Raw genomic sequence first — 288,358 nt, 5'->3', positions numbered from 1 at the left:
AATGTCGTGCCTGACTGGGATTCGAATCTGGGACTTCCGGAAGAAAGGCACCGGCGCTACCACTCGCGCCACTGAGGCCGGGTTATCTATTACATTAAGTTTATTATGTTTTTCCATATAGATCGATCGATGTCATGGAGGAATTTTTAAATCTTAATTTTTTTCGCTTTGGATTTAGAAAAATTTATTTTTTGTTTTCCTTAAAAAAATATTTGATTGAAATACAAATATAAAAAGGTAAAAAGAAATTATTGGTGGATAAAATATCATTAACCCTAGAATGGTACGTATACGCCTATTAGACGTAGTTCAGTAGTTGAACAGCCGCCATTTTGTTTTGGAGGAGAATAATACCCCTGCCTTCTAGATATACTACACCTGACTCTCCATTGGAGGATTAGTGTATTTCAAACCTCAGAAGTGTTCACATCAAGGTCAGTGCATTTTTTCTAACAAATCCTACCACGCCTCTCAGGCGTGTCGGTACTATTCTTGATGTATTTTTTTTTTTTGCTAAATATAGCAAGCTATAATGCTTACATTATTTATTTGCACAATTTTTTTATGAAAAATAATGGTGACAAGAAGCCTTTGTCAAGATTTCACTTCCTCGTGAAATTGGCCGATCGACTGTCAATTCCGTGGATGATGGAGAGACTGAAACAGTCACACATGCCTCACAACCTACGAAGCATCATAAAAGATTGTCTCGGTGTGACGGATGCACCTGTTGAAATACAAGCGGCATCAAAATCTGAAAAAAGGCAGTATTGTACGTACTGTTGTTATAAGAAGAAAAGAATGAGTAAAATGACCTGCTGCAACTGCAGAAAGCCAGTGTGTGGCGAACATTGTTTCAACATTTGCCAAGTTTGTAAAAAATAATAAATTTATGACCAATTTTTGTTTAAATCTCATTAAAGTGTTTTTTATATACCTCATCCTTTCATTTAAACATTTTTACCTGCTTGAAAAAATTCCTGGGAATCGAATTCAAATTTATTTTCTATAATGATGTTTTCTTACTTGCAGTTTTGTTTAATGTGTAATTCTAAGAGCAGTTTTTCTTTCTATGATATGTAGTAAGTATGCAAATAGAAGAAGTGCCATTTTTTGGCACTTTTCAGGGCTGTACGTCTATAAGACGTATAGGTACCATTCACTATTGTTGTGTATAGGTACTATTCTAGGGTTAACCGGGTTTTTTCTTTTTTTAAAGCAAAATATTAAGCTTCAAAATCATCTGTAAAGATATATTATGACTAATTTAGTTATGATAGTCCTAATACAAATTTTGTTATATAAAATTACTGAAGGTATTTCGGGTTATCGATGTTTGATTAAATCATATACGGATTATCGGATGTTTATTATAATAGAATTGCTTTTATATAAAAGGAGCGGTTTATTTTTATATTATCTTTATATAAGTTGATAGGTTTTTATTTATTTATTTTTTTAATATAGATTTGTTTAATTTGACAAAAATATGTGAATATATGTTCAGCATTTTACAAACAAAATACATTTTGTTTTGCATATTTTGCAAAATGCATTTTATTCGGTGTACGTTATGTTTTTACTGTACTGTGCTGCACTTATGTAATGTTTAAAACAAATCTTACCACTCACAGTTTACTATCTATTATTAGGAACTGGCAGTTCAGTTCTTAAGCAACGCTGTTGAAAAGATTTACACACTTACACACGCAAATATATGTTCTCCTCTCTCAGTAGGTGTGAGTCATAAGATACCTTGCTCTAATATCTAGCTTGTTTGCTTTGTACGTTTGTGAGTGTGTGTGTGTGTGTGTATGTGTTTGTATGTGCGTAACTTGTCGAGTCATCCAACAGGAACGCCTAATAAGATAATTTCAGCCCTCTTACATACATATATATATATATATATATATATAATGTACACACACACACGATGTATGTATATTCACATATACTCCTACGATTTTGTTTCAACTATTAGTAGGCTTTTAACATCCTAACACATATTCAACGCGCGCGTGCCCATACACATATTGTACAAAAGCTAAAATATGATGAACATAATTTAGTTAATAACTACTACACATTTTTAAATTATAGGCAATTCATTATAATTTATTACACGTATTATGTTTTAAAAATAATTTATATAATCGTTTATTCAAACGTCTATTAACCGGATTGTTTTTTTCCATTTTGAATTTACGATACGAGGTCTGTTCAGAAACTTAATGAACTTTATTTTTTTATTATTTTTTTTTGATGATTTTACAGAGGGGGGGTCCTTGACCCCTTCAAAGTCGTATTTTTCCCTATTCACACACTTTTCCCAGCGTTGTTTTCACTTCGGTAAGCAGTCTTAGATACCTTCATTTGAAATGGTCTTTAAGGTCCGTTACGAATTCGCTTCAATGTCATCAAGAGTTTCAAAAAGGCGTCCTTTCATCACCGATTTTAATTTCGGAATTAAGAAAAATCGCAAAGAGGCTGGCGAGTAGGTAGGCCTGAGAGTGGAGGACAGTCATCTGATTTTTGGCACAAAACTAACCGGTTGACAAAGGTAACTGTGCGGACGCATCGTCGTAATGAAAGAACCGCGAGTTGTCTCGCCGCAACTCTGGTCTCTTTTAGCGGATTTTTTTCGCGTAACCGTTGTAAAACGCCTTGATAGTACGCACGCTTCAGCCCACTTGGCTGGTCTATTGGTTATCGCGTCATCGCAAATTATCTGATATCGAAGTTCTGAGTTCAAATCCTAGTAAAGGCAGTTTCTTTTATACGCATTTGAATACTAGATCGGTGTCCTTTGGTTGTTGGGTTTCAATTAACTACACATTTCAGGAACGGTCGACCTGAGATTGTACAATACTGCACTTCATTTACGTTCATACATATCATCTTCATGCATCCTCTGTAGTGATACCTTAACAGTGGTTCCGGAGGCTAAACTGAAAAGAGAGAGAGAGAGAGAGAGAGAGTACGCGCGGTTCACCGTTTCACCTTGAGGCAAGATTTCAAAACGCACAAATCCATTAAAATCGAAAAGACAGAGAAATCACTTTGGCATCAGATCGAAACTTACGTTGCTTTTTTAGGTCGTGGAAATCCTTTACCGATCCATCGTGACGATTGAACTTTTGTCTCGATGTCGTAGTCGTAAACCCGGCTTTCGTTTCCCGTTATGATCCTCTGTATGAATGTTTCATAGATATCGACTTGTTCAAGAACTCGCCGACAAATAGCCACTCGATGTTCGTTCTGCCGTTCGGTCGTTAAACGAGGAACAAACTTTGCCGCGACTCAATCCGCATTAATTTGACTAATTTTTCAGTCAAAATGTTACGGCACGATCCGATCGAGATGTTAAGCTCTTCTACAAGTTCTCTGACAGTCGACCGGCGGGTTGTACGCACCGGATCGTTGATATTCTGAACGCGGGTGTCATCGGTTGAAGTCAAAGGCCTTTTCCTGGTCGAGGGTCATCTTCGATCGGCTGACGACCGCTTTTAAATCGTGAAAACCGTTCGTAACATTGCGTACGACTCAGAGCATCATTTCCGTGACTTGGTCTAAAAGTTTGAAACGTTTCTGTGAAACTTTTCCCCGGTTTGAGGCAAAACTTTACGTCGTATCGTCGCTTCGAAAAATCGTTATTAACACTTAAACAAGTCGCACTGAAGAATAACACGAAAAGTAAACGATCCAAGAACATTTTGTTGACGAGGAGGTTATGCGGAATACAGTGTTGCCAACCGCGCGTCACTAAATATCCCCGTTGGCGCGTAATTAAACACGTTCGGTTATTTGCTAAACAGACCTGTATATTATTAATAATAAAATATATCCCTCCTGAAACCGCGTACCTTACCGAAGGGAAATTTTATGAATTCTGAAATCGACGTTTTATAAATAAGTAGGTATAGTTCGGTGAACAGCGGATATCGATAATTTTGTACCGAATTTACAAAACGAGCTCTACAAGGAAACAGCATTAATAAAGTGAAAATTTAATTTTTAAAAGCGGTATGTAGATAACAGCACGGTACTTGAATGTAGATGTAATGTGAGCAGTTAGCCGTTTCCGTATTGCCCGAGGAAGTTTATACAACAGCCAAAGTCGCCACAGTCGTTTACCGATGGAAATTTCCCCACCGACGCTTCACTCCTTTATTCCCTCCGTAAGAGTAAGGACATTAAGAGTCGTGTAGCTTGCGGTTTAAATCGTCATTATAACTGCTACCGTGCGCATTGCGATGTAGGTACACGTCCGTGATTTGAATAGTTTACCTAGATGGCTTCGAATATCAAACTTATTTTATTTTACATCGCCGCTTTACGTAAACCCGTTTCTGTACGAGGTAATTTCTTCCTCCAAACTCTGATGAGAAATAGACGAGTCCTTTTCAAAAAAGAAAGTACAATAAAGGTAGAATTCTTCCAAATCGGTGGGTATTTACAGAGAGATTATAAATATAATCTAACCGAACATAACCTACGTTCGATTTGGTCGCTAAAGTTGATTAATTAACAGTATCGTTTTGATTATTTAAATAATAAATTCAGTAATAATTGCGATTATTTATTGATTAAATAATATTAACGATTAATAAAATCCACCTTATCGGCACATTGAGATAAGCTCTAGATCTTTCGGCTTACTTGAAAGCCATCATCAGGAGTTAAAATTATTACATTAAAGTCAAAAATTAAGATGTCGTAGGTTAAAATGTACCTTAATGTGTTTTTAATTTATCGTTATATAGAGCTAAAATATTTCAAACGTGATAAAATTTCCTTAAATAAAGAAATAGAAATAATTAAAAAGCATTGCTGTTTGTTATAATGTCGGTACTATAAACAAATTATATAATAAAGTTAATTTAAATAACGATACAAAATTATTACCCGATAAAAAGGGTAAAATATACATCAAAAATGAATATACACCTTTTAATTAAAAAAACATATATATAAAAAAGGCACCTGCATATTCTACTAATAAAAAATTAATTAAATATATCAATAATAATTATAATAAAATATCTTATGATAATGATACTATTCCATCCTGGAATAGTCGCTTTAATATTGGAAGGACAGGTAGAAGGGAAAAATTGTGTAGGCAGGCCACGTTTGGAATATGTAAAACAAATTGTTAGGGATGTAGGATGTAGAGGGTATACTGAAATGAAACGACTAGCACTAGATAGGGAATCTTGGAGAGCTGCATCAAACCAGTCAAATGACTGAAGACAAAAAAAAATGATACCAAATTTGATAAACAAGTAGTATACGATCTTGTTTGTGAGGATTACCATATGTATGACCCATCGCCAATTTTCCATACGTGCAAAAGGATAAATAAATAGCATTAAATATAACAAACTAGAAAACACCAACTTTGCCAAACATAATAGAATACGGTCATACATACAATCATCATAATCTTAGACGTTTCTTATAAATATTATAATAATTCAAATTTAGAAAAATATCATATTTACTGTAATAATAAAAATTTAATTAACGTACGAAAATGTTTTTAAAGAAGATATAAATATAATGATGTTAAAGAACAATTTAGATCCGGAGTAACAGTACAAGGTGAAAAGATAAAGATGCTACGATTTGCTGATGATATAGTAATTCTAGCCGAGAGTAAAAAGGATTTAGAAGAAACAATGAACGGCATAGATGAAGTCCTACGCAAGAACTATCGCGTGAAAATAAACAAGAACAAAACAAAAGTAATGAAATGTAGTAGAAATAACAAAGATGGACCGCTGAATGTGAAAATAGGAGGAGAAAAGATTATGGAGGTAGAAGAATTTTGTTATTCGGGAAGTAAAATTACTAAAGATGGACGAAGCAGGAGCGATATAAAATGCCGAATAGCACAAGCTAAACGAGCCTTCAGTAAGAAATATAATTTGTTTACATCAAAAATGAATTTAAATGTCAGGAAAAGATTTTTGAAAGTGTATGTTTGGAGTGTCGCTTTATATGGAAGTGAAACTTGGACGATCGGAGTATCTGAGAAGAAAAGATTAGAAGCTTTTGAAATGCGGTGCTATAGGAGAACGTTAAAAATCAGACGGGTGGATAAAGTGACAAATGAAGAGGTATTGCGGCAAATAGATGAAGAAAGTAGCATTTGGAAAAATATAGTTAAAAGAAGAGACAGACTTATAGGCCACATACTAAGGCATCCTGGAATAGTCGCTGTAATATTGGAAGGACAGGTAAAAGGGAAAAATTGTGTAGGCAGGCCACGTTTGGAGTATGTAAAACAAATTGTTGGGGATGTAGGATGTAGAGGGTATACTGAAATGAAACGACTAGCACTAGATAGGGAATCTTGGAGAGCTGCATCAAACCAGTCAAATGACTGAAGACAAAAAAAAAAAATAAAGAAATAGTAATTTAATATTTATCTCCTCGTTTAATTTCATTTCAGTCCATCAGAGTAAAATAAGTATATTCCATCAGTTTACTGGTAGAACCGGATAGTCATGACTGCCTATACGTTTAACCTGTGATTTTTTAATTTTTGACTTTAACGTAATATTTTTAACTCCTGATGTTGGCTTTCAAGTAAGCCGAAAGATCTAAAGTTTATCTCAATGTGCCGGTAAGGTGGATTTTATTAATCGTTAATATTATTTAATTAATTAAGATATCGTCGATACCGCGTTCGAAAAATTAATTATTTATTATTTAAATAATTAAAACATTACCGTTAATATTTTATTCATCGGTTGTAAAACGTGCCGTATTATATGATTTTTATGTGAAAAATGCGAAAAAAGGGGGCGTAAAACGAAAAAGTAGCAAAACAGACCTGATAAATGAGGAATCCATCATTCCTGATTTAAGAATTACTTATCGGGAAGAAAAGAAAAATGTACGTTTGGGATCTCCTATTGATGAATTGTGATTTGTGGAGTCCTGCAGGGTTCTGTATCGGAGCAATTTTGTTTCTTGTAAAAAAAGAATTACGGAAAAATTTGAGGAGAGGGATACTCTTAAATATTTTTATGATACGTTAGAAAACAAACTGTATTTTAAAGCTGAAAATAAAAATTTAGCGCGATCTGCGGATAGGTTCAGGCGCGTCGATTTATTGTAATAATTTTATTTAAATCTCCGACAAGATTTTAATACGCAGTACGTTTGAAAGTTCCCGAACTAAATTAAATAAAGGTACAGATTTAAAGATAAACTAATTTACTCGAATCGGCCCTCTACATAGAACCCTTCTCTAGTTATACACTCGTTACAGCGTTGGTAGAGCCCGTCAAACGCTCTGGAGAAATCGCTTTGTGAGATCATCGCCTTTAATTGCTCGGTGTATGGCCGGAATGTCGTCGAAAAAGCGGCTTTCATCTTCAACTTGAGTTTCGGAAACAAAAAATAGTCTGGTGAATAGGCCGGGTGGGATAAGACGGTGATTTGATTTGCGGCGTAATAACGCGTTAAAACTGTTGCCGTATATGCCGGGGCATCGTCGTGCAAGAGAGTCCGACAGTCCGGATCCCGGTACTCTGGTCTAAAAAATGCGAAGCATCAGGCGTTTCAGTACTTCCAAATAGAATTTAAAATTTACGGTTTGACCTGTCGGGACAAATTTATGATTAATCAAACCCTTTGAGTCGAAGAACGCGATCAACATCGTTATCGCTCTTGATTTTTCCTGCCCGACTTTCGCCGGTCTTTGTGCTCCAGGACTCAACCGAAAAGCGGATCGACGCTTCGTTTGCACATCGCGTATGAAGCACCGGCTTTTATCCCCGGTTACAATTGTTTGCAAAAAATTCGGGTCGCTATCGGTAGTTTCAACGAAGTCTTGAGCGCAAGAAAGACGCTGCTATTTTTGTTATTGCGTCAAGTGGTGTAGAACGAAACGAGAGCACACCTTTCGGCGGTTAATTTGTTTTGTTAGAATTGTACGTACTTCGTCTTTACCGATGTTTAGGGTAAGATGAGGTTGTTCGAGCAGGAGAGCGCGCACTTTCGCAACGTTTTCGCCGTGAACAGCTGTTGACGACCTCCCGTTTCGTTCGTCGTCATTCAACGACTCTCTGGCGTCTTTAAACCGCTTCCACCACGCGTATGTTGTAGTACGAGATGCGGCTTCATCACCGAGTACTTGTTGTATCGTAGAATAATTTTAAACTAAAACTTTTTTGAAGTCGAATACAAAATTTTATCGCGCTTCTTTGTATCGTGTCGCGAGCTCGCACAAGATTACGCGGTACGCGGCCGAATATAACTCGAGACTGGAGTGACGAAACGCGATGAAACTTTGTACACGCACTCGTGAGACATCGTATTACATAGTTCCTTGGTTGTCCGAGAGATGGCGCAACTTGTATCGACAAGAGAAATTTAATCGGGGAATTTTTCAGACCTATTGTGTATAAGAAAAATAATAAAGTTGAAATATAAAACGTCCAGAAGCGTATTAAAAATGTACAATGCGCTATACAGCATTTATTGTGTAGAACGCGTAAATAAAATAGAGTATTTCGGAATAAATGATCTACCAGAACTTTGAACAAACAGGTGAGGAGGTTGTGTAGGTTTTGTACCTACCTATTCAGAAGCAGAAAACATGTTTGCGCGATCCCAAATAACTCCATCATTTTACAAATGATTTTCATGAAAAAGGTTTTGTAAAGAAATATTTACTAACATTTTAAAATACAAGAAAACATTTGCACATTGCACCGGCCACGTTACGACGAGTAAATGGAAAATGTTCGATTAATATATATATATAATCCGCCGGGTTAGTCTAGAGGTTAAACTGGTGATCGCAAAATTAGCTGATTTTCAAAATTGAAAGTTCTAAGGATCGAATCCTTGTAAAGGCAGTTGCTTTAATATGGATTTGAATGCTAGACTGTGGATAACGGTGTTCCTTGGCGATTGGGTTTCAATTAACCACACCTCTCAGGAGCGGCCGACCCGATTTTATTTCAGACTACCGGTACATATAATATATTATTTCTGTATACGGGTGATTATTGCCGTTTAAGTTTTGTAACAATCGTTCAAAGAGATAGAAGGATACGGTCCTTATGGTTTTCATAACGCAAAATTTTATTCGGAGAGTAAGTAATTTTTCCGAGATAATTTATTTAATGTACGTTAGGTAGCTAAGATACTTTCCGTGGGTGTTCGACCTTCATAAAGGAACGGGGTGGCAAAAAATACTTTTTTGTCGTTCCTGGACTCGGTCGCATTTTGTCACTTGGTTATGTATTCGGACAATTTCATTCAGCGATTATTTCTTGCTTTATTCTTTTCAGCGATCGATTTCCGAGTTCGGATCGTTGAAGCCATTTAATTTTGGCTAGAATCGGGCAAGAGCGTGGTTAGAAATGGTCTGCACGGGTCCTGTATTTCAAAATTTTATTAATGAAATAATTTTTTTTACATAATTCTGTACGTAATTATTATATCAGCTGGTCTATCGAAGGACAACCCACCGGGTTGGTCTAGTGGTGAACGCGTCTTCCCAAATCAGCTGATTTGGAAGTCGAGAGTTCCAGCGTTCAAGTCCTAGTAAAGCCAGCTATTTTTACACGGATTTGAATACTAGATCGTGGATATCGGTGTTCTTTGGCGGTTGGGTTTCAATTAACCACACATCTCAGGAACGGTCGAACTGAGAATGTACAAGACTACACTTCATTCACACTCATACATATCATCCTCTGAAGTAATACCTGAACGGTAGTTACCGGAGGCTAAACAGGAAAAAGAAAGAAAAGAAAGGTCTATCGAAGGGCAGAGTTACAACTTTTTATTTAGCAAGAGCTAAAATATATTCAGCCTATTGTAGAAACGTATGAAGTTTTTGGAAATAAATGAATAAATAAAATTAATGTTCTGTATTTAGATAAACTTTCAAAATTTCTTAAAATTTTACGTATCGAGTTTTAAAAAGGAAGCTGTTATGTACAAGGTACATTTTGTTGCAGATTTCTTTACGTGTGTGGATTCAAATAGGAAGACTTGTTGGCTGTATTCAAAGAGAGGATATGCCATCGATGTCCCGTAACGGATCTATTACTGTAATTCTTGGTTCATCCGAATGAATATCAGGTATGTAAGCGATCGTAACCCGAAAGGTTTATTATTTTTAATCAGCCCTTATGATTTTATATTGTTGCAAGGAAGGTTTTTCCCAGCAAAAAAAAAAATTACCAGTCGTAACAGTAAAGATGAAATATATATATATTTAATCGGTAACGACAATCTACTATTGTATCGTTTATATCAATGGTAATCAACCGACGCTTACTGTGGGAATATGTTAACTGCTTTATACCTGTCAGGACAAAAATATAGCTTTTAATTACGTCAAGTATTTGCTTTTAAGCGAAAGAATAATTTAAAATTATTATTACATACTATTTTCCGTGTGTAAATGAAATCTTATTTCAATATTCCCACGTATTAAAAGGAAGGGAAACAATCAACAAATGACAACTCGTTAAATCGTTTCATTATAACAAGTTTTCTACCTGCAGACCTTTCCGATTAATCTAAAAGAAAATTTCTGCGGATTAATTTATTTTTGATAACTAAACGATCTGCCTTTTTTCACTGAATCGGTAATTCAAATGGCGGGCCTAAATGTAATAAAATATTGCGCGTTTATGTTTACATATAGTAATAATTTTTTTTTAATTAGAATTGGAGGTAGTAAGCCGAAGAATGTTTCGTACAAAAAGAAAGAATCATCATGATGCGGTGTTGTGCCTGTTGGCAGAACCCCTGGCACCGCTGCGGTCACCATCCGTTTCTGCTTTTCTTTGTCCATCGTAACCTTCATTACCCTTTATGATGTCATTTATTGGCTTCAGCCTCTTACTTCCTCTTCTTTTTTTCACCTTCAACGGAGCCTTCCGTCAGAAACTGAATTTATTATTCGTTTCCCTTAATAATTATCTGCCCGATCCAGTTTCTTTTTCTCCTTCTGATAGTCGCCTGTATTGTACTATTTTCATTTATTCTTGATACTTCCGCTTTCTATTTTCACCAATTCTTTTTTCTCCGTCATCCTTCTCCAGACCCGCATCTCTGATTGGGACCGACCGTTTTCGAGATATTTGCGATTTTCATCCGAAAATTCGGACGGTTAAATTTTCTCAAAACTTCGATCTATAATACGGTATATCGATTTATAATAATATAACAAGTATTCACGTCACCACCATGAAGCGTTTACGAATCGGGATTTTCCGCTATTGTTCGGTACATTCCGGCGCTGAGGTAATGGGTTATAAACGTACACACAGACGCACATACAAATGCCGTTTAGTAAGGTAGGATTTATTAAAGTATCAGAAATATTAAAACGGTTCATTATAAAAAAAACGAATCTTTTTTAATAACGGGAGAAACTAATAAATATTCACAAACGAACTACGAAAAATGTAAAAACTATCGATAGATGTTCTTAAACAGTTATCTAATGAAAATAAAATGTGAAAGCAAAGTGACAAGCGGATGCAATAGTGCTTTAAGTCAGAATACTTTCGTTAGAAAATACGCTGGATTTTCGTAATTTATTTTGTTTTCGACCTGAACCATCGACTGTAGTTGCCAAACCGTAGTTCGCCCAGACGTTAACCCACCGGGTTGGTCTACTGGTGAACGCGTCTTCGCAAATCACCTGATATCGAAGTCGAGAGTTCCAACGTTCAAGTTCTAGTAAAAGCAGTTTTACCCAGATTTGAATACCAGATCGTGGATACCGTTGTTCGTTGGGTTTCAATTAACCACACATCTCAGAAACGGTCGACCTGAGACTACACAAAACTACATTTTATTTATATTCATACATAACATCCTCATTAATCCTCTGAAGTAATACCTGACGGTGATTCTCGGATGCTAAAACAGGAAAAAACGTTTGTCCAGACGTCACTTTTCCAAGTAGACACCTACGGAAAAAAAATTTGTTAACACAAGCGGATGAAAAGAATTTGGAACTACAAATGCAGAATTCAGTTCTATTCAGACGGACGGTGGAATTACAACTGGACGCAAACAAGTCGAATATATACTCGGGTCCGAGTTTGGGAAATTATTTTTCAAGAACTATTTCATCATTCCTTCTCTTTTATTAAAACTTTTTTTTATAATAAAATTTCCTTATCGGTTTTTTACTTTCCCGTCTAGATGGCGCGCTATAGCAGAACTGTAGCGCTCGGAAAGTATTGTAATCGGCCCGATTTGGGCATATGCGGTTTCCATCGGATCTTGACGTTTTGACACTTAAGGAACCCAAAAAACCGGATGGAAATTTCCCGGATGTTAATGTTCGCATGTTCCCCTGCGTGTTCGGTATCGCAGTCTAAATCACCTTATTATATCTTCAGAACTACCGGACCGATTTTGACCTAACTCGGTCAGATTACTTCAATAAGTAGGACATCGGTGCCATTAAGGTTTCAACTTAAAAGGTCACGGGTTGAGACTGTAGAACAAAGTCACCCTTCATCTTGAAATTTCGCCTAATTAAGGACATATTTTTCTTAGGCCTATTTGCAAGGATTAAAAAATCACAGTATTTCCAAAAACGTTTTTGCAAAATCGCACCCCACGTCTAAAAATGGTGTTGTGGTCTTCTGCTATATTATGATGTCACAGGTGAGAGGTAAAATTAAATAAATGAATAATATTTATAGCGTCAAAAAAAGATTACTCGGTCTGGCCGAGTCTCGGAACTCGATCGCCCGGTCGACTTCGTACCTGGTGCGTTAAGCCTCGCGTGGTTGCGCCGACCGTAACGAAATTTGTTCCGTGTAAATCGTGAAATTGCAATAGTTTAGTTAGTCCCAACCGTCGCCGCTACCGCCACATCCGCGCGAATTAAATGCGGTATGCGGGCGCGATGTAAAATAGAATTATCGAATTAAATAAAGGAAAAAATATATTATTTAAATAAAACGGTTTTTGTTTGCAATTAAGTTTTGCGTGTATGCCGTGCATCAAAAACGATCCACAGTTGTAGGACTTTCCCGGAACGCGGTTTTAGCCGCTTGACGGAAAGTCCTACAACCGTGTTGTCAGCTTTTTTTTCTTGGATTTTTCAAATCGATGATTATCTTGCTTACCGCTCAGACCGTCTGTTTTACAGTATACGTTTTGTTCAAAAACTAAAAGTAAAAAAGTTATAATCACACAAAAATATTTCTTCGTTTAAATCTAGATTTTTAGAAAAATTATGATTTGAAATCGGTTTCTCGTGTTTTTTTTGTTTTTTTTTTTAGGGAAAGCAAGAACGAAGCTTAATGTAGATGTGAACAAATAGTGATATTTTTTTTTAAAAATATTTAATTATATTGCGTATACAAGCCGTTTTCAAAGTAATAATAATTAAATAAAGAACATCCTGATTACTTTCGTAGATTATTTGGACTATTAAGTTTTATCGCTTATTAACGACCATTTTATATTATTATACGAAATATCATTCGTTGTTAAATTGAATCGGCCGGTCGATACGGTAATGTATCTTAGTTTGTATGCGTTACCAGTACGTATTATAAACGATATGTTCTTACTTTTATGTAACTGATGGGTTACCGAACAAACATCGACTACTTTATCTTGTTTACTAACCTCGCCTCTTAAGTTAGGTTGGATATAATGACGCACGCGCATTCACATGCCCACCCTGAACTGTCTCTTCGAACTCGGATCTTATCCTTATATCATTCATTACTTGTCTCTATAGATCTTTGTGTGTGTGTGTGTAGCCATTAAATCATCTATCTACATGATGTTAGATAACGTAGCTAGATGTAAATTCATATATTTGGAATAATGTTTAATTCAGGAAGTGTACTAGATTAGAATAAAAGGAAAGTTCATTGACGTTCACTAATTTCCCTCTATAACAAATCATTCCCCTTTTTCTGCTGTTATTTCGAAGCGTCCTGCTAGGGACCATCCCTTCATCATATTTTTTCTTTTTTTTCCGTATTTGCTTCATTTTCTTAGAGCGCTCCAGTTTTTTTCTTCTGGTAGTCGTTCTTACTTCATTCACAAGAGATTTTGCGTAATCTATCCGAACCGTCATTCTCTTTTATCCTTGGGTTTTGAAGTTCCGCTTTCATCTGTTCTTTTTATCCGGTTTGGTTTTTTACTTTCCAATTATTTTCGAAAACTTAACGAATTTCGTCCTTTTAGATTCGTTCCGATTATCTTTCCGAGCGATTTTCATTTTTTTTTCTAATTGCGATTTCAAGATTTTCTTTATTTCCTTTTTATTATATGAATTCTTTGTTTTAAGGTTTTAATCTTACCGCAAGTACAGTTGAAAAAGTTTGAAAATTTCAAATTTTGAAAGAATTTAAAAAAGAGTGGAATAAAGTTAGGAAAAGAGGAAGACTGATAAATTAACCTCGGTTTTCCTTCGATCTTTCTTTCTTGATAAACCCTCCCGCAATTTAACCGATACATGTAATACTTGTGCAGAGATATTGTTCGAACAGAATGTAGGACTCCTCCCTAAAAACCGCAATCCTGTTGAAGCATATCGAAAAGGCTTTCGACGGATTGAAGATAAATGTACCGGAGATTGGTTTCCATGGAAACCACAAATATAGAAATTATTCAACAGATTTGAGATCTTAAAGGAATCTGAACGTGCTCCGTTCGCATTTGTGTCGTATATCTATCCGGTTCGGCTCATAAAACAACAGCGCATCGATTCCTCACGGACAACCCGCTATCCGCCGCTCCACGTCATCATTCCACTCTCCTACATTACTAAGAGAAAAAATGTGCGGATTGGTTCTTTACTGCCGCTGAATTCAAATTACATATGAACGTTACCGACGGTTGCCTAACGAAACCGATCCTTTCAGTAACGTTTGGCGTTCGTGGATATCAAATAGAACTGGTGTTCGTAATCGCTCATAACTCGTGCGAATTTTCATTTATTTAATACTTTTTGTATACGTACAACGAGAAAGAAAAATTTCAATAGATATATAAAATCATCCGGCGGGCCGCGTTTTGGACAGACGTGGGTAACAGAATAACATCCCTTAGTTACAGTAATCGTTGGAAATTCCCTCCTTCACGACGTACACAGCACTCTTCCTGATGTAAACAACGCGTGACCCGCATATTTATTATTTTCACCGGCCACAAAGTTCTGCCGTAACGGCCAGTTGTTTATTTGGTAATGACGTTTTGTATCACGAATATCCCGAAGACAAAGAAAACGAAAATATTTCGTAAACCCGCCTTGTAAACCGAGAAATAACGCGACAACTGTCAGATGGCTACAAATTTGTCACATATGCTATTTGTATTTTATCGCTTGTAATATCGATGCCGTAGTTTCGTACTTTTCTTTCGTGTCGACTGCATAAGCGAATGGAATGGATGGTTATTTGTTTTGTTACCGTTATCCAATAAAACCGGTTTCATGCTAACTTTAGAAGATCCGCTAAAAAGGGGCCGTTCTTCAGGAATACGCCGAATTCCTGGCTCTTTCATCAGTACAAACGCACGATGAATTTTTGTAAGCGGAAAGAGTTTTATCTCGTGTTCTAAACGTAGTAACTTTTGTTCTTTTTTTCGCTAAAGATTCCACCGTTGCAGTCTAGACCCCGGAAGTTCTGATCGATGCTGCTATAACTTAAAATCGCAGAGTAAATCGTTAATTTGATGTTGTTGAATTAAATTAGGAGATTTCTCATCAGATACAGGAAGAAATTCTTCAACACCCTGTACATCATCCGCTTCGTTTTCATATTGTTCTTCTAGCGATGTCGGATTAGACGGTGGTACAGGTACATCTCCAGCTTTAGAGCCGAGAATACGTTTTCATATTTCACGAACTTTATATTTTTGAGCGAAAATTCGGATATATTTGTCATAGAAAATTAGCAATCGGCGAAGCGGTCCGTAGGTTCACGCCAAACTATCGGTACAGCAAAAGGTACGGGTCGTTTTTTTCTCTTCATACATTCGGTTAGAGCTACCGAGCACGATATGCAAATAATATGAAACGCCCGCATTTTATCTTGATCCCCGAATGGACGATCAAAATAAAATTCATAAGCCGTTAGATGATTTGAACATCCGCGAACCTTTGCAGAAACCACGAAAAATCACCCTTGTTTTATAAAGAATCGATGAAAATATAGGAAAACACTAATGTGAACACTGCGAAAGAAGTGAAGCTAGACCGAATAAGATTTTAAGCTCTGTAATATGTCTGTATGATGTCATCTTACAGACGTGTTTGTACGTGTCTATTTCTCACGATGCAACGTATATATATATTATATCTTTATTAAGGGTGTATGCATATCGTTTAAAATTAAAAATACAGTAACTATTCTTTAATTGTAACCGGTAGTCGATCAGATTGTAAACATTTTTTTACAAATTTACGATTTACGTAAATCCTTTACGCGGTAACACAATTTCAATAGCATATTTGAAACGAGCACCCAAATTACAGTGAAAAAGGTCGTGTAACATAATAGACGCAAATTTGGTGTTGACTAATGTAATTTTTTCTTTAAAACGACTTTCGCTGATGCGACCAAATAAACACTCTGAAACTGCAAGAGAGCCTTCCGCCGGAGAATAAAAGTAAAAAGTAAATGTGGGGATTTTTTTTTTTGTCTTCAGTCAATTGACTGGTTTGATGCAGCTCTCCAAGATTCCCTATCTAGTGCTAGTCGTTTCATTTCAGTATACCCTCTACATCCTACATCCCCAACAATTTGTTTTACATACTCCAAACGTGGCCTGCCTACACAATTTTTCCCTTCTACCTGTCCTTCCAATATTAAAGCGACTATTCCAGGATGCCTTAGTATGTGGCCTATAAGTCTGTCTCTTCTTTTAACTATATTTTTCCAAATGCTTCTTTCTTCATCTATTCGCCGCAATACCTCTTCATTTGTCTCTTTATCCACCCATCTGATTTTTAACATTCTCCTATAGCACCGCATTTCAAAAGCTTCTAATCTTTTCTTCTCAGATACTTCGATCGTCCAAGTTTCACTTCCATATAAAGCGACGCTCCAAACATACACTTTCAAAAATCTTTTCCTGAGATTTAAATTAATTTTTGATGTAAACAAATTATATTTCTTACTGAAGGCTCGTTTAGCTTGTGCTATTCGGCATTTTATATCGCTCCTGCTTCGTCCATCTTTAATAATTCTACTTCCCAAATAACAAAATTCTTCTACCTACGTAATCTTTTCTCCTCCTATTTTCACATTCAGCGGTCAATCTTTGTTATTTCTACTACATTTCATTACTTTTGTTTTGTTCTTGTTTATTTTCACGCGATAGTTTTTGCGTAGGACTTCATCTATGCCGTTCGTTGTTTCTTCTAAATCCGTTTTACTCTCGGCTAAAATTACTATATCATCAGCAAATCGTAGCGTCTTTATCTTTTCACCTTGTACTGTTACTAAGAATGTAAATTGTTCTTTAACATCATTAACTGCTAGTTCCATGTAAAGATTAAAAAGTAACGGAGACAGGGAACATCCTTGTCGGACTCCCTTTCTTATTACGGCTTTCTTATGTTCTTCAATTGTTACTGTTGCTGTTTGGTTCCTGTACATGTTAGCAATTGTTCTTCTATCTCTGTATTTGAACTCTAATTTTTTTTAAATGCTGAACATTTTATTCCAGTCTACGTTATCGAAAGCCTTTTCTAGGTCTATAAACGCCAAGTATGTTGGTTTGTTTTTCTTTAATCTTCCTTCTACTATTAATCTGAGGCCTAAAATTGCTTCCCTTGTCCCTCTACTTTTCCTGAAACCAAATTGGTCTTCTCCTAACTCTTCTTCCACTCTCCTCTCAATTCTTCTGTATAGAATTCTAGTTAAGATTTTTGATGCATGACTAATTAAACTAATTGTTCTGCATTCTTCACATTTATCTGCTCCTGCTTTCTTTGGTATCATAACTATAACACTTTTTTTGAAGTCTGACGGAAATTCCCCTTTTTCATAAATATTACACACCAGTTTGTATAATCTATCAATCGCTTCCTCACCTGCACTGCGCAGTAATTCTACAGGTATTCCGTCTATTCGAGGAGCCTTTCTGCCATTTAAATCTTTTAATGCTCTCTTAAATTCAGATCTCAGTATTGTTTCTCCCATTTCATCCTCCTCAACTTCCTCTGTGGGGATAAGCGATTAATTATTACTCACAATTATTTTTTTCTTAATATGTACGTTGGAATCTGTGAACAATAAGCGACCTTCCCCGTGGCACGTTGATATGTACGACATGTAAATGAGGTGTTAACTGGTAGTTGATTTTTTATAACGGTAATTTATACCTTACCATGATGATTCAGATAATTTGTTTTGAGTGTTACTGACATATTCCATACCGTCAGAGGATGAGGATGAGATAATTACATACCTCGTACCTGACGGTAATTCCCGGAGTCTAAACAGGAAAAAGGAAGGGTTTAGAAAACGATGGAGTAATTAAAAAGGGATGTTGAATTGACTGCGGCTAATCGTAAAGAGGTCGACGTTATAAAGCACAGATACAACGTTTTGTTACGACCTCAAGTAGAATTGGTTCCGCTTGATGGTTTCTATACGTCTCTTGTTACCGGCCAGGAAGTGAATAAGGCAATTTTGGTTAAACGAAAAGAAATCTCCTGGTGTCCGTTTATTAAGAGTTTCAGATCTGAAGTTTGTGGGTGATGGATAAGCGCCTTTATCTGTAATTTTATTAACGATGGTATTTATCCTTATAGTCTAAAACCGCTATACCTCGCTCGATTTACAAATCATATTTTCACGGTAGAGTTAAACTGTAGGCCGATTTCTGTTCTGGATAAAACTTTTGAACGGTGTGTATAAAAGGTTACATAAATACGTTGTGGAAACGATTTCGTGGAAGAAGTCAGTTTGGGTTCAGGAAGGCCCTGGGTGTAAAAATAAACTCTTTTCAGATTTATGTAACTATGTAAACGGGAATTTGGATGAGGGAAACCGTGTTTTAAAATGGAAAATTCCGATAAAATGGAAACGAGTAAACGCTACCGTGTGATGTTTTCTATTTGTAGTAAAATTCAACACTAAGTCTTTTTATCTTGCATCCAGAAAATGTTCCAAAATGTCTTCTCTTCTGGTATGGAAAACTTTAAAAGCTCACTTAATTAAAAAAAATGACGCATTTTATATCTGAGTCGTTTGGAAGTATTAATAATTCATTTTTGAACAAAGAAAATTTTTAAAATAAATGTATTATTCAAATGAGGCGAGTAAAGGTAACCCAGAAAATTAGAGGTTTTTTTTTTATTGTTTTTTGAGATGACGGTTATTGACTGCTTTGGTCGTTTTTTCCTATCAGAATGGAAATTTTTAGCGCATGAAAATGCCATGCGTGACCGGGATTCGAACCGAGGACCTCCGGATGAAAGGTTGTGACGCTACCACTCGGCCACTGAGATCGGTACAGGGCTATCATTCATTTTATAAGTAAAACTTCACCGAAATTTGGAAAACAGATTTTCCTGAGAATAAAATATTGTCGGCAAAACATACAGCCGGACTTAATTTTAGATATATAATTTTTCGTAAATTAGATATAGCCAGAGTGAGAGAATACCGTGTCGTGGGGTAAAATATAATCGCTTGAAGATTCGATACTGCTATCCAGGATTTGTTTCCTGTAAAACTGAAATTATTTAATAACCTATTATGATGTGCTGTGTCAGACGGTTTTGCCAGAAGTTCTTTTATCGCTATTGAGATTAATAATAATAATAATAATAATAATAATAATAATGACTTACGCGTATTATCTCACAACCTGGTAAACTGATACCTATTAAACTTATATTCTCGAAGTTAAGTAATTCCAGTCTGGGTTAGACGTCGAATAGCCGGCCTCCGTGGCGTAGTAGCGTTTCGGCCTTTAATCCGGAGGTCCCGGGTTCGAATTCCGGTCAGGCATGTCATTTTCACACTCGCTACAAATCATTCGTCTCATCCTCTGAAGCGATACCTAACAGCGGTCCCGCAGGTTAAAAAAAAAGTTTGACCGGATTAATTTTATAAATTAATCTCGATCGATTCATTAATCTCGATTAATTTCGATCGATTTTAGATCGATATTATATTTAATTTATAATTGTTTTAGTGTGAGCGGTAATCGATGCGAGAGCTCAAGTTCTTTACCGCTAGTAATCCCTAATTGAAAAATATTATAGTTATGTTATCCGAAGCGATAGATATACTCGTAAATACTTTATACCGTTATAGGTTATTTTTATGCACTAAAACTAGTAATTATATTATTTTGAGGTAATAGATAAATATCGATTCTTTCATTCGTAAGAGAAATTGAAGATGTATCACGTGAACAAAATACGACGATCCAATCGGAACGAGGCGACGGTCAGAAAGATAAATTACTACAATTTATTAGCGGTGAGGTAGGAAATCCAGAGAAAATTGAACGTACAGGTTATGTTGATCATTAAAAGACATACTGATGTAAATTTTTTTATCGTTTTATAAATATCGACTTAAAATAATATTTATTGTTATTTTCTAAATCGTATTAAAGTTTAATCGATTGGTGTAAACAAAATCGATTAAACTTTAATATAGAAAACTATAAATTATATTTTAAATGTAATATGATGCAATATTTGAAATTTTGAATATAATATTAACGATTTTTTAAACAAGATCTGTAGATATATGCGTTCTCTATTTTGTATATTCTGTTTACAGATAAACATGCGAATAAATATGTTATCCAAAAAAAGTGCGTAACTATTATTCGGAAAGTATAATAATATTTATGAAGTGCTTAATTAAAGATGCGTAAATTTTTTTTTAAAAGTCGTTTCATTCGCCCGAACGATGACGTAGTTGTAATAATAGGAATACATAAAGCAGTAGTAATGTAAACGGCCAAAAATCCTGGTAGCATTAAAAAAGATAAATAATGCAATCCTGTTTTTTTTTTGCCGTGACCTTGATTTTATTCGATCTTGATTTTTACTAGACTTCTTGCTTATCACTCTTAATTTTAATTTTATGCTTGAAAAATCTTTTATTCTTTCTTTCGATAAACCTCTCGTGTTTTGAATTTTGTACGACATTCTGTTTCTCTGCGGTGAACTTTTTTTTGTCAATTTTATAGTTCAAAAATCTTTTTTTTCTTTATTTAATGTAACTCTAATAGTGTAAGTTATGTACGTCATTCTGTTTCTTCGTGTCTTCTTTTTTTTAGTTTACGGTTGAACATTTTTTATTCGTATAATAATATACCTCTCGACATAACTTTAAAGTGCCTAGGATTTGCAGACGATCTGGCCCTTCCGGCAAGCAACATACAATAAACTACCAATAAAATCACTACAAGAGATAGAACAACGAATCGGCCTCAAAATATCTTTTGAAAAGACCCCTACCCCAATTTCAAATAAAAATTCAGTAAATGGCCAAAAGGTTATAATTGTAGATAAATTCAAATATCTTGGAGAAATTATAACGAAAAACCAGCTGGGCATTACAGAATAAACAAACCCACTAGGGCGCAGCATCTTACCAAGAACACCTACAACAAAAAAGTCTCTCGATAGCAATAAAATTAAAACAGTCACACAATATCCGAGTGAGACCATTTTCAAAACAACCTATACTGCATCAATAGACAAGATCCTCAAGATAGAAAGAAGGTTTAGTCAGAACGTGCGTAAACAAAATATATCAAAAGAAGGACAATGGTGGAGGCTCGCTTCAAATGAAACACGGTCTACAAATAAGTGGAACCGGTAACCAGCAAGATCAAAAAGAAACGGATCTTGAATTCGTTTAAAGTTTCTACTATTCTTTGGATAAGGGCCTAAAACTTATTTAAGTAAAGTTTTTTGATATCGCCGACCGTTGGCACAGGAGGTGCAGAAAACAGAGTTTTGAAGACAAAAAAATCATACCTTCGTTAATAAGCGCAGTATCGAATCGGTTTAAAGTGCTCGTTAGCCTTCTAAACCTTACTTAAAACGTTTGTCTGAAACGATTTTTGATATGACCATCCCTTAAGTAAGCGATGACCAATATGCTACTGGAATTGTAAGATGGGGCTTGTCGTACGCTAAACATGTGAAACGTTTTTCACATACAACCGTTATCGTATCGAGTAAATTTGAAATTTTTCTTAACTTTAAGGAGGAAATCTTTTTTATCCCCTGCTTAGCACCGGTGAAATCTATCTCCGTCTTCCGGCGTGCCGAAAGAGATTTCTTTATTTCGTTGTTGCAGTAAATGTTCTTTCATTTCAGTGAACAAAACGTCTATATTTCGTATAAAAAATAAAAATTAATGAATTTTAAAATAGACTCGAGTATCTTGCGCGATTTTAAATTCTGTTAAAAATTCTTATCGGTGTGGCACTCAGGATGATCTTCATAGGAAGGTAATACAACAGCTTCTGAGTGTCTATACATCAATGATTCCCGGCCTTTTTAGTTCCACGAACCCCAAAAACTAAAGGAATATATAATGGATATTTTGCGATGCCCGATCGAAACCTTTTTTTTTTTCGTGTTTAGCCTCCGGTAACTACCGTTTAGATAATACTTCAGAGGATGATATGTATGAGTGTGAATGAAGTGTAGTTTTGTACATTCTCAGTTCGACCGTTCCTGAGATGTGTGGTTAATTGAAACCCAACCGCCAAAGAACACCGGTATCCACGATCTAGTATTCAAGTCCGTGTAAAAATAGCTGGCTTTACTAGGACTTGAACGCTGGAACTCTCGACTTCCAAATCAGCTGATTTGGGAAGACGCGTTCACCACTAGACCAACCCGGTGGGTTGCCCGATCGAAACCTAATTTAAACTATTTAGCTGCGTTAATAGAGACAAATATATGAAAATGCACGTATGTAGTGTACAGACACGACCGATTTACCGAGGTTCCAACTCGATGTGTACATGCTCCATGTAATTTGGTCTGCTTACATTTTTGCTGTAAGAGGGTTGTCGTATTCGAACATGCATATGATAGGTGTGAACATGTACGATAGGAATCGCAGAATGTCGGTTTAGTTTCGAACGAGAAGCGTGCGTCCAGCACGCTTATTTAATTTTATTTATTTATTTAATTTAAACTTTTAAAAGCGTAGTTTCATTGAAAATAACAACGATTGAGGTTTCGGTCAGATAATTCGGCAAACGGGTTAAAATTAATTTTTTAGTATTCATTTTGATGAATCGACACATGCGACAAACGTTTCTCAGTTCTTATGTTTTTCCGATATGAGTACGACAGGGACAGATCGATCAACTCACCGGGTCGGTCTAGCGGGAACGCGTCTTCCCAAATCAGCTGATTTGGAAATCGACAGTTCCAGCGATCAAGTCCTAGGAAAGGCAATTTACTTTATACGGATTTGAATACTAGATCGTGGATACCGGTGTTTTTCGTGTTTAGCCTCCGGTAACTACCGTTTAGATAATACTTCAGAGGATGATATGTGTATGTATTTTTTAGTATTCATTTTCATGAATCGACAGATGCGACAAACGTTTCTCAGTTCTTATGTTTTTCCGATATGAGTACGACAGGGACAGATCGATCAACTCACCGGGTCGGTCTAGCGGTGAACGCGTCTTCCCAAATCAGCTGATTTGGAAATCGACAGTTCCAGCGTTCAAGTCCTAGTAAAGGCAATTTACTTGATACGGATTTGAATACTAGATCGTGGATACCGGTGTTCTTTGGCGGTCGGGTTTCAATTAACCACACGTCTCAGGAACGGTCGAACTGAGAATGTACAAGACTACACTTCATTTACACTCATACATATCATCCTCTTACGACGTATTATCTGAACGGTAATTACCGGAGGCTAAACAGATCGATGAAAGAAAATATGTTGTTTTGCAAAAAAATATTCGATAGTGCAACAGGACGATGTCTTTTTGTTGTTTTTAAAGAAGTTATAAATTATATCGCAGATCGGGCAAAATTTATCGCATTATATGTTGATGGTGCAAAGGCGATATCAGGAATGTAATGCCGTAAAAATAGTTAGTTTTATTAAAAGTCGACCGTTACAGAATAGACTCTTCGTTAAAACATACAATGAATCGGGCGAAAAAGAAAAATCTCTTCTTTTCCACACAGAAGTGAGACGGTTATTGGAATCGCGAGATGAATTCCCGGCATAAACAAACGCAATTCTGAACGAGTGCATGTTGCTGTCGGCTTACTTAGCCGATGTATTTTCTCATTTAAACGACTTAAATGTGAATTTTCAAGGACGTTATAAAAACATTTTATTAATGACAGACAAACATTCTTTATGAAACTTGATACGTGGATTACACGCCTTCCCAGCAAAACGTTTGATATGATTCCAGTGGCGTCCGGTTATATCGAGAAAAATTTGAATGAAGAAGACATTTTTATTCAATACAGTATGGATAACATGAAGGTACATTTGCGTGACCTAAAAGTTCATTCGAAGGAGTATTTCACGGAATATAAAAACGATTTATCGAAGAGACGGGTATCGAATCGGTTTATATCAAACTTCTTGCTATTAACTTGCTTCTTAAGTTACCGGTTAATATTTACGACCGGCTCATCGAAATGTCTACCGATAAAACGTTACGATTACAATTCTCATCTGAAGATTTTGATACCTTTTGGCTCGCTCGTCGAAATGAATATGCAAATTTGATCGCGGAGCATTGAAAATATAAATCCCTTTCGCCACATCTTACCTTTGTGAAAAGAGGATTTCGTGTACGGTCGCGCTAAAAATTAAATCTAATAATCGTGTTTTACGCTTCAAAACGATTTGCTTTTCAAATGTTAGATCTCGGATCTAACATAGATCCGAGAAACCTTTAAATGAAAAGCAAACGTAATCGTCGCATTTTAATTTATTTTCATACGCGTGTACTCCTGAATGTTAGTAAAATATTTATAATAAATGATTTTTTCTCATAAAATGATTTCATTATTGTTTACGTGTAAAGTTGTAGGCCAATTTCCCGACCCGCAGATTGACAAACGCTGTTACAGACCGTTTCAAACATTTCTAGTCTTCCGAACTAATAATAAATATATTGAAGTAAATAAGAGAAATGGTGTCAACAGGCATCCGGTAATGTTCAGTTTGAGAAAAATGTCGTGCTGCGTTCAAGTTCTGATTTTTTAGAGGTTTTTTTTGTGTAACTAAATAATTTTTTTTTTTTTACTGTTTATTGTCATAATTCATTATTATTATTATGCTTTCACGGCCAACATGGGACCACTTAAGTCAATTTTAGGTAGATCTTTTCTGAGAAAAGCGTGTTATTTTACTCTTCCGAGCTGCCCAGTATTTCTTCATCCGTAAACACCCTCTTCGTTGTATTTTGTCGTTCGTCTGTCTTTTGTTTAAATCTAATGCTTTTGTCTTTTAGCTTTGTAATTTTTACGGTTTAATTCTGTAGGTCGGTCAGGAAAATTCCCAATTCTTTCCTATCTTCTCTAATTTCTTCAATCCATCCTACTTCTAGCTTTTGGAACCGGAGCTTTTCAACGATATTTCTTGACGGTCTTGTTTCTGGTGTCCTTATGAGATGACTAAGGAAAGAGATTCTTTTTTTCCGCATAGTATCAGTAACAGGCTCTATTTTTTGATACACCACCTCGTCGGTACAATCCACCATCGGCCATCTTTTTGTTGTTTTTTATCGATACACATTCTGAAAATTCTCCTCTCTATTTTCAGAATTTTATCGATTCGGTTTTACCGAGTGATTTTGAAAAGGGTCTCGCTTCCGTAGGTGACTTCTGGCTGAACTACGGTTTTATAACTTTTAAGTTTTGTTTTAGTCGAAAGGCATTTTTTGTTATATATTGACCGAGTTAATTTTAGGGATTTAATCATTTTATTTGTCCTGTTTTGTCGTGCCGCTTTTTCATTTAAATTATAAGTTATTATTTCCTCTAGATATTTAAATCGTTTTACTATTTCAATTTTCCGATCGTTTACCGTAATGCGCTCTATTACCAAAGGATCTACGGCCATCAGTTCAATTTTTTTCGAAAGAGATATGAAGCCCTATCTTTTGTGCTAGGTTTTGAAGGCTCACGATTTGTGTTTTGGCTTCTTGAATATTATTCGCTAAAAGAGCGAGGTCATCTGCAAATCCCAGGCAATTTAGTTTGATGGAAAGTTTCTTAGTACCCGTTTTTATATTTTTGGGATTTATTTCATACCATTATATTATATAATATATTATATTATATATTTATATTATATAGTATAATTCATTATACTATACAAAAAAAAAAATGTAAAAACTTAATAAGTTTGGCTTTTTTTTAATTTTTAATATGAAATATATAACGACAAATAGTCGAATTAATTTGGCGACAACTATATATCTATAAAGACGGTTTTATTTTTGTTTTTCTTTATTTGATCGATGAATTAATTCGCATCAGAAGATGTGAAAGAAGGTTGTATTTGGGATTGTGAAAACGGAAATTTTTAGAGTATGAAAAACGGCACGCCTGACCGGGATACGAACCTGGTACCTTCAGATGAAAGACGGAGACGCTACCGTTAGCGCCGCGTAGATCGGCGTTTCCCAGTGAATTAATCCGTATCGCAGTGGTAAAAAAAAAAAACGTAAAGCAATTGAAATAAATCTTCAGAAATTTAATTAGTAAGAAATGAAAATAAAATTAAGTAATAAATCCAGATCGCAGTTGCGTTGTTGATTTTTATACGGCACATAATTCTAAATGAATTGTAAATAATGTGCGGGGCTTAAGAGCGATTTTAAAAAATACAATAAAAATATTTCACGGCAGTTTCAGCGTGAATTAACAACGTTACCCGTCGTGGTGGAACTGCGGCATCTTCGCGTTTTATACTTAAGTTGTTCTGTTTAGCACGGTTATTCCAGTAAATATAATTCATTTTTTTGGTATATAATACGACGTAATTAATATTTAAGATAACGATCAAAACTACAGTTTAATAACAATAATCATGAAAGGAAGTTTATATAGACAGTTAAATGAAATACCGACCGAGTCAGTCGGGCGGCCACTAACAAGCAAATCGGGTGAGCTTATAGAAAAGATATTAATAATTTTGTTGAACGACAGAGAACGCTACTGAGTTTAGATAAAGATAGAAATAATGCCGGTTTGGTTTGCGTTGCCAGTTTTCAGTCAATCTGTGTAGTAAATTATGTCCCGACTTTCGATATGTTTGTACCATTTTCTTGGTAAACCAGACACACCACTTTGTTGCTGCCTATTTTACCGATTCGGTTTGTTTACTACGAAGAATGAAGGCAGATTGCGGTTCGTGTAATATAAGAGAAAGTCGGGCGGTGAGGGTAGGAGAAGAGTATATATATGTCGACTCGTAAAGGCAACGCCCTTTCTTTATTTATTTATTTACAAAATTTATTCTGTTGTTTAACTATTATTTTTTAGACGGATTATTTTTTTACTTACTTACCTTAAAAGTGTTTAGGTCAAGGAACAAGGACGTTACTGTCCTGTTCTTTCCGGCGTACATATGTTCAAATTTCGATAATTCACTTATTATAAGATTAATTTTTTTTTTATAATTTTAATTAACGCTAGGAATTTATTTTATATCATCCGCAGGTTCCAACATTCCAATCCGTCCTCATTCTAGATTTTTTTTTTTTTTTTACAAGCGATAATCTTATTACCTTAATTCCAGTTGTATTAATCTTATAAGTATTCCATTTGCTAACACCAAAAAGAAAAATTGAAAGAAAAAAGCTGACGACACAGTAGTAGGACTTTCCCGGAACGCGGCTAAAGACGCGTTCCGGGAAAGTCCCTGCGACTGCGGGTTGTTTCCGATGCACGGCTTACACGCTCGACTTAATTTAAGATATTTATAATTTTATTTAAATATAATATACTTTCGTTTAATTCAACGATTCTAACTGAAGCGCGCGTGCGCATTCCGTATTTAATTCGCGCCGGAGTGGCGGTACTAGCGGCGACGGTTACCGCTAATTAAACTTATTTAATTTCACAAATTACGTAGAACAAATTTCGCTCGTACGATCGCAGACCGGTGTAACCGCGAGGCTTAACGCACCGGGTACCGAGTTACGTTTTTTATAGCGTCTCGGACTTTCATCCGGAGGTTCCGGGTTCGAATCCCGGTCAGGCATGTCATTTTTTTCACGCGCGCTACAAATCATTCATCTTATACTCTGAAGCGATAACTAACGGCGGTCCCGGAGGTTAAACAAAAAAAAAAAAAATGATTCATTAGTTTAATTCTACCGCTTACCTGTGATATCACAACATAACAGCTGTACGTCGGTGCTATTGATCTTTGAGATATTAACTGGATTAAATAAAATAAATAATTAATATTTAAAGTGTAAACAATAATTTAGTCGCCGACCTGTAGAATTTCAAATTTCCCGGTCCAAGAGAACGATGGAATTCCCTACAGGGAAAAATGGAAATTCAGGACTGCGGACTGCGACGCTAGCGCTCGTTGCGGTGACAGGTGGTACTATTGACGCAATATCCTCGGTTAGCCGCCGAGGATATTGTTTTGCAAAAAACAATATTTTTTTTGCAAATATTGTTATTTTTAATCGTGCGCTTAAGAAAAATACGACGTTAATTAGGCGAAATCTCGAAATACTGAGGGTGACCTTGCATTACGGCCTCACCCCGTTGACCTTTTACGTTGGAAATTTAACGGCATCTACGCCCCATATATAGAAGTAGACCGAGTTTGGTCAAAATCGGTCCGGTAGTTCTAAAGATATAAGGTGATTTAGAGGCCGACATCGAACACATACGAACATTAACATCCGGATTATTTCTATCCGGTATTTTCGGTTCTTTAGGTGTCAAAACATGAAGATCCTATGAAAACAGCGTATGCCGAAATCGGACCGATTACAATACTTTCTCTTGTATAGCTATAGCGTTATCTAGACGGGAAAGTAAAAACGTAGATATTAGTTGTTAGAATAATTAATTTGTTATAATAATTTTTAAAAATCCTCTGTAAAGAAACGGAGATTTTTGTCATTCGATTGTGCGATAAATACGTATTTTTCTGGAACAAACACTTAATCCTATTTTTTTTTTTTTTTTTTTTTTTTACAATTGAATTCAAGTTGTTTCAATACTTTAATTAAAAAATGTTCAGTATTTTTACGTTATATATTTAGTTAATAAGACAGTAATAACAGATAACCGGGGTCATTCATACGACTGATAATTGTATTTGATTCCCTCCATTTCATAACATTTTATAATATAAAATGCGATAAGAATTCTACTAATTTAGAACTACGTCATCTGTAAAACTGATTATTATTATTTTCTAACTATGTATGTCTGTAATTGTATAAATAAAAAAAATATTAGTAAAATCGCTTTGCTTTTCTACGGTTTTTTTTTAACGTATAATATTTAATTATACGTAAATTTTAATAACTAATTCAAGTACCAAATATAATCTTGATCTTTTCAAAATTTTATAATACTAGGGTTCTTCCTTCCCCCTCCTGCAAAACCAAATGTTTGTTCTTATTACACGTTTGATTTAAATTTGTAGGTTAAATTAAACAGTTTTGCAGTCAATGTGCTGCGATATCGGCAACAATTTGTTTGTAGAGGCCTATTTACGATACTATTTCTTACCTTTCTGTATATTTAACCAAGCGCAAAGTATTTTTGATGTCCTGTATATGAGTTCCCGTTTCAGGATTACTTTTATAAACGCGATCCAATACCTATTTTACTAAACGATAATCATAATACGAGATGAACCTCGGTAATATGTCGAAGTATCCGGTCGAATAAATCTTTTCCCAGTCCTTATTTCGGCGCGGCCATATAAATAAGAATCCAACAAACTCTATTCGTCATCGATAAAGATCGCATTTTTTTTTTGTTTTCAGTCATTTGACTGGTTTGATGCAGCTCTCCAAGAGTCCCTATCTAGTGCTAGTCGTTTCATTTCAGTATACCCTCTACATCCTACATCCCTAACAATTTGTTTTACATATTCCAAACGTGGCCAGCCCACACAATTTTTCCCTTCTACCTGTCCTTCCAATATTAAAGCGACTATTCCAGGATGCCTTAGTATGTGGCCTATAAGTCTGTCTATTCTTTTAACTATATTTTTCCAAACGCTTCTTTCTTCATCTATTTGCCGCAATACCTCTTCATTTGTCACTTTATCCACCCGTCTGATTATTAACATTCTCCTATAGCACCGCATTTCAAAAGCTTCTAATCTTTTCTTCTCAGATACTCCGATCGTCCGAGTTTCACTTCCATATAAAGCGACGCTCCAAACGTACACTTTCAAAAATCATTTCCTGACATTTAAATTAATTTTTGATGTAAACAAATGATATTTCTTACTGAAGGCTCGTTTAGCTTGTGCTATTCGGCATTTTATATCGCTCCTGCTTCGTCCATCTTTAGTAATTCTACTTCCCAAATAACAAAATTCTTCTACCTTCATAATCTTTTCTCCTCCTATTTTCACATTCAGCGGTCCATCTTTGTTATTTCTACTACATTTCATTACTTTTGTTTTGTTCTTGTTTATTTTCACGCGATAGTTCTTGCGTAGGACTTCATCTATGCCGTTCATTGTTTCTTCTAAATCCTTTTTACTCTCGGCTAGAATTACTATATCCTCGGCAAATCGTAGCATCTTTATCTTTTCACCTTGTACTGTTACTCCGAATCTAAATTGTTCTTTAACATCATTAACTGCTAGTTCCATGTAAAGATTAAAAAGTAATGGAGATACGGAACATCCTTGTCGGACTCCCTTTCTTATTACGGTTTCTTTCTTATGTTCTTCAATCGTTATTGTTGCTGTTTGGTTCCTGTATATGTTAGCAATTGTTCTTCTATCTCTGTATTTGAACCCTAATTTTTTAAAATGCTGAAAATTATTCCAGTCTACGTTATCGAATGCCTTTTCTAGGTCTATAAACGCCAAGTATGTCGGTTTGTTTTTCTTTAATCTTCCTTCCACTATTAATCTGAGGCCTAAAATTGCTTCCCTTGTCCCTATACTCTTCCTGAAACCAAATTGGTCTTCTCCTAACACTTCCTCCACTCTCCTCAATTCTTCTGTATAGAATTCTAGTTAAGATTTTTGATGCATGACTAGTTAAACTAATTGTTCTGTATTCTTCACATTTATCTGCCCCTGCTTTCTTCGGTATCATAACTATAACACTTTTTTTGAAGTCTGACGGAAATTCTCCTTTTTCATAAATATTACGCACCAGTTTGTATAATCTATCAATCGCTTCCTCACCTGCACTGCGCAGTAATTCTACTGGTATTCCGTCTATTCATGATCGCATAAAATCTGTATATTTAACGTTAATTAGACTAGACAAGCGAGCGTAGGTTACGTTCGGTTAGTTCAGTTAACCGCTAGTTCAACTCGTCGGGTTTGTCTAGTGATGAACGCGTCTTCCCAAATCAGCCGATTTGGAAGTCGAGAGTTACAGCGTTCAGGTCATAGCAAAGGCAGTTACTTTTATACGGATTTGAATACTCTATTGTGGATATCAGTGTCGTTTGGTGGTTGGATTTCAATTAACCAAACGTCTCAGGAACGGTCGAAATGAGACTATAGAAGACTACACTTCGTTTACGCTCATACATATCACCCTCTGAAGTAATACCTGAACGATAATTCCCGGAGACTAAACGGGAAAAAAAAAGTTCAATTAACCGCACGTCTCGGAAACGATTCCGAGTGCATTTCATTTATATTCATATATTCATTTATATTGTACAGTCTCAGTTCGACCGTTCCTGAGAAGTCTGGTTAATTGAAACCCGACCGCCAAAGAACACCGGTATCCACAATCTAGTATTCAAATCCGTATAAAAGTAAATAACTGCCTTTATTAGGACTTGAACGCTGGAACTCTCGACTTCCATATCGGATGATTTGGGAAGACGCGTTCACCAATAGACCAATCCGATGGGTGTATTCATATATATCATATTCTGAATTACTAACACCTTGCGGTGGTTCCGGAGCATAAACGGAAACAGAGAAGTTATGTCGATATACGTACGATTCGTCATATAGCGTTAAGAAAAAAATAGAAAACCTTTGGGGGGAAAATTCCGAATACACGTTAAGGAAAATTTTGAATCTTTTTAATTACTCGACGCTCATCGGATGTATTTGTCGATGCAGGATGGCTGTTATATTTAAAAGTGGCTTTGCACCTATATTTTGTATTGCAAATGAAAAAAAAAAACACTTTTTGTCTCGCAACATGTAACTGCTAGTCATTCTTTAGGTAAAATATTGTTAAATTTTTACCGCCGATTCGTTTACTTACACGTACTTTAAAAATAGGAAAGAAAAAGAAACAATTAAGCCATCGCTGCATACAGCGTTTATTATATAAACGGTTACGAAGAATCATATCTAAACGCCAAATCTATTCTAAGTAAAATTTACTTTTACGTAAAATTATCAACGATTTTCATCGGTCGATAGATAACGGAGTAGATCCTTTTGTCTATTGATAACGTTTTTCCTGTCTAACCTCCGGGAATCAGCGTCAGGGTATTACTTCAGAGGATGATATGTACGAATGTAAATGAATTTTAGTCTTGTACAGTCTCAGATCGACCGTTTCTGAAATGCGTGGTTAATTGAAATTCAATCGCCAAAGAACACCGGTATCCTCTTTATAGTATCCAAATCCGTATATAAGTAACTGCCTTTGCTAGTACTGAAGGTGGAACTCTCGACTTCGAAATCGGCTGATTTGTGAAGACGCGTTAACCGCTTGATCAACCCGGTGGGTTTGGGTATCGATAACTAAACGAACACGAGGTTATCGAATTTTGTGAACCGTTAAAATCGATTACGAACTTATTTTTAAATATTTTTTAGTTTAGATTTAAAAAATCTAAACCGGAATTAGTTGTTAAATAATCTATTGTAACTTAAACAAAAAAAAAAATTAAATGGATAATTTGTCATATAGCTTTTAATCTTTAAAAAAAAAATGTTCGATTAAGGATGTATTTCGTGAAAACCAAGTAAGGACATTTGTATTGCAAACTAATTATCTTTTAAAAATGAATCGATTAGAAATCAGAAATAATTTTTCGTCGTTTAAGTCGAGCAAATTACGTTTGAAAAGTATTCTTAAATTTTATAAATTTCCTTTTGGTTTTAAAGTAAATTCTCCATTAAAGTCAAATAAAATATGTAGATTATCGTACGATACATTCCACCAGTGAAAATACATTAAAACAAAGTTCATAAACGTCACCGCGAAAACGCTTCGATTTGAAACTTATAGCGTGATAAAATTGTTTAAATTTTGATTTTATCCTGAAAAATGAATTAAAATAGGTCCCAGAGCTATATTTACAGTAATTTTTGAAAAAGGTTATTGTAGAACGCGAACCGTTGATGTCGCAAATACAATTTTTTAGGTTTCACATGTATAACTTCTGCAGCTGTTTTGAAACGCTTACAATTTAAATTTTGGGGTAAATTTGGTAATTTAATATGATTTTCTATCTGAAAAATTTAATAAAATAGGACCGAAAAGTGTATTTTTAGTAGTCGTTGAGAAAATTACTGTAAAACGCAAAAAATTCTCGTCTCAAAACAATCTTTGTTTATGAATGCGCTCAGTAACTTCGTTAAATTTTCCGGTAAATAATTTAAAACAGATTTATTACAAATTTAATTACAAAAAATCTACGCAAGCAAATGTCAATCGAACGTGAAGTAGTGTTTATTTAAGAAATTTAACCTCTAATAAAAACAAGATGAACCGAAACGCGGAAGAAAGAATACTGTATTATAATTTTAAACCGAAACAAGAATCGTTTCGAACAAAATAAAGTAATAAAAACGTCAACAGTAAGTTAGTTTAAAGCGTTATTTGTTTGCGTTAAAAATATTAAGAAAGGAAAATTCATAACGGTTATGAAATCACCATAAATTTACGCATTTATTAGTCGTTTAATAATAAAAGAAGGTTATCGATGAAAGATTTAGTTTGAAAAGACTTTCCTGAACGAACATACTTACTATAATTATTATTTCTGTTCTATCAATTATTAATCCGTTATTTCTTAATTTAACTTACATTACGTAATTTAAATTAATATAATTTATTTCGTTTGTATTTTGTGGATTAGGGCGTATTTTATTTTTTTCGATTATTAAAAAGTTACTTTTTCCGCCACTTTGGGGTCTTAACACTTGATTTTTCGCAATTCATATTTATATATTTTATGCGTTTTAGTAAATCTTACGTTAGCGCCTTTCACCGATTTCATTGCTTACGTCGATATCGCGTAATATTACAGAATTTTCATTTCGACGGCTATTTTGAGTTGAAACTACCAACGATCCATTCGTGAATTTTTGGAATCCTCTTACGATTCTTAACAACATGTATTCTCGCACATATTGAATTCGTTAAAAATAATTTTTATATATTCTTAATACGTTGCCGTCTGTTTAGTCGCAATCTTATTCGACTGGTGAACAATAAGCAAACCTTCCACGGCCCGACGAGATGAAGATGATGCTTACGAGATGTAGTCTTGCGCAAATTCAGGCCGACCGTTCCTGTGAGGTGTGGTTAATTGAACCCCGACCGTCAAATGACACCGGTATCCGTTATCTAGCACTAAGATCCGTTTAAAAGCGAATAACCGTTGTTAGGATTTGTACATCTAAAGTTCAAATCCTAGTAAAGGCAGTTACTTTTACGCGGATTTGAACGCTAGATCGTGGATACCGGTGTTCTTTGGCGGTCGGGTTTCAATTAACCGCACACCTCAGGAACGGTGATTCTCTTTTACGACAACACCAGGCCTTGTTACCACCGGGTATAAACAGGACGAAATTTTTCAATATCCCCGTACAGTCCAGATTCATCCCCTTGTGATTTTTTTTTTTGTTTGAAAAAACATTAAAAAAGGCCCAAGTTGAACTAGATTTCAAATCGACAACGAAGCAGAGAATTTTTTGTTCGCAATCGGCTCGTGAAACATCGACAAATATTTAATGAAGAAAAAGAGATCCGTAGCTTCCTACACGTTGGGAAAAACGTGTAGACTTTTAGACACTACATAGAAAAACAATAAATATATTTTGTATTTTTATTCTGTATTAATAAATATTAAAAACAAAAGGGTCCGGTTTATATTTAGCTGACCTTCGTAATTTCTAGTGGTGATCGCGTCTTCCCAAATCAGCAGATATGGAAGTCAAGAGTTGTACCGTTCAAGTCCTAGTAAATTCAGTTATTTTAACACGAATTTGAATACTAGATCGTGGATACCGGTGTTCTTTGGCGGTCGGGTTTTTCAATTAACTACAGATTTCAGGAACGGTCGAACTGAGACTGTACAAGACTACACTTCACTTACACTGATACATATCATCCTCATTCATCCTCTGAAGTAATCGGTAAGGTGGTTCCGGATGCTAAACGGAAAAAGAGATTAAGAGATATCATTTTTCCGCTCAAATAATAAAAATTTCTGTAATATAAATAAAACAGTTTTTAACAAAATTATACTGATTTCAAAAAAGGTAAGATATTACATTTCTATTATCAAAATCTGTTATTAATTGAGAATTTTCTTTAAAAAAATATACATGTTAAATATACGTAATAGAAATAGGTAATAAACAACGTTTAAGCGTTCCATATAACAAGCAAAAAATAGAAAAATTTGTTATAAAACTCTTACCGGCCCGATTTCATTTATTAAACGACGAATAATCATAAGAATTGTATTATTTCTGTAAATGTGATAATGTATTAGATATGAATGAAACCAAGTGTTTTGTAACAAACTTTTTCTATTTTTTGCTTGTTATATGGAACGCTTAAACGTTGTTTATTATCTATTTCTATTACGTATATTTAACATGTATATTTTTTTAAAGAAAATTCTCAATTAATAACAGATTTTGATAATAGAAATGTAATATCTTACCTTTTTTGATATCGGTATAGTTTTGTTAAAAACGGTTTTATTTATATTATAGAAAACTTTTGATTTTGAGCGGAAGAAATGATATCTTAGAGACTCTTACCGTACGGTTTACAATTTCATTGTAATTTTTTTTTTATTTCACTGCGTTTTGTTATATTATTCATTTATTTTTTTATGAATTAGTGATTGTTATGTTATGGATTTATTATTAAAATTGATTGCCTTAAAACAAACAAATTGAATTTCACGGCCGATTTTTTTTTTTGTCGATAGTCATATCATTATCGTTCACCTCACACCGTGCTTTTCCTTTTTTACTTCCTTGAACGAAGTAAAGGAAGTATTGCGATCGCGAAACATTTCGGTTTTCATACTTCAACGGAAATATCCATTTTGGTCATCTCTGAATCCATTTTGATTAGTTTCGGCGCGAGGTCTATACGTACGTATTTCGCATAACTCCAAAACGATTAGCTGTAGGAAATTGAAATTTTGGATTTAGCGCTGTTGTAACATCTAATTGTGCAACTCCCTTTTTTATTCCGATCGAAATTAAAATTAAATTTTAATTAATGAAATATTTGAATGTTAGAAGGGGAAGGCACATCGGTTCAAATCTGACTTCATCTCCATTTTTTTAAATTTAAATATATTGATTTAATAATAATTATTATTTACCCGAGATTGTAAATAGATTTTTACGATAAATAATAATTCGATGATAATAAAAAAAAAAATTATTAGTGAATTAAATTTTATGTACTTTTAAAAATGTGTAAATGTAATTTAATAGGCATTATTACGTAGTGTATATGTAATAGATTTGGTGAAATATCTGATTATTTATTATTAATTGAAAATTATAATTTAGAATCGTATTATTTTTGGATTTCCTAGTTTAATTTCTATTTAATTTTATTTAATTATTCTGAAATTTCTGTTTAATTTTATCTACAATAATATTAATAATATACAATAATGTTATATAGTGACTGAAACACACGCTGAGGCATACGTGCCCGATCTTTAATAAATTTCAAAAAATCCTTATCTCTTAGTTCATTACTCCTCTGATATTGTCGGACAATATTTTCCCAGTCAGAGTCGATCATCATTTTGGTAATTTGTTTTTTGTTGCCGATCATTTAATCGCTCTTTGGTTTCATATAATTCTTCTGATCTTAATTTGTTCACACGTTCATTAGTTTTCAAATTTTCTCTCTCTTTATATTCATCATCCTCTCTTAATATTTTTATTCTTTGCTTGGTCTTAACGTTTTCTTCCTCTTTATATTTATCATCTTTTCTTAATTTTTTTCATTCTTCCCTTGTTCTTAACATTTTTTTCGCCTTCATATTCATCTTCTTGTCGTTTTTTTATATATTTCTTCGCGTTATCTTTCTTTTTCCTGTACGATTGTTTCTTAATCGTTTTTGATTATTCACCAAATAATCCGATAATAAAAACTGAATATTTTACACCGCAAGGTTGAATTAACATTTGTAACCGGTATACAGGAGGAGTTCAATAAACGGAATACTTTAATTATTATTAACACTTTTGTTTATACGACAAACCAGAAATCAAAAAACTTTTTTTAATCGGCAACTCACGAAGATACGAATAATACCGATCTAGTAATACTAGTAATAAAGGGACTTTTACTCTATCCTAATATTTCATGTAAGATTGTTGAAATAATATTTGATGAATATTTGTTTTTATTAAAAATTAATATTTCGGCGATCGTGTAATTGACCGTTTTATTAAAGAATTGAAGGATCGTATCTCACTTTCAAATGAAATGAGTTTAAACGAAGTGCAGCATATGCAAATTAATAGGCGTACAAGCAATTCATGTGATGTCTACATCAAGATTTTTAATAAAATAGATATAATGACCTTCACGAATCGAGCGAATATCCGTCATGTAATGTTGCACTTATTACTTTATAAGTGTAACCCTCCATTTTTATCGTATCCGTGGACACACTTTTTGTATTATTATTATTATTATTATTATTATTATTAATGAACTTTTTTTTGTTTTTCCATCGATTAGTTGAAATAGTTCTAATTGTAGAATAAAAATTCTAAAAAAATTGTTTCATCTTAAGTACTTTCATTTGCATAAGAGCATTTACTATTAAAACAAGCTGTAGTATGTTTTCTTTTAAATTTTATTTTTTGAAGTACATTATCCGGTTTTTGTACGCTGCCTAGTGCTATTAAGTACTGCTACCTAGTGGCGCGATTCGTAAACCTAAACCCATCTTTTTGAAGAAAAAGTGACATATTCGAGTCCCGCGATTTATCAGTCCGAAGAAAAAATGTTTAACAAAATTCGAGGTAATTTTTGAAAGTATTCTTTATTACAAATTTAATTGAACCGAAATATAATTTCACGGTTATTTTTTAATCGTTTTTTTTATTTTCATTTCATTTAGGTTAGGTCGTGTTTAGAACTGTAAACATTGGCCGCGCCGTCCGGTTCCGCGGACTCTAACCGGCGAAGTTTTAACGAACTTCTCGATATCGGTGTTTGAGGTCGAGTTTCAATTAACAACACGTCTAAGGAACGGTCAACCTGAGACTGCAAGACTACACTTCATTTATATTCACGCATATCATCCTCTGAAGTAATACCTTACTGCGGTTGCGGAGGCTAAACAGAAAAGAAAAGGATTTGAACATCGAATCTTTGACTTGGAAAATCTGCTGTTAAACTAGTGATTTTGCGACGAGTTTACGAAATTTCAAAAGTAATTTTGAAAACAATAAATCGAGAAGTTATTTATTTTGTAAGTCGGCAATATTAACAGCCGATCGATCGACGATTGAGATTCGGGTACGCTTTCAAAATCGAAGAAAATTACACCGCTTAAGCAACGATTTCCAAAAATAAGTTTTTAGTTTGGTTTAAAATTATTAGGCACGTTTTCGCAGCTAGGCCCTCCGCGCGGGTCCACCTGGCGGGTGGCGTCCCGGAATGAGATTATTCGGTTTCCAAAATTGATTACCTGTTATGTAAAAATATTTTTTTTTAAATGATGGAAATCGATGTAACGAAAGTAATATCGTATGTATACGTTTTTAGGTTAGCTGTAGGAGCTAGTTAGGACACCGGTCGGTAAAGAGTTTCGAGACTCAGTAGCCGTTTGGGGCACGGACATTCGGCCTTATCCTTTAGGGCGACCGAACGGGGTGGTGGCGGGAGAAATGCCAAGCAAACTAATAACGAAAGTTAAATTACAGATTTAACTTTATAAATCGATACTTACGAATACGGATTTTTCGCTAGCGATCGGTATATTGCGGCGCCTACGTTTTGGTTTTTAGTTCATTATTTTATGAAGAAATACAGTCTCATAGATAAATAAAAAATATGTAAAAAAAATTGTTAAAACCCTACTCTTAAATTAAACGAATTAAAAGTTAAAAACTAATTTCAGGACGGTATCTGAGAATGGATTTTACAAGTTTTGACGGTGATACGTAATATTATGTGAAAGTCGTAGTTTCAAATTAAAAATTAGATGTTTTTGACAATTTTTTTATACGCGTGATAAACGCGCTAAAGAGTGGGGTGCCGCGACACCCTACTAAAAAATTAGTAGGCAATTTAGGCAAAATTTTTAATTTGACTTATGACTTTCACATAATCTTACATATAACCGTTAAAGGTTGTCAAATCCATTCTGAGATACCGTCCTAAAATTAGTTTTTAACTTTTAATTCGTTTAATTTAAGAGTAGTGTTTTAACAATTTTTTACATATTTTTTTTATTTTCTACTTTTTAGTCTTCATAAGTTTATACTTTACCTGTGCGTATTTAACGAAAGATCGGTAAGTTTTACAGTAGATTAGTGCGATCAAAACTTAGCGCTTATCGATTTAATTTCGGAATAACCAAGATCCGGTCGATCAAGAGTGTACGCGATGCGTTAAACAGCTACCGCTCGACCTGCTGTTACGTATGCCGTTTGCATCGTAAAAATCGGACGAGCTGTTACCGAAATATTACTGTGACACCCCGTCGAATCCCCTCCCCGATTTTCGAACGCGCCCCGGGGGGCGCTTGAAAATATCCTCCGATGGGTACCGCTGGGAGCGGATGGGGTTACTGATGAGGGGGATGGAAAAAGTTTTTCAGAGCGCTAGGACCGACCGTTTTCGATTTTCGTCCGAAAATTCGTATCCGGTTAAAAAATACTAAATTTTCCCAAAGCTTCGATATATACGGTACTCGTATAATAATACAACAATATATATAATAATATAACAAGTAAACAGCTGACCGTCACGAGACGTGTACTAACGAATCGGAATTTTCCGCTAGCGATCGGTACATTCCGGCGCTAAGCTTAGGGGGACGCACGCACAGACACACGTACAAATGTCGTTTAGGACGGTAGGATATTTCTGCTTCGTTTAGTGTGTTTTGGTTTTAATAAAATTAAAATTTCTTAATCCCTTTTTCCTTATTAGTCGATGTAACTTTAATCTTTGTTGGAATTACATTAAAGCGGAATGTACGGTAATCATGTCAAAAATGGAGTATCGGATTTATTGCAGATCTTTACGTCGTAGCGCGCCCGACTAGTTCATCTAGACCAAAAAACATACATTTATGCGTACAGGTAGGTGTGTCGCACTCCTTTTGGCCTTATACCTCAGGATTGACCGAACCGGTTTTCTTCAAATCCGACTCAAATATTTTTATATATGGGGCATTAATCGTATTTCTTTTTCACGATTCGTTAACGGAATAGGGGTATATCGCATAAATTTTTTTTTTCTTCACTGGTATTTTAGACAAAACCGTATTAAAGCAAATTTGTTAGCTACAACAACCCGTGTATAAATAATTAAAAAAAAATTAGTCCTTACCTCCTTAAAATTGTAATATGTATGTTTTATGTCCTTTCGCCCTATTTCGTTCGACGTTTTTTCATTTATATTTTTCAAACATTTTTTGAGTCATAAGTATTCAGCATAAAATGTTCAGCATTTTAAAAAAAATAGGGTTCAAATACAGTGATAGAAGAACAATTGCTAACATGTACAGGAACCAAACAGCAACAGTAACAATTGAAGAACATAAGAAAGAAGCCGTAATAAGAAAGGGAGTCCGACAAGGATGTTCCCTATCTCCGTTACTTTTTAATCTTTACATGGAACTAGCAGTTAATGATGTTAAAGAACAATTTAGATTCGGAGTAACAGTACAAGGTGAAAAGATGAAGACGCTACGATTTGCTGATGATATAGTAATTCTAGCCGAAAGTAAAAAGGATTTAGAAGAAACAATGAACGGCATAGATGAAGTCCTACGCAAGAATTATCGCGTGAAAATAAACAAGAACAAAACAAAAGTAATGAAATGTAGTAGAAATAAGAAAGATAGACCACTAAATGTGAAAATAGGAGGAGAAAAGATTATGGAGGTAGAAGAATTTTGTTATTTGGGAAGTAGAATTACTAAAGATGGACGAAGCAGGAGCGATATAAAATGCCGAATAGCACAAGCGAAACGAGCCTTCAGTAAGAAATATAAGTTGTTTACATCAAAAATTAATTTAAATGTCAGGAAAAGATTTTTGAAAGTGTATGTTTGGAGTGTCGCTTTATATGGAAGTGAAACTTGGACGATCGGAGTATCTGAGAAGAAAAGGTTAGAAGCTTTTGAAATGCGGTGCTATAGGAGAATGTTAAAAATCAGATGGGTGGATAAAGTGACAAATGAGGAGGTATTGCGGCAAATAGATGAAGAAAGAAGCATTTGGAAAAATATAGTTAAAAGAAGAGACAGACTTATAGGCCACATACTAAGGCATCCTTGAATAGTCGCTTTAATATTGGAAGGACAGGTAGAAGGAAAAAACTGTGTAGGCAGGCCACGTTTGGAATATGTAAAACAAATTGTTAGGGATGTAGGACGTAGAGGGTATACTGAAATGAAACGACTAGCACTAGATAGGGAATCTTGGAGAGCTGCATCAAACCAGTCAAATGAATGAAGACAAAAAAGAAAGTATTCAGCTATCAAGAAATGTCCGTAATTTTTTTTTTTAAATAGACCTCGGACCTGAAATGCAGAAAACTTTTGAAAATTTTATTTTTCTTACTTTATCCTTTATTGAAGGGAGTGTTACAATTAGAGAAAATTTGTTAAGGTTGAACTATATATGTATATTTTTAGAAAAATTTTTCTAAAAATATATTCTCCGCTAAAAAAAACTATATATTTCTTTTTATATTTAGCTTTTAGTTTTTATTATTAATAGTCGGGAAACGTGTTGCCGATTTTTTTATATTAATTAAATTTTATATAAATTGTTTTTCCAAAATTTTCTTTCTTTACCGGCGTATTAACTAAATTATTTTTCGTTGAACAGTCGTGTTTTGTGACATTAATTGCTTTTGTTTTACGATAATTTTCTGAAAAATTACTAGAAATAGTTTTGGGATTCGACTTTTCAGGTCTATAAAACCGTTCGAAACTATCAAATTTATCCCTTAATCCGATAATTTCATCTACTTTCATTTAATTCTTGAAGCTAAAATTAGACTGGAATTTTTGATCGCCTCTAACTTTTCCAGGCCCGTATGTATATAAATCGATTTCTTTTTTCATTTATCGAACGTTTCCTAAAATTCTTTACGTTTTTGCTCGTAAGATAGCCTGTGGATAATTTTTACGGATTTTCTTAATATATGTATACAGTTTACAGGCGGATATTAATAAATTAAATAACGCTAAATATAAGTAAAAAAAAATCGTTTTGATTTATATTCCGCGTTTATGAAATACAGTATGCGGTTAAACATGTCACGCGATGTTAATTACGTGGTTTTTTTACTACAAAAAATAAAAAGATAAAAATATTGATAAACTGTGTAGAACTAACTACTACGACGTTACGTTAACACGAATTGAAAATCGAGTGTGCGCTTTTATCGATTAATGTATTTAAACCTGCTATTTGTAAGCGTATCTGGAAATATTAATCGAGAGATATTTCATTACGCGTTTGATATTTGTGGATATCAGATTGTCGCTGCCTGTTCTCAGAAATCCAAACGCGTTCCCGTTTATTCACGCAGTCGGTGAACCGAGCTGTTGTAACTGCCAAAGGTGATATTTACAGATTTTTGTCGCCGGATGGTGTTAACGATTACGATTATAGGAGATTTATTAAACCCCGGCTGAAGACAACGGTTCGACAGAATGAAATTTTTGATAGATGTCGAAAATAAGCTATCGTAAGCGTATCTGGAAATATTAATCGAGAGATATTTCATTACGCGTTTGATATTTGTGGATATCAGATTGTCGCTGCCTGTTCTCAGAAATCCAAACGCGTTCCCGTTTATTCACGCAGTCGGTGAACCGAGCTGTTGTAACTGCCAAAGGTGATATTTACAGATTTTTGTCGCCGGATCGTGTTAACGATTACGATTATAGGAGATTTATTAAACCCCGGCTGAAGACAACGGTTCGACAGAATGAAATTTTTGATAGATGTCGAAAATAAGCTATCGTTTAAAAACTTTAAGCGTATTACGTTGGAAATTCTAATTTCAAGGCGGTCCTCATGTTTATTTTTACTTTCTCGTTTAGATAGCGGTATAGATGTAATTGTAATCGGTCCGATTCGGGCGTATGCGGTTTTCACCGGATATTGATGTTTTGACACCTACGGAACCCAAAAAACCGGATTAAAATTTTACGGATTTTAATGTTCATATGTACGTGTATGTTTGTTCGGTGTGGCCTCTAAATTAAAAAAAATAACGATATTTGCAAAACAGATTTTTCTGCAGTATTGCAAAAATCCTACCCGAAAAAATGTTGGTAGTCGTCTACTATGTTGTGACGTCACAGGCGAGCGGTAAAATTAAATAAACGAATAATATTTAAAGCGTAAAAAAGTAATTCGGTCTGGCCGGGTCTCAAACTCGATCGCCCGGTCGACTCGTTACCTGGTGCGTTAAGCCTCGCGGCTACACCAGCTGCCGATCGTACAAGTGACATTTTTTATGTGTAAGTTGTAAATTGCGGTAATTAAATTAGCGGCGAACGTCGCCGCTAGTACCGCCATACCCGCGCATTTTAATTAGAATCGTTGAATTCAATAAACGAAAATGTATTATATTTAAATAAAACGATAAATATTTTTAATTAATTTGTGCGTGTAAGCCGTGCATCAGAAACAACCCGGCATCGGTTGTCATCTTTTTTACCTTACGTTGTACCTTATTGATGGATATTATAGCTACAACGGGAGTCTTCCGCGCTCTACAAACCGTTTACAACGATCTCTCCGCGCTTCTTCTTCCGTCCCGCCTAGAATACAAATATATTTGTTAGTAGACGCTAGTTAGATTTTATTTCTATAAATGTTTTCTCTGGAAATTTTTATTTAATTATTCGCGGAATCTAACAGAATTCATCTGTCGCAAATTTATTTAAAAAAAAGTGAAAAAAACGTTTAACTCTTGTTTTCACGGTTCGATATTAAAAACACAGTTGTGGTACCCGCATTATTCGTTGTTTCAGGTTAATAATATGCATATAAAAGAGCGAGATGTGCAGCACGTCAAGATAAGAACGCCCCGTTACTGTGTTTCCTTAAAAAAAAGAAAGTACCGTAAATTTAACTTCGGTGAATCTCAATCCTGTTGTACAATTTCGAGCGTATTATCAGTTACCCGTACGCGAACAACGCGTACGGGTAAAATTTACCTTTTAAATGAAATGTTGCTTCACCGTTAAAGATTAACCGCGGTAAGAACCTATCGCCTTTCGATATCGATTAAGAATATATCGTATAAATCTTTACGTTTTTTTTTTTAACGCGTACACGAAGATCTTGTTCCGGTTATAATCGGTACGACCTGAAATACAAGCGTCATCTTAACACGTGTCAAACAGTTATATGAGGAATCGCAAGTTCTCGGCTAGCGGCCTCCGTGGTGCGAGCGGTAGCGTCTCGGTTTTTGATTCGGAGGTCCCGGGTTCGAGTTCCAGTCAAACGTGGCGTTTTCATACGTTACATAATTGCCATTTCATCTCGTTTTCTGAAGAATACGTAACCGCAGTCCCGCAGATTAAAAAAAAAAGTTCTCGGTCAGCACGACGAGTGGATTTTTTCGGTCTTCGCTTCTTGAATTCGTCGTACACTTTCCTCCGAAGCGCGCGGTCGCCCTGGACGCTTCCCCTTGCGTAAACACCCCCCGATTCTTGAAATTGTTTATACCGAACGTTCTTAGCCGACCGTATATAGAACATTAAACGGACACCGAACCTTTAATTACGGACTCTGTCTTGTCAAATTGTAGAACGCAAAAGCACCTTCTGTTGCATAGACGCCATGTAATTTACGATTTAAGTTAGCGTACGTTTGAGCGGTAGTATCGCAATCTGATGTCCGGTATTTCGAAATCTCTGTGACGCGCATTTTCAAACCGTGCAAGTCTCATTCACCGGCCACGCGTGGTTGCACAACTGTACAGTTTCGAAATCGGTTTTTTTTTTATTCTCGCTATATTATACGATTGTATTTACCCTCTTGTGTACCGTACACATATAGCATTCTATAGAAATTTCATAGTTCGTAGGTAAATTGATTATATATTTTAAAAGTTTACTTTATACGTATTTATTTTCTGTTTTTAAATGTCCTTGGAATTTTTTTATTGTTTTATTTAATTCGATTGATTTGAAAAAAAAAATATATATATATATTAATTCATGTTTCGAATTATAAATCAATATTGGATAGATTTAAATTTAACCCATTTCAGTGGATTAGAAATAAAACGAATACCCCTAAATTTGTAATAATGTGAATTATACATTCAAGGATATTCTCTCTCGTACGCTCATACTCTCTCTCTCTCTCTCTCTCTCTCTCTCTCTCTCTCTATATATATATATATATATATATATATATATATATATATATATATATACACCCCTCTCTTTATATTAATATATATTAATAAATTTAATTTGCAAGTTTATTTATAATTTAATATTTAAAGAAATTTAGATTAACGCTTATGTACAGAGAAAACGAAATATTGAACCTTATCCTCGGTTTAGTGAACTTCTGCTAATCAGAATTGTAAATGTATAACTTCCCCCCCGCCGTCATGCAATACACCGACAATCACACTCTTAGCTTACTTTAAGCTGTATTTCCTTCAACGTTCTATTTTACATTTATATATACATAAATATATTTGCTATTTACATGAAATAATGATTTTTATTAGTTCTTTTTTGAATAAAATAAAATAATTTAAATGTGATAAAAAGATTAGAGATTTTTTATTCGTAACATACAGGATGTATAAAAAATTTGCTTCTGTTATTTCGGTAAGGTAGTAAAAGGAATAAGTACAAAAGTTGTCGACCGTTTTGTAATTTTTTTTTTAAATATAAATTTATATTTCCAAAATGGGATTGATTTATTTTAGTCAGTGCGCTTGCGCGCGCGTGTGTGTGTGAGAGAGAAAGAGAGAGAGAGAGTGTGTGTGTGTATATATATATATATATATATATACGTACATAATATTAAGAAATAATTGTTTATATTTAAACTTTTCGCTGTAAATAAAGCGAAACATTACTGATTGAAGTCGGACTTACAATAGATCCGAGTTATAATGGAAAATCTCCCTCCACTATATAATAATATTAATTTTTATCAGATAATACGCTACGTAAATACCACCGAGGGTATTTACGTAAAAAAATTTGGATCTTCGTTTTTTGTAATTACAGTAAATTTGAGTTTTATAATGGTAGTCGGGTGATGCGCAGTAGTTCACTTTACTTGCCTCTTAGTGCGTCTCGTTATCGGCGAGCGGGTGTAGTGGATTTCTTTAGGATGAGGAGCGGAATTAACTGTCATGCGGAGACAGGCTTCTGTTACCTGCAGAAGGACACGCGCTAAGGATAGCACCTCTGTATGTATATTTCGCCCCACCAATAAAATTCGCTCATGCGCGTCTAAAATACTTCTTCAAAACCGTACTTAAACTTGTACTTATTGTATCACGCTATTGTTAATTTTTATTTACATCGTATAAATTATAATGTTTTTTCCCCCTGATTTATGTTATTTAAAATATTTTTATACAATGTTTAAACGTTTAAAAAATATGTATATATATTTTATCGGTCGTTTCGGATAACCAGTGTTTCAATTAAATCGGGTTTGGATGATCGGGATCTAAAATCACAAGTTTTTTAAAAATTATTTCTTGTTTTTTGACTGTTATTCCACTTTTAAATTATTCTTTTAGTTTTTTTCGTAGAGTTTCCGAATATATACTTTGAATGGGGTTTTGATTTTTTTTTTGTTGATAAAATACACTTTTCTCTCTATTATATAAATAGGAAACGTTACCAAATGTTTCAAGAACCCCTAATCGATACCAAAGCTTCATCGTGCAATCCGGAGTGTCACGAGCTATATTAAAATGGAAAAAATATTTATTAAAACCTGTAAATTTATCAGTTACGGTGCTGCACTTCTCATTCGGCCGCTCCCAAGATATTTTTCAATAGAGATCTTATTGAAATTGAAGACAGTATATCCTAAACGATTAATAATCAACGTCAAGCGAAAACTAAATAGAAGAAAAGACAGCTAAAGATAAATCTATGAAAATTTCTTATACGCGTTCTTCTTACGGTGTAAATGCTCACTAAGAAAGAATTTTTTTGAAATTCCGAGTTTGAAGGGGTGAAATCGAGTAACAAGTAGATTTACGTTTTTTTTTAATTTCTCGGTAACAAAATGATATCAACCTTGATTTTTGGTAAATGGAATCTTTATGCGAGTAAAACAATTCCTAGATGTTTGAAATTCGACCTTGTAACGGGGGGGAGAAAAAATGAAACAATAATTACAAATTTTGTCCTTTTCCGACTATACTAAACGAGATATTCAATCGATTTGGGCTTGCAAATACTCTTCAGATAAATATTTAAAAACCGTTTTCGGGTTTTTTTGAATTCCGATTTTTTTAAGGCGCAGCGACTCAACCGACACAGCCGCTGTTAATATATGCGCGACTCGATTGACTGTACCTTGCCTCCGGTTACTCGACTAAAAAATATAATATAAAAAAAATTGACCGCGACCAAGTAACCATATAGCGCGGGCGAAGCTGCGACGGGCAGCTGGTACATGTATACACAGGTGTGTGATCGTAAAGTGTCCGACCTTGGCTCGTAAAATAAAAATACTTATTCTGTTTACCGGTGTTTTTAAATTACGTCTGTTTTGAATTTGCGGCCGACGTAAACGTTTTAGATAGCTTTCGCGTAGCAAAAAACAATTATTTTTTAAGCTTCCGTTGATCGTTGCTTATAACGAGCGTTAGAATTCGTGATCCTTCCGAGCGCGAAAAAAAATCTTGCGGTTGAACTTCATAAACAAATTTGTGATGTTTACGAGCTACAGAAAGACGATGTTACCGTTCGTTTCGAGAAGGGCAAACGAAAATTCACGATGAAGAACGAAGCGGCCGGACGTCGATGATTTGATTTGATATCGGATGAGTCGACGAAAAAATTCGAGAAAACCGGCCCTTCACCGTTTCGTATTCCCCTTCTCATTTTTCACGATCTTTAATTTATGAAGTTTTAACCGAAAAATTTGGCTGTAAAAAATTGTTTTCCGGATGGGTGCCGAGGACTTTAACCTATATAAACAAGGAAAATCATCTTGCCGAAGCTCATTACGTTTTTCGGCGTTACGCAAATAAAAATAATGAATTATTTGAACGCATCGGTGCCGTAGGTAAAATCCGGATTTTTTATTCGAACGTCAAGACGGCGGCATTCATCATCTCCTAGACCGACGAATTGAAAGGTAGCGTTACTGCGTGGTTTAAGTCGCCGGCGGAGAAACATTTTTTTGCAGAGGGAATGAAAAACCAAGCGAAACTCTCTGGAAAAAGTGTTGAAGTTGGAGATAGCTGAAATGAATGCGATTGTTACCCGTAGTTATGAAATTTGTTAATATTTTTCAGTTTTGTTTTATTTAAAAACGGACCTTATTTTAAAAACACCCCGGATAGTTTTCTTTAAAAATGGCCCCCGCTTTATGTAATACTCTTTATTTACGGTATTTCCATTGTCGGAAGCGCTTTTCAAAACAATTTTTAGAGAGTTCCATAAGCCGTCTTGTCGCAATTCTTTCCTTTAAGCGGAAAGTTAAGATAAGGAAAGAGCCAAAAATTCGCAGGGCGATATGTCTGGTGAGTAAGGAGCCGCCATTTTTTTCGATCTCTGAATAAGTTGTGATGCACGGACCGGAACGTTGTCGCGATGAATTTTCCAATCGCCGTTTCCCAAAAGCTGCGGTCTCTTGCGTACAACAGCATCTTATTAGCTGACGCAAGATCGGTTATGTAATATTCTTTTTATCCTTAAGAAGTAATAAATCGAGTATTGATAATAAAAAAAGACTTCGTAGTGATTTTCACGCTGTGAAAATTCATCACGGCAGCCCTCTAGCCCGCGCATCAAATGTTATCTGGAGGTTCTTAGCAGAACACTGGATCGAACGATTTCAACAGATTCCTTATTCATCTGACATAACTTCCTGCGATTTTTTTGTTTTTTTCCTTAGCTTAAAATTCCCTTAATGGAAACAGATCAAAAGAAACGCGACATGAGGACTACGATACTCGCTAAAAATGACTTCGGAAAACGTTTTCGATAACGAAATATCCCTGGGATTAGCGATATTCCGTCAAAGGGGGCTACATTCAAAAGGACTAAATAGGTGAAGTATTTTTGTTTCTACGAGGCGAGGTCGGATTTTTTTTTTGATCGTATATACTATATATAAATTAAATAATATTTTTTTTATTTATTTACCGCTTATTAACGATTTCTTTGTGTACGCCGTTTTCACAAAGATCGCTCTTCGTCAGACGGCACGGATATGTAAATTTTTAATTATAAATGCTCGCTTCGTGTTGTTTTCTTATTGACTTTTTAATGTACGTTTTTAATTCAAAATTTATATATTTTTATAAGTTCTGAAGAAGTAGAGATCTCTTCGAAAGCGTTCAACTGTTGGGAATTAAATAATAATGAATGAACGAACGATAATTTATTTTTTAAAATAATTATTATTATTTTAACGAACGAGAATTTGCGATTTGCTAGCGTAGATTATTCTTTGCTGAGCGATTCAGCAACGTTTTTATTGAAAGCTTTTATTTTTATGCGATTACGTTTTTTTCTTTAAATCAATATGTTGCAGTACATTTCCCTCTCCATTTATTTCTCTCTCTCTCTCTCTCTCTCTCTACCTCTTTCTCTGTATGTGGGCGCGCGCGCGTGTGTCGGTAACATATTTTTTGTTAAATTCTTTTTTTCATTTTAATTAATATAACTTTTTATTTTTTTGTTCGGTGGAACTTCGGATAACCTTTTGACAAACTAACTAACTTTAACTAACAAATCACAATATAACAATACTTATATTAACAATAATTAAAAAATAAGGCCGTGGAATTTTAGAAGATAATTTTATATTATTATTATTACTTTCTAGTAAAAAAAAAAATAAAAATAAAAAAAAAAGCTTAACGAACTTTGTACGCATTTTATTTTGTTGTCGGGTTCAGTTAAAAAAAATCTTCGTTTTTTTCTCCTTTACCCCTCGAAGTCGTCTCTAAAAATCCACCCCCTCCAAAATATTCTCCCTCCGTAGATTTTAGTATTATTATTTTAATTCTGTTTGTATCTTATCTATAAGAGTAGCCTTGTGTTGACTTTCCCCTTCCAATATCTTTTCTTTATAGATATATATATATATATATATTCTTACTTATTACGTTATCTTAGGGTCAATATTTGATCTGTTGACCTCTGAACACTGTATATAGTTAATAATGACATTAAACCTAATAAATATAGTAATAATATATTATTATATATTTTATATATTATTTTTAAAATTATTAGTCGACGAAATAATTTTCGTTTATCATCTATTTTCGATGTTCGCTGCATTGTTGTAACTTTCATTAGTCTTGTGTTGGAGTTCATACAGAATAGTTGGTGCCTTCGATTGTTAAAATTCTGTATTGTTTTATTGTTTCATGTATATATATATATAATATCTGGTATTATTGGTAATTATTATATATAAATGTTTTAATTTATAGGTTTTTTATTATGTTTTGAAAATTGACACTTCATTTATTAATAAAAAATGAAATTAATTTAATTAATTTATTTTTTTTATTATCATTAAAAAAAAGTGAAAAGAGTATAATAATTTTTATATTAAATTTATTTTTTTATTTTTTTCTAAATGGGAACGAAGAATTAAAAAAAATTTAATTCTGTAAAATTATTTATTGTTATTTATATTTCAAAAATAAATTACCGATTAATTCTTAATCTTATTGTTTTGTTTTTTTAATATTAAATAATCGTTGATGTTCTTTTTTTTTGGAAATAAAAATGTATTTATTTTATTTATGCGTTTTATGTAAAATGAAAAATTAAATTAAAATATAGTTTAAAAAATGAATAATAACGCAAAACTATTTTCGATTTAAAAAATTTTTTTAAACAAATTTACGGCAAAAAAATTGTTTGTTTGTACGTTTAATTTTTAAATATAATCAGTTACGAGTTTAATATGTAAAACCGTTAATATTTTAAACGGATTTATTTTTTCTATCGATCTCTGTAAGTGTCTTTATTTAAAATTTATTTTTAATTAATGAGAAAAAGAAAAAATAAATTATATAAAATAAAAACTCTATCTTGTCATGAAATTTATATTAACGCGATGATTTAAAGTTGTATAATATACGTATATATTATATTTTTTTATTATTTTCTTAATCGTATGAAAAAAAATTGATAAAATCAGTTAAAAAATTATGTAAAAATCTGATTTTATTAGTTTTAGCGTGATATATAATTATAAAATTAATTCATTATAACGATTAAGCGTTAAGTCGGTTAAAAATTGCCGTTAGATGGGTTGGTGTGTCATCATTACGTATCCTGTACGTTTATAGAACAAGGCATCGGTGGTCATTCTAAAAATATACTAAGAGAAAGTGGCTCTACTGCAACATTTTGCTTTTGCGTGTGTGTGCGTGTGTATTAGCAGAAAACGGTTCCTGATTTTATGTCCTATAAGGCATTGGGCCATAGCTATTATAAGTATTTAATATCTATTAAAAAAATATTTATATATATATGTAATAGAAAAATTGTTAAAGTTTGAAAATTAAAAAGTAAAACATATATAGTTAATATTGTTCAATATTTCTAAACTTTCTGTCGGAATAAATACACCTCTTTTCGGTCTAGTGTGGTGGTATTGCTGTTTATTCTTGTGTTCACGTAATATTTTTTACTAAAAACACATGTATAATTTTTATTATCGTCTTACCGTACGTTTAATAAATAATATAATTATTACAAAACTACATGAATGAATTCAACATAGCATTTTTAATCGTTTTTATTACACCCAAGGGTTTTTTCTTTTAATTTGAAATAGGATCAAAATTTATATACAAATATTATTTGGAATAATTTATTTGTATATATATATATATATATATATATATATATATATATATATAAGTCGCGCTTTCGTAGTTTTGCATAATCGGTTAAATAATTCGATTATGAAATCACAAGTTAAAATTGCTTTTTTCACTTACGTTTTTATTCGCAATAGAATATAATCTAAGTTAAAAATGCAGTTCTGTCTTTGATTTCATATGTAATTATTTTAATCGCTTAGCATCTGACAATGGAATTTAGATTAAAAAAGCTTTTCTGTAATGTGTTGTTTTATTTTCATTCGTTTGACTGATTTGATGCAGATCTCAAGGATTCCCTAATTAGTACCGGTCGTTTCATTTCGGTATACCCCCTACATCCTACATTCCTAACGATTTGTTTTACGTATTCCAAACGTTTACTGTCTGCACAATTTTTCCCGTATACCTGTCTCTCCAATATTAAAGCGACTATTCCAGGATGCCTTATTATTCGGCCTATAAGTCTGTCTCTTCTTTTAAAACTATATTTTTCTAAACGCTTCTTTCATCATCGATTTGCCCCAACACCTCTTCATTTGTCGCTTTATCGCCCTGATTTTTAACATTTTCCTCTAGCACCGTTTTTCAAAAACTTGTAATCTTTTCTTCTCGGGTACTCCGATCGTCCAAGTTTCACTTCCATATAAAGCTACGTTATAAACATACGTTTTCAAAAAAATTTTTCTCGACGTTAAAATTAATTTTTGATGAAAACAAATTATATTTCCGACTGAAGGCTCGTTTCGCCTGCGCTATTCGGCATTTTATATCCTTCCTGCTATTTATATACGTATTTATACGTTTTTTACAAACTTAAATTTAAAAAAAATTTAAAGGAATTTAAATTTTAAAAGGTCGTTTAATTTTTCAAAATAGTAATATAGAATTAACAAATTTATATTAGGGCTAATCTGGTTTTAAGAAAAAAAAAAATTGATTATATAATGAAAGTTTACGCGTAGGAACTTGATGGAATTATTTTACGTGTTATTACTTATATTTTTATGAAAAAAGCTCTGATGTGGAACCACATGACTTCCTTGTACGCCTATTAAATTACATATACACATTTTTGCTGGACTTCATTTAAACTTATTTCGTTTGAAAGTGAGATACGATCCTCTCCGATTCTTTAATAAAACGGACAGTTACACAATTGCATTGCGGTGGACACCGCATTGCATCGCATTTTTTTGCGGTATCCGTCAGCATTTTATATTACTTTATATATTTATTAGTCGAGCAAGTTATGCGGTTTAAGTGGTAACGTATCGGATCCGTAATGATGCGGACATCGATTCGAATCCGACCTCATATACGACTAATTTTTTTAAACTTTTTTTGTTCTTTAATTTAAATATATTGATTTCTTAATAATTATATTAACCTCTGTAAAAATTTTTGAATTAAAATGAAAAGTTCTATAAATTTTATTTCGCTAATAACTTTTGATTTTTTTTTTCAATCGGAGGTTAATAATTAATTATTGATAAATCAATATATTTAAATTAAAAAAAAAAGGAAATGAACTCGGATTCGAACCGATGTGCCTTCTCCTTGTAAGACCAAATATTTCATTTGCCTCTAACTGTGCAACCGATGAAGATAAGCATCGCTTATCTCACATCGTGGAAAAGCTCTCGATTTTTACATTCATTTGTATATTATTTATAGTTTATTACTGCGATTAAAAAAAGGCTTTTTTGAAACTTTTGACCAGTCGATTGCATTCAGAAGGGGAGGTGCACAACTAGATGTTAGAACAGTCTTAAATCCAAAATTTCAGCGTTCTACGGATAATCGTTTTTCAGTTATGAGATTTAGATACGTACGTACGCACAGACGTCACGCCGAAACTAGTCGCAATGGATGTTTCCGTTGAAATTTGAAAATTGACATTTTTCGCGATTGCATAGTTCATTTACTTCGTACAAGCAACTAAAAACTAAGCGCATCACTAACCACATTTATAACTTACAGATGAGTTTTTTCTTTTGTAAAAAAAATATCGAAGAAAATTTATGGAAAAAGGTTTTTTTTTCTTTTTTATTATCGCTTTTAATCTTATTCGAATTTATATTTATCTAACTTTTTTTTTTGTCTTCAGTCATTTGACTGGTTTGATGCAGCTCTCCAAGATTCCCTATCTAGTGCTAGTCGTTTCATTTCAGTATACCCTCTACATCCAACATCCCTAACAATTTGTTTTACATATTCCAAACGTTGCCTGCCTACACAATTTTTCCCTTCTACCTGTCCTTCCAATATTAAAGCGACTATTCCAGGATGCCTTAGTATGTGGCCTCTCTTGTTTTAACTATATTTTTCCAAATGCTTCTTTCTTCATCTATTTGCCGCAATACCTCTTTATTTGTCACTTTATCCACCCATTTGATTTTTAACATTCTCCTATAGCACCGCATTTCAAAAGCTTCTAATCTTTTCTTCTCAGATACTCCGATCGTCCAAGTTTCACTTCCATATAAAGCGACACTCCAAACATACAACTCTATTGTTTTTAAGGGAATTTTTTCTAGTTTTTTCCACTTTATTTGAAAATAAATTTGATTAAAAAGTAAAAAAAAAATAATTGGTTATAAAATGAATCGTTCTACTTTTTTGGGGCTGTAATTATTTAGGTTTTAAATTCATCGCTAAGATATTTAATTTTGGTTTTCAATTACCTAATTTTTTAATACAATTTGAAAAAAAAATTCCTTTAAAATTCGTTTTATATATATAATTTTTTCTTTATCTTTATTCTAGCCTTCCATGTGTTGTGTTTTTTTTTTGGCCGAGGGATTCCTCTTCTGTCTGTTTTCCGTATGAGGCTTTTTCCAATATAGTTTAAGTAGTAGATTTTTTAACGATAAACTAAATTGTACATGTATACGATTCCAATATGTGTATGGTGTTTTTTCACATTTGGATCGTTTTATATTTATATAAGCGGTCAAAGTTATTTAGCGTAGTTATATGTATAATATTTTTCCCTAAGAAATATAATTACGAAATAGAGAGTTCTGCTCACATTCAAATCGTAGTAAAGGCAGTTATTTTTATACAGATTTGAATACTAGATCGTGGATACCGGTGTTTTGTGGTCTTCTTTCTTTTTCCTGTTTAGCCTCCGGTAACTACCGTTTAGATAATACTTCAGAGGATGAATGAAGATGATATGTATGAGTGTGAATGAAGTGTAGTCTTGTACATTCTCGGTTCGATCATACCTGAGATGTGTGGTTAATTGAAACCCAACCACCAAAGAACACCGATATCCACGATCTAGTATTCAAATCCGTGTAAAAATAGCTGGCTTTACTAGGACTTGAACGCTGGAACTCTCGACTTCCAAATCGGCTGATTTGGGAAGACGCGTTCACCAATAGACCAACCCGGTGGGTTTGGTGTTTGGTAGTCGGGTTTCAATTAACAACACTTCTCAGGAACGGTCAACCTGAGACTGTACAGGACTACATTTACATTCATACATATCATCCTCTGAAGTAATACCTGACGGTGATTCCGGGAGGCCAAAGAAAAAAAGAAAGAAATTAATTTAAAAAAAAAATAGAGTAAGGCATTAACGCATTGTGGAAAACCGAAATAAGTTTTTTACATTCCATAGAGCTTTGGTTCATGTTGGGTACCGATCGTTTCATATCGTTTCTCTGTATTCCTTTTCATTTTTTTATAAAAAAGTAGATTTTTCGTCTTTATGTTTTTTTTTTTTTTTTACATTTTTCCATGCAAACAGTGTGTTTCATAGGTATCTGTTTTTTAAATAAAAATAACATTTAAAAAAAAAAATCTCCGAAAAAACCGCATTATAATTTAAGGGTCTCATGGGTTATAGGACCACCATTATAAATATCTGTCCATGTTCGGTTATGAGGTAACCAAATAAATAATATAAATTTATATAATGAATAAATGTAAAAGTATAGATATAATGGAACCAAACTTAACCTACGCTCGCTTCGCTCGTTAGTCAAGGTTAGCCAGCGTAGGTTAAGTTTGGTGGATCTTATAATATATATATATATATATATCTGGTTATCTGGACAGATATGTATAGCGGTGGTCGTATAACCCATGAGACCCGAAATTAACTATTTTTAATTTTTTTATATTTCGACGTTTTGAAAATTAATTTTACGGAAACATTTTTAAAGATTTGATTGCGTTTCTAATTAAGTTGGTTTTATTGACTTTTTTAGATAATTAATTCCTCAAAAATATTTTTTTTTTAAAAATAATATATTTATAAAATTTAATTAACATTTTAAGAGGATGTTTTTTAATCGGTTCAGTCATTATATATTCATAAATAGAAAACCCATCGGATCGGTCGAGCGGTAAAATCACCATAGCAATATTTAACATCTGATTTTTGAAATCGAGGAGTTCGGAAATTAATATCGTAATTACTTTTTTTTATTATTACACAGTGGATATCGGTGTACTTTTGATGGTTGGGGTTTGATTAACCACATATCTCAGGAATGTCGACCTGAGCCTGTACAAGACTACACCCGATATACGTCATTCATACCATCCTCATCTCTTATTGGGGTGTTTATTTATTTTTTTTTTTCTTATTCATCTCGACAAGATGTTCGGGCATCGATCATTTAGCCCGAATGGAAATTTTGTAGCGTATAAAAAATGCCATGCCTAATCGGGATTCGAACTCAGACCCTCCGGTGCGTGTTGTGATTGTCGTTCCCGAAGTTGGAACAGATTGTAAAATCCACATTGGGAATAGAAAACGAAGGAAGACACATAAAAATATACATTAAAAAAAAAAATAGATTAAATTAAGTTATTTAAGAATATTTAAAAAACGTATATATCGCTCCAAGCGGTAAAATTATATACTAAAATTATAAACTAGTAAAAGAAGAAGAAATAATACGGTTTTAATTTAATTGAATAGGTTTTAAATACATCCATCTATTTAGTGACTGCGTCGTACATAAATACAGTAATAATCTAGAGGTGGTGATATTTTTATTGTTAACTTGTTTTGTCAGTTGGTAGCATTATTTTCAATTCAACAGTTGGTCACATTGTCGCATCGCGCCTACCAGTTTAGAAATTATTCAACTTAGCAGTCTTCCGTTGTAGTTTGTCGTATGTGGTTAATTTGTGTAACGTGATTAAATGTTATTTTAATTCTTTTTTTATAAGTATGATTTATTTGGTATTTTTGTTCGTGTAGTACTTTTAATTTTTTTTTTTTTTTAATTGTGTTTTAATTGAAAATCTGTTTATTTTATAAATTGTTATAAAAGGTATGTCTTATTTTACGTATAATTATTTTAATTTATTAATTAAACTTGCGTCGGATAACGTTTTAACCTAAGAGGTAATCTCTGCCTATTATATCGATTTGCTGATCAAATTTTATGTGTGCCGTCTATTATTATTTCTTTTAAATTTGAAATAATAACAAGTTTAATTTGTTTTAATATATTATTTATTTATATCGGTTGCGGTTTGTATGTATTTCTTCATAAATGTGTATTTTAAATGATTCTCAAGGTTTAATTTTATTTTACGTATATTCCACAAGTTTTTAGTTGCATAATCGTTAACTCGTTTTAATTTTATTTGATTTTAGGTTTTTCTTTTATAAATGGAGAAATTAAACTTTTTTTTACGGTTTATATCTGCGTCTCATTATGGAATCACATGATCCGTTCCGTGTGTAAAACTTTAGATTTTCTTTATATCATTCATTATTCTTTTCTTTTTTTTTACAAATTAAAAGAAAAAATTATATAATATACTCGGTCGAGTACTATATATATTTATTTTTATCGGTATTTAGTGAATCGATCATTTTTTTTTTTTTACTTTTATCGTTTGTTACATTAATAATAGTCGTGATTGTTTATTTAATGGCATGCCGTGTAATTTAATTATTTACGCGGAATAGTAAGTAGAGAAATTATCGGCACGACTAGTTTTTTTAATTATTATTATTTATGTCATTTTAACAATTAACATCTATAGTTGTTATGTATTAATTTTTCATAAATTATATATTAAGTATATAAAATATTACGCCGTACAGATTTGGATTTATTTTATGATTCTATTAGTGAACGTTATCTAATGTTTAAAGTATTTTTATTGGTTGTCGCCACGTTGCATTTTTTTTTCTTATTCATCATCGTTATATAAATATTTCAGTTTGTTTTAAACAGTTTTTAAATTTATTTTTAGTATATTGATTTTATTTTTTTATGTAATCTTTTCAGGGAATTTTTGTAAATTTGTTAAACGATGTATATATGATTTTTTTTTTTGAAGTCGTGATTTGATTCCTTACCTTTTAAATTTTTCACCCCTTTGATGATTTTATATAATTTTAAGCTTTTTTTTCATTTTAATTTATTTATTTCTTAATTATACATCTTTGAATATTTGTGTGTTGAAATATTTTAAAATTAACATTGTAAAATTATGTATTATACGAGCAAACTTCCCCCACCAAAAAAAAAATTGTAAATTAATTATTTTTTTGGAAGTTAATTGTAGTAATGTGAAACATATTTATAATCAATTTATATGTTGCCGTTATATAACAACCCGTAATCAAAGTTTTAACAAAAAAAAGAAGAAAATCATGCATTATAGCGAAGATTTAAAAAAAAAATTGGTGCTTTTTCGGAATCAGACTGCCACTTTTTTTTACAGGTTTTTTCCCCCAAATCGGTCGGTATTTGCAGAGAAATTATATTTGTATTTAGTTATCAGCAATAATGCTTATATTGGATCTCTCTAAGTTACATTTAGAATCCATGTTTGAATAAAATTACGAGTAGAAATAAAAAAAATTGGTTAGCGAGCGAAGCGATCGTAAGGTAAAGTATGGTTAGTTTATATTTATAATTTCTCAGAAAATTCCTACTGATCTGGGAAAAAAAATTGAAAAAGTGGCTGTCGATTCCTAAATAATCCAAAAAATTATGTAAACGATTTATTTAAAATAAAGTTTATATAGACGTTGATTTGAATCAAGGTGGAAAATGTTATAGTTTGGTTTATAATATAGAAAGTTACATTCTTGTCTTCAAATATTTTTTTAAAATGTTAAAAACACGCTAAATAGAAACGGTTAATTAAATCTAGAACCTGTTTTTTTTCTTATTTTCATTTATAAAAATACATATTTTTTTTAATGTACATAGGACCATGTGAAGCAACTATTGTTTTTTTGGGGCGTTTTTGTTTCCTGGTGTTCCAGTAGTCAATTTTGCCTTTCTCTGTTCTCATCAAACTGGGTAGTTTATTTTTTCTCCTTCCTTAGAAGTCCTTGAAATCTTATACCAGTTTTCTCAACGTCCAGCTATCGTACTTTTTCTTCGAATGTTATTCTTGTTTATTCTTTTTTTTTTTTTTTTAATGTTTTTAGATTTTGTTCAATAAAAATTTTTTAAAAAATTATAAATTTTGATCTGATTTACAGAAACAAAAAAAAAATCAATTTTTTTTTTAAGAAGGAGGTTCGTCTCGGTGTTCCGTAATATATTTATTTTAATTTTCATCCCCGTTTTTATTTTTTTTGTCTTCAGTCATTTGACTGGTTTGATGCAGCTCTCCAAGATTCCCTATCTAGTGCTAGTCGTTTCATTTCAGTATACCCTCTACATCCTACATCCCTAAAAATTTGTTTTACATATTCCAAACGTGGCCTGCCTACACAATTTTTCCTTTCTACCTGTCCCTCCAATATTAAAGCGACTATTCCAGGATGTCTTAATATGTGGCCTATAAGTCTGTCTCTTCTTTTAACTATATTTTTCGAAATGCTTCTTTCTTCATCTATTTGCCACAATACCTCTTCATTTGTCGCTTTATCCACCCGTCTGATTTTTAACATTCTCCTATAGCACCGCACTTCAAAAGCTTCTAATCTTTTCTTCTCAGTTACTCCGATCGTCCAAGTTTCACTTCCATATAAAGCGACGCTCCAAACATAAATTTTCAAAAATCTTTTCCTGACGTTTAAATTAATTTTTGATGTAAACAAATTATATTTCTTACTGAAGGCTCGTTTAGCTTGTGCTATTCGGCATTTTATATAATAACAAAATTCTTCTACCTCCATAATCTTTTCTCCTCCTATTTTCACATTCAACGGCCCATCTTTGTTATTTCTACTACATTTCATTACTTTTGTTTTGTTCTTGTTTATTTTCACGCGATAGTTCTTGCGTAGGACTTCATCTATGCCGTTCATGGTTTCTTCTAAATCCTTTATACTCTCGGCTAGAATTACTATATCATCGGCAAATCGTAGCGTCTTTATCTTTTCACCTTGTACTGTTACTTCGAAACTAAATTGTTCTTTAACATCATTAAATGCTAGTTCTATGTAAAGATTAATAAGTAACGGAGATAGGGAACATCCTTGTCGGACTCCCTTTCTTATTACGGCTTCTTTCTTATGTTCTTCAATTATTACTGTTGCTGTTTGGTTCCTGTACATGTTAGCAATTGTTTTTCTATCTCTGTATTTGAACCCTAATTTTTTTTAAATGCTGAACATTTTATTCCAGTCTTATCGAATGCCTTTTCTAGGTCTATAAACGCCAAGTAATTTTTTTATCTTACCATAAATGAAACGTCGTAACAACGACGTTACGTCTTTTATCACGTTGTTGAGTTTTCTTTGTAATATTAAATAAATAGAAATTGTTGGAAAATTTAAAATGTATAATAGACATTTTGTTCATTCCAGAATTGTTTTACCCTGTATGCTTGGTAATTTTTTTCTTATTGTTAGGAATATTTTTTTGTGTAAAACTGTGTTAATTCGTTTTTTTTAATCTTATATACGAAACATTGCGATCGGAATTAGTTTTCTTCGAGTAATTCGATATAGAATCATCCAAATTTTAGTATTAAATATCATAGAAAAAATATTTTACCTCGCTTTTGTTCTTTTCTAATCGATACGGTTAATAAAATCTTATATTAAATATATATATATATTTCTCCCTTGGTAAATTAAAAATATATTTTATTTAGTTATTAATAGTATCTGTAGAAGAAACTTGAACGCAAATTATTATTTTTACCCGATCTAAAAAAAATGTTCTGTTATTCTATATAAGCGGGGAATAAAGATGTTTTGTCAAACGGAACGTATAGTTTTATGTTACACAGGCCAAACCAGCGGTAACATAAGATTCTATCGAGATTCATTCTCTAGTTTATAATAGGAGACGTTCGTTTTTATATCTATCTACTTAGAATTTATTATAGGAAAAAGACTACGAGTTACTCAATTTCTATTTATGTATTTTAGTTTTAAAATAATTACGATTTACCCAACAATTTAAATATGACGAATTTAATATCGGGTTTGGTTTGTTTTCTATGTAACCGACTACTCTGGAATTTTCTTTCGTTTTTTGTATATTATACATATCTGTAGTGTGCTGCAACGAAATTTTAATTTATTATTATAATTTAATTTTATTATAAAAAAGAAGATAGTCGAAAATATCTTACGGAGATGATGTTACAGTCTTATTGAGATACAAATTAATTTTATTTCTCGACGACAGAGTATTATGAACGAACAATTTTTAATTTAAATACGATTATACATTTGAATTAACATCTTATGGGAAATCCATCATGACGGGAGTAACGGCTCCAAAAGTACTCGGATATATATTTTTAAAATTGTTGGCGAGTGGAACTTTTAATATATACAATTATTAAAAAAAAAATCTAATTTTTTATATTTGTTGAAATTATCATTATATTTTATATAGTTTCAAGAGTGGAGATACTGTTAAACGCGATACTCTTTATTTAAATCGATTTATATTTGTTAATGAAGGGGGAAAAGAAATTATTTTTTCCCCCTTAAATTTCGGTATGTAAATGTAGAGGATTAAAAAAACCTTTTTCGGTGCTGTAGTTAAAAAATGTTACCTATCAAAATTCAAACTGCATATATACGGTGTTGAAATATTATAGTATTTATATATATTATTAATTTGTTGTTTGTTAAATAAATATTATTGAATTCCCAGATTTTGCATCACCCTTTAACATTTTTTTTTTAAATATTTATTTTTTTCTGTAAACGATTACGGTAAAACTTTACCGAAAAAAAACATGTATTCATATAAAAATATTTAAATTTTACGTATTTAAAACCAATAAACCGGTTTACTTTTTTTATCGAAGGATATTGAATTTTGTAGCGCGTAAAAAATTTCAACCTGACTGGGATTTGAACCGGGAATTTCAGGTCAAAGTTGGTGAAGACGCTACTACTCTTTTATGGTAATCGGCAAAAGTTTTCATTAGAATAAACAAAAAAATTGTTATTCCATTATATGAATTTAAAATGAGTTTAAAATATGTTTTACCGAAATTGTCGAATATTGTTAAAATTAATGTAACAGCCCGTTGTTGATGTACGTAAAAATTAATAATTAAAAATCTACGAACGGTTTATAACGATCCGATTTTATCTCTAGAAGTTGGGAGTTTAAATTTAAAGAAAAATAATTATAATAGTTGTTCGTACTATCTTCAGAGGTCACTCGTAAGATTTTCCGATTATATCGATGTTTTTTTTTTCTATTATTCCAACCGGTAGTATTTTGAAATATTATTACAAATAAGTAGTATATTAATTATCAAAATACTAGGGATTATACAAATTTTATAAAAGTCATTCTAACCTTTTATTTTTTAATTATTAAGTTTTGAATTTTTTTTTTGTCTTCAGTCATTTGACTGGTTTGATGCAGCTCTCCCTATCTAGTGCTAGTCGTTTCATTTCAGTATACCCTCTACATCCTACATCCCTAACAATTTGTTATACATATTCCAAACGTGGCCTGCCTACACAATTTTTTCCTTCTACCTGTCCTTTCAATATTAAAGCGACTATTCCAGGATGCCTTAGTATGTGGCCTATAAAGTCTGTCTCTTCTTTTAACTATATTTTTCCAAATGCTTCTTTCTTCATCTATTTGCCGCAATACCTCAAGTTTTGAATAAAAATAAATTATTTTTGTTATTATTTTGTATAATTTCTTGCGTTCAACATTTAAAACGAGGTGATAAAATATCCCTTCATAGTTCCTTAGCGATTGATAAATTGATCTGTAAAAACTTTTACCGTATATAATTAAAAACGGTTGCTTTTTACCGTATCAAAGAAGAAATACGATGGAAGTTTGGCTAACTTATACAATATTTTTATCGCGTTATGTTGGCATCACCGAATTTTTGCAACGTTCGCTTATTGTAAGATTTTTTTTCTGTTATCGGTACGCGTTAATTGTGAAGTTACGATATCGTTTATCTTTACTAGTTAAGTTTTGTGGATCCGTAGAATTAAAATTAAATTTTGTGAAATGCGTTTGCCCGTTAAATATGTTTAATTAGCCTAGTAGAAATTTTTTTTAATGAATTTTTTCCTGAATAGAGGTGTTGTAAGTTTTTTGGAGTTTGGTATTTTTCCTATTTAGTTATGTTTTATTCCGCTGCAAAGAACCGTAGTATTATTTGGTTAGACCGCAGAACGTTCATCTCTTCTGTTGTCTTCCCGATAGTTTTTTCTAAATTTATTTTTAAAAAGTTAAAAAATCCGTTAAGTTATTTTCCCTATGACTCGTGGGTGATTTTATTTTGCATTCTTTACAAAGAATAATTTTTTTTTAATATTTAATAAATTTCAGTATTTTTCGGCCTCCAGTTCTTAGTCGCATTTTTTTTTTCACTGAAGATTGGTTTTGTGGAATTTACTAAAAAAAAAACTTGTCTTAAAGAATTCAAGTAAAAGGTTTAGCCCGTTTCTGGAATTTATCCTCTCTCTTTTCTCTCTTTTTTCCTGTTTAGCCTCCGGTAACTACCGTTTAGATAATTTTTCAGAGGATGAAATGTATGAGTGTAAATGAAGCGTAGTCTTGTACAGTCTCAGTTCGACCGTTCCTGAGATGTGTGGTTAATTGAAACCCAACCACCAAAGAACACCGGTATCCATGATCTAGTATTCAAATCCAAGTAAAAATAACCGGCTTTACTAGGACCTGAACGCTGTAACTCTCGACTTTCCAAATCAGCTGATTTGGGAAGACGCGTTAACCACTAGACCAACCCGATGGGTTCTGGAATTTATCCTACGGTCAGGGAAAGTACTCTAATATTTTAATTAAGAATTTATCTTCGATTTTTTTATCGCATATTTTATTATTATTAGTTATTTATCTTGTCGTATTAAATAGAGAAAGAAACTGACTGTTAATTATATTATCGTTATTAATTTTTAACTTGTGTCTTGTTAAGCGTTCGTAATACTTGCGTGATTTTTATTGATATATGTGTATATATATCATGCACTTGTTTGTACATTAATTAAATTTACCGGTTTCTAACAAAAGTTTTTTTTATTTTACCTTTAATAAAAGTGTTGGTTGTGTATTAATTTGAACTCTTGTCGAGAATGTTTTTTTTTTTTTTTTTTTTTTTGGGATGGGTGCATTTGTTCACTAAGGATAAATTTAATATTAGTAGTAATATTAAGTAATAATATTACAAAAACAATCGATTAAATTTCCATAAAATTGAAGCAAACTATTTGAATTATTTAATGTATTGAACTCTGCCGTCATATTGATTTTTTTTTTTTCATTTACTTCGTTGGAATAAAATTGAGGGGAGATATTTAAAGGGTAATAAATAAATAAATCATTATTTGAAATACTTTGCTTAATGTTTAAAAATGTTTGACTGCATGGTGAAATTTAAAAAAAAAATATTTAAATGAAACTTTAAATTTAAACTATATTCGTTGTGGAAGATGAAATCGTTGAAAATAGAAATATTTTTTTCGGTTAATTTTTTATTTTAAACCCTAAGGACTTTCAATATAATATTTAACAACCGGTTCGTTAAATTCAACTAGTAAACTATAAACGGCTTGGTCATCAGGTCGTTAGATTTTTATCGAAGCATATTTAACTCTAATAACTACGTAGTTCGTAATAACAATAAAAAAAATCGAAGTTGTTCTTATTTAAATCAATTTTTTTAAATTACTCAATTTCATTTCAGTATTAAAATTCGCATTCAAAAATATCTTAATGCTATATATATATATATATATATATAATGAATGACAGTTTTTATAGCGTGTGAAAATGCCATGCCTCACCGGGATTCGTATCCGGGACCTCTGGATGAAATGCCGAGACGCTACCGCTTGCGCCACGGAGGCCGGCAACGCTAACTTTTTTAACGTAACTCGACTTAACGGTCAAACGGGACGCGTAAAGAAAAAATCTAAATATATATATATTTAAACTAATACTTTATTAACGTTACCGAATTTTTAATAAAATATTTTGTATTTATCGGATGGATTTTTTAAATACGTATAATCCGATCTTCGTTATAAAAATATTAAATATCTTCAATCGGTTCTTCGGAATTACGAATAGATATCTGTAATCGACTTGAAAAATAGTAAGGCCAACTAATCTATATTCCGTTTTATTATTGATGATACTTTTTTACAGTTACCGATGAACGATAATGAAATTAATTTTTTTTTGTAGCGTGTTAAAAAATTATTTCTTAACCGCGACTTAAACCCAGAACCTTTAAATATTAAAGGTAGAAACGCTACTGAGATTAGCTAACTGCTTTTTTTTTCAACAAACGATGATGTATTTATTTAAAAATAATAATGTTACAAAATAACGTAACTTATACTGCGACCGATGTGGATTGCGCGCCAATGAGTCATCTTTATAGATGGCCCGTTATTGATAGGAAGTATTCATCAAATTTTTTTTTTAAATTATTTTATTACATAAATTTTTATTATTTAGCTAATCAAAACAGATATTTATAATTTAAAAAAAAACCGTACAAAAAATGGATGGTATTTTATTTTTTATTTATTTTTGCACGTATATAAAGTAAGTAAAACATGTATATAGTTTTAAATAAAGAAATAGAGACGTTATTTTTAAATTTTCTTCAAGTATTTTTTTGAAAAAATATAGAATATAGTACCAGAAAAGTGATTACAGAACAGATTCGATTTTTTTTTAAAATTTGAATTACGTTTTTAAAGATTGAAACTCATCTGTGAAGATATAAATGTACCAGTATAAATTATAAGGATGCAAAATCAGTTAATTTAATTAAAATCAGTTAACCGGAATAAAACCATATGATTATTTTAATTACATATTTGATGTGTCAATACTCGTACACAATCTGTTGGTTGGATATAGCTTTTTTTTATTGTAATAATAAAAACGCTATTTATCACACGTTAAATATATTTTTACGGCCGTTTATAACTAGTTATGTTATTTCATCTTTTAACTCCTGTTTACGGTTCGTTCCTGAAGCGTAAATTACTTAACGATATTATACGGTTGTTAGTAATATAAGCTTTATTATACGGTTATTAAATAGTCGGATTCTACGGTTAACTCGATTGAGGTTTTTCTTTCTCTAGTTTGTTTAAATTTTTAAATACGGTAATCGTTTAATCTAAGTTAATAAATGAACGTAATTAATAACGGTGTAACTATTTGCTACCGTTATGCGCTCTGGTGGTAGTAGTTAAAATTAATTATGGCGGGAGATTAATGTACCTCCTACTGTTTTTTATTCTTGACCGTGTAAAGTAGTGTAACATAACCTTATCGTATTGGCGCCAACTTGTTCTTTTTTTTTTAGTAGCTTCCATCTTTCTTATTCTTTCCAATTTCGTTTTTTTTCCTCTTTTTTTCTCTACACGTAGTGTAAGTACACTACGTGTGTATATATATATATATATATATATATATATTGTTTCATTAAAATCACGTTTTTCCGGTCGTTTTATTTATTAACCGGACAGATTTATATTTATTTTTATGTGTTTGCTTTAAATACAGTTGTGTTATTTTATTAGTAATATCACTGTTTATAAATGTAAAATTATTGTTAACTGATTTTTTTTTTATATTGATAAACAGGTAATAAAAAGTTAGAACGCGTTTGATTCCTTCTAGTTTATTAATTTTTTTTAATTTTATTTAATCTTACCTTGCAAGCGCAAAAAGCGTATGCATGGGTTAATGAAATGGAAAAACGGTAGCGTAATAGCATACGAAAAAATAATCCTGATCCGGACTCTTAACCGGAAAATTCCGAATAAAATGTAGACACCCCGCCAAGGAGGTCGGTCTAATATAATATTTTTCTTGATTTTTCTTTTTTTGAGATAATAAATTAGGTCTGTTAATAATTGTTATTTTTTTATATTTATTGTTAATTATTATTAACCTTTCTTATGGGTTACAGTAGTTATTAGTCGAAGTAAAATAAATTGGTTCCTAAATGTTTAAGTTCACTGTCGTATAGTCGTCGATAATCCGAAGTAAATAGGGTAATTTTAATAACAGTTTGTTTTCAATACCTTTTTTTTCTTTCATTCGTTTTTGTTAAAATTGCTAAATTTTTTTTCATTGATCGTATTTTAAACCCTTAGGTTATTTTTCTAAACAAATTTTCATTTTAAATTATATTTAAGAAAAGTAATTTAAATTTTTTGTTAGAGTTGTTTTTTCTCGGTAAAAATCCCAGCGTTTACTTTCGGTAATGAAACGTGTAAAGCTCTTAAGACACAAGAAACATTATTTACTTTCTCTAAGGTGTAATGATGTACACCGTTCATGATTTATAGTGCTCGCTAAATATTGTATACATTCTGGTAGTGTGATCAGCATGCCGTTGTACAGCTATATATGTTTGATGTAGTGGTAGATTTGAAATTTTTTTTTGTCTTCAGTCATTTGACTGGTTTGATGCAGCTCTCCAAGATTCCCTATCTAGTGCTAGTCGTTTCATTTCAGTATACCCTCTACATCCTACATCCCTAACAATTTGTTTTACATATTCCAAACGTGGCCTGCCTACACAATTTTTCCCTTCTACCTGTCCTTCCAATATCAAAGCGACTATTCCAGGATGCCTTAGTATGTGGCCTATAAGTCTGTTTCTTCTTTTAACTATATTTTTCCAAACGCTACTTTCTTCATCTATTTGCCGCAATACCTCTTCATTTGTCGCTTTATCCACCCGTCTGATTTTTAATATTCTCCTATAGCACCGCATTTCCAAAGCTTCTAATCTTTTCTTCTCAGATACTCCGATCGTCCGAGTTTCACTTCCATATAAAGCGACGCTCCAAAAATACACTTAAAAAATCTTTGCCTGACATTTAAACTAATTTTTGACGTAAACAAATTATATTTCTTACTGAAGGCTCGTTTCGCTTGTGCTATTCGGCATTTTATATCGTTCCTGCTTCGTCCATCTTTAGTAATTCTACTTCCCAAATAACAAAATTCTTCTACCTCCATAATCTTTTCTCCTCCTAATTAATAAGCCTGGCATCGGATGTTTTTTTTGATTTGTTTTTTATAATTCTTAATTTCTGGAGCGATTTATATTTTGTATCCGATCGATTACAGTATTAACGTACAGTTTACGTGTTCTTTGATTTTGGTTTCTAAAATTAAAGTTCTTTTACCGGTAAAAAAATCTAAAACACTCGCTCAAGTTTTATTAATTGTAGTTCCGGAGAATTTTTTTTATTTTAATGCTATATCCTTTTCAATTTTCAAATGTTTCGATTTCTTAATGTACGCTATATTCTAAAATTCAATTAGGGTTGACTGTTTTAGTTATATTAAAGTTGTACATTTTTTTTTTGTGAAAAACGTTAGAACGATTTTTTTTTACCAACTTTTCAAAGAAATGTACTAATTTCGGTCGAATGGTTCGAGTGTGAGGGGGGTGAAAATAAATTTCCTTTACGTTTTGAGGTACTAAAAGTACGAGAATTATTTATATGTATATATATATATTTATTTATAGGCCTATGTATAAAATTTTGTGGCTCGAAAATCTCCAAAACTACTACATCAATTTCATAGAAATTTAGGTATGCTGTTAGTAATGATTCTGAAGTTCTGCATATGAAAAAACCTTTTGACTCTGTATTATTACAAAAATTACTCGTTTGATTACGTTTAGTAGTGCTGAGATAAGATTATTTTAAATTGCTTGCTACAACCTTCTTCGACGACCTGTATATATTTTTTTGTTCTTCGTTTTCTTTTATTTCATTTCGATTCTTTATCGTCGGCGTACTCATATATTTAAAAATATCAACTAGTACGATCTCTTCTACAAATTATATGAATATTATTCAGTACTTGCATAAAAAGTTTAAAAAAATTTAAATAATTTATTAGCTTTTCCGTATAATTTATTCGAATCAAAATATTTTATATTTAATTACGACGTAAATAATTATTTTTATTTTTAATCTAAAAAAATGTTAGACCATTAATGTAATGTATATTTATTCCGTTTTATTTTAAAGTTAAGGTAAATAATTTTTGAAAAAATAATTCCATCTAGTTTTGCCAAATTTGGTAAATAAACTTTTCCTTTACCTTTGCCGTTCTACTTGGAAGTTGTTCATTTATTTCTTTTTTCGTCTATTTATTTATTACACAAGCACGCTCACCTTGACTAAAAATATTGTTAAATAAATAAGGACGAATATTACGTATTTGTCTGTTTATATCGATAATCGATATATTTATTTTTCAGCAGTCGGTAAATTTATTTATCTTATAATTATTTTGTTTTTTTTCCATTAGTATTATTATTAATTAATCGTTTTATATGTAACATTAATCAAAAGTAAAAACTTATATTATTCATTTATTTTTATATTTGTTCTTTATCGATAGGGTTCGAATCTTAGTTTTTTTATTTTTTTTTGGTTTGAGAAGAAAATTAATCTTGGGAGTTCATATTGTTTATTAGAATGGAAAATAGTTTTAATATTTTCTTTCCGATTAATAATAATTTATGTTCTCTTAATAAATATTAAATTAATAAAACTAGAACGTAATTTGTTCCGTTAAAAAAATAAAAAAAATATCTGAAGTTTAACTTCGGCAAACATTTTTTTTTCCTGTAAATTTTTCTCTTAATTTATTAATTAATATTAATTATAATATAACTTATTATTTAATTTGAAGAATGAAAAACCGTTTCGGAATTTATTTTGTCGAACGCTAGATTTTGTCGCTAGGGAACCCTAACTTCGTCTATCGTTATTAGTTGTAGTTAAAACCGCAACTATTTTTACCGTCAAAGCGAACGTAAATTTGCCAATTCGTGTTAGAAACGCGCTATAATTACTTGTTACATTGTAGTATTCTGTATAAAACGCAAATGTAGTCGCACTGTGAATGCGTAAAGCTGTTAAAAACACACATTTATATATCTAATTAAAAAACTATAGCGTATATGTAACCGTTATATCGAGTTATTAGTAATAGCTTTTTCTTTTCTGTTTACTATTAATTTGTAAAAAGGTTTTTCTTATATAAACGAAAGAATTTTTTTAATGCAGGGATCTTTTACGAAACGATTTGTAACGTGTTAATAGATTTATTTACGATCGAAAGAATTATATCCGTAGTTATAAAAAAGAACGATTTAATTCCTCCTTTTAGACCTTTGTAAACGGTTTTTAATTTCTTATTTCTGGATATTTACATCGGGAAATGGAAATTTTATTTTTCAGACGCACGGGGCAAGACCGGTTTGTTTTCTTTTGAATATCGTCGACGTATGAACTACAAAGGTTGTGAAATTATTTTTTTGTCGAAATTACAAATATCAGAAAGAGAAAAAAGAACGATTATTCGTTCGGTTCTTCGTTACAAAATGGCAGTCGGTTCACTGTAATACACAGCTAAACGCCTTCAGAAACAAGCAAAAGAGGTCTTCTGTACTGCATTCTTTGCTTGTATAAAATTATTTTTACTCTTTGTTATTGATGTACGTTTGGATTTTCGCCGGATCAAATGAAAATTCTTTTCTTCCCGATTCTTTTTTCTCCTCATCCCGTTTTTTTTTTATCGAAATCTTTAAACTTTATTTTTTTTTTTTTGTCTTCAGTCATTTCACTGGTTTGATGCAGCTCTCCAAGATTCCCTATCTAGTGCTAGTCGTTTCATTTCAGTATACCCTCTACATCCTACATCCCTAACAATTTGTTTTACATATTCCAAACGTGGCCTGCCTACACAATTTTTCCCTTCTACCTGTCCTTCCAATATTAAAGCGACTATTCCAGGATGCCTTAGTATGTGGCCTATAAGTCTGTCTCTTCTTTTAACTATATTTTTCCAAACGCTTCTTTCTTCATCTATTTGCCGCAATACCTCTTCATTTGTCACTTTATCCACCCGTCTGATTTTTAACATTCTCCTATAGCACCGCATTTCAAAAGCTTCTAACCTTTTCTTCTCAGATACTCCGATCGTCCAAGTTTCACTTCCATATAAAGCGACACTCCAAACATACACTTTCAAAAATCTTTTCCTGACATTTAAATTAATTTTTGATGTAAACAACTTATATTTCTTACTGAAGGCTCGTTTAGCTTGTGCTATTCGGCATTTTATATCGCTCCTGCTTCGTCCACCTTTAGTAATTCTACTTCCCAAATAACAAAATTCTTCTACCTCCATAATCTTTTCTCCTCCTATTTTCACATTCAGCGGTCCATCTTTGTTATTTCTACTACATTTCATTACTTTTGTTTTGTTCTTGTTTATTTTCTTGCGTAGGACTTCATCTATGCCGTTCATTGTTTCTTGTAAATCCTTTTTATTCTCGGCTAGAATCACTATATCATCAGCAAATCGTAGCATCTTTATCTTTTCACCTTGTACTGTTACTCCGAATCTAAATTGTTCTTTAACATCATTAACTGCTAAAACTTAATTGCTAAAACTAAGTTAACTGCTAAAACTTAACTAAAAACTTTATTCGTATTATGCAAATACGAAGCGCAGATATTTTTGTTAAACCACGTAGTTCAGTGTAAAATAAAAATTCCGTTTGTAAACGAAGTTGTACAAGATGACTGAAGTCGCAATACCGGATGAAAACTATTATTTTCTATAATTTCTACAGTTTTAGTTCAAATTAAATACCAATAAAACCCGTTAGTAACAAAAGAGCAAGCGATACGTGAAATGCTGTCGGTGTAATTTATATGAATTTACGGGAAAAATGATTTTTTATCGTTTTACGAAGTGATTGTAAAAGTCCCATATTATCGCTTGCATTTATAATTCTTGTTACGCGGGGTATTGGTTGCTACTTATTGTATGGTAATTTATTATCTTCCCAAGAAAATAAAAGGGAGGTCAGCTTATATTTTAATTTGCATGATCAATGGAAAAACAAGAAATTTTATATACACGCTTAAAAAAAAGTGAATTAAGTTCGTATCGAGACTTTAAATTATTTTATGGAAACATGATGTGCGTTTCAAACATGAAATTTGAAATCTCTCTCTCTCTCTCTCTCTCTCTCTATATATATATATATATATATATCTGGGTTTTTTTAAGTGGATTGGGAGGTAAATGAAAAAAATAATTTTCATCAAGCTAAGGGGGTAGAGTTAATTTTTCTTTGTTTCATCGTATCTAAGGGTTTTTAAGGTATTTATTACATTTACCGAGTTAATATAAATTTATATAAAACGTTTGGGAAAAATTTATTGAACTGTTCCTGTACTAATAAGCAAAAGATAAATTCTTCTATTTATACGAAGTATCAAAATATGTATAAAAACTATTTTGATTTTTTTTCTGATACAAAAGGGAATTTTTTATTATTTTATGTAACCGTTGGCAATACTTAATGAGTTGCACTGCGTCTAGTAATATAGTTGATCTAATCTCTAATTAATTAATTTAATCAACCGCCTTATTTTTAATTTATTATATAAGTCAAAAGAAATACAATCAAAGTTGTAATAATAATCTAGAAAAACTGGAATGATGTTTTTTTTTTTTTTGTTATAGTTTTATTTATACGATCTAATTTAAAACTTCTCACATGAAAGAATAACTATTCAATAAATATATTATATTCATGTTCGAAACGAGATGATGTCATCGTCTATTTAATAGAAAATATTTTCCTTGCTTGGTTGTCTTTTTGCGTTGTTAACTTATTATAAGATATATATTTGTACAAAAAACTTAATTTTAGTGTTAATTTTTTTTTAAGGAAAAATATTTCATGTACCAAAAATAAATTTATTTATATTTTGTCATTAATAAATTATTTATTTATATTTATGTTATCGCTTATTCCACAAAAGATTTTTTTTTTGTATTGTTATACTTTAAACTGTTAGGTATTAAATTTAAATTGCTCTCTCTTAACGTAATGATGTCGATTAGTGCTGTTCTTTCCTTTTTTGACCGGATTATAAGAGGCTTAATTAAATTCTTTAATTATGGCACGCTATAAAAAAAACAAAAAAACAGTGTATAAGTAAACGGATTAAAAATTCATTCCTTTTTTTTCCTGTAATCCTGGTATTTTGTTCCTATTGTTCTCTGTAGAAAATGATTGTCGTCTTAGGAACGATTAAAAGTTACTACGTATAAATTTTTTTACATCTTTCTGTTTTGAATAATTAATGAAATGTTATTGTTAAATTCTATGTAAAAAAGCAGATTTATGGCTAGCGACTAAGTATGCCAGATCATATATTACTTTTACGCCGTTCGTAATCTTCAAGCCGTTTAAATGAAATGCTGTTCAATTAAAAAAAAAAAAAATCAATTTATTACAAGGAAAAGCATACGTCCTGAGCAGAATTCCGTAATAATAATAAAAAACGGGGTTTTATGCTAATGTTAAATCTCTCATCGTTAAGTTTAACAAAAGCGTTGTAATTTTTTTTTGTCCCTTGGGTATAGTTTTGTCCTCTTGTTGAATATTTTTCCTCCCTTCAAACGTTTCTCGCGCATCTGACCTCAAATATCTTCGGTTTCCGATCGAACTTCCTCATAATATGCGACTAAATCTTTAATGCCGGAAGTTGATGATCTCTATTTACTTAGAGAGTTAATTTTCTTATCTGTTATAATTTTAATTTTTGGCCTTACGTATTTAAATGCGTTTACGAATCGACGTAAAAAATGTAATATCCTTGATCAGTTTTCCGGTAAACGTCATATTTTTTTTTTTGGAGCGTTAATTTTACGCCCTCTTCCCCGGTTATATTATCTGTACGCTAAAGCTTCCCTGTATATTCTCATTATTACCGGCTGACCAAACTTTCTCGTAATTTAAAACTAACGGAAGTTCTATTTACTAATTGTTCCTCGTATTGGGAAATAGTAATAATGAAATTGCAGGGTCACTTTTAATATATTGGCTTCTACATACGGCTAAATTAACTAATTCTACCCTACTAAACGGCGTTTGGATGTGTGTCTGTATGCGCATCCCCCTTAGCTTACCATCGGAATATACCGATCGTTAGCGGAAACTCCCGAATCGTTAGTACATGTCTCCTGGTGGTCAGGTGCATACTTGTTATATTATATATCCATCGAAGTTTTGAGAAAATTTATTATTTTTCAACCGGATCCGAATTTCGCAAATATTTCAAAAACGGTCGGTCCTAGCGCTCTGAAATTCTTTTTCGACCCTCTCCAAACTAAACCCGTTCGCTCCCAACGGTACCCGTCGGACGATCAAGTGCCCCCGAGACGCCATTCAGAAATCGGAGGACTGCGACGGGGTACCGCCGAAATATCTGAGCGACCGCTCTTCCGATTTTCTTCACGATTCAAACGGCGTATGTATCAAGTCGAGCGCTAACTGTTCGACTGTTAACGCATCGGTTCCACTCTTGATCGACCGGATCTTGATTATCCGAAAATTAAATTGTTTAGCCCTATTTTTGATTGCACTCAAACACCGTAAAACGTACCGTTCCGATCTTTTGCTAAATACGCTTAAACCTGTCCGCTAGCGCAGCTGTAAAGTATAAACTTACGAAGACTAAAAAGTAGAAAATAAAAAAATATTTTAAAAAAATTTTAAAACACCACTCTTAAACGCACTAAAAGTTAAAGAATAATTTTAGAACAGTATCTCAGAACGGATTTGACATCAAGCTTTTTGATAGTGATGTGTAACATTGTGTAAAAGTCATAGTTCAAATTAAAAATTTGATTTTTATGTCAATTTTTTCATATGCGTGATGAATGGCCTAAAGAGAGCGGGGTGGTGCCGCACCCCACTCTTTAGTATCCCTAGTTGTAGCACCCCGATTCGTTAGTATCAATTTCTATAGTTAAATTTTTAATTTAACTACCCTTATATCAATTTTCATCATTCAAAAAAAAATATTTTACACTGTATCAATTTTGGTCACCTCCCCCATTCCGAGACGCCGCCCGCTCGGGCCCGGAGGGCCTAGCTGCTAGTATTAGATTAAGTTGTGCCGTTTAAAAGATTAATTTACTTACCTTTTGTGGAATAAGTTAACAGTAACCGTTTTAAGGTAGTCGATTCCAAGCTCTTAAGAAGTTGAAAGGATTTTAAATAGTTTAAAACGTTAAAATAAAATTGTAGCAGAATACATTTGCGTCTTTGTTGTGATAGCTACTACTAACCGTAACACACGACTGAAGCGCACTGTTTTATATGAAGTTAATTAAAAGTTTAACGATGTTTTTATTTTGTATAGTACTAGTATCGCTAGTACGTAACGTACATGTTTACCTCAGAAACTTACATGTGGAGCTTGGATTCCGACTGTATAATATTATAGCTAAATTGTTCGTATTACGTTGTAACTATGTACAGTACATTCTCGATTATCCGAAATATATATTAAAATATTTATAATTAAGATGTGCATTTCCTTAAAAAAAATTCATCTTTTGTAAAAAGGTAATAAATTCCTGCTGATTTTCGGAATATCGAAAGGTTTGAATATTTCTGAATAAACGAGATTGTACTCCACGAATATTATTCTATCGTTAATGTAATTTATTATAATTCTGTATTTAGATTCTAGAAAATAGAATGTATGTCGGCTTGTGGAACACGGAGTATCTTCAAATTCGAATTTTGGATAATTAAAGAGTCTGTTCTCATCTTACCGGGCAGCATTAGATTGTTTTTTTTATTTATTTCTAATACTGTCAGGTAAAGATGTCCCCAGGCTCGTATATTCTTCTGTCTTACGGTTTTATATTTGAAATTTATTTTCAGAATTTGTTAAATGAAATACGTTGTGCTACGTCGCTTAGCAAAATAAATCGTCATTTAAAGTATTACAAACGTCTAAAGTCTATTGGATGATTTACGGATTACTACACCGTCTTTGGATTAAGAGTGCTGTCTGCTTCCAGTCGGATGATTCGTGAATTAAACAGTCGTCTTCGGATGGAAATGGTTCCAACAAAGTGCTGCATAATCTTTACGGTAAAATAACTATTTTTTCTTTTCTTTTTAATTTGAAGTCTTTTATGGAGGAAATTACTTATAAGAGTTAAGCGTAATTTCCCCCTGGTTATTAATTTTTTTTTGTACGAATTCGGAGTATAAAAATGAATGACCCGATTTCAAACGGTTTGAAAACTAATTACATACTTTTAAAAAACGTTTAAAATTGAAATTACAACTTTTTATGTCCTTCATCTGCCGGAGGTATAACATCAATACGATAGCTGAAATCTTCCCTGATGCGTTGCAGACAGTCTTCTGTTACAGAATTATTGCAGCTGCGATCTTGGTTTTTAGCTAATCAAACTCTGCAACTGACGGTGGAACGTGAACACTTTGATTCAAATTTCACCGCAAGAAAAAATCATAAGCTGTATTGTCTGGTGATCTCAGGGGCCCAGACTGCATTACCAAGTCTTGAACTCCCGGTATTTGTTTAGAAACCTGCCGATCTGATAGGGCCACATTACGCTGAAAAATGAATTTTCAGAATCTTCATTTAATTTTGGAAAAAGGCCAGCCGTGAAACATCTCAAGATACGAACGCTCTGTTAGTGTATTTCCTTTAAAATAATAAGAGCCGTAAAATTTTGTAAACGAAACCCCACAAAAAACCATTAACATTTGGTGAATCTCGCACCTGCTGTGCAATCTTTCCGGGTTCTCAAGTCCCCGTTCGGGAATATTATGAGGTGAAACTTAACCGCTTAAATGAAATGTTGCTTACCAGCGATAACGACCTATTGTCTTCCGTATCGACTAAAAGCATATCGCAGAAATCTTTAAGTTTCCTTTGTCTCTTACACGAACAACTTGTAACGTTTGTAATCGGTGGGGTTTGAATTGCAACCGTCTTAATACAGTCAAACAGTTGTACTTGGGACGCAAGTTCTCGGTTAGCACGACGAGTAGACGTTTTCGGTATTCGTCGAAAAGCCTCTTGAATTCATCGTTGGTTTTCCTTTGAAGCGTCTGGTTGCCCTGAACTTTTCCCTTTCATAAACACCCCTTAAAGTTGTTTATACCAGCGATCGATGATGGATCTATCCTGAAAAAATCACGTTGAACGTTATTACGGGCTCTGTCGTGCTCTAAATTGTAGAACATCCTGACACCCGCATTGTGACGATTCCGTTCACCACACACACCCTCCATTTCTAGCCCTGATTGGCTTTACGGGAGGTCGTCTTTTAGACTATCCAAATTCGATAACAACAGAGTCGTCGGTTTGTCCTCTTGACAGGATGCCGTCGATGCAGATGCCTCGGCGACGTTTTTTACGGTGTATTTACAGAACCTGCCGTCGTCTTCGTACGGCCTCTTTCGATCACGACCACCAACCGTAACTTGCAACCCTCGGCTATCAAATTAACCGAAGAACACAAAAACACTTTCTATCGCGTAGACGCCGTCTTGTTTACGACCGAGTTTAGCGTACGTTTGAGTACTAGTATTGCAATCTGGTGGCCGGTATTTGAAACACTATGACGCGTACATATCTCATTCACCGACCACGGTGGTTGCGCAGGTGTACGGTTTTGACATCGGGTCATTCTTTTTTAAACACGCTGTATATTGATATTTTTTACGGCTCCCTTATTGTTTGAATACGGTCGAAATCCGTTATATGCCCGCAACGCTTCCGTTAGTTAGTTCTTAGAAGGCGCCGCTGAAACGGTTATTGAAATAAGAAAATAAATAAGATTATATACGTAATCTGATCAAACTATACCTTCGCTCGCTTGGTTCGCGAGTGTAGGTTAAGATTTGTTAGATTATATTTATTTATTTTCTTATTTCAATTTAGCGTTTCAGTGACGCTATCGAAGAACTAACTACAGAAGCGTTGCGTGCATATAACGAATTTTGACCCAGAATGTTAGATCATTTTTCTCAAGATGAGCGTAAAAATAGAATTAAAAAAAAAAAAATATTATGTTGTATAAAAATTAATAATTATGTTATTTTACAGCTGAATTCTTGTAGGATTATAATAATATTGATAAAAAAAGTCTTCATGCGGCATTTTTATGATTTAGAGTATACCTTCATATGAAAGAAACATCTCTCTATATATCTATTATTGGAGATGCTTAAAATTGGTCTGGTACAATTGCATCAAAATAAATTTATTAAAGATAGCCGGGCATTTGAGCTTCGTTCAGGACAGCATTCCCGGAAAAGTTAAAACGTAACTGTAGTTTCGTCCATTAATTCTTGGTAAGATGAAATTCTATCATCCCGTTCGATAGTGTTTTAACGTAGGCGTAAGAAAACTTCTGACGATTTCTTCAATAAAAAATCAAAATCAAATCTATTCAATCAAAAACTTTTTTTTAGAGCGGTAAATAAACCGTACATCTACCTTTGAGTTGTTTAATTAATTAATCAATAACCACTTTGAGAGCCCACTGACCCCCGTATAAAAATAGTTATATCTATTTACTTTACCGCATAGATGAACTCATACGCAAAAACTATCGCATGAAAATAAACAAGAACAAAACAAAAGTGATGAAATGTAGTAGAAATAACAAAGATGGACCACTGAATGTGAAAATAGGAGGAGAAAAGATTATGGAGGTAGAAGAATTTTGTTATTTGGGAAGTAGAATTACTAAAGATGGACTAAACAGGAGCGATATAAAATGCCGAATAGCACAAGCTAAACGAGCCTTCAGTAAGAAATATAATTTGTTTACATCAAAAATTAATTTAAATGTCAGGAAAAGATTTTTGAAAGTATACGTTTGGAGCGTCGCTTTATATGGAAGTGAAACTTGGACGATCGGAATGCCTGAGAAGAAAAGATTAGAAGCTTTTGAAATGCGGTGCTATAGGAAAATGTTAAAAATCAGACGGGTGGATAAAGCGACAAATAAAGAGGTATTGCGGCAAATAAATGAAGAAAGGAGCGTTTGGAAAAATATAGTTAAAAGAAGAGACAGACTTATAGGCCACATACTATGGCATCCTGGAATCGTCGCTTTAATATTGGAAGGACAGGTAGAAGGAAAAAATTGTGTAGGCAGGCCACGTTTGGAATATGTAAAACAAATTGTTAGGGATGTAGGATGTAGAGGGTATACTGAAATGAAACGAATTGCACTAGATAGGGAATCTATGAGAGCTGCATCAAACCAGTCAAACAACTGAAGACAAAAAAAAACAATAAAAAACTTTACCGTACCGTCGATCGATAAGTTTCCTCGTTTTAAAAAAAATAACCGTTTCAGACCTCCGTTCTCATTATGGATTCTGGACAGAAACTTCAGTGAAGTTATGACGTTAGAGGTCACCTGGTCATATTAATACCATATATACATATAATTAGAATAAGTTTTTAGAAATGTTGCAGACTACTGTCGAGTATTTTATAATTCATGCAAATCATGACGAATGTCTTGCTTGCTTTGGATTTCCAAGATCCACCGTCTTCTACAACCGGTTGGCCTTTACTCGTTGAATTTTATACGGTATTGTAATACTTTTTCGCATTAAGTGGTGATCGCTATATTTTGTAGTTTGTTGAGATCTTAACTTTTGATGATATCAAACTAAACTTTTTTTTTTAATTTAAGTACAATAACATTTTAGGTGAATTCACCTCCTCTGTCTTATTTATATTTGTCAGTTCAATGCCGAAGAAACTATGAGGTTTAATTGTGGAATAACGTCGATTATATTTTTCTTTCGACGATTACACGTTTTATTATAAAATGCTGTATTCATCTGTTATTGTAAATCTTACTTCTATTGGAAATATGTATTTTTATATAATAAGAATCTGGAAATTTAACCTTGTACAATATCTAATATACTATGTCATTAACTGAGAAAAACTGTATAAAAAAATAAAAACAAAATATTTATCCCCTTCGAAAATAGTTTAACGGTTATTTAAAAATAAAGAGAGAGAGTTTTGGAAGTCCAAACAAAAGATGAATCGATCGTTTTTAAAATGGAACGGCATAAAAGGCTTTGTACCTTATAATTGGTATAAAAAATAAAAAAAAAATCCAGGTTTATGACTTTTCTGTTATATATTTTAATTTTTAATATGTTTATTAAACATAAAAATATTAATGCCGTCCGTACACGGCATATTTTAATACTCTACTGATTTACACAGGGTATAATGATCGTAGCTGTTGATGCCCGGTCTTTCATTTAAAAAAAACAAAACAATGTTTTTTAAATATACTCTCGAGGATATAGTGTCACTCCGTTTTTACTGAACAGGTTGTAGTACCCACCGGGTTGGTCTAGCGGTAAACTCGTCATCGTAAATCAGCCGATTTCGAAATCGAGAGTTCTGACGTTGAAATCCTAGTAAAGGCGGTTACTTTTATAAGGATTTGGATGCTAGATTATGGATACCGGTGTTCTTTGACGGTCGGGTTTCAATTAACCACGCGTCTCAGGAACGGTCGATCTGAGTGTACAAGATTACATTTCATTTATATTCGTACATATCATCCTTTGAAGTAATACCTTACGCTGGTTCCGGAGGCTAAATAGAAAAGAAAACTGTGATGTAGTAGTGAACTGTATGTATCACGTTCTTAATTTCGATAATCTACAAAATGTTTGAAAAGTTCCGAACTTATAAACAAATGTGCTTTGTGGACATCCAAAAAAAAAAAAAAATGGTCCGAGCGTATATCTCATTGTTTTCCCGACTCGTATCAAAAGAGATGTCCAGGACTCCTCTTTGACTCGCTGAAAAATTGAGAATTCTTCGTTACCCGGAAAAACCTCGTTCCTGAATGGTGAACTGCAATAAACAACACGCTTATCAGAAGACGGCACTGTTGACTTGGGACACCGCATTGGAAATCGCTCTAATAAAGTATAGTACAGTCAATCTGTATTTTTATTTGAAAATCCTTACCTACCGATTGATGTTTTTTCAATACGTTAGGGGTGATGAGGGAAGCTTAACTCCAGATTTTTAACACCCCTCTGACATAGATTTTTGAAAAACTCAAAAAGTTTTTGAAATGCGTTTTTCTCTGAATCTATGCATTTTAGAGAAAAGATTTTCAAACAAAAAATGTAGAGGACATTTTCCTCCAGAATTAATGTGTTTCAAGTTATGCCGTATAATTTGAAATTGAAATACTAGGTGGCGCTGAAGTTGTAAAAAAACGTGTTTTTTCACCGGAAAAACTTGTTTTTCGTCCGTATTGCATTTGGAAAAGCTGTTAATCTAAAAAAAAACAGAGACTTTTATTCAAAAAATTTTCTTGTACGACTTAGCATTCCAGAGTAATAGCGGTACAATGACAACGCAGCGGTCATATTATTACTGTAGCCGGGGGAGATCGGCATTGTTCAGCGATTTCGAACACGTGCCCGATTCACAACATTTCCACACTTTCACAAGCTACAGCTCCAAAACGGTATTAAGTTAAATAATGACTGAATTTATTATTTAAATAATCAAAGCGTTACTGTTAATTACTCAAAATTAGCGAGCGTAGGTTAAGTTTGGTTAGATTATATTTATAATTTCTGTGCAAATACCAACCGATTAGGAAGAATTCTTCCTCTACTGTACTTTCTTTTTAAAAATGAGAACTCGTCTATTTTTGTTGTCATTTCTGGATCGCCTACCTTTTTGGGTTTTTTAATAAACGATCAGCACACACACACACACACACCTCTGTCAGGTACATTTCTCAAGCCGTTATAGTTTCATTTGACATTAACCTACGCTCGCTTCCAGTGGCGACTCTGGTATAGGCACTGTGGAACTACAGCATCCCCTATTTCCACTCGATATTATCGATAAAATTTACTAAAACGAGTCCTTTTTTCTTTTAATTATTACTTTACATTTGTAGAATATATCATCTTAAGAAACCATCCCCCGGTTAACGAAAAAGATACAAAACACTTTGTATGGAACTGTTCGTTTCACAGTTCCAGCGGCGTGGTGTTTTGCTGTTTTGCGCATGCGAACATAAAAAGCTGCACGCGAGGGTGCCGACCCTGCCGTGTAGTGATTTTTTACTCCGCGTGTATACGGAACGTTCCTTGTTCGTTCCCTTTTATAGTTGGAAGGACAATGAAAGCGGGGTTTAGTTGATTTTTCAGTAGCGATCAGAAGATGACGGAAAGCATGGGCTCTTTGATCGCCAAATCTGTCCAAAAACACGCTGAAAGGGCGAAAGAGAAGGTAATTAGTAAAAACTAATTACGTTATTTTTTTCTGCGTACATATAAATTTAAATTAAGGACGGTTGGACTACTGTGTTTTTAAGCGGACATTTCATTAGTTATTATCTAATAATACTAAAAAATATTATCTGTATTGACATTTTACTATTTATTCGGTTAAACCGAATACGGTTTTTTAAGCGCAATGTTCTTAAAAGCCGTGTAAGTATTCTTGAATGTGATGAAGTGTAGAATTAGTTTATTATCCTGCTTCCAGCTATCCTATTTGATTATTTTATTTTACAGAAAACTTTAACCACGACCTTGAAAAAGCCCAGTAAAAAAGTTTCTGGAGCAGCACCTCCCACTTATTTTATTCACGAGCCGCCACTGATCGTTTCGCTCGCTGACTTAATATGCTAATATGTTTAAAATGACCGGTATAAAACCAGCATGTTGTGTGTTTTCAGTAATTTTTTATTTATCAATTATTATAAAACATGCTAGCTACAGCCTATTAAGTAATTTTTATGTCAAAAAGTGTGAAAAAAGTGGAGGGGCGTAAAACGAAAAGTACCGAAAAATTAATTAATATACATTATTTAACAAATGCACACTACTTCCAGTTTATAAAATCCGCGTAACGTTTTCTTACACGGCCATATAGTAATATTATAAACGATTTATTTTCTAAAATAAATTAATATTATCTGTCAGTTTGATTAAACGATGATGTATGATAAGACTATTTGACCGTCAAAAATAAATATTTATTCCTAAAAAAAAATTATTTAAAGAATTTATTATGCGTGTATGAAAATGTTTATTTTAATTAAGCAAATATCATTAATTATTTAATAGTTATTCGTCGTATGCGTGTGTGTGTGTGTGTGTTTAATTCATTATAAAAAACCATTTTCTTTAACAGAAAATTTATTTCATTACTCTTTCTATTTTTTTAATTAATTTTTATTATTATTTAAATAAATGTAATCGTTATATGTTACACAACGTATAGGAAAATATTTATGCAGAAAAGACAATTTTTAAAATTTTATAAAAATAGATGTAAGATGATAAAGAAATTTTTTTAAAAACTAAAGTAATTTTATTTTATTATTTTACTTATTTTATCATTATAAATTATAATATTATATTATTATTATAATAATGTAATTTTTCTTTTTGAAGCGTAAAGTTTTATCGCGATAAAATATAGAAAAAAAAGTAAAGAACGATGTTCTTTACTTGAACGATGAAGAAGTTGGTTCGATACGCTTTTAAATGAAAGAATATTTTTTAAGAAGATTTAACGAATAAAAGAAGCCTTTGATAAATTCTAGCTAGAAAAAGTATATCGGTCGTGAGTTACAAGAAAGCCGTCCGGCGTTATTTAATTTACTTACGGACTTACACGTAAAAAAAGTAAAAACTTAAGTGGAAATAAAATTAGTTCTAGTATATCCGTGAAATAGGACGAAATGAAACCGAAATTTAAAACGACTACTATCGAATAGTAGAATAAAAAATAAAAAATCTGAGAACGATCAAATCTAAGGCCGTCGATCCTCCGTTTTCCTAGGTAAATTTGGAATTTTAAAACAAATATCGGAAACTTGTTGATAAATATGCGTGCCCTACATTTGGATAAAACCTATATAAACGCAGATTATTTCTTATTAAACAAAATGGTCGTCATATGTTAAATTATTATATTTCTTTGAAATATACCGTAACCGAAGTAGTCGACAACCTGATATATAGGACGAGTATATTGTAAAAATTAAAAAAAAATTAGCTTTAAAAAGTTTACTTCGAGAATATACACATAAATAAACGGGTCATTCTGAGATACTTTGTAGGCGCGGTTTGTTGCTAAGCGATTTATAATCTGATCGTAATTATATATATATATATATATATATGTCGGAGAGGCGAGGAGATTTGTCAGGGATTCAACGTTTTGTGTTTCACTCATTTTTATTATTACAAGTGGAGAATATATAAGATTATAATAAAGTTCAATTAATAAAAATGAGTAGATAACTCGTACAATGAAATAATTACAAATGATAATTATCACTTATCAATAACTCAGTAGTACACGAATTATAATATAAGATTAATTCAATTTAGAATTCAAATAATATTAAAACAACTTGCGATAGACCGAGGCTCAGGGAAACAACGAATTCGCGATCACCAGGACGTCTGTTCGATCTGGGTTCCAAAGCAAGACTACTCTTTCACCATATTCTCAAATAATATGCCTACTGCATATTTCCTTTTCCTTATTAATTTTATGATACCCCTATCGCCCTGGGATCCCGACTACGTTGACAACCATGTGCCTACCTAGGCCTAAGCCTACCGCAATAAAACAATTTAAACCTTATTTTACAAAATATTACAAGTAATAGTACATTTCTTAAAACTACTAAAAATACAGATATTCTAAAGAATATTCTCATCGTTTTGTCGGAAGATACTCCACTGTACTTTATTCTCCGACATATATATATATATATATATATATATATATATATATAAAGGTAAGGCCAAACTCTAGGAAGTTATTCTACTTAACGTACTGAAGAAAAAGTGTCCAGTAAACGTAGGTCCGAAAACGTATATTTTTCTGTCTGACCGCCATTTTGATACTCTTCGTTGATAAATTTCAAAACGGCGGTCGTTTCAATCGTAATTATCTTAGGAATTATTAGATTTATCAAATTTTGTTAAACTATAAAAATTATCAAGCAGTTTTTTGGGAAGAAAACAACGACACCTCAGTCGTAAAAATCCGTCGACAAACAACAGAGTTATTGTAAAAAGTTGGTCTAAACCAATACGGCGGCTATCTTGGTTTTTTTATTAAAATTGCTTTAGCAATTTTAATCAGAAACCAATACAATTTGATAAATCTAATAATTCCTAAGATATTTAAGATTGAAAAATTGAACGACCGCCGTTTTGAAATTTGTCAACGAAGAGTATCGTTATTTATTTTCCGGTTAAAAAATGTTAGTTTAAAATAAAGTTCAACGGTTCTTGAAAAATATATTTTTTCTAATAAACACAAACGGCAGACAGACATCTTTATTTTTGTTTAAGAGGCACCCGCCTTGGGCTTTTCCGGTAGCCAACCACCCCTGCAGTTACTAGGCCGAAGCCTTCGCCTGCAGTCCTCTAAAGCCCTCAAAACTTACATCCGGCATTCGCCAGGCTAAGATGTCCCCCCTCAGCCATCCTCGATCTCCCTCCGGCCTCATCGGCAGAATCCTCGGACCGGCACACAAATGCCAACCCGGTCGTATATTTCAACGTGATCGCTGTCCAAACAGCTTAAAACGCCCTAATCGCAGACGATCCGCAAACCCTTGCATGCTCTGCTCACAACATAATCCGACGATCTTCAACCGTGGACCGCCCTACCCTATGCGGAGTCCCGGCCGGCTCAAACAGGAGGCATGACCCGGACGGCCCATACAACCCTAACCAGCCGGGCTGTCCGAACTACCTACCAGAGAAGATGCTCTTTACAAACAATTTAAATACTGTCAAGCCGGCATCCGAAAACAACAAAATCCAACTCGAGCCGCCGAAGGTCACGGAGCAACCTGTTCCTGGCGTAGGCGTACCGCACACAATCATGCAAAACACGGGACACTGTCTCCGGCTGTCCGCACTCCACACAATTCGGATCAGCTACCAAGCGAAATGAATAAAGCTTCGCCCGAGAGTCCCCGTGTCCCGAGAGTATCTGCGTCATCTCACGGTCAGGCCTAACCCGACAACTCAAACGGCGACGCCGAACATCAGGAAATAATGCGTAGGTATGCCGACCCACTGCCGCGGCATCCCACCTTTTCTGCCACATCTCAAAGCCAGCAAGCTCGACACCTCTTGCTCGTTCTGCAGTAAAGCGCCCCGACTTCCGCAAACGATACTTCTCGGCCCTCTCCCAAGCCGAGTTATCCAAGGGCTTCACCACCGCAACCACTGTCAAAGCCTCTCCTGACACGGTGCGATACGTCTTCGTTAAAGCCAAAAGCGCCAAGCGCTGAGACCGGCAGACAGACAGAAAAATATGCGTTTTCGGACCTCTGTTTCCTGGAAATTTTTTCTTCGGTACGTCAAGTAGAATCATTTTCTAGAATTTGGCATCGGCTTTAACATATACACAACACATTCAGGACATGTTAGAAAAAAATTCCGTAAAACGTAGGTTCAGCAACGGTTATTTAGCGAGTGTAAACCGGCTGAAGATTTCGCCCTGATTTCTGCGCCTTCGGCAAAATTAAGCCAGACTGTAGTTCGTGGAACCCAAATTAAGGGATAAATGTAGGTAGTTTATGTGAAATACGACCGGAAAAATCGAATAAATAGGTCTCGAAATTGTATTCCCCAAAAGGTTGGGGTTCGAAAAACAATATTTTACGTTTAGTGTAAACGTTGTTAAACGGGTAATAAACACGTACAAATTTTAAACAAAAACTTGTGTACAGAATTCTACTCTTAATAAAATTGTACGGACAAAGTACACAGAAACTAAATACAAACGTAAGAATTTCGAAGTTTATTAAAAACAAAATGTTGCGGATTTCAATTAGGTATTAAACGAAATCGATTTTCAGTATTACAAAGCAAGAGTTAAATATTTTAGAAAAAAAATCTGATGCGGACACCACACGACTTACTTGTACGTCTGTTAAATTACATATATACATTTTTTAAGTGAAAAATACATATATTTTTATTTCATTCATAACTTCCTATATATTTTTTTTATTGTTATCGAAATATTATTTCTTGTAAAAATCTTTTAACAAACAGAAGTTAATAATTATTAATAAATCAATATATTTAAATTACAAAAAAATAGTTAAAAAAAGAGATGAAGTCCGATTTGAACCTACGTGCTTCCCCTTGTAAAATTCAAATATTTCATTAATTAAAATTGTATTAGGCTGTAACTCTGGAACCGATGAAAATAAGTACCGCTTATGATATATCGTTTAAAAGCTCTTGATGAGGCCTTATACTCTAGTTAAGAAAAAGTCCAAAATCCAATCTTTTTTTTTTATTTTGGGCTTTTTGGACGCTTTTGGTCCAGTCGATTGCAATCAAAAAGCGAGGTGGACAACTAGATGTTACAAGGATCCTAAATCCAAAATTTCAACATCCTACTGCTAATCGTTTCTGAGTTATGCGAGATACATACTTAAGGACAGACATCACGCCGAAATTAGTCAAAATGAACAAACGATCAAATTAAAAAAAAGTAAAAATTAAATAAAACAATCTATTAGAAATGTTTAAATCTAATTATTAATATTTTATTTTACTATTTAAACGTGACATTATACTGTAGTATTCTTTACCCGTTCGTTAATAAAGGCGGGTTGCGCGCGCAGCCCCCGCCATAGGATCTCGGTTCTAAACACATATGCTCTCTAACACACAGGCTGTTTAAAACAAGCATTGCCCTTTTCTCAAGTATAATTTTTGTACAGTTCATAGCGTAATAATTGAACGCATACTAAGAATTAAATTATCTAATCTAAATGACATAGTCATCATCATTATCTTCGCAATATAATTTTCAAAGTGTATTTTTCTACCGACCTAAAATAATTTTACAATTTGCGTAGGTCTGATCGTACTATAATATTATTCCCGCTGTATGGATAATTATAATGTGGGATTACAGAAGGTACACGTAAATAATTTTTTTCAAGATCGTGAACGATAAATCAACGTCCCGGAAAGCAGTTACGATAAAAGAACATTAATTAAACCTTTATTTCTAATAGGCTTATTCCATAAATAATTTAAAAAAATAAGAAGTTAAATTTTTTTTTTTTTTTTTGTCTTCAGTCATTTGACTGGTTTGCTGCAGCTCTCCAAGATTCCCTATCTAGTGCTAGTCGTTTCATTTCAGTATACCCTGTACATCCTACATCCCCAACAATTTGTTTTACATAATCCAAACGTGGCCTGCCTACACAATTTTTCCCTTCTACCTGTCCTTCCAATATTAAAGCGACTATTCCAGGATGCCTTAGTATGTGGCCTATAAGTCTGTCTCTTCTTTTAACTATATATTTCCAAATGCTTCTTTCTTCATCTATTTGCCGCAATACCTCTTTGTCACTTTATCCACCCATCTGATTTTTAACATTCTCCTATAGCACCACATTTCAAAAGCTTCTAATCTTTTCTTCTCAGATACTCCGATTGTCCAGGTTTCACTTCCATATAAAGCGACACTCCAAACATACACTTTCAAAAATCTTTTCCTGACATTTAAATTAATTTTGATGTAAACAAATTATATTTCTTACTGAAGGCTCGTTTCACTTGTGCTATTCGGCATTTTATATCGCTCCTGCTTCGTCCATCTTTGGTAATTCTACTTCCCAAATAACAAAATTCTTCTACCTCCATAATCTTTTCTCCTCCTATTTTCACATTCAGCGGTCATCTTTGTTATTTCTACTACATTTTATTACTTTTGTTTTGTTCTTGTTTATTTTCATGCGATAGTTCTTGCGTAGGACTTCATCTATGCCGTTCATTGTTTCTTCTAAATCCTTTTTACTCTCGGCTAGAATTACTATATCATCAGCAAATCGTAGCATCTTTATCTTTTCACCTTGTACTGTTACTCCGAATCTAAATTGTTCTTTAACATCATTAACCGCTAGTTCCATGTAAAAATTAAAAAGTAACGGAGATAGGGAACATCCTTGTCGGACTCCCTTTCTTAATTAGGGCTTCTTTCTTATGTTCTTCAATTGTTATTGTTGCTGTTTGGTTCCTGTACATGTTAGCAATTGTTCTTCTATCTCTGTATTTGAACCCTAATTTTTTTTAAATGCTGAACATTTTATTCCAGTCTACGTTATCGAAAGCCTTTTCTAGGTCTATAAACGCCAAGTATGTTGGTTTGTTTTTCTTTAATCTTCCTTCTACTATTAATCTGATACCTAAAATTGCTTCCCTTGTCCCTATACTTTTCCTGAAACCAAATTGGTCTTCTCCTAACACTTCTTCCACTCTCCTCTCAATTCTTCTGTATAAAATTCTAGTTAAGATTTTTGATGCATGACTAGTTAAACTAATTGTTCTGTATTCTTCACATTTATCTGCCCCTGCTTTCTTTGCTATCATAACTATAACACTTTTTTTGAAGTCTGATGGAAATTCCCCATTTTCATAAATATTACACACCAGTTTGTATAATCTATCAATCGCTTCCTCACCTGCACTGCGCAGTAATTCTACAGGTATTCCGTCTATTCCAGGAGCCTTTCTGCCATTTAAATCTTTTAATGCTCTCTTAAATTCAGATCTCAGTATTGTTTCTCCCATTTCATCCTCCTCAACTTCCTCTTCTTCCTCTATAACACCATTTTCTAATTCATTTCCTCCGTATAACTCTTCAATATATTCCACCCATCTATCGACTTTACCTTTCGTATTATATATTGGTGTGTACCATCTTTGTTTAACACATTATTAGAGAAGTTAAATAACCGTTATGAATTCAGTAAATTACTGACCCGGTGAAAACATTTTTATCGGGAAATTTCTATTTAAACTTCGGAACTGCGATGTTGATCGATCACGCTTATTCACCGAAAGGCGGTTAAATAAACGATCCCTTAAATTAATATCGCTCGAGTAATATGAATTTTACCGATGTACAAACGGTACTGTACATTAAAAAAAAAGTAAGCGTACTTTTAACTTGACCCCAAAATTTCCGTAAAATATGCAAATTTAGTTAAGTAAAAAAAGTAGGTTACTCTGACAAATTGTCAGGTTCACAGTCTTCGTCGTCGCGAGATTTATAATAAAACGGTTCGTTGTTTCTTCTCGCAGCCCTTCTTTGACAAAGTCGTCATACTGAAGTTTTTCAGTACGATTAACGCACCTAACCCGGTCGTCAGTAGTTAAACGTTCAACGGTATCCTCCGGCAACATCTCTAATTTTTTTTTCTCAGGTGAATCGGAGGATATCCATTTACAGGCGAAGTGTCGGGCTCGCTAAGAGGTCCCGCAAGTTAAAAGTGCGTTTGTGTGCCTGCGCCCTACCGACTAAACCTCCTATCTGACCTACTCAGCTCCGGGAGGTGCCATCGAGCTCAGAGTCACCGTGCTTCATCACCGTCCCACCGCGCAAGGGCGGACCAACGACTGCTCCACAGGGGGCTGTCCTCCCTCTCGCTTTCCGGTCATTTCCATTTTCCTCGGCCTTGGAGGTTATTAAACCGGGCTTTATTCTTTAAAGGTCTTCAGGCCTGTCTGTTCTCTGCTAGTCCTCACCCGTTCTCGAAGTCGCTCGATCGCAGCCCGGTTTTCTTTTCTCTCCGGCATAAAATCGATTGTATTTTCCGAGATGAGTCCAGATAGACCCCTCCTCACCTTAGCGAGTCCATCGTGTGCACCTGTAGAAGTTGTATTCGCAATAGATACATTGCGGGAAAGCTTTTCTCTTGAATCTGTACAAATATTCATTGTACTCTCGAAAGCGCTCTTCCTTATTCGTGCCGCTGTACTTCCTCTGGAGTTATAAGTTTCTTAAGTAAATGGGGCTACAGCCGCGATTCCCGAGACGGTGCGGTATCCTGCAGCAATCTTGATAGCACCTCTCCTCTGCAGCGCCACCAGTTTTCATAGGTTTCGTTTTGTATCGAGGGCCGAAATCAGGACAGGAATCTCATTAGTACAGAGGTTGCTGCTGCTAGAATTAGTTTCCTTTTTCTTGACCCTGGCCCCTTTTTCTCCCTAATGTATCGATGACATTTTCCGTTTTACCGGAGACCTCCCTCATGCGGATTTTAAACATCTCTTTTATCTGGGCTCACAGAAGTTCAATCGGGTTAAATTAACAGCGGTATGTCGGAAGACCTACCGCTTCTTGACCCGTACTTGCCGCCGACTCGTCAACCTTGTACATTTTTTATTTTCTACTTCGTCGTTGAACAATATTTAGAAAATCACGCTTAGCGACTGAAGAATCAGGGTCGGTGTTTTTTCTTTTTTAACCGTTCCCTTATGTCGCATTTTTGTGTGTTACTAGTCGGCGGAACGGTAACTTGCCTTATCCTCGACGACGACGCATCATTCTTCTAATCTACAAAGCGAATCCTTGAACCGATTTCTAAAAACCTCTGCGTTCATTTCGTAATGGAAATCACCAGATTTCTTCGATTGAAACAATGTTTTGGCATCATTAATAAAGCCGTACCTGGCCGATCCAGCATGACACAAAATTAAACGGCATCCTTTACCGACAGGAATCTTCAAGCCTTCTGTACTTGACGAATTTTGTCAAATATATCATTTTTCGAGTGATTTTGATGTACCCAAGTTTCATATAAATAAATAATAAATTTTCTTCGTTTCAAATTGGATCGATACAATTAATTTTTTTTTTGCTAATATTTCTTTATGATAATAATAAAGAACAGTATTGCGATTACTTAACAATATGAACGGATATTACACGTTTTAAAAATGTCTTTCGTTTTCAACTTCATACGGATAACTTGTTTCTAAGGTATTTTCCATAACAGCTATTACTGTTTGTGGCTATAGTTCCCTAATTTCTGCAAGAATGTTTTGCCGTATTGTGTTTAGTTGTAGGTAGGGTTTGTTCAAAAATACCCCTTTTCTGGTGTTCCCGTAGAAAGAAGTTGGTGACCGTTAGATCGGGAGACCGTGGCGGCCAATCTACTGCAGATCTTCTGTAAATTATTCGTTCCCCAAAAACGTCCCGTAAAATTTTCATTGTAATTTCAGCCGTCGGACGAGTGGTTTCGTCTTGCTGAAATCGCATTCTAGTTATGTTTTCCGTTGCAGGTCTTACGGAATTTTGAAGCGTTTTCCGATATCGTTCTGCAGTGACTGTCACGGTATCTTTTTAGACAAAAGAACGGTCCGATGATGTTCTGCGATGTTACTTCATACCGAACCTTGCATTCGAGAGGGTACAGTTCCTCCTATACAAAGCCGTCGAGGTGGAAATGAGCCTTATCGGACGTAATCAGACGGTGAACGAATCCGTTTTCTTCCCTTGCCGATTTTTGAAGTCGACTGTCGCGGATAATCTGTAGGTTGTATTTCCTCTACCAGAATGTTGTACGAGAAAAGGTGTACAGTGTAGAACGCGCTGCAACGACGTACAAGAGAAGCCTTTGAAATTTTGAAGAGAAGTTTTGTAGCTCGTCTCCGGATTGAAGTGCGTTTCTTCTTCGACACGTTCCATATTCGCCTTTGCCCCGGTCGACCGTAATCTTCCGTTACGTGGAAGATCGCTTACTGAACTCTGTCGCTAAAAACGATCCATTAAGCGACGAACACGACGGAGGGCGCAACTCCGACGTTAAAATGTTGAAAACATGCTGCTGCGTTCCGGCAATCGAACGTGTTGGTTTTCTAAATAAAACTGAGCGTTTTTGGGTCGTGCATTTTCAGACTAACACAAATATTTACGATCTTTTTACTCGGAATAACGAGTAGATATGTTGAATGTCTTTGTGAGATATTCCGATAATTGCTAACTAACTCCTCTATAATCAGTTTTATTCTGACTAGCCTCCTGTAACAGCTACCGATGGGCGAAAATCAAATAATTTTTTTTTGTAGCATGTGAAAAAATGACATGCCTGACAGACACGAACCGAGCACCTCCGGTCGAGAGGTAGAGACGCTACCACTTCCCCACGGAGATCGGTTACATGTAAAATATATTAAAAATGAAAACGTAATAATTATAATAAATTAATTAAATTTAAAATGATACAGTGCATCAATCAGATTAATTAGAATTACGCATAATTATCATAAATTAAAACAAACATATTTATGTTTGTTATGAAACTGATTTATAGCCCTTACCGTTACGCCCATGTCGAAATTATCTAGCTTTCTGACAGGTTTTATTTACTTTTTATTTTCCTAAATGTACTGAAAGAAGAGGGAAGCCTCAGACTGGCTTTTATGTAATTTATTTTATAATTTTTTTCCTTACTCTAATGAACTCGACTAACTGGATAGTTTACAAGCAGCTCTGTCTTACTTAAAACTTCAAAATAATATGGGGATCGTCTCTTTCCTAATTTTCCAAATTTATTTCCTTCTTTTTTCAAGAGATCGTGAACTTTATTCGCCTACCTTTCGTATATAATTATCGATTAGCTTTACTATTTTGTTTCACCTTGGATTAAAATTCATTCGTTTTGAATTAAATTAAAATTAAATGAATGCAGAAAAATAAATTCTTATAACTTATAGTAAATGGATTTTCAAACAGGACGCGACCCTTTGTTTGATTGACGACGTGAATTTATTACAAAAATTTTATTAAAGTACTTGTACAACAATATTCAAATTACAATAGATGTTCAAAACGGTTTCCTGTAATCCCGCTTAACGTAATTTTTGAAATATCACTTTCAATGTTAGCCTTCAATTCGTCAAGCGTACAAGGACTCCTTTTAAACACTACACTTTCTTACCGCCCTTAAAGGAAGACTCTTAAGATCTGGGAATCTCGGAGGCCATTTGGTATCAAACGATGGCCTTGAACGACACCGATGCGATTGTCATTTTTTAGTATTCCTGAAAGCCCGAACTGTGAAGGTAACTTTCCTGAGCGTTTTTTTGGGCGAGCGAATCAAACGTTCTTTCACATCCTCCAGAACTTATACTGTTAACAGCGACGGTCGACCTTTGCTTTTCCGATTCGGTAGACCGGTTCGTAGCTGCGATTTAAGTTTAAACGCTTAGAATTAATCATTGAAATCGCTAATGGAACCGGGTCTAAATTTCGTTGTTCCGAAAAACATTTTCTTGCGGTACGCGTTATTACCGAATAGATTCGTATTAATGAGACGTTTACAATCGCTCGCGGTTTGTTTAAAGTACGGGACTAGGCGAGAGGTTCGTGCTTCTGCGAACTCTATTAGCCAGTTCAGAGCGCAACTGTAGGACAGAGAAGACATCCGAAAGAAGTCTACAGCGAAGGCGAAGGCCGAGTCAAAATTCATCGATGTAAATGTCTACAGAGACATTTACATCTTTGGCATCTCTAATTAGGCCCGGCTGGCGACTGCGATATGTAATCAGTTAGAGGGTCAAAATACGACCTCCGTTAAAGCCCATCAGGCTTAGTAACGGGTGGGGGGGGGGGTTCGTGTGGCGACTGGAATCGTCACAAGGCGGATGTGTTCCCCTACGGGGATTGGTGTGAGCTTTTCCGATCGTATACACTGCGAGTTTGACAATATTAATCTAATGCGATATCGTCGACTTATCAGGAACTGAAGAACCGGGAAATTTTACCCGAAACTTGTCTTTCACCGGTCGGTAATATTTATATGCGCAACGGTTGTCAATAATCCTCGGATAACGACGTAATTAACACAATAGAATTTATACCGGTATAGCACTAGCGCATAAGAAGGAAATTTCAACCGTTACAAGCCGCTTCCTTGAGTACAGTGTTGCCGATTGACATGCAGGGAGAAATAAATTTACGTACGGACGATTTTTACTTTCTTAATCTTAGGGTTGCGTCCTTTTTGAAACGCCCGTTATATTAGAAAATCAAAAAAACGGTATCGGCAAAAATGTATTCTACGCTCTAAAATAGTGATTTCCAACCTGTGCTTAGAGGAAACTAAAAATAAAATTGAATGCGATTAAAAAATACGAAATAAAAAGTAACATTTAAATAAGAATACTAGAGTACAGTGTTGCCGATTGACATGCAGGGAGAAATAAATTTACGTACGGGCGATTTTTACTTTCTTAATCTTAGGGTTGCGTCCTTTTTGAAACGCCCGTTATAGTAGAAAATCAAAAAAAGGTATCGGCAAAAATGTATTCTACGCTCTAAAATAGTGATTTCCAACCTGTGCTTAGAGGAAACTAAAAATAAAATTGAATGCGATTAAAGAATACGAAATAAAAAGTAACATCTAAATAAGAATACTAGAAGTTACTTTCTAAACGGAATTATTGCGCAGTTACATTCGCTTATCCCTCTTTCTCCTCTCCTAAACACTATTATATTGTAACGCATACGGAAGGCCTAAAGGGTTCCGTCACAGAAATTGATTTTGAAAAGATCACCGTGAGTTAATAAAAAGGTCCAGTACCTGCGATTTAGTTATTATTTTGTAGCTATCAACTCTGTTTTACGATTGGTCCTTGCTATCGATTGTCAGCTCGTTTAAAGGAAAGGTGATTAATTTGTTATGTCGAATTAGTTTCACTAGACAGGAAATATTCCCGAATTTTGGCGTCGGTATTTGTCTGTTGTTTACGTATATTAAAATAATAAATTTCGACTAGATTTGCAGCCTTTGTTATTTTTAAATGCCGAGTAATAACGGTTTTATTAATAAATGATTTTCAAAGAAATTAAAATTACTTGTGCAGCGCTAATAATAATAATAATAATAATACTATTATTACGTTACGTTTAACAAATTTATTTACCGCAACTACTTTATCGGATAAAAACGATTAAAATGGATTTTTTCCCTTTTTTGAAAACCAGTAGGAGGAAATGTTTTTAGAACGGTTGGTGTACAGAATAACAGGTATCTGGCAGTAACCGTCAAATTCCTTGGCGAATCGTTTATATGTAATTACATTTCATATGCAAATAAAACAACATAACTATCACAAATATTATTTTTATTTGTCGACTCGATAAGTTTCATTACATTTCTTCTATTTTATAAAGTCTTTAATGAAATTTTTTTTCGCTTTTACAGCGAAGAAATCTTGTAACTTGACTGTTTGAGGTGTAAAATTAACCAAACCCGATTATTGATTTTTTATATTATACAAACATCCATTTTTGAGTTAAATGTGAAAGGTACAATTCATTCAATTAAATAGGGAATGTACAATTTAAAAGCCGTACAGTTGATTCATCGTCGCATAGGCTTTTTTAAAAATTAAATATCTTCCCGAAGAGTTTTTTTACATTAAAAATTATGAAAGAAACAAGAAAAAAACAGTGTGTATCGAAAAGACGATTTCAGACAGGTATTTTTCATAAAAAAATTTGTTGCAATTATAAGACGTATATTCACAATTGCGTAAATTTTAATTTTTTTTTTCTTTAACCTCCGGGTCCACCGTTAGGTATTGAGAAGAATATGTAGCGTGTGAAAATGCCACGCCTAACCGGGATTCGAACCCGGGACCTCCGGATGAAAGGTCGAGATACTCTCACTCGCCGTCACCGGGGCCATAATAAATTTTCATTTACCAAAGATTAAATTAAACGATCTATATGATGTCCTCCATCTGCCGCTTGAATAACACCAAGACGATAGCTGAACTCTTCCGCAACGGTTGCAGACAGTCTGTTATAAAAGACACAGCACCTACGGTTCTGCTTTTCAGTTCGTCTAAATCAGCAGGTAACGGTGGACCGTAACGCTTTATTTCACTTATTTCCTTAAGAAAAATTCACGAGGTGTAATGTCTGGGGATCTCGGGCGCCAAGAGTGTAGTGCCCAGTCTTGGGTTCCAGTATGCCCCAGGCTCGAGGCGATATTCATTTAGAGACCGACGAATTCTGTTTTTCGATGTGGCGGAGCCCAGTCTTGCTGAAAAATTGATTTTTCAGTCTTCATTTATTTGTAGAAAAAGCCGGTCCTGCAGTATATCGAGTTAAGAACGCCCTGTTATTCACGACTAAGAGAAGATCCTTGTATATATTTATGTAGGATCTTGGGGAATGGTATGCTTCTAGCTCGTTTTTAAGGGCAACGGGTGCCCAGGTGCTCACCTACCGTGTTAATTTGAACCGATATCTGTTTCGGTTCCGCCTGGCAGCTGATGAGCTGTGCGTCTGCGGGGAGGTCCAGTCAAACGAACATCTGATGTTTTGATTGCCCCGCTCTTGGGGAGGCCAAAGACCGGGCCCCCCTGGAACTGAAAGGTCAAGGGGAAAATCGGCCGCTCACAAGAGGTGTGGGGCGAGAGCCGCATTGTCCGATCGTGTGGGAGTTCTTGACGCGGTTGCTTTGTTCAACCGACATTAGTAGTTTACCTAAGGGAAAAGACTTCTACCGCTTTTCTATAGGAAGCTAACCTTGAGATATACGGATGACCACCAGCCAATTAGGGCTCCAAGCGCTTTAATATGGTGGAAAGGTACTTGCTGGTATTCAGCGACCTAGACGTGGCAGCGAATTGCTGTCTCGACGAAATAAATTTTAATTTATGGATGTCATTTATATTTTTAGTAGTTGACGGGGTGCGCTTACCCGTTTTAGCAAATATATGATAAGCGAGCGGTTGGGACACGTAAGCCGGTGGTGTATAGCACCGCGCTCAGCCCGTTCTCGCTTTAGTGAGCTCTAGGAGGTATTTAGGACACTGGTCGCTAAACTGTTCGAGGCTCAGTAGCCGTTTGTGGCACAGACATTTAGTCGTATGCTTTTGGGCGACCGAATGAGGTGGTAGCGGGAGAAAAGCCAAGCAAACCAGTTACTGTTTCCCTAAAAAAAAAAAAAAAAAAAAAAAAACCATAAATTTTTGTCAACGAAACCCTGCAAAAACATTAAATTTTGGTGATTCTTTTTTTTTGTTCCTGCTATAGAATCTCATGCGGATTCTCAAATTCCTAAACGGGAACATATGTCGTGAAACTTCCATTTAAATGAAATGTCGCTTCATCATAAAAATTAACCGCGGTAAGAATCTACCGTCTTCCTTGACTAAAAGCATTTCACAGAAATCTTTACCTATTCTTTTGTCGCTTACACGAACAGCTTGTTCCGGTTATAATCCAGAAGGCCTGAAATCCAACCGTTGTCTTACACACGCCACTCGTGCGAGGGATAGCAAGTTCTCGGCTAGCACGATAAGCGAACTTTTTCGGTGTTATAAATCCTGTCGAATTCGTTGAACATTTTCCATCGAATCGCCCGGTCGCCCTAAACCCTTTTCTTATATAAACATGCCGATTCTTCAAATCATTTATACCAGCGACGTATGTTCTTAGCCGATCGTGTATCGATCCTGAAACGCAGGCTGAATCGTTATTACGGACTCAGTCTTACTAAATTGTAGAACACAGGAAATCTGATGAGGACAACACGTGACTTCCTTGTACGCCTATTAAATTACATATACGCATTTTTGCTGGACTTCATTTAAACTTATTTCGTTTGAAAGTGAGACACGATCCTCCAATTCTTTAATAAAGTGGACAGTTACACGATTACTGAAATATTAGTTTTTATTAACGCCAAATATTTATACAATTATTAATTCAACTTACATGAAATATTAGGATAGAGTAAAAGTCCCTTTATTACTGTTTAAATAAATGTAAGTCTTAGTATATATATATATATATATATATATATATATATATATATATATATATACTATGTTTTTTAAATTATTATGATGTAACCGTCAACAAAAGGAAAACTAAAACAAATAATCAGATGTTTCACCAAATCTGATGTGGACACCACATGACTTAGTTTGTACGCCTATTAAATTACACATACACTTTTTTTTTTAAAGTAAAAGTACATAAAATTTTATTTCATTAATAACTTCTGATAAGTTCTCATATTTTTTTTATTGTTATTATTGAAATATTATTTATTGTAATTTTTTTTTAGAGGTAAATAATTATTGATAAATCAATATATTTAATTTTAAAAAAAAAGTTAAGAAAAGGAGATTAAGTGTCATTCGAACCGATGTGCCTTCCTCATGTAAGATCCAAATATTTCGTTAATTAAAATTTTATTTGGCTGTAACTCTGGAACCGATGAAAATAAGTACCACTTATGATATATATATATATCGTTGAAAAGCTCTCATTTGGTGGCTTATTACTGCAGTTAAGAAAAACTCCAAAATCCAAATTTTTTGAATTTTTGGCGTTTTTGGACACTTTTGGGTCAGTCGATTGCAATGAAAAGGGAAGGTGCACAACTAGATGTTACAACAGTGCTAAATCCAAAATTCCAACATCTTACGGCTAATCGTTTTTGAGTTATGCGAGATAGATACGTATATACAGACGTCACGCCGAAATTAGTCAAAATGGATATCTCCGTTGAAATTTTTCGCGATTACAATATTTCCTTTACTTCATACAAGGAAGTAAAAAAATACAGCGACTTTTGAAGCCGAGACCTCTAAATTACGAGACGAACCGTTTGCCATTCGGCTGGCGTAATTGTAATTATACAAAAAAAAAAATTGCTCTTTAATATAGTATAATTAAAAAGCGCGAGGTGGCAATTTTGTGTATTGAATTGTTTTCATTTATTTAAACATACACATATACAGCCTATGACTCCCGGTAACGTAAGAATTCCAACGCGATGTTATACATCTAAACCGGTTCAGCCGTTGAGCTGCTACGGAAAACCTACGTACTTACACCCTAAATACATTACACTCGTTTTTGGGCAATTGTATAATAAATTATTAGAGTATAAACCGCGGTGAGTATTTTGTAAAAGTAAATTAATAATATCTTGATTTTTCTAAGGTGTAAATTTATTGTACTAAAGAGAGTTTTAATTTTTACAAATTCATAAATTTTTTTTTGTTAAGTTTGTAATGAAAAAAAAATTTTTTTTTGTTTTTCATAGTTTATATTAAATCAAATTTCTCAATAAATTTTTTAACACGTTTTGATGATAAAATTTACGCATTTTATGAAAGTTATTTTACTTCAAATCTAAAAAAATGTTTTTTTTTGTCACCGAATTTTTGTACTTTACGTTGGATATCATGAAAACTACTGGAAATACAGTTCTGGAACCGTTTTTTATTAGATTTTCAGGTTAAAAAACATAAGAAACTATCAAGTTTACTCCTAATATACTGAAATTTCACCGGGGGAACTGAAATCCGCGAGATATTTTTCGATAGCCGTAACTCGATAACAAAACGTTTTCCGATATATTCTTGTATTGACTTTTTTCAAGCTGTAGAATTACTTTCCAAATTATCTTTTATATATATATATATATATATATATATATATATATATATAAATGTTTGTTCAAAATCTTAATCTCCGAAAGTTCTTTACCGATCGCTTTGAAGTTTTTACACAACATTGCATTTGAATACGCGCGTGTATTTATATACCTAATATGTGACACCTATGGCAGGTAAAAACAGCGCTATCTTTTGGACGTAAAAGCAACACACGCTATACTAAATATTTTACGATTCCATTTCAGTTTTTCCGATATGTGTGTCCGCTATAGACTAAAAAACTACCGGACCGATTTAAGCGCGGGGAAAAGGGAGAAAGTAAAAGGGAAGAAGGGGAAAATGGAAAAAACAAAAAGGGTAAAACGAGGAAAGGGAAAAGGGAAAATGGAAAGGGGATATGGTGAAATTAAAATGGGGAAAAGGAAAAGAGAGAAATGGTAAAAGGGAAAGTTTAAATTTTGTGTGAAGTTCCGTAAATGTTCATTTTGATAATGTTTTATCAAACTTTCAATTGTGCTCATCTAATCTATATACACACTCAAATCTAGCAATAGCGAAGCACTGCCGTTTCTGCTAGTATATATATATATATAGCCTGTGACACTCCCGTTAACGTAAGGATTCCAACGCGGGATCATACATCTGAATCGGTTCAGCCGTTGAGCTGGTACGTTGGAATAAGCATACATACATAAACCTTAAATACCTCTTTTTTTGGGCAGTTGTGTGGTAAGCTAAGTGAACCAACCATTCGAAATCTTTTAAGTACAGCCGAGTTGGAAATTATCATTTTGAATTAAAATAAGGGACCCTTTGCCTATCGCCCTGCAAAAGGGCACCAACAAAAACTGCATTGCAAATTGGCTGTCGCCTGCCCGTGTTTAATATTCCTTAAGATGTTTATTAATAAATCTTTATTTTAAATTTCAATTCTGTATTAATTTAAAGACAATTTATTAATTAAGTCAATTAAATTATATATGTATAATCATTTAACCGTAACGGTGGGAAAATTGAATTGAATACAAATTTAAAAAAAAAAGTTTTGTTAAACGAATTTCTCGATTTTAAGCGATAATTATCACAGATAATCGAGGTTCATCTGTAATATATAATGAAATTTATATTTTATAACAATTTAAAGATTTGTATTTAAATCAAGTTTTTATTTGTATGGATATATGCGCGTGTGTTTTTCTAGTGAAATAATATTTTATAATGTTAACAAAAGTGAATGATGGAATAGTTTTTTTTTTATTATTATTAATTCGTGTTTTTATCTTATCAAGGGAAAAAAATGTAGTGGGAGTTTACAGTGTGTGGGTTTGCTCTTCAGTGACGTCTTTTAATCTCATTAATTCTATTAAGAGTAATATTCTTGTAAATGTATGAACATTAAAAAAATTACATCCAACTTCATCGGAATAAAAAAAATATATATATTATTTCGCTTGTCTTATAATACAACTATCCGATGAGTTTAACGTTTAATTTTTTATTTAATAATAAATTTTAAAAAATTGACACGATGAACTTATTTAAATGATTTTTTTTTTAAATCTAATTTTGAATACTTCGTAAACTAATTTAGTTTTTATGCTTGTATTATATAAACGATTCACGAAAACGTAACGCTTTCAATAATTGTTCTACCGGTGAAAATAAAGCAGAAAGTTCACATAAATACAGCTTCGGAAACGCTTCGTTAGCTAGCGGCGGCTAACGAAATGGTTTCGGCGCATTCGGTAAAATTAAACCATAAATTTAACGGTTTTATATGAAATCAATCTTACCTAAAAAAAAAATTGTAAAATAGGTCCTACAACCGTATTTTTAATAATTTTCGAGAAATCTGGGGTAAAATTAATAAGAGATCAGGTTTGAAAAACACTTTTAAATTTGGCCCAAAATAAATTTGCTAATTCTATAACTACACTATCATATTTTTTTTTTGTCTTCAGTCATTTGACTGGTTTGATGCAGCTCTCCAAGATTCCCTATCTAGTGTTAGTCGTTTCATTTCGGTATACCACCCTCTACATCCTAAATCCCTAACAATTTGTTTTACATATTCCAAACGCGGCCTGCCTGCACAATTTTTTCCTTCTACCTGTCCTTCCAATATTAAAGCAACTATTCCAGGATGCCTTAGTATGTAGCCTATAAGTCTGGTCTGTCTCTTCTTTTGTCGCAATACCTCTTCATTTGTCACTTTATCCACCCGTCTGATTTTTAACATTCTCCTATAGCACCGCATTTCAAAAGCTTCTAATCTTTTCTTCTCAGATACTCCGATCGTCCAAGTTTCACTTCCATATAAAGCGACACTCCAAACGTATACTTTCAAAAATATTTTCCTGACGTTTAAATTAATTTTTGATGTAAACAAATTATATTTCTTACTGAAGGCTCGTTTCGCTTCTGCTATTCGGCATTTTATATCGCTCCTGCTTCGTCCATCTTTGGTAATTCTACTTCCCAAATAACAAAATTCTTCTACCTCCGTAATCTTTTCTCCTCCTATTTTCACATTCAGCGGTCCATCTTTGTTATTTCTACTACATTTCATTACTTTTGTTTTATTCTTGTTTATTTTCACGCGATAGTTCTTGCGTAGGACTTCATCTATGCGTAGGACTATCATATAAAGAGGAAGAAGGTTTTTGTTTGTTCGGGATAAACAAGAAGACTACCCGATCGATCGCAACCAAAGTTTTACACTTGTTTCTTGGCATAACCGAGTATGTTTTTAGATACATTTCATCTCGAATATACGGTAAAACTTGGTTATAACGAAATTCAAGAGGCCGATCAAATATGTTCGTTACAGCCGAGCGCTCGATACTTCCTACTTTCAATCTCGTAACCGTCAATTTTTACCCCGTCATTATTTTTTGTAACACAAAAAATATACTGTATACCTAAGAAGAAGCTGTTTTAAAATTAATTATCGATGTTTTTGTATTATAGAGTAACAAATAAAATTTAGATGTAATACAACGTTTAGACGCTAATACGTTTTGCTTTTTACCAAAACCTTTAGGGATCAATGAATCATCAAAAAATATTCAGTAATATGTATTACCGCACTGTATTTGGCTATAGGGTTTCCGATCGATCACTTGTAACTTATTTTTGTTTGTTTAACTGATTCTACGGTACAGTATTGTATTTTTGAACTGAAAATTATAACTACCGAGTTTACCAGTGGGGATAGGATGGGGAAATTTCTCTTTAACCACGCCTCTCTTCTGATATTCACGTAAATCGTTTAAAATGTGCTATACAGTTCGATCAACATGTTTGAACGGTTTTGACGGATAATTTTTTGGCCGCAGTCTTTCCTGGAAGTTTACAAACAGAAAATCCCGACCGATTAAAATAACTACCATTCTTTGTAATACCGGAATGGAAATTGTACTGTACAACGTCCTGTTGCAAACCTTAGGTTACCCTTCAGAACTTACCTGAACAAGCCTAAGATAAAATGTCTCAATCTTTACGTATAAATCGTAAATGAAGAAATGGAATTTCCTTTCCGTTGAGATTACGGTTGTTATTTAACGTTTTTGAATTACAGTTTTGTTTAAAAGTGAAAATGCTCATAATAATCAAGTTTATGATGCGTCGATACCTCGCTAAAAACAAGTTTTTATTTATCATTAACGAAATAGAAAACCAAACAAATTCCGGGATTTTGCTCGTTAAACCAAGTTTTCGTTACAAGCTAGCTCGTTGTCTGCGGGTTCCTCTGATATACAAATGTAGTAGTGATTTGGCGATTCAAGCACAAACTTTAATCGATTGTAAACTCTAAGTCTCTCTATCACAGTGCGAGCTGGGTTTGCAAACTACAAACGGCGTGTCCTGGGGTGCTGTTTTCGGATATGCAATGGAATGCTTTTATATGGAATGGAATGGAATGCAAAGTTGGCGGGAGTTTATTACTCCCTACTTTATCGCAGAACCTGGACAGAGTACCTTGCTGCTGGGTGATTCTATCGGGCGTGTTTTTGAGGTTTATTTTTAGTTAGCGGGTCTAATTTTTTCAAGTTTTCTTTATTATTATTTAGTATTTTAAGACGGATTTAATTGCATTCCAATCCGTTGTTCAACCAGCGTTATCGAACCTATTTCATGGGCCGAACGCAGAAGGCTAGGCTTATAAAGCCTGTCCTCCCGACGTAATTCCCCTTCAGACCGTCCACTGAAGTCCTTTCGGTGTTAACGCTTAATAGGCTAGCAGGAATACGCCACAACGGGGCACTAGCTATAAGGAAAGAGCAATGCGTCCCCTTTTCTGGAGGAGTCGCAATTGCTGGGTTATTTTAACTTTCTTGTAAGTATTGAAAAGAAGAGGTTGTGTAGAAGCTCTTCATCCGCTTCTGGTATGGCTGCCCTTCAGGACGCATCTCTGCTGGGCTATGTTCCGGTCTCCAGTCCGTGATGTTGAGACGAGTGGTGGGTCTTCCTTCTTCTTCATCTTCTTCTTCTCCCTCTTCTTCTTCCGAAGACCTCTTCGTTCTTCTTTGGCCTGCACTTTCCAAGAATTGGTAGTAACCGAAGTTACATACCGTTAACCTTGAAATTCCCGAGGCCCCGAAGGGCTGAACGGGGGAAAGTGCAGGTTTCTTCGTTCTTCCGTGCTGTCAGTGGCTGCTGGGCAGGTGACTGCTGGGCTCGTTCCCTCTTTCTTCTTTCTTGAAAGGAAAGGAAGGTAATAGGGAACTTACAAAATGGTGATACCTATTCGCGATCGCGGTTTTGGGGCGGCGATTTTCTTAGAAGAAGCAAACAGAAATTATTCACTCCACGTAATTATTAACCTTCAGACACACGTGTGTCTGAGAAGGGGTTGGGGGGACCGCGTGGCCGCAGTGAAGAAACCATTTGTTTTTGTGGTGGCTGTTGGTATCTGCAACAAAAGAAGCAGAACACACACACACGAGGAAAGAAGGAAAAAAAAAAATTTATTTTTACTTTCCTTTGGACTGGCAGGATGAGAGGAAGGAAAGGCCGTTTCCCAAGACGGCACGACGAGTCGTTCCACATCCACGTTTCTCCCGTTTCTGAAACAAGAGAAATAGAACAAAACACACGCGGAAAAAAAAAATTTTTGACCGCGTTTTTGTTTTATGCGCGACTTACCGTAATTGACGTCTTCAGACTATATAACTCGCAAAAATTAAGCACTCGCGACCCCGGAAACGCCTCTGACGCGCTATTCCGTTTATGGCTCATGCGATATGGAGGCCCCTAAGCCTGGTTTGTCGATTCTCGGCTCCCGCACCGCACCATCACGGTGGTTCGTCCAGTACGGCGTGAGGCCGCTTCCTTACAACTGTCAGGGTCGGGTCCTCTCGGCAGATGTCCCGAAGATGACTGTGTTCGGACACAGCCGCTCTCCCGAACAGTCTGCGCGCCTGCGCCACCCCCACCTCGGACACGGATTGAAATCTCGCATCAGATCGGAGAGTGGCGTTCCTGACGAACCACGGAACTCCAAAGATCGTCCGCAACGCGATGTTTTGGACGGCCTCGATCTTCTTTTGAAGCGAGGAGCTCAACACTGCCCCCCCCCCCCCCCCATGCCGGGTAAGCATACGTTAGAATCGGCAGTACGTACAGCCGAAAAATGAGAAGCTTAGTTGCCAGTGGGAACGTTCTGGCACTGTTCAGCACTGGGTATAGCGAGGCTCTGGCGGCCTTAGCCCTCCAGGTCGCATAATTTACATGTTCGCCGAAGGTAAGCCGCCTGTCCAACACCACCCCCGAATGCTTTCATAACTGTGCAAACAATCGCCCGATTTTCAAAATTCAAACGGGGTATTTCCGATTAGGTTTAATGCTAACCTTTGCGTAAATCAGGTACACTCTTGATCTAACAACAGATTACGGTTATTCGTAAATGAATATTTATACGTATTCAAAGTTTGTCTGTTTATTTGTTTTCGCATATGCGAGAACCAACCGACCGATTACTTTCAAATTTGTCGTGTTATCCCTGGGAAGGGTTTAAACATCGACCGAGGCCCTAGCTCCCTTAATATTAAAAATAATCATTATTTCTTCGCCCCCAAGGACGATGAAGTTGTGAATTACAGATATTCATTAAGGAAAAAGTAGATCGATCCTTTTAGTTTATTATTTCACTTCTGCCGTAACGGCAAAGAAACTAGTATAAATCCTAAATACTATAATTATTATTTATCAGTATTATTCTCACAACCGTGGCGGTCCAGGGGGCAGAGCCTCTAAGTAGACGGGAACGGCGACCAAAGCGAATTCTGCGGGTGTCCAGGACGCCAGTCCCTCTGATATTTCGCTCGGTCTCAATATCGTGCGCCGCAATCCTGACATTCAAATTTTCTTTCAAACTGAGAAACCTTCCTTCCTGGCGTCTAAGTTCTTACCTGACCTTTAAAGGCCGACGTAATAACACCTGGAGGTTTATAGATAGACAGTATTTTAGGCTTAGATTTTACAACATCAGAGGCAAGATTGTTCACAGTTGTCGATGGTGGCGGTAAAGCGGACTCTCGTTCACCCGTTCCAGCCCTGAAACCCTCGATATATCCCAGAAGTCGGTCGTTCCTCTCAACCGTCAATAAATATAAAAATCGAAGGTTACGCATACGCGACTATTTGAATATTACATTTCTTTCTTTAACGTTTTTAATATTGCCGACAAATTCTTCGATGTCAACAGGCAGTCCATTGAACGTGCCCGCTAGTTCGCTAACAACCTCATTACAGCGACATGTGGGTCTGATGAGCTGAAACGGTGCAAACAGTAAGGACAGTATCTACTAGCACAGTGGGCCTTTGTTAGACCCGTCAGGAGTCGAGAAAGTCCGTTTTTACCTGGTTTGGTATTAATCAGACAGTAATGAAATTTTTCTCTAGTCTCTCCTGTAAGCAGCAATAGGTGTATGCAGTTTTCACGATCGTGATTTTCGGTAACGCGTACCGGATAGACACGATCGTTTTCCTCCTCATACCCGTAGACATTAACGCTTATTGTGGGATTTAACATCTCAAAGCGATTAATATCTCTTACTTTTACAGGGTATAATATCCCAAGCATGTTTATATCATACTCGTACCTAGCATACCACGTCTGACGGTAGTTACGACCAGGTTGGTCATGGAGGTATGCTAAAACTGACCAGAGAAAACATTTCTGGTCATGTGGATTCTTTACGTTAATTAATGCCTCTCTTTTTAAAATTTTCTTTGGAGTACGTATATAGGAGGAAGAAGCACCGTATAGCGGACGGTAACGAATAACATTTAGGTCTATATAAATTATTTTATGCATTACCCATCCGCTACCGTTGTTGATGAAGTTCACCATCGTCTCGACGATTTTTTTTTCCATCGACGTAGTCGATGGAAGCTAATCGAGATTCCAACTTTCGTAATGCTGCAGCCTTTTGGCCTTCACGGGCGGTAAGTTTTTCTTTCTCAGCGCCTACAGAGGTATCGAATATCTTTTCTACTATTCTAGCATCAGAATCTAAATCGTTTTCTTCAGTTGCCACTGCGTTATCCACTCCCTTAGCCGCTTCTGTTTTCCCAGGAGTTTTCTGTTGCTGTCGTCTACGACCTGACACGTCTTCCCTTTGCGACAGCACCGACAGATCCACCGTCGGACGCATCACTGATTTCTTCAGCGGCTGCACCCTTCAATGACCTACCTCAATCGAACTTCCTGAACTATATTAGTCGCATTTTCCTTTTCCTCTGGAATTTCGGCATCTTTTGCTTCCCGAGACTTTCTCCGAAGTTTTTTTCTCGCTACCCTCCCTCACCTTCCGCCGATACTCTCTTTCCTTCGTTCTAATTTGCCTTTTACTTTCTGCCTCTTCCTAATGTATCTTTCTTTCGTACGCCGTTTATGCTTTTTCCTTCTTATCTGCTTTCCGCTTAAGAAATCCAGAAGAAAACGCGGTAGAACGTGGATTTCGGTCATCCGCTCGTACTAAGAATAGAATAAAATTAAAATCAAAATAAATAAACGACTAAATAATAAACACAAAACGAACTAGCAACCAAAAACAATAAAATAATAACAAAACAACCGATCACAATCGGTGTAAATAAACGATAGCCAATAGAAATTAACCGATGTAGCTAACGTAAATAACTGTTACAAGAACGAAACTATGAACGACAAAAATAATAAACAAAACTCCAAATAAAATATCTAAAACGACTATTTTAACAGAAACCTTGTTGAAATTATATCCTTAGAGTGTAATCTGAATATCAAATCACCCACTTAGTTGAAAATGAAAATAACTTAAGGTTACCTAATAAAAGCACACTGAAATAAACACCTAACAAACACAAAACACAAAAATTAAAAACAAAGAACGAAAATACCACAATTATAACTATAACAATAGATCTCTAGCAAACGCATCCAGTGTCGTCGGCATCGCACGTCGAACCGGCACTAAGACGGGGCACCACATCGCTACCGCCTAGAAATACGACATTTTCGTGATACTCGATTTCCAGGTCGGTGGATCGGTGAAGAAGGTCAGGCGCATGGCCACCTCGCTCCCCAGATGTGACCCCGCCATGTTTTTTTAAAGGTCGGGTTTATATACCGACATCGCCTGCTGATCTTGCTGAGCTAAGACTTCGAATTAACTCCGCACCTACAGAAGTAACGCCCCGCTTTTTGTTTACTGTGTGGAATGAAATCGATTTCGGGCGAGATGTATGTCGCATTACAAATAGAAGCCGTATTGAACCAAAGTGAATGACGGGTGAGAGACATCAACCAAATCTTTAAGTTATCTGATAAACTTTTACATGCTTTTAAAGTTGTGAAGTGCTTTTTGAATCACCCGGTATAATGAATCGATTCTCTCAACCCTCCCCCCAACAAAAAAAATCGTATAAATACAAATGATAAAAAAAGTCGGACGTGGATAAAACATAACTTTCTTGTACGCCTATTATATTACATTTGCACATTTTTTTAAAATGAAAAGGACATAAAATTTTATTTCCTTAAATACCTCATATTTTTCCCCCTTTTTTCTTTTTTTTTGTTTGTTGAATGAATAATATAAGATTCCTGAATAATAATATACGAATGAATATATTAATGTATACGATGAATAATATTCATCGAACACATTAATCAATATATTTAAATTAAAAAAAAAAAAAAAGATGTAATTGATTCGAACCGATGTGCCTTCCCCTAAGATCCAAATATTTCATTAATTAAATTTTTATTTGACTATAACTCTGGAACCGCTGAAAATAAGTATCACTTATGATACACCGTTGAAAATGTCTCAGTGAGAGCTTATTACTGCAGTTAAGAAAAAATCCAAAATCTAATTTTATTGGATTTTGGGTTTTTTGGACGCTTTGGTTCAGTCGATTGCAGTCAAAATGAGAGGTTCACAACTACTAGATGTTAGAACAGTCCTAAATAAAAAATTTCAACATCCTACGGCTAATCGTTTTTGAGTTATGCGAGATACATATATACGTACATACAGACGTCACGTCGAAACTAGTCAAAATGGATTCAGGGACGGTCAAAATGGATATTTCCGTTGAAAGCTAAAAACCGAAATTTTTCGCTATCACAATACTTCCTTTCCTTCATGATTTTGTAGATACACAGATTAGATATTAATGGGAAAAAAAGAAAAAAATGGTGGTAAGCATTAAAAGATTTAAATGGCAGAAAGGCTCCTGGAATAGACGGAATACCTGTAGAATTACTGCGCAGTGCAGGTGAGGAAGCGATTGATAGATTATACAAACTGGTGTGTAATATTTATGAAAAAGGGGAATTTCCGTCAGACTTCAAAAAAAGTGTTATAGTCATGATACCAAAGAAAGCAGGGGCAGATAAATGTGAAGAATACAGAACAATTAGTTTAACTAGTCAAGCATCAAAAATCTTAACTAGAATTTTATACAGAAGAATTGAGAGGAGAGTGGAGGAAGTGTTAGGAGAAGACCAATTTGGTTTCAGGAAAAGTGTAGGGACAAGGGAAGCAATTTTAGGCCTCAGATTAATAGTAGAAGGAAGATTAAAGAAAAACAAACCAACATACTTGGCGTTTATAGACCTAGAAAAGGCATTCGATAACGTAGACCGGAATAAAATGTTCAGCATTTTAAAAAAATTAGGGTTCAAATACAGAGATAGAAGAACAATTGCTAACATGTACAGGAACCAAACAGCAACAATAACAATTGAAGAACATAAGAAAGAAGCCCTAATAAGAAAGGAAGTCCGACAAGGATGTTCCCTATCTCCGTTACTTTTTAATCTTTACATGGAACTAGCAGTTAATGATGTTAAAGAACAATTTAGATTCGGAGTAATAGTACAAGGTGAAAAGATAAAGATGCTACGATTTGCTGATGATATAGTAATTCTAGCCGAGAATAAAAAGGATTTAGAAGAAACAATGAACGGCATAGATGAAGTCCTACGCAAGAACTATCGCGTGAAAATAAACAAGAACAAAACAAAAGTAATGAAATGTAGTAGAAATAACAAAGATGGACCGCTGAATGTGAAAATAGGAGGAGAAAAGATTATGGAGGTAGAAGAATTTTGTTATTTGGGAAGTAGAATTACTAAAGATGGACGAAGCAGGAGCGATATAAAATGCCGAATAGCACAAGCTAAACGAGCTTTCAGTAAGAAATATAATTTGTTTACATCAAAAATTAATTTAAATATCAGGAAAAGATTTTTGAAAGTGTATGTTTGGAGTGTCGCTTTATATGGAAGTGAAACTTGGACGATCGGAGTATCTGAGAAGAAAAGATTAGAAGCTTTTGAAATTCGGTGCTACAGGAGAATGTTAAAAATCTGATGGGTGGATAAAGTGACAAATGAAGAGGTATTGCGGCAAATAGATGAAGAAAGAAGCATTTGGAAAAATATAGTTAAAAGAAGAGACAGACTTATAGGCCACATACTAAGGCATCCTGAGATAGTCGCTTTGATATTGGAAGGACAGGTAGAAGGGAAAAATTGTGTAGGCAGGCCACGTTTGGAGTATGTAAAACAAATTGTTGGGGATGTAGGATGTAGAGGGTATACTGAAATGAAACGACTACCACTAGATAGGGAATCTTGGAGAGCTGCATCAAACCAGTCAAATGACTGAAGACAAAAAAAAAAGAAAAAAAAGGTGGTAATGAAAAAAAAAGCTGCTAATACTTCCGGCACAAAGAGATTGAAGTTGTATTTCAAAAACTGGTTTCCCGAACAATTTAAACATTTCTCCTTACTTTTTTTTAAAAAAAAGAAAATTAATTAAAAATCTGTTAAAAAAAAATACTGTATTTTTTGTTAAAATTATGAAATATTCTGATAAAAACCAAATTACTAGGCGTATTTTATATGGAGTTGGAAAAATACGAATCAGATATGGCTTTCAACGATTTTTTTCTTCAAATTTCAAAGTTTAATTTAACGTAACACATTAAATAAATCGAATAGTTCCATTATCAATATAAAGAATTTCAATAAGAATTACAAATGCAAGTGAAAAATTTGGACATAATGAATAATAAATTTCTAGGAGGGGCGGATTAATTTTTTTTTTAATTTCTATCTACAATGATTCTGAAGCAGATATGTATAATATTTAGAATCGATACAACCTGATTTAACCCTTTTTAAAACTTTATTTAAATTCATCGTAAAATATTTACGAAATTTTTATTTAAAAATGTTCAAACATATATGTTAGACACGAAATCGAGAGTTCTGCGGTTCAAATCCTAATATAGGAAGTTACTTTTACACAAATTTGAATACTAGATCGTGGATACCGATATTCGTTGGTGGTTGGGTTTCAATTAACTACACATCTTAGGAACGGTTAATCTGAGCATCTAAAAGACTATACTTCATTTAGATTCACACATATCATCCTCTGAAGTAATACCTTACGGCCGTTACCGAGGCTAAAGACAAAAAAAAGCATATGATATATGTTAGACATAACACGACTACAGATAGTCTCTTGCGCATGTGTAGCTGTATCCCACACTTAACGTCATTTCTTGCCAACTCGTCGCCGGGCTAAAATTTGCTCACCGAATCGGAACGCATGGATAGGGATAGTTTATATTATCTCACTACTAATCGCAGAGCTGCTGTGACTTTCGTTAATCGGGCGGGTCGTTATTTATTTAGCGACGGTTATATTTACATTGCTTTATTTTATTTACGGACGGAATTGTTATTTGCGTTCCGGTGAGAAATGTTTGACCGCGGCTGGTAGCGGGAGACGGATTGTATTAGCTTCGTTCTCTCGGCGCGATTCCATTCCGAGTACATCCCCCGAAGTCCTTTCGGTGCTAGCGCCTTTTGGCCTAACAGGAATACGCCTTTCGGGGCCCTGGTGTTTAGTGGAAGCAATGCGTTCCGCTTCCGAAGGGAGTCGTATGTGCCGATCGGTGTTACAAGTTTTGGAAAGGACGATGGGCGTTTGGCGAGATGAAATTCGAGGACTTTCTTCCCTCCGGGTGTCTTTGTCTGCTTCATCTCGGCCGGATCCTGTCCCCGGTGTTGAGCCGCTTTTTTAATCTTCGTTCTTATTTTCTTCTTTAGCCTGCCTTTCCGTAAACCGGCTGTAAATAAATTACAGACCGTAAACCTTATATTTTTCCGTGGCCCTGAAATGGGCATCACGGGAGAAAGTGCAGGCCTCTTCTCTCTTTCGGCAGGCGACTGCTGGGCTCATCTCCCCCGTTCGTCGCTCTCCATCCTTCATAAGGTGGAAAAGGTAGTGCGGTTCTTATAATATTATGTAAAAACATCGCGTTCGCGATTGTTCGGAGCGGCAATCGCCCTGTACTGTTTATAATACATTCACGAAGGTCAAATGAAGACTATTCTGAAGAAAATTCAGTTTTAGATCGGCTCACCGCTTGTACTCTCAAACAGTTTAATATCTTATAGGTTGTGTATATTTTATCGAAGTTACGGTTTTATACGATTATAATTTGCAACGTCGACCTATAAAATAGCTATTATTTATTATATGGCCAGCCCCAAAATAAATGAACAAAACACGTTATCATCATCCTAGATATATTATTTATATAATATGAGCTTGATAACTTAAAAAAAAATTATAATGAATGACTTTCTTGAAAATATCTACGGGAAAACAAAAAAAGTGCACATTTCATGTCCTAGTTACGAGAGTAGCCCTGTGCTTCGTCCGCTATATTTTAAATAATATTTTTTCACAATTTGCTACGATTATGTTTTAAGTATCACTAATCACAAATCTTTCATTAAGATTTCAACAGCGTAATTGAAATGTAAAAATATATATAAATGAAAAACTAATTGTACAACTAGAAAATTTTGTAAACGTGAATCAGGAATGGCATCTGAGGCGATCACAGATTAAAAAAACTATTTACGTGAAGTACGCGTTGATGATATATTGAAGAATCCCAAAAAAATTGGTGAACCAGGAACGACAGTAGAAAGTGAAGAATCCGGTTTATCAAAGCGAAAATATAATAGAGGTCGTGTGTTGCCAAATCATTGGTTGTTTGGAAGAATCTGTTGTGAAACACATGTATGCGCTGCCATATAGGAAAAAAGAAACGTTGCTTATCATATTGCATCGAGAAAGGTTCAACAATAATGTCTGAGAAGTGGAAAGCCTGCGATATTCCTTTTTAAGAAGGATACGATTTCCAACATTATACAGTGAACCGTAGCGAAGATTTTTTAGATTCAGAGAGTGGTTCTCGCACACAAAATATTGAAAATTTATGGGCACGTGCTAAGCGACGCAACAAAAAAGAAAATGTTGCCCCTGCAACTATCATTGATTTTTATTTATGTGAATTTTTGTGGCGTAACGGCACCCGGATGAAGATTTCTTTTAGTAATGTTAGAAAATACTTCAAATTTTTCTAGTACTAGTTGTTGCTTTTATTGTTTACTACGTTCGCGTATTCATAATGTTCGTATATGTTAACGACTGTTATGACATTTCCAAATCAACGATTTATATTGTTTTATATTAATAAAGAAATAAAATTTATTTTTTTTGTTATTTGATGTTATATTTTTCTTTGGTTCAACGCGAATAATAATTATATTCCGATTCTGTGATCGAAATTCCAACCAATCGAATTCTTTGTTTTTTAACCAATCATAAGGTGAGATTAATTCTTATCATTATCAGGCACAAACTTCCAACCAATCGTATTACTTCTTTTTAAACCAATCATAAGGTGAGATTAATTCTTACCATTATCAGGCACAAAATTCCAACCAATCGAATTCTTTGTTTTTAAACCAATCGTAAGGTGAGATTAATTCTTATCATTATCAGGCACAAAATTCCAACCAATCGAATTCTTTTTTTTAACCAATCATAAGGTGAGATTAATTCTTACCATTATCGGGCACAAAATTTCAACCAATCGAATTTGTTGTTTTTTAACCAATCATAAGGTGAGAGTAATTCTTATCATTATCAAACACAATATTGCAACCAATCGAATTCTTTTTTTAACCAATCATAAGGTGAGAGTAATTCTTATCATCATCGTGAACGAAATTTGTACACTACAGGTGTAACAAAGAAGCTCCTGCAAGTTTTCGTTTGGAAGTGTTTGATCATCCATCATCCAGCCCGAACTTGGCTCCATCCGATTTAACCCTCATTGCTCACATGAAACGCCGGCTAGGAGGACAACATTTTGGCACAGAATCGATCGGCAGACCGGCGTAGAAACACGGCTGAAAACACAGGCTGCTCCGTTCTATGATGAGGGTATTGGAAAGTTGGTACCACGCTACGAAAAATGTCTAAATCGGAGTGGCGACTATGTAGAGAAATAGCGTAACTATGTAAGTACTTGTTAGAAATAAAATTTTGTTTATTTTCACGGTTTTAATTTCGTGACCGATCGGACCTTGAAAAAATAATAACCCTCGTATTATTGACCTTTATTATTATTGTTGTTGTATTTATGATTACTATGATTATTTATTTGTTATTGACATTTATTATTTGTTGCATTATTGTCGTTTACTATTATTATTTCTATTGTCATTATTATTATTTTTGTTTTGTCATATTTTACTTATATTTTTTTAAACTAATAAATTGTAATTATATAAACATTTTCATTCCTGAATCTCACGATATCCTGATCGAGCCGCGAACACGCGACTATATATAACCGTTGCGATTCCAAAAAATGGGTTAATGAAATACCTGTACTTTGCTATGCCGGGAGCATAGTAGATCTTGAACCGACTTCAATTCCCTTGTGATGTCATTAAAAGCTTGATTTTGGAAACTCATCTTTAATCTTAACATTTTATTTTATGATGCGGTATGTTACTCTGAGAGCAACAGCCCGTACATAACTAATATAAATTTTCCAATTTTTTTAAAGTTCTATACGTATTTAACGCGAGTAAAGCCGTGACGGTTGATATATATGTTATGTGTTTGTGTGTCCAGTTTCCTTATATATATATATACAGCCAGGAAAGTGACTATACAATTATTTTAAAAAGTAAAAATTGTTAGTTCATTAAAAAAATGTTGCGAAAGAGGACAGAGAGCCCCCTCTCTAGTATTTGTACATCACGATATAAGTAAATTGTATTTATATAATATCTATAATATTTTTATTTGACTTGCATAACATGAGTCATATACCTGTTGCGGTTTGAAATTGTGAATATGTACTTTGATATTTCAATCTCTCCAGTTATTATTTAACGATTAACAAACACGACCCGCAGTTTGTGTGACAATTTTGAGACGATGATGATGATAGCAATAATAATGACGATGATGTCTGTGGCTGCGGTTTTGTCTCGTTGTATTAAATATCTTGTATACTACGTAATTATTACGTAGGGACAGCGATTGTTGGTTTATTTTGTTATGAATTGGCTTGGGATTCAAAACCGGTGGATAGATTACACGGAATTAATTTTTTTTTTATCATTATAATTTTGAAATAGTTTATTCTGGAAAAAGTGTTCGTTATTTATTTATTTTTGTTAAAACCGTTTTATTATTTTAAATAAATAGGTAAGTTGTATACTAAGGATCTTATTATTTTGGTGGTGACTTTCCCTTTTTCTGTGTCCTTCTCAATTTTTCACTTTTCTGGCATCCTAGCTCGACTTATGGCAATGTTTTACGACCCAGAGGCAAAAAAAAGCGACGGGTAATGCTAGTTCATACGTACGTTTATCGGGGTGTTTATAGCTTAATAACATATGACTGGATTAATCGATTTTCACGATTTTTATATTAATACAAGATTCGCAACCGATTTCTCGGGTATCTGTTTTTTATATTAAAATTCGATTTAAATGAACGATTAGTGATAATTTAATACATTACTGCCGGGTTGTCTAGCAAAAATTAGCCGCAATTAACCTTTAATTAAATATATTGTAATTAATTTATTTTAACGAATTGCAATTATTTTTTTTTGTAAGCGAATTAAACCTCATTTGTTGCTAGCCCTCAGTCAGCCTCGTTCTCCATGTTTCCACTATAAATGTTATTATTAATTATTTACGTTCATCGTGTTTTTCAAAAAAATTAGAAGTTTAGTTTTCTGTACAAGATAACACAGGGTTACCTATAAAACAAATGGCCACAAGTAGGGGTTGGCTGTGAACGAGAGAGAAGAAATGCGCGCGCTGCTCTCATATTGTAAACAAGAACGCTGCGCGACTATCGCGTACAGAAGAAATTAAACTTCAACTTTTTTTAAAAACACGATGAACGTAAATAATCAACAAATAACATACCTGTTTACACCTGGCAACTTGCAGGTTGCTGTTGACTGAGAAATGACGTTTAATTCGCTTAAAAAAATATAGTTGAAGTTTTCGTTAAAATAAATTAATTACAATATATTTAATTAAAGGTAATAACGGGTAATTATTGCTAGACAGCCCGACAGTAATGTATTAAATTATCACTAATCGTTCATTTAAATCGAATTTTAATATAAAAAAAAAAAAAACAATACCTACATAAATGAGCTCCCGGATCTTATACCGGGTAATTTCATTTTAAAAATTTGCGATAAATATGTCTGAGAGGTGGTGCAGATAGTTTTTTAGGATTAATTTTCTCAATATTTTTCAACCATAACCCCTTTCAAAGCCCGGTACATGGCGTGCGTACTATTCTTACCGTTTAAAAAAAATTATCACAAAATTCATTCCCTCTTTACCAAAAATGGAAAAAGTTGTTTTTTTATTTATCGCATATTTGTTAAAATATTTTTGTTTAAGCGACAAAAAAAAATACTTTGGGGACATTATTGCGGGGTAGGAGAGAGCCGATCAAGGTTTAAAAATGTTTACTCTTTTGATTTCTTAAAACGTTTTTATTGTTTTACTTTCACGTATCGTTATTTCTCCGCTATATAAAAAAATTCTAATGCGGATATCATGACTTCCTTATACGCCCTTTAAATTTCATATACACATCTTTTTTTAAATGAAAAGTACATAAAATTTTATTTCATTAATAACTTCTGATATTTTTTCATATCTCTTTTTTTATTGTTTTTCTTGAATTATTATTTTCGCAAGTTTTTAAAAATCAGAGGTTAATTTTATTAACAGTGATTTTATTAATAAGTCGATATATTTAAAAAAAAAGAAAAGGAGATGAAGTCCGGTTCGAACCGATGTGCATTCCCCTTGTAAGATCCAAATATTTCATTAATTAAAATTTTATTTGGCTATAATTCTGGAACCGATGAAAATAAGTGCCGCTAATGACATATCGTTGAAACGCTCTCGATGAGCTGCTTGTTACTAAAATTAAGAAAAAGTCCAAAATCCAAATTTTTTTGGATCTTGGGCTTTTTTGGACAATTTTGGTTAAGTCGATTGGGATCAAAAAGGGAGGTGCATACGACTAGATGTTACAACAGTCTTAAATCCAAAAATTCAACATTCTAAGGCTAATCGTTTTTGACTTATCCGAGATAAATACGTACGTACAGACGTCACGCCGAAACTAGTGAAAACAGATTCAAAAGGGATATTTCCATTGAAACCTGAAAACCGACATTTTCGCAATTACAATACTTCGTACGAGGAAGTAATAATCAATACCAGGAGAGAATTACGACTTTGTTGTCGGCTTTTTTCTTTTTATTTTTCGTGAAAAGATAGAAATACGAAGTTTTTCAGGTAATTTTTGGGAAAATAAAATTTAGACAGATATTTCTAAAAAATTTTGTAGTACAAGAAATGACCTGTACTTTTATTATGCGTTTATCGTCCTGGAATATTTATTAGTGCCTTAGAAGTTTGTAAAAGTTTACCTTTTTGTGACTATTATTTTAACGAAGTTCATACTGAAAATAAAGCTGCCATAATGAATGATTGAATTGAGGTAAGGATTTCCTTATATCTATTTTGTCAAAATGGCAAAACGGATAAAAATGATTAGATAACAAGACATATGCGCTATTTGTTCACTTATTTAAATGTATATCGCTGTTCAAGTGTAATACAAAAAACTTAATTAATATAATCGGCTGTTGTATTACCGATTCATTAAAAAAATTGAGATAAAATTAATTTTTAATGCTAATTAAAATTAATGCTTTTAAAAGTCCAAAATACAAAATTTGGATTTTGTACTTTTTTTTAACTCCAGTAATAAGCCCTCATCGAGAACTGTTCAATGATGTGTGTCATAATCGGTTCTTATTTTCATCGGTTCCAGAATTATAGCCAAATAAAATTTTAATTAATGAAATATTTGGATCTTACAAGAAAAAGACACATCGGTTCGAATCAGACTTCATTTCCTTTATTTTTTAACTTTTTTGTTAATTTAAATATATTGATTTATTAATAATGATTAATCATCGATTGTAAAAAAAAAATGTGTATCTGTAATTTAACAGGTGTACAAGGAAATCATGTGGCGTCCGCATCAGATATTTTTAATAATAAACATTCAAATCCTTACGTTTGTATTTAGTCTCTGTGAACTCAGGTCCGGGTCTAGGTATGGATTTTAGTATGTCGCACTGGGAAATTGCCCAGAGCGGCAGATTTGTGGGGTGGGGCGGCAAAAATAGTTGTAGAGAAAAAATAACCTTTGTAAAAACAAATAAAAAATGATAAAACACGAACGTGTCGTATATTTTCAACACGCTGCAGGTACTTAAGAAGTTAGGCGACCCTTCTTCAATGTGTTAAATGAAAATACGTGGGGGTGGCATGCATTCTGAAAACTTTAACACAATACCCGACGGGTAAAACGGGTAATAAATAATATGTACTGGAGGGATTAAACATGTCACGGTCGGTAAACATTGATCCTTTCAAGTGCAATTCTGGAAATATCTTTTTTTGTGTGTTTATTAAAAATAAAATAAATATTTTTACGGTCGACTGGCGGAAATAAGGAAATTCAGAAAATTACAGCAGATCTCTTTTATTGTTTATTTTGATGATTTATTAATACGAGTTCTTTCAAAGAACTAACTTATAACAGATTTTATAGAAAAAAAATTGAGAAGAAAATCTTTAAAATTCAGTTCAATTGTAAATTTTTTTTTATTATTAATTGTACATTTTTTGAAACCCATTTATTTCCTTTCGTGTTCTAATTATATATATATATATTATTTTGCATTTTTTTGAAATGAAAATTTTAAATACGAATTGTATTTTTTATATATATTTTAATATATATTAAGAAATGTTTGTACTTTTTAAAAATACATACAAAAATTCGCTGTCAAGAATTATATTTCATAATAATAATAATACGACGTAAAGGGCGGTGAAAAATCTGGGTCGGAGCCCACGTTGACTTAAAATTAAATTCTCTACAAAGTTTTGTTCAAAACTTTTTTTATGATTATTACCCGTTTAACAAAGTTATCTACACTAAACACGCAACTAAACGCATACTCAGTTTTTTTGACTCCCAATTATTTAGTCTTTAATCCTAGGTTTCTCGTAAATTATTAAAAATACAGTTCTGGGACCAATTTTTTTTCAGTTCAGATCAGATTTCACGTAAAACTGCTGAACTTGCATCTCAATTAACGTCTCAAGAAATGCAGTCTAGATTTTAGGCGCAGAAATCAGGAAAATATCTTTTACCAGTCGAAAAGCGTTTCCGAAACTACGTTAATATGAACGTTGGTCTTTATTTTTACCGATGGAACATCTCCTGACAGTTTGTTACAAACTTGGTGAATCACTCTATACAAATGACCGTAATAATTGTGGATAATTTTATTATTATCATTAGTTATGTGTTATACAGTAAGCGAGCTGAAAGTTTGCCCCTCACCGACTGCTGTATACAACGGGCTAATCTATTGTGTTTGCATTTTATATACGTTTTGGTTGACAAAGTCGGGGCAATCTTTTATCTAGGTCATAACTTTAATTAAATTTATATAAGTGTAACTTTTTATCTAGGTCATTACACACAAACAATTTTCCTACGTCCAGGAAATACGTTTTACTCGCTTAACTGAACATCTCTGTTTACTAAATCGAAGGTATTTGAAAAGACTTGATCAAAATCTCCATTATTTTTACCAATTCAAAAAACGATTGATAAATGTTATCAGTGGCGGTCCGTCGCTAAAATTAGTGGGGGTGTTGCTTCACAAACTTTTTTCTGGGTCTTCTCAATTTGACGGTTAAAGTTTTCTGTAAAATAAACGAATCAAATAGAATAGCCGGAAGCAGAATAATAATCTAATTCTACACTTTATCACATTAAAAAAAAAAACGGTACATGGTTTTTAAGCAAATTGCGCTTATAAACGGTATTCGGTTTAACCGAATAAATGATAAAATGTCGATAGAGATAATATTATTTAGTATTATTAGATAATATCTTAATAAAATGTCCGCTTAAAAACACTATAGTCCAGCGTTGCTTCATTTAAATTTCTGTGTACACAGAAATAAATACGTAATCGAAACAAATTACGTAATTATACTAATTACCTTCTCTTTCGTCCTTCCAGCGTTCTGTCCAAAATCTGTTCTGTGAGCGCTTGCTTACCGCCGTCTTCTGATCGCTACTGAAAAAACTGCTAAACCGCTTTCGTATTCCTTTCACCGACTAAACTAGAAAATAGAACGAACAAGGAACGTTCCGTACACACCCTGAGTAAAAACTACTTTCACCAGAGTAGAGGAGAAATAGGAAGTTAAGCGCAATTTCAAGTTCATTCGACTCTGCTGAATGATGTTGGCATGTGTGAACCCGCTTGTGCGAGACAAGGTAAGCGCCCCTTGCGAGGCTAAAACATTGAGCTTTTAACAGCCCCGTGCGAGGCTAAAGGGCTCCGTGGCGCGAGTAGTGGCATCTCTGCCTTTCATCCCGAGCTCCCGGGTTCGTTTCTCACTTGTTTTTACACAAATAAATAAAAACTGTGGTTGCGTTTCCTCGCAACCCTGAAGGTAGCAACCGCGGTGCGTTGAGATTTTATTTTACACGAGTGAAATCTCTCCCCAAGAGGCCTGTTATAAAACGCTCGAATTTTTTAAATATATTTTTTTGTTATCGTGTATAATGTAACGTTAACATTTTTATATATTTTTTTTTTCTTTTGTTTTTTATATATATTTTTTAAAATCAGCTACCAGACGCCCTTTAAGCCCGTACTTCTGGGTGTGTGGGTTTTTCCTGCGGACACAGGGAACGCTAAAAACCGTCCGCCTCTTACGAAACTGTGACGTAACAACCCTATGATATAGCATCGTCTCCGTGCTTCCCAGCGGGCTCTTCATGTGAGGATTTCAAGCGTCCCGCGGGGGCATCCAGCGACGGCGATCCTGTTGGACCCCCGCCGCCAACCCCCAGGAGTCGGCTTTCCTTCCCAACTTTCGGACCCTGTTTTAATATGTATAACATTTTAGCCACGATTTACCCCATCGCATCCTCCGATGTGGTCGCCTCGGTCCTATCGTTAAATACTCGATTCAATTCCAGCGGGATACCGACCATGACCCCACGGTAGAGTATTTAGTCTGTCTATAGCGACACTTTTATCGCAAAATTATTGAGAACAAATTTTTCTGTCGGATCGTTTCGATTATGCGTCTTTTAGATGTAAACATCTTCACGGCCCTATAAACAACGGTAGTACTATCGGGCAAACGCTTTTTATAATCTTCAAATTCAATTTCGTTTTAATTACATTCTTTTCGATTCCTTTAGCTTTTCTGATAATTTTTTCAGGACCGGTTCTGAACGTATATAGTTTTTGCTTTCAAGCCGATGAACTTTTGGATCGGTATTCCGCTGCACTAATCCTTGAATTTCCCTATCTCTTTTTTTTATTCTTCAGCGAATGTCGAAGTAATCCGCAAACGTACTTTCTTGTGGGTCTTGGTAAAAGTCGTGCGTTTTCACTTCGTAGAAAAAACTCCGTATCCATGTACAGCAGGGAGATTTTTGATCCCTACTTCTTTTTTTTTATGACTTCGTAGTGAAAGTCATATATAAGAGTGTTGCTCGACTCGAGCACGGAAAGGCTCACGTATATAGGTTTGTCTTTACCTTGGCGCGCTGAACTGCGCATAGTTTCGTTAAACACGATCCTATCCTGAAAGGTAGGTTTACTGATAAGCTTCATCGACATTTTTCAGAGGAAACCGATTCAATGTTGACCATCTTTCTGACGTTCTCCGTACATTTTCCGAAAACTGCATTGTTAATCATTTTAAAGAGTTCTTTTTCGAATTCGTTTGGAGCTGCTTCGCGATTAGGCGTGTTGAGTTCGATGTAGCCCTTCAACCACGCGGACTGTGGAAACTGACAGTAATAATGAAATATACATATTTTTTTTATACATAATTTTTTTTTTTTTTTTTTTTTATTAATCTGACGTATAATATCTCTGGTGTCAATTTCAGGATGCTTTCTCTTAGAGTAGTTATGTACATTATATAGCCAAATACTTAATCTTGAACAGAATGATATTATCACTTGTTTGAAAATTCAAATGATATTCAGTTAGTCGTACGTATAACACACATGTATATTTGAGTTAGTAAAAAAAAAAGAAAAAAATGAAAAACCAGTCTATTTTCTACTCTCTTTTTTAATCGTGGGATGCCTGTTATTCTTGTGAATGTTGTACGGTTTTTTAGAATAATTTTATGTCAGATCGCCTACAGCCATTATGACTACCTTAGTACTGACGTAAAAAAATTAGGGTTCAAATACAGAGATAGAAGAACAATTGCTAACATGTACAGGAACCAAACAGCAACAATAACAATTGAAGAACATAAGAAAGAAGCCCTAATAAGAAAGGGAGTCCGACAAGGATGTTCCCTATCTCCGTTACTTTTTAATCTTTACATGGAACTAGCAGTTAATGATGTTAAAGAACAATTTCGATTCGGAGTAACAGTACAAGGTGAAAAGATAAAGACGCTACGATTTGCTGATGATATAGTAATTCTAGCCGAGAGTAAAAAGGATTTAGAAGAAACAATGAACGGCATAGATGAAGTCCTACGCAAGAACTATCGCGTGAAAATAAACAAGAACAAAACAAAAGTAATGAAATGTAGTAGAAATAACAAAGATGGACCGCTGAATGTGAAAATAGGAGGAGAAAAGATTACGGAGGTAGAAGAATTTTGTTATTTGGGAAGTAAAATTACTAAAGATGGACGAAGCAGGAGCGATATAAAATGCCGAATAGCACAAGCTAAACGAGCCTTCAGTAAGAAATATAATTTGTTTACATCAAAAATTAATTTAAATGTCAGGAAAAGATTTTTGAAAGTGTATGTTTGGAGCGTCGCTTTATATGGATGTGAAACTTGGACGATCGGAGTATCTGAGAAGAAAAGATTAGAAGCTTTTGAAATGCGGTGCTATAGGAGAACGTTAAAAATCAGACGGGTGGATAAAGTGACAAATGAAGAGGTATTGCGGCAAATAGATGAAGAAAGAAGCGTTTGGAAAAATATAGTTAAAAGAAGAGACAGACTTATAGGCCACATACTAAGGCATCCTGGAATAGTCGCTTTAATATTGGAAGGACAGGTAGAAGGGAAAAATTGTGTAGGCAGGCCACGTTTGGAGTATGTAAAACAAATTGTTGGGGATGTAGGATGTAGAGGGTATACTGAAATGAAACGACTAGCACTAGATAGGGAATCTTGGAGAGCTGCATCAAACCAGTCAAATGACTGAAGACAAAAAAAAAAGAAAAAAAAAAGTACTGACGGTACTTAAAATATATATTAAGTTATCTCAGAATAAAAAAAATTTAGAAAACCTCATTAAACCAGTCGGTTTTTTCTCGTTGAAAAGAAAACCACGGTATAAATAAATTAAATCAACCGATAGTAGCTGCGCTTAAAAGTTATCAGGTATATTTATGTAAATAACGCTTTTCATTTTCATTTATGCTTTCTTAGCTTTTCTTGATGTACGATAATTGTTTCCCTGTATGAAACTAGAGAACCGAATTAGAAGAAAAATTACATCTATTTGCATATATAATCATTAAATGTACAAATCTCACACTATTGTTACGTGTTCTTTAACGGTTGGGTGTACAATTTATTTTAATATCTGTGTACTTAAATTAATGCGTGTTATGTTTGTTACAGAAATAGCTTATATATATATATATATATATATATATATATATATATATATATATATATATATATATATATATATATATATATATATATATATATATATATATACGTAATGATGGTTTGTGAAAGGAATGAAATATATATATATTTTTTTCATACATATAAAGAAAATAAAGCGCAAATAAATTTTACTCAAAAACAATCTTCTTTTAGATATAAAAATTACCAATTCTAGGGATACCGAAACACGAATTTTAACAGGCGAGAAATTAGAAAATTGATGTATTATAACGAAGCTCTTAAAAATAATAAATCCAACCGTAAAGAAAATGAAAAACTTTGATAATTAAACGGAAATATGTTCTTAAAGTTAATATAATTCTTTTGTAATCCAGGGGGAGAAATCTAAAAAAAATAATTAACTCCGATACAAAATGTACTAGAAAAAATGTTACTTTAGAATATAATTAAATTATCCTTCACAATACAATTAACTAAATTAAAAACCAATGAAATAAAGACATAAAATAATTTTGAAAAAATTGAACTCTTGTTCAAAAAGCTAAAATTAAATATTTTAGTGAAAAGGAAAAAACAATTTTTCCATTACGCCCTCAGAGAATCTTTGAAACTTAATATTTGAAGTATAATTGCACGAGATTACGAAATTTATTTGAATTAACGCTACATGCTAATTCCAAAAATTTAGCCCGACGTCGACTTCAAAAAAATAAGTTCAACGATTCTATTAAGGGCATATTAGAAAATTCTCGTATAGTGTAATTTTTTTCTTTTTGGAATCGGCGTAATTTTTTAAAACCATTTTTATTTTTGTTCCTTTTAATTTAAAGATTTTAGGGAAAGTATTGTACAATACAGTAGAGGCGTCAAAAATACCGAAATACTTTCTTTTTTTGTGTTCGGTCATTTGACTGGTTTGATGCAGCTCTCCAAGATTCCCCATCTAGTGCTAGTCGTTTCATTTCAGTATACCCTCTACATCCTACATCCCTAACAATTTGTTTTACATATTCCAAACGTGGTCTGCCTACACAATTTTTCCCTTCTACCTGTCCTTCCAATATTAAAGCGACTATTCCAGGATGCCTTAGTATGTGGCCTATAAGTCTGTCTCTTCTTTTAACTATATTTTTCCAAACGCTTCTTTCTTCATCTATTTACCGCAATACCTCTTCATTTGTCGCTTTATCCACCCGTCTGATTTTTTAACATTCGTGAAATACGTGAAATATAAATTGTCAAAAAGAAAATGCGATCTGAAAGGAAATGATTTGATCCCCAAACGCGTACGTATTTGTAACAACCCATCGATCGGTTGTTGTAACAGAGCTTGAAATATTTCGAAACGAAAAGCCGATTAGATATACTCGTGTGACCCACCGGGTCGGTCTTAGTGGTGAACGCGTCTTCGTAAATCGACTGATTTCGAAGTCGAAAGTTCTAAGGTCCAAATCCTAGTAAAAGCGGTTACTTTTGTACGGATATAAATACTAGATCGTGGATACCGGTGTTCTTTGGTGGACGGGTTTCAATTAATCATACATCTCAGGAACGATCGACCTGAGACTGTACAAGACTACACACTTCATTTACACTCATACATATCATCCTTTGAAGTAATCGTGACGTTGGTTCGGAAAGCTAAACAGAAAAAGAAAATACATATACTCGTGTACAGAGAATGCGAATGATTTTTAACGTTCTCCTATAGCACCGCATTTCAAAAGCTTCTATTCTTTTCTTCTCAGATACTCCGATCGTCCAAGTTTCACTTACATATAAAGCGACACTCCAAACATACACTTTCAAAAATCTTTTCCTGACGTTTAAATTAATTTCTGATGTAAACAAATTATATTTCTTACAAACAAACTTAATCTTTTCTCCTCCTATTTTCACATTCAGTGGTCCATCTTTGTTATTTCTAATACATTTCATTACTTTTGTTTTGTGAGCTAAGTTGGTTTAAACGCGGTAATGTAAGGTTTACTAAAATGCGTAAAAGATATAAATATCAATGTTTTAAAACGAGTAAAGACCCAAATATGGTGGAAAAACTAACTTTTTAAAAATTAAAAAAAAAATTGATGTGGACAACACATGACTTCCTTTACGCCTATTAAATATATTACATTTACTCATTTTTTTTTAAATTAGAAATACATAAAATTTTATTTCATTTAAAACTTCTAATATATATATATTTTTGTTATTATTCATCGTAAAACATTTTTACAATGAGAGGTTAATAATTATTTATTAAATTAATATATTTCAGTTAAAAAAAAGTAGGAGATGAAGTCTGATTCGAACCGATCTTAGTCTTCCCCTAAGATCCAAATATTTCATTAATTAAAATTTTATTTCGCTTAACTCTGGAACCGATGAAAATAAGTTCCGCTTATGATATATGAAATGCTCTCGATGATGGCTTATTACTGCACTTAAGAAAAAGTCCAAAATATAAACTTGTTTTTGGATTCTGCGCTTTTTGGGACGATTTTGTTCGGTCGATTGCAATCAAAAGGGGAGTTGCAAAACCAGATGTTACAACAGTCCTAAATACAAAATTTCAACGTCCTACGCCATTCATTTTTGAGTTATGCGAGATACAACGTACAGACGTTACGCCGAAATTAGTCAAAATGGATTCAGGGATGCTCAAAATGGATATTTCCGTTGAAATCTGGAAACCTAAATTTTTCGCGATTATAATACTTCCTTTACTTCGTAAAAGGAAGTAAAAATGCCATAAAACCGAAAAAACACGAGATAAATAAATTAGCGTAAGTAGAAGTTATAGATAATAACTTTGTTAGAAGTGAATTAATAAGTTGAGAGAACAGTAACGATAATAATGTTCGTTAATATGAAAGTTTTACTAGACTTTTCGTCGATAAGTGGTTTATAAAAATAACGTTTTGAAGATTTAAACATAAAAGTTATATATTAAGATTAATAGTTGTATCTTTAAATTAATTTTTTCCCGCGTTAAAGTAGATTTCTAAAAATTAAAAAAAAAAATGGAATCAACGTATAGTTGTATATATGTGCGTGTGTACATTTGTAACTAGTACGTATTTTTCAGTTCATTAATATTACATTTGGTTGCGCCTGCGCGCGCGCGCGCGCTCGTACACACAATTAACTAGTTAGTGTATTTATAGTTTATTCTAAAATATGTATGGAACGTGGAATAAATTTTAATGGTTCTCTTATTGACCCACAGAAATGCCGTAGCCGTATCCTGTTTCATTCTACACGAATCATTGATAATTGTTATGGTGAACTTTTTGTTTTCTTTTTTGTATTAAAAGTTTTTTTTCTTAGTTTTATAACTACGAACAATTTAAAATTTTTACCGTATTTAATCATTTTTAATATCATATATATATATATATATATATATATGTGATATTTACTTTCTTGGCTGTAACTCTGTTAACTGCTGCAGGCAGGAGCATAGCTATAATGAAAAAAACAGTAATATGCCAAAATGTTTGGTATTGTTTTTTTTTTTTCAAACGCCAACGTTTCACGATTCCCCTTGTCCATAAAACACAAAAAATAATTTATACGAATTTCTGGAGGATGCACGTTTATCGCCTGTATTTTGATTAATACGTCTGGACCGATTAAACAAAATCCTTTAAAAAGGCTCGAAAAATGTGTACTGGATGACGTTAAATTTTATACAAAAATAAAAAGAGGAAGATGTAGTTTTTGTCAATTTGAATTTTTACCGACTTTTCGAAGAAAAGTACGGTATTACTTTCGGTCACACGGTGATATGGGGGGTCAAATTAAATTCTCTGTACGTTTCCAGGCGTGAAGAGTACGAAAATACCGTTCGCTTAAAATGTAATTTTTTTACAGTCGATTCAAAATTGCACGAAAATCTCTCGTGAGATGATTCTATAACCAAAAATAAGGAAAAAAGTACATATAAATAAAGGTCAAAAAACAGTTCGTTAGCGAATTTTCGGCTTGCGAAACATTTAGTCCTACTTTCTACTACCTCTGTGAAATTAAACCGTACTAAAATTCTTGGGGGTAAATTTAAGAGCGGTGCTTCGTTATGTTTTTTTTGATCTAAGAAATTGAATAAAGATCCCATACGTCTAGCTTACTGTGGTTTTAAGGAAAATCGAGTAAAATAGGAAAACGTTTTGTCGGAAAATACACTTTTTTAGGTTTGGAATAAAATAGCTTTATTAATTTACAAATAACAATTTCTAGTTAACTTTGTTCAGAATTTAATTTTGAGAAAATCGTTATAAATAATGTCTATTAAAATTAAAACAAATTTGAGAAGTTGAACCCGCTAACGAACCTTTTTCTGCCCTATGTTTATATGAACTCTTTTTCTTATTTTTGGCTATAGAATCATCTCACGAGAGATTGCCGTATCAATTGGAATCGCTGTGTATCACTTATACCTATAAAGCAACTTTTTCTGACCGACTGATTCATCAACGCCAAGCAAAAACTACGGAAGATAAATCGTTTAAAATTTCTAAACCTGTTCTTCTTACAATATAAGTGTACAGTAAGAAAGGATTCTTTGAAATATCGAGTTTAAAGAGTTAAAATGGAGTAGCAGTAAAATTTAATACTTTTTTAATTTATCGGAAAGAAATGAAGATATCAACTCGAATTTTGGTCTGTGTAATCCTCCGTGTGAATATTTAAAAATCCGAATTCAAACGTTTAAAATGGATTTTGAATTTTTATAATTTCGCGGTAACAAATGAAGATATCACCTTGATTTTTGGTGTGCGTACTTCTCATGTAAATATCTTAAAGAAATTTCTAGATTTTTTGAAATTCGACCTTGAAAGAGGTAAAGAAAGGTAAAAAGAATTTGAACAACGATTGCAAATTTTCCCTCGTTTCTGAATATACTAAACGAGATATTCACTATATTTAAAAACCATTCACGGGTATTTTTGAATTTCGATTTTTTTAAGGGGTGCGATTGTGTACGGCGCGGCGGCAACCAATATAGCCGCTGTTACTGTATATGCGACGCGACTGACTACCTTCCTCCGGTTACTCGACTAAAAAACATAAAAGGAATTAAAAAATTAGAAACGAAGTACGGTTACCTCGAAGCGAACCATTACCGTCTAAATATCCCCTGACCGCAACGAGAAACGCAAGTAACCATATAGCGCGAGCGAAGCCGCGACGGGGATGCTAGAAAATTTAATATGTCATCGGTAAAGACGTATTATCTTATATATAATTCCATGAGTTTGTCTGTTTGCTTGTTTTCTCAGCACGCGAAAATCAATCCACCGATTGCTTTCAGATATTCAGAATTTATTCGTGTTATCCCTGGGAAGTTTTTAATCCATTGACGGAGGCTCTAGCCCCTGACGCGGATTTAGAAATGTGTCGCCTGTAGGCCGAACGACCGGCCGGCGCTGCCGGCCGTTGTTGTAGTCTATATAGCCTATTTAGTAGTCCACCACTGCCTAGCCCCCCCATCCCCATGTGGGAATATTCATTGCAGAAACAAAATTTCTTCATCATTTCTCAATCCTTTTACTTCATTGTATTTCTACCACCATTGCAACAGAGATATAACGAAGTAAAATGTTTAATTGTAATTTTTTCAATTAATATCTGTAAAATATTTAATATTCTCACAATCATGAGATATATATATACCTACGTATAAAATTCGCCTCGAAATCTCCAAACTTGATCAATTTCATTCACATGTAGATATGCTGTATTAGTGTATCTGAAGTTATACCTGTGAAAATTTGATGAACATTGCTTTTTCCCCCCTCATCGCTGGGCCGGATCTTTGCGATTAAGTATAACACACCCCAGGGGAGTGTCCATCTATTCAAACAGGCCAACCGGCTATATCCGGCATGACAGGTCGGCTCGCCGGTTGGATCTTTCCTCCGTGCCTGCCTGTAACTCCCAGTGTAAGGTAACCAAGTCCGACTATGTTGTTTTTGGGCCCCACTCCAAAAGCCGAGACTCGGTCTTTACGCTAATGCCTCTAACGGGGACACCCCGCCGGGACTCGGTCTTTTTTCAGCGAAGGGGTGTAGAAGTCCTCGTGCCTCATTACCACCGCCCACCCGTGCAAGCACGGACGAACGGCGGCTACGCAGGTAAAAGTCCATCGCTCCCCCCCCCCCCCGCTCAATGATGACGACTTTCAGAGATCCTCATCGTGACGACACACTTCCCTCAGTCCGGCGGCCCTCCATGCCGCATATAGCGCACGCCGCAGGCGCTGTACAATCCACCCGCCGGTGTCTCGGCTTCCCGCAATCGTAACGGAGGTGTGACCAGTCGTTCCCCGTACAGGTCGCCGAAACCTGTCCCACGGCCCAGCACCGATAACATCTGTTCTTATCCTCCCGGATGACCGCCTTACGACGGACCCATCCGATTTTAATCCTCCCTTACGTCATACGTTTACCCGCACGGTACGTTGTAATAACAGTGGCGTTTTTGTTTCTCCAGATGAAGGTTGCTCGAGTCGTTCTTGAGTTCCGCTCAATGTAAGGTCGACGACAGACAGCATAACCTCAATTTGTAGAGTCTGCTCTTTATTTTTAATTATTTCATCAAATTAGGGTTATAATAATTTAATTTTTTATAAATCGAAAATATATTTTAATATTAAATGAAAAAAATATATACCATAAGTTACTTATAAAGTACTTAAGTTTTTAAATCGAACAGATTTTGGGGTGAGGGGATATTCAACATTATTTCTTACTAGTTTTTTGCCTCTTATCTCGAAAACCCATCGACAAAAATAATTGAAATTTGGCTATATATATTTGTATATCCTACCTTTGGACTGACTTTTGACTCAATCGGACCTGAGGTACCGTATTTTTTTTAGCCTTTACAACATCGCCCCAAATAGATTGGACGTATAGAACTAAATAAATAATTATTCCAATTAAAACCTTTAAGGTTTTATTAACAAGGTCTCCTTATTAACAGGTGGGTGAACGGGACCCTCGTACTTAAATTATTTTTTTTTTCTAATTAATTTTTAAGATTTAAAATCCAATTGTATCTTATATGGACGAATTTATTTTTAAAAAATATCCTTTTAAAATGGATCCGACTTAAGAATTAAAAAATTTTGTTGAACTTTTTATAATATCTGATACTTTTACAGTTTTTCAAGTTCTGCTTTTTATTAAAAATGTCATAACTGTAGAGCAAGAGACAATTCTTTTTTGGACAACAATTTTAACCAAATTTTTTTTAGAAATTATACTCTAAATACAGCATAATTTTGATGATATAAACGTCATTTAGTCCGGGGGTTTGACTAGGACCCGGTATTTTTGAGTTTACAATTGCATAATTTTTAAGCTAAAAACGTTATTTATTGGAAGTGAAATCAACCCCAAATTTTTGTACTGAATATTTTGAGATTTTTCGCGTTATACTCTAAATTTTGCATAATAAAGTACATCAATTGTATAATTAAATCTATGGAGTATTTGTTATAAAAGTCTGTCAAGGGAAAATCCGGGAAAAGTTTTGCAACTTTTACGCCACCTTTATTTTGTAGTCGCTTTTTTTAGAACGCAATTTAGTTATGTTCCTTGATCGCCTTTAATCTTATAGTAAAACCTGACCTCGTCAATTTAAGTGAAAAAAGATCCAAACGTATTATACCATCGTGTTCATTATCGATAAAGTCTAACGTTAAATTTTACAATAACCGTTTTCATACGGTTCTGAAGAGATATAAACCGCAAAGAAATTAATTAAAGTTACGTCAAGTCGGTTAAGTCTACGTCTGTAAAAAGTATATTTAGCAACGCCGCGTAAACATCATATCGTGTTAAAAAATATAAAGTAAGTAAAATGAGACATTGAATGTCTTTGTTTCTATATTATACAGAGTGTTTTAGAAGTTCCTAGTAAAATTTACAAGGATATTCTTCCGATTGTTAAATAAACACGGGTGTAGAATAGGGTTACCAGACGTTCAGTAAAAACGCAAATGTTCGGTTTTTTGTGCCCTGGGATACCGAAAAACTTTTTCGAAACGGTCCAATTGTCCAATTTTTGTGTTTTTTTTTTCAGGCGACTGAAGAAATTTCTTTTTTGAAAGGCTAAATAGTCATGAATTTCGACTCTCTGGAAACGAATCGGTTATTTTATTCTTTTAAGGAGTTAAATATCTATTTTTAATTAATACTAACTTACGAAACTAACCTAAAATTGTCCAGTTCTTTTTTTTTCTTGTCTTCAGTCATTTGACTGGTTTGATGCAGCTCTCCAAGATTCCCTATCTAGTCTACATCCTACACCCCTAACAATTTGTTTTACACATTCCAAACGTGGCCTGCATACACAATTTTTCCCTTCTACCTGTCCTTCCAATATTAAAGCGACTATTCCAGGATGCCTTAGTATGTGGCCTATAAGTCTGTCTCTTCTTTTAACTATATTTTTCCAAATATAGTTCCAGTTCTTAGTAAGAATAAAAGGAAGACATTCACGATCATTTAATACAATTGTGCTGTTTAGCGTCGCGTCTCATCGTATACTTCGGCCATTTATTGTTGGCAACTGGATATAGCTGTATAGATCCTAAAATTACCCGCTCCAAAATGTGGGGTACGTATGCATTTTCATCAAGAACAAAAACTCAGCTACAGAGACTGTACGGTCGTAATCAGAATTTTATTGAAAAAGAGCTTCTCCAGTCGAATGATTTTTTAGGCGGAATATTTACAATTTGATATAAATAAAATACATTTCAATAGCGCGTGTGTGTACCGGTTTAGTTTCGAAGATTGATTTATCGCGGTAAATATTGTAACAGTGAAGTGTTTTTATAGCGCTATTTTTGTTCGATTTATAAGCCTAAGGGTGGACGTTTAGACGTTTTTACAGTACCTCAAATATGTGAAATATAGAAATAGACTTAGTTCGTCGAGTTGCAATAAGTCGCTTAACAATTATTTTATAAAACAAGGAGATATAATTAAGTAACAAAAGTAAGAGCGGTTGAACTTACTACAAGCCAGTTATACGCTAAGACACCGTCGAAGTTTTACGTCGACTGCAATACTAAATTATACAGTCGGATGATTAACGACTCGTCAATCGCGATCTAGTGGGTGCTAGCGCTCGCCGGAAAAGTTATCTCGTACTAGCATTCTACGTCAGAATCCGATCCAGAGCGGTCGTATGCGCTTTCAGTCCGGATGGACATGTTCGGATGAACGCTTAGTTTATTATTGTAAGTTATGTGTTATTAAGTTTGATTGTACGTGTAGGGTTACGTATTAAATGTTCAATTACACGTTATCAAAATGTCAAGACGACAATTCATTAAACCATTATTCAACAAGCAACAAGGCGTTGTCTTCATTCATCACCTATGAACATACACAGTCCAACCTCGCTGTAAATCTACTACATCGTTTCTATGTATTTAGGATGTATCTACGCGTATGTTTGTTCCACCGTGACAACTCAATCGCCGAAGTGATTTAGATTTATTATAACTCTGCCGTTGGAAAAATTAAGTACCGGGATTATCATAAGGTATATATATATATATGTTTTAATAAATTTAAAAAAATTTACTATATACAAATTTGTCACCAACACGGCTAACGCGTTGAGAATGCGCTCATTTAAAAATCATATGCGAATTTCAAAAACCGGGCCCTTTTTTTAACCTCCGGGACCACCGTTATGTATTGCTTCAGAGGATGAGATGAATGATTTGTAGCGTCTGTGAAAATCCCATGCCTGACCGGGATTTGAACCCGGGACCCCCGGTTGAAAGGCCGAGAAGCTACCATTCGCGTCACCGAGCCCGGCTAAAACTGTACCTATAAGTTTCAAATTTCGACCGCTCGGTGGTGAACTATATTATTGTTTAGTAGTCCTGTTTTTTTTTCATTTTTAACATATTTAAAACTTGTATAATTATTTCATAGAGAAAAAGGACATTTTAAAGATGGCTAGAAATGATTTTTCATCATTAAGCGCCACCTACCGATGAGAATTAGAAAGAAGTTTTTGAACTTTATAAACCACGTTTACTTTATCTAATTAATTTGTATTTCTTAAAGCCTTTTACTTATCGAAATCTTTTTTATAATTAATATCGTTTCTTTGGAATTTTCATTATTGTAACTTGTGTTTTTATTCTATTCAAAATTTATTGACAGTAACATTAACCTAAAATAGAAATTAAGATTGACATACCAAAGATTTGAAATGTAAAAAGAAGTGAACTAAAATTTTCAAAAATGAAACTTTTTCAACTTAATTGGAATATACAATTACTAAATTAATATTATAACATTTAATAAAAAAATAGATTCAATCAAGATAATAATTATCATCTTAATTGGATTTTGAAGTATTTATTGAGTAAATGAAAATTGAAAAAAATATGAAAACTCAGGCGCGGCAAGGTGTAATTGACAACCGATTTGTTGTGCTTACACGGCCTACAAAACCACCAGTTAGCTCCTATTTTTTTAACATTTTCCGGGGGAGGAGGTTCTTAGGATTCCCTTTTCCTTTGGGGGTATTCCATACCCCCCCCCCCTACAAGTCTACTGTAGTGCTAGGTATCCCGTTTTTCTCTCGTGGCGATCTGGTACCCTAGTCTAGAAATGCAACCCACCGGGTCGGTCTAGTGGTGAACGCGTCTTCCCAAATCAGCCGATTTGGAAGTCGAGAGTTCCAGCGTTCAAGTTCTAGTAAAGCCAGTTATTTTTACACGGATTTGAATACTAGTTCGTGGATACCGGTGTTCTTTGGTGGTCGGGTTTCAATTAACCACACATCTCAGGTATGGTCGAACTGAGAATGTACAAGACTACACTTCATTCACACTCATACAAATCATCCTCATTCATTCTCTAAAGTATTATCTGAACGGTAATTCCCGGAGTCTAAAGAGGAAAAAATAAAGAATTTGAATTGATCTAGTGGTGAACACGTCTTCCCAAATCAGATGATTTGGAAGTCGAGAGTTCCAGCGTTCAAGTTCTAGTAAAGTCTGTTATTTTTACACGGATTTGAATACTAGATCGTGGATGCCAGTGTTCTTAGGCGGTTGGGTTTCAATTAACCACACATCTCAGGAACGGTCGAACTGAGAATGTACAAGATTACACTTCCTTTACACTCATACATATCATCCTCATTCATCCTCTGAACAATTATCTAAACGGTAATTACCGGAGGCTAAACATGAAAAAAAAGAAAGGAAGTCTAGAAATGCATAATTTTCGAATTTTGATAAGGAAAATATAATAAATAATAAAATAGCACAAGGTAAACGAGCCTTCAGTAAGAAATATAATTTGTTTACATCAAAAATTAATTTAAATGTCAGGAAAAGATTTTTGAAAGTCTATGTTTGGAGCGTCGCTTTATATGGAAGTGAAACTTGGACGATCGGAGTATCTGAGAAGAAAAAATTAGAAGCTTTTGAAATGCGGTGCTGTAGGTGAATGTTAAAAATCAGACGGGTGGATAAAGTGACAAATGAAGAGGTATTTCGGCAAATAGATGAAGAAAGAAGCATTTGGAAAAATATAGTTAAAAGAAGAGACAGACTTACAGGCCACATACTAAGGCATCCTAAAACAAATTGTTAGGGATGTAGGATGTAGAGGGTGTACTGAAATGAAACGACTAGCACTAGATAGGAAATCTTGGAGAGCTGCATCAAACCAGTCAAATGACTGAAGACAAAAAAATATTTTTTTTGTCTTCTGTCTTACATAGAAATCCCTTCTTTGTAAATTTCGTTTGTATTTACTTGTTGATCGTCGGCTAAACGTAATTTAATTCTCATAAGATCACCCAAGGAGTTAATTTTCGAGTCTGTTTCGGTATTTCGTTTTTATGGAATTCATAACAGAAAATTCACGTTCACAGTCTGCGCTGGATGCTTGAAAAGTTCTCATAATGTTACATAGAAAGGAAAGGTAAGATAATGTTAGTTTGGACAGTGGTTAATATCGATAATGTCTTGAACAATCTTTCAATTCTGAATAATCGTTCCATCTTAATCTGTATCGATGTTTTTACTCGCCGTAAATTCTAAATATTTTTTGAACACCTGTATTATATTTTTCTTTCCGAAATAAGAATTGTTTCCTGAATTTATAAACATTTCATTATCATCGAATGCTTGCCGATCTTTTAATTCTTCATCTGGAAATTTTCTCTAAGTACAAATATACACGTTCGATAAATCGAATTGTAGCCGATGTATCGATATCATTTTGACGTTCGATAATATTTCTCTTACACAAAAGATTTCGTGTCTTAAATATTCAAGTTTTTAGTTTCTTAATTGCAATTTTTACGTATCGATGAGCATCGATAATTGTTTAATCACTTTCAGAGAATGCTACCCGATATTTGAATTAAAATTTTTTCACAATACTTACAAATGGGCTCATTGCATTCTGCTATCTCACTTTTACAATACCCAATTAATGTTTCGTAATGTTTTAGCTAAGCACCGACTGCGAAATATCTGGACAACCATCTAACTCCATTTAAAGATTTAAATTATATAAAACATCGTGCTCTGATACTTGAGCTAATTCTTGAAAAGATTTTTTTTGCAAAAAATAATTTTTTTTTTCGCGTGGAAATATGTATTTCCACGCGTCTTCTAATCCTAAATCTTCCCTGTGTACTACACAGTGTTGTTCAGTTAAATATGATATTTCTCTTTTGAGAACTGTCGGTACTCCATTTTTCTTCCCGAGTATAACACTGACTCCTTCACATGTAAAGGTTACAGTATTTTGTGCGATGAACTGCCTATAACTGAATAGAATGTTTTTATTGTGAATAATAGTTATAAATTCCCGTAAGAAAGTCGTCACGGTGTTGCTACTCCGTAGTCTCAACTAAACGTCTCGTAAAGAATACCTAACATATTTACAATAGCCGATTGTAGTTGCGCGGGAAATAAATTTTTCTGCGCAATTTATTGCAATAATAAAAATGATTAATAATAAAAATTAAAAGAGTTAGAGCTAAAAAAAAAACAAAAAAAAATTAGAATATGTATTTGTTAGAAATGGGTAATAAATTTTAAGATTTTTTTTTCTAAAAATATTCATATACTGGTTATCATCATCATGTAGTCTTCTGCCTGTTGGAAGGTTCCTGGAAACATCAGAGAATCGTATATGAAGCAAAAAGCAGCTGTGATAATAAATGAGAATCTCACAAATCGGTTAAAATTCGGCGGAGAAGTGAGGCAAGGTTGCTGTTTATCATCGACACTTCCTTTTTCCTGTTTAGCGTCCGGGAATTACCGTCAGGTATTACTTCAGATGATGACTGAGGATGAAATGTATGAATGCAAATGAATTGTAGTCTTGTACTGTGTCAGGTCGACCGTTCCTGAATTATGTGGTTAATTGAAAGAACACCGGTATCCTCGATCTATTATTCAAATCCGTATAAAAGCTTTATTAGGATTTGAACCTTAAAACTCTCGACTTCGAAATCAGCTGATTTGCGAAGACGCGTTCACCGCTAGACCGACTCGGTGGATTGTCATCGACACTGTTTAACCTTTACGTCGTGGAAATGTCAAAAGAAATATTGGATGACCAAAAAGGAAGTAATCATAGGCGGAATAAATATAAATCGTGTCCGATCTGCTGACTATAGCTAATGACACTTAGACATTACGAGGAATGATAAAAGCGCTGGAAGTAGTGATGAAGAAATACGGGATGAGAATAAACGTGAGGAAAACAGTAGTTATGAAGGTGAATGAGGATGATGTAATAGCAAAAGGAAAAATTGAACGAGTAAAACTATACAGATGTCTCAAAACAGTACTAACTGAAGACTGGAGGAATAAAGAAGAGATTAAGAAGAGAATTGCAACGACAAAGGAAGCGTTTTTTAGAAAGAAAAGCCTACTCTGCAGCAACACGGATCTAAACCTAAGGGAGAAATTGGTGAAATGCTATGTTTGGAATATACTTCTGTACGGTAGTAAAACATGGACATTACGGAAAAAGGAAAAAGATAAGTTCGAGGGTTTTGAGATGCAGGTCTAGAGGAGGATGAAGATAAAACGGGTGAACGCAGAAGTACTTTGAAAAATAAATAAAGGTAGAACAACATCGGCGACTATCAGGAGTAAAGGAAACCGGATCGACATATAATTAGGGGAAAATGAATAATAAATTTAGTTCTTGATGGCTCCGTCGAAAGTGAAAAAAGGAAAAGTAAGGAAGAGGATAAAGTTAATAAATGACAATAACGGAAAGGCTATGATGAAACGAAAAGAAAAACACGGGACAACTTAACAAATTCGTTTAAGTAAAGTTTTTTTTTAAAATGTAACACCCCTTTTAATATAGAGGCTAAAATAAGAAAAATAAAATGTTCAAAAAACTTTATCTTGGTTTTATATCTGGGGTCTATAATTTTAAAAAAATTGTCACATTTCTTGATAGTTCTATATATGAAGGATAAACTTTCACAAAATCTTTGATAAATATTTAAACTGAAGGGAGAGAGAGAGAGAGAAAGAACAAAAAATATATATTTCAATTTTAAATGGCGAGAGTTAATTTTTGGGATTTAAAAAAAAATATATATACACATATACATTGTAGGTAACGAAATCACTTTAATCAATTTTCTCAAAAATGCTTCTTAAGAAACTCGAAATCTGTTTTTTCGCGATATCCCCCTACTCCGTTTGCGAAATTGAAAAAGAATTAATACGATCTATGCCCGATGTACAGAAATACGTGAGCTAAATTTTACGAAAATCGATTCGGTCGATCCTGAAGTATAAGGCCAAAAACAGTGCGACACACATACTTACGTATGTTTTCGGGTCTCCATGAACTAGTTGGACCCTAAAATGTAAAGAGTTGAAAATCAAAACCTTAGAACATCATAATTTCCCATTTAATATAGCTATTCTTGTTATATTCGCCGGGAAATTACAACGAAGAAATGCTGGATCCCTAAAAAAACTGACAATACAGTGGTAATACTTTCCCGTCACGGGGCTTACTAACGCATACACACAGAACTTAATTTAACTCGTCAGTGCTACACCAGCGCTCCTTGAGGTGACAGGGGATACTATTGACGCAGTATACTCGCTTAGCCGCTAGTTTAGAGCATTTTTTGGTCGGGGTTGCGATTTTTGAAATTTTTTTTTTGCATATATTATTATTTTTTAATCGTTAACAAATGCGCCCAAGAAAAACAAGATCTTAATTAGGCGAAATCCTGAGATACCGAGAGTGACCTTGCTCTACAGCCTCACCCCCTTGACCTTTTAAGTTGGAAATTTAACGGTATTAACGGCCCGTATATAAAAGTAATCTGACCGGGTTTGATCAAAATCGGTCCTGTAGTTCCGGAGATATAAGATGATTTAGTGTGAGACACCGAAAACACACACTACATATGAACATTAAGATCCAGAAAATTTCCATCCTGTTTTTTTGGGTTCCTTAGGTGTCAAAACGTCAGGTTCCGGTGAAAACCGCATTCGCCCAAATCGGACCGATTACAATACTTTCCCTTCTATTGCTAGACGGGAAAGTAAAAATCAAAATAAAGGCGATCGATTTGTTATAAAATATGGAACAAATAGTGGAGCTTTAAAAAGAAACACGATGAAAAAGGCGAAGCTTCCGCAGGTAAAATATCATTTAATTCTGCGCCTTAAACTTGACAGTATAACATGTATTCGTGCGACAAATGTTTTTAAAAATTCAGTTCTTTTAGATCGATTCAAGAAAACAAGGTCAAAATACATTTCTTTTTAAAGATATTTTATAGTCGTCTTAATACATTTATAGCTCGAAAGAATGTTTAGTCTTAATAACACGTTAACTACAACTTTCTTTACAAACAAATAACATATTTACAACAATTTTGTTTGTAGAGCAGATAAGAACAGGACGTGAAAGGTCAATTTTGATAGGATTTGAACTACGAAGAGGGGTAAAAAACGAGTGGGGAGAGAATTATAGGATATTACTAGTTGTTGCAAAATGGGCGGAAAGAGAACTTTCTTATCTTATCAATAAAAAATTGATTTTATTAATAATTATTCAACTCCGCTGTTATACCACAGGATGTATATAATACTTGCCTTCTATACTGTTTAAATACTTTTATACATTAAGTTAACAAATTAAAAAATATAATGTTGGCAGTGATAAAACTTTTCAAAAAAAAAAAACATTAATTAATATCTGAATTTATTGCTAGGCGTTTTTCAACGTACTATTTAATATTTTTTTACATTAAGGAAATTTCCTATCAAAATAAAAAGAAATAATAAAAATTCCTTCAAAACCGGAGTACCGATGAGAGAGTATAATAATAAAAATTATGTTATACTTGAAAAAAGACGGGCCTTGTGGTCCGTCGCGAAAATGATACGTGGTTTATGTTACATTACACATGATTTTGTTATATGTTTTTGCCGATTGTAACTAAATAACTTTCATGAATTTACCGTACTAACCAAAAAACTTTTACAACGAAAAGCTTCAAAATCCTGATCATTTTTAGCTGTATCTTGAGCTGGGATTTTTTTAACACAGCTCTAACCCTAATGTATTCCTTTTTTATTCCCAAAACGCAAATATAATTTTAGATAAATCGTTCGTATTAACAAGTATAAATCGTTCGTGCGCTGCGCTCAGCCGCCCGGTGCACCACCTGGTCCGCTCTGCACCAATAGCAGCTAAAATAAAAATGCGAACATACATTAAAAAAATCCCTTCGGCACGCCGGAAGGGAGGTAAATTTCACCGGTGCTAACTAGGGGATAAAAAAGATTTCCACCTTAAAGTTAAGAAAAACTTCAAATTTACTCGATACGACTACGGTTGCATGTGAAAAACGTTTCGCATGTTTAGCATACGACAAGCTCCATCTTCTTATAATTCCAGCAACATTTTGTTCATCCCTTGCCGTAAGGGTTGGTCATATCAAAAATTGTTTCAGACAAAAGTTTTAGGTAATGTTTAGAGGACTAACGACCACTTTAAACCGATTTGATACTGTGCCTATTAAGGATGATATGATTCTTTTTGTCTTCGAAACTTCATTTTTTCCACCCCGTGGGTCAGCGGTTGGTGATATCAAAAGACTTTACTTAGATAAGTTTTAAGTTCTTATTCAAAGCACAGTAGGAACTTTAAACGAATTCAATATTTTACTTAATAAGAAAGTTATAGCGATTTATTTTTTTCTCGAAAAAGCCCACTTCCACCCAACATTGTATGATTTTGCACATTAGCGAACTTGACGGAGATTTTGGGTCGTTCTCGTTATATTTACTTTATCAATTTGAAAGTGATTGGCGCAAAATTACAGCAGTTATCGTGTCCATAAGAAAGTGAAATATATATATAAACTTTTGAACTGACGGTGGTTTTGGGGTCTGGGGGATGTAAAACGTGAAGATATGTCGAAATCTTCTGGAAGTCGAATCATGGTACCTATTACAATAGGTAGTTTTCTTTTGAAATCTACCTTTTTTCCCGTTTAGCCCCGGGAATCAGCGTCAGATATTACTTCAGAGAATGAATGAGGATGATATGTATGAGTGTAAATGAAGTGTAGTCTTGTACAGTCTCAGTTCGACCTTTCCTTACATGTGTGGTTAATTGAAACCCGACCGCCAAAGAACACCGGTATCCACGATCTAGTATTCAAATTCGTGTTAAAATAACTGAATTTAGGACTTGAACGCTGCAACTCTTGACTTCCATATCTCCTGATTTGGGAAGACGCGATCACCACTAGAAATTACGAAGGTCAGCTAAATATAAACCGGACCCTTTTGTTTTTAATATTTATTAATACAGAATAAAAATACAAAATATATTTATTGTTTTTCTATGTAGTGTCTGAAATTCTACACGTTTTTCCCAACATGATCTCTTTTTCTTCATAAAATATTTGACGATGTTTCACGAGCCGATTGCGAACAAAAAATTCTCTGCTTCGTTGTCGATTTGAAATCTAGTCCAACTTGGGCCTTTTTCAATGTTTTTTCAAACAAAACAAAATCACAAGGGGATGAATCTGGACTGTACGGGGATATTGAAAAATTTCGTCCTGTTTATACCCGGTGGTAACAAGGCCTGGTGTTGTCGTGAAAGAGAATCACATCTGTTATAGATTTCCTTTTTGCCGTCTACAGAAAGTAAAACTTTCCTGTTGGAAGCCTTTCACTTTGTTCAAGATCTGGCAGTATTATGAAATATTCACAGTGTGACGTTCATCGATAAAATCGACGAGCAATATTTAACTTTCCAGTTGTAAAAGGCGGTTGGGTTGCAAGTACTTTTTCGATTGACGGAAGCGTTTTTTTCCTAAGGTTATACAAACTTGCCTACGCCTCTCCATGTTCGCCACTTTCGATCGGGAGTTTATTGACCGACCCATGTCTCATCATACGTGCCCGTTCATCAAAAATATGTAAAAAATTTATTTATTTTTTTTTTGTCTTCAGTCATTTGACTGGTTTGATGCAGCTCTCCAAGATTCCCTATCTAGTGCTAGTCGTTTCATTTCAGTATACCCTCTACATCCTACATCCCTAACAATTTGTTTTACATATTCCAAACGTGGCCTGCCTACACAATTTTTCCCTTCTACCTGTCCTTCCAAAATTAAAGCGACTATTCCAGGATGCCTTAGTATGTGGCCTATAAGTCTGTCTCTTCTTTTAACTAAAAATATAGTTAAAGCTTGTGCTATTCGGCATTTTATATCGCTCCTGCTTCGTCCATCTTTAGTAATTCTACTTCCCAAATAACAAAATTCTTCTACCTCCATAATCTTTTCTCCTCCTATTTTCACATTCAGTGGTCCATCTTTGTTATTTCTACTACATTTCATTACTTTTGTTTTGTTCTTGTTTATTTTCACGCGATAGTTCTTGCGTAGGACTTCATCTATGCCGTTCATTGTTTCTTCTAAATCCTTTTTATTCTCGGCTAGAATTACTATATCATCAGCAAATCGTAGCATCTTTATCTTTTCACCTTGTACTGTTACTCCGAATCTAAATTGTTCTTTAACATCATTAACTGCTAGTTCCATGTATAGATTAAAAAGTAACGGAGATAGAGAACATCCTTGTCGGACTCCCTTTCTTATTATGGCTTCTTTCTTATGTTCTTCGATTGCTACTGTTGCTGTTTGGTTCCTGTACATGTTAGCAATTGTTCTTCTATCTCTGTATTTGAACCCTAATTTTTTTTAAATGCTGAAGATTTTATTCCAGTCTACGTTATCGAATGCCTTTTCTAGGTCTATAAACGCCACGTATGTCGGTTTGTTTTTCTTTAATCTTCCTTCTACTATTAATCTGAGGCCTAAAATTGCTTCCCTTGTCCCTATACTTTTCCTGAAACCAAATCGGTCTTCTCCTAACACTTCCTCCACTCTCCTCTCAATTCTTCTGTATAGAATTCTAGTTAAGATTTAAAAAATTTTTAATTTTAAATAAATAAATAAAACTTATTACAATAATCGTTCAAAATATCCTTCTTCGGTGTTTAAAAAGTTATATCACAGTAGTATTTTTCATGTTTCGGTCTATTTTAGTTTTAACGAAAATCACATTTCTTCAACTCCTCTTCATTTTCAGTCAATTTTATTTAAACAGGTCGGTCATAATTAAATTCTTTGAAAATTTCAGGGCAAAATTTTATTTTTATTTGTTTACTGCCCACCGGGCTGGTCTAACGATCTTTTACTCGTTGTCGCAAATCAGTTGTTTCAACAGCTGATTTTTGAAGTCGAAGGTCTCAGGTTCATATCCTTCTTTGTTTCTTTTTCTGTTTAGCCTTCAGAACCGCCGTAAGATATTATTATTTCAGAGGATGATATATAAGAATGTAAATGAAGTGTAGTCGTGTACAATCTCAGGTAGACCGTTCCTGGCAAGAGAGGTTAATTAAAACCCAACCGCCAAAGAACACCGGTATCCACGATCCGGTATTGAAATCCTTATGATTTGAAATGCCTTTACTAGGATTTGAACTTTCGACTTCGAAATCGATTAATTTGCGATGACGAATTCGTAGACCAACCCGATGGATTCGAGGTTCATATTCTGGTAAAAGTTATACCCTTTTATACGGATATGAATACTAGACAGTGGATACCGGTGTACTTGGTGGTTGGGATTCAATTAACCACACATCTCACCTCATTTACACGACATAAATATAATCCTGAGACTGTGGGGGAGAGGTGTTGCTTATTGTTAATTAGTTTAACAGATTGTGTCGTACACATTAAGAAAAAAATTGTTTAACGAAGTTATTTAAGCTAAAAAAAATCACAAAATTTAAAAAAATTGTTTTACAACACCAATTTTTTGTTATAATAATTTTCTCAAAGTTTTTTTCTATAGTTGTATTCAATATTTAAGGCCAAAATAATATGAAACCGTCAAATTTATCCCTTCGTCTAAGTTTTTTGATTTTATTTTATTCTTGGAGTAAAAATCAGGGCGAGATGTTTCGCGAGTATAATTCGAAAACGAAGCGTTTCCAAACCCATATCAATATAAATTTTTCTTTATTTTCATTTTTAGAATGTTCTGAAATTATTCCATTTTTTCGTGGATCTTTGTATAAAGATTTTTATTTGATCTAGAAGGAAGGGGTGGTCCGGTCGATCGATAATCTTTACGTTCGAATCTCACTGTTGTGAATAGCGATGGGCAAAATCGAATGATTTTAATAATCGAAATATTATTAATAAAATTATAAGAAAAAAGAACGATTCATTCGAAACATGAATATTACTAACTTTTTTTCACAAGTACAAACATCGAATAATATTATTAATCGACTAATACACTTTAATAGCTGTTACTAACGGATCATTTCATAAGTTATGACCGTCTACTGGTTTCTGGCGCCGCAATTAATCCTTCCTTAGAAATTATTTTCTTCAAATGGAGCGGTTTTATTTGGATTATCATCTCATTCTTATCCGGCGGCTAATATTTTATATCTTTGTTTTTTGTTTATAAAACTTGCGTTAATTCGTATGGTGTTATTTATTACCGTTTCAGTCTGATAGCGTTTCTTTAGTATTTGGATTCAGCCTGCAGTATTTTTCTTTAATTTTTGTATTATATACCGGCTATTAATAGAATTTACTCGTTTAGAGAGTATTTCGTTAAACTTTGGTTTTACTGAGTTTCATTATTTTTCGTTTATAATTATCCATTTAGAAACTTTCATAATTAGTTGTATTTATAGAGTAGAATTGTGAAACCAGAGAGAAATCATCGATCGTTTGTACATTTTTTACTAAAAATGAAGACCAAAAAAAGTGTTTTTTGTAAAATTTGCAAAAAAACATTTAAAGTTTTTCGGCAATACCTAACAGGGCACTTAAAAGGAAAACATCCTTTACAGTTAAATGAAGAATTAGGTAATAATAATAATAATAATAATAATAATAATAACGAAAGAAAAAATACTTCTGAAACTTCTACTTCATCGGTTAATCAACCTCACCGACGCACAGTACCAGTAATAGCGGATCGCGTTCCTTCCATATCATCAGCCGAAACACCAGGTAGTAAAATTAAATTTAATAAAGTAAATATAGCTCCGCCTAAAAACCAGCTACGTTTATTTGCGAGCCTTCAGTAAGAAATATAATTTGTTTATATCAAAAATTAATTTAAATGTCAGGAAAAGATTTTTGAAAGTGTATGTTTGGAGCGTCGCTTTATATGGAAGTGAAACTTGGACGATCGGAGTATCTGAGAAGAAAAAAATAGAAGCTTTTGAAATGCGGTGTTATAGGAGAATATTAAAAATCAGACGGGTGGATAAAGAGACAAATGACGAGGTATTGCGGCAAATAGGTGAAGAAAGAAGCATTTGGAAAAATATAGTTAAAAGAAGAGGCAGACTTATAGGCCACATACTAAGGCATCCTGGAATAGTCGCTTTAATATTGGAAGGACAGGTAGAAGGGAAAAATTGTGTAGGCAGGCCACGTTTGGAGTATGTAAAACAAATTGTTGGGGATGTAGGATGTAGAGGGTATACTGAAATGAAACGAGATAGGGAATCTTGGAGAGCTGCATCAAACCAGTCAAATGACTGAAGACAAAAAAAAAAAACGTTTATTTGAACGTTATGACAAAGAATTATCTATAGCAGAAAAAACTGCGATTTATAGATGCATCATTAAAACTGTAGCTACCGATTTCCAAACTATATCGTCGGTTGAAAATCCTATTTTTTTAGAATATACAAGGAAATTGCAACCGCTGTATACGCCACCTGGTAGAAAACATTTATCATGTACAATGCTACCGCAGATTTACTCTGAAATATCGAAAAAAATTAAAAATACATTAAATTCAATAAAACATATTTCAGTAACTACCGATATTTGGTCGATCGATGACAATAAATCGTCTGTTACAGCGACTAGTCATTTTATATGCAGTAAAAAACCGCATTCAATTGTACTCGCGAAATATTAGTTGCTCATACGGGAATGGCAACCGGCTCTACTTTAAAAACAATTTTCGAAGAATTTAATATCACCGATAAAATAGCGACAATGGATGTAATATAAAAAATGCGATTAATGAACATTTTCACACCCTTAATTTATTTGTGCCAGATGCTATTAAAAAGAACAAGGATTTATTGAAGAAATGCAGGTATTTGTTTCGCATTTTAAAAAATAGTGTTACGGCAACTAGCAAATTAAGGGATAAACAAATGACGCAAAATCTGTATTAAAACTTAAACAGGATATCTCTACCGCATGGAATTCTATTTTAGTGATGCTGGATAGGCTATTGGAAGTAACAGATCCATTTTCCGTTATTATATCTTCTTTCTTTTTTACTGTTTAGCCTCCGGTAACTACAGTTTAGATAATTCTTCAGAGGATGATATGTATGAGTGTAAATGAAGTGTAGTCTTGTACATTCTCAGTTCGACCGTTCCTGAGATGTATGGTTAATTGAAACCCAACCGCCAAAGAACACCGGTATCCACGATCTAGTATTCAAATCCGTGTAAAAATAACTGGCTTTACTAGGACTTGAACGCTGTAACTCTCGACTTTCCAAATCAGCTGATTTGGGAAGACGCGTTAACCACTAGACCAACCCGATGGGTTCCGTTATTATATCTGAAATTCCAAATAGTCCTCTATATTTGGATGCCTTAGAATGGATAATCGTCACCGATTGTATTAGAAAGCCCGTTCAGCAAATGACTGTCGAGTTGTCAGCAGAAAAATATCCCACGATGGAATTAATTGTTCTCTTAGTAAGAGGGTTGCGACATTCGTAAATTTTTTAATCCCAAAAACAAATGTTGTAGTTAATTTAAAAGAAAATTTACTCGAAGTTATTTTATTGGAAGAAGGCTTGGCCATTTGGAAGGTAATAAATTAGTAGCCAAAGCTACTTTTGTTGTTCCTAGATTTAAAAAAACCTCGTTTGGCGAAGAAGAAAATGCGTAAAAATGGAAAACCGATGAAGTTACAAATTTAATTAATTCAAGACGAATGGATGTCGATACTCTGCCGTTAAATGAAGATCTTAGAACGTCAGACACAACCTAACAGTTGTCTTTGGAGTGTATTTGAAGAAAAATTATGTAAAGTGCAAACGACAGTGACCTCTGGTACAACCGGCGTATTGCAAATACGACAATATTTGGAAATTCCGCATCTAAATAGGCTGAAAAATACTTTAGAATTTGGGAATTGCATAAAAATTCATTACCTGAATTATATGAGTTAAATTTAAAATATTCCCTTATACCTGCAACATCAGTTTCCTCAGAAAGAATGTTTTCTAAGACCGGACAACTAACCAATTTGCGTAGGAATAGACTATCTCCAAAAAAACCTGAACAAAATAATTTTTTTAAACGGCATTAACGCGGAATTTTAAACCGATTTATCTCATACTTGTTTTTTCCTGTTATTAAGTTTAATAACTTTTAAATTTACGAACAAAAATTAAAACCGTAATTTAATGTGTGTTTTTATGAATAAATTTAATTAAAATTAAACGGATCGTAAGCTAATGTTTAGAAAAAAAATAATAAATGACGTTTGAAAACTATGGAAAACATTTTATTTTGTTTAATTTTTATTTTATTTGATCGACTTGATATTATCATACTTTCTAAAAAAAACCTTAATTAATAATTATTTCTGTAGTTAAGAATTTAATTTAGTGCAGCATCAAATTTTTCCCATTAAATTTAAAAAAAAATTAATATATAATTCTGGGATTTTATTTAAGCGATATCTTTTGTGTAATTAATAAAAATAAAAGTGGAATGACAATAGGTGTGGCGATCTGTTAATTCGTAAAACCTGGATTTATAACATAGAGTTTACGGTGAGTACGAATTTAATTTTTTTTTTTTATTTCATAGGAGTGGTGATAGCATAGTGAACGAAGTAGCGAGAAATGACGTCAAAAAATAAATATCTCTCTTGCTGGAATCAGTAATTTTGCGTTAAAGTAATAATTGAGATTCTCTCATCATCATATTCCTGTTAGTAGTTAGTATTCGGCCTATTCTTCCTCCAAATCCGAGCGAGTGAAAAATTAAAAGTAGTAAAATTTACTATTCGTTCATAACATCATGGTATTCGCCTTCATTAGTAGTGTATTTCAAGCGAGAACATCATTCAAACGATGCAATCGGTATTTCGAGATATTTCAATAATAGAATTGTTACTACTTTTTCATTCGACAAATCCCATCGCTGCTCGAGGATAAATATAATCTTCAAGACAGAGCTTGAATCTTGAGAAATCGTATGAGTCTAGAAGGTCGCAGGGAAAAATTGATCGGCTTCTCGATAACGCTGAGAGTTAGTGTTGCAACCTGCATTCCTAATCGCGCAGAAGTTTCCCGAAGAATTTGTGTAATTACACCCAGGACTTAACTGGATAGTAATAGTATTAAGATACTAGTTAGAAAATTGAGCTAACTGTTCAAGTTACGGTTCAAATAGATCTAATTAAACCAAGTCGCATAACGGGTGGTGTTTATTTTCGTGTTTTCAAGATTATGTCTTTAGCCAACCTAAAGGGGCGTTGGTGGTGGAATAATTCCCTTGAAACAAAAGCTAAGATTTTAATCTAGTTTAAGTAACTATCATCCTGTTAAGGTTTTTAATCGTAATTTGTTCAGTCCCTTTTTTCGTGGTAGGTAATGAAGTACAGGCTACAAAAATCAAGATAATAGCGTAATTAACTTATTATTTTTTGTTAAAGCAAGATTTCAAGGAGAGAAACTGAGAATTTTTAAATTAACGGGGGGAAAATGTAATTTATTAACATAGATAATTTGTAACGTATGTAGAAAAGCTGTACAGCCATGTTCAGTTCTGATAAGGTTAAAAAGCTGCAGCAGTCTCATTCGATCTCTGTTTACACATAACGCCGCGTGCGCGTTTAAGTACGTGTACTGAGTAGATTTTTACTAAAAATGATGCATCACTGTGTGTGTGTCCCATGTTCATACATCGTGTTCTCCATGTTTGTTAAAAGCAATGTTGCCGTTTATCGCTTCTTTTTTTTTCTTTTTTTTTTTTTTTAATATCATTACTCCCTTATTGGTTTACTCGCTGGTAACAGTCAGTTTGATATTTCCTCTTATTTATATTATAAATATATATCCTGTGTTCTTTATCTTTGGTAGCATTAAAAAAAGGACATTAACTGATTTTATTAAAACTTAAAATTTTACTCTTTAACATAAATAGATTCAAGAATGTAATTATTTCAATTTTTTTTTCAATCTAATAACCCAAAATTAATTAAAATTTTCCCTCGAAAAATAATAATTTCTTAAAAATTTCGGTAATTTATTGTTGTGGAAGTTTAGATCGTGAAATTAAATAAGATTTTTTTTACAATCTCAACGTTTTAGAACCCCTCTAAAAAAAAAAAAAAACATTGAAAAATTCAGGAAAAATATCGTATCGTATGTATTTTAGTCTATTTTTTGCTTGCTAGTGTAGGAGCATTAGTTTCAAAACATGAACATAGGGGTAAAAGTTTCCTGTCGATCACACCAGGTGAAAAAGGTGTCCCTAAGCGTGCCTCAGTTAACATAATAAAAGTCGAGAGCCTTTACGGACTTGAATACTAGATCGTGGATACCGGTATTCTTTAGAGTTAGGTTTCAATTAACCGCACATCTCAGGAACGGTTGAACTGAGACTGTACAAGATTAAACTTCATTTACACTCGTACATATCATCCTCTGAACTATTATCTGAACGGTAATTACCGGAGACTAAACAGGAAAAAGAAAAAATGATCGACCGTTCCTGAGGTGAAAAAAAAACATACGAACCCGTCGAGGGTCCAGGAACATACGAACCCGTCGAGGGTCCAGGCTAGACGGTCGGCCGAGCAAAAGAGCCCTGACCGCGTAGTTTTACATTAAATGTTAAGCGTTTTATTTTTTATTTTTTTTGTCTTCAGTCATTTGACTGGTTTGATGCAGCTCTCCAAGATTCCCTATCTAGTGCTAGTCGTTTCATTTCAGTATACCCTCTACATCCTACATCCCCAACAATTTGTTTTACATACTCCAAACGTGGCCTGCCTACACAATTTTTCCCTTCTACCTGTCCTTCCAATATTAAAGCGACTATTCCAGGATGCCGTAATATGTGGCCTATAAGTCTGTCTCTTCTTTTAACTATATTTTTCCAAATGCTTCTTTCTTCATCTATTTGCCGCAATACCTCTTCATTTGTCACTTTATCCACCCATCTGATTTTTAACATTCTCCTATAGCACCGCATTTCAAAAGCTTCTAATCTTTTCTTCTCAGATACTCCGATCGTCCAAGTTTCACTTCCATATAAAGCGACGCTCCAAACATACACTTTCAAAAATCTTTTCCTGACGTTTAAATTAATTTTTGATGTAAACAAATTATATTTCTTACTGAAGGCTCGTTTAGCTTGTGCTATTCGGCATTTTATATCGCTCCTGCTTCATCCATCTTTAGTAATTTTACTTCCCAAATAACAAAATTCTTCTACCTCCATAATCTTTTCTCCTGCTATTTTCACATTCAGCGGTCCATCTTTGTTATTTCTACTACATTTCATTACTTTTGTTTTCTTCTTGTTTATTTTCATGCGATAGTTCTTGCGTAGGACTTCATCTATGCCGTTCATTGTTTCTTCTAAATCCTTTTTACTCTCGGCTAGAATTACTATATCATCAGCAAATCGTAGCATCTTTATCTTTTCACCTTGTACTGTTACTCCGAATCTAAATCGTTCTTTAACATCATTAACTGCTAGTTCCATGTAAAGATTAAAAAGTAACGGAGATAGGGAACATCCTTGTCGGACTCCCTTTCTTATTAGGGCTTCTTTCTTATGTTCTTCAATTGTTATTGTTGCTGTTTGGTTCCTGTACATGTTAGCAATTGTTCTTCTATCTCTGTATTTGAACCCTAATTTTTTTAAAATGCTGATCATTTTATTCCAGTCTACGTTATCGAAAGCCTTTTCTAGGTCTATAAGCGTTTTATTATGAACAAAATTCTCATTTATTTAAATTAGTTGACAAACTGTTGAGATATGGCTAAAATTGTCATATTGGATCGCAAAAATTAAGCGGTAAAACAAGTATAAAATTGCCAGTTTGCATAATTTCCTTGTCTGTATCCTTACTGGACAAACGGGTAAAGCAGCGATAATTGATTTTAATTTTGATCGTATTCTTCTACTATCATTTATTTCCCGTTATTCTTTATCTCTCTCTCTCTTTGTGTGCGCGCGCGTATATGTGTGTGAAAAACATTTTTAGGAATTTAAAATTAACTTTTCAATATAATAGTTATGGAAATTTACAAGAATTGATTAAAAAGAGAAATCATTATTCGTGTTTATATAATACGTAAAAGTAAAAATAGAAATATCTCTTATAAATAAATAAATAACATTAATCTAATGTCTATTAGCTATATAATACTCTGACTAGAAATTCACGGATAAACAAATATAAACCTCTTTAATGTGAACAAAATATTAATTTAAAATTTAATCTTTATTATTAATGTATATAAGAAAAGAATTTTATACTGTAAGTTCTGATAGACTTCCGCCAGATGAATATATTGAAACCGTTAAATTGCATTTCGTGTAACCTTTTTTTTAGATTGAAGAATTAATTCACCACAGAAGCTTTTTTGAAGCTTGTAAGTTGGATTACGGAATCTTGTAGGGGTATGGAAAATGCCATGCCTAACCGGTATCAAACCCGGGACCCCCTGATGAAAGGTCGAATAGCTATCACTCCGCCATGGAGATAGGAAATTTTATTATATTTATTTTCTTGCGATGTAACAGCTGTTTTGATATATTATTCGGCCAAATTTAATATACCGGTACGCATTTATAAAAAAGAATTTATCACTGATCACTTCTGGATAAAATTATATCAGAAGTTTATTATTTTAATTTTTTTCAAATCGGCTTACACCTACAGTCATTTGCAAAACTAATATAAGTAGTCCGTTACTTTGTTTATTAAAAAATTACTCTGGCATTTTGAGGTAACAATGACGAATGTTTTTATTGTTATACAGCTTGTTTTATTAATTACTTAAAATATATGTACCGATAATTTGTTTTTTTATATAAATTAACGTAACATTATTATATTTTCGTAATTAAAAATTAACATAATAATTACAGTGTCGCTTCATTAAACGTTTAAATTATGATAAATCGTTTTTGCTTTATTTTAGATTTATACAACTATCATTTAGCGCAACAGTTGTAGTAATTTATGATTAAATTATATACTTAAAGACCCATAAAATTATGTAGGTTGAATAAGAAATAAAATATAGTACACGTTTTGAGAAAATAAAACAACAGCAATCCTAGTGGAAAAAAGTGGTAACTTTATGGTTAATTTAGTAGAAAAGATTTTTTTTTTTACTATTATGACTTATTGTGTATATTTACAGTATATATTAATTTTTTGTTTCTTTCTATTCCTAATGTGTACGTTTCAATCTGTTCAACTTGTGAACAATAAGCAATCCCACAGCCTGATGAGGATTTTTTTCCTGGGCGCAAAACGAAGTCCATCATTAGCGTCTGACACGATATTTACGCTCCTGATGAGTAGACGATGATTACATGTATACATATAAATGAGGTGAGGTAATCTTGTGCGTACTCAGGCCGACCGTTCCTGAGATGTGTGGTTAATTAAACCCCAACCAATAAAGTATACCGATATCTACTTTCAAGTATTCAAATCCGAATATCAAACGTAAAACTGAATTTTTAACTTTTATCTTTTTTCATAATATTTTTGTACAAGACTAAATTTAAATTATTTTTGGTTTCAAACCGACGATTTGGTTTCAAGTTAAATTTCTCAATTTAATTATTTACTAAATGTTCTGCTTCTTCTCATTTTGACGAAAGATTAATTTTATTTATTAATTTTTGATAGCTTCGAATAAATTTAAGAAAGAAAAAAATCTCAGCAAGAATTTAATTAAGACCGATAAGAATTAAACAACAATAGTATAAAAAAGACATAATTTTTACCGTCAGTTTTTTTTATGATTAGGTCATTAAGTAAACCACTGGGTTGGTCTAATGGTGAACGCGTCTTCCCAAATCAGCTGATTTGGAAGTTGAGAATTCCAGCGTTCAAGTCCTAGTAAAGCCAGATATTTTTACACGGATTTGAATTCTAGATCGTAGATACCGGTGTTCTTTGGCGGTTGGGTTTTAATTAACCACACATCTCAGGAACGGTCGAACTGAGAATGTACAAGACTACACTTCATTCACACTCATACATATCATCTTCATTCATCCTCTGAAGTATTATCTAAACGGTAGTTACCGAAGGCTAAACAGGAAAAAGAAAGAAGACCACAAAACACCGGTATCCACGATCTAGTATTCAAATCTGTATAAAAATAACTGCCTTTACTACGATTTGAATGTGAGCAGAACTCTCTATTTCGTAATTATATTTCTTAGGGAAAAATATTATACATATAACTACGCTAAATAATTTTGACCGCTTATATAAATATAAAACGATCCAAATGTGAAAAAACACCAAACACATATTCGAATCGTATAAATGTACAATTTAGTTTATCGTTAAAAAATCTACTACTTAAACTATATTGGAAAAAGCCTCATACGGAAAACAGACAAAAGAGGAATCCCTCGGCCAAAAAAAAAACACAACACATGGAAGGCTAGAATAAAGATAAAGAAAAAATTATATATATAAAACGAATTTTAAAGGAATTTTTTTTTTCAAATTGTATTAAAAAATTAGGTAATTGAAAACCAAAATTAAATATCTTAGCGATGAATTTAAAGCCTAAATAATTACAGCCCCAAAAAAGTCAGATAGTGACTAGTGGTGAACGCGTCTTCCCAAATCAGCTGATTTGGAAGTCGAGAATTCCAGCGTTCAAGTCCTAGTAAAGCCAGATATTTTTATGTGGATTTGAATACTAGATCGTGGATACCGGTGTTCTTTGGTGGTCGGGTTTCAATCAACCACACATCTCAGGAACGGTCGAACTGAGAATGTACAAGACTACACTTCATTTACACTCATACATATCATCCTCTGAAGAATTATCCAAACGGTAGTTACCGGAGGCTAAACAGGAAAAAAGAAAGAAAAAAGGTCATTAAGTAACTTTGTGTATTTCAAATCGTATATAATATATGTGTAAAAGCTCAGCACTGGTATACATTCAGACGCGCACCTTCCAAGATATATTACTGCACAAAAAAAGTTTCTAAAAGCGTTTATATAGACTTTTAAAAGATTTACCCTTTTTTCTAGGAAATTTAATTAAATAAACGGGTTCCAATTTCCAGAATGTTTATATTTCAATTGAATTAGTCCGCATGGCAAAGGATAGATTACTCTTAACTTATTTTCTTGCGTCTTATAATATATGGATGTTTCATGCAATTGGATTCTATTTTCCCGTTATTTTTTACCTTTTCATACTTAATTATATTCTATGAATTTTAGTTAAATGTCCACAGAATTTGTGTTATGTATTTGGAGATATTTAGTATCATTTGGTCTCCCCCCCACCCCGATAGATGTATATAAAGTCCAACCCGACCTACGACTGAGTAATTACCGAAAAATCTACACTCATACATACATTCAACGAAAATTAAAAAAAAATATCTTCAACTGTTTTAAGAAACAGTGACCTCCGGGACCTAGGCTCCCCAGAATCTTGAATTCGGGAATCATAAACTTTCGATCGATTCATTTTCAAAGGTTCACCAGATTTTCTGTTATCGTAGACGACTAATAATTCACATTTCTGTGAAACTAGCGACAAACGCTCTGATGAATTATCCAATTGAAGTTTTGACTTGTCGGAATAGCGATGAGCAATATTGTTTTAGAAAGATTACAGTTTGTCATTTAAGTCATGTTAACATGAAGATGCAGCTGTCCAAACGTAGAACAGTAGGAATTTTTATGTGAATATAACTTCATTCATCAAGCAATCGATCAATTATGCAAAACCATTAATCCACCATCGACCACTATCCACCTAATAATCCATCATCCACTTTATTTTCTTTTTCTGTATTCTGTTTAGCTTCCGGAACTACCGTAAGGTATTACTTCAGAGGATGATAAGTATGAATGTAAATGAAGTGTACTCCTGTACAGTCTCAGTTCGACCGTTCCTGAGATGTGTGGTTAATTGAAACCCGACCGACAAAGAACACCGGTATCCACGATCTAGCATTCAAATCCGTATAAAAGTGCCTTATAAAAATGCCTTTATAAAGTACGCCTTTATAAGTATAAAAATGCATTTACTAGGATTTCAACCTTAGAACTCTCGAATTCGAAATCAGCTGATTTACGATGACGAGTTTCCCACTAGACCAACCAGGTGGGTCGATCAACCTTCCGCTAATCTGCATTAATATATGTACTGTAGTTTCGAATCCGAGAATGACTAGAACGCTGTGGGTTAAAAATCTCTTAATTTTGTTCCAGATCTTATGGCAACACGCGACAAAGGTTTGTCACTAAGGATGACACGGCTGAGTCGATAAGGTGACATGATATCTGATTGATCAGGTATACTTTCCAGGAAATATTGAAAGTAACTTAGCCAAACCAGTCGAAAGCTGTAATTGAAGGCTTAGCAATCAGTAATGGTTCGGTAAGCAAAATTAGGAAAAGACCTCAGATTCCGGTAGCCGTAACACCAGATAACGTTGTCAGACGCGTGCTCCAGAGTGATAATGGATGGAGGGAGGTAGAGAGAGTAGCTCGTCTCGTACTATCAACGAAGAGGGTGGAGGAACCCCCTCGACGTGTACACGGCCTTCGATGACATCAGAGGCGTCGAAATGTGTTTTATTTTTGTATTTGTAATGTACTTTGTTAGGTTAGGAATTTACGATCGGATTATGTGTCTTTGTTCATATTGTTTTTGGAATATGCTATGCCGGATATACCGATGATCATGGAGCGGAGGGATATTGTGTGCGGTGCTCTCCCGTTGACGCCGAGGGGAAAAATTAATGAGGGGTAATGGGAATGCGTGAGGGATCGAGGACAGGTACGACGAGTCCATCTTGATGCGTGTAGGGGCCAGGGAGGCAGCCTTTATGCCTAGGGAGTTCTCGGGCCTACTCACGCGCAAGAGTGGGTGGGTCGCAGCTCCCCGGTGATGGCATAGGGGATCCTCGAGGTGCGCATGGGGAGACGCGTAACTGTGAAGGGCAAGCGAAATGCGTGTCTGGATCAGGTATAATAGGGACGGGAAGGATACTTCTCCTGCGGAGAAACATTCTGATCACCGGAAGAGGTGATTAGAATGTTTTCGAGGAGGCATTACTATGTTTTCGGGGGAGACCCCGATGTCCGAGATCGGCGAGCTAAGGAGGGCAGACTGCGCTGCCATGACACCCTGAAGCGACTCTGTTAAGTTTTTTAGCGTGGGCTGGTCGTCTTGGGGAATTTAAAAAAAAAAAAGCGAAATTAGGAAAAATACAGGTTATTTATCGTACGCCACACTTTCGTTAGGCTGGATAACTTTTAAAGGTGTGCACTCGTGCTTTTCTAATACTAGAATATAAAATTGTAGTCGAATTTTTTTTTTTAATATAATTTAAAAAATCGAATACTATCTCGAAAACATTCATCTACAAATTATAAAATGATGAACTCAGAATAAAACATTTTACGTAGAATACTGTTTAAAAACTGTATTGACGTTATTTAATTGGCAATGTAAAAATGCAACAAGCGATCGTTATTCTTTTTTTTTCACGAGTTATGTCACATGAGTATATTTCGTGAAGTGACTCATATTAGTTAGTTGCAATCAGTCGATGAAATCTAAATACAAACACAAACACACTTATTAATGTTTCAACGGATAGGTTATAAATTATTGATTAATTAGACCATACAGAACCGGTTTTTTTTTTAGAGATTATAAATAAAAATAACGAAAATGAATAGCTGGAAAAAATAAAGTTAATGAACTTTCCAAGTTTTTATTTCGTACGCTTATAATTTAGTCTCTCCCTCCTTCGATAAATGTTTTTTTTTTTTTTGTCTTCAGTCATTTGACTGGTTTGATGCAGCTCTCCAAGATTCCCTATCTAGTGCCAGTCGTTTCATTTCAGTATACCCTCTACATCCTACATCCCTAACAATTTGTTTTACATATTCCAAACGTGGCCTGCCTACACAATTTTTCCTTCTACCTGTCCTTCCAATATTAAAGCGACTATTCCAGGATGCCTTAGTATGTGGCCTATAAGTCTGTCTGTTATTTTAACTATATTTTTCCAAATGCTTCTTTCTTCATCTATTTGCCGCAATACCTCTTCATTTGTCACTTTATCCACCCGTCTGTTTTTTTAACATTCTCCTATAGCACCGCATTTCAAAAGGTTCTAATCTTTTCTTCTCAGATACTCAGATCGTCCAAGTTTCATTTCCATGTAAAGCTACACTCCAAACATATACTTTAAAAATTTTTTTATTGACATTTAAATTAATTTTTGATGTTAACAAATTATATTTCTTACTGAAGGCTCGTTTCGCTTGTGTTATTGGGCATTTTATATCGCTCCTGCTTCGTCCATCTTTAGTAATTCTACTTCCCAAATAACAAAATTCTTCTACCTCCGTAATCTTTTCTCCTCCTATTTTCACATTCATTGGTCCATCTTTGTTATTTCTAATACATTTCATTGCTTTAGTTTTGTACTTGTTTATTTTCACGCGATAGTTCTTGCGTAGGACTTCATCTATGCCGTTCATTGTTTCTTCTAAATCCTTTTTACTCTCGGCTAGAATTACTATATCATCGGCAAATCGTAGCGTCTTTATCTTTTCACCTTGTACTGTTACTCCGAATCTAAATTGTTCTTTAACATCATTAACTAGAAAATAAAAAATAAAAACATTTTTCCATATGGATCTCAGGAACGGTCGAACTGAGAATGTACTAGACTACACTTCATTTACACTCATGTATATCATCCTCATTCATCCTCTGAAGTAATACGAACGGTAAATACCGGAGGCTAAACAGGAAAATGAAAAAAAAGAAAGATTATTATCCTGCTTCCAGCTATTCTATTTGATTCATTTTTTTCGGTTCTTGTATTTTACAGTAAACTTTAACGGCTTTCAAAAGGCTGCACCCCCACTAATTTTAGCTCCGAGCCGCCACTGCTGATTATGCTAAAAGGGTTCGCTAGTGTCAACGGTTCAAGAACTTCATTAAAGGCAACATCGGTATTTCACAGATTAAGCGTGGTTCACCTAGGCGGGTATGTTAATAATCAGAACTACCGGACCTTGGGTCCTGAAAACCCGCACACTTTCTTTGAATCTCCTCTACACCCGGAAAAAATACGGGTAAGTTTCGGCGTTAGGTTTCAAGGTGAAGAATAGTAGGATATTTTTTTAAAGTAAAACTGTTGATGCTGCCGTCTACCAAGAGATTATCCAATAGTTCATATACCTTATTACAAGAGGGTGAGCGCGACTGCTGATCGCAGCAGGATAGCGTCACTTGCCGTTCAGCTCTCTCTACTAGGACATGTCGCAGAATTTTTTCGATGGAAGAATCATTTCTAAAGCGTTGCGGCCGAAAAAATCTCCTGATCTGATTAGTCCAGGACTTCTTTCTTTGGGGGTTACTTAAAAGAAATTATTGTTTATAGGAGCGATGTACATACCTTGCAGGAATTGAAAACAAACATTACCGATGTCGTACAGGAAATAGAGAGTACGGCTAACAATAGTAGCCAGGAACTTTGTCAAACGTATCGATGATGCGTAGAAGCGGATGGATTTCGTTTCCAACATCTTCTATTAATTATTATGTAAGTGTTTTCTAATCGACTATTATTTGTAAATTAAACTAAGCGATGGACCTGTTTTAAGTTGAAAACTCTGTAGATTAGGTCTAGAAAATTAATTCTTTTTCAGAATAACTCGTAATTTTATTTTTTAATAAAATATAATAAACGTTAAGAAAAAAAAACTATATCTTTTTTTTTCGATAATAATTTATAAGATAAATTCTTTAAAAGGTTCGGGAAACCAGTTTTCGAAATATATCGTTAGTTTCTCAGTACCGGGGAAAGTATTGCAAATTTATTCCAGTTTTTTTTTTGTTTGTTACAACCGGTATAACTTAAATGAAATCTTAAATAATAATAATAATTTTAGGTTATGTAATAACGGTGTCTAGCTAATTGTTATTATTTTATCAAAAATTTACAAATTATTTACTGTTTTTTCCTCCTATATTTAATTTAATTTCTAATAAACGGTTTTTGTATAATACTGTATTTAGAGAATATAATTAATTAATTAATGAACTGCGAAGCAACTTCAAAATTACTAGGTATTTTTTTTTTTTTTTTTTTTTTTTTTTACTGCAACCGGGATTAATTTAGAGTACACAAACATGTAGTGGTTTTAAGTTACTTAAAAATGACTCCCTTTATATTTATTTCCCTTCCTCTTTTACACATACACACATATACAAACTAGGATGACAGTTTTTAAGGTGCGAAAGTAATATAATTAAATTTACCTTATTTCAATCAATTTCCTCAAACAACATTTCGAAACTGTTTTTAAATTAAAAAAGTTTTTTCGCTCATTTGTTGTTAGTACAAACGATTTAATTACATTATGTAAAATTAAGTTGGTACATATTGTTTTTTTTATTTATTTATTTATTTATTTTTTTTATAAAAGAATTATTCCCATAGGAAACTACTGTTTTTTGTTTTTTTTTTAAATAGATGAAAAAAGTAGGCTTAACTAAGTGCAAAACCTACTTTTCTACATTAGACATGACCTCTTTTATATTATTTTAAAACATAATTTATAAAGAAGAAATACCGTCATCATTAATGTTTAATATATATATATATATATATATATATATATATATATATATATATATTTTTTTTTTAATTTTTGCATTTTCAAAACAAAAAAAAGAACAAAAAATTTTTTTATTAACAGGTTTTACATTTCAGTTGTCATTTTAGGAATATTTTTACTTCCACGTCTAGATAGCGCTATAGCAGAACTGTAGTTCTAGAAGGAAAAGTATTGCAATCGGTCCGATTTGAGCATATCCGCTTTCCTAGAATCTTAACATTTTTATAGGTAAGGAACACAAAAAACCGGATGAAAATTTTCCGGGTGTTAATTTTCGTATGTACGTCTATTTGGTGTCAGCCTCTAAATCAACTTATATCTTTAGAACTACTGAACCGATTTCGACCAAAATTGTACATATTACTTCTACATATGGGGCATTGATGCCGTTAAATTTTTAACTTAAAAGGTCAAGGGGTGAGGTTTGGTTAACTGGCATTTCTCCCGCCACCACCCCATTCGGTCGCCCTAGAGCATAGACCAAATGTTCCGTGCCAAAAAACGGTTACTGTGCCTTGAAACAGATTTGCGACCTCGTTATCATAATGCTCCTAATGAGCCTTCTATCTTGCGTGAGCGGTTAAGCTGAGCGCCATACAGCACCCGCCTATGTGTCCCTATCGCTCACTTGTCACATTAAAACTAGATCGGAGAGGCGCACCCCTTGTTACAAATTAAAACTATAAAAGTTATAAGTTAAAAGACGGCAATTTTAAGCCGCCACGCCTCGGTCGCTGTTTGCCAGCTAGTGCCTGTCCGCCATTTAAACCGCTTGGTGCTTTACTGGCTGATGGCAGCCATTAATTCAAGGAAGACTTCCCACCGACACGCCACATGAATCAATAAATACCAATTAATTTAACAATCTAACGACGACGGTTGAACATCGCAACCTCATCGAGGAACTCCCACACGGTCCGACAACCCGGCTCACGCCACATTGACTCGCCGTTTATGAGCGGCCAGTTTTCCCCCTGACCTCTAAGTTCCAGGGTGGCACGGTCTCTGCCCCCCCCCCCCAAGAGCAGGGCAGTCGAACATTAGGTGTTCGTTCGACTGGACCTCCCCGCAGACGCACAACTCATCAGCCGCTAGGCGAAACATGAACAGATATTGCATCAAATTCACGTGGTTGGTGAGCACTTGGGCACCCGCCGCCCTTAAAAATGAACTTGAGGCATACCATCCCCCCAGATCCTGTATAAATCTATACAGAGATCTTCCCTTAGTCGTGGTGTACCATTCATGCTGCCATGCCTCCATCGCGAGGCCCCAAAGCCTCTTCCGCAAGCGAGAAATGGGCAACTGTTCGAAATTTAGACCCGGTGCATTGTGATAGTCGTTCCGTTCCGGTTCTAGCCCGGCCCGAAACCGCATCCCAAATACCTCGGTTTCCCGACCTCTTCGCAACTTCCACATGGCTGCTCGAACTTTCACCACTAAATCGATCGGGAGAGCCTTTCCAAATACGGTAGTAGCCTCGTAGGAGGTTGTTTTAAAAAAACCAGTGCATACAATTAAGGCTCTGCGCTGGGCACTCCTTAAATTTAGAATCAGTGCTCTATTTCTATCCAACCTATGCGCCCAAACTGGCGTCGCGTATGCGATCATACTCTCGAAGACACCACGGTACACCGAGTACATTTGGCGACCAGACAGCCCGTAGTCTTTCCGAGCAATCCTTCTAAGTTTGTGCATCGGAGAGACAGCGTCCGCCGCAACTTGTTTGATGTGGTTGCTAAAAAGCAACTTATCATCAAACAAAACACCTAGGTACTTATGAACCCTTACTCGGCTGATTACACAGCCCTTATACTTAATGTGGGGGTTTCGACTGCATGATAATTTGTCTGCGCCCTTTAGAAGCATAAACTTCGTCTTGGGCACAGAAATCTTTAAATTTTGCGTGTCCATCCAGCCTTCGGCGGTTGACAAGGCCGCCTGCGCTCTGCTTTCCAGCTGTGGTCGTGAATTTCCACGAACTAAAAGGAGACAGTCATCGGCGAAAGCCTTGGCCGTGACTCTTTCTGGGAATGTCAACAAGGGGGTGAGATTGTAGAGCGAGGTCATCCTCAGTATCTAGAGATTTCGCCTGATTAAGCTTATATTTTTGTTAGGCCCAAACAATATTTGCAAAATCGCACCCGCTGTTGTAGTCGGCTGCTATGTTGCGGTATCACATATGAGCGGTACAATTAAATAAATTAATAATATTTAACGTGTAAGAAAGTAATCGGTCTTGCTGTATCTGGAACTCGATCGCCCGGTTAACTCGGTACCTGGTGCGTTAACCCTCGCGGCTACACCAGCTGCCGACCGTACAAATAAAATTTATTTATGTAAGTATGAAATTACAACAGTTTAGTTAGCGCCGGCCGTCGCTGTTAGTATCGCCACACCCCCGCGAATAAAATACGGTATGCGCGCGCGCTTTTCTTAGAATCATTGAATTAAATAAACGAAAAAAATATTACATCTAAATAAAACGATAAATATTTTTAATTAAGCTGCGGGTGTGTGTACGTAAGCTTTAGCCGGGCAACGGGAAAGATCTACAACTGTGTTGTCAGCTTTCTTTTTTATGTAAAAGAAACTAAATTTTTGGAAAAAAAAGTCTCGAGCAAAGTTATAGATGGACGGAGAAAAAATTATCTTCGTAATTTTCAAATATTATAAAATAATTAACGCGTTAACGAAGTGAAAGTTTTTATTCGATCGTCTATTTTTTATTTTTTTTGAATTAAGTACTTGGTTAAATCGATAATTTTATATCGATAGAATTTTAAATTTCACGCGATACAATATAAACTTATTTATAGTACGACAATTACGAATTGAAAACTAAGATATAGATAATATTTGACGACGTCATAATGAACGGTAAGTAGAAACAAGTGCGATCAGTGTATACGGGTGTGGTAGTTTTAATTTATAGACCGACCCGCTTCTACCGCGTTGTTAATACAGTATATATGACATGCCATATGTTATATAACACTTGTGTGGCTTAGCGTGTTAGCATTGTATTATTGAAATCTATAACTGCGCTTCATATACATAATAGTATGCTTACGATGCCTTTTATTATACTATAAACGTTATAACATTAATTTGTAGCATCTGTATAAAAAAAAAAATTATGCCTTTATCGCTGCGGATTTTGCTCATCTATTTCGGCCGACTTCATTTCTCTTTACCCCTGTTTATAAATCGCGTAAAATAAACATGAAATCATTAACCGCATACGGTCTTGTAAATATAATTAAATATAAAACAGCGATTTTTACTTTCCCGTTTAGATATCGCTAGCTGTAGAAGGGAAAGTATTGCAATCTGTCCGATTCGGGCATATGCGGTTTCCACCGGATCTTCACGTTTTGATACCTAAGGAATTCAAAAAACCGGATGGAAATTTTCCGGGTGTTAATTTCGTATGTACGTCTGTTTGGTGTCTGCCTCTAAATCACCTTATATCTTCAGAACTGCAGGACCGATTTTAACTAAACTCTGTATGGGGCATTGATACCGTTAAATTTTTAACTTAAAAGGTCAAGGGGTGAGGTTGTAGAGCGAGGTCATCCTCAGTATCTAGAGATTTCGCCTGATTAAGATCATATTTTTCTTAGGCGTATTTGTAACGATTACAAAATTACAATATTTGCAAAAAGAAGTTTTGCAAAATCACACTCCCCACATCAAAAAATGCTGTTGTAGTCGGTCGCTTTGCTGTGACGTCACAGTTGAATGAAAAATTAAATAATATTTAAAGTGTAAAAAAGTAATTCGATCGCCCGGTCGACTCGGTAATTGGTGCGTTAAGCCTCGCGGATGCACCGATTGCATGATTTAGACAGAATCATTGAATTAAATAAACGAAAAAATATTTTATTTAAATAAAATGATAAATATTTTTAATTAAGTGTGTGTGTGTGTGTGTGTGCGCGCGCGCGTGTGTAAGCCGTGGATCATAAACAACCCACAGTTATAGGACTTCCGTCACGCGGCTAAAGCCGCGTTCCGGGAAAGTCCTACATCATGTATTGTCAGCTTTTTTTTTCAGTTATAAAAAAATCTGATGTGGACACAACATGACTACTTAGTACGCCTATTAAAAATTTCATATATTTTTTAATACATTTTTTTTTTCTTATTGAATTATTATTTATTGTAAACATTTATTTACAATCACAGGTTAATAATTATTAAATCAATTTATTTAAATAAAAATAAAGTTAAAAAAAAAAGAAAAGAACTCGGATTTTCGCTGATGTGCCTTCCTCTTATAAGATCCAAATATTTCATTAATTAAAGTTTTATTGGGCTATAATTCTAGGAATAATGAAAATAAGTACTACTTATGATATATTGTTTAAAAGCTATCGACGAGGGCTTGTTACTGCAGTTAAGGAAAACTCCTTTAAGGAAAAATTTGAGATTATGTTGACCGTGTAATGATGTATTTTTCAAACGCGTGTATGCGGTTACAGCGGCGAACGAGTCGAAACGTTATGCTTGTGTAATGTGTACCAGTTAATCAAACGTATTTAGCGGATTGTACTATTAAATTCAATGCGTTTCTGACTACGAAATAGTGAGGGCGTCTGAAACGAAAAGTTGGTCTTCTTGCGCAAGAAAAGAGGAAGGTAGCAACCGAATTGAAAGTATAAAGTTGAAAAAGTCCCTCACGTTTCAGCATTCCGTTTTTTTTTTTTAATGTATGTTTTTAAATAGCTTTTTATATTTATTCTTCAATTCGTTATTTGGCAAAGTCTATTTTGTATTTCCAAAAAAATCCTGTTAAATATTACTTTTTCGCTGGAAGTGGTTATTTCATTTAAAAATGATTTGTAAAAATCGACGATTTAATTTTCATATCTTGGGTACAAATTTTGAAAATAAAATGTTATTGTCATTAGTAGAGTAGTCCAAATAGGGCAAAATTTTTGTCGAAAAACGTGCACCACCTGATTTAAAAGTACTCTCAGAAACAAAATTTTTGACGCGTTGATGAACCCTTTCCGTTCGAAAAAAGTCATCCCCCACTCCACTTGAATTTTAAAGGGGATTTAACATGGGTTTTAGGTTATTTTCAAGTCGTGACGATATAGCGCTAGCATGTTTCATCACAAAACTTAAAAAAATAACGTATATAAGGGTTTTTGGGGTCGAGAACAAGAATTTGAAGTCAAAAACTTATTTTGACGCATTGTAACTGTCAAAATCGCTGTCAATCAATTGACAACTAGCGTTCTTATGAAGGAAAATCAATGTTAGACATTACAAACAACGTTAATTAGGGTATTTGGTGTCGGAGAACACGAATTTGAAGTAAAAAAACTCATTTTGGCTAGCTACGCTAGCTCTTTTTGATGAAGACATCTCAACCGAATTAAAACTGAAAATGGTTGAAAAACTAGCAATTTCGGGTGAAACTTACGAAAATTTATTATCTGCGACAGATGATGATTGTGATTATGATAACGAACCTCTCTTCTTTTTTCCTGTTTAGCCTCCGGTAACTACCGTTTAGATAATACTTTAGAGGATGAATGAGGATGATATGTATGAGTGTAAATGAAGTGAAGTCTTGTACATTCTCAGTTCGACCGTTCCTGAGATGTGTGCTTAATTGAAACCCAACCGCCAAAGAACACCGGTATCCACGATCTAGTATTCAAAATCCGTGTAAAAATAACTGGCTTTACTAGGACTTGAACGCTGTAACTCTCGGCTTTCCAAATCAGCTGATTTGGGAAGACGCGTTAACCACTAGACCAACCCGGTGGGTTATGATAACGAACCTGCTCACACGAAACGCTACGAAACTAAAAACTTTAACGAATTGTTAATTAAAGAAATCGACTTTTTTGCCAACACGGAGTCCTTGAATTTTTTTAAACGATTCGAACTTGCGACTAGCTTTCTAGAAATCGATCCGTGTAAGTGGAGCGAAAACGAAGATTATTTGGCTGCTTTGAATCGTGTTAAAAATCTAAAGGTCGTCAATGACCGTTCAGAAAGAACGGTTAATTTGGTGAAAGAATTTAGATGTAAATTCACTAGAGATGAAAGTCAATTGCAATATATACTACAAATTGTAAATGTTCATCGCAAAAACCATCCAAATGTATATAATTACATTACATATGTAATTAATATAATAATAGAAATACAAATCGTAAAATTTTAACAACATTATTTGAATAATTATATACATGAATATAAATTTTTTTAAATAAAATGAAAGTTGATCTTTTTGAATCTATTCTTCAGATTTTTTTGATTTGACAACGACTTCAACAGTTTTAATGTGTCAAAACAAATCTTTCACTTCAATTTCGTGTTCTCTGACCCCAAAAACCCTAATTAACGTTGTTTGTAATGTCTAACATTGATTTTCCTTCATAAGAACGCTAGTTGTCAATTGATTGACAGCGATTTTGACAGTTACAATGCGTCAAAATAAGTTTCTGACTTCAAATTCTTGTTCTCCGACCCCAAAAACCCTTATATACGTTATTTTTGAAGTTTTGTGATGAAACATGCAAGCGCTATATCGTAACGACTTGAAAATAACCTAAAACCCATGTTAAATCCCCTTTAAAATTCAAGTGGAGTGGGGGATGACTTTTTTCGAACGGAAAAGGTTCATCAACGCGTCAAAAATTTTGTTTTTGAGAGTACTTTTAAATCAGGGGGTGCACGTTTTTCGACAAAAATTTTGCCCTATTTGAACCACTCTAGCTCATAGAAATGATTTCGTGAATTGTCGTAATTTTTATGGCTGTTGTTTCTTGTTTGTTTTAACTTTTCTTGTTGTTTACACGCTATTACACAACAGATTGCAAAACCGCGTACAAAGTTATGTATGTCGTTAATTCTCATCGAGTATTCTTCAAATTTTGTTTAAAAAAATACAGTTATCGTGTCCTTGATTCTCATAAGTTATTCTTCAAAATTTATTTTGAAAAATAGTAAAAAAATTAAAAAAACCTTTATTAAAAAACAAAGCGATTCTTCGCCGTTTCTAAATCAGAGTCGAAAAGTGAAAAGCTTTTATAAAAGAAAAAAAAATTTTAACTCCCTAATTTTTACCTGGGACTCTTTCACTTTTATTTTTCAAAACTATTCTTAAAAAAAAAATTACTTGATTTTAATTTATAATGAAAATTTGGATCTGCAGTAGCGTCTGGATTCTTTTCTAGCTTCTAAAAAAATTTACGTGTCGATAACCACTATCACGAGTAAATAAATAATACCTTCATACGTAACCAATAATCGTGAAATTTTTTCCAATTTCGTAAACCGAATTACTAAACTCTTTTACTTTTATTCGTGTTTAATAAAATTTGTTTTACGCACAATTCAGAAAATTATTTTTTTTACTTGAATGTATATGCGCTTTAAAAAAAAAAAAAAAAAAAATAATATTAAATATGAAGTTCTGAAAACTATGTTTTTTAAAACTAATTTTCAAATAAACAAATATATTAATTTTGTTTACGTAATTAAAATCCCTCAAGTTTTAAAACTGCGATATAATTAACTAAGGAACTAAAAACTGGAAAACATCATATTTCCTGATATGTTTCTAAGATTTTTTTTATTATTTTTAGCTTTAGTGCCTTTTTTAAGGTTACTCTCTTCTCAGTTATTTTAGGCGTACAAAATTGCACTAGCATTTCGGATAAAAAATGTTTTAAAAAATTCCTAGATTGTTACTTTACATTTAACAAAAATTAATAAGTCTCCAAATAAATAAATGTGTAAATGGAAAGGATTAAATACAAATTAACGAAAACTGAAACCGACACGATATAATATTTGAAACATTTATTACTTAGATATAAACACAAATTTTTACTGTGTAGGCAAAAAAACGGCAGTAACTTCTAAAATTGCTTGAAACGCGTTGCGACATCCACCGTAAGAACTCGCATAAGTAGCCGAACGAGGAATTCATCCGTTGAATTCTTGGTATGCGAGCGATATACATGGTACGCCTAAGTTACGGCGCATTTTTTTGCCTACCCCCCCACAGTCGTTCTATTTTTGAGTATGAGCCCCCGTTAATTCTGCGAATGGTTCACAGCATTGTGTACAAATTCCTGTTAAAATTACGTATACAAAAATTACATGCGACCCGGTGCAATTGCACCGATCTCTTGATGGGGACTATCTTAAACTTAGACGTGAATGAAGATTCGCTTGAGTTAGAAATTTTTTTTTTTTTTGTCTTCAGTAATTTGACTGGTTTGATGCAGCTCTCCAAGATTCCCTATCTAGTGCTAGTCGTTTCATTTCAGTATACCCTCTACATCCTACACCCCTAACAATTTGTTTTACATATTCCAAACGTGGCCTGCCTACACAATGTTTCCCTTCTACCTGTCCTTCCAATATTAAAGCGACTATTCCAGGATGCCTTAGTATGTGGTCTATAAGTCTGTCTCTTCTTTTAACTATATTTTTCCAAACGCTTCTTTCTTCATCTATTTGCCGCAATACCTCTTCATTTGTCGCTTTATCCACCCGTCTGATTTTTAACGTTCTCCTATAGCACCGCATTTCAAAAGCTTCTAATCTTTTCTTCTCAGATACTCCGATCATCCAAGTTTCACTTCCATATAAAGCGACGCTCCAAACATACACTTTCAAAAATCTTTTCCTGACATTTAAATTAATTTTTGATGTAAACAAATTATGTTTCTTACTGAAGGCTCGTTTAGCTTGTGCTATTCGGCATTTTATATCGCTCCTGCTTCGTCCATCTTTAGTAATTCTACTTCCCAAATAACAAAATTCTTCTACCTCCATAATCTTTTCTCCTCCTATTTTCACATTCAGCGGTCCATCTTTATTATTTCTACTACATTTCATTACTTTTGTTTTGTTCTTGTTTATTTTCATGCGATAGTTCTTGCGTAGGACTTTATGCCGTTCATTGTTTCTTCTAAATCCTTTTACTCTCGGCTAGAATTACTATATATTTTTGTTATTATATATATTATAGTACTATATTATATTTTGTTATTATAGTCTTTTATAGAAATAAATGTAATATAGATTGCGGGGTGACGACGTTCGACAGACTGGGAAGACGACATCCTTTTCTTGTGGAACACTGTATGATATACAGAGTGTCCTTTAAAGGTGAGGCCAAACTCTAGGGGAAGAAGTACTAAAAATACTGAAGAAATGAACATTGGTCCGCCTATTTTTCTGCCTGTCCGCCAATCTGTGTTTTTTAAGAAAAAAAATATTTTACAAGAACGGTTGGAGATTTTCAATAGGCTAAAGAATAACGATAATCTTCGTTGATAAATTTCAAAATGGCGGTCGTTTCAATTTTTCAATGTTAAACGTGTTAGGAATTATTAGATTTATCAAATTGTGTTTTATTATAAAAAATTATGAATCATTTTGTTGTGAACAAGACGACACCTTATTTCGTAAACTTCTGTCGACAAACAACAGAGTTATGGCAGAAAGTAGGTATAAACCGATATGGCGGCCATCTTGTTTTTTTATTATTTAATAATTCCTAAGATATCTAAGATTGAAAAATTGATACGAACGCCATTTTGAAATTTATCAACGAAGAGTATCGTTATTTATTTCCCTGTTAAAAAATGTTAGTTTAAAATAAAGTACAAAATTTTATCGCGTTATCTCCAACCGTTCTTGTAAAATAATTTTTTTCTTTAAAAAACACAAAATAGCGAACAGACAGAAAAATATAAATTTTCGGACCTATGGTTCATCGGAGATTTTTTTCTTCAGTATGTAAGTAGAATCACTTCCTAAAGTTTGGCCTAACCTTTAAAGGTCACTCTGTATATGTACCGATCAGAATAAAAAGATTTATTTATTTATCAAAAATGGGCAAACGGAAGCATAATAAGGTTCTTTCTCGAAAGCTGAAATATTGCATCGAGTTACGTCAACAGTTTTCGTTCCTAGTTTAAAACATATTATTATTTATTTTTTTAAAATCAATCGGAGTATCTGAGAAGAAAAGATTAGAAGCTTTTGAAATGTGGTGCTATAGGAGAATGTTAAAAATCAGACGGGTGGATAAAGCGACAAATGAAGAGGTATTGCGGCAAATAGATGAAGAAAGAAGCGTTTGGAAAAATATAGTTAAAAGAAGAGACAGACTTATAGGCCACATACTAAGGCATCCTGGAATAGTCGCTTTAATTTTGGAAGGACAGGTAGAAGGGAAAAATTGTGTAGGCAGGCCACGTTTGGAATATGGAAAACAAATTGTTAGGGATGTAGGATATAGAGGGTATACTGAAATGAAACGACTAGCACTAGATAGGGAATCTTGGAGAGCTGCATCAAACCAGTCAAATGACTGAAGACAAAAAAAAAAAAAAAAATTTTTTAAGTAAGCAAGTATTGGTTTTATTTACTTAAATATTGTCCGATACGATATTTAAGTAAAACGTATTTACGTTCGTTAAAAACGTATTTATCACAGATCTTTATGTGCGTTAAAAACGTTGATAGAACGATACGTTTTTGGTAACTCGTTTTGAATTATTGAGGGTCACCCAAGAGATTTGCTATTGTTACGACTAGTATATAAATACACGTTTTAATATTTATTTTTTATTACTCTTTATTATTTTTAATTAACCTCCGACTGCGTTTGCGTATTTTAAAAGCGCTAATTTTTCTTAGTAATTAAAACCGCAAAATACATTATGGAAATATTATTCTAGTTAACGAAATTTATCCGAGTAATAAATTAAATTAATTCACGTTGTATTAAAAAGCTAAAAGCTTATTCGTGAACTATACTAACGGATATTCTTGTTTAGAAATAGAAAGGCAGATAAGAAAAGAATGCGCCTTATAGGCAGGCAGTGAGGTTATAATGTTATAAAAGGCAAAAATAGAAAAAAAAAGAGGGAAAACAACGTGAAACCAAGATGTTATGTGATATATATATTAACTGCAACATGTGTCCGCATCGAGTCATTACAACTTGACTATCTGTCCCTCCTACCAATTCTACATTGCTACCAACACATTGTCACAAACGAATACAATCTTTTCCCCCCTGCTATTACTCGATGCCACAGCATTAGCTTTATCTTGTAAATATGTATCTTAAATGAGTAACATTTCGACGATCGGGAGCTTTATCCTTCTTTTTAGGTTACTACCGCTGAACTATAACTCCCTGAAAAATTCCGCTTAAGTATACCTATTTATAAATAACCGCTTTTGTTTTTTACCACTCGATATAATATTTAAGCGATTTTTCTCGATAGCAATTTCTTTTATGTCTGTTTTCTCGAGTATCATACACCTGAAAGAATTATTTGTTTTAACGAAATTTGTGAGATGAAAAGTTAATTAAAATTTTGCGTATTTAATTAAAACAGTTGCGAGAGATCACTTATAGTAAAAAAAAAATATTTTTAATTTAAATTAATCTTCATGACAGATTTCACTAAAAAAAAAACTGTCACACGGCTAAAGCCGCGTTCCGGGAAGTCCTCAAACTGTGTTTCTGATGCACGAGTTACATACACACACACACAATTTAATATATTTATCGTTTTATTTAAATATAATATTTCTTCGTTTATTTAAGTCAATGATTCTAATTAAAGCGCGCGCGGACACTATATTTAATTTGCGTGGGTGTGGCGTTGCTGGCGGCGACGTTATTATAAAATAATGTAATTTCACGACTTAAATAGAACAAATTTTAGAACAGTCAATTTGTATTTTTATTTGAAAATCCTTACCTACCGATTGATGTTTTTTCCATATGTTAGGGGTGATGAGGGAAGCTTAATTCCAGATTTTTAACATCCCCACTCCCGTAGATTTTTGAAAAACTCGAAATACTCAAAAAGTTTTTGAAATTCGTTTTTCTCTGAATCTATGCATTTTAGAGAAATGTTTTTCAAACAAAAAATGTAGAGGACATTCTCCTCTACAATTAATGTCTTTGAAGTTATGCCGTATAATTTGAAATTGAAATACTAGGTGGCGCTGAAGTTATAAAAAACGTGTTTTTTCGGTTTTTTCACCGGAAAAAATTGTTTTTCGTCTGTATTGCATTTGTAAAAGTTGTTAATCTCAAAAAAAAACAGATGACTTTTATTTAAACAATTTTCTTGTACGACTTACCGTTTTGGAGCTGTAGCTTGTGAAAGTGTGAAAATGTTGTGAATCGGGCACGTGTTCGAAACCGGTCTACTCGTTTACAACGTTTTTTACAACTTCAGCGCCACCTAATATTTCAATTTTACATTATACGGCATAACTTCAAAGACATTAATTGTAGAGGAGAATGTCCTCTACATTTTTTGTTTGAAAAACTTTTCTCTAAAATCCATAGATTCAGAGAAAAACGCATTCAAAAGCTTTTTGAGTATTTCGAGTTTTTCAAAAATCTTTGGGAGGAGGGATGTTAAAAATCTGGAGTTAAGCTTCCCTCATCACCCCTAACGCATGAACAAAAGATCAATCGGTAGGTAAGGATTTTCAAATACAGCCTATTTTGATGACAAATTGCCTATACTATTTCGTTTCGCTACGGCCGGCAGACGGTGTAGCCGCGAGGCTTAACCCATCGTGTACCGTGTCAACGGGTAATTGAGTTCGAAACCCAGCAAGACCGAGTCACTTATTTACACTTTAAATATTATTCATTTATTTAATTCTACCGCTCACCTGTACGTCACAACGTAGCAGACACTACAACACCATTTTTTGGGGTGGGACTGCGATTTGAAACAATCTGTTTGTTGCAAATATTGTTAATTTTTAATGATTAACAAATGCGCCTAAGAAAAATATGACCTTAATTAGGCGAAATCTCGAGATATTGAGGGTGACCTTGCTCTACTACCTCATCTCCTTGACCTTTTAAATTGAAAATTTAATGGCGTAAACGCCCCGTATGTAGAAGTAATATGACCAAGTTTGATCAAAATCGGTCCAGCAGTTCTCGAGAGCTAAATAATTTAGAGGCCAACACCGAACACATACATACGAACATTAACACCCGGAAAATTTCCATCTTTTTTTTTTTTTGGGTTACTTATGTGTCAAAACGTGAAGATCCAGTGAAAACCGCATATGCCCAAATTGGACCGATTACAATATTTTCCCTTCTAGATCTGCTACACCGCTCTCTTCTCAGGAAAATAAAAATAAGGAGATAATATTTTTGTAGATTTTACTATTTACGATAGATTTTGATATCGTATAGGAATACTTTAAACTTTTTCGCAAACTATAACTGATATATTCGTATGATGTTATAACTATGAGAATTTCCCGGAGAACAAATTTATACAAAAATTTTCGATTATTTAAATTAAGCTTTTAAAGTTAAACGTATTATTTAATAAGAAAAAAGTTTTTTGGCATATTTAAGAAAAAAATATTTGATTTTATAATCCTCTAATACTATATATTTTTTTTATTATATCTTTAACGAAACAAAAATACGAAAAACATAAATCAATAAAAAAGGGAAGTTTCCCGATCATAATAATGGTGTCGTACTTGAGACGTTTGTCATATAGTAGTCTCACAGTACACTCACACACATGTTGATTCCCGCCAGTTTACAGCCTGACAACAACCATCTGACAATCTAGACAGGATATTACGTAATCAGTGTATGCATATATTCAACTTGTCTTCTATCTCGTTTAGTATTTTGTTAGCTTTGCTCTCTGTCTCAGATAAATAAATTCTCTCATGCATTACTCTATATTTCTCTCTCGTGTTTTATCATTCTGTCTTTTCCTTTTCAATTCTTTTAGTTTAGTCGGTTTATATTTATATTAACCGCATTACTTGCGTTTTATTAAATTATTTTTATTGTTATACACAATATTTCTATTTATCAATTATTCTGTTTTATTAAAAATTTTGAATGCTGAACTGTTGCGTTACAGTAATAATTTAACATTTAATCCACCGGGTTTGTCTAGCGGTGAACACATCTTCGCAAATCAACTGATTTCGAAGTCGATAGTTCCAGCGTTTTAAGTCCTAGTAAAGGCAGTTACTTTTATACGGATTTGAATACTAGGTCGTGGACACCGGTGTTCTTTGGTGGTTGGGTTTCAGTTAACCACACATCTCAGAAATGGTCAACCTAAGAGTGTACAAGATTATACTTCAGTTACACTCATACATATCCTCTTAAGTAATACCTGACGGTGATTCCCGGAGGCTTAAGAGAAAAAAATTTAACATTAAAACAACCACGCATAATTTCTCCTCTTGTTAATTTAAGGGTACACGGTTTTCATATACATAATGTATACATTTTTTTGATTATATACGACTAAAATTTTTGTAATAAATTTATTGACGGTTGTTACTGTATCGTGGAAATACCTTAAAACATTTAATTCAAATTTAGAAAAGAATTGTGCGAATGTTTAAACAAATATATTTTACACGTTGCCACCGTTGATGCGGTACCGCTGGTTTGTACCCTACGTACCGCTGCCTATGATTGTTGTAGGACATCGCTGCACAGAAACTTGTCCAATACGGTGCGCTTTAGTTGTAATCAGTTTAGAATGATATGTGCTGAGTATATTCGGCGAGTGAAAATATTTGTATGTCTGTAAACGGAACTGCGCTCGTTTGGACAAGTATATCATTCAGTAGGCGCTTTTTACTTCCTTGTATAAAGTATTGTGATCGCGGAAAATGTTGGTTTTCAGATTTCAACGGAAATGTGTATTTTGATCATCCCTGAATCCATTTTAACTAGTGCGGCGTTACGTCTGTGGATACGTATCTCGCATAACTCAAAAACGATTAGCCGTAAAAAGTTGTAATGTTGAAATTTTGGATTTAGGACTGTTGTAACATCTAGTTGTGCACCTACCCTTTTGATTATAATCGATTGCACCAAAAGTATCCCAAAAAAAACCCAAATCAAAAAAATTTGGATTTTGGACTTTTCCTTAATTTATTGAAATCAATCAATTTATTTAAATTGATATTTTTTATTTAAATCAATTTATTTAAATTAAAATATTATTAATATATCAATTAATTTAAATTAAAAAAAAAGTTTAAATAAATTGATATATTAATAATTATTATCCCGTGATTGTAAACATTTTTTTTACAATAAATAATAATTCATTGATAAAAAAAATAAAGAGATTTTCAACAATATATCATAAGTGGTACTTATTTTCATCGGTTCCGAGTTACAGCCCATTAAAATTTTAATTAATTAAATATTTGGATATTGTAAGGGGGAGGGGGACATTCGACTTCATTTCGTTTTTTTAACTTTTAATTATTATTTATTGTAAAAAAAATGTTTACAATCACGGGATAATAATTATTAATATATCAATTTATTTAAATTAAAATAATTATTAATATATCAATTAATTTAAACTTTAAAAAGTTTAAATATTGTAAAAAAAATGTTTACAATCACGGGATAATAATTATTAATATATCAATTTATTTAAATTAAAATAATTATTAATATATTAATATATCAATTAATTTAAACTTTAAAAAGTTTAAATAAATTGATATATTAATAATTATTATCCCGTGATTGTAAACATTTTTTTTACAATAAATAATAATTCATTGATAAAAAAAATAATGGAAAAAAAATTATTAGTGAAATAAAATTAGAAGTAAAATAAAATAACAATAATAGATCTGGTGAAACATCTGATTATTTAATATAATATTAATATTAATTGAAATATAAATATTAATTGAAAATTATGATTTAGAATCTTATTATTTTTTGATTTTCTTAGCAAATTTTTATAGAAATTGTATTTATTTTTAAAAAAAATTATTAATGATTTAATTATTTGACAGAAAAATAAAATACATTTTTGAATTGTATTCAATTTAAAATGATTGTTGAAAGTTTTTTTTCCCCGTGTGTAATATTCACAAGATTTCTGGTGTGTCGTATAAATAAAAAAGTTAATAATAATTAAACTATTCTACTTTATTTATTTTTTGTTTATAGTTATCAGTAAGTTATACACTGAACTTTCAATTTAGAGAATTTTCATTCTAAGACATCTTCAAAAGCCCACCTGCAACAAAAAAAGGAGATAATTATACTATTAAAAATAAATAAACCTAAATATGTATTGCCAAATCTACCTATTAATGTTTTTTTTTTTTGGCGTCTGGAAAGGAACTTTGGGGTTTCAAGAACAAATATAGTTTTTTTATTTTGCAGCACTCAGAAGTGTTTTAAACATAATCTTGAAGAGACGGCAATTAAGTTTTAGTTTACACATCCTCCGTCAGAACTTATTGCACAGTTCAAGCTATTAATGAGCGTTTTTCATTTTCATGGAGTCGTGGATCGCCATAATTCTTGAATAGGGCTCAGAAAATTCATACAAATTGTTGGAATTTGTTCGTAACTGTCTGAAAGTGAATGTCTGGTGGTATGGTAACATGCATTATCGTATCTTTGGGCATTTTTCCCTATGAGTAGACTGTTACAGGTATAATGTAACAGATTAACTTTACTTTCCTTTGGATTTTTTTTTTTTCTGAAGGGCCTAATTTTCCAACAGGATGGAGGCTGCCTCTCCACATCATGCAGAAGTTATGCAGACTACTCTCAATGATGGTCCCTAGGTAGCTTGATAAGCTGAGAAGCTCCCATCGCTTGGTCGTTACAAAGGTCCTATTTGACACAGATGGAGATCTTTTTTGGGACTAGATAAAATACCAAGAAAAAATGCACTGAGTCGATCACCTGCACCAAAGATTACTCGCAGTCATGGTTACTAGAGTTTGGAATGAGGTAGATTATTTGTTTGATGTCTGCAGGACTGTAAATGGTATTCATATTAAGTTACATTAGGAGGTAAAAGCTTTAGACTTTGTACTTTTATGAAATAAAATACATACATGCAATTTAAAATAGGGTTGTTCTTTTTCAGTCTCACACTCTATATATATAAAACCATATTATGGTATGATATGTATTTTGTTGCATTTGAAATGATACTACCAAACATAATAAAGAATTTAACCTAAAATGTTACAAAATTAAATGCAAAGAAAGGTTATTACTGTAAAATTTTACTAATTTGAGTAAGTTTTATATAAAAAGAATGATATTCTAAGAAATGTAATGACAAAATATCAGTTATTTTTATGGGTTGTTTAGATAACATAATGGCCAAGTTGTAAAAAAGAGAGAGAAAAGGAGAGAGTTGTTTTACTCTATCAAAAATAAATTAAAATGAAATTATGCAAATATAGATGTTTTAAGTAGGTGTAACACCGAGTAAAAAACAACAGTTTTGTTTCTCTACTTATAACTCTCTTCTCACTCTTTATCACTTCCCTACTTTTTCAAAAAAAGTAAAGGAAAGAAGTAATTCATCCTTTATGTTTGAAGTGACAATTGTTATTACCGGTAAATCAAGTTTTATTATTATTGATTTAAAATTCAAGGATTTTTCTAATTGTAAATCAAATTAACGACTCATTATATTTGAAATTTACTATTTACAATTATCTTTGTTTATTTATATACATATATATGAAATAAAACTTGACTTAAAATTTACTGAACACTATTATATAAATTTATTGTCTTTATAAAAGTTTTGTGGAAAAAATTGTTGGTAATAAAAAAAAATAATTAGTTGAAATTAGATAACGAATTATTTGTGATATATTTATAAATATAAAAATTTTATTGCAAAAATGTAACCAGATAATCACAACTTAAATTAAACCTTTTTGATGTCAAGATGTGATCTAAAAAAAAAGTTATTTTAACAACTTGCATTAAAATTAGGTTATCCTTCATTGTATTCCCTGTATTTTGTGCAATTCAGAAAATTGCACTAGCATTTTGAGAAAAATATTTTCTTGTTATTTTGAGATAAAAATTTGTACATTTTTAATTTACATTTTAAAAAAATAATAAAAAAATCTGCATAAAAATGTTTTTAAATATTAAAAAAAAAATTGCGAATTGAAATGATTAATTGCAAATTAATGAAAGCTGAAACTTAGATTATATCTGAAACATTAAATACTTAATATGAATAGTAATATTTATTGCATAGGCCAAAAAGTGGCAATATCTTCCAGAATTGCTTGAAACACATTGAGATCATCCACCATTTCAAGCATCCACCATTTCAAGATTTCCATCGTAAGTTATTTGCATAAGTACCTGACCAGAAATTATTTTTTTATGCCTGATTTAAACTTAAATTAATCTTTAAACTTAACTTAATTTTACTTAAAATTAATTTAATTTAAACTTAGACAGAATGAACATGAACTGGAGTTATAAATTTTGTTTATACATGCAGCAATATATGTAATTAAATCATGGGGTAATAATCTTTGACAGACTGCATTAACTGATAATTTCTGCATAGGTCATTGCCTATGCAGATGACCTGGTGATCCTTGCGAGTGATAGACATGCACTGGAAGTACAAAATAAGGCCAATTTGGCATTACAGATGATAGAAAACTGGCTATGTAATAAAAATTTAGTGCTGAACATTGATAAATGCAAATTTATCACTTTCACTGGAAGAAGGATCATTGATCGGCTGGATATCAGGATCAATGGTGAACCAATAGCAGAAACTGATAAGCTGAAGTACCTAGGCGTTACCTTTCAGAGGAATGGTTCCTTCACCGAACATATAAACGAAGTTTGTAACAGGGCTGACAGAATGATAAAATATTTTAATATCATTATGACGAACCAAAGAGCGCCTAAGGCGTCAAAGAGAAGGGTCATAGTGTCTTCGGTAATATCGTCCATGCTTTATGCGGTGCCGGTTTGGTGGATTTCAGTGCAAGTAAAGAAAAACCTGGCACATATGATCAGGACCCATAGGAGACTGTTGCTTGGAGTGATTTCTGCATATACGACGGTCTCCTATGAGGCTTTGTGTGTGCTCTCTGGAGTCCCACAGATTGATTTATTGGCACTTTTAAGAGTTGAAAGAGACCAGGGAATTGGAATTCACGAATCAAGGCAGCGGCTAGTGGCAAGGTGGCAGGACAGATGGAATGAGAATGGCCCTGGAGGTAGAACGAAGAGACTCATCCCCGATATTAAAAGCTGGATATATAGGAAGCATGTGGAAGTGAATTTTCACCTGTAACAATACTTTTACAGGGCATGGCAACTTTAATTTTTACTTGCACAGAATCGGTAGAAGAGCATTGATGGAATGTATGTATTGCGATCGCGAAGATGATGTTAAGCACACATTTACTGACTGCCATAAATGGAGAGAACAATTATTAGACATCGATCTATCATCTGATGGTAACGGCAGATTAATTAATCACATGTTGCAGAGTGAAGATGCATGGAAGAGGGTTGATTCAGCTATTAAGAAAATATTAACGCAGAAAAATGAGGACGAGGGGAGATTGGGGTTCTGATCTTAGTATAGGGAAGGGCGGATAGCCCCAGTGGTGAGGACTGGCATGCTGAGGTGTGCCAGTTTCGACGAGCCACTGGGGACTCCAAGGGTTTTCTTGATAGGAAAGATCAAAGAAAAGACCCAATCGTCACGTCAAGACAATCATGGTATGGCGTGGCGATATATATAGATAGGCATATCAATGGACTCAAAAGAACTGACCGGTGGGCCGACCTGCCATGCTGGACATACAGCCGGTAGGTGGGAAGGCCCATTTGAATACAACAGGCACTCCCCTGGGTGGCGCAATACCAACCAGTCGGACCGGCCCAGGGGAGGAGAGGATAACAGACTGCAGAAAGGATAACAGAAGACGACCTAAAAATATGTTGAATTATTTTTATGGCAAAAACACAAAGGGAAAAATCTTTTTGAGTATGTTACAAGCTCCTTTTGACAGAAGTTACAAAGGCTGTTTTCAATGACTATTCATGTTATTGTTAAGAAACCCCTTTATTGTATAATCAGACGTATATTTTGATATCTACTGTATTTATTTATTTAAATGCTAAATTAAGGTGTTTGTAAAATTACATTTTTCAATCTGGTAATGGATTATCAGTGGTAGTTAAATTAAGAAAAGTACATCACCATAAAGTATACAATTTAATTGTGAAGCAGATTGAAGTAGGCAGGAAGATTCTTGAAGGTAACGATTCGGTAGGTAACAGTATACAGTAAAAAAAGCAAAAAGAGTATACAGCAACAAAATGTGTGGAAGAGCTATTGATAAAAATATAGAATAAAAACTTGGAATTCCAAAGTTGGTGAGTATTAAGTTGTAGAAATGTAGACTTAGGTGGTTAAGAACAAAGAATTAAAGAGTTAAGATTATGTTGGAAACAAAGATGGAAGCAGTAGGGAATTGTTTGGTTAGCTGGCATTTCTCCCGCCACCACCCCATTCGGTCGCCCTAGAGCATAGACCAAATGTACCGTGCCAAAAAACGGCTACTGTGCCTCGAAACAGATTTGCGACCTCGTTACCTAAATGCTCCTAATGAGCTCCTATCTTGCGTGAGCGGTTAAGCTGAGCGCCATACAGCACCCGCCTATGTGTCCCTACCGCTCACTTGTCACATTAAAATTAAATCGGGGAGGCGCACCCCTTGTTACAAATTAAAACTATAAAAGTTACAAGTAAAAGACGGCAATTTAAGCCGCCACGCCTCGGTCGCTGTTTGCCAGCTAGTGTCTGTCCACCATTTAAAGCGCTTGGAGCTTTATTGGCTGATGGCAGCCATTAATTCTAGGAAGGTTTTCCACCGACACGCCACAGGAAACAGTAAAATCCCAATTAAATTAACAAACTACCGATGACGGTTGAACATCGCAACCTCATCGAGGAACTCCCACACGGTCCGACAATGCGGCTCACGCCACATTGACTCGCCGTTTATGAGCGGCCAGTTTTCCCCCTGACCTCTAAGTTCCAGGGTGGCCCGGTCTCTGGCCCCCTCAAGAGCAGGGCAGTCGAACATTAGATGTTCGTTCGACTGGACCTCCCCGCAGACGCACGACTCATCAGCCGCTAGGCGAAACCTGAACAGATATTGCATCAAATTCACGTGGTTGGTGAGCACTTGGGCACCCGCCGCCCTTAAAAATGAACTTGAGGCATACCATCCCCCCAGATCCTGTATAAATCTATACAGAGATCTTCCCTTAGTCGTGGTGTGCCATTCATGCTGCCATGCCTCCATCGCGAGGCCCCAAAGCCTCTTCCGCAGGCGGGAAATGGGCAACTGTTCGAAATTTAGACCCGGTGCATTGTGATAGTCGTTCCGTTCCGGTTCTAGCCCGGCCCGAAACCGCATCCCAAATACCTCGGTTTCCCGACCTCTTCGCAACTTCCACATGGCTGCTCGAACTTTCACCACTAAATCGATTGGGAGAGCCTTTCCCAATACGGTTGTAGCCTCGTAGGAGGTTGTTTTAAAAACGCCAGTGCATACAATTAAGGCTCTGCGCTGGGCACTGCTTAAATTTAGAAGCAGTGCTCTATTTCTATCCAACCTATGCGCCCAAACTGGCGCCACGTATGCGATCATACTCTCGAAGACACCTCGGTACACCAAGTACATTTGGCGACCAGACAACCCGTAGAGTCATTCCGAGCAATCCTTCTAAGTTTGTGCATCACAGAGACAGCGTCCGCCGCAACTTGTTGATGTGGTTGCTAAAAAGCAACTTATCATCAAACAAAACACCTAGGTACTTATGAACCCTTACTCGGCTGATTACACAGCCTTTATACTTAATGTGGGGGTTTCGACTGCGCCCAATTTGTCTGCGCCCTTTAGAAGCATAAACTTCGTCTTGGGCACAGAAATCTTTAAATTTTGCATGTCCATCCAGCCTTCGGCGGTTGACAAGGCTGCCTGCGCTCTACTTTCCAGCTGTGGTCGTGAATTTCCATGAACTAAAAGGAGACAGTCATCGGCGAAAGCCTGGGCCGTGACTCTTTCTGGGAATGTCAACCCCAGAAATCCGTCGAACACCAGGTTCCACAGCAGGGGACCGAGAACGGAACCCTGCTGGCTTCCCCTGGTGACGGATTTTTCCACAACTAGGTGCGCATCTTTAAACAGGGCCGTACGGTTAGACAAATAGTCTCGTACCACGGCCTGCTTGGCTTCGGGAACATCGCGGCATTCCAAAGCATAGAGGACAGAACTCCAACACAAGGAAGGAAATGCTGCCTCTATATCAATAAAAATAGCCAAAACATATTTGCAGTCGGCGCTTTCCACCTCGGTAAGAGCATTTAAGATGCAATCCTCGGTGCCAACCCCTTTCATGAAGCCATATTGGCTTCGATTTAGAATACAGCTCATATCGATGCCTTCTTCGAGCCGTTCCACAACCAGCCTTTCAAGCAACTTGCCGAGAACCGGCAAGAGGCTGATGGGTCGATAACTGCCGACCTCACCAGGATCCTTTCCAGGTTTCAGGAGTACCCTTACCAAAGCCACCTTCCAGCAAGCCGGAAAGCAGCCCCAGCTTAGGCATCCCGTGAACAGTCTGCCCAGTGGCTCTCTTATGACAGGCAATAAATGATGGAAAATATCCGGGTCAAGCTGGTCAATCCCCGGTGCCTTCTTTAGTGCCATTCGAGAAACCACTCTGTCTATATCTTCGGGTTCCACGGTCCGAACGCCAGGGAATGGTGTTTCACCCGTCCTAACGCCGATTTCCGCTCCCCCCCTCCGGAGCATCTGGAAACAGAGTATCTAGGAACGCCCGGTAAGTCGCCACAGATGTTAAAGTGTGGTCACGACCACCTAACCCGCACCGAACACTGGACAACACGTGCAATGGCTTCGGTCGGTAACAGGTCTTCGCGAGCTGCCAGGGATCGCGCTGCAATTCCCGCATGGAGTCTTTCCAAAACTTGAGTTTGGCTTCCTTGATGGCGTGAACATATGTATTACGGGCACGCCGGTAGATCCGAAGACGCTCAGCGTGCACGTGGTTAACGATGGTCCCCGTTGGGGGCAACGCTGGTACCTTATCCGCGCGGACCTCACTCTTGCGCGCAGCACGCTAAGGTCAGAGGACCACCATTTCTTGCCGGGGCCTCCGTCTGCCTTCCACAGACGACCCCCCGGAAAATGGGGTCATGACGGCTCCAGGCACGCTCAGATCAGCGGACTGGCTGCTTGTGACGGGTCCGTCCATTGGCCTAGGCCGCCGTAGGACCTCGTCGCAACCAGTCTTGATGGCCCGGCCGATTAGCTCCGCCATCAATTCCACCTCCTCCCTAGACACCATGCTCCACTGCAATCCCTGCAATGCAGCATCGCATACCCGCGTCAGCCTGTGTCGATCCAGGCCCCTTAGGTTGTAGCGACCTGGATTTGGTGCCCTTGGACCGCCTCCGTAAGCAATTTCATAGGTTATAAGCCTATGATCGCTCACACTGGCCTCGGGCCAGACAGTCCAACTACCTATCCTTCGAAGCAAGTCACCCGTCACCAAGGTGACGTCTATGTAACTTTCCCCCAGTTCGCTGGAGAAAGTTGGTGGCTGCTCCGCATCATTAATCAGGTAGAGGTTCCTGGCTTCTGCGAACTGTTCGAGACCAGTGCCTCTGGGGTCTGTGAGTGGTGAACCCCAGGCGGTAGACTTGGCGTTAGCATCCAGGGCAACCAGCACTCTGGTGCCCAGGAGACTGTCCAGAATCCCGCCCAACTTCGCCAACAAGTCATCGATACTCCATCCAAGCTGGAAGTATCCCGACACGAGTACAACATCGAGCGACCCCTCGTGATTCGCACGACGGTGAATTGCTCATCTGACCACTGGGGCATCCAGAATACACCGAAATCGTCAGAGCCAACCACAATCGCAGAGAGCGGCCGTCCCCCACGAGAATGAATAACTTTCACCCCGTGGAAGCCGACCACCCTATCCGCGACTGCGTACGGCTCCTGGACCAAGAGGACCTCAAGGTTGTACTCCTCAAGGAGCCTCATGGCCTCGCTCGTGGCTGCCCGGGAATGATGCAGATTAATCTGCCCCAGGCGTATGCGTTCGAAGTGAAAGATGTCCCCAAGGGCTTCTGACCGTTCAAGCGTCGCCATAAGCTGTGTTGTTTACAGCTCGAGCCCGTGCTATATCGTACGCCTTGCACAACCGGCCCCCTACCCTGTGTCCAGCATTACTGCCTTTCACCTGGCAGCAGGCGGCACACTTCGGTGGCGTCGATTTGTCAGGGCAGTTGGTTGCCCTGTGCCCCGGAGCGACACAGTGGCCACACATCTCCTTCTGCGCACGGCATCGGAGAGCGGTGTGCCCAAATCTCTGACATTTAAAACATCGGGCTACCTGGATATGGACCTACCCGCTTAGGCGTTGGCGCGGCAGTTACAGAGGCGAAGGAGACAGGCTTTTTTACTTTCTCCTCCACTCTCTTTATTGACTTGTGGAGCTCGCCCAAAGCCTCACCCGTTACAGGCTTGAAGCTTCGAACTCCTTCCACAACCTGGTCCACCTTGCCGGATAGTCGACTGACGACCGAATCCAACGCAAGGTTTGCACCCTGGAGGCCCTCGCACTTTAATGCCAGCCGGGTTACCAACAACGTGCATTCACTCAAATAAGAGTCGACTAAGTGGCGTAATTCCACCGCGACTCTAGATTCCTTCTTTGAGGAGATTTTGGCCCACTCAGCCCTCATCACCTCAATCCGTCCCACACTTCCAGCCACCGAGGCTTCCCGCCTTTCGACAGGCTTAACCTCCGGAGCCTTGGGTGCGGGAACGGATTTGGCGTCTCCGCTTTCCTCCTTCCCGGACTTCGTAGGGCGCCGCACTTCTGACCTGGCGCCCCCCTCTTTGCCTCCCTCTTTGCCTGGTCCTCGCTGGACGGGCCCGGCTTTCGCCTTCACCGGACAGCTCGGAACCGCGGTTTCGGGCAGGATTTCCTGCAATGCCGCTGCGCTCGGACGCTCCACTGCCCGAGGGGCTTCCGTGACCTCCTTATCGGAGGACCGGGGCCTCGGCGGCGACCTGCCGAGTGACCTCCTCGGCAAGAAGGGGTCACCGGAGACCAGGTCCTTGGCCAGACCGACCAAGTCATCCATGCAACCTCCCCCGGGTTACTCCATCACTGCTTCTGACACTACACCAACTGTGTTGCCAGACACTGCAATCACAGTTTGTTTGAAACTGTCACCTATCACAAGTCCTGGTGAGCGTCTAGGGAAAGCAGTAGGGAAAAGAAAAAGAGGAAGTCACAAATTAAGATGAAGGTAAAGTAGCAGATGACATGACAGAGTGCAGTTAAAGAAGTGAGGAAACTCAGCATAGAGAGGAATGATTGAAAAAAATTTAAGTGGAAAGATTGACCCATATATGGGATTAAATAAGCGAAAGCGAAAGAGAAAAAGAAAAGTGTGTTTGGAAATGTTAACATGTTGAGTTTTGTCTCCTTATGTAAAATCTATCAGTTAGAAAAGGATAAAGGTAAAAAACAAGGATAAAAGAAATGTAAATATTGATAGAGGGCCAGTCATTCCAAGAAGGACCACAGTTAGAAAAGGATAAAGGTAAAAAACAAGGATAAAAGAAATGTAAATATTGATAGAGGGCCAGTCATTCCAAGAAGGACCACCAAATAAGACAAAGTCACTCGAAGACATGGTCCAAAGCTCCCACAGGAAGCAAAAGTTCCTGTTCTAGCATATTGAGATGTTGAGAACTTTTGCTGATTCATGTAAAATCTATATGTGAAGAAGAGAAAATCCTTCGGCAAGGATATTTATTTAGTGTATGGCACCTAAACGCAACACCAGTTACAGTCAAAAATTACAAACAAACATTTAACAAATTATTATAAGCTGGTGTCGCCATCAGGAAATCTTCACTAGTCCCTTCATAAGCTGTCCTAGGGCAAACTTCTATGATGTGTTTAACAGTTTGATTTTTACCTCTCATAAAGGGCGTCTGTGTTTTACCCCAGTTATACAGGAAATAGGCGCACCTACCATGCTGAGTTCGTATTCTGTTTAGCGTTGACCGTGTCTTATGTGGCTTGTCAAAATACAGCGGGCTTTTGAGTAATACATGGGTTTTGATTCTGCTTTGCGGTCCATTCTTGACCCTAGGTGTCAGTTAGGTTAAATCCTTCCTCTGTGGCAGCAATTGCTGTTTTGATAGGTGGCTTTCTAGATCAAAGGTGACCATGATTGGCATCCTCAATGTCCTCTTGCATCAGCAGGTTTCGATTGTCCATAATCTTCTTGTACTCTCTTACAAGAGCGTTCATATGGCGCAGGTTTGGGGGTGGTATGTGGCTAAATACTGGGAGCCATTCCACAGGAGTAGACCTGAAAACCTGGGCAATCATTCTCATAGTGTTAAGTTGAGCATCAATTCTACGAACATAAGGGCTGTTAAGCCACAAGGCGCACAATATTCTGCAGCTGAGAAGACGAGGTTCAGAGCCGAAGTGTGCAAAGTGAAAGCCGATGCTACCCTTGTTGTTCCACAGAGCTTATGTATAATTTTGTTTCTTGCTTTCAATTTCTCTGCAGTTTTCATTAGGTACTTCTTAAATGAAAGTGTTCTATCAAGTGTCACGCCTAGGTATTTTGGTGTCTTATTGTGAAAGAGCCGTGTATCCTCGGATAGAATTTTAAGCTCCCTATTAGCAAACCTGTTACTCAGATGGAAACATGACACCTTTGTTTTACTAGCATTTGGTTGGAGGCGCCATCTTTGGAAGTACCTTCCCAGTTTCTTTAGGTCAGCCATCAGGATCTCCTCTGAAATGATCTACATTTTGTTATTAGCACCCAGTCATCGGTGTAGCCATGCTTTTTAGATCTTGTCTCTGGCATGTCTGCGACATAGAGGCCAAAAAGGAGAGGCGCAAGTACCGACCCTTGTGGCAAGCCATTCTTGAGTTTCCTTGGTGAGCCTATATCGGATCCCATGATAACTTGGAACATTCTGTTGTTCAACATGTTATTAAGGAAGTGAACTGTTAGTTTGCATGGGATTACACAGAGGACCTGACAAATCATACCTTCTCTACAGACAATGTTCTAAGTGGCTGATAAATCAATGAATGCAGCAGAGGTTTTAAGATTTCTTTGGAACCCTGCTTCAATGTATGTTGTAAGCGAGAGAACATTGTCGGTGCAACTTCGTTTTGGCCTAAAGCCTGCTTGTTCAATTGGTATAACATCAAATATTCTCCGGCAGATTCTGTTGTAGATAAGCCTTTCTAGTAATTTATATGTCACTGATAGCAATGCTATATGCCTGCAGCTCTTAGGTAAGTTTGCTGGTTTCCCTGGTTTTAAAATGGCTACTACCTTCAATCCCTTGAACTCTCTGGGTACGCTACCGGTCTACATCAGTGAAGAATTTGGCCAGCCAAAGTTTTGTGTATTTTCCGCAGTTTAATAAAAATTACGGATTGATACCATTGAATCCTGGTGCTTTTCCTGGAGCAACATCTTTGAGCGCCGACTCAGTCTCTTCAAGTGTAAAAGGGTGAGCATACCCAGTCTCTCTTGCCTTCCTCCTCAAGTTTCTTAGTTAGCGCTTTATCTCACTTGTGTATGCCCTGTCTCTTGGTGCTCTGGATGTTGCCACTATGTGGGACGCTACAGTGTTTGGGGAGACATTTGCTTTTTGTCTCTGAATAGGAGATCCGCTTCCTAATTTTCTTAGCAGAGTCCATGCATGACGACTCGAGGTCTGAAAGTTCAGGCTTCCCACCATAGTCAAGGATAGATGATACTGATCGATAAAGGGACAGTCAAACAAGATTGACAAAAGGACCATCAAACGATCCACCAAAAGGTGTAATCCCCAGAGCTCCTACCAGAAGCAAAAGCTTATCCTATTCATAATTTTTTTGGGAAGCTGGGATATATCTTTACCCGGATTGAAAGCAACACATTCATTTTTCAGCAATTTTGCTACAACAAACTATGTTACTTTAAGGTATGATTTAGGCTTCCTTGAGAAAAACCTTCACTTATTTCAGAATTATGTGGAATATGTCAGTATCCAACTGTACCACACAAATTATGTAAAGTTCCCCTATGCAAATTCAAGAGCACAATATTTAAAAGGAGTAAAAAAGCAATATATCCAAGTACAATTATCATTTAATTATGATACAGTTAATTTTGTAAACTATAGTGTATATATATATATCATGATCGAAAAGAGTATTATATAAAGTTATGATTATTTATTCATTTAGTAATATTATTGTTGTGTGCTTATGTATTTCATAATATACAAATATATTAATGTGTGCTTTTTGTGTTTTTGAAGAATAATAAGGTTGTTGTTAGTGTTGGTGGATTTCTGGTTTGAATCTTTTAAGTGGTTGGTGACTGGTGACCAAATGATGCTAAGGGCAGCATTCCTCATCAAATAGTAGTATGTACACCACTGCTGGTATGCAGACTTTCTCAATGTGGTATGAATATAGTCACAATAACAAAACAAAAAAAAAAACTTATACAAAACATACAATATTTTGTATTTTAATTATTATAATATAAAATTATTAGTACAACAGCTATTTACTATTTTTAGTATTTATTTAATATTATTAATACAGTGTGGATCAGTGGTTCTTAAACGTATTTTGAAATAATACAAAAGTATTTTATCATGCCTTTCCTTTTTACTTAATATGTATCAACAATAAGAACATCAGTTATTTGGCTAGCTAGAATGAACACTCAATACTGATGGGTTCTTACATGCCACAGCGAATGTGTAGCAATTTGTCTGTCTCACGCATGCACTGCATTGCACATATACAGACAAGTTACTTAATGGCCACTATAAAAGGATTGCCATACTTTCCTTCAGCAGTTAAACAAGTCGATAGTGGTTACCTTACAGACAGACAGATACAGTTAATCCATTGTTTTATAAACTTTGTGATAATCTGATGTGAAGATTGTTTGTTTTACTTTTTCATTTGTTAAAATTGATGTGATATTGTCAGCATATGTGTCTCAAAAGGGAGTTTTTTTCTTATGCATTTACTTATTTATGTACTTGGTTTGAATTAATCTGATTTAGTTTAGTTGATGTCGAATGTAAATTAACATGGATAAATTGCTTAATAGAGCAATGACAGACAAAACATTGTTAGTTAAAAACCCTGTACCACCAAGCTGTACTTCAAAATCAGAATTTCCAGTGAGTCAAGATCTTTTTCCTGCTAAAATATGAAAAGTTGTAGGAAAGAATGATGGTTATAAGAAAAATATGAAGTACAATTGGATTTACCGTCACATATGTAGACATTGAGTCACAACCTCAGTGTGGAATAGTAAAATCTTTTTTACGAAAGCATGAAACCCTCGTTATGAAACAGCACCTTAGTACTAAACATTCAACCCACCGGGTTGGTCTGGTGGTGAACGTGTCTTCCCAAATCAGCTGATTTGGAAGTCGAGAGTTCCAGCGTTCAAGTCCTAGTAAAGCCAGTTATTTTTACTAGATCGTGGATACACTGGTGTTCTTTGGTGGTTGGGTTTCAATTAACCACACATCTCAGGAATGGTCGAACTGAGAATGTACAAGACTACACTTCATTTACACTCATACATATCATCCTCATTCAACCTCTGAAGAATTATCTAAACGGTAGTTACCGGAGGCTAAACAGGAAAAAGAAAGAAAAGAAAAGTACTAAACATTCATGATTAGAAAACAAACCTAAAGATCATTCTGTTCAAAAATTGTCAAAGATAAAATACAAAAAGAATTATAACTTATAATTACAATTACAAATTATAATTTTAATGAGCTATTTATTATTTATTTATAATAATTTATTGAATGTGGCTATTTTTAATTAAGAAAATTTTTTTTATTACGTTTATTACTGCATCTCTGTAATGTGACAGAAATATACTGACATCAGTAAGTTAATGCTTTCCAAAGGTTGGTGAACAATCAACAAGTCTTACTATTTTGTTCATGCTTTAGTTCACAAAGCTTGACTCCTACTTTTTTTTTTAGAGGTGTGCCTTATACATTTCAGTTTATTTAACCTGACATTTTCAGATGATTATCTAAAAACCTAAACATTGTAGGAATAGTTCTTACTATTTTTTAGTGAATATATTTTAAATTTAAATTTAAAATATGATAATAAAATAATTTTCTATGAATAGTTTGTTTTTTTTTTTAAATTGTTTCAAAGCACCCAATAAATTATGTGTATTTAAAGGTAAAGATTAAAAGATATTCATGATGTGTAATTAATATACAAGTATTTCCATTTCAGTACCTTTAAACAAAAATTATATCTATACTTCATTTGAAAACTGAAAAGGCGTTTTTAGAAAGTGATACTCAAGCATTATAATTTTGATAAATTTTCAAAGCATTCAAAATTATTTGAATATAATATATAAATTTCAGTTGATCAACTGGTAATACAGCCAACTTACAAAATAAACAAATTCTCAGTCCATTTTTTCAAAACTATTTCTAAATAATAAATTCTAATTTATTAATATTTTTAACTTAATTAGTACATTGTTATTAAATTGTCTATTTAATTTACTTAAAATAATTGATTTTGCTTCTGGTTTTTTCCAGTATTAAAATAGTTCTTATTTTGATTTAAAATTATAATAGAGTATTCTCCTACCACATTTCTGTTTTCTTTTTAATAAAACTCAAATTTCTTAAATCATTTTTTATGAAGGATTTAAGGCTTCATAGATGAGCATAATTAGGCTCATCTAATATTAGATACATAGTTGATATTAGGCTACATAGATTTTTCATTTTTTTATTTACTTTTTTTTAATGTATACTCTTTCTATAGTTTCTGTTAGTGATGACCTATTTAACAATTGAAATGACCAACTATGTTCAGATTTGAAGTAAAATTTTTTGTAAAGAATTTTTGGAGCATGATACATTCCACTTTATATCATTTTAGCAAAGCTTGTTTTATGCTTTGTTTGTATATATAATAATCCAAATTGTCTTCTTTGCCTTAGTGTAACATGATGTCATCAACATATTTTGTAGATATTATTTATTACTTCTGAGAACATATGTTTATTCTACGTTATTTTAGGTTATGTTAGATAACTGTTATTGTTATAACAAGCTTTATAAGACACAAACCCATTTACTAAATTGACTTGGCCATTTCCAAGAAAAATATATATATCATTTAAAGCTTATAAAGGAGCATTAGGAATGAAGTAGTTTCCTACTGTAGTCACATATCAGCATGCCAAGATATCTGAAATGTTGGTATTATTCAGTTTACACATAAGACTTTCATTCTGTTTACAGAGGGACTGGCTAAATATTATTACTTCAAGAAACTGATGAATTCTAGCTATATCTCGGATGCTTTAAGCACTACAGTTATAAGAAAGACTAAGGTAGATTGTGTAAAGAAACAGATTTATAAAGTTTTATAACGATTGCTTTCTTAACATAAATTTAAATAAAATATACAAAATAGAATTAAATATTTTTTGTTGATGTGTGGACTCTTCTTCTTTGCATGTTCAATGTGTGGAATCCCCTTTTTTGTTTGTATGAAGTTTTACAATTCATCTATTTACTTATGACTGAGCTTGTTTCTCACAACAATGAATGCATAGAACGATTCAAATTGCATTCAAGTTGTTGGATGATGCAGTAAATGAAAAAACAAACAAAAAATGAACTAAACCTCTTTTCTTCTGAGAACTTACCACATACTATTTTGTTAACATAATTATTTAATATATTGTTGTTTACAACAATATATTGATATATATTCTGATATATATAATATATATATATTGATATATATTCTGTATTGATACAGAAATTTTGGTAATGTACTTAAAAAAAAGATTGAACTGTTGTATAATATTCAACCTTAATCTTTAGTCTAAAACTAATGATGCAAGTCTGTGAGTCCAAGATGATTGTCTTTTTTAAGTAGTTACATTAGATACTAGAAAATGATAAGAGATTGCATTATTGAAATCTGAACAGAGGAGGGTACCTAAAAAAAGCAGCCTGCAAGAGAGCATCACCAAGAAAGTAACAGCTGATTTTTTAAATAGCACGGGAACAGAAATTCTAGGTTAAAAAAACAACACCTGTTTTATTTAATGATACATCAATACTTTATTCATGTTTACTTTTTAATATATGTAAATTTATTTAATATATTCTCATAAAGAGAATTCATATTTGTTTGTAGTTATATGATAATATATTTAAATTGCTATTAACATATTAGTGTATTCATTATTAATTTCCTAGTATTGTTGGGTATTTAAGGTCGTTGAACAAATACACACAGTAGAGTCATGTGCAATAAAAAATCAGTCATTTTATAGGTCTTTGATAAAACTAATTTTTTTGTATTGTTTTATTTTGACCAGATTTATCAGTTTAACTTTATTTTATATTTACTGTTAATGATTAATATACAGTAAATATTTTCTATGTTTAGTAGAAGCTTACCTTTCTTAGCTTCATTCTTTTGTACCAACAAGTGAAAAAAGAATAAAGCTAGGAAAGGTAAGCAGTACTAAACATAGAAACTATAGTGAACTTAGCAGAAAAGATAATAGTGGTTATTATCTTAACAATAAGTACATTTATTACATAAATTCTCTCCTCCCCTCTCTCTTCACTCTGTACATAAATATATATATATATATACAAAAGGCACTAAGAAAGTCTTGCAATATGATGGAACTACATCACATGCAGTTATAAGTTACAGTATGTAGGTCCCAACGTGCACTGTAGACACTCTAGGTGTTGTCTCAGTGTCATTTGCTTTTTAGCTTATTAGTGAGAAGCAATAGTGATGTCATTGTGGTTTAAAACTAAATACCGAGCAAGTTCTGCATTACAGTTTGCATGTGGGCTAAGTATTTAGAGGAAATGACTGTGCTTGGAAAGGATTGTCCTCATCATATGATAATATTTAGATAGTACTAACAGTTTGAAAGAGGAAATTTTAGCCTTTAGAACACTCCAAGGTTAGGCTGACTGTCTTCATCTATGATTGAGGAAATCATTGGTGCAGTGCGAAAAATTCTTGAGACAGACAACTGTGTGATTTACCACCAAGTATAGGTGTTCTTAGCATTAATGTACCAGCAATTAATGGTATTTTCTGAGATCACCTTCAAGTTAGAAAGCTTTATACCCTTTGAGTGCTACATAACTTGACTTAACGATCAGATGACAAGTCATGTTTCTTGATGCTGTGAAGTGCTGAAAAAGTTTGAAAATGGGAAATTTCCTTATGTGAACAGTATTGTGACAGGTGATGAAACTTGGCTGTACTATTATGATGTCCCGACTGAGGCTCAGAACAAAGTGCAGTTTTTGAAGGTAAGGAGACCCTGTGGCTGTTCAAAATCCAGATCAGTGAAGAAAACAATGGTGGCCATACTTTTTGTGTGAGAAGAGTTTTAGAGTGACTTGTGTTGGAAACTCAGAAGACAGTTATGGAGAAGTGTGTACTGAGGAATGCCTGCCTAAAGTTGTCAAAGCTCTCAATTAGCTGCACCCAAACTCAAGGATGGACACCTTTATAATGCTCCAGCAGAGTAACATAATTACTATAATAAGGAATATATGTATGCAGAATTATTTTGAATTTGATTATCTTAAATTGAAGGTTTGGCCATGGGATCACCATTATTAGCAATATTGTTGGAAATATATATTCAATAGTTTGAAAAAACAATGGTACATGACATTATGCATACGCATCATGTTTTGTTGTGGGGAAGATATGTTGACAACATATTGGTTATATATAATGAAGATATAAATGATGAATACAACATAATTAAAAATGAACTAAATTTATATAACAAGAATTTAAAATTTACAAACTAACTTGATATAAATTGCGACAATTATCTTGATATAAAATTAAAATAGTAAATAAAATCTTAACAGATGTTTATAGGAAACCAAATTATAATATATACAATTCACAAATCTTCAAGCACACCCCTCTCTAAAGAACTGGAGAAATTAGGAAATGCCTTGTGGTCCTGATTTAGAGGAAGGGATATTCTGGATTTTCACTTCCTCATGGAAGAAAGGAGGCAATGATTACACATCTGCTTACGATATTATGTGTAAGTGGTTAATGAAAGCCAGGACCGACCATCTCCTGGGATAAGGAGAGCCATCCTCTTCTACAAATCCCAACAGTCTCTATGAAGGGTGGAGAAGTGATAGAAGGCAGGGTACCCTCTTGTCCTTGGAATGGGAAACCATCCTAAAGGCAGATGAAACCAAACCACCGTTAAGATCCAAGGCATCTTAACGGCGTAGGATGCATAAGGGTGGAGGAAACCAGCACATTAAAGACCATTACGGTATTCCTTTATGAATCATGAGACCTTACTGATCGTGAGGGGGCTGGAGTAGTCAGTGATGTAGAATAGCTGGACAAACTTGCAAATATATTGGAGTGGTATCTGTTTGAGAGCCAAACTAAAGAATGAGTCCTAAAAGAAAGCAGCAGCTCTTTCAGTAGTTGTTAAGGGTGTAGGTCAGGTAGACTTAAACATCATATCAACATCATTCAGTCTTCTGAATACTACGCAGCTGAAAGCAATGAAAACTACAGCTGTATTTTTTCCAAGAAAATGTATCTCTGTACATTTTCGTGTAGCAAAGATGGAGGTGTCTTCCTTGATAAAATTTCTGGAGGTAAACTAGTCCCCTGTTTGGATCTCCAGGTGTGGACTACTAAGAAAGGGGTCACCAGAAAATTAAAAAAATAACATTCTACGAGTCGGAGCATGGAATGTTAGAAGTTTGCAAAAGGTTGGTAGATTAGAAAATTTAAAGAGGGAAATGGGAAGGTTAAATGTAGTAGGAATTAGTGAGGTTATATGGAAAGAGGAAAACGATTTTTTGTCTGGTGATTATAGAATAATTAACTCAGCGTCAAATAAAGGGCAGGCAGGAGTAAGTTTTGTAATAATCAAGAAGATAAGGCAGAGTGTAGAACATCTCAAAAAGCTTAGCGATAGAACTATTGCAATCAGATAAAAACAAAACCCAAGCCGACAACAACTGTAATCATCTATATGCTTACAAGTGCCCATGATGTTGAAGAAATTGATGAAGCAATTAAACACATAAAAGGGGATGAAAAGTTAATAACAATTAAGAGATTGGAATAAAAGCATCGGAAATGGCAAGGAAGGAGATATTGTGGGTGAGTACGAGCTGAGCAAAAGAAATGAAATAGGGGAACGACTTATTGAGTTTTGCACGAAGTATAATTTAGTAATTGCCAACACCCAGTTTAAAAATAATAATAGAAGAATGTACACATGGAGAAAGTTGGGCGATACTGAAAGGTATCAGATGATTATATCATGGTTAAGTAAATATTTAGAAATCAACTCATCAACTGCAAAGCAAATACTGGAGCAGATATTGATAGCAACCATAATTTAGTGATGTAGATTGGGGTTTAAAAACCTGAAGATAGGTGAGCTGGTGGAATTTAGAGAAGCTTGAGGAAAATGAGGTAAAGAAGATTTTTGAGGAAGACATCGCAAGAAGTCTGAGTAAAAAAGATGCAAAATATAGAAGAAGAATGGGAGAATGTTAAAAAGGAAATTCTTAAATCACCAGAAGCGAACTTAGGCGGAACAAAGAGAACTGGTAGAAAACCTTGGATATCAGCTGATATGAGTATAGAAAATAGAAGAATGCTAGCGGTGAAGAAGGCAAAAGGAACTATTGACAATTAAGAAATACTATAAACAGAAAGTGCAAATTAGCAAAAGAAGAGTGGATTAAAGAAAAGTGTTCAGAAGTAGAAAGAGAAATGATCATTGGTAAAATAGACAGAGCATACAGGAAAGTTAAGGAGAATTTTGTGATACATAAGTTAATATCTAATATTCTGTTAATTAAAGATGGTACATAGATTTATAATTTGAAAGAAAAGATTGATAGATGTTTGGAATAGACAGGATACTTGCAGAATTACTATGCAGTGCAGGTGAAGAAGTGATTGATAGATAGATACAAACTGGTGTGTAATATTTACAAAAAAGGAGAAGTTCCATGAAACTTTAAAAAGAGTGTTATTGTCATGAAACTAAAGAAAGCAGGAGTAGATAAATGTGAAGAATATAAAACAATTAGCTTAACTACTCGTGCATCAAAAATTTTAACTAGAATTCTGTACAGAAGAATTGAGAGTGGAAGAAGTGTTAGGAGAAGACCAATTTGGTTTCAGGAAAAGTATAGCGACTAGAGAAGCAATTTTAGCATTTGGATTATTAGTAGAAGGAAGATTAAAGAAAAACAAACCAACATATATGGCATTTATAGACTTAGAAAAGGCATTTGACCACGTAGACTGGAATAAAATGCCCAGCATTTAAATTTAGGTCTCAAGTATAGAGATAGAAGAATAATCACTAACATTTACAGGAACCAAAACTGCAACAGTAATAATTGAAGAACATAAGAAAGAAGCAGTAATAAAAAAAGTAGTCAGACAAAGATGTTCCCCATCCCAGTTACTTTTTAATCTTTACATAGAACTAGCAGTTAATGAGGTTAAAGAACAATTAAATCCAGAGCAACTGTCCAACGTGAAAAGATAAAGATGCTATGATTTGCTGATTATATATAATTCCTAGCTGAGAGTAAAAAAGAATTATAAGAAACATTGAATGGCATGGATTAAGTCCTACTCAAGAACCACCCCATGGAAATAAACAAGAACAAAACGAAAGAAAAAATGTAGTAGAAGTAAAGTAGATGGACCGCTGTATATAAAAATATGACAAGAAAAGACTATGGAAGTAAAAGAATTTTGTTATTTGGAAAGTAGAATTCTAAAGATGGATGAAGGAGTGATATAAAACGCTAAATAGCGCAAGTAAAACGAGTTTTCAATCAAAAATATAATTTGCTTACATAAAAATTTAATTTAAACGTCAGGAGAGCTTTTTTGAAAGTATATTTTGGAGTGTAGCTTTATATGGAAGTGAAACTTAGATGATCAGAGTACCTGCGAAGAAAGAATTAGAAGGTTTTGAAATGTATTGCTACAGGAGAATGTTAAAAATCAGGTGGGTGAATAAAGTGACAAAAGAAGAAGTGTTGCACAGCAAGTCGATGAAGAAAGAAGCTTTTGTAAAAATCTAGCTAAAAGAAGAGACAGACTTATAGGTCCCATCTAACGGCATCATGGAATAGTTGGTATGATATTGGAGGGTTAGGTAGATGGGAAAATTTGTGCTGGAGGGCAACATTTGGAATGTGGAAAACAAATTGTTACGGATGTAGGATGTAGGAGGGATACCAAAATGAAACGACTACCACTAGGTAGGGAAGCTTGGAGAGCTGCATCAAACCAGTCCAATTACTAAAGACAAAAAAAAACAAGCACTCCTTGTTTATACAAAACAGATAGAAATATGATCTATAGGGTGTGCACACACACACACACACACACACACACACACACACACACACACACACACACACACACACACACACACACACACACACACACATAAAAACACACACAAATAATACTATTTATTAAAATGAATAAAGAGATAGTTAAAGAATATTGCAAATACAAACAAGTATAACAATAGATTCATTGATAAGAGTACTTAAAAAATATTTAGATAATTAAAACATGTCAGAAAAATTCACATTTGTAAGAAATAATAATAATAATAATGATAACAATCATAAATAAAAACATATCTATCCCATCTAATTAATTTATTACTTCTAAATATGAAAACAGTAATACTACAAATATCACTAATATATTTCAAAAGTGGATGTAATGTTACTTACATATCAGGAAAACCGATAAAGTATGTTTTATCCAACAACAAAGTTATTAACAAACTTGAACTTTGTGGTTTTATAAAATCAATTGTATAATGACTGTGATGATATATATAAATGGGAAAAACCATCAGGCCTTTCATAAAAAGATTTTCAGAACATTATAAAAATTAAAAAAAATCTGATGTGGACAACACATGACTTACTTGTATGCCTATGAAATTACATTTACACATTTAAAAAAAAATAAGAAGTATATAAAATTTTATTTCATTAAAAACTGATATTATTTAATTTTTGTTGTTGAATTATTATTCATTGTAAAATTTTTTTTACAATGAGAGATTAATAATTATTAATAAATCAATATATTCAAATTAAAAAAAAAGATAAAAAAAAGGAAATGAAGTCCGATTCAAACAGATGTGCTTTCCCTTAAGATTCAAATATTTCATTAATTAAAATTTTATTTGGCTATAACTTTGAAACCAATGAAGATAAGTTCCACTTATGATATATCATTGTAAAGCTCTCAATGAGGACTTATTACTGCAATTAAGAAAAAGAAAATCCCAAAAACTGGATATTGAGTTTTTTTTTTACTTTTTTGGAGTTATTGCAATCAAAATGGGAGGTGCACAACTAGATGTTACAAAAGTCTTAAATCCAAAATTTCAACATCCTATAGCTAATCGTTTTCGAGTTATGCAAGATATATACATACGTACAGATGTCGCACTTAAACTAGTCAAAATGGACTCAGGGATGGTCAAAGTGGATATTTCCATTGAAATCTGGAAACTGAAATTTTTTGTGATCACAATACTTCCTTAACTTTTTACAAGGAAGAAAAAAGGAAATATTACATTTCAAATGCTAACGTATTTCAGAAATATTATATTATTAAATATAAAAATAAATATTATCTTATAAATAAGCAAATTGAATATGATAGTATAATGTTTAAATTTGGAGACATGATATAATAACTAACTCATTGTCTTACCATGGAAATATCTTCCATGGTCTCTTATATCAAGAGATCTTAATTTATTGACACAAGTATATACATCCTAATGAATATACTATTATTTTTAAATTTAAATTTTATTTTAATAATGTGTTATTTGTATATTAGACTGCTGAGATGGAGTAACACTTCAAAAGTGCTACAATTTAGATAAGTGTTCTTACCTTTTTATTTTGACTATATCTGGTGGTTTTGTATATAATTGTTTTAATATATATATATAATTTAATTTTAATATATATATATATATATATATATATATATATGTGTGTGTGTGTGTGTGTGTGTGTGTGTGTGTGTGTGTGTGTGTGTGTGTGTGTGTGTGTGTGTGTGTGTATGTATGTGTGTGTGTGTGTGTGTGTGTGTGTGTGTGTGTGTGTGTGTGTGTGTGTGTGTGTGTGTGTGTGTGTGTGTGTGTGTGTGCGCGTGCGTATGTTATTTATTTACTTATACTAGAGGTTGAAGCCCTATAACAGCTGTTCGTGGTGACAATATTTTACTTTCCCATCTAGAAGTGTTATGTTGTAGCAGAGCTATAGCTCTAGAAGGGAAAGTATTGTAATTGGTCCAATTTGGGCATATGCAGTTTTCACCAGATCTTGACTTTTGACACGTACGGAACCCAAAAAATAAAAAAAACCAGATGAAAATTTAATGTTCATATGTATGTTGTGTGTGTGTTCGGTGTCAGTCTCTAAATCATATATCTCCAGAAATATGATTTATATGGAGAAATATAAATATTATATCTCCAGAATTATTGGACTGATTTTGACCTAACACGTTCAGATTAATTCTATATATGGGGCATTGATGCTGTTAAATTTTCAACTTAAAAGGTCAAGGGGTTGAGGTTGTAGAGCAAGGTCACCCTCAGTATCTTGAGATTTCGCATGATTAAGGTCATATATTTCTTAACCGCATTTGTTAACGATTGAAAAATAACAATATTTGCAAAAAAAAATGTTATATATCGCACTCCCACCCCAAAAAATGCTGTTGCAGTTGTCTGCTATGTTGTGACATTACAGAGTGGTAGAATTAAATAAATGAATGATATTTCAAGTGTAAAAAGGTAATTCAGTCTGGCTGGGTCTCAAACTCGATCATCCAGTCCATTCGGTACTTAGTACGGTAAGCCTTGCGGTTACACCGGTCTGCCAACCGTAGAAATGAAATTTGTTCTTTGTAAGTCATGAAATTACATTAGTTTAGTTAGTACTGACTGATTGTCACCGCTAGTACCTCCCCACCCACGGGTATTAAATACGGTATGCGCGTGCACTTTAGTTAGAATCATTTAATTGAATATATGAGAAAATATTATATTTAAATAAAATGATGAATATTTTAAATTGTGTATTAAACAGCTGTACATCAGAAACCACTGTGTTCAGCTTTTTTTGTAGTGTATGAAAATTGCCATCTCCAACTGGGTCTCAAACCTGAAATTTGGATGAAAGGCGCAGGTGGTATCTTTTTGCCATGAGATTGTTATAAACAAATTTTTTATTTGGATTGCTAATTATGAAGTAAAAACTTGAAAACATTTCCAGATATTATTATTTTTTTTACGGCCAATATAAGACAATAACTCGTATAACAAACAAATAATGATTTACCTTAACATTTATGGTTTACCAAATGCAACACCTATAAATAAATAAATTTTTTTTCGGATTTGTTACATGATAATATGTTATATTGATCATACATTCATTATAAGATAAATTATAATTATAAAAATGTAAATTACAAGATTAAAAATTGATATGACCAAAGTTCATAATAATTATTTAAATATAAACATTGAAATAAAGTTAAGATAAATAAATTAAATGTAAAAGATTATTATAAAATAATTGTAATATTATAATAATTATAAAATAGAAGGCTCTATTGAAAAGTATTTTAAGCACATATTTATGTACACAAATGTACAGTCTTGTTTTTATCTTCATACAAAATATATCTATTGATTGTGTGCACTACAGATTAGCAGAATTTTAAAAATTGTTATTTACATTAAAATTTGTTGTTTATTTGACATTGTCAATCATTTTAAAAATTTGCCTTTATTGCAAACTATGGCTCTTAGGTGAATTAAAAAAAGAAAAATTAATAAATTATCAGAAAATTTTAATATAAAGATTTAAATTTGAAAATCGGCTAAGTATATAATTAAAAATTACAAAAATGTTGTCAAGGTGAGTTCTTTTTGGTTACTGGTTACAGATTAAATAATATATTGAAATAATAATTATTATTTTTAAAAATGTCAGTACCGATTATTGACTCATTTTACTGCTTTTTAATTTTTATCTAATTTCAAGAATGCTTTCATAGGGATTGCTACTTTGTCTGATGAGTTACATAAAAAAAGTGTTAAAAAACAAAACAAGTTAATATTGGAAAGAAATTTATTTATCTTGGAACAGTCATTTAATAAAACTGATAATCTATTGCTAGTATTGCAACTGTTGGTGAAAAGATTACAATGACTGATTTTAATGGTTTATTTAAACAAACTGAATAACTATAAGTAAATAAAAGAGATAATTCTTTTTAATCGCTTATATTTGTGCAAAGTTTCATTGGTTTATTTATCATATTTTCATTGTGTTTATAAATTTTCAAGCATATGACATTTAAATTTCTTAAAATTATCTTCTAAATGTTGTTATCTCCTGCACTTCAGAAAAATATGTTTTTAAAATGTTCTGTGTAACTGGATTTTTGTTTGTAAATACCTGATAATATTTTTAAAACTTCTATTAATTGTACAGAGATGAAAAAAGTGGTTTTACTCCTTCCTTATGGATGTTTAAATAAGACCTAACACAAGTATCTTAGCAACCTAAGGTATATTTGTGCCAAAATTAAATGGAATAAATACCCAGTTTATAGAAACCATTATGCCAAATTTTATCCAAATTGATCAATCCAATCAGGAGATATCAAGCAAACAAAAAAAACAAAAAAAACACAGACCATATACTTATATACTCGGAGAAATGTTTGCTAAAATTGTATATTATTATTAGAGGAGTCATAAAACTTCAAGATCTGTAAAATTTGGTCAGATTAGCATCTTTTCCTTACATAGTGCACTGTGTAACTAAATAGTCAGGAAAATAAAAATATTTAACCAGTTATAAAATAGTATTTATGCAATCTGTAAAAAAGCACATGTAATAAAACAGGAGTTTATAATGAAATTTAGAAACAAAGAATTTTTTAATTTTATCAAAATATTGATTATTGTATGCAATTATGTGTAGCCGAGCAGTTATAGGAAAGTGCTTACGGAGGGGAGTAAATGTACAGCTATAAGTAGAGGAAAAAGCACCTTGTTAGAATGGCTCTGCTATAACTGTTTTTCCAGTGACGTCTTTTATGAAAAAACTAACTTTCAGAAAGGGGAGTAAATGTACAGCTATAAGTAGAGGAAAAAGCACCTTGTTAGAATGGCTCTGCTATAACTGTTTTTCCAGTGACGTCTTTTATGAAAAAACTAACTTTCAGAAAACTAACAGATGCCACTTCCAGGTTAATGAATGAATCACTGTGCTAAAGTTCTTCAGTGGATGGCACATGGATGAGCCATCCATCCTGACCTCTGTAGGGGAAGACAACCTCACCTTGTTACAATACTGGTCACCACATCACCCCCTCTGTTCCTAGCCCTGATGGGCTTTATTCGAGGTCAACTTTTAGACTCTCTAAACCTGATAACACATCACAGTAATCAGTTTGGTTTCTGTCAGGATGCCACTGAATCAAATGCCTCAGCAGACATTTCCGTCAGTGTATTTACACAAATTTTAATCATCTTCCAACCATGGCCACCGACAATAACTTACAACCCTCAACTATCGAAGTAACCGATTTGCAGAACTGTGCAAAAATTCTTCCCATATCTAACATCAATTAGACTATGAACCCAAATCATTATTTGATTTACTCTTTAAACAACAAAAATACTATCTCCTTTTACTAACAAAACAAGTGTTGTTTGCAACAACAATTTTTTCTTAAAATTCAATGTATTCAAAGTCTTTTTGATTTGCTTAAAAACCAAGAAACAGATTCACAAATTTAATAAGCCTCTTATGAAAACATACCATATCTCTCTCTGCTCTGGTTCACTTTCAGGCGTGAGGTCAATGGCTACACCCTCCCACATTATAGCTCCATCACAGAGTACTCCACACGTTCATTCTTTATCCTAATAGCAAATATCTTAGCCAACCGGGACTCAATGCCTAAATGCCTTTCTTGGCAAAGTAAGCACCCAGATAGACCCCGAGCCAGTTGTGTTGCTATTCTATCTATAGATCTAAAATGTCATCAAACCCCTCAGCCATTCTTTTCAGGGCTAAGAATTTAAGGAAGTGAACAACTATATTATATTCCCTTTTGGTTTTTCAATTAACTTTCAGATCAAATACAGAATTGATCCTCGCAAGCTCTTTTAACTACTTTGGTATGTACATGCTTCATATTTGGGGCAGTCATATAAGATATGGCGCACATCATCAGTGGTCCTATACTCCAGAGACAAGCTTGAATTAATCAAACCAAATCTATCTTGAAAAGCACCATGCCCAGAAATAAACCGTGTAATATTACGATTGGGGAAAATCCACCTAACCTCATTGGGCGTCATAGATCATGGGCATTCGACCTCAAGGCCCAATGAGGTTGTTAGGTGGATTCTTCTTGCATCAGGAAAATACTATGCTCATAACGGCGATTGACGATTCAGTCCATATGATCTGTCATAAATGAAAACCTTATTTGTCTATTTCTTTTATGTGCCCAAAGGTAAGGTGACCTACCTTCTTAGCATCATAACGTAATTGGTGCTCAGTTGCAAGGATATCAATGGGCTTAATGCCAGAAATAACAAGGACCGCATCTTGAGAGACAGTCCTATAGCCACCAAATCACAGGTAACAACAGCAGATGCTGGGGTTTCAACAAAATATTCCTACAACATTTGTACCTCATTCAATGGGCCCAGAAAGGTGCTGCATACAACATTACATCTTTGCATACACCGTTATATAGAACACTCATGATATAGAATGCATCTAGACGTTACTATTTTACAAATCTGGAAATTAGCTGATTGCTTTAATAGTAGCTATTCTTAATTTCTGGCACACTGCTGAAATTACTGTGCCAGATTTCAGCTTTATCATTATTTGGGAAGTTGGAAAATTAGTGACAAGATAATTAGTAAAGGGTTTCTTATGTATTTATTAAAGTAGCATTTTAAAAAAGGCAACAAGGAGTTCCTACAACAGAATATTACTTTGGAGGAAGATTAAATGGACTATTAAAGTATGTAAGTTTGCAAAAAATAATTAATTACGTAAATAAATTATTCTACTCTGAATAAAATTTTAGCATGCAAGACCCAAATGAGTATATCTCCCCATACCCTTGACCAATTACAATAAAAATTAAACGGTGTCATTGGTCCATATTCAAAAATCATTGTACAGAATTTAATAAAAATCAGTAAATCCAGTCTGAAGATCTTGAGCAAAATAACTGACAAAAAAGCAAAAAAAAAAAAAAATTGGGTTTAACATCCCCCTCCCTAAATTACCAAAATACATAAAGTGATATACTAATAGAATGGAAATCTAAATTAGTATTCGGTTGTCTTAAATTTGAAAACAATTAAGAGTTTGCATGTTGCTGTCTCTTTTATTTGTTAATGATTTTTGTTGTTAAAATTTTACAAGTTGGGAACAGCTGGAAATTAGCTGATTGCTTGAACGGTAGTTACTCAGTTATTAGTATCATTATTACTAATTTTGGGTATTAACTCATTGAAGGACCATAACAAATAAAGTAAATTATTGTTGTTTTTGTGCTGTTGATCAGAAGATTTTGAATCATTATGATACTGCATTATTCTACATAAGATTATGTAATATCTCCTAGTGTATATAATCTTTTCCTGAATATCAGCAAATAAATTTTTATTCTGATCAACAAACATTAATAATTATATAGATTACATGAGAAATTCGTAGATGTTTTACTCTATGGATAAAATAAGGAACTGCTTTTCCATTTAGGTAGGTGGATCATGGGAAACCGTGGTTAAATATTGATCAGAATGGCAACATCACATAATATGCAGTTAATTTTATTCATTTCATTTAATAAATAAAAATGGTCAGCTATAAACTTCTAGGGTTTCTTTCTTTGTTTGACACTACAGCCATTTATGAATCTTGGCCTTGTCTACAATAGATCTTCACAATACTTCCCCCACCATTCCCTTCATTCAATCTACCCCAATACAACTAAATACCTTATCTAACCATTGTTTCTCAGTTGATTCTTCCTTCCTTGCTGAATTTTTACCTCTCTCTGTGATGGAGTGGTAGCATCTTCTGCCTTTCATCCTGAGGTTCCAGATTCAAGTCCTGGTCAGGCACAGCGTTTTTCACTTGTCAAAATTCATAATCTTCCATCGGGAACAGTTATAGAATATCACCCTTTGTATTGAATAAATAGATTTAACTGCACTTCCTCGGCTGTGTATCTGATTTGCATGAGATGAATATATTGCTTATTTGGTAAAGTAGCATCAGTAATATCTGCTCTAAGAAAATTTGTTAGGTTGAACAATAGGAAATAAAATACAAGAATTTATCTTGATGTTCTTATATTTTACATTAAATATGGAATTACTTAATGATGTACTTCGTGATATAATTTATAAAAACTTTTTAAATTCGGGAAAATCCTGTTAAATCTTGGTTAAATAAGAAATAAATAAAATTATGTCGGTAGGCTTTTTTTATTAATAAGTTTACTAAAAGTTTCATGCTTTAATTTATTTATTGTCTTATTTATTTTAGCAAAACTATACACTAACTGCCAATTACAGTTACTTATGAGAAATTAATTTTGTAGCGTATAAAAAATTGGTATTCAAACCCAGAACTTTGCAGATAAATGACAGATATCCTATCACTATGACATGGAGGTTAGCAGTATTGTATAAAATATCACAATTAAAATTTATTTCAAAAGATACCATCATTCATAGCGATTAAAGATGTAATTTGAAAACTTTCAAGTTGTGTAAAAAGTTGTAGAGATGAAAAATCAAAAGATCATTAAACATGTTTTTTATTGACAATACTTTTTATTCTATTAATGAATTTCTTTCCTCGTAAAACTACGTTTACTGTATTATAATATTTTTAGTTCATATATTATTAGTATTTCATTGATTGACCGATTAGGAACAGGAATAAGGGGTTTAGCTTTAGCAAATAGGTACCTCAGGCTTTTTATACAATTCCTGGATTGGTAACAGAGTCTGAATAGTTCCACAGGCATACAGTCACTGGCCTTTAAGCTTTAATGTTGCAGATAGGAGAGTAGAAAAGGCTACCTGCCATATATCAAAAGGTATGTGTCAAATAAGGATTATAGATGGAGTTTGGTTAACCCACCGGGTTGGTCTAGTGGTGAACGCGTCTTCCCAAATCAGCTGATTTGGAAGCCGAGAGTTCCAGCGTTCAAGTCCTATTAAAGCCAGTTATTTTTACGTGGATTTGAATGCTAGATCGTGGATACCGGTGTTCTTTGGTGGTTGGGTTTCAATTAATCACACATCTCAGGATTGGTCGAACTGATAATGTACACTTATTTACACTTTATTTACACTCATACATATCATCCTCATTCATCCTCTGAAGTATTATCTAAACGGTAGTTACCGGAGGCTAAACAGGAAAAAGAAAGAAAGAAAGATGGAGTTAGGTAGGTTGACTGAGTTATCTTCCACGACACTTACCCAAGGATTAGGAAAGGAGTTGAGGATGGAAAGGGAACATTCAATCTATAATGAGAATGTCTCTAATCAGGATTGAGGGTTTTCTGATATATTATTAGCATTAATTTGGTAGCAGTAAAGAAGTAATAAATAATGGAATAAAATTTTTTGCATATTTGTTAATACACACTCAAAAATAATTTAAATTACTAATTCCTCACAACTTAATATTATATTTTGGAATTCTTTTTCCAATTTATTACTTAAGCACGTTTTCGTTATGATTATTTAATATCATTATTATTTTTATGTAATTAATATATATCTCTTATAAAATGTACGAGTATTAATTTTATGCTAGAAAAAAGACGGGCTTAATGTTTCGCGGCGGGAAATGATTTTGATAAATATTTTTACAATTATTGTATCTTGAGTTGTGATTTTTTAACACAGCTCTAACCCCAATATTTCCTTTTTTATCCCCAAAACACAAATATGATTTTAGATAAATCATTCGAATCAAGAAGTATAAATCGTTCGAACGATTCATTGGTTCGCACCACCATCGGTCCGCTCCGCGCCAATAGCACCTAAAATAAAAATGTGAGCACATATGACAAACAAAAAAATCCCTTTCGGCACGCGGGAAGGCGGAGATAGATTTCACCGATGCTAAGTAGGGGATAAAAAAGATTTCCACCTTAAAATTAAGAAAAACTTCAAATTTACTCGATACGACAATGGTTGCATGTGAAAAAAGTTTCGCATGTTTAGCGTACAAGTCCATCTTCTTACAATTCCAGCAACATTTTGGTCATTCCTTACCGTAAGGGTTGGTTATATCAAAAATTGTTTCAGACAAACGTTTTAGGTAATGTTTAGAGGACTAACGACCACTTTAAACCGATTCGACACTGCATATTAAGGGAGGTATGATTTTTTTTTGTCCTCGAAACCCTATTTTTTTCACCCACTAGGCGTGATATCAAAAAAATTTACTCAATACATTTTAGGTCCTTATCCAAAAAATAGTAGGAATTTTATATTTTACTTAATAAGAAGTTTATAGCGTTAATTAGTTTTTTCCGAAAAATTCTACCCCCATTTCCACCCTCATGAATTGATTTTGCCCATTAACGAACTCGACCGAGATTTTCGGACGAGTTATTTTTAAGGAACAATTTGAAAGCGATTGATATATATATAAATGTATGTATAAACTTTTGAACTGACGGTGGTTTTGGGGTCTGGGTGCTTTGAAACGCGAAGATATTTCGAAATTTTCCAGAAGTCGAATTTTTAAAAAGGTTTTTCTTGCCTTTGCTAGGATTTGAACCTTAGCACTCTCGACTTCGAAATCAGCTGATTTGCGATAACGAGTTAAGCACTAGACCAACCCGGTGGGTTTACCAATTAAGCCTGGTACTCTACAAGATTTGCGAAATCGAATTGTTACAGCAGTGAATTCAATAACTAGGGACCAGTTACCGATAAAAATAATTTGGAACCGATTAAAATAATTAACTGTTATTTATAAATCTCGATTTTCACATCGTTGTACGAACTGAAGGAAGTATTGTGATCGCGAAATATTTTGGTTTTCAGATTTCAACGGAAATTTCCATTTGACCATCCCTGAATCCATTTTGACTATTTTCGGCGTGATGTCTGTATGTACGTATGTGCGAATGTATCTCGCATAACTGAAAAACGATTAGGCGTAGAATGTTGAAATTTTTTATTTAGGACTGTTGTAACATCTAATTGTGCATTTTACCTTTTGATTGCGATGAAATTTACCAGAAGTGTCCAAAAAAGCCCAAACTCCAAAAAATTTGGATTTTGGAGTTTTTCTTAACTGCAGTAATAAGCCCTCATTGAGAGCTTTTCAACGATATATCATAAGTGGAGCTTATTGTCATCGGTCCCAGAGTTATAACCAAAAAAATATATAATTAATGAAATATTTGGCTCTTACAAGGGGAAGGTACATCGGTTGGAAAAAGACTTCATTTCCTTTTTTTTTAAATGAAAAGTACATAAAATTTTATTTCACTAATAACTTTTGATTTAATTTTTATTGTTATCATTGAATTATTATTTGTTGTAAAACTTTTTTTTTAAATCAGAGATTAATAATTATTAATAAATCAATATAAGTAAATTAAAAAAAAAATGAATAAAAAGATTTCACCAGTGTTGAGGGGATAAAACAAATTTCCACCTTAAAGAAAAACTTCAAATTTATAATTACGACAATGGTTGCGTGTGAAAAAAGTTTTACATGTTTAGCATATGACAAACCGCATCTTACAATTCCAGCAAGATTTTGGTCATCCCTTGCCGTAAGGGTTGGTTATGTCAAAAATTGTTTGATAATGTTTAAAGGATCAACGACCACTTAAAACCGATTCGATACTATGCCTATTAAGGGAGATATGATTTTTTTTGTCTTTAAAACCCCACTTTTTTTTATCCTCTGAGCCAATGGTTGGTGATATAAAAAAACTTTACTTTGATAAGTTTTAGGCCTTTATCCAGAGAATCGTAGGAACTTTAAACGAATTCGATATTTTACTTAATAAAAAAGTCATAGCAATATTTTGTTTTTATCGAAAAAGAGCCCTCATTTCCACCCCCATTTTCTAATTTTGCCCATCAACGAACTCGACCGAGATTTTGGGTCATTATATTTTATGTATCAAGTTGGAAGTGATCGGCGCAAAATTACGGCAGTTACCACGTCCACAAGAAAGTGAAATATATATATAAACTTTTGAGCTGACGGTTGTTTTGGAGAGTCTGGGGGATGTGAAATGTGAAGATATGTCGAAATTTTCCGGAAGTCGAATCATGGTTCCAATTACAATAGGTAGCTTTCTTATGAAATCTGCCTAAAACCCCATGCACCATCCTTTTTTACAGAGAGCGATCTTGTGATATTGCTCTGATGAAAATTTTGTTTGACCTTTTTTTTTAATCTATGTAGTATCCCATCAACTTACGGATGGGTTCTATCTAATGCTGATCTATTTAACTTAAGTAGAGATTTGTTGGCATGGAATGAAATGCAATTGTGTCGGGGGATGTTTTACTTCACTAATTATTGCAGAAGTGGGACATTTGTTCCTTGCTGCTGGATCTTTCTAATCAAATGGTGGGTGTTGATTATCTGATGTATGTAATTTAAGTAGAAATCTTGTTAGAATGGAAGAGAAGGCAAGTGTTTTAGGGATGTTTTATCCCCCAACTTATTGTAGAACCTGAACATTTGTCCCTTGGTGCTGTATCCTTCTAATCGAATGGTATTTATTTTTAACGACGGGTATTGATTTAGTTTGAGGGTATCGATTTGTTTTTAAGAGGATAGAGTCTGGGATTGCATTCTAAAACTTTTTGCATTGTCTGCAAACAAGTTTAACTAGGGTTATTTCCTGGGAGAGTTGCAAATGTTTGCATCGTTCTCCCGGTGCGATTTCCCATTTGTCTGTCCTTTGAAGGCCTTTTGATGCTACTTTATCGGTCTAACAAGAATGCTTTTGGTGGAGGGCTAGTCTTGCAAATAGTATAATGCACTTCCTTCACAGAGATAGTTACAAACAGTGGCTGGAGGATGGAGGTTTATAGCCTGCCTCTTAAATTATTTAAAATGAAGGATGGGGAATCTGGGGGTTTAGAGATTTTTCTTCTTCTGGTGATCTGGGCAATGCTATTTCTACTTTCATGAGATGGTCTTCTTGCTTTGCTTGCTTCTTCATTCATCTTTTTACCTAATTCTTCATGTTTGTTGGTTATAAATGTTTACAACTGATATATTTAATGATCCTGTGAGTCCTGAAAAGACATTACAGAGGAGAAGAATGCAAGTCTCTTTCTTCTTCTCATCATACCACTTCTGTGTACTTCTTTTTCTTCATTTAAGGAAAAAGAATTATTTTAAGGAAAGAAGAAATAGAATTAAGAAATCTAGTTCAATAGTTTATATTCTTGTATTCCAGTTTAAATCTTGAACTACCAAAACATTTTGGAGGTCGATGAGGGTTTTCTTTAAGGAAACCTGAAACTCACTTCAGTTGCCTTCTTAGTATTTAGAAGAAAAGCAGTTCATTGCAACATATATTTTAATTTGCTGCTTTCATTCTTGGTGAAGGCAGTATTATTTCCATCCTACCCGCTTATCCAAAGAGAAATGGAAGTGATGTCCTGAAGAATTTTGAGCGGGAAGCTAAGCTTAGTGAAGGAAGCTTTAAGCTTTAGCTCACTCAATGATTTTTCTGTTGGTAGATGATGGTTTCTACCGTGATCCATTCCTTTCCCTCATGTTTGATTGGTTTATTGCTACATACTCATTGAATTCATCGTAAGGAAGTGGAAAATCTAACTGAACAACCAAATCCTTGGTATTTGTGTAGTTTTAGGAAAGGAAATGATGGTTCTACCTACAGATCTATCTGAAAATTTTGTTTTAATTCTTTGTCATCCATTGTCTATATGAAAAACCTAAGGGTTTGGAACACTTTTTGGACAAACCTGTGGCAAAAAATCCTTTTTTTACCAATTTGATAATGTATAAATCATATATTAATCTGAATGAAATATTTATTTACTTATTGTAATACACTTTTTTTTTAATACATTGTATTTATTTTTTAAATCTAATTAAAAATTAAATCCCCATTTTTTGACTTTTATATTTATGTATTATATTAAAAATTTTACTTACTGTTCGCTTGTAGTTATTTATTCTTTACAATGTGATGATTACAGAGTAATATATTAAAAAAAATATTACAAAAGTTGTTATCACTTGATAAATTGTTATCTTTATAGTTCAATTTAAGTACCTATCTAAGTGGTACAATAAAACTTTTTTTTAAATAGTCAAATGCTTATAGTCTAAATATAATTTACACATCCTAAAAACCAATAATATCGTTTTTATTATAATTTAACAAAATTCTAGGCTATAATAATAATAATTAATGTTTTTATAAATTCAGTAGGGGAGGATACTTTTAGTTCAGTTGGATAGTTTTATATATTACATTTATACTACTAATAGTTTAGTTTTGTTAAGGAAGCTTAACTGTATTATCAACTCGCTTTTTAATTTTTTGGAAAAGAAAACAGTTCATTGTGTAACATAATGTTATTTGGTTATTAAGTTTCAAGGCTAGATACAATTATATTCAAATTATGGGAAATTGATAGGAATATTCTTGATGTATGATTCATATTGATTCACATTAGTATAGATTTAGTATGTTAATTAGATTGTTTACTCGTGAAGTGGTTTTTGTTAGTCTAATTCTCATGATATAATCGAGATCATAATCAATTAAAAATAAACTATCTCTTAATCTCAAGTTTCTAACTGAACATCAATAATAGAATTTCTGTAAAAGTTGAACAAATTATATGGGAGTTGTGTTCAAATTAAAGTGATTTTTAATTGGCGTAAAAGATTTTATGCAGATTGAGAGTAGGTCAAAGATAACTTTTATAAATTTAAAAAAGTACAAAAAGTTGTAGAAAATCAAAGTCTAGTTATTTTAAGCGACTGATTTCTGAGTATTAGAGTAATAGATGATTACAAAAAAATGGTAGAATTTGGAAGTAGAATTTAAAAAATGAAATTCACATAAAATGTTATTTCATTAGTAACTTCTGATATTTTTTCATATTTTTTTTTTAATGTTATTGAATTATTATTTATCATCAAAAATTTTTTACAATCAGAGGTTAATAATTGTTAATAAATTAATATATATAATTAAAAAAAAAATGTTAAAAAACAAAGTGAGATGAAATCGGATTCAAACCGATATACCCTTGTAAACTCCAAATATTTCATTAATTAAAGTTTTATTTGGCTATAACTCTGGAACCAATGGAAATAAGTACTGCTTATGATATATCGTTGAAAAGCTCTTAGTGAGGGCTTATTACTGCAGTTAAGAAAAAGGCCAAAATCTTAATTCTTTTGGATTTTGGGCTTTTTTGGTCTAGTCGATTGTAACGAAAGTAGGAGATGCACAACTAGATGTTACAACAATCCTAAGTCAAAAATTTCAACATTCTACGCCTAATTGTTTTTGAATTATTTGAGATACATACATAAGTACGAACGTACACACGTCACGCCGAACTAGTCAAAATGGATTCAGGAATAGTCAAAATGTATATTTCCGTTGAAATCTGAAAAGCGAAATTTTTCGCGATCGCAATACTTCCTTTACTTCGTACAAGGAAGTAAAAAGAAGATTGAATTTTCTTGGAGTAGGGGATTGGTATCCGGATTTCTCAAAAGACATGCGATGCATAACATTAAATTAAAAAGGCGAAGTCGGGGATTCGCAGACGAGAAAGCTGCTTTCTCAGTTAAAGTTTCTTCTGAAGTTAATTAAAATAGTTGAAGAAGAAAGTTACACGTCAGATCACGTCAGTATTTGACGATGATGAAATAGGTCATTATGAAAGAAAATGCCGAGCAGAATGTATTAGACGATACCAGAAAAAAACGCCAGCGGTTTTAAAGCTTCTAAAGATCGCGCAACATTTTTAATGTGCAGAACGCTTAACAGAAGGCTAAACAGAAAAAGAAAGAAAGTAACGATTTGGGAATTCGTTTAATATTCTTTACTTATTGATAGAGCACATCGTCTGCGTGCAATGAAAGGTCTTAGACTTTGATAACACTGGTAAACATAATTTTCGTTTCCTAACATGCGATACATGATTTTAATCTGTTTTTTGATGTTGAAAACGAATATGAACTCAGAATCTTTCTATCGCCCACCATTTTTGAAAAAATTGTAAATTTTAATTAAAGGATTTTTTTCATGTTTCTACGTACAGTTAACGTTTTAAGCTCCTATATTGTATTTTGTTAGCTTATTTTTTACTATTTAACTTTGTTAACGTAATTTGTAAGCTATAAATAAACAATACTAGACAAGGAATGAAATGATATCGTAGTCACTTATTATGACGTCATATTTAATACTGATGAGTGAGCATTCATGGACAAGATTAATCATGTCTGTGTAGGTCAAAACATGTAGCTGAAAACACAGTTGCGTTGTTTGTTTTAAGCACTGGATTTAGGAATGAATTAATTTTACAGTCTTATTGCTGTCTTAAGTTTGTTAACAATGCAGTGCCATAATGCCTTGAAATTGTGTAAATGATGTGGGTGCCTTTTGTTATGTATGTGGTGAGTTTACCGTAAAATCAATTAGGAAAAAGATTACACCTTTAATTAAAAAAGCATATCATTTGTAACTTCAGTGTAAAATTGGTGATCAGTATAAGACGTGGGCTCCTCATATAGTATGCACCAATTGTTTCGTATATTTAAGAGGATGGCTGAAAGGTACACAGAAGGCTTTGCCATTTGGTGTAGCTACAGTTTGGCGTGAACCAAAGGATCATCTAACCGATTGTTACTTTTGTTTAACAAGTGTAACTGGAATTTCTAAAAAATTAAACATACTGTAAAATATTCTTCATTGCAATCTGCAATCGAGCTTGAAATTATTCCAGTTCCTGAGTCGCCTGTGAATTTATGTTTCGAAGGCAGCGATGAAGAATCGGGCAGTACTGAAGAAGACAACAATGATTTTGATTTTGAATTATCTTCCGATAAGTCACATCTTATATCACAAGGGGAATTAATGACTCGGTTACTGATTTAAATTTATAAAAAAATTAAGCTGAACTTTTAGGATAAAGACTGCAAGGTTGGAATTTACTTTAAAAAATACAAAACTTTCGGGCTTTCGAAGCCGACAAAATGAACTTTCTCAGTACTTTATTGATGAAAATAATTTGGTTTATTGCACTAATATTGATGAGCTTAAAGAGGACAGGTTCATAAACCTGAGGACTGGCGCCTTTTCATAGGTTTGTCCAAATATAGTTTAAAAGTGGTTCTGCTACACAACAGTAACAAATATCCTTCGACACCAATCGCTTATGGTATTAATTTGAATGAGACATACGATGTGATGAAAGACGTTCTTGAAAAAAATAAATTATAAAAACCATAGCTGGAACATATGTGGTGATTTGAAAGTAATAGCTACTTTGATAGGCATGCAGTTAGGCTATATACTAAATACATGTGTTTTCTTTTCTAATGGCCAGCCGAGCTACGGATAAACATTATGTTACCAAGGAGTGGAAGAAACGAGACAACTTAACTCCACATGGGAAAAATATTATTCATAAGCCTATAGTTGAACCCAAAAAAATACTTTTAGCGTAATAAATTGTATTTACAGATCTGTAATGTACGCAAAAAAGCAATTCAAGAAACGGTATCACAATTGAGAAACATTAAAAAATGTATTTGGTCTATCAGTGTAATCTTCAAGTGCATTGTAGGGCTAACAAAAAGCAAGGATGACGACAGGAATATTTACCGACCGATTCGATACCTTTTTATTACTGAAACACGGAAGTTGGGCATGCAAGCTGTCCCTGCCTTTAGTATCGTAAAGATGTACATCTCCGTTTATATAGACAGGGCAAAGTCAGAAATCCAGCTCCGAGAAGGCGTCCCTACATGACTCTTTCTCTTTGAATTCTAATTTCATGAACAGTGTAACAGCTTTTTTCTACAGCCGTATTCAGCACCCTATTCATCATACTTTGACCAAAGTATCCCCGAAGTCGAATCCCGTATGACAAGTATGGAAATATTAGCCTAGAGTAGGCCATTTTCAACAGATCTAAAGAGCAGACACTTGCGAGTTTACGTAGGGCAAAGATATCCGATGAAACCTTTCATCAATGATGAAATTTTATCTCCGAGGGCATGAGCTTATTCTCGGAGATAAAATTTAATAATGATCGACTTTAAATTGTTGGTCCTTAAGTTTATTTCTGAAAAGTGTTGAATGCATTGATTTAGTTCAACGAAAGTTTTGACCTCGAAATATTTATATAAAAATATTAAAATATTATAAAATTATAATATAATATATTATAATATATATATATTATAATAATAATAATAATATATATATATATATATATATATATATATATATATATATATATATAATAATAATAATAATAATATATATATATATTATAATATATTAAAATATTATAAAAATATTAAAATATTTATATAAATAGGGTGTTTATATAAATAGAATAATAAAACGTAAGCTTTTCTTTTGACACAAGAATACCTAGAGTCATCCAGGAATTCTACTATACTTTAAATTTATTTTTGATTTTTGAAACTATAACTGATTTCTAAATAATAGTTAAAACAATTGAAACATTTATCGAATTTCTCATTTGGGCATTTATATTTTTTTAAAAAAATCCCAAATTTCATTTTTAAGTTTGGAGTTCATCTGTTTAATATTTTCTTTATTAATTAATCTTTTTATTGTGAAGATTGGGCTTTCTATTTCTGGTTTTCCATTAAACTCAACCTCCTGGGCGAAATGGTCGGAAATGGTCGTTTTCATTACTGAAACCGAGGAATTTGGAATGTTTGTTATGGCGTTGTCGACAGCGAAAGCGACGTGGGGGTCACTAGTTGGCTCGTTCACAGACCAATTTAAATCAAAACAGTTCAGAATATCGCATAGCCGCAGGGGAAGGGGTCAGCGTGGGTTAATACATATATATTGAAATCACTTATTAAAATAAATTTATTTATTTCCAAAGTGAGAGAGTTAAGAAGAGATGTTTATCAAAAAAAGAATTTGTATTTGATAGTTGGTTTGGAGATTTATACAAACCCAATATTATTACTTTTCCGTGCACCTTGATATAGATTTTGACTGCACAGACCTCGAAATCAAGGTCGACAGCGTAGGAGATTTTCAATGGTTCGGATTTTGATGAGTGTTTTATAAAAATTGCCGCACTTGGTGATTTTGTCGACAAAAAAACTCTGTTAAATTATAATTTGTAATTTTGAAGTACTGAATGGTTTCTGATGTAAAGCTGTGTTCTGAAATTACAAATATATCTGGCTGAAGCTCTTGGCACACTGTCATCAACCTTGTTGGTGGCATCTAGAGCGTTCTGATGTAAAGTTTTGAATTTTGAAAAAAATTATTTTGAAGTACAATTTTAGAGGACGAACCTGATGTTCTTTGGCTTAACTTGGTTTTATGTTCTTTAGTACATTTCCGTTTTTTTTGGTACACAGAATGACAAACTCCTCAGAGAGGTATCCTTGACAATGGCAGTTGAATGGTCCAGAGGAGTCGAGCGTTGAAGGGGGAGATTGTTCACTACAGCAGCAGCGTAAGAATCAAACGGTAAAGTGCGGGGACCTGGTGCTGGTAGTCTTATTTGAGTTTCGGAGGAAGCACCCGCAGAAGTATGAGCAGGCTAATCATTGGCATGGGGCAGATCAGAAGCTGGGAATCACTGAGCCATTTTCTCCAAAATTAGTTTTGAGAACAGTTTTTTCCCACTAGCTCGAAGATGCAGTCTGTGTGCTGTATAGTGGTGTTGTCTGATACTCCCAATATTGAGAAATTCCACATCCTCACAGCACTGGGAGAGTTCCCCGATGTAATTATTAACCAGGATGACAGTCTTGTGGACGGGACTGCTGGGAGTCAGGTCAAATGTGATGATGTGTTGATGTGCATGCTTTTCAAACTTTTATTTCTTCCTCCAGTACTCAAATCAAATTTAATATATTTTTGGTCTGCTCCTATAACACTGTACATTTCTTACACGGGAATTTATTTATATTCCATTGTTGACCAACATTCAAGTAAAATCCATACCCGGACATGTTGCAGCAGAAGAAATGCCACACTGGGTATCACAATCTGAGGTCACGGAGGATTGATTAGTCTTGTGGATAGTAGATGTCATCGCCACTCATGTTGTTTAAAAGGAATAGGAAAAGTGGAGACTGTCAAAGATTTCAGATACCTAGGTGGACTACACAAAAGTGAATATTATGAAAAGATAGTTTCAAAAATAGAAAAAAAATTTGGAATAAACAAAAATACATACAATGGAAAATGCATACAAAAAACCCTATAAATCAAACATTATAAAAGAGAAATAAAATCTGGGTTTACATGCATGTGAGTGCTTAAATATGAACACAAATATGGAAGGTAAAAACAAAAGGAAAGGAGAATAAAAAATCATGGATTTTGATGAATCATTTTTAAGCTAAGATAAACACTGCTAGAAAATATTTAAGAAAAATGTTATGTAACAGGATCACTAACAAATACAAAATAATAAGCAGAGTTGAAGAGTAAATGTGAATAGCTTTCATAAAAAAAACAGAATGCAGAAACGACTGTAATTTTTCTAACTTTTCACTTATCAAAATGATAATTCCAAGAAATGGCACAGTAAAACTAAGTGAAAAATTAGTGTGCTCTTCATAAAACAGATGAAATATGCAAAGCACATTTAAAAAAAAAATAGAATCGCTCTTCATTTTACAAATTCTGCAGAATGAAAAATTGAAATGTACTTTAGAAAACAGGTCCCAGTATGTAAATAACAAAAAAAGGGTTAAGTAAGAAAAGTACTTTTTTAATTTTAAGTAATAGCATACTTATGATGTAATAATTACATAAACTTAATTTTTAATTAATTTTTTAAATTTAGATCTTTTTTTATTTTTTATCATAACCTAAAATTAATAGTTACAAGTTCTTTTTTTATGGGGAAAAAAATTACAGATGTATTTTGTACTATATAAATCGTAAAAAATAATAATCATAGGATCGAATCCTGCATTCGGTTTGGGATTTTTTCACACAGTTTTATTTCATATCACTTCCTGCAAAAAAAAAATATTAACACTCACTAAGTATCATTCATTAGTGTAAAAAATATACAATAATTTCATTATTATAAAAAAATAGGTTGGCACTATTGAATATATGCTCTTGTAATAATGATATAAAGCTTCTACTTTTTTTTAATTAATTTTTTTTTTTATATAATGTATTATGGTAGTTAATAACTGATAATGTTAATGGGTTGTAACTATTGGATTGAGGTTTTATATCAAGAATGTGTGTACAGTAAAGAGAGAATGAAATATAGATAGTTATGCGTTGAAAGAGAGAAAGAGAAAAAGAGAGAGAAATTGTGGTGGGAGAAAATAAAAGTGTATGCATACGTTATCTTCTGTTGACATCTTTGCCAGATGGGATCCATCTGTTAACTCATCATCGTTGTATCTTTTTCTTTTATATTTTATTTTTTAATTAGGTATGTTAATATAATAGGAAATACATTCAGTTTCTTTTGAAGAAATTTTTATTTAAAAATAATAATAATGATAAAAATAAAATAAAAGTAATAAATCTTATGTCAAAATTTGAGAGAAATTCTTAATTATTTAATATTCCTGGAATATTATATTGTAATAATGATTTTATACGCAATAAATACTTTTTATTTTAAAAAATTGAAGAAAAATTGTTTGCAGTTGTGTTCAATTAAAAATTTAAAGAATACTTAAATAACATAATTTTCAATTATCTGTGCTGTTTTAGAAGTTACTTTTATTTATTTTTTATAAGGTTAATTCCATTTTTCTCTAAAATATGAATAGGCATAAAAAAAAACTGCTACAAATATGGAGCCGACCTCTGTGGTAGATGTTTCATCAAGAGGTTCTGAGTTTGAGTCCTTGATCAGATATGACTTTTTTCATACACTACAAAAAATCCATTTCATTATCATCCATTGCCAGCTTTTACAGGATGCCAGACAGAATAAAAAACTGAATTTAATGAACCCTTGTGTCATCTGCAAGAGAAAGTTACAGTTTTTCACTTTGATGTTTCATCTGTAGAAATTACAGAGGCAGAGGTGTGTCAGGTAATTTGCAGTTCTGGTAGGAATAACGTCCCGGGTTTCAATGGAATCTCGGGGAGCTCCTTGTCGTTCTGTCAGTATTTGTGTTGGTCCTTTGACTAGAATTTTTAATAAGATGCTCTTTGCTGGCTTTTCCCTTTTTTTTGGAAAAAGGTGTTCTAAAATTGTTGTTTAAAGGTGGTGACAACGACCCCACTGTGAGCTTCTCTTACAGTCCTTTAATGCTCCTTGGTGATTCCCATACAGAAACCTGGTAAAGATAAATCATGTCCCTCAAGTTATCATCCTATCTTCTTGACCAGTATCCTGTGCAAGCTGAGATGGAATGAATGATAAACCGTTATCTAGTGTGATACCTTGAGAGAAATGCCCTAATTGCCCCCGAACAATGCGGTTTCTGCCAAGGTAGATCGGCTATCGATTATGTACTGTATTTATCCTGGAAAATGTCATTCAAAACTCCTTCCTACTTCACCAATACCTGGTTGCTGTGTACTTTTTCATATGCAAAAGGTGTACGACACGGCTCAGAAGAGAGGAATCCTAAATGCTGCATGAATTGGTTACACAAGGAAATCTTCTTGCATCTATCAGAGGTTTCCTGAGTAGTCGATCCTTTTGAGTTCGAGTTGGAATGACGATAACCGATAGTTTCACACTAGAAAACGAAAAACCACAGGGAAGTGTCCTAAGTGTTACTTATTTGATGTAGCCATAAATAGTATAAAAAACTGTGTACAAAAACCCGTTATGTGTTCTTTATTTGTTGATGATTTTTCAATTTACGTAACATCTAAAATTTTAGCTATTAGTGAGGGGCTGTTCCAAAATAACCCATTTAGAATCCTGGTGTAAAATGACTAGATTCATGTTTTCTCCGGAGAAAATGAAATGCATCTGCTTTTCACACTTGAGGGAAGATATTGACTCTCAACTGTTTTTACATGGTGAATCAGTTGAACCATGCACATGGGTTAGATTTTTAGAAATGTGGTTTGACCAACGACTAATGTGGGTAAAAATATTAATATAATCTAAGAAACCATATTTTAATCATAAGTTCAACAACAGTGAACCAATTTTTATTTTATTTGTACAAAATTAATTGTCATTCAAAGGGCCTTCCAATGAGTTCTCAGAAGCTATATCATCTCATTTAAAAAAATAACTTTTCAACCCTTGGAAATTTAGAAAACATTTAAGGGTGAAATTTTGTATTGGTAATTTCAAAAATAATTTTCACAGTATTAATCCACAGATTGTGATTATTTCAAATGGTTTAAGAAGTTACATCATGTAATTTTATAGTTATTTGTTGGACTGAAATTTAAAAAAAGTACTACCTCAAATGGTTTCGCACCTACCAAGCAAAAGAGTGGGTGATTTTTAACTTTCTATTCACCAAAATTCATTAATTTTTTTGGGTTGTCAAATATGTAATCAAATGTTATTACTGCCATTAAAGATTTTTGAGTTGGAGGTAGGTGTAGTAGAGAGAATGGGTTCCATCCCTTTAAAAATAATTTTAGAAATGTTCCCCCGAGAATAGTATACATGGCTGCAAACTGAAATATGATGGGACTGATAGCTACTGAATACTAAATGTGGTAACTTTTTAAATGATCACCCGGTATATATCCACAATATTACCAAACCAGTAAAAACAGAATTGTTTTATTGTAACCTAACACAATACTTTAGCTTTTGAGAAAGAGCCTTATCATGCTTCTGATCCCATCTTCAATAAATTGCCAAACCATTTGAAAAATTTTCCCATCAAATTATTTAAAACAGAATTTTCTTTTACAAATACAAATTTATTCAGTCGGTGAATTTTTAGATAATAATGATAGTTAAAAAAAAATTAATGAAATAAATTCTAAATTTCTGCATCCCATTTTACATGTATATAAATGTTCAAATAATTTTCATTAACATCTTGTAAAGGGTGAATTATTTTGTAGTTCTTTAATATTTTTAATACATTTAACATAATATTTACCTTAATGTTATTTCATGAATTTACATTTAAATAATTAATATGAATTTTTATCTTATTTTATAATTAATTGATTGTTTTGTGTTACTGTATTGATCATGTTTTACCAAGTACCTGTGACCATTGATACTGAAGTATAGTAGGCACCATCATGAATAAACTACATGTTATTCCTAGTTCCCAAAGGAACTTCTTCCAAATAATTCAGTAGGAAATTTTCTACTGAAAACTAAGGATAAGCTTACAGGAAGAGAGTGAAGGATTCTGATGTCTCTAATGTGGTTGAACTTAATAAAAATTTTATTTATGTTTTTTTTCAGCCTAAAAAATACATTTAAAAATATCATTGAAAATAAGCTCGCATTAACATTTTTTAAAAACTATTTCACCTCTTAAAATTTGTTTAAATACATTATTTTTATGTTCTAAATTTTAAGTTTGAATTTTTTTTTAAAAAATGGTCTTACCGACTTCAAATTATATTAGTAATGGAATAAACTTAAAATACAAAATTTAAAGTAAATAATCATTAAAAATTTTTATTTTTCCCTTTGTAAAAGTACAGGGTTTCCTGTAAGTTTCCATACATAGGAAAAATAAACATTTTTTTTATGAAGGCCTATATAAGGTAAAGATACAAAACATAAATCATCTTGTATCACCAATGCCATTACAAGTATAACTCCAGATGCGCTTAGCACAGCTAATACATGCTAATACAGCTCATACATTCCTCGAGATGATTTAAGTTTTGTATTTTTCCATACACCATGGCCTTCATAAAAAATGTTTATTTTTCCTATGTGTGGAGACTTATGGGTTATGTGTTCTTCAGAAATGGAGGACAGGCATCGAAATGTGTTTTCAAAACAGTGGTAGTTATGTAGAGCATTTTATATAAATAATAGTGATTTTCATGAAAAAAATGTTTATTTTTCTATTTGTGGGAACTTATGGAACGCTTTGTTTGTCCAAGTACCATAACCAATCGGTTGTAAGTAACTTGATACACACCAGAATGAGATTTTACATAGAAGTATATGGTAAATAATTAACTTGTACCTTACAAGAGACAAGCCAAAAGTTATCATGTGCTTATCATTATAACAAAAAAAAAGTAATTCTACCAAGCAGATACACTGATTTTGAAACTGGATGTAATTTGCACCACAATATATTTTCCTCAGATAAATTTATTTTGTTCTGATCAGTACAAAAGAGATTACATAAATCGCATCAGAACTGGGGAGATATGCTACTTCATGGGTAAAAAAAGGAACTCTCCCAGGATTTACCTGGATGGGTCAAGGAAAACCGAGATAAAGTCTTGATCAAAAATACACAATAAAAAAATACACAATTGATTACAAAATAAAAAATTGGTACGGTTAAAGTGAATATTAATTATTTAAAATAAAACTATTTAAAATACCTAAATGTGTATTTTACATGTGTATTCTTATTAAAAGATTAAATTTTGATTATTTTTTTAGATGGCTAAAAAAGAGTAGTTTTTCTTTTTATTAGCATTGAATTCTAAACTATTAATTTAAATTTAAACAAATATTAAAATTAAAAAAATTAATTAAATCAATTAAATTGATCAATTTTCATAATATAGGTAAAAATTAAATTCAATTTTGATTAAATTAAATTATGACCAAATTTCATGACTAGAATAAATGTTTCCTTTGGTATAATACCAAGTAAATACCAAATATGATTAAATGTAACCTTAAAATGTTGAGTAATACAAAAATCAAACGATTTATTCTTTTTTTTTGTTAGAATTATTTCCTCTCTGTTATATATTATAACATCTGTGAAAAGTAAAATTTAAAGTCTGTTAAACAATTTTTTTTGTTGATTAATCAACTTGCTATTAATTCTGATTTAAGTCATTTCATAGAAAGTCTGCAATATGAATGTTATAAATCTAGTATTTAAGTATGTTATTGCCAATATATTGGTTCATAAATATTGCATTACAGTATTAATAATGATGCTGTTTAATATTCATTTATGTTTTTTCATTAATGGGCTAATCAATCAATCAGTCTTAATACTGATTTTAATTTCAATAATTGTAATAATAAATATTATTACTTTTTTAATGATTTGATGATAAATTACTACAGTTTTTAATTTAATGGTACATATATATATAATTATTTTTATCAGTAAGCAAACAAATAAATGCTTTATTTAATATAATATTATGCAACTAATAAAGTATTAGGATTGAAAGGTGCTTACTGTGTCAATGACTATAATTTTATTATATATCATTAAGATGCCAGTGCTATCTTGTGGTGAATTCCATGAATTGAAATGCTGTTTGTATACTCTTATCTTAAATAGTAGTTTTATGTCTATCTGACAGATAGCACTTTGTAAATTTATTCAAATGCATCATATACAGAGCTGTTGAACACTCATGAACAATGTAAAGACAGGTGATTAATATTAAATCAGGATTTATTAAACTTTCTTTTTTTAAGGAAAAAAAATTAATGAAATAATTATTTAAATATGTTAACTTATTGAAGTCAACATGTATAAAAAAAAAATTACCTACAACTTTATTAACTCTTAATTTGATGCCTACCTTATTGCTGTTAATGAATTTTTAAATAATACTAATTAAATATTTTTTTAATGCAGAATTTTCTGTATTCCATTGAATATACACATAAATATGTGTTCAAGTAATTTTCATTAACGTTATAACATTTTCATTTACGTCTTTTCATTAACATCTGTGATTTATTTTTTGTTATTTTGTGTATTTACTATCTTCACATATTTATTTCAACCTTAATTTGTTAACACATTTATTAACTCTTAATTTACTCAAAAAATTTAAATCAAATTGGACATGTTTTTTAAAGTTAATTCTCTTTTACATTTTTCTTGTTTTACTCAGTTAAATGTTTACAATCTGTTCCCTCAGAACCATAAATAGATATAAAGAATGCCTACAGTTAACAAAGAAGAGAAGTCCCAACAGCAGTTAACTACTCTATATTAAATTTTATTCTGGCTGACATCCTACAACACCTACTGATGGATGATAATGAAATTAAATTCTTGTACCGTGTGAAAAAATGTTATGCCTGACCAGGTGGATTTGAACCCAGAACATTCAGATATGAAAGGCAGACACTCTACTATGCTGCTACAGAGATCAGCTGTTAATTTGAATAAAGTTTTAAAAAAATACTCCATTAGTGTAATTAAAAGTAAATTTTTTTTTTTACTTTTACTTTTAATTAAAAGTATCATCCTTTTTCTTAAAAAAAGGATGTGTGTATTTATTTAAAAATTGTAATAATAATAATACATTTTTTAAAGTAACATAAATGTTTTAAAACATTGCAGCCAATGTTGCAATATTGCACTTCGTGACAGAGTGGTAGCTCTGTCATGGAGATTAGCTTAAATTTTTTAGTTTGATTTTTATTTAAAATATGGCTTGCAAAAAATGCCACCAGTCCATATGCAAAAAAATGTCTGTTTTTTAAAAAAGAACTACTAAGTGGAGGTAAGACTCTTTGGAATTTATTTCAAAGTTTTACCATTCGTTTTTATTTCAAATTTTACTATTAATTTAGTTAAATTTTTATATAAAAATACTTTGAATATAAGAATAATATCAGGCTATATATTATTATAGTGTAACTATCTAATAGTAATATAGTAATTCTAGCCGAGAGTAAAAAGGATTTAGAAGAAACAATGAACGGCATAGATAAAGTCCTACGCAAGAAAATAAACAAGAACAAAACAAAAGTAATGAAATGTAGTAGAAATAACAAAGATGGACCACTGAATGTGAAAATAGGAGGAGAAAAGATTATGGAGATAGAAGAATTTTGTTATTTGGGAGGTAGAATTACAAAAATGGACGAAGCAGGAGCGATATAAAATGCCGAATAGCACAAGCTAAACGAGCCTTCAGTAAGAAATATAATATGTTTACATCAAAAATTAATTTAAATGTCAGGAAAGGATTTTTGAAAGTGTATGTTTGGAGTGTCGCTTTATATGGAAGTGAAACGTGGACGATCGGAGTATCTGAGAAGAAAAGATTAGAAGCTTTTGAAATGCGGTGCTATAGGAGAATGTTAAAAATCAGACGGGTGGATAAAGCGACAAATGAAGAGGTATTGCGGCAAATAGATGAAGAAAGAAGCATTTGGAAAAATATAGTTAAAGGAAGAGACAGACTTATAGGCCACATACTAAGGCATCCTGGAATAGTCGCTTTAATATTGGAAGGGCAGGTAGAAGGGAAAAATTGTGTAGGCAGGCCACGTTTGGAATATGTAAAACAAATTGTTAGGGATGTAGGATGTAGAGGGTATACCGAAATGAAATGACTAGCACTAGATAGGGAATCTTGGAGAGCTGCATCAAACCAGTCAAATGACTGAAGACAAAAAAAAAATCTAATAGTAAATAATATAAACGATTAAAAAATGAAAAAAAAAAATGTTTTAATTGTTCATATTATCAACATATTTTCTTGTTAAAAGTAGAAGATACTTAAGCTATTAGAAAAAAACTGTAAATAGGATTCCTTCAGAAAATTTCACTTCAAAATAAAACTCTATTTTTTTAAGAATAATTTGTCTATTTTTTGTTTTAACAATAATGCTTGAGTATACAGAACAAAAAAATTACAATTACATTTAATCGATTCTTCTTTTATCTGGAAGGTTCCATTTTCAACTCTTGGTTACACATTTGATTTTTCATGCACTGCATAATTTTTATTCTAAGTCCTGAACAAGCTTTGAGAATAAGTTTAAGAATGGTTTTATTTTATCTGGTGAATCATAAATAAAAAAAATAAAATAAAAACTAATGGAGACATCAATGCAGTAAAACCTGTCATTATATTCAATCTATTTATTAAAAGAGTAAATAAATGATTTTTCTATGAAACAAGGAATTTTTGATGCCTCATTATCTTGATCAGAAGAAGCTATACAGACTTCTTAAATAGTAAATAACATTTTAAAGTTCAAAATGTTTTTTATTTAAAAAAGAAAATGTAGGATGTGTCAGTATCATGGGATTCAGATGAGTTTATTAATTTATTAATAAATAATTTTTTTGTTATAAAATAAACATTTAAACAATATTTGCGAATTAAATTTATATAACAGTATTTTTTTTCAACATCATTTTAAAATAATCTCTCTAAAGAAATTTTACTGATTCAATTATTAATTTTAAATTATCTCTTTATAAATGGAAATCTTGAGGCATTTGTAAAATGCCATGCCCAATTGAGATTAGAACCTGAGTCCTTCCATATGAAAAGCTATCTCTCCACCATGGGGGTCAATTTATTAAGTAATTAGCTGTAATGTTTATTTTTTTAAATTTATTTAGTCTGTTATGTTTTTATTAATGATAGTTAATAATACAAATTATCTGATGATATAAACTTTAAAAATTTCAAACTGAAATGAATATTAAGATTGGTATGTTTTCAAAACTTGCATTAAAATGTTTTCATTCATTATTGTAAATGCTTTAGTGACTGGTGGCTACTGTTATCCCCTTGGGATCAGCTGAGTTATTACTAGCAGTTTTTAAAATTGAGCAGACACATACTCGTTTGAAAAGTGTTTTGGATTTAAACTATATTTGTTCATTTAGTATACCTTTGGTGTATATGCTTATATATATCATAATTTTCGGTTGTAATAAGATATAGTTCTTTTTTTATGTTTGTATAGAATATTAGAATTGTTACCAATAAATTTATGCTTTGGATTTGTGAGATGAATGGCAAATGTTGACATTACGTTGCTATAAAACTTTTATGTATAGATTGTATCATTTTCTTAATCTGAAAATTAGTCAATTGACTAATTTAGAACACTGTGTCATTCTGTACTCTTATCTGTACATTTGTCAAATGTATATTGCTTAAAGTAATTAACGTATAACAGTTCTGTTGTCTGGTTAAGTAGAATTGTTATTTTTTTTTTTAAGAATATAGCAAGGATTGATTATATCTTGTATGGCACAATGAAGTATCTATGGAGCATCCACTATACTTTTCTAACTTGATTGTCAGCTAATTTTTATTTCTTTCCTTGTATCTCTAAAATGAAAATGTTACAAAGATTCCAATAAACCTTTTGCTGAATGACAGAACGGTGAAGAAGATTTCTAAGAATGGATTAAAGAAATTAGAAATTAATAAAACTAAAATTAAAAGGAATTAAAAAAATTAAAGAAATTGATTAAGAAATTATAAACATTGATGTGTATGTGTGTTCCCATGCACCTGTGCGTAAGTAGGTGTTGAAGAAAACTCCCTTTTCTCTTTTTCTGTTTAGCTTCTGGAACCACCGTAATGTATTACTTCAGAGGATGAATGAGGATGATATGTATGAATGTAAATGAAGTGTAGTCTTGTACAGTCTCATGTCAACAATTCCTGAGATGTGTAGTTAATTGAAACCCAAGTACGAAATAACACCTCTATCCATATCTAGTATTAAAAAGTAAAAGTAAATAAAAGTAACTGTAAAAGTAAATAAAAGTAACTGTCTTACTAGGATTTAAACCATACAACTCTTGACTTTGAAATCAGCTGATTTGTGATGATGAGTTCACCACTAGACCAACCCATAGGTTGAAAAAAACTAATGCAATAAAACATTTTAATATACAGAATTTTCTTTAAAGATATCTTTTTATAAAACTAAATAGCTCTTATTTCTTTATTCAATAATTCCTAACATTATTTCTCAAATTTGGGACTTCAGAAATAATGAAATTTTTCAAGAGGGTTTTAATGAATTATTAAGTGTCTGCTGAGAAATCTTTTGCTCCTAAAGTATGAAATTTGAGTTGAAGGAAAGAATGATTTTTTATTTCCTAAACAGCCAGAATACAAAACTTTTTGTTTTGATTCATTTCACTTAATATTCCGGCAGAATTTTTATTATTGATTCTTTGAGAGTTCTCAAATAAAATCATCATGTTATTAATTTTTTGGATTAGTTAAATGTTAAAATTTGGCAAATTGTTACTCAGAGGGTTATACCTAGAAAGTATAAAGGGTGAAGATTATTATTACTGGGTTTAAAGGTAAACCCACCGGGTTGGTCTAGTAGTTAACGCGTCTTCCCAAATCATCTGATTTGGAAGTCGAGAGTTACAGCGTTCAAGTCCTAGTAAAGCCAGTTATTTTTACACGGATTTGAATACTAGATCGTGGATACTGGTGTTCTTTGGTGGTTGGGTTTCAATTAACCACACATTCACTTTTGACTTAGTGTTTGTGAGTGTAGGTTTTATTATGCTTATTAATTTGGAATGTAGTTTGAGATGTCTTAGAACTTTTAGTAGGGATTTTCTGTGGAAGCAATCACTTGCTTTCTTGAGGTCTACAAACATTATCACCATGTATCTGTTTCTTTTTCCGTTGTAAGCCATTATTAATCTGAGACTCATGATCTGGTCTGGACAGCTCTTCCAAAGTGTGAAACCTACCTGATACTACCCTAGTTTTTTCTTGAATTGTAAACTGATCTTGTTGAGGATGATTCTTGAAAGAATTTTGTATATTGTGGCTAGGAGTGAGATTCCTCTGTAGTTTTTAGGGTCTGTTTTGTCTGCTTTTTTGTATAGTGAGTGGATGAGGCCTGTAGTCCAGTATTCTGGTAATTCTTCTTTGATCCAGATGTTAACAAGCTGTTGATGAACGGCGATTTTTGCTGGTCTTCCTGCATGTTTCCAGATCTCTACAAAGATCTGATCTTCTCCCGTCGCTTTGTAATTTCAATATTGCGCTTGGTAGATTTCTTTTATTTTGGGAGGGTTGATGTTTTCCGATTGTGTTGTTATTAGGGTGCTGGTGTCGAGGATTAGGATTTCTGTTGATTCTTTGCAATTTAGGAGTTGAAATATTTAGCTAGAATTTCTGCGTTGTTTTTATTGTTATGGGCCATATTATGATTTTCATCCATCATTAGTAGAGTTGGGGGATTCATATTTTTGGAGTTGTTTTTACAAGGTTTTGTGGTAATCTCTCATCTGCTTTTGTTGTATTCTTCATCTATTGATTTCAGTGTGTCTTTATGGTGTTGTCTTTTTATTTTCCTTTAGGTTCAGGTGGTTTCTTTTCTTTGGGAATGGTGTAATAGCCATCTCTTCTCCACTGTTTCATCCCATTTACTGTTCTCTATTGATGCTTTTTACGGGGTTTTATTGGGGCCAGTTCTTTAGTGATTTGTGTAAGGTTGTTGACTAAGTCTTCGAGTTTATCTGTGATTGTTATTTAAAAAATTTTTCTTTTCTAATTTTCATTCTTGATTTGTTGGATACGGTCTATTTTAATTTTAAGGGCTTGGTTTTGTTACTTCCTTTGGGTAGTGAATTTCATATTAATTTTTACTACATAGTGATCTGAGCCTGGGTCTACTCATCGAAGGACTTCCATATTGAGATTTCTTTGTGGTGATGTTTGTCCATGAAGATATGCTGTAGTTGCCATTCTCTTTTATTGTAGTCAGGGTGTTTCCAGGTTTTGAGTTTTTGAGATTTTCTGTTGAAATATGTGGGTTTCAGGACTCGGTCATGGTTTCTGCAGAGATCAATGAGTCTGTTCGTTTTCATTTGTTCTCTTTTGGGCGGGCCATTTTCTGATGATATCACAGTATCTTCTTTTTCTGCCTAGTTGAGCCTTGAAGTCTTTGATTAGTTGTTTAATGTCATTTTTGGGGATGTTATTTATTGTCTGGTTGAGTAGTTCATTGAACTTTTCTGTTTCTTTATGGTCTTTTGGAGAGTGTAGATGCCTTTAGGGTGAGTGCTGAAATTCTTGGAGATTGTGACTTAAATTCTTTATGGAGTTTATTATTTTGAGGCTGACCAAAAAGCCTGTTCCAAACTGTGGGATACTTTTCATCACTCTCTTCCCACGTATACCTTGTAGAGGCTATATCCTTGAGATTCCATGGTGTCTCGGTCGGTGTTTCTTATTTCCTGCAATCCCACGATGAGAATCTTGTGCTGGTCTATTGGCTGGTTATTATTTTTAGTTTACCAGTTTGCTTGAGTAAGTTTAGATTGTGAGTGGAAATGTAGGTGATTTGCTTTGGTTTGATTTTGGATTTTGCATTGTTCTTGTTCGTGCTAACTTCTCTAACTCTGATGTTGCTTTATTCAGCCGGTTGAGGATTCCTTAGAAGACTTTTCACAGTTGACTGTCAAAGAGTCACCTGTGCTGGGACTAGGTCCTGAGTTACAACTCTAGGTGTGATCTAGCGGGGTAGTATTACTTGATGATAGATGAAGTTTGTTTAGATCAGTTTACTGGTTAAATTTCTTCTATTTGTTCCAGATATATCCAGGCACACCTCATGGAGGCTCGATCTGACTTTTGTTAAAGTTGATACTTTGGAGAAAAGTTAAAAAGTCTGATCCTAAACATTATGCCTGTAGCATATTTTATTTAATACAGTAAAATAATTTTAACTGTAAATGATGTGATTATTTGCATGTGGATATATGTATGCAAGCGTATTGATGTGACATTAATTTTTGAGATTACAGTATGAATTCTCTATTAATAATTTGTTTTTATTATGTTTGAATAAATAAAAATTGTCTATCAATGATTTGTTGATTTTGAGTCAAGTAAATGTTTATGTACTGTAATTTAAAATTAAAGTTTGACTGATATCTTCTTGAAGAAACTTGTACAAACAAAATCTGTACGTTATTTAAAACACACACACACATACCCACACACACACACACACACACACACACACACACACACACACACACACACACACACACACACACACACACACACACACACACACACACACACATACACACACACACACACACACACACACACACACACACACACACACACACACACATGCACACAACACGCACAAACAACTATTAAGTGTTATCAGTGTAGATAATTATAACATTATTCCATAATTACTTATAATAAATTTTACATAAAACTGCTTTCATAATTTAGGAATAAATAATAATAATGAATGTATAGAGAATTTAACTTTCCATGTAAAAAACAAACAAAGTTTAGTGTAAATATGACCCTAGTACAGTATTTATATGTATTAATAGTATGATAAACATAAAATAAATAATGTAAATTACCAAATTTATTTGATGATAAATAAATAAATGTATAATATTATTCTGTTTGGTGTGTTATTATACGTAGAGATCATATCATGAATGAGTCGGTGTGCTACTCTATAGAAAAAAAACAGCAACTACCCTATCTTCTGAACAGTGTGGTTCCCGACAAGGATATTTGATAAGCGTCTTGGTAATAAGGTTTTAAAATTAGCAAAAAATCAGGAATTAAATACCTTTTCAAATTACAGAATGACTGCTATGTTTATTTTTCAATCCGTTATATCTCCGTAAATATTAGTTTTATCTTTTGTTAAAATATTAAGCCTTTTATTTTGAACAAAATGAAATTTTATTTTTTTAAATCGGTTAACAAATAGCCGAGTTATGGCAGAAAAATGATGTAATTTGGTGTCTGCTTTCATGTCCACCACTTTATGTTCAATTCGATTAAATATTAATTGTTTTTATTTATTGTTAATTCTAATATCGTAAATAGTATCAAATTAAGTAATAATTTTCTCACTATACAATTTATTTAACATTACATAATATTAAAATAATTGATTATAATTTTACACAGCGACTGTTACTGCTGATCATGTTAACATTGTAAAAATGAAGCTTCTTTCAACAGGTATAATGTTCAAAACTATCAGAACCAGCGTATCTAGAGCGACGACAATCTTTATGGTACCTTCCAAAGGAGCCATCAACAAAGATTTTTCCTGAACATACGGGCAGGTATTTTTAATTACTATCTTTTGGGTTTTGTCATTCTACCAAATCATTTAAGTAGAGAAAATTATCTTGCTCATTTTCCAAAAATCTTCCACATTTTTTGGAACCTCTGCAGTTATGAGGAAATATGTGGTTTCACCACGATGAAGCTCCAGCACATTTCAATCAGTTGGCATCAGATTCCTGCATGAAACGTTTCATGAAAAAATGGACAGGAAACGTTTCATGAAAAAATGGACAGGCCGCGGAGGGGCCAGTGCCCTGGTCTGCCCGATCGCCTGACTTAAACCCTCTTGACTGGTGACTCACCGCAGTGAGCCATCACTTACCCCACGTGACTAGGCTCACATGGGGATTCCAAGTAATGAACGTGCAAATATCATTGATAAAAATGCATGTAGTCAATCCTCTTTCACTACCCGTTTTACTACATCCGACTTTATTAATTGTGTAAAACTCACACTTCGCGCAAAGGGGCAAGATGACTGGATTACCACAGTAGACAACAAACTTTGTCATATCAAAGATACTGTGTTGCCATGGGATTCCTCCCGCATGGAAATTCGCCGAGAAGAAGTGGCCCTTTGTCGATTGCGGATAGGCCATATAGAGCCACTCACGGATACCTGATGTCAGCATAAAATACACCACTATGCATAAGATGCAACTGCCGCCTAACTGTGCACCACATCCTTGTGAATTGCGTATATTATGTGGCCTAACATCATAAATTAAGTTGACCAGGAACATTTGTCAAATATCTTTTTATTTTATTTTATTTTCAGATTGGTTAGAAGATTATTTTAGTGGTTCGGTGATTTATTAAAAATGGCAATAAGAGCTCCTTCTTGTAAGCAGAAGTGTTATGTTGAGTTACATGAAAGTAGTTCTGTTGTCTGGTTTTATGAAGATGGATGTTGTTAAAAATAAGCTTATTCTTTTTAGCAAATATGGTACATTATAAATATAAATACACGGATAAGATAATAATTTTAATTTACTAAATACAGATTGGTATAATTCGTATCGATCTGACAACTTATTTTTGTGTCTTCAAACTCATTCTGATGTTTTGAGGAGGCCCCAAGAGACACAATATTATACTTCAAACAGGAATATATGTAATATATGTAATATTTAATAATGATAACAAGCTTAACGTTTTATGAAGATGCTTCAAAGCAAAACAGTATAGTTTGATCTTGTTTTAAAAGAAATTAATTACATTATTTCATCATATAATAGAACACCCAGAAATTTCGCTTTTTGGGCAACCAAAATATCTTCATTATCATCAATTGAAAGGCTCTTGGAATAGACGGAATACCTGTAGAATTACTGCGCAGTGTAGGTAAGGAAGCGATTGATAGATTATACAAACTGGTGTGTAATGTTTATGAAAAAGGGAAAGTTCCGTCAGACTTCAAAAAAAGTGTTATAGTCATGATACCAAAGAAAGCAGGGGCAGATAAATGTGAAGAATATAGAACAGTTAGTTTAACTAGTCATGCATCAAACATCTTAACTAGAATTCTATACAGAAGAATTGAGAGGAGAGTAGAAGAAGTGTTAGGAGAAGACTGATTTGGTTTCAGGAAAAGTACAGGCCTCAGATTAATAGTAGAAGGAAGATTAAAGAAAAACAAACCGACATACTTGGCATTTATAGACCTAGAAAAGGCATTCGATAATGTAGACCGGAATAAAATATTCAGCATTTAAAAAAAATTAGGGTTCAAATACAGAGATAGAAGAACAGTTGCTAACATTTACAGGAACCAAACAGCAACAGTAATAATTGAAGAACATAAGAAAGAAGCCGTAATAAGAAAGGGAGTTTGACAAGAATGTTCCCTATCCCTGTTCCTTTTAATCTTTACATGGAACTAGCAGTTAATGATGTTAAAAAACAATTTAGACTCGGAGTAACAGTATAAGGTGAAAAGATAAAGATGCTACAATTTGCTGACGATATAAATATACGATAGTAATTCTAGTCGAGAATTAAAAGGATTTAGAAGAAACAATGAACGGCATGGATGAAGTCCTACGCAAGAACTACCGCATGAAAATAAACAAGAAGAAAACAAAAGTAATGAAATGTAGTAGAAATAACGAAGATGGACAACTAAACGTGAAAATAGGAAGAGAAAAGATTATGGAGGTAAAAGAATTTTGTTATTTGGGAAGTAGAATTACTAAAGATGGACGAAGCAGGAGTGATATAAAATGCCGAATAGCACAGGCGAAACAAGCCTTCAGTAAGAAATATAATTTGTTTACATAAAAATTTAATTTAAATGGTAGGAAAAGATTTTTGAAAGTATATGTTTGGAGTGTAGCTTTACATGGAAGTGAAACTTGGACGATCGGAGTATCTGAGAAGAAAAGATTAGAAGCTTTTGAAATGTGGTGCTATAGGAGAATGTTAAAAATCAGATGGGTGGATAAAGTGACAAATGAAGAGGTGTTGCGGCAAATAGATGAAGAAAGAAGCGTTTGGAAAAATATAGCTAAATGAAGAGACAGACTTATAGGCTATATATTAAGGCATCCTGGAATAGTCGCTTTAATATTGGAAGGACAGGTAGAAGGAAAGAATTGTGTAGGCAGGCCACATTTGGAATATGTAAAACAAATTGTTAGGGATGTAGGATGTAGAGGTTATACCAAAATGAAACGACTAGCACTAGATAGGGAATATTAGAGAGCTGCATCAAACCAGTCAAATGACTGAAGACAAAAAAAAAATCATCAATTGAATTTCTAGCCATGTGATCAGTACATGTTATGTCCACCTGAGAGATATAATGCACGGTTTATCCACATTTAAAGTTAAATGGTTAGAATCCATACAGTAAATAATTCTTTGAACTGGTTATCTAGAAGTTTCAAGCCCTTTTAAATAATTATTTGTTAGTAGGTGCAATAATGAATTGGAAAGAGCTAATTATAATTATAGAAAGTATGCTCCAAAATGATAATTAGTGGTTCGAAATTTTGAGGTAGATCATTAAAAAATAATAAAATGATGAGATATTTTGTACTGTTGTTTTAAATATACCAATTATTTAATGCAATCATTGTGTAATAAATGTTATAATAATTTTATATTTTTGATGATTTAATTTTTTGGGAGATTCTACAGTCAACTGTACTTCTTCCATTAATCATGTTTTCGTTAGTAAAGGTAGATGTTTGTTAAAAAAAACATTTCAAAAGCAAATCGCCAAATGAATTTATCATCTAAATAATTTTAATTTTATCTGTTTTGTTATGGTTTGATATTTAAATCATATCTTCCGATAGTAGAAATGAAATTATTTTGCGTTTGGTTGTTGCAATCGCAGGCCAATATCGATACGGACTATCGATATTTGTTTCAAGGAATAAATATTTTGTTTAACGTTGTTATCATAGTTTACATTTTACGTCGTTTGAGTCATTGTATTATTTTATATATTTGTAAGTTTATTGTGGTATTTATCGTCTTGATAATCGTGTAAATGCTAAACCAATTAGTATTATTCAATAATTTCAAGCTTTCTAGTTGACAGTTACGTGTTATACAAGTAAGTTTGAATATATAACCTAAAATTTATGTATTAAACTAGCCGTTTAGTTTTAAATTTTCTTTATTTGATGGTAAATGTTATCTGATTTAGGAAATGGATGTTTACAATTTATTATTTCTCTGGTTTTCAGAGTTACAAAACATGAGTGGTGTTAAATTGGAGGTGCAGTGGTCTCCTATACATAACAACAAATTTATAACTTGGGGTACTGAAATTTACCTTTATGAAACATTACCTCGTAAAGATTATGTCAAGTCATCTTGTAAGTATATTATTAGTCATAAAATTAAAAAAAATGGTTCAGTTATTTATCTCACCCAAGATGTGTTATGAGTTCTATTGGAAGGCACTGTAGACTTTTTTTGCATAACATTTTTTCGCATAATTCGTTTGGAATCTTATTTAATCTTTGGGAACCCTTATCAACTGTTTGACACAATATAATCTCATAATGTTTATTCAACATCTTAATCATATTAATGTAGTATGGTTTTTTTTTTGAAGAAAATGTATTATTATTGAATTAATGTTTAATTTCAAGTTCAGATCTGGTTGAATGATTTATGATTCAGTTGAATACTTCTGTATGACACACTTTGAAACATTTTAATCAGTCCTTATGTTTGTCATTATTGTTAGCAATTTTTCATACGGTAATTCTGAGTAATTACTTGATCAACTTCAGTTATGTTCATATTTGAATATACCATAGTAGATATGTGTAGGATCAGGAAAACACATGATCTATATGTTGGGAAGCAGGTTTCGATAATGGGCAACCCGTGCAAGGTCAAGTCCACATTGTATTATCAGTACTGTAATCAATTAGCTATCAGTTTTGTGATTTATCAAGACCTGTTCAGATGGTAATCTGTTTGTGGAGAGAGGTTAGGGTTAAGGTAAGAGTTAGAGTTAAGGCTAGATTTTTGTGGAGAGAGGTTAGGGATAAATTACCAAGGTATGGCAATATCTAACATCATCTTGCAGGACATTTGACCATATCTATATTTAAATGAAAATTTAATCACTACAGACAAAGATTACACCTTATGTTCTGTGCTATTAGTCATGTGTAGATAATCACTTTAGATAATCACTATCAGATAATCACCTTAAGAAGAGCGCCGTCAGTCATCTTCAATGATTGACTCTGAGTATGACTCTGATGTCTATTAAGGTTAGTTTATGGTGTATCTCTCCATAAAACTCTAATCTTAAACCTAACCTCTTCAAAAAAGGATATTAATAATGGTAATGGAAGCATAATAAAGTCCTTTCTTATAAGGTGGAAGTATTGTGTTGACTTAATGAAAAAATGAAAACTTTCGAAGTCGAGACTTCTGAGGTTTTAATCTTAGTAAAGACCGTTACTTTTATGCAGATTTGAATACTAGATCGTGGATACCACACATCTCAGGAATGATCAATCTTTCTTTCTTTTTCTGTTTAGCCTCCTGAACCACTGTAAGGTATTAATTCAGAGGATGAATGAGGGTGGTTTGTATGAATGTAAATGAAGTGTAGTCTTGTACAGTCTCAGGTCAACCATTCCTGAGATGTGTGGTTAATTAAAATCCAACCACCAAAGAACACCAGTATCTATGATCTAGTATTCAAATTTGTATAAAAGTAACTGCCTTTACTATGGAATGATCAACCTGAGACTACAAGACTACAAACACTTTAATTACATTCATATATATCAAACTCATTCATCCTCTGAAGTATTACCTTACGGTGGTTCTGGAGGCTAAACAGAAAAAGAGAGAGTACTGATGTCTGGTTTGTTAGACATGTATATTGTTATTGTTTAAGAAAAAGAACTGCCCTTTTTAACAAAGATAGTACATTTGGGTCAATCTGTTTCAATGACGCAAGGGTGGTTGCTTAACCAATTCAAAAAAAAAATTGAAACTTACCCACTTGTTTCCTACATGTCTTAGGACCTTAGAAATGTTTTTTTTTTTTTTAATTTTTTATTTAAGCAGTTTATCTGTGGCGGCCGTTTTTGTTACAGTGTGCACACCTATTTTTGGGATTGTAAGGTTTTACGGTAAAAATCGTAACTAAAACACTATTGGTCTTGAAAGGATGAAACAAAAAGTAATTTATTCATATTTTCTCAAGGTAAAAGACTGGTCTAGTGGTTTATTTATGTGTCTCGCTTCTTTCTATGAGAAAATTACCAATAAAATTGAACATGAAAAATGGTGAAATTTCAATTTTGGTAATTTTTTTCAAGAGGCAGGGGTGGCATACACAGTTGGAATTATTATTTTATATGTAGGTATATATATGTTAATAATTTTACCATAAATAATATTAATGGTGATGTACTTAACCCCTAAATTTTTATGAATTTTTTAAAATAATTTTTTTTTAAATTAAAAATTTGGCATCAAATAACTCTGATGGGGCTGGTGATAAAAATTGCACAACTTACAGTTTTTTTGTAAATGTTAATGAAAAATAAAAAAGTTTCTTCTATATTGTACAAAAAAAAGTATTGTACAAAAAAGTTTTAACTTCTCAAAAAGCATGAAAAAGCTGTTAAAAGCGATACCATTTTGACTCGCTAAATAAGTCCTCCAAGGGGGGATTTCTTGGCACTTTAATATTTTTATGCTTATCAATATAGTTGAAATGCAGTTGAACACTGCAGTTGAATGGTGTGAACCATTCAACTGCAGTGTTCATGTTATAACAGGTGCTTGAAGTCATTTCCAGTCTTCAGGAAAATTCATATTGCAACACTCTTATTTATGCTTGTTGCATCATTTAGCTTTGCAGTTACAGATTGGTCAGTCTGACAATAGTCAGTGACCTGTTCACATCTTTATAGAGTATTTCAAATTTCATCTTGTGTTTGGAAGTGTTTATTAAATATATAAGTTTGACTTAATAATATTATATTTGCAAATTTTAAAATCAGTTAAATTTTTACATTATTTTCAAGTAATTCTACATAAAATAATGGAAGAACAATGTTCTATAGGAATTTATGAATGAAGAGTATCATAATAAAAGATATGGTACAGTGGCAAAATAACTCATTAAAATTTGTGAATTTAGTGATGAAAACTAATATTATTTTTTTACATGTTACTTCAGATGTTTGTAAATATCATCAAAAAAAATTTTTTTGTCAAAATTCAGTCACTTGTATGGCAGTTCTGTAGTGACCCTTTGAGAACTCATAAAACAACAGTTAAGAAAAACTTAAGACAAATAACATTAGAGCAAGCTCTTAAAGAAACAATTTTTCCAAATTTAAATTTAGTTCCTGGAAAGTCTCTTTGTGTTATTTGTTTCAAAAGTATTTTTTCTCAGTAGAAATGATGATGTGCGGCTGGACCACGTACATCTTTTCATAAGTCTCAACAAGACAAAGTGTGGGTATTGATCTGCAAAGTCCTGAGGAAGTTGACATCACTTGAACTAACTACAGTGAGGGTTGTTCTCACACAATTTCAAGAGAATTATCAGAAGAGATATCACAGCTGTTGGTTAACTACACTAATAATAAACTTTCATTGCTACAAAAACAGACTATTTTATTGAAGAATAATTACAATTTTGCTACAATTTATTTTTTCTTCGATAGTGTTTACAAAAGTAAACCAATATAAAAATAAAAATGAATCTTGAAAAAAGTTGTAGGGTACTCATTGAAATCTCAGTTTGGGTAAGTTTTACAAGCATTTTTGAATCAAAATTGTATTAGGTTACTAGTATTGGTTAAGTTATTAAATTACAACCTATGATTAATAATTTGAAAAAAAAAAACATTTTAAAAATATTTAAAAAGTTAGCTTTAACAACACAAGGGGCTAGATATAAAAAATTTAAAGTGCAAAGAAGGTACAAAAACCCTCTTGGAGCACTTATTTAGCGAGTCAAAGTGGTATCAGTTTTAACAGGTTTTTCATGATTTTTGAGAGTTTATAACTTTTTTATTAGTACAATACACAAGAAACGTTTTTATTTGCCATAAACATCTACAAAAACACTGTAGGTTTTCCAAATTTGAGATTTTTATCACCAGACCCATCAGAGTTATTTGAAGTCAAAATTTGAATTAAAAAAAAAGTAGTTTTCAAGAATTCATAAAAATTTAGGGGTAAGTATATCACCATTAGTATTATTTATGGTAAAACTACTAACATATACCTACATATAAAAAGATAATTCCAACTGTGTATGCCATCCCTGTCTCTTGAAAAAAATGACCAAAAATGAAATTTCATAGTTTTTCATGTTCAACTTTATTTGTAATTTTCTCATAGAAAGAAGAGAGACAGGTATATAAACCACTGGGTCCATCTTTTACCTTGAGAAAATATGAATAAGTTGCTTTTTGTTTTATCCTTCTAGGACCAATAGTATTTTAGTTATAATTTTTTCCATAGACCCTTACAATCACAAAAATAGGTGTGCACCATAACAAAAATGGCCACCACAGGTAAACTGATGATAGAAAAAACGTGCACTGTTGAATCGATACCAAATTGTATGCGTGAAGTGGTTAAGAATAAAGGGTGGCAAATTAATTACTAGATATTAACAAATTGTACAGGGTAATTTTTTTCTAATTAAAGTTAGTTACTTTTTATTAAATAACTTCTGTGTTTGGATTAATTTGCATGCTACTATTGTTTTGAATTTATTATAAATGAAATCAATTTGACTAGTAGTATTTTATGAATAGGTGTTAATTCTTCTCTGGCCTTGCTAGGCACAATTTTCCAAAGTGTAATATTAATATTATACTTAAACACTTAAATATTTTATAATATTTTTTTCTACTAAAAATGAATCATACTGTGTAATTGAATTGTAATATAATATACTAGGTCTGTTCATATATTAACTGAACATTTTTAATTACACATCAATAAAGATATTTAGTGACATATGGTTGGCAGCATTGTGTTTCGCATAACCTCCTCTGTAACCACATGTTCTTGGATTGTTGATATCTTGTTTAGTTTTCATGTTATTTTTATTTGAGTGCAACATGTTTAAGTATTAGTAGCGATTTTTGTAATGTGTGATTTTCAAAAGCAACAATACAGTGTAAAATTTTGCATGAAACTGGGGGAAACTTTCACAGAACGTTTCAATTTTTGAAACAAGCTTATGGAGATGATGCTCTGGGTCATACGCAATGTTACGAATGTTTTTCACAATTTTAAAGTGGTTATCATTCAGTCAGTTGAAGATAACCGTCGGCCAGGAATGCCTTCGAATTCAACTGATGACATCTGCATTCAGATAATCAGTGATCTGGTGCATGCAAATTGCTGATCGACTATCAAAGAATTTGCAGAAGTGTTTATCATCTCAATTGGATAATGCCATGACAATTTAACTGAAAAATTGAGCATGCGACAAGTTGCAGCAGAGTTTGTTCCTTGTTTGATGAGACTGAACAGAAGAAAGAACATCGAGTGGACGTTTGTCGACAACTTCTTGAACAAATTGATGATGATGAAACATTCATGAAAAGTTTCATAATGGGAGATGAAAGCTGCGTTTACGGTTATGACATAGAGACAAAAGTTCAAAGGATCTTCATGCTCCAAGAAAGCACGTCAGTCTTGGTCCAGTGTCAAAGTGATGCTCTGTTTTTTCAATTTTAATTGAATCGTGCGTTTTGAATTCTTGCCTCAAGGTGAAACAGTGAACAGTGCTTACTATCAAGGCATTTTAGAATGGTTAAGTGAAAAAATCTGCAAAAAGAGACCAGTTTTGCTGAGACAACTCATGGTTCCTTCACCATGACAATGCGTCCGCACACTCAGCCTTGTCAGTTGGTCAGTTTTGTTCCAAAAATCAGAAGACTGCCCACCCTCAGCCAATAATAAAGATAAAAAGTAAAGTTTGGCTATTTTCTGAACAGTCCTTGTAAAATAAGCTAATTTTAATCTTTTACTTGGTAATGATTTTTTTGAATACTATCTTTTTGACTGCTAGACAATATACTTAAATCTTCTGGATATTTTAAATATAAAAGTCATTCATGGAAAATATAATAAATCAAGGATTCATTAAAAAATGCCCCATCATGTTCAGGAAAGACAATTTATTTGGATTAGAGTTAAATGTATTTACCGATAACAGTAAATAATAAAATGAGTTTTTATTTTATTTTTTAGGTGTAGAATTGTCAGAGACAACTGTCGCACATTTATTAGCTACAAATTCTCATCATCATTATGTTAAATGTGTTGATATATATCCGAAAAAAGAATCTGATATACTCTTAGCAATTGGTCAAGCAAACGGTAAAGTAACATTAACTACTTTTGGACCGACTGTATTTGATTCTCTTGGGCTTACTGGACAAGAACTTTGTAAGTATTTCTTTTGTGAAGTATTAAATTAGTGAAGGTTTTTGTTTGTGGGGATTTATTAGCTGTAGTCGCATCGCAGAAGAATGAAGGCAAGATTTCGGATTGCATGTAAAGACTGATTGAATGTATATATTCAATTCACAATTCATATTGGAAATTTTATAGTTTTTATATCCGAAACTAATGACATAACAAATTATATGGTATGTTCTGCAACTCATAATGTGAATTAAATTCGAGAAACATTTTACAATATAATAAAATTCCACTGTAAATATTCAATTCTTTTAGTGTCTAACCAGGTAACGTTTGACTGTACGTTATATCATTTTACTTTTCAAATACGTATATATTTTAACGGGTAAACGTAAAAATACATGCGTAAAACGTTTATAAATTTTCAATAAAATTTTTAAAGCCGGAGGCTGACGAGGAATCAGTAATAAATGGCATTTCTTTACGTTATTACAAGCTATTTACAAATACATTTTTTAAACCTTAAATCCATTCTGCACGTTTATATTAAAAAATATTGTTTTGGAATATAAAGTGAAATTGAACTAGTTAAAGGATGATTGAGATTTCTAAAGTGTTCATTAAGGAATGCTTATATTTTAATAAGTGGAAGTAATATAACTAGTGGAGTTATTGCAAAGTTACAAAACTATAATATTATAAAACTATAATATCCAAATAGTTGTCATTTTTTTAGTACACAATTATAATTGAGTTCTGAAGGTTTACATCATTCATTTAATAGTCATTTGCGGCGATATTTTTGAGAGTTCTTGGCATATTTCAACTTTCAGTTCATCAATAGTTTGTTCTTGGTCGGTGTTTGAAAATTTCACCTTTTCGGTAGCCCCAGTAAAAAACTTACATGGAATGAGATCTGACAAACATACAGGCCATCCCACATCTCTGTGCAATGAGATTAAGTGCCCTGGAAATATTTTTCTTAAGATGTACCTTGATCTTCTCGCAGTATGAGTTGTTACCCCCATCTTGTTGAAACTACATATTCGGATTTTCAAGTTCTGTTCGGAGTTTTAGTTCCAGCAAGTTGTGGAGCATATCAGTATATAAATTGGCAGTTATTATAACTACAATGCTTGTCTCTTCAAAAAAGTAAGGTCTCCAAACACGTAATTTTTGTTATTAGGGTTTTTACAAATGTCAACATTTCAATAAAGCGCAAAAGGAGATTGAAGAAATTTCTTATTGCAGTTAATGTCTCCGAAATGATTCAAAATAAATTTTTTGAAAATGACTCAAAAAATAAAAATATATAGATCATTGATAGCATTAATTATCGTATAAAATTAAAAAGGGGGAAGGGAAGATTTCGCCATTTTTAATTTTTGATTTTTTTTCTATAGTGGTTGTAAAAAATTGCTTTGACATGATGAATGCTCTTAAAATTATTTTAAATTCCAAAGTTTGAAGTCAGTTGGATTTAGGTGTAGGGAGAATATGCAGCATTATTTATAAACAGTTTTAGCCTACATCTAGTAAACCCATTGACCAAAAAAGTTGAAATTTTCACAAATCAGCTTTGGCTTGATTTCAACTTCCGTTTGAAAAGGGGGCATCACAGTGCCTGTATTTTTTGTTCTTTAGTAAACTATAATGTTTTCAGATTTGTATAAAAGTTTTATCATTGCACGAGTTGAGACTATTGAACTAAATAATTACTTCAATAAATATACTTTTTATTTATTTCAATCAAAAAACAAGGTTGCCGAATGAAATCCATCCTTAAAATATCTTTTTTATGTTAAATTTGATTTTCAAGATTGAAAATCAAGCTGTATCTAATATTGATGTAGATAACATGAATTTAAAAAAAATGAACTTAAGAATTAAAAAATTTTTTGGACTTATTGTGATCTCTGATACTTACCTGTTTTTACGTCATGATGGTTATTAAAAATGTTATATAATGCGTCAAATGGGATACAAATTTTTTTAAATAAAAGTTATTACATTCTTTTACCAACTTTTTGAAGAAAAGTATTACTGGTATTATTTTTGGTAGCATGGTGGGAAGTTGATAGAAATGAATTTTGTTTATTTTTTGAGGTACAAGGAATATGAAATAACTATTTATTTAGATTGTGTTTTTCTTATATATTTATTTATATAATATTATTATTTGCAACCATATCAATCTATTGTGAATGTTTTGTTTCTCCTGCTAATCATTATCTCTGAAAAAGTACGCCTCCAGTCTCTTCGTTGCTTTCCTCAGCTTCCAGTTGATTCTGGCAGTCCCTTTGATTTTTTTATCCCACTGATCTGTGGGTCTTCCTCTCGTCAGATCTCTCGAATACCAGTCCAATGGCCATCCTCTCTCCTTGCAATGTGACCTGCCCTTTGCCACTTTTGATGATGTTTGATATGATACTTACAGTCTACATTAGTTTGGAATTCAATATTTTTTATTTCAGGAACATTTATGCTTTGAAATATATCCATTATTTATGAATGGATTAAAATATTAAAAACATTAGTGTATTTTAGATTGTAAGTAGGCTTTGATGGTTTCACAATTCAATATGTCAGAAGCCAGTTGATCAACCCATCTACAATAATTATATTTACAATTTACTCTCTCATAATTTATGCATTTTAGAGTATTCTTTGTATTACATTTTGTAGTTCCTTGAAGAAAATTAATAACTTATATTTAACAAAAATATTCAAAATTATTATTTTCATTTAATAAAATGATTAACTTCATGGCAATATTTACAGTTTTTATCTAAAATTGAGGATAGTTATTTTAATTAATTTTGTTTTGTTGTTTTCATTTTAAAGTTTTGCTGACCACAAGGGAAAGGTGTGAAAAAGTTTTTACAATCCGTTAGAAGGTTTTTATTATTAATATTGTGAACCAATTTATTAAGAAAAGAGGCTATATGATTTATGAATAATTTTTGTGACTTCTCACTAATTATACAGATGACTTCAAAGATAGTCCTTCTTTTCCAATTTTTTGTATTATAGTATTTTGTTTGATATAATTGTTGACAGTATTTATTCAACTTTTTCAGTAGTTTTGGATTTAATATTGTACTTTATTCAACTCCTTTGCATCCTATCTTTGGCTTCACCTTCATAAATTTGTTTTGTGTTTTTGGATGATCATGGTTCTCACTGGCAGGAAATGTAAACTTAGTCAGGGAATTTTTAGAAAAAATCAGGGAAAGTTGAAAAAAATTTTACAGAATTGCATTTTTGTTAGGAAATTAAGATTATGTTAGTTATTAATAAAGTATTTTTTAAGTAATGCCAAAATATATTTGATATATTTTCCCAGCATCAAGAAGCGGTGAACTCATCGCTCAACACATTGCAACTGCGTGCATCAAGCAGCCATTAACATGTCTTGTTCTTACATACATTCCCAAATTATTTTTTTGTATTAAAGGAGGAACATTTCAAATTGGAGTTAATTTTTTCACAGGTGAAATTTTAACAAAAAAAGTTACTGTTGAAAAATTTAAAGGTTAACTGTATTTTTTTTGGGATTTCTCTCAAACCACTATGAACATCTTTTAGAATTTTGGTAATTATTGCTTTTAAAAGCTATTTTAAAAGAGTGTTTAATGACTAGCGGTTAGATATAAACTTACACCCAGAATTCAGTCGGTTGAGAAGAGGTAATGATGTGTATCGTGCTTTTTGTATGTGTGTAAAAACATTTTGGCTTGGGCAATATGGGCCGAAAGGCAGTGACTTCGCATAGTAAAAGTTAAAGTTTCATTATAGCAGCATAATGAAACAATTAAGATAAGGAATTCTCAGCCTTCACTGAAAACGTTTTTATCTCCCGGTGGTACTTCAACTCAGCAGACTAAAACTTTGATCAACAGTTGTGAGAATGGTGGTTGTGATACATCTGCGTGTTCTTTGCCTGGGTGGATCTTCTGGTCAGAGTAATAGCATTTTAGCAGCAAATGATACATTTGAATCCTCAATTAATTTATGCAAAATTACAAGATAATTTTTTCTTTTTGTTATACAGATGATGTTTCTAAGGCTGAGATTATGTTGGTTCTCAATGTTTAAAATAAGTTGTCCTTAAGTTCATGTGAAAATATTGGTGCAGCCTTATAAATTATTTTTCCTGGTAGTTTTATAGCGTTAAAATTCAAGCTTATAGTTACTAAATGGTATTATGTCATTAATCATGGCCTTGCCCATACTTTGATGGCATTCTGCAAATACATTCGAATAATAATATACGTTGGAATAAAGCGTTTTTCAAGTAAATGTTAATGTTTGTTTTCTGTACAAAATAAGGTGTTCTGTTCTAGTTTTCCTATCTGTATTACTTTAAATAAGAGTGATTTTAGTTTTTTTTTTAAGTTGTGATCATAGATACGTTATTAGTTAAATTGAAATCTGTGTTTCTTATTATTTTTATGCAAACCAAGTTATTAAGTATTGTTTTTTGTTTACTTTGCAAAATAATGTAGGCTAGTTTCTGTGAAACCTTTTAAGCTATCTTAGATGAACAGTCATTTACTGAAACAATTTATCACAAAAATAGCCAAATTTTAAATGCGTATTGTAAAAAAGATCATTAAAAAATAAACTTTAAAAATAAGTGTAATAATAAATAATAAAAAAGGTGTTAGTTGGGCAGCTATGGAGGTGGTGGAGGCTGAAAAAAAAAGAAGTGTATTTTGAGGAGTAAATGGCAGTAGCATAACATTATGAGAGGAAAGTTTTTATTAAATTGGTCAGTAAAAGTAAGGAAAAATGAATCTTAAAATTTCTTGGGATCCTTGATGATGAAATATTTATTTATTATTTCATTAAATCGATTCGTGTTATTATTTTATGTTGTTAATACATTAACTTATTTTGAAAATGTATTGACTAATCAAATTTTATAACAGAAAAAAATACATTTTTATTCTTTTAATTCATTTTGTTCTAGCCCCAAAACATGCACGTCAATGTAATTCAGTCGCTTGGAATCCAGTCGATTCAAATTTGATCGCAGTCGCTTTAGATCGTTTTCGTGCTGAACATTCTGTTATATTGTGGGATGTTCTTAAAGGACCTTCTAGATTAGGTCATCATACTGCTGGAACACCTACAGAATATAGTCGTCCTGTTGCTGAATTAGGTAAGTATATTTACCGTGCACGTATATTTCAATAGTAAGTTTTTGCATTATCATTGTTAATGCTAACTGTTCGTTTAAAGTGTAGGTTGTACTGGAAGTAACCCGACCAATATTTATAGGGTAATTGACCAGTTGTTTCTTTATTTAGAAACATTCAGAATTAAAGTTCATCGGTCATTAAAATATGTTCAGTTAGCTGTATTCAGTTAGCTTGTAGAGTGAAGAATAAATAAACATTGCATTTGTGTGAGTGAGTTTGTCATGATTCTGCTGAGTTACATCCCATATATCAGTGCTGATTCACAACGTGGTCTTATCTGTATACTATAATTAAAGTCACCGTACAATTAATTTGTCATAATAGTCAACATAATTAAAAGTTTATATAACATTATGTCTTCTCAGTTCTATTAAAACCCTTGGTCTTTTTATCATTTGATAACTCTTTTGTGCTCATGTTCAATTTTTTTTCTCTTACTTATTTATTTACTCTAATGTTATTTAAAGATAATATAATGCCATTTTTTTTAGTTTACTGGAACGTTAGTGTAGTGTATTCCTAGATTTGTGTCTGTACCACTTGAGTTATACCATTATTTTGATACCATATCTGATATCAATTCAGGTGATAGTAGTGCATGATTAATATTCCCTCCGTAAAAAAGGCAGTGAAAAAAGCCCTAAGTTTTATGTAAAAACACATTTTAAATGCTTACAAAAGCGAATTACAGAGTAATCCAACGGTGTTGATTTCAGATGTTGTTAATGTAAGTGGAAGTTGTGCTGCTTCAGTGTACAATGTGATTTGTGAGTTTGCATCTACTAATGAATTACAGTATTCTAAAAAAAATAAAACTATAGATCAGTTGAAGAAAAAGTTGATGATTTCGATAAAAACACGAATTGTAAAAAGTACACGCATTTTATTTATTGAGAAGTGGTTTAGTGATGTGTACCTCCTCTGGATAATTCAGTTATTGTCTTAGACAATACTCCTTATCGTTCTTGTAAAAAGGAAAAATTCCAGCTGTGTTGTAGAAAAAGATTGATATCAAAATATGGCTTAGTTAGAAAGGAATGATTTTTTGAAGAGGATGAACTTAAGGTCTGATTATTCCAAAGGGCTTTGTTTATTAAAAGTAATTTTAATGTATAAAATTGATGAGTTAGCAAGATCCTTGGGCAAAACCGTGCTTTGATTGCTCCCTATCATCATGTATTCAACCCAGTCGAATTAATTTGGGGAGAAATCAAAAGTTATGTTATGTCATAGAATACTGCTTTTAAATTATACAATGTTAGAAATTTATACTTAAAAGCCATTAGTCAACAGGAATGGAAAAACAGTGTTAAACATGTTACAGATACTATTGAGCCAAATTATTGGGAATTGGATAATGCAATAGAAAACAAAATTGAGCCTCCCATTGTATCTCTTGATACTGACAGCACTACTGATTTTTCACAATCCAATTACAAAAACTGAATTGAATTTATTATCATAGAAATTTAAACTAAGATATTTTTAGTGAACTTTTACTGTTTGTGGATAATTGACAATTTCATAACTTAAAAAACTCAAATAAAATGTCTTAATCTCTTTAAATTTAAGATATATATTTAATTTTTGTAAAATATAATAGCACGTGGTTACGGAATATTAACATCGTGTAGTTTCTTTTATATGCATCAGGATTTAAAGGAGATGCTTGTGAATTGGCTGTCTGAACACTCATATGCACAGTCTGTTAAAGCAAACAGACTGTATAAGCTAACTGTAATAAGCTAACTATAATGCTAAGTATAATGTAACTGTATAAGCTAACTGAATAAGATATAAGTAAAACTATTTTTTGAGGTTATAATCATAATAGAAATAAAAATAAACATAAATCTGTGTCTTTCTACTTAAAGATTGATATACTGGATGTCCCTGGAGGTGCTGGCTAAAGTTAAGGGATTATTGGTTCAGGACATTTATTTATTCTCAAATTTTACATACATAATTTTTACAATATATGCATAAAATCTCTCTAGAGGTACAGGCACAGGCGTATGTGTGTTAATACCTCTGCACAAGGGCTGAGATATTACAATTATAAAAATTCTTAAAAGATCAACTTTAGTAACCTATCAACTATAGAGAAAAATAGAATTTTTCAAATTTACGTTTCATTTGTTATTGCGATATTTCCTGATCCGAGCCGGTGATCCATTCTTTATTCTACTTTCTTTTATATACACTTCTATCTATTTATTATTGGAAGGACAATTATTTATTTCTAGTTATGTCACTGTCTTCCTGCAGCTTGTGTTTTAATTCAGAATAATGATAGGTGAATGAATCAAACTTGAATAATTTTTTATTGTTTTAAGGAGGTACACTTTAAAATTTATGATGTGGATGCTATAAATTTTAATAACCATTTCAAAAGTTGTAAAATGTTATCGTTTGCACCTTCTCACGCGATAATCCTGTAGTTGGCTATGCTCTGAAAAAGCACATAATAAGTAATTAAGAGTGATTTAGTAGACGTAACTTTTTTTAGTTTCATAAAGCTAAATGTTAAATTGTTTTTTAATTATTTGTTCCGCATGAAACTCCCATCTGAGATTACAATCTATCATTACTCGTAAGTATTTACATTTTTCTACTCTTTTTATTTGTTGATTTTTAATATGAATACTTAAGATTACAGATATACTATTTTCATAATTACCAAAAGCCATGTATACAGTCTATTCTATGATCGATTGAAAGATAATTGCTCTAATAATTTAAAAATTTCATTTATGTATAATGAGAACGGCAAAGTATGGAACCTGTGGAACAACAGTTGTTATATCTAACATGGAACTAGTTGCTTTATTGAATTTTATCAACTGCTTTCTATTTATAACTTTTTATCAATTCTAATCCACGACTACTTATTCCATAACATTGTAATTTTTCTAATATAGTAATTTGTGATTAACAGTGTCAAAAGCTTTGGCTAAGAAAAGAATAGCTTGATTATTATTCTGACAAGAGCATTTTTGGTTCCTTTGTTTTGATTCTCAGATAGTATCTTGCATTCAGTGACAGAATTGTTTATTCTTTTATGTATTGTTTTTTCAAGATCTTTAGCTATCTTTGAAATTAGTGAAATTGACCTGTAATTTGTAGCTAAATTTGCATTACCGGATTTATGACTGCGATTTTTAGAGAAGTTGACCAAGTGGCTGTTTTATTAAGTAAATTAAATATTTGCTTTAGGGCAGTGATTCTCAACCTTTTTAGCTCCGCCCCAAAAAGTAAAAACGAAATATAATGAATATTTTGCGACCCCCTCCCTAACCACAACCCAATGAAACTTAGTTAAAACTACTTAGCTGTGTTGATAGTGACAGATATGCATATGCATGTATGAAGTGTTCAAACATGAGCAATTTACAGGTTCCAACTTGATATGTATGTGTTCTTGTAATTTGGTCTTCTTGCATAATATTTGCTGTGAGAGCATCATGTTCAAACATGCATATGATATGTTTGAACACGTCATGCTCTCAGCAGTATAAAAGAGGCATAAGGGATTGCAGAACATCAGTTTAGTTTCAAACTTGAAGCGTACGTCTGGTGCCTTTGTTGAAGTTTTTAAAAGCCTAATTTCATTGAAAATAATAATAGTTATTGAGGTTTTGGGATTTTTAGTGAGGGTCAAATGGTGTAACTGATTTTTTTTTTACATGAAAATGTAAACAATTTTTAACCCCAAAACCACAACAAATTCAGTTAACAAGATAACCAGTAACACAAAATAAATCAAACCAACACAACACCTAAAAATAACATAACTCATTAATCATAAAAATAAGAAACCTAACGTACATAACACAAACAAAAATCAGAAAAATAAATTACAAATTACTGGAAGCCATGAGAACAACTAACCCCTCTAGCCACCTAAATGTCTATTCTACTGCTTAAGAGTTCCCGCACATGTTTGTACGTGGGACATTCCTCAGAACAACAATCATGGTTTGCTGGCTTCTGAGCTTGAAAACGGTTTATACAGGTAGAAGTACCTCTGTTCTTCCTAACCTGGCATTCTTTGGCGTGATATCCATCCTTGCCACAGAAGGAATAAAGTTCCTTCTCTTTAAAAACTTTGGCCACATGGCCCAGGCCCAGACACTGAAAACATTGACTAATGTTCAAGTAGTCTTTTATTTTGTACAATTTGTAGTCGATGAGCAATCTACCTTTTTCCGACAGTTTGCGTGCAGGTGCTTCTCTTACTCTATACATAATAAACCGTATTACTATCTACACGGCCAGCCCAGAATACCACCTTGAACAAATTAGTAAAGTCTTCCACTGACTTATCTGTATTCTGAACCGTGATCGCATCAACAAACCCCTCCTCACCAGTGTCTTCCAAATTTTTTAGTTTACAGGTATGAAAATCGCATTAAATGTTTTTCTTTAAGCGTTATAAAAAAAATTCTGCTGAATTTATTTTATTTACAATGATAAATAAAACAATGTGTTGAAGTTTATTATTGCGCTTGCTTGAATTACTTTTATTTTACAGGTCTTTCGGATACAGCTCATTCATTAGCATGGCTTCATTCACAACCTCGTTCGTTAGTAATCGGCATGAATAATAAACATTTGAAAATGGTTGACCTACGAGGTAAATTTTCACTATTCTTGTATTTTATACCTGTTATTCAGATTAATAAAAGTATATATATAATATGTGTTTATATGCAATTGTTCCATTTTATGAAGGCTGTACCAAGATTTACTTGTGATCAGTTGGTTTAATACGTTATGTACATGGTACCGGTTGTGCACATCCTGTATGAGCATATAGAATTCACAAATCGTTCTTCCAATGATTGAGACGTGTTAGAAGAGGTGAAAGTGTATAAGATATGTGTCGTGTAACACACCAGTGGAAATGTGAATCTCAAGTAATGGGTATTTGTTTCAAAAATACATACTTTACGTAAGTTTCAAAATAAACTGCACCAATTGTGTTTATTAAAAATATACAGAAAAAGATTTTACTGCATAAGTTTACTGCGTATTTACATATCTGTATTACTTCACATTTTCATTATCCATAATCAGATACATATGAAGTTTATTAGAAAAATAAACCAAAATTTTACACAGTTATTTTGTTTTAATTCAGTTTATCCCCTTTGGAGTAGTACCTTCTCAGGTATCTCTTCAGGAATCCACATTTATTGAGATTTTATGTACTAACAAACTTCTGGCCCTGATTTGTTTCACTTTTTTGTTTAACTGCATTTTAGTCACATATGTGCAACGCATTTACATTGAGTTTAGAAACTCTTTTCTATACTTAACCGGTTTGATCATTCCTTTTACTCAAGATAAATGGTTTTGATTGATTCTTTTCCCTTATCTTCTTTCAGTTACACTAAAGAAAAAACAAATCATTTTTCAAAAAAAAAAAATCATTAAAGTGACTTAAAACATAATATGAAAGATATGCTTTTATTTTGAGCTACTTATCTTCAAGGGGTAACTTTTAGATTACATGTAGTTAAGTTATTTGAGGTATAATGATTGTGAATTTAATATTTATGACCGTAATGAATGTGATAGAAATATCTTTTTTTTTACTTTCTAATTTTAAAACGTGCACTGTTTTGCATTTTTTAAACTAGCACTGGGATAGGAAATTGTGATTTGACCAAAAGCATTATATTCTTTTCTTATAAATGGTAGTCTGTAAATTAATCATCAGAATGTTGAAAATCAATCGGCTTGATAAAGTTCAAAATGAAGAGCCTTAAGGTTAATAAAAGAAACAGAATCTTGTAAGAAATGAACTGTGTTAGTGGATAACATTTTATGACATACAGGCTTTAGTTGGTTTAGTGAGGAGGGATATGTTGAATGTAAAACCTATATAGAAAAACAAAGATTAGAAAATATAAAACAAATAATTAAGGATGTAGGCTGTAATAAGTGTTTGAAGTAGAAAAGGTAAGCACAAAAAAAAAAGAGTTTGAGAAATAGTCAATTGATACATAAGTGAAAAAAAAGCCAGCAAAGGGTTTTTTAAATATTAATGACAACTTAATTATGTAATATTTAATTGTGAAAAAAATTTTGGCCTCCTTGATAGCTTTGAGGAAATGTTGTTTTCATCAAAATTAAGAGTAAAAATGCTAAAAAAATCAAATTCTTAATAAAAAATTTTGGTCCCATTTGATTGATCCCCTTGCTCTACAACAACCTCATATAAAATTTTTAATAACAGTTTCAATTTTAAAGACAGATTAAGTATCAGAAATAGTAAAAATTCATAAAAGTTTTTAATTCTTAAGTCCAGGTATCATGAGACTCTTCAGAATTATAGACATCAAAATTTGTTGAACTAAGGAAGTCTCTGGAAGACGAAAATTTAGAAGTCTGCTGCTATTCTCAGCTGTTGGACATCCCTCCCGAGATCTTTCATCTGTTTGAAGAAAATGCTTTTGCCCTTCTTTCGGCTTTTGGTTCAGCTTATTCCTGTGAGCAAATTTTCTCTCACATGAAAGCAAGTCCATAACGATGTTGCCTAACACCTGAACCTTTAGAAAATTGTGTAAACTCAAAGTATGTTGCCGATATTGAGTAACTGGTTAAGATCATGCAAGGTCTAAAAACTTTTAAAAACAGTTTATTTCTTTCAGTGTGGTTTAAATATTATTGTATTATATTACTGTATAAAATATATTGTAGAACAGATTGACCTTGACTTGTATAAAAATATAAATGTTGTTGGCACACTGAATGATTTTAAATCCTTAGTTGGCACACTGTTGGCAAAAGGTTGCCGACCTTTGTATTAGTGTATTTGGTTTGATTTATTAATTGCAAATAGTATTTATTTATTTTTTAATGAGAATTTATTCTGCATTTTTATAAAAGTATGCACAAATGCCATTATTAGAATATTATAGGCCAATCTGATAAAAGGCACTGATTTTAATGTTTTATGAAAATAACCTAAAATTACGATGTAGTATTTTTATTTAGTCATGTAATGTTAAGCAACAGTGTAAAATTAATTCACTGCTTTCTTTTTGAAACAGTACATTGAAAATCTATTTTTACTTAGTAAAGAAAAGAAACAATTTCTTTATTATTCCTTATTATTAGAAAGGGTTAATAATAAAATTATTTATTATATGAATAATTAATTTTTCTTTTTTATTACAGATCCATCAAAGGCAGTCAATTCTGCACCAACTAAAGCTGTGTATGGTATAACAGTAGCGCCATTTAATGATAACCAGTTAGCTTCATTTATTGAAAATCAAATTGCTATATGGGATACACGTAGTTTTGAAAAACCAATTTTAACTTTACCTCAAGCAAAACCAGTTTTAAAAATAATATGGTGTCCAACTAGGTATGTCAGTTTTTATATATCTTTTCCAAATTTTTACTTTTCCGGCTGTGTAGTTACATCGTTCAGCTATACATTATATTATGTAAATATGCTGATTGGGTCAAATAAATTTATGCAAATTTTGACATTTCATGTACCCCGTCCAACAAAAAACCTTTTAATGTTAGTAACAATTTTTCAGGATAAAAAATTTTAGTTTTACAAAAATATCAGAGGGAATGTACCAGGATTATCTGAAAAGTTTTGAGCCTAACATAGAAAGTTGTATTTTTTCTATCAAATCTAGTTTTATTTTTCACCAAAGTCTCAAGTCATTTTGAATACACTTTTTTCAGCTATAACCTTCCAAATAATAGCTGGCATCTTTCTCTGCAAAATAGGTGTTTACGTATGCAATAACGTCCTTGTCTGATGAAAATCTCTTTCTTCCAAGCGAAACTTTAAGGTTAGGAAACAAGAAAAAGTCGCTTGGGGCCAGATCTGGTGAATATAGTGAGTGGTCAACCAATTCAAAGTGCAATTCATGAATTTTAGCCGTAGCAATCATCGGAAATGTGAGCAAGTGCAGTGTCCTGATGGAAAAGCACTTTTACTTTCCTCTTCTTCAAATGTGGTAATTTTTTTGCAATTTCTGCTTTCAGCCTGTCGATTAATAATGTGTAATACTGTCCTGTTATTATTTTATCATTTTGAAGATAATCAATAAACAAAATTTCATTATTATCCCAAAAAAACAGGCGCTATCACCTTCCTGGCCGATGGAACTGTCTTTACCTCTTTTGGAGCTGGTTCACCCTTTGCAGTCTACTGTTTTAACTGTTTTTTTGTCTCAGGTGTTTATTGGTAGATCCACGTTTCATCTACAGTTATCAATCAACGTAAAAAATCTGACTCGTTTTGCTTAAATTGCCCCTGCAGGGCCTTGGAAATGTTCATTCAAATGCGTTTTTGTTCAAAGTGAGCAAACACATCACCCAACGCGTGGATAGCTTATTCTTCAGTTAATATATGACAAACATGTTCTTTCTATATACCCATAGCCTTGGCTATCTCTCTAACCTTAATTCGTCGGTCGTACCATTTGTTGAACTTTTTCAATGATATGAGTTTGTGATTGCAGTTTTTGGCTTTCCTGAACCCTTATCATCAACCAAGCTGGTATGACCTTATTTAAATTCAGCTGTCCATTTTTTTACGATGATAAATGATGGGACAGTGTCCCTGTAAAGAATGTCCTACTCGGTTTTAATTTGAATAGGCGTACTGCCTTTGAAATGTAAATATTTAATCACAGCATGATGCTCGATTTTTTTCCACTTTCACAAAAACACTCACAATGACTTCTCAAATGATTATCAAACAACTGAGCATTCAAAATGGCTGAAATTTTAGTGAGCACCTTTCAATGTATGTGTGAATACATACCCTAACTTTTGTTGACGAGTGCTGCCATCTTCATGTTGAGGCTCAAAAGTTTTCAGACAGCTGTCGTATATATGCATGTTAGCCTGTTTTGTATTTGAATTTTCAGACTGGATGGACTAATACAGTTGAAATTTGTCACGATAATACTGTATTATTTTCCTGGGGATTATAGTTAGAAATGCAAAGCTTGTGTGTCCGCCACTCCTAGACACTCTGTGAAAGTTTTAATATCATGTGGTATTTCTGAAACCTTAGAGAGTACTTTGTGAATCCATCAGTTTGACCTACAAAAAGTTGCAAAGAGCCTTTAGAGAACATTCCTTATCAAGAGCTTAAGTTTTTTGGTGACACAAATTATTTTTAAAGGGCTGAGAAGCAGAGAAAGACAAACTTCACCAGGGAGGCCTTCAACATCGAAAAGTGAGGAAAAAGAGTAAGGGCACTTGTGAGATCAGACCATTGACTAACATTGAGACTGATGAGCAGTGTGTTAAATTTGAATCGTTTTACCCTTAATCAGATTTTGATTCAAGATTTGGATTTGAGAAAGTTGTATACCAAGTTGGTGCCAAAAAACCTTTCCATTGAACAGAAAGACAGTTGGAAGAATGTGTGTCTTTATCTTCTCGATAGAATTGAAAATAACAAAGTTTCTTCAGTCGTGTTATTCCTGGCGATGAATTATGGATTTTCGAATATGATCAAGAAACAAAATGTCAAAGTCAAGAGAGTGGCACACTAACACTTCTTCTCGAAAGCTTGAATGAGAAAATAAAAAATCAAGACAGTAGGGAAATTGTTCACATAGAATTTGTGCCTCAAGGACAAACTGTTAATCAAATTTTTTTAATAAAGACCTTGAAAGGCTTAGAGAAAGAGTGTTTTGTGTCAAACCAAACATTTGAATACTTGGATGCTCCACCATGACAACACCCCTGTCACAAAGCTATTAAACCAACTACTGACCAAAACGAACTACTGATGATAAAAGCGATTCCAATTTACCTGATCTTAAGCCATGAGGCTTTTATTTGTTTCCTAGGATCAAAAATCACACTTGAAAGGGCATCATTTTAGTACTATCGGAAACATCTAAAGGAACACAATCAAGGAACTGATGGCAATCTTAGTTGAAGCCTTACAACATTGTTCAAAGAATGGAAACAACACCTCTGTTAATATATAGCTGTCCAAGGGATCTAGTTTGAAGGTGATAACATTGATGTATAAAAATAAAAAAAAAGTTTTGAAAAAAAATCTCTACTTTTCTGTCATACGTCGTACATCTTTAATAAAAGTTAGTAATGTTAAAAGTAAAATAAAAACAAATTGTTTTTAATAGTGATGGTTTGAATAGTGATCTAGTTGAAAAGATAGATTGTATATTTTCTGGTTTTGTATAAACATTATTATTTGTTTTTTTTTTTTTTTTATACTTTGTGTGTCACTGCATCGATAATTATTTCATCTATTATAATGTTTTGTCGGACACATGGTTCGTAACTGATATGCATACTAGATAGTGAACCTGTTTCCTGAACTTTACGAAAAGTGCTAGTTGTTTTGGGATCTGGAATCCTGTGATTTGGAAAACGTATTTCATATTCTACTACAGCAACTGTAGCATTACAGTTACATTTAAAATGAATATCATATCAGTATATTACTTTGTTGTAAATAAGTATGGCATTATTTCTCTGGCAAACCGATCATGTTTAAACTAAAATTCACAGAAATTTTTCACAAATGACAGCACAGTTCACAGGACCTGATAGACTTAAATATATCTTACAGAATGATTTAAACACTAATACAGTATTATTGCACATTGTTGATCAGTTATTGCTATTTTATTGCCAACTGTGAAATAATTTATTCTATTTCTGTCATTAATAAAAAAGGTTAAGTAATCTTTATTTATTTATTTTTATTTTACAATTTGTAATTTTCAATTTTAAAAAATTTTTAACAGCTCTTAACAGTAAATTTTGTTTTTACAAATATTTCACATTACCAGAGAAGAATGTGGTTTACATTAAATAAGTACTTTTCTGACAAATGTAGTTATGTATTGTTTCTATACAAATCCAAATTTTTCTAACTTTCTTTTTTTATTCAACTTATACAATTTGTTCAGAATTAAATTCTCTAAAAGTTTTGATTAAATATTTAAATTATTTAATGTACCATTTAATTAATTTATTTCCGTGTGTTGTGTTTTCTTTTCTACCAATATTCTTTCATTATTTCTGAGGCGTCTTTCACCTTTCTTCTGATATTTTGGATCTCATTTTGGCTGAGATTTTTTCTTGAAATCTCAGGACTTCATTTTTGATTGCCATTCTGATTATTTATCTGTTTTTGATCATTCATGTTCTCGTTGAGTGTGTTTTTCTGATTGAAAAGAAGTTGAAAATTTGTTTAGTCAACTTTTGTTTTGGTTCATGCTTTTTACATGGCAGTAGAAGATGATTCTTTTTTTTCATCATATTGGAAGTTTTCAATTTTCCTATAGTTACAGTACAGTTTTTTTGTTCAGTAACAGTTTTTTTATCATTTCAGAATTTTATCCTGAGGAATTTCCCGGTTATTTTCCTTTCTTTTTTTTCCAATCTTTCAATTGTCCATTACCGCTTTAGTATTAGCATTTATGGTGCTCGCAGAGTTTCTGGTTTTGTTACTATTCTGCAGTGTTTTAGTTTGAAGTTCTAGAAAAGCACATTTTGTTGTAGGTGTTTCTGATAGCTAGAATACTAGTTCCATCTTCTGTGTTTTGTTTTCCATTGATTTCTTTTTGGTCACATATCAATTTATCTATTCTCCTAGCTATTTGAAGTGATTACTAAATATTTCTTTATTCTAGTTTCAATCTTTCTGTTAATTTGCCCAAGATATCATGAATTAAAAGAAAAAATTAGGGAACTACAAGATTAGTAATTGGAAACTAAGATCAGTCTTTGTATAATTCTTGGTATATATGGATGATTTTATTTCCGATAAATAAAGATATGATTAAGTTCTTGATGAGCTATTTGTTCATATGTATCTCTTACAAAAAGGTATTAAAACCTATAAGAACAAAGGTACAAAAACTTCAGTTGAGAAAAAATAAAGTAATGAGAAGAGGAAGAAGGATGAGAAATGCCAATCTCATGGCAGAATGGTTGCATCTTGGCTTTTCATTTGCAGATTGCTGGGTTTGAATCCAGCCAGGATGACATTTTTCATGCATTATAAAAATTCCATTTGAATATTCACATGTACAAGCTTCTCTGTAAGACTCTGTAGTGAATTAATTCATAAAAAAAAAAATAATAATAATAATAAATAAATAACCTAAACTAATTAACAATAAAGATCTCTACAATAAAATAGAAAGACTTTCAGATGCATTGGGAAAATCTTCTACACTCACTTTGCCATAATAACTAATAACAGGTTCACAAAACAATTTTTTGAATTTCTCAAGTCTAGTAAAACAGAGAACAAATTATTCAAACTGATACAAGAAGATCTAGCAACTATGCACAACAGAAGAGACCATTAAAGACAAAAACGTACTAAGGAAATTATTAAAAAATTGAAACCAAAGATTCCAGGAGAAACTGAAATCAAAACATGGACAAAACACAAAAACAGAAGAACAAAAGAAAGACATATCTAAAAGAATGAAAGCTTGTGGTAAAAAGGAAAAGAAGTCAGAACGCATAAGACGTAATTGATTTAACATACCCTAAGGTGGGTGGTTTGGGGGACAGAAACAATGCAGAAGAGAAGGTGGCACAAGTTTTCCAAATTCATTTTAGGGATAAAAATAATCATTCTTCACTGTATAAAAATGGCAGGGATGTTAAACAATTTAATACATGTAGGTGCACATAGAGAAAAAGAAAGAAGTCTAAAACATAAAAGGTTCTTAAGTAAATTCATTATATATATAAATAATTCTTGTAAAATGTTTCAAGTAAACTGAAAAAATTAATATATTGATAATTATCTAAATAAAAAGGTATACAAGGCCCTACCGCTACCCATTAATCAGCGCATTAACATTACTTTTGAGCTTTAAAAATTAATTCATTTAGTTGTTTCTGTAAATGAAACATTTTAAGTTACAGGTTTCACATTTGAAAAAAAACAGTCTTACTAGGCGGCAAGCAGTTTCCATTTTCCTATATAAAAACTTATAAATGGTTTGGCTCAGATCAGTAACTCAGATCAAGGCTTTAAGGACACATTTTGAGAAATTATCTTGGTAGTTTTCCAACTTTTTATTACCCTTGATATAATGTGATTTATCCAATTCTGCAAAATAATCAGTTGTTTCATCTTTATTACCTCTTTATTTTGAAGTGAATGTTCATCCAGCAAGCTTTCTTCAGGTTTGAGAACTAAACACTGGGAACCAAATCTGGCTCATTAGAAAGCATTTAAATGTACAATATTTTATTTATCAACAAAGTGTCTTAATCTATGCCCAGACAAAACATTACAAAAGTAAACATTGTTTAAATTGTTTACTATAGTAATATTATTTCTGGGTGCTGTTAATGACACTTTGATGTGACAAAAAAGGAATGAAACTGATTTTGTAAAAAAATTTTATTTTGTTTTTATAAATCAATGTTATAATCTTCAAACTAGTTTCTTTGGACAGCTATTTGTCAGAGAAGTCATTGTTTCCATTCTTCATAACAATGCTATTAGGCTTCAACTGGAATTGCTGTCAGCTTCTTTGAATGTTTTTGGCAGTGCCAAAATAATTTCCTTTCAGGTTGGTTTTGATACTGGAGAACAAAAGAAAGTCACATGAACTAAAATCAAGCGAATAGGGGTGCTGAAGAACTATCGGGATCTCTTTTTCATAAAAAAAAAAATTGGTTGATGGAGATGGCTGTACAACAGGGGACATTATGACAGAGCATCCAAGTGTTCAAAATATCTGATCTGATATGGATACCCTTTTTCTGAGCTTTTCAAAGACTTCTTTATAAAAAAACTTGAAACTTGGCTGACAGTTTGTTTGTGAACAATCCCCCTACTGTCAAAAGATAATCAGCATGAACTTGATTTTTGATTTGCTCATTCAAGCTTTCTGTAGTCAAGGAGAAGTGTCAATGTGCTAATCTTAACTTTGTTGTTTTATTTCTGGATTGTACTAAAAAAATCTGTGATTCATCACTAGTAATCACACGATTGATGAAATTTGAGTCATTTTCGATTCTATTGAGAGAGTCAAGGCTCATATTCTTTCGATTACGTTTCTGTTCAATGCAAAGGTTATTTTGGCACCAACTTGGCACACACCTTTCTCATGCCCAAATTTTGAGTTAAAATCTGATGAAGGGTAAAACAATTTAGATTTAACACACTACTCATCAGTTTCAATTTTAGTAGACTGTCTAACCTTAAAAGAGCCCTTGCTATTTTTCCTCAGTTTTTGATGTTCTTCCAGAGGCCTTCCAGAGTGAGGTTCATCTTTCTCTGCTTCCCAGCCCTAAAACTGCTTTGTGCCACCAAAAACTTGTGCTCTTGATAAGGAATGTTCCTCAAAGGCTCTTTGCAACTTTTGGTTGGTCAAACTCATGGATTCACCAAGTTTGATGATACAGTTGCTCTAAATTTTACGTTCCACTTTCGTAATTCACTACAAAAAAAAACTTTACTTATTATGATTTCTAGGGTCACAGAGATACCTCATGATATTGAAGCTTTCACTGATTGTCTGAGAGTGGCTGATGCATAAGCTATGTGAAGGGAACCTGTATCAATGCCAGATATCTCAGTGTTGCCAGTCTCATTACTTTTCTGCCATACCTCTATATGCATGTGTGTATGTATGTGTGTCGCACCTGCTTTTGGCCTTATATCTCAGGATTGATCAAACCAATTTTCTTATAATTTGATTTAAATATTTCTACATACAGTATATATAGGGCATTGATTGTATTATTTTTTTTTCAAAATTCATTAACAGGGGGATATTGTGAAAACACAAATTCTGTTTTTCTTCAGAGGCATTTTAGGAAAAACTTTATAAAAGCAAATTTGTTTCCCACAATGCATGCATAAATAATCCAAAAAGTTAAATAAAAAAATCAACAACCTCCACCCCTTAATACTGAAATATATATATTTTTATTCTTTTGCTACCTCCCTTCAGTTTAAACCTTTTTCAATTATTTTTTGAAAGTTTATAAATATATAGAGCTATCAACAAATATCTACAATTTAAATTATGGACCTTGCACCTAAAATGCAGAAAGCATTTTGAAAATCTTCTATTTCTTATTTTACCCTCTGGGGTTGAAGGGTTGTTAGATTTAAAGAAAACCTTACTTAAGCAAATTTGAATATTTTTATATGATTAGTTTTAGAAAAATGTTAAATAAATTATTCCCCACCTCTAAAAAATATAAATTTTGTTTTTTATTTTTTACCTCTTTAATTCTTTTAATTTTTATTATATATATATATGTATGTGTGTATGTGTGTGTGTGTGTGTGTGTGTGTGTGTGTGTGTGTATAAGACACTTTCTGATGGTGTGGTATTATTTAAAGCCTCCACAAAATGTTAGGGGCAAAACATATTTTGTATAATTTCTGGATTCAAACATTACATTCTTCTTTTACTGGATTCTGATATTAATTTGATTACCCTATTATTTAAAATTTTCTATTTGGTTATGTATTTGTGAAATTTAATTCATAGGGGATAACAGCCCAATGATTTGCTTTATATTTGCAAACTGTATTAATCAATTATTATTAAACTTTGTATGATGACTTCTGAATATGGCTTATTGATGTAATTTAATTTTGATTATAATTGGTGAAGGAGATGGGAAAATACAGTCACTGTGGATCCCAAATCTCAGAATTTTACTCAAGTGTAGAATAATTTTTTTTCTTAACTCTTTAGATGTATACTTTGTTCTGTTTAATTTTCCTACTACTTAGGAGAAAAATTTATAAGAGTGAAGTTCAAATAGCCAGAATTGTATAATTTTCTCAGCTTCACTGGGAAAGTTATACAACTATTTGCCAATGTTTTTTTTTTGTGGTTTAAGAGACTAAAACTACTCTTTTTCAAAATACTGGAATGCTTTTTTCTTGCAAGAGATAACTTTCCAAAATAATTACCAGCATCTTCCTCAATAGAGTTGATGGTAATTCTGTTGTTAATCGCATTTATCTTAAAAAACCTAGACAACTCAACATTTAGCACTAATTCTCAGTTCTAGTGGTTCTAAAAGATTCTTACAATCCTTTGCTTGCAGTGAGATCATGCTTTTTTGTTCAGAAGAACCGTACTCTTTGCGATTATTCTGTAACATTTGTTTTATATTGTATAAATTTTTTCATTGTTTTACTATGTGTTATTATGATTCACGGTTCCATGAATTTTGTTAGTCAAGTTGTCTTATAATTGCAAAATGATGAAATAATAATTTTTTGGTTTGATAATTGTTGATGGATCTTGTCGGGGGCATTGTGATGTAATTTTGTTTGAAAAAAAGAAATCACAACAATATATTTCATCGTCAGGGTAAGAATGACAAATCCTGCATTTCAAATCGCTGCATTGTTACATAAATGAACAGAATAAACAACAGATGGGTGCATATTGGGATTATAGATCGACTACTGTGAATGCACCATTGGTTTATTTTCAACAGATGATTAATTGAAAATCAGTTTTTGAGTAGGCCTTGTATACTTAATATTATTTAAGATAATTTATTATTACTTATTTATTTATTTTAGGCATAATTTGTTGGGTTCACTTCAACGTGAAAGTTCTGGCATTAATCTCCACGACATACAACAGTCAGTTGATGATGCTGATCCATCAGTATTAGAACGAAGTGTTCAACCTGGATCTGATTCACAGTTGACATCATTTTCATGGCATCCACAAGATGAAAACAGATTACTTACTATTGCTATTACTGGTGAGATTTATCCATCCTTTATTTTAATTTTTGTATTCTTTTTTTAAATATTTATTATTTGAAAATAGAATATTTATCCCTTGACTTTTTACTCTTTCCACTCTTTTTTTTTTGGTATGAATCCACTTTTTATCAAGTCTGTTTTTAAATTACAGTATAATATGATTTTGTATTGTAAAAAATTAGTTCCTGTGTCTGATCAGACTGAAGGTCTCATTTTTAAAGCTAATATCTATTGAATACTGTAGGCTCTCGACCTTCAATAAAATTATTAAATATTTGAAATAGTTAGGTGTGTTTGTATATGTGTAAATTTAGAGTATGAGGATTAATACCGTAATTGTATTTTCTGACAATCAGACGACACATAAGATAATTAATTCAGGACATTTTTATGAGCTTTACATCATAAATTGATTGGGGCTCTTGAGCTGGGGAGCCCTCATCTTTACTTAACTTCAGTGTGCCCCAATAAAGAGTAGTTGCTTTGCTAGTAAGTGCACCATAGTTTCTACAGTATAATACCCAACCAAAATAAAAGGGAAGATGGTCAAGGGATGGGGAGAGGGTAGGAGGAGAAATCGATGATGAGAGGATAGAGAGATTGCATAGATAAGGATTAGTTATAAGATTTTAATATATTACCTGGGCCCAGAGTTATCATTGCTGTAAATGTGTGTATATCATTTAGTGAAAGTTGTCTTAAATTTTTTATTAATTAGAATTTAAATTAATATATTTTTGTGATTTTTTTTTCTGAATCATCCACCTTATAAGGGTACATTAATCAATTTCTTGTTATGCATCCTGCGTTCTTTTTTCTTTTTATCAGTAAGCTTTCATTCTTTTTGACATGGCTTCATCTTATTTTTCTATTTTGGTGTTCTGTCTACATTTTGATTTCAGTTTTTCATGGAATTTTTGGCTTCATTTTTAATATTTAAAAAAAAATTGTTTCCATCTTCTGTTTTGTTTCAATAGTTGCTTCTGTTGTGCTTGGTATGGTAGATCATTTTGAACCAGAAAAAGTTTTAAATTTGCTCTTTGTTTTGTAATATTTATTTTTTTATCTAAATAAGTCCTGTTGATTTCTTAGTATGTGAGCGTAATAGGTGTATGAGGTGTAATAATAATAATAATAATAATAATAATAGGTAATAAATTAGCAAAAAGTATTTTCGCTGAACTTTATATATTCACACATAAAATAAAACATTTATCTTTGTGAGGTTGAATTAAAGAAAGTATTGAAGGAAATATACGAGCTTAGTTGAACAGTTAGAGACAAGCAGCTGAAAAGTTATTTAATAGAATAAACTGGAATTATCTGATATTCAAGTTGATGGTTCTAACATAAAAAATATCAGCTGTTCGAAAAGAATTTCCATTGTTACAACTTCTTTTGTTTATTTCCAAATGTTGGCTTCACTTAAAACATGCACTGTGGAAAAACAGCAAGCTGTAACAACATTTTTATTTTCTGAAGGTATAAAATTGGCTGAAATTCAATCACGGAAATTCAATAGTACTGTAACAATTATGGTAAAAAGTGATCAAAATTGTTTAAGTGAATCGAACAGTTTAAATTGGGCAAAGCAAATGTGACCGATTTTCATCATAGTGGAAGTCCAGTGAAAGTTTCAATTGTTGCTTTGCAAAATCGTATTTGCAAGGATAGTTCCATAGAAATGTAGGAAATCACTGAAATTTGTAATGCGAGCGTTGGCACTGTCGATTCAATATTACACTTCGCTATCTATGATAAGATAAGCAATTTTGCTTATTACTTGCAACACGTGTCCAAGGTGGGTTCTGAGACAATTAACTCAAAATTATAGACTTTGTATTGAACTTAAACTACAAACCTTTTTAGATTGTATAATAACTAATGATGAAATGTAAATTCATCATTTTGAGCTAGAATCCAGATGTTATAGTTTGAAATGGAAACATCCAAGTTTGCCTGCTATGAAAAAAATTCAAAGTCTGCATGTCAGTGATGCTACCAGTGTTTTGGGACTACAAAGGCTCGATTTATATCAATTATTAGGAAGAACAACATGCAATCAACAGCAAGTATTATTCTAACATCTTAGAAAATAAATTGAAACTCAAAATAATGAGGAAACATCCTGATTTTCTCTCTCAAAAAATGTAATTTTTCTATGTGATAATGATAGTTTCTATACTATTTCATACATGGGAAGCTATTTAAAAGTTGTGTTAGAAGCTGTCACCTTATAGTCCTGATTTTCCAGTTTCAGAGTTTGTTTGTTGGATCTTCAAAGATTGTTTTGATGGCACCAATTTTAGCAACAATGGGCGGGGTCAAGACAGGGGTGCAAGAATGGTTCAGACACCAAGTTGAACAGTTCTTTACTATTGGGATAAGAAAGTTCCCAGAAAGATAGGTTAAATGCCTAAATGTAGCTACGATTTTGTTGAAATGTAGTGTTAGTTTCATTGTCAATGAATAAATAATTTTCCTAGTTATTCGTCTCTTTGATTGTTGAGTGACCTTTGAATGTTATGTTGAGAGAGAATTCTTTTTCAGGTTGCTCAAAACAATTTAACAACATTACATTATGTGTTAAAGCCTTTAATCTTTAATTGGATACTGGATTACTGCCTTGAAAAGAATACTGTTGTGGAATTCTTTAGAAACAGATAAAATTGTATTTTTGAAGCAGATAAATTAACGATCGGTTAACGTAACTTATTAGCACTTTCATTTAAACAGAATATCACTCTTTATTGTTATTATAACAATTATTTTTATTACTATAACAAACAGTATACTAATAATAAAAACCCTGTTTTATCACATTTCATATATTTTTTGACGTGATATCTTCAACTGGCCATACATAATCATTCGCTTTTCCAATCTTATACTTTCATTGGGTTATTGTACTTATACAGCAACACGCTAACATGCTGATGGAAGATATTGAAATCTCCAGATGGATGGCATAGATGCTATCTATCGTTCTGCTGTAGAATGGCAAAATATTATTATAATAAAAATGTTCGCCTTGTGTTCTGCTGTTACTGTATTAAATTATTTTGTTTTATTGTTTATCTTAATTAGAATGCGTAAGCTCTACTTTATTTCTAAAATATTTTGTTGTTTGATATATCTAAGCTGATGACCAGATATCAATGGTCAACTGTTTTTTTTTTTTAAATAATAATTTCACTTAAACCTTGTTAATTTAGTTTTATTTGATGATTATTATTCTGGTTTTTCAATTTCATTAAAATGGCTGGGATTAAGTAAGAGACACTAACTTTTAAGTGAAGAATTAATACTAAACACTACAATAAACACAGATTTCTTATTAATGAAGCATTAAAATATCATGTCAATAAAATGTTGATTTACAGCTTAAAAAAAAATTAAGTAATCTGTAAATGAAAGAGATGTCTCGTACAGAAACTATTAGGCTCAAGCTTTGCAAACAGTAGGCTCATTGGGAGAAAAACGAATTAAAATAATTGATTGCCTGTCAGAATATTTAAAGAAAAAGATACAACATGTATGCAATTAATTTTTTGTGATAGGGGATATTAACACAGTTACAATAGGAGGTTGGAAGAGTGAACTACCTTATATTTGTGACCGGTTGAAGATATCATGTAAAAAAATTATAAAACTAATAATACAGGGTTATTTATTAAGTTATAATCATAAAGGTAAATGTGATAATAAGTATGTTGAATAATTTTAATACATTTCATGCTGAGTAAGTAAGTTATTAACTGTATAATTGGATTCACAATTTAAAAAAAAAAATTTTTCAGGAGCTATGGTTGATTATTGTGTGTTTGAAAGGATGACATTAAATTGGTCGCCGAGTTCGCATATCGTTTGGACTCATGGTAGAAGAACATTAAAATTAATATCTCATAAAGATAAAGTGTACTCAGATATTAAAGATATATCGACTTTAATCAGAAGAAGAGCGATCGGTGAATATGGTTTAAAGGTTAGTAAGTGTACAGTTTTTGATATGGTACTAGTTAAATTGATGTGGAAATATCTGTAGAAAATGTGCTCCTTTTAGACTTATAAAATAGCTTCTTTGTGATAAATAGTATAAAATACTGTTTGGATAGGGAATCAAAATTTGATTTATGATGGATGTAATAAAAAAACTAAATTACTGTATTTACCTAAGAACTGTTGTGGTATTTTGTAATATATGTAAAATGCCAAGCCTGATGGTGATTCAAACCCAAAAGCTTTTCGTATGTCTTTCTTTTTTCTTTTTAGTCCTAAGTAATATTTGTTTTTGCACTTTACTGTTGTTTAAATTTAGTAAGTGAATGAAATTTATACCATTTGAAAGTGTGCATCCTTGAATTCCAAATGTCGGCTGCCAGATTGCAGTTCTAGTCCTCAAACATACATTAATCTCAATTCTAAACGGCATGGTGTCTATGCAACAAAAGGCATTTTGTGTTGTACAATTTAGCAAGACCACGAGTCTGTAATAACAGTTCAGCTTGTGTTTTGACAGCACTTCAAGATCAGTCTAAGAACACTGGTCGCTGGTATAAACAATTTGAAAAATTGGGGTGTTTTTGTAAGGTTAAGAGTCCAGGATGACTACAAATTTCATAGAAAAATGTGCAACAAATTCAAGAGGCTTTTCAGTAAAGTCCAAAAAAATCTACTCATTGTGCTAGCTAAGACATTGTGGTCCCTCATACACTGTTTGGTGTGTATTAAGACAGCACATGGATTTCAGTTCGTACTGATTACAACTGGTACAAGATCATCAGGTGAGTGACAAAAGAAAACATTAGAATTTCTGTGATGTGTTCTTAGATACAAACACTTATGAAGGATGATCGGTTTTTTCTGTAGTTAATTTTTATTGTTGAAACAACATTTCATTTAAGCGGTTGAGTTTCACATCATAAATTTTGTAGATGGGAACATGAGAGTCTGTATGAGATTCACCAAAAGTTAATGATTTTTTTTTCAGTCTTGTTTAAAAAAATTTGTGGACTTTTCTTTTTTAAAGGAAACACAGTGACAGGGAATTCTTATCTTGGGACATTGAAGGACCAGCATCCTTCGATTGTGGAGGTCCACAACTAAATGAAGATTTCAGCAAACATGGGTCACCGCATAGATATAAATGAGTTTACGGTTTCTAAATCATACTTTGCCTCGATGCTAGGTGAGGCATACGAAAGAGTGTAGCGACAAGTCTTGACTTGCCGCTACACTCTTGGACCCAGAGATTACACTTTGTGCCTCTCATGTGGGGATGTGAGAATATGTGAAACAAACTTTTTATGTTCCACCATTATGATTTAAATGACCTGAAAACCAGTATTACCACCGCAGTGTTTTCTGTTCCAGAGATTATCTGCATCGCATTGTGGAAAAATTTTCAGCTATTGTCTTGATGTTATCTGTGCAGTTGATGAAGGGCATATAGAATATTTATAACTTGGTAAATGAAATTTTAAACATTTTGAGTAATATGTAATCTATCTTGTAATTGTAACACATTTTTATTATAAAATATATCTAAAAAGGAAGGTCAAAATGGAATATCATTTCCATTTAAATTGATTAACGCAAAGAAAATAAATAAAAAGTCAATTTTTCAAATTAAAAAATCGGTGTAAAATTTGTAAAAAGTCCCCATGTTTATCCCCATATGCTCTTCATTATTTCCAAGTTAGATAAAATTTAATGATGACACAAATATATTTATCTTTTTTTAAATTTCAGAGCGAGTTATGGCAGAATGGTGAGTTAGCTGAAGACAATAGTTTAAAGAAACTGTGGCAGTGGTTACATTTAAGTTATATGTTAGTTGAAGATGGTGTATTGGAAGCAGCTGGTACACATCATCCTGGCGTAAGGTAAAATTTATTTATTATTGGGAAAAAAGTTCTTAAAATCCATTTAAAAATAAATGTCAAAAGAGTAGGCATTTATAAATTGATTTGCCAAGAAAATGGTTGAAATTTAAAAGAAAACATTGGAAGTACAATAAAAAGGTATTTTCAATCATAAAATCATCTATATCTGGGCTCACAAAATCATTATTTATTGTTATAGTATTTGTTATTGTATAGTTATTATTGCGGATAATCAGGAGTTGATTGAATATCATCATTTATTTAAAGTTTTTATTTTTTCTTTATTACAGATGTGTTCTTGGTATGGATGCGAATAATACAATTGCTAATAAATCTGAACTTGTTTGTTTACCGTGGTCAGATTTACCAGGTAGCACTGCTTCTATTAAAATTTACAGGTAGGTTTCTACATACGTGCACGCGTATGTTTTTTATTTTCTTACTACACGGTATACAGGTTGGCCTCTGGGGTATGAGTGATAATGTCTTGGCCCTTCATTCTGGGTTTGAATCCTGGTCAGGCATGGTATTTTCATATGCTGTATAACTGCCATTTCATCTCATCCTCTGAAGCAATAACAAACAGTGGTTCTGGAGGTCAAAAAATAGTAGATAAAATAAAAAGTACATGGTATACAAAAAAGAATAGCACAGTTTTTCTAAAGCTGTTTAATATTTCTTAGTTTTGACTTACAGTAATAAATCTTAAATAAAATGAAAAAGAGGAATTTTTTTTAAATACAAATGTTCAATTTGAGCCCTTTTATCACGCAGTACACATTTAAACAGTGGGAAAGTTTGTCCTGTACTTTAACCAGCAGATCAGTAGACAGCAAAGGCACATCCACAACATCCTTTATAAAACACGAAAAGGAAAAAATCATATAGGGTTGACCTCAGAGGCCACCACAAACAGCTCTGTCATCGGATCCATGTGGACCGATCCAGCGATCAGGGAAAACATCATTCAACCGATCCCATTCAGAGTTTTGGTGGTATAGAGGTACACCATCTTGTTGCTAAATAAAATTTTCTGGTCTGTGTTGGAGTTAAGGAAAAAGCTTGTAGCATATCTGAATAAGCAGCTTAGGATTACACGATAAAGATTCAAAGACAAAAAACGAGAATTTTTTCGCAAGGGTTTGACTGGTTTTGTTGAAGATGCAGTTGAGTTTTCATTATCAGCTTCATTGCCCGGATAACCATCAAATACTATACAGCTATTGTCTGCTTAATGATTGCATACAAAAGACAAATATTTTCTGGTGATCATTTCAATGGTATCATTTTTTTTTTTGCCAAACAAATTTGTGTACAGAAATTCACCATCAATAACATGTACTACATATTCGGTAGTTGGTAAATGTTCAAGTGAACTGATGAAACAGTTGTGAATTAACATTTTTTCTGAAACTGTTTTCTGTAAAAGGTGATAGTGGGAACGGCCCGCTTGCCTCTCTTGTTTAGATCCTTGGTACACAAAATCATTCGACTTAGATGTTTATAGCAATACTGCACAAAAATAAAGTTTCAGGTCAAGCAATGAAACACAATTGCTTTTGTATTTTTTTTCTGTACAATTGAATGGTGTAATTAGTTCTTGAATTTTTAAAAAAATTTAAACAAATTATCAACAATTACTGAAAAATTCATTGTTGCAAGAGTAATTTTTTTTTCATTCTTAAGAAATGTGAGAAATAAACAAAATTCAATATATTAAAGTTCATAATTTTATTTCTAGGCCAATTTATGTTACATCTGGAGTAGACAAGCATGCATTTGGGTTCTTCATTTTTCTAGTATTTATAAGTGACATTGTTTAAAACCAGAAGCTACTTATGCAGCAGAAACACTTTTCCACCTGAATGAACAATCAAAGACAGACAGACTCCAGAAAATCGAAAGAAGAATTGGAAGAACCTGCATCAGTAAAAAGTACCAGAAAGATGGGCAGTGGTGAATCATGCCCGACAAAATCATGTGCAAAAAGTTAGAACTTATCACTGATACCATGTGTAAGAGGAATCTAGGATTCTTTGGACCTATCTTGAGGATGCAAGATTCAAGACTTCTGAAACAGCTAGTACAGTACAATCTTGAGTTGAAAAGTACAAAGACAGACGGATAAGAGAAACAAGAGAGGATCTGAAGGAAATTGGCTTTACACCAGAAGACACCACAGATAAGATAAAATTAAACAAGAAAATCAGAACCAAAAACGAGAAACAAGAAAAAAAATCAAGGAAAAAAAGAACTCATTTCACACTCACAAGAAAAAACTCACAACACAAATATTTTCAACGCTAGAAAGGGTACAAAGATCGGAACGTATGAAAAAGAACTGGGAGGACTGCAAGCCCAAAACAGTAGCATGGAAGAGACTTGGATAATGGACTGGCTAAAGTGATCCTATGCGGTCTTAAAAGTTAATAATAATAAAATTACATTGGTTTAATTATATGCTATTCACAATTTTTTATTATTTGCGGATGATATGAAATTATTTAAGCCTATTACAAATATGGTTGACATTCCATTTGCTTCAAATTTACTTGAGCTCAATATAAAAACAGTGTGACTTAAATAATGTTTCTTGTAACTTAAAAAAAATATTTTTGTACTTAAAAAAATATTCAATTTGAAGGGTTGCAAGTGCTGATTATAATTTTTTACTGAATGATACTGCAATACAAAAGATATCTTCAATTAAAGACTTTGGTGTAGCAAGTTATCCTTCATGAACCCATTGGTTTTACTATATCTAAGTCTTTAAAGATGTTAAATTTTATTAAGAGATTCTCTATAAATTTTAGAAATATTAACTCTTACGGAACTATATATTATGCTTTTATTTATCTGATGTTAACTTACGACTATTGACTGGCAACCTTTTACTGAATTGCAATTAAAATTACTAGAAATATCACTTAGAATTTTTCTTAGATATACTACCTATAAGATTCTATGCACTTTACCGATCATAACTTTACTCATACCTTGAATTTGTTAAACATACAAAGTATTGAATCATCTCTGATGAGGATAGATTTAATATTTGTCTATAGCATTTTGAATACTTATTTTGACTGTCTTAATTTATTGCAACTTTTTAATTTTCATGTACCAACTAGATTGCTTAGGCATAATTTTTAATATTTTTATGTTTTGATTGATTCTCATAGGAGATCACCTATTTCTATTATATTTTTAGTATATAATGAACACTCAAGCTGGTTAGACACTTATAATACTAGATTAAATACTTTTTATTACTTATCAAGAGCAATCTAAACGTATGAATGTTAATCTTGTTATTTACCTATATTATGATTTTAATTTGATTAATATATTTTTGTAATGTTTTTTTGTATGATTTTGTATTCATGGGTTTCTTGCCGATTTATTTGAATTCAAATGAATTATTATTTTAATGATTAAATAAATGTGGAACATGAGATAGGTTACTGCAATGGTCAACAAGTTCACATATATGACGGCCTCAACAATTTCAAATTGAAGAGATTAAGCAAAGAATATCTTTCAGTTGTACAGTAGTGATGTAGAAATAAAATAACACTAGGTCCAATATCAAGAGAACCCATACAACTGTGGAATATTTACAATAGCACTTTTCACCTCTCTTTGCTTCAGTAGGAAACCAGAGAATGAAAAATATATAATGTAATATGAGATAAAATGTATATAAGCTGTTAAAGGATAAAAAATTGTATTCATTTAAAACACTTTAAAATACGTTATTATATTACATTCATGTATTTCTTTGTGTTGTGTGTAAAAAATTTATTTTATTTAATAATTGTGTATTTTTCTCATATTGTAATACAAAATTTAATCTTTATAAATTTCTATTTATTTATCTTAGCAAATTCAAATAAGTAACAAAATTTCAACTTCTAGACTTCATGATACTTTAAAATTTTTGAAAGATAGCAATAAGCGTATAAATTATTAAAGTATTTTATTTTAGGGTTTTAATGTCATATTACAATGGACCAAAAATTTTTTTTAAAAAAGTAATATTTGAAAAGTAATAAAAAATTACTTGTGTGTTTGTGTATTTTATTTTTTTACAAGTGTAAATTTTTTATTTTATATTTAATATTATAATATCTTATTAAGAACATTAAAAAATTTGGTCACCAAAAACATTTTGTAATCGTGTTGGTACATTTTTGTTGTTTTCTAAAAATATGGAATTAACTTTGCTGAAAACATTTAGTAATGAAAAAGATTTTGCAAGGTACGTAGTACTTGACTGGCGTAGCCGGGAATGTCATGTGATAATTTTCCAGATTTTTTTAAAGATTAAATAAGTATTGAAATTATCATTACAATTATTTAGTAAATTTTAAATTAACTTGTTTATTATTTTTTTGTAGGAGTGAAGATAGAGATAAATGTTTACAATTATGTGGTTGGAGATTTGATAAAGAATCTAATGCGCTAACATCATTTCTTGATCGTTTGCAAGTAGAGGGTGAATATTCTAGAGCTGCTGCTATCTCTGTATTCAATTTACGTTTACGATTTGCTATTGATATATTAAATAATGGTGCTAAAGCGCAAAATGCATCGAATAAAGCTCACTCAGTGGATCCAGCTAATACTAATCTTTCTCATCTGAATATTGTCGCTATGGCGCTGTCAGGTTTGTTTTAATTATATTTGTATATAAGACATATGTAAGTAGAATGAATCGTTAAAAAAAATTTATCATGAAATTTTAACACTCACTTTATGTAATTAGATTTATTAAATGGATTTGACTGACTGCACCTGGTGTGAGGTTGATAGAGAATACATAAACTTATCCAAGGTAATCATATTTGGTTCGTATATGTTTTCCTGAAGCAGAAGTGTGAAAAAAAATAACGGAATTACATTTTTTCAAAAAAATTTACTTTTTCTTACGTATCGACATTATCCTTTGAAAGTAGTCACTGGAGATGTAACATGTCTATGACCAGCATTACTTCCAATCCTCAAGATATTTGTGAAAAGCCTTTACTGTACTTTAAATAATATCAGTGATCACAGAAAATTCTCAAACTTTGAACTACCACAGGTACTGTTCTCTCTGCCAATACTTCTGTCAACGATCTTTCAAATCTGAACCTTCCTAACACTACTAGATGTTGCATCGTAAATTTAAACTGCCCAGAAACATCTATGGAGTCTTGGGCAATGATAATGAAGTTTTAGACCAGATGTTTCTATTTTTGCGTATTGCTGATTTTATACAAAACATTTGATAGTTTTGCATTTATGTGTTTGGAATTGGATGAGTTTTTAATGAGTTTGTTTTTGTTTTAATCTTTGTGGTCCTGTTATCTGAGAAGGGAGCCTTTTATACTCCGTGTCGGACTTTGTTAAATTTTATGTAGTTTTTGTTATTATTTTTACTTTTATGTTTCTTTTAAATAAATTTATTGTATTTTTAAGACTCTGACTGTAATATTAGTTGTAAGTCTTTAATGATATAGTTTTAAGTTTTATTTCATTTTTATTATTTTAGTTTTAATCTAGTTTTAAGTTTTATGTTACAGTTTTTATGTTAGTTTTTTTAGTCTTTCTGTTATCCAGGAATGGGCCCTTTACACCAATCTTGGACTTTGTTAAATTTTATTTTACTTTTATTTTTATTTCAGATTTCAGCTGTGATATTAGTTGTAAGTTTTATTTATTTTTTAGACTTGTCTTAGTTTCCTTTATTTTTTATAAAAAAAAAAATTCCAGGCGATGATAACACGTGGTGTTTTTCGCCCTTAAAAAAAAAAAAATATTTGTATTTTTGCCTACTGAAACCGGCAAGTCCCCTTATGAATTTCAACTAAAACTACACATATGTTCAATAAATAATAACGAATCGATAAACAGTAACTGTCATTGTTAATCAAAGACAAAGTCAAGTCAATAAAACATCTCGGAATAATATTGGACGACCATATGAAGTGGAATGTCTACGTACAGTATTTACGATCAAGACTAAAATACCTTATTCATACTCTTTACAGAATAAACAAAATTGTAGATCTTGAAATAATAAGAATTATATATTTTGCATATGCTCATTCATTTTTTCAATATGGAATCGAGATGTGGGAAGGAACATATGATACCCATCTTAATTAATATTTATACTCCAGAAATATTTAATTAGAGCAGCTCTTAGTAGACTAAGGTTATATCCTGCTTATTTGAAGAATTTAAAGTACCTACTTTGAGATAAATATATGTTAAGAATACATAAACAAATATATAAATAAATTTGAATTTAAAAATACATCGTGCAATACTCGTTCAGCAGGAAATACTATACCACATCTTTTCAAAATTAACTGTTTGCAAATATCAGTTTTCGTATTACGCCAGTATTTTCTAACAAAGTCCCCAATCATTTTAATATCCAAATAATAAGTAGTAATCTAATCAAAGAAATTGATGAATGGGTGAAACACAATATATATTTTAAATTACCAAATTGAAAGAAAAAAAATAATTAACACTAATAACAATAAATTTAACATATTATTGCAATAAATAACCTACAACAAAATAAATTAATATACTACTTAACATTAAAAAATCTACATATATAAAACTGAATGTTTAAGTGACTGGTAAGGCAGTATAAATTCATAATAGTATGTTGTCTTATCTTATGAATATTTCTTGTTGTATTATCATATATTATCTTATAATGTATTGTTTTTTAATTCTCCATGATGGAATTGTTTTTTCTCATTTTTTTTTTAGATTATGAATTTATTGTGTTTTATTTTATTTGATTTCAACGTAAACTTAAATTATTTTAAATTCTGATTGTATGCATTTTTTTAATTTAAATTTTTATTTTTTTATTTTTATATATCATGCTACCAAAATCATTTATTTTTATTTAGTTAAATATTGTATTTCTAATTAGTTCTTTTGTTAATCATCTCAACTCGCGGGTAGCGCTCAAGGTTTCGTTTGCTACCTGTGACAAGGATAAATATATTGAATAAAATTGTAATTTATAATAAATATGTAATTGAATTTGACTTTATACAATTTTTCTTAAAACTTTATAACTGAAATAAAGATTCTAAGTAAATTGTTTTTGATACTAATTCAGTGTTCAGCCTTCTCACACATTTTCTACTATAGTAAACACTTCAAATTTATTTTTCTCAAAACAAATTTTTGGCATATGAGCCTTTTTATGTGGACCGCCCCAATTGTTACCTGACACCACCGATGATTAAAAATCATTCAAACGTCTCATAACAAGGGTATGTGGTTATGAAATTGAAATAGTCAAACAATCCCAATGGAAGCTTCCTGAAGAACCAAGACCAAAAAAAAATCCCAAGTTTAGGTTCTCCTTACTGGTTTTTTTTTACGATCCTAATGTAGTCGTAAATTATGAATTCTTACCGTCAAGGTTGTGTAGTCAAAAAACTGTATTACTAAGCAGTTTTACATCGTTTACATAAGGAAATCCAAAGAAAACAACCACAAATGTGGGCAAATGATTCTTGAATTTTGCACCACAATAATGCACTAGCTCACACTTCATTATTAATTTATCGATTAATTATTTCATCAAAAATAACTCCATACTGATGCTACAAACTCCATTCTTTAGACATGGCAGTCTGCAACTTTTTCTTGTTCCCAATAATTAAGAGAACATTAAAGGGCAATTTCCAGTAGTTTAAATAAAGAAATATTATTAAATAATAATATTATTTAATTATAATAAATAATATTTATTTATTGTCAATTAAATTACATATTTATTCAACACCTTGGTTTTAAGAAAAATTGTATAAAGTCAAATTCAATAAAAAATACACCACTTGTTACAAACCCTTTTTACGAAGAACAATAATTTATGTTTTGTATATGTAATTAAATTAACTTGGGTAAACTACCTTGTTATTTTTAATATTATATTTCTTAATAAATATAAATATAGTTACTGTAAATATATTAAATGTTTTTAATATTACTCTCTTACAACTTCCTTTTTTGTATGAATAGAATAATGTAAGTTAGTTTTACTTGGGCTTATTAAGGAAAAAGAAGGCTTACCTATTATCTGACTATTGAATAAGAGTCATAATATATTGAAAATAAATTTTTATTTATGATTAATAAATATTAAAAAAAAGATATAAGAATCAATTACATAGTTATAATTTCATTTGGGAAATCAATATCCTCATCAGACCAGAAGCAGTTAAGACTGTTAACATCATCTATCTTTTTTTTATTTATTTTGGGACAAGAAGATTTAACTGTACTAACATTCACGAATACCTGGACTTCTTGTTTCCATATTCACTATAACTCATACTTTTCAGAATAAGTTCGTGAACACATAATAGTACCATTATGTAGATACTTAATTATAACATGTTTCATTACTTTGAAAGTCACTTTGTCTATAGATAAGGGTTTCTTTGAAAAAAAAATGGATCTAAAAATGAATCCCACTATTGAAGAAGATGACTCTGTCCATTAATACATCAAAGGGTCCAGTTGTTTTACTACACATTACCATAGTAGTTAGATATGGTTTTGGATTTCCTATTACTTAAGCTTTTTGATGCATATATTTACCAAACCACATTGAGAGAAGCTGTGGCTTCTAACAGGAAATATTTGTAAAATATTTAAGTTGAGCACTTTAGCAAACCACGATGAGAATCTTGTGATTGTGGAGTTTCTGTTCTGCCCTCCTGTTGCATCAGATAAGAAAACTATTTTTTGAAGTTCAGGAAACTTACATTTTAACAGTCACTGTTTTCTTAAACATTTCATATAGAAAAGAGACAATAGAATTTGTATTTTTCTTCCCTCCGAAAAAAAATACAAATTCTGTAAAAGTGTAGTAGTAACTGGACTGATTGTTAAACATGTGAATGTTAAAACAAGTCAAAACATTCTTTTGCAAAATTGAGAATTAATATTTAACTTAGGAATCAGGAAATTTTTATGAGTAGTCAAACTCTATAACTAGATATGTTGAGTCTTCCTTGTATTTTTTTATGTAGTGGTCACCTGCTTCTTTCCTTTTCTTTTATGAACCTCAGGTCAATAGGTGGAATTTTAAGTTTATTCTTGCACTTTTTGCAAAAGTTACACATAACTGTTTTAGGTTTATGTACAGAGCCAGCCTCTTTGGTGCAAGTGGTAGTGTCTTGGCCTTTTGTCTGGCGGTCAAGTATGACATATTCACACACGCTATAAATCATTCATTTAATCCTCTGAAGCAATACCTAACAGTGGTCCTAACAAAAAGAGATTTACGTACAGCAAAGAAAAATGTTTTTTGAAACATTCATAATATACCTTGTATTCCATTTTTAGAGATTTTTTAGTTTTTTCATTGTAAAACACTTTGAACAAACTGTGTAATACTTTTGTATTAAGGAGTGTATTGTCAACGTACAAGAGATTGCTTTTTGCTTTGCAGTAATGACTTTCATCATGAGGAGTACTTTCAAGGTGAGCTCTCATTAATTCAATAACATCATCTGAAACATTTCTGGGTCTATTTTCATGTTAACACTTATTTTCTTCAAAAGATTTATGAAGCAAATTTTTTTGCTGGATCACACAAAGGCATTATATACAAGGATAAGGAATCGATCTATGCGCTCGCCTAAAACTGTCCTTTTTGCTGTTTGATTCTAGCCTTAAATCAACACTGTACACCTAATCCAATAAATACAACTAATTGTAAGCCGATATTATTTTTTTGTAAAATCGTAATACTTCTGTATCATTCTAATAATTTTCAGATGTAATTTTATATTTATTTCTGTTGCTTTTATTATAGGTTATTCGGAAGATAAAAATTCAATGTGGAGAGAACTCTGTGTTTCATCTCGATCTTTATTAACTGATCCATATTTAAGGGCTACTTTTGCATTTCTTACATCAGATTCTGAATCATATGAAGCTGTTTTGGTATGTATATTATTATTGGGTTTTCTTTCTTTTTTTTAGTGATCTGTAAGATCATTCATGTGATCTTATAGTGCATATGCATTCCATGGTTCTTCAGTGTTCACCTGATTAATTTAAACCTATCATGTGTAAATAAAAATTTTTTTTTAACAATTAAAAATAATTACATTTAATGTAAATGAAAATTTGTGGTGTTCAAAACAATTTTTTTCTTATTACCCTTAAAATACAATTGTACACGTGTAATAACAAAATACTACATACGTTTAGATTAAGTACAGGGTGTTCAACTTAAAAAGAGGCTCCATCACTTAGTTGATATGGCCTGTAAATTAAATAATGGTTTATTGGCAGACACATAATAATTTACAGAAAGTGTTGAAAATGAAGTCCACCACTTCTGTGCACTTGTCAACAAGTTTGACTATGTTCCTTGCTACTCTTAGCTGTGCCCTATCTATTTCCTAGGTGGCATTGGTAATGTTTGTCTTTAAATTCCTGCACAGTATGTGGATTACTCCTATAAAAAATTCCTTTTAAGTAACCCCAAAGAAAGAAGTCTGGACTAGTCAGATCAGGGGATCTTGGTGGCCACAATCCTTAGAAATGATTCTTCCACTTAAAAATCCTGTAGCATTTCCATAGTAGAGCGAGCTGTACGGCAAGTGGCACTATCCTGTTGCAACCAAAAGTCACAATCATCCTCTTGCAGTAAGGCTATGAAGTGTTGAATAATTTCTTTGTATAGATGGCGGCATCCACAGTTTTTTTAAAACAAAAACTGTGTCCTATTATTCATTGTTTTGAAACTGCACACCATACATCTATTTTTTGTGGGTGGAGGGGAGATTCAAAGAAAATGTGCAGGCTTTCAGTACCCCAGTTCTGGTAGTTCTGATTGTTAACAAACTCACCAAGGTACAACTATGCTTCATGTGTGAAAAACACTTTATATAAAATGTTGCGTATGATGAAGTTCTTGAGCCACTTAGTGATAGTAGTGTACCCTTTTAGCGTAATTAGCATTAGTTAGGTCAGTGGAAAATCTGCATTCGTTACGGATAACATTTCAGCATTTTCTTCGCTTCAGTGCGGGCTCAACCTAGCGTAATGTCTTTTCTTGGCCTAGTCCCTGCAAAGATTTATGAGAAGATTTTGTAACTGCCATTTTAATGTCTTGTACGACCTGCGTCATTAAAACTGACCTGTGGCAGATACGTTTCTGGTCAAACACTGAACCTGTTTCATAAAATTTCTTAACTAACTTCTGAATAACACTTTTCACTGGTGTTTCCTTTTTAAATTTTTCTCTGAACTTTTGCCGACACACAACATGAGATTTCATCCCTAAATAAGTTTTCAGTACGAATACATGTTCTTCAAAGTTAACTGCATATTATAATTATGTCAACTTACGATTATGCAGCCTTATTCAAAAGCTGATGCTTGACCCAGACTGGCTATATTCAAATGTGCAAGCAATAAACAGTCCTTCCCATTCTTGGTCCAGTCGTATCAATATCTTCCACATTATTTTACCCGTCTCACACCAATATATGCATTTTAACAAAAATATGCATTTAGTTTTTACTACCGAGTGATGGGGCCTCTAAAATTACCTTACTCCCCACCAGGAATATCTGAAAGTAGGAGAGGAACCTAATGTTAACAATTGATTTCACTGTTATGTTTGAGTCTATCAATTGTGAGAGCATTATTTCTGAACATGTTTTCTTTTAAAGAACTCCAAAGAAAAAAAAATGTGGGAGATAAAGCTGATAATATAAGTGGCCAAAGACCACAGGAAAATACTTTCTCCTCAAAGAATGTAGAGGCAACATTTTGTTGTTTGCTTTTTTGGGCTCTTGCACATCTTGCTCTGACCAAAAATTGCATTCATCTTCTAGCAGCGCTATGAAATCAGTTAGTTGTAATCTACTGATATTATTTAGATGATTCAGTTTCCAAGAAAAATATTGGACCCACTATTCTCTTCTGAAAAATTGTGCACTACAATTCGTGTTTTCTTAATATAATGTAGTCTCTTGGAAAACGTTAGGTTTCTTAGACTCCAAAATCAGTTATTCTGGTTTTTACATAGCCAATTACATGAAACATTGCTTTGTTAGTAATGAAAATGTTATCAAAGATCCAGATATTGCTACAAACAAAACACATAAAGTGTAATAATAGAGTCGTTTTTCCACGATTGGATTCTTGCAATTCTTGGTGATGTGAATATGTTATTGACATAATTTTGATTTCTTTGTGCTTTTCTGATCGTTCCTGTATGACATTCCAATCTACTGAGTGAGATAGGTATCTTTTGAGGTTAGCATTTAGAGGACGGATGGACAAGCTGTAAAGATTCACTGTTTAAAACTGTTAAAGGGTTAGACCATTTTTCTTCATCTTTACTACCGGTTTCTCTAAAACAAATGAATGAAATTGTTGACTTATCAGGTACATCTGATTGAGAAAAAACTACAGCAAAATCTTTGTGGAACTTTATAAATGATTATGACTTAAAATAACTATCCAGAATAAATGTACGTTGATACTGTGTTATCACATGATAGTTTTTTTTATAGCACTGCCACCGAGAGACAAAATAGGGACAAATTACTCAATTGTCATCTATGTCTTAAAAGATTTAAATCGCAGAAAGGCTCCTGGAATAGACGAAATACCTGTAGAATCACTGCGCAGTGCAGGTGAGGAAGCGATTGATAGATTATACAAACTGGTGTGTAATATTTATTAAAAAGGGTAATTTCCGTCAGACTTCAAAAAAAGTGTTATAGTCATGATACCAAAGAGAGCAGGGGCAGATAAATGTGAAGAATACAGAAAAATTACTTTAACTAGCCGTGCATCAAAAATCTTAACTAGAATTATATACAGAAGAATTGAGAGGAGAGTGGAAGAAGTGTTAGGAGAAGACCAATTTGGTTTCAGGAAACGTATAGGGACAAGGGAAGCAATTTTAGGCCTCAGATTAATAGTAGAAGGAAGATTAAAGAAAAACAAACCGACATACTTGGCGTTTATAGACCTAGAAAAGGCATTCGATAACGTAGACTGGAATAAAATGTACAGCATTTAAAAAAAATTAGGGTTCAAATACAGAGATAGAAGAACAATTGCTAACATGTACAGGAACCAAAGAGCAACAGTAATAATTGAAGAACATAAGAAAGAAGCCGTAATAAGAAAGGGAGTCCGACAAGGATGTTCCCTATCTCCATTACTTTTTAATCTTTTCATGAAACTAGCGGTTAATGATGTTAAAGAATAATTTAGATTCGGAGTAACAGTACAAGGTGAAAAGATAAAGATGCTACAATTTGCTGATGATATAGTAATTCTAGCCGAGAGTAAAAATGATTTAGAAGAAACAATGAACGGCATAGACACAACAAAAGTAATGAAATGTAGTAGAAATAACAAAGATGAACCGCTGAATGTGAAAATAGGAGGAGAGAAGATTATGGAAGTAGAAGAATTTTGTTATTTGGGAAGTAGAATTACTAAAGATGGACGAAGCAGGAGCGATATAAAATGCTGAATAGCACAAGCTAAACGAGCCTTCAGTAAGAATTATAATTTGTTTACATCAAAAATTAATTTAAATGTCAGGAAAAGATTTTTGAGAGTGTATGTTTGGAGTGTCGCTTTATATGGAAGTGAAACTTGGACGATCGGAGTATCTGAGAAGAAAAGATTAGAAGCTTTTGAAATGTGATGCTACAGGAGAATGTTAAAAATCAGACGGGTGGATAAAGTGACAAATGTAGAGGTATTGCGGCAAATAGATGAAGAAAGAAGCGTTTGGAAAAATATAGTTAAAAGAAGAGACAGACTTATAGCCCACATACTAAGGGATCCTGGAATAGTCGCTTTAATATTGGAAGGACAGGTAGAAGGAAAAAATTGTGTAGGCAGGCCACGTTTGGAATATCTAAAACAAATTGTTAGGTATGTAGGATGTAGAGGGTATACTGAAATGAAACGACTAGCACTAGATAGGGAATCTTGGAGAGCTGCATCAAACCAGTCAAATGACTGAAGACAAAAAAAAAACCATCTATGTGTTATTGTTACAAGGTCAATGGTTATTAACCTACCTGTGAGTGCCAACCTAAGACCAAATTTCCCACTTCATTATATTAATGAATTCAGGTTGTGTAAATTTTTTGCTTACCTTTATGTAGAAAAATAGTTTAAGATATCTCTGATTATATAATAATTAATGAAAAAAGAAAACTTAATAATAAATCATTTTTAAAAAATTTTATTACACTATTTACATTCTGAATATGCCTTATTAAATCTGTGAGAAAGCAGCTGAAAATGATGTTAAATTTAATTTGGATATTAGATTCAATTAAACATCACCAATACTATGATCATTGCTAGATAATTTGCTCATTTCTTGCATAATACAAAGAATAGCATGATTTTCAACATTTAATTGTTAATTGAATTCAACTTTTTGAATTCTTTAATTATTTATTAATAAAAATTTTTATTTTTACAGTTAAATTATGAAAAAATAGTAGTGAAGGAAGAGAAGAAAATTATGGTATATTATTATTTCATTTTACAGAGTGAAGGTGGTATGGCTGTGGAAGATCAAGTTGCATTTGCTTGTACATTTCTATCTAACAAACGTTTATCTGATTACTTAACAGAATTAAATGACAGATTAACAGAACAAGGAAATCTAGCTGGAATATTACTAACTGGTAACTGTGTTATTATATTACTGAATAATATTAATTCTGGTTTTTTCTTGGTTGTTCGGTTTTTTCTGGTTTTCCGAACAAATTTTCATCTCTGTGAAGTGATGGTAATCACTTTGTTATAGGGAGATGGTCTGCATATTTTCCATTTGAACTATTTAAATAAAGTTTTGTGTGATTTTTAGCTGTGGAGAATGACAACATACTTGGTCAGCATCCTTAACTCTATTTTTTTGCCTGCTCTCTAAAGCCTATTTAACATTTCGCAATAGTAGAGATTTCTTATGTTATTGTGTTCTGAGGTTCTATAAATTTCCTTACAGTCCCAAAAATTGTTGTAATTTTGTTTGGATTGTCGGTTTAAATGTTTTGTCACTTTGCTGAATTTATGTTACTGATCTTGAAAGCAATATCAGTTTTAGGAGGTAAAACCTCTTTGTTACTACTAAGGTGTTCACTAGTGGCTTTGAGTTGAAATACTTTTTTTTTACAAAGTCCAAAGCTTGCTAATTATTCAGATTCCCATTATTTTTGCCATTTCTCATGACGGTTTCGTTTAATTTAAAAACTTTCTTACATTTTAGGTAGATTTCATAAGAAAGCTATCTATTGTGTAATGGGTACCATGATTCGACTTCGGAAAATTTTGACATATCTTTGAGTTTCTCATCCCCTAGACCCCAAAATTACCATCAGTTCAAAAATTTATTTATTTATATATATATATATGTACATTTCACTTTCTTGTGGACATGATAACTGCTGTAATTTTGCGCCAGTTACTTTCAAATTGATACATAAAATATAATGACCCAAAATCTTGGTCAAGTTTGTT

At 33.0% G+C, this 288,358-nt stretch overlaps 2 protein-coding genes and 1 long non-coding RNA gene across 5 annotated transcripts in view; 2 read left to right on the top strand and 1 right to left on the bottom strand.

Annotated features, from left to right (window-relative positions):
- Positions 1 to 57,859: 57,859 nt before the first annotated feature.
- LOC142334104 (uncharacterized) lies at positions 57,860 to 179,518 on the top strand. Its single transcript, XR_012758769.1, has 3 exons — positions 57,860 to 58,007; positions 76,903 to 77,115; positions 179,164 to 179,518. It is a non-coding gene; the product is annotated as an uncharacterized LOC142334104 (long non-coding RNA).
- Positions 108,056 to 108,686, bottom strand: LOC142333974 (uncharacterized). Its single transcript, XM_075381632.1, has one exon. It carries the CDS (start codon positions 108,680 to 108,682, stop codon positions 108,056 to 108,058), a length of 627 nt encoding a protein of 208 aa, XP_075237747.1. The 5' UTR covers positions 108,683 to 108,686.
- A 58,913-nt stretch (positions 179,519 to 238,431) lies between the features above and the next one.
- mio (GATOR complex protein mio) overlaps positions 238,432 to 288,358 on the top strand; it is a 111,895-nt gene continuing 61,968 nt past the window's right edge. For all 3 annotated transcript variants that reach the window (XM_075380823.1, XM_075380822.1, XM_075380824.1), the window contains exons 1-13: positions 238,432 to 238,602; positions 238,736 to 238,867; positions 244,764 to 244,961; positions 249,913 to 250,104; positions 254,679 to 254,780; positions 257,333 to 257,525; positions 266,718 to 266,905; positions 270,710 to 270,894; positions 272,661 to 272,794; positions 273,085 to 273,192; positions 277,195 to 277,463; positions 282,648 to 282,778; positions 287,388 to 287,526. In XM_075380823.1, coding sequence (XP_075236938.1) covers positions 238,747 to 238,867; positions 244,764 to 244,961; positions 249,913 to 250,104; positions 254,679 to 254,780; positions 257,333 to 257,525; positions 266,718 to 266,905; positions 270,710 to 270,894; positions 272,661 to 272,794; positions 273,085 to 273,192; positions 277,195 to 277,463; positions 282,648 to 282,778; positions 287,388 to 287,526 — 1,960 coding nt within the window. In that variant the 5' untranslated portion in view covers positions 238,432 to 238,602; positions 238,736 to 238,746. The remainder of the gene's footprint in view (positions 238,603 to 238,735; positions 238,868 to 244,763; positions 244,962 to 249,912; positions 250,105 to 254,678; positions 254,781 to 257,332; positions 257,526 to 266,717; positions 266,906 to 270,709; positions 270,895 to 272,660; positions 272,795 to 273,084; positions 273,193 to 277,194; positions 277,464 to 282,647; positions 282,779 to 287,387; positions 287,527 to 288,358) is intronic.

This window comes from Lycorma delicatula, chromosome 13 (assembly GCF_047948215.1).
Source record: "Lycorma delicatula isolate Av1 chromosome 13, ASM4794821v1, whole genome shotgun sequence".
Taxonomy (NCBI): domain Eukaryota; kingdom Metazoa; phylum Arthropoda; class Insecta; order Hemiptera; family Fulgoridae; genus Lycorma; species Lycorma delicatula.
This window is presented reverse-complemented; position numbering and strand designations above follow the sequence as displayed.

Coding starts and splice junctions, on each gene's coding strand:
- LOC142333974 (XM_075381632.1), bottom strand. CDS start 108,682: ATGGTGAACTTCATCAACAACGGTAGCGGATGGGTAATGCATAAAATA.